Raw genomic sequence first — 254,881 nt, 5'->3', positions numbered from 1 at the left:
TCAGCAAGACCTGGCAGAACAGCACGCCTGTTCTGTGGGGTCTGGCCCCAGAAAATATCCTGGATTTCCTTTTCCCTCTCTTCTTACTACATATCTACACCCTTCAACATCGCCATGGGGGCAGCTGGCGGAGCCCCACTACCTCGCCCCAGCAACCCAGCAAGGACTCAGTGACACAGTTTGGACTCCCTTTTCCATCTCCTCCCTCTCCCCTCCGCTGCCCCTTCCCAATTTCTGAGTGATCCTCCGCAGTCATGAGCAGCAGGTTTAACTAATCTTTCTGTCAGTGAGGTACTTTATGGAAATTGAAAACTAATTAACGTTCATCTCAGCAGCTAATCGGCATAAAAAAACCCACTGCCTTGGCCTCCCTGGGTTCTTAAAATAATGACGACACGTGAGCAAGAGCAGGGAAGATCTCGATCAAGCCCACCAGGATGGGATGCTCCAGGGATGTCCCCCAAAATCCTGTACCAGAAATGGGTCACCTTCTGCTGGTGCTGGACCTGGGTCCCGACCTGCTGAATCCATCCTACCCATCTTATGGATCATCTTCCCTGAGGCTACCTCGTCCCAAGAGGTGGGGAAAGGGCAATTTTTGGGGCATTTTTGGAATGAGGAGGGAGGGCAGGGCAGGACCAGTGTGGGGCTGGAGAGGTGGTGGAGATGTGCGGTCAAGGATGCTCTGGCCCGTAGTGACTTGTTTGGCTTTAATTGCTCCCTGGCTGCTGGCGGCACTGCGGCCGCGATGTCACGTTATAGTCATGCGTGAAGAGCTAATGGTCAAGGGTTGACACCACCAACAAACATCCTCGGGGAAGCTGTCAGCAGTGGGAAGGGGGGGGATCAAAGGGCAGGGAGAGGGGCTGTCCCGCTGCCGAGGGTTGGGGCCGCTGCTGGAGATGCAGGTGGCCGATGTTGGGGTGGTGGCAGTGCCCATGGGGCTTTGTGGCCAGAAAATCGTCCTGCCACAGCAGGGACGATGTAGGCAGTGCCTGAGCTGAGAGTGCTGGCCCGCTCAGGACCCCTGGGAAAAGATTCCCTTTGGATTTGAAGCCTCATGCTGGCACGAGTTGGGAGGGCTCCTGCTGATGGTGTTGTTGGACTGGTGTTAGCTGTTCTCTGCTGTCCCCCATGCCAAGGGCAGGTTGCCCAGGTGTGATAAACCAGGACATGAAGGTGGGTCTTGATGCACAGCTCCTGTGCCAGCCACGGGGACACCAACCTGTCCCTTTGGGCATCCTTACCCATCTGGGACGCTGCTGTGTCCGGGCTGGTTGGCGCCCCTACCAAGAGTTGAAGGAAAGACCTAGCTGAGCCCCCATCGCACCGATGAAGCAGCGACGCGGCACAGAGTGGTGGGGTTGCCTTTTTGGACGCTGCCAACGGGACAGGCCCCCAGCACATATCTGCTGGCTGTGCCGCACTGTGCAAGGTTGCCCTTTCCCAATGCTCTCTTTCCTGAGGGCCGCAGCAGAACACAGGCTGCTACTCCGCTTTGCAGTAGTGCCAGATGAGTGCTGGTCTGCATTTGGCTCCACGCTCCCATTTCCAGCTGCTTCCCACTGCGCTGCTGCTGGGTGCAGCATCTCTCCCCGAGCACCGCTCTGGTGGGATGGGGCAGCCCCTCCCTGCCCTCCATCAGCAAGAGTGGCTTGGAGAAAGCCAGGCGAGACGGGAACGCTGCCGGGGCACGGGTCAGGCTGCCGGAGACGCAGCCCTGGCCACAGCCATCCCGCCGAGGAGCGTGGCCAGGGAGGAAGAGTTATTGCTGCAGTCACAGACCAGCTATTACCTCCCGACAAAAGGCAGCGTCTGCAGAGCCGGGAGAGAGCCCGAGGACAGGGACAGCCACGGTGACCTTCAGAGGACGTGCAGCAGACAGGCCGAAGCCTGATCGCCCCCGGACAGGTATGCCCACAGGCACCCCTCCACCTGCCTGGCGCAGCGGGAGCCCCCCGGGATGCTCCCCACGAGCCTTCAGCCGCGATCAGCTTCAAAAGCTCCTCGCCAGCCCCCGGCCCCCACTTCGTTTCTGTTATTTTTTTTCCCCTTCCAGCGCATGCCAGGCTTCCAGGTTTCTGAAGGGCAGCAGAGGGCGATGCTGTCCTCCGTGCCGAGCTGCTGATATTGGAGTCTGATGTCGGAAGTTTGGATTACATCCCTGCAAAGCATCGTTTCCCAGCCCCTGCCTGGCAGCCGGAGCTTAGCGAGGCATCTGCTCAGAGTTCCTGGGGATGGAGGCCGAAGGGGACAGCCCCAGCGACCTGGGTGAGCGAGCTGGGGCTTTCACCCTGCAGCCGTGGGTCGGGATCTGTATCCCTGTATGGGATGTATTCCTGGAGCCTGACATGCCGGCGCGGTCGGAGCGCAGCTCTGGGACACCCGGACCTGGGGGTGATGTCCTCGTGCTGCCTCTGGCCCTGGGAGCGGAGGTACTCGAGGGCACCCTCGTGCCACGGTGAGAAACCACCTGTAGACAAGTAGAAGTGCCCGCCAGGCTGGGTTCTGGTCTCTGCCTTAAAACTGGCCCAAATTCAAACTGGGGAAGTGTTGGGGGGGGTGTGTGTGCAAGAGCAGGTGAAACACTGTCATCGCCACGGAGAGCTGGAAGGGAGTAAGTGGCCGCAGGTAAACAGAGTGGGGGGGAGCGAGTTGTCATCAGCACATGTCAAAAGTCAAAAACAAGGTGAAATTCAGAGTTAATTAAATTTGTAATGTGAGAGAAATGCTGGTTAAAGACACAGCAGTGGCTGACTGGATATCCATTTATTTAAATGCAGTTTTTTCCGTGGGAGCGGAATACATGCACGTCATTAGCGCCAAATATCTCTAATAAGGCTGCCTCCACTAACGAGCCAAAACGAGCTTCATTAACTTTACTTCGCAGTGAGACAGGGAGGTTCCTTGAAAACCCTTTTCCTCCGATCGGGAGTGAAATGGGTCTTGAGACACGAGTACAAGCGCGGGTGGGTGGGAAGGGATAACACAGCTGGAGCACCTCTGAGTGCCCCCAGCGACCCGCAAAGTCCTTGGCCACCACCTGCAATCAGAGAGATGGAGGAACCAGTCCGAGCTTTAAGTGGCTGAGGATTTGAGGGTTGTGTTTGTCCCTCTGTGTTTCCTCCAGCGCATGAGCCTTCCCAAGCCCATTGCACCCCCCACCAAATTCCCCGTCTGGTGGCTGCAGCGGGGCTCATCCTCTGCTCCAGGTACTGCCAGCAGCATTGCAGAGCACCGCTGCTATCGTGACATGCACCGCGCAGGGGGAGCATCCGAGGGGTGACACCACCCGCAGCAAAGGCAGGGGATGACCCACGGTACATCATTGGCACCCCAGCACTGACGGCACTGGCCACGCTCCGCCACGGTGGCTGGTGTCCCTGCAGTTCCCTCCTATTTTTCCAAGCACAAAATGCGTTACTTGGGCTCCCCAGGATGATGAATCCCGGAGAGGTTTATATGTCCTGGGAGCTCACACAGCACCATGTCACCTCTACCTATATACGTACACATGTGTGTATGTAAAGACATTATAGAGATGATTATCTTTATGCCTTCTGTTTCGCGCAGAGGTCACAGCTGTGCAGCCGCCAGCCCTTCAGCACAGCAGATTTTTCCACCAGCCCAACCATGCTGGAAGCAGAGGCGATTTATCGGATCCCCCCTCCCCAGCTCCCCACCCGGCACCGGGCAGCTGTCCCCGCTTCCCTCGCAAACCTCTTAGTCCCAGGTTAATTAATCCTCGGCAAATAACCTGCGCGGCCGCAGCTGGGATGGCAGCTTCACCTTCGCTCCCGCTGCCGTGCTGGGCTCCGGCCCCGTGGCATTCCTGCCTTTCACGGGGCTACCGGGGTGTGAGTGCCTGGCAACCCAGGGCAGGGGTGCCGAAATGCAGCCCCTGGAGGAGGGGAGGGGGTCTTCCTAGGAGACGGGTCTTGATAGGAGAGAGGAGGTTTCAACAGGAGAGGAGTCTTAATAAGAGGGTCTCAATGGGAAAGGAGGGATCTGGATAGAAGGGGGGTCTGGATGGGGGGGGTCTGGATGAGGGGGGGTCTCTCCAGCATGACCCTTTTTATTTAGCTGGGAAAAGCATTACATGCAATGGCTGCATGTGGCCCAAAGGACGATTTTTTTTTTTTTTTTTTTTGAGGCAGTTTGCTGGGATTTACCCACTTAACGCCCCAATCAGGCTCTGGAACCGCTGCAAACCATGGACACAGATTTCAGGAGCTGAAATTTCCTGGATTTTGCAGCATCTTCCCACCACCCAGGGGCTTGCATTAGCTGTGCATGGGCAGGGACCCTCTACAGGGTGTCCCTTACAGCAGCCGGGTGGCTGATGGGCAGAGGAGCCACACCCGGGCAAGCCTCAACAGCTGCTTCTGCGCCGTAATAAAGGTTAAATATTTTAATAAGCATTAGCCACATGTTGAAGGTAAAACGAGCTGCTCACTTTCACTCTCTTTTTTTTTTTTGTATGCAAATGAACTGGAAGCTTATTAACAAGATGCGAGGCTGGAGCCTAATTAGCAGCAGGATGCAGGAGCGGCTCTGGAGCTGAGTCAGCGATGGGCAGAATCGCTGGCACAGCCCTGGGCGAACACTGCAGCCGTCCTCGCCATCACTCCCCACCGCTTCTGAATCGCCCCAAAAACCAGGAGAATTGGGCAAAATCTGGAAAGGGCAGGGGAAGACCACCTTCACTTGGGAAGCTTGCTCTGGACATAGCCCGCGTGGGTCACCCCGAAGCCGCCGTCCTTAGGTTCCTCTCTGTGCTGGTTGTGTTTGATTTTGCAGGTGGAGGTAGGGCAGCGTTTCCAAGCATATATGGATATTTTGGGGCACAAGGAGCAGAAATGAGGAATTGTGGTCCTGGCTCAGGCGTGCCTGGTGCTTTGGGTAAGGACTGGGCAAAAACAAAAGGGAAAAACAAAGGGGAAAAAAAAACCTGAAAAAGCAGGGAAACTTTTTTAAAAAAAAAAAAATCATAATAATCTTTTTTTTTCTCCCATCATTTCGTCTATCACCTTTTCCCTGCTCTGGAGTAAAGCCAAAGCCTCCTCCAGCTGCTGGCAGCAGGGCAGGTAGGGGCTACCCGTCCGGCCAAGGCGGTGGCCATGGTGGGCCAGGGACTCGCCTCCGAACCAGAAGCTGCCAATAAACCCCTCTTGTAATTTGCACCTTCGGAAGGCGACGGCAGCCCTGCGGCCCCATCTCTCATTTGCATTTTTCATTAGCCGGGCTCTGCCGGTGCCGCACACTGCCCGGCCCTGGGGCCAGCCATGGCCACGCGCAAACCAGGTTGATTTGTGGGGGTGAACGAAGCGTTTTTGTGGCCCACGGGATGGGAGATATGGCGAGGAGGTGATGGCAGTCCTCTTTTTTTTTCTTTTTGATATATATATGTCTTTTTCTTGGTCATGGTCCAGCCCTGCTGCTGGGTTGTCAGCACCCACAGCCATGCAGAGGCTGTGCCCATCCATCTGCCACCTCCCCTGGGCTCCTTTCTCGCCATCCTCCTCCTCTCCCGGCACCGAGCACCCACGTGCCATCATCCCCGGGTACCCCCTTCCCATACAGCCCCTGGCAGCGCTGCCGCATCAGCCCCTGAAACGACCATTGCAGGAGAACCCCGCAATGCCCTACAAACCTATTAAAACTCTATCTAATTAGCAATAATTAAAAGGTGGAGCACATGGTCCCAATAGCTCATGCCTGCAGGCAGGGTAATTTTTGTTTTATTTTATTTTATTTTATTTTATTTTATTTTATTTTATTTTATTTTATTTTATTTTATTTTATTGTTTCTCTCTTTTCCTTTCCTTTTCTTTTCTCTTTTTTCCTCCTTTTTTCTTTTCTTTCTCTTTTCTTTTTTTTTTTATTTTCTTTTATTATTTTATTAATTTATTTTATTTTATTTTATTTTATTTTATTTTATTTATTTTATTTTATTTTATTTTATTTTATTTTATTTTATTATTTTTTCTTATTTCTCTTTTTTCCTTTTCTCTTTTCCTTTTCTCTTTTCCCTTTTCCTGTCTTTTCCTCTCTTTTCCTCTCTTTTTCCTTTTTTTTCCTCCTTTCTTTTCTCTTTTCTCTTTTCTTTAATCTTTTCATTTTCTTTTCTCGTTTATTTTTTGTTTTCTTTTCTTTTCTTTTTTCTTTTCTTTTCTTTTCTTTTCTTTTCTTTTCTTTTCTTTTCTTTTTTCTTTTCTTTTCTTTTCTTTTCTTTTTTTTTCTTTTCTTTTTTTTTTTCTTTTCTTTTCTTTTCTTTTCTTTTCTTTTCTTTTCTTTTCTTTTCTTTTCTTTTCTTTTCTTTTCTTTTCTTTTCTTTTCTTTTCTTTTCTTTTCTTTTCTCTCTTTCTTTTCTTTTCTTTTCTTTTTTCTTTTCTTTTCTTTTCTTTTCTTTTCTTTTCTTTTCTTTTCTTTTCTTTTCTTTTCTTTTCTTTTCTTTTCTTTTCTTTTCTTTTCTTTTCTTTTTTCTTTTCCTTTCCTTTCCTTTCCTTTCCTTTCCTTTCCTTTCCTTTCCTTTCCTTTCCTTTCCTTTCCTTTCCTTTCCTTTCCTTTCCTTTCCTTTCCTTTCCTTTCCTTTCCTTTCCTTTTTTCTTTTCTTTTCTTTTCTTTCCCTTTTCTTTTCTTTCCCTTTTCTTTTCTTTCCCTTTTCTTTTTTTTCCTTTCTCCTTTCCTTTCCTTTCCTTTCCTTTCCTTTCCTTTCCTTTCCTTTCCTTTCCTTTCCTTTCCTTTCCTTTCCTTTCCTTTCCTTTCCTTTCCTTTCCTTTCCTTTCCTTTCCTTTCCCTTTCCCTTTCCCTTTCCTTCTTTTCTTCTTTCTTTTCTTATTTTATTATTTCATTTAATTTAATTTTACATTTTATTTTATATTCTCTAGGCTTCTACACCCACCACACCCCAAGAAAGAACAGCATCACCCCTCCACACCATCCCCCCAATGCTGGCAGAGGAGAGACCTGGAGCCAGCCACCACCTCCCTGCCCAGCCAGCGGGGTGGGGGGTGCTGCCCGCATCCAAGGCACAGTAAAATATTTTACTACAAAGCAGAATTACTCCGAAGACTGATGGGCTGACTTGCGAGACCCACTCACGTTTATGGTGGTCGTAAGTTATCGACTCCCGGCGAACTGGAGGAAAACATAACCCTCGCCTTTTATAGGCGAAACTTCCCGCCGTATATTAACCTCTCCAGCAAACGGACGGGGGCTTTACTGCCAGCTATAACTTTAACGCCTCCCAACCCCTCGGATAGTTTGGAAGGGTTATTGATAACCGGGGTGTGCTTCGGCAGCCCTCGCGTGCCGCCAGTTTGCCCCAGTGATGGCAGTGGTGGTTCTTGGCTGGAGCTCCTGGCACGGGGATGGGGGGGAGCTGGGAGGGGACCCCAGCCTGGCTGGACAGGGGCCGGGGAGATGCCGGCAGCTGCCCGTGGGGAGAAAAAGCTGGAAGAGGTGTTGCCACATCAGGACACACTGCAGGGAGATGGACCTGGCACATGCCAGGGCATTGGCATGGCGCTGAGCCGTGGGTTTTGGCTCGCCGAGAGCTTTTTGCAGCTTCTGCTGTGGAAATTTTTGGGGCCCTGTCCATGGCATCTCTTCCCGCACCCCCCCCCCCCCCCACACTTTTCAGCCTAAAATATTATAATGGGAAATGGGCAAAGTGCAGGAGCTCGCCCTCAGGGTTTGCTCTTGCCCAGGGCTCGACTTTGTTGCCCAAATGGAGGAAAAATAGTGGGGGGAAATAAATAAATAAATGGCAGGAGGAGAAGGAAAAGGTGTGGCTGCAGAGAAGGGGAAGGACAGCAAGGAAAACACCAATTATCCAGTTTGATTCCTGCGGGTTTGGTTTGTCTTTTCTTTTCAGCACAAGCAGCCAGCGAGGGCAGATGGATGGAGAGAGGGATGGAGGGAAGGAAGGTGCTGCACCCAGCGTGGCTCCTACACCCCCACCCCCGCTATGGGAGGCTACATGTGCCCCTTTCCCATCTTAAAATCATCTTTTTTTTTTTTTCAGAAAGGAGGGAAAGGCTTGAGCTGGCAGTGGCACGACAGGCTCAAACCCACCCTGGCACCCAATGGATGAATGGCAGGACCCCCCAGCCTGGCCAGCATCACATCACGTCATCTCCTCCCACCATCACATCATCCCCTCCGGCATCGCGTCACCACTTCCTCCAGCATCACCACCTGCCTTTTTTTTGGGGGGCGATTTTTCTCACTGAGGCCCCGGTGAGACTTAGCATTTCTCCATCCGGAGCCGGGATGAGCGTTTATTAGAACGGAACAGCTGGGAGCAAGATGATATTTAAACTGGTATGAGCAGAGCACCATTGGAGGCAGATAATTCCCGGGGCGGCGGCGGCCGGGGGGGGCTCGTCGGGTCTCCTGCTGGAGAGCGATACAGTTAATTTGCAGCTGGAGCTGGAGGCTGGCCGGCGCTGATACCGCCGTGTTATTTAGAAGAGAAAGGTCAGGCTGGAGATTGAATAATCATTGACAAGGAATCCATGGGGGAGCACAGGCGGCAGCTCCAGCATCCTTGTGCCGCCTCCCCAGGGGGTTCTTTCCCTCTGCTTTGGTCCCTGTGGGGTGTCGGAGGGGTTTGTGGAGGGGATCCTTGCTTGCCTTTCTCCAGCTTGAGAGCTGGGAATCACAGCCACCCTCTCCAGCCACCTCTTTTTCATCCGATACTTCCATCTCCAGGGATGTGGCAGAGCTGTCCCAGTTCCACCCCCCCGCCCCTCCCAGATTCTTTTTTAAATTGCAAATTATTTTTAAATTTAGAATTTTTTTTTGCACCTTTTTTTTTTTTTTTTTAAAACTGAAACCCCCAGGAAAACACAAGAAACCACCAATCCTTCCCCTGCTTCCCAGCCTTGCCCCATCCCTGGGTGCGCCACAGAAAAATCCGCATTCCAGCTTTTTTGGAAAGAAGCGCACTGAAAAAATCCAAAAAAGCAGTGAACAAGCAATGAAAATGAAAGATTGAAAATGTTTTTTTTTTTGCATGGACAAATCCATGTGTCAAGAAGCACCTGCCACCCCCTGCCCAGGGAAACTGAGGTATGGGGGAGAGGTGCCGGGACCGCCACAGACACTGACACCAGGCATCACTCCTCAATCGCATCCCTCCGGCTCCCAAGCTCACCCCCCTGCAACCAGGACCGAGCACCAGACTATTGCCTTTGCTCACCCCCCACCCCAAACCCTTCCTGTCCCCCTGCATCCCCCACGGGGGAAAAAACCCTCAGGGCATCTCGCTTTCCTCTTTTTCCTCCCAAAAAATACACCAGGTTTGGTTTCAGGGTTTTGATTTTTTTTTTTGTTATTTTTTTTTTTTGCAACAAAAGAAACTATTTATTTGGAATATGCATTACCAGTACAAATCAGGAAACTGTAAAACCTACACCTTGTTAGTATCGTCATAGAACATAAAAGTCTCAATTGGGATCAGAAAGACAGAGGCCTTTTTTTTTTTTTTCTTTACAGAAGCAGAAAAGCTTAAAGTTTCAAAACCAGGTCGGAACAGAGAGTCTTTTTTTTTTTTCCCTAGGGTTTTTCTTTTTTTTTTTTTAATATTTGGAATCCATTAGGAAGAGAAAAAAAAAAGATGGGGGGGAAAAATAGAAAAGAAAAAGCAACTGGATCATCTTTACAAGGGATAGAAAGGGCTTTGCAAGAATAAAAAAAAGCAAACCGACAAAACCAACCCCCCAGGCAATGTCTGATTTACATTGTCTTAATAATAATAATAATAATAATAATATCAAAGGTGTATGAAAACAAAAGGACTCCAGGAAACCTCGGGATTAAAAATAACACCCCAAACCTAAACCACCCAGTGATGTGAAAAGCTCAGTGGTTTGGAGGGAGCGGGGAAACCGCTTTAACAGAAACCTAAAGCGATGCCAACCAGCGTCTTCCTCAGCGCTTCTCCTTGAAACCCACCCTGCGGCCACCGAGATTTCGGGATATATTTGGGGGCATTTTGGTGGGGTCCCGCCACATCCCATCCCTTGTCCCTCCCGGCGCCCCTGCACAGCCAGGGCTCGGCGCCAGGTTGCAGGACCCGCCCCCCCATCCTCAACAAGGTCCACAGTCGAAATGCGGTTGGTACCTTCCTTGCTCCCCACCTCTCGGTTTTGGGATGATGGGTGCCTCCAAGTCAAAGGGTTCTTGCAGTGAACCATTGGGATAAGAATGCTGCCGGGATTTGGGGCAGAGCATAAGGGTGTCGGCGCCCACCGCCTACATGTTTTGGGGAGGATTCATGCCTTTTTGTCACCTCTATGCAGCTCAGCACCCAACTCCCCATCACCCCTCAGCATCTCCTCCCCAAAAACCCCTGGGGATTACGTCCCTCTTTGGAGACGTCATCCCCTGGCTCAGCCCCCCAGTAGCTGCCCAAGGATCTTCTGGGCTTGGATGTCCAAATGAGTGGGGACCCCCCCCCGCCAGGAGAAGAGAAACGCTCCCCCCAAAACCCACCATCGCTTTTCACATCGCTTGGGTCAGAGCTTTAAAGCGCGGGGGAAGCGGCAAGGCCAGGTCCAAATCAACTCAGCATCATCATCAAAGCCCCCCTCCCCTCCCAAATAATGCCAAAAAAAATTAAAATAAAAGGCAATTTCTGGGTCTCAACGTTAAGAAACATAAAGTGTTAGACTGTACCTATTAATGCTTACTATTCCAACCATTTTTTTTCTTTTTAAAGTTTTACAAAATGAATTACCGTCACTTTTTTAAACATTGTGTAAGAAGAAATGAGTGTGCACAACTCTACACTTTTCTAGCATTCTTGAACTAATTCACAAATGCGAGAAAATGGGGGGGAAAAAAAACAACAAACCCAAACCATGGGAAAAAACAAACAAACCGAAAAAAAAAAAGAAAAGGAAGATGAATGTAGGTAGTTTGATGTTATAAACTATACAGGAATGAAGCGCTTGTTGCCACAGAAAGAACAGGGACAGGACCTTCCCCCTGTTCAATTTTGCGTGCGAAGAGGGTCATTTTTTATTCTTTTATTATAAACACTATTAAATTCCGACTGCGTTTTTGGTTTTTTTTTTTTCTCCTTTATCTGAATATACAAGAACATTCATTATCAAATGTTCGTTATCATCAATACTACAAAGAACGAGACACAAATCGCAAGAAACAATGGAAAATGTTAATAAAGCTGAAAGAATCGTCGAGTTTTTTTTGTGTTTTTTTTTTGTTTTTATTTTTTTTGAGTTTCTGCAGGTTTTTTTGTTTGTTTTTTGTTTTTTTGTTTCGTTTTGTTTTTTTGGTATCGAAGTCAGGTTTTTCTGGGCAGAAAAAGAAATAATTAAAAAAAAAGAAGAAGAAAAAAAACCCACAACACTTAAGGTTGGCGGGGGCAGGGGGGGGGAGGGGAGGAGAAATAAAACCCCCACTCCAAAAAAACAAAAAAAAAAGCAAAGAAAAAGGCAAGCGAGCAGCTACGCCAACGCGAACCGGAGGGACCAACCAGGGAACCCAGGAGGTGAATGGCAAAGTACCATGGAGGAGCGAGGGCCGTGCCTGGGCAGGGGGTGCCCGGGCAGGGGGTGCAGGCAGGAGGGGCAGCGGTTGCAGGGCAGGGGGAGGCTGCGCCCATGCCGGTGAGCAGGGGCTTTTGGCTCATTCCCAGTTGGTTTCCAAGAGGTACCGTGGCATTCCCATGGGCACAGCACTGCCGCCGTGCCGGAGAACAGACCTGACCCAGTCCCATGGCCCTGAAATGCTTTGCTTTGCCAGCACGCTTTCACGTAAAAGAAGCTGGAAATGGTTAAAAGGCAGCACTGGGGGAGGCCACGGGAGGAAGAGGAGGAGAGTGGAAGGCTGGGGAAGATGGGCAGCACCTCCTAACCGTCCTGTCCTGGCAGGGAAGAACCAACCTTCTCGGGGCTCCTAACACCCCCAGCCTGAGGCAGCCCTGGACCTCAGGTGTCACCAGGCTCTGCAACGTGGTCCCCGGCCCCGGGCGCAGATGTGGAAGGAGCAGACAGGGTCTCACTGCTGGAGATCCCAGACCTAAGCAAGGAGCAGCTTGTGCTGTTTCTTGTCCACCTTTCACACCCTACTCTGATCCCACCAGCTCTGAAACAGAAAATCCACCGAATCAGGACTTTTGGTATCTGGGGGAAGGTGACAAATTTCAAAGCAGGTGTTTTGGAGCCTTCTGGGCTTGTTCCCCAGGGAAGGGCAGGCTTCACCTCCACTTCAGGCGAGTCACGCTGCTGGCCCCACATTGCAAGGTGACAGTATGTCGGAGCCAGAGGCACGTCCTTTTTCCAGCAAAAGGGTGGAAATTTTTCTGGCAGAGCTTTGATTTCAAACGGTTCCTGCTTTATGCTGCTCTGCGCTGCCAGTTCCCATCTCGAGACAGCTGGGACCCGCACGGGCAGGGTGGGCATGGATGTGCGAGAGCACGAGACGTGGCCAAGAGGCGTTGGGGTCCATCACAAGGTGCCAGATGTGCTGCACCACCAGTCCCCATGACACCCAGGGTCTTGCCGCGGGCCGGCTCAGCCTCCTCACGCCCACCGGAAGAACCGGCGGCCAAAAGCACCGCCCGGCACGGAGCTCAGCCTGCTGGGGCAAACTGGTGCCGCTGCACCCCGCTCTTCCAACAAAAGCCGTGTCCTCCCAGCATGGGAGTGTCTGAGCAGGACGAAGCCTTGCTTAGCAACCATCACCGCTTGTCCAAAAAGTGGACCAGAAACCCCACGAGTGCTCCCATCACTTGGGATGCCACTCCCAGGATAAAACCAGCAGCGTCAGCCGAAAGCCACCCCTGAGCAGGGCACCCACCCATCCTGCAGAGCCTTCGGCCTCAGGCAAACCTGTCGCATTAACCGTTATCAAAAGCCCCCGGCGTGCTCAGCCTGCATCCCCGCATCCAGCCCCAGGATCCCGCTGCCTGTCCCTCGCTGCCCGCGGGGCAGGGTGGGTATTGGGGACGCAGTGGGTGCCACCAACCTTGGTGAGTCCTGCCTGCACTGAGGAATCCACCTCCTCCTCTTCTGAAAACACGAGCCAATGCCCCGCGACGCTCTCCTCGCCAGAAAAACCCCGCTGTCGCCGGCCTCCCTCGGTGCTGGGAGAGAACCGCCAAGGTCCCATCCATCGCCTATGCCCGGTCCGTAGGACGTCGCAGAGGTGCTCAGTGCCTTCGTTATCAGCGATGGCCGTTCTGCGTCCACCTCTGCCTCGACTCCTTCCCTCCTCTCCTCCCCTTCGACAGCAGGTGGGGAGGACGGTGGGGTTTCACGGCTCATCCAGCTTTGGGACGTGCAGTGGAGCAGGGCAGGGACCGGCAAGAGTCATCGGTTTCCTGGGGCTGGGAATGGGCTGGTACCTTTTGGAAGCAGCGAAGGAGAGCGCCCCGGCTCCTTCTCCTCCATGCACGGCGGGGGACTGTGTCCACCCGTCCCATCACTGGCAGCGCCCGGGGGATGGCTCGCCGGGGCAGGGCTGGCACGGGGAGGCGATGCGCTGGCTGTGGCCAGGGCCGGTGGCGACGAGGCGGCAGCGGGGCTGCGGTGGTGTTTCCCTACGGAGAGGTAGCGTGAGAGACGGGGAGGGGGCGAGGGGGGGCTGCCTGGTGGTGAAGGACAGACAGGCTACTGAGGTACGTTTGCGGCTCCGCAGAAAGACGCCCGGCGCGAGGCCACGCACGGCTTCTGGATTGTTCTGTGCGGCGGCAGCTGATTTTTTTTTTTTGCTTTTCCTCCTTAAAAATCCTTCTACCTGTCGACGCGTCCTTCGGTGGGCTGGGGCGAGGGGAAGGGAGCGGTGGTGTTGTGGTGGTGGCAGGGAGGGGGAGAGCGGCTTCTACCCAGAAAAGAAAGGGAAGAGAGTATAAAGAAGTGTCCAGATTGGCTGAAAAAAAGCATCCCGACGAAGAGAAGAGAAGAGAAGGAGTCTTCGCGTGTGTGTGCTGATTGGGTTCACCTCCAGTCTGACTGCTGCGGTGTTAGGAGAGGCCCCCTCCCCTCCCGCCCCCGCCGGGGCCGGCTCAGCCAGGGATGCAATTTGCTGGGAGATCAGTTGGAGGTATCAGAGTGAACGCTGCCAGGGCCTTCTGTGGGGGAGGTCACCGACGATGGGGTAGTAGCGTCTTGCCAACCTCCATTAGCCTGCAGGAAGGGAGACGTGGAGGCGTCAGTTGCGTAAGGGCAGCCTCGGCCCTACCCAAGCCCCCCATCCACCTTGGGTCCCCCGCTCCTCCCTCAGCAGTGGCCAACGGAGGAGCCAAAGATGTTGTCCCCTCTGGCTCCCTCATCCCACCACAGACCGCGGGGCTCCGTCAGTGGGACGGGGCCAGAAAGAACTCTTGTTAAGAACAGGCGTTTTGGTAAATCGCAAGTGCTTGTGGAAATTCTGTCTCTTAAAAACCATCTATTTCTGCAGAAACTCTGAGCTCCAGTTGTTTGGGGGTATTTTTACCCCCAAGTAGGACCCTTCCCCATACGGAAGGAAGAAAACAGTGAACATCTTACTCCAGAAACCCGGGCTGTTATCTGGACCCAGGTGCTATGAGCACCCAGACCAAGCAATAGGTCCCACGGGACTGTGGAGCCATGCTGTGTACCCCAGCAGAGCTCCATGTCCCCCCTCACTGCCTTCCTGCTGCATGGTTCCTGTGCAGGGGGAAGCCACCAGCACCCAGCCTTGTCCTGGGGAAGACACATTGCCCAAACATCTCTCCTGCCACCGTGAAGGCTGCGTTTGGGCATTTGGGCCACCTCTCTGCTCCCAGCACAAGACCCGGACCCGTCCCCCCTCCTTGCTTTGCTGTAAAACCACAAAACAAATTTCTGCCACCACGGGGTTGGTCCTCCGCACTCCCCATCACCTCTCCTCGAGGGACCTCACGCCACAACGTCATGGAGGTACCACCACCGTACCCCATCCAAGGGTTTGTACAGCAAAGCAGGGCAGGCAACTCATTTCTCCTAAAAAAGAGACGTGTAGCCAAATTCTCCAGCCTCTGCCAAGCAGAGCTACCTGAGGGCCCGGCTGCTGCAGGCAGGAGCCGGCAGCGCAGAGAAGCTGCTCCTCTACGGCTGCCATCCCCTTCAGAGAGGAGCAGCTGTCACACCCAACCTCCTCTGCTCACTCTGACATTGATTCAGTGCTCAGCTAATTAATCCTTCCCAACTCCTGCCCGCGTTGGAGCGTCAGACATGCCCGGGCTGCTTCACCCTCGCTGGCTGCCCATCCTGCTGCCTCCAGCGCAGGGCATCCATCGCTGGCACCTGCAGCCCCCGCTTCCCGTGACCTCGCAGACCCCAAAAGTGGGGTACAGGAAGGAAAAGCCTCATTGCCCCGTGGTGCCGAGTGGTCGTCCAGGACTCGCCAGCAGGTTGTCCACACTGCTGACCAGCTCCTGCCTGCCCCAGAGGCAGTGGAGATGGGAACAAAGAGCTGGCCATGGGTGGGAAGGATGAAACCACCTGGCAGTGGGACACGCACAAAGCAGAGAAGACAGAGGCACGCACACGCGCAACGGACAGTAACGAACCTTAACCATCCCGTGTGTCCCCCCCAGCCCTGCGGAGACTTCACCGTGCCCACCAGCCCTACCAGCTTCCACCCACCACCGGGCCCCGACCCACTGTCCCTGAGCTCCCCAAGATGCAACATCCACCCTTCCACGTCTTGGACCGCTGCAAGAGGCAGCAATTACCGTAGATTATCAGCCCGACAATGACAGGCCGCGTAAAGAGAGACACAGAGCCAACTCCACCGCCCCGAGACTGGCATATTCAAGTACACTTAGGACATTAATAGCAATTTACGTGCCATCAGTGAGAGAGAACCACAATAGCTGTGCTGGCAGCCTCTTATTACCAAGCCTGTTATTTGTTGGAGTTACAAGCTATAATCACAACAGAAACTTTCAAAACCCTTATCTTCCGTGACGCACCAAATCTATTTCGGAGCCATAATTGCTATGTCACCGGAGAGTTTGCTGCTTAATGCACTCAGATGCCATTTAGTGTTTGCAGGGTCATTACAGCGAGCGGGAGGGGGGTTGAGGGGAGGGGGGCCGTGCGGAGCAGGGCTCCGTCCCTATTGTGCTCAACTATTTTTAGCGAGGCTTGTGCGTGCCGGCTGCGGTTGGAAGAAGCGAGAGGGAGGGAGACTTGCAGGCAGAGAATGTGGGACCTTGATGTCCCCAAAATGCTGGGAAGCCTCACGGTACTGGAGATCGGGAATGCGCCTTTGTGCGTTGCAGGAGTTTGTGCTGCCGATGACCACCTCGGTGGCATCCAGGGAAAAAACAAGAGGATGTTGGGAAGAGGCCAACCTGGATAGGGGAACCCTTCACAGACTCCACACCCTCCTGTACCCCCAGCCTGGGAAGGCCCCAGGTTATGGGTCAAGTGATGGAAAGGAGGCCTCAAGGTTGGCCATGACTTTATCATCTTGATGCCTTCTTCTGGTATGGACAAGCCTTCCATGAGGAGGCTGGATCCTTCCACAGGCAGAGGGCATGCAGGCACCATCCCTTCTTTCCTGGAGTTCACCCTGTTGCGCACAGACCAAGCCACGTGCAGCACGCATCCGATCCCACCCAGCTGGCCCTGGGAAGCAAGGACATGGCTTGGGATCTGACTGCAGTAAATCCCTTGGGATCTCCCTCAAAGACAAAGGAGTCTTCTGAGGAGGCTGCTGCTCCTCGCAGACCATCTGAGGAGCACAGCACACAGCTGTGACTTCTTCAGGAAAGGCAGAAGCCAAAGACAGAGCAGTGGTCTCCAGGACATCTCTTCGTATGTCACCTTCCGGTGTCAGAGCACAGGCAAGACCTTGGTGGCTGTCCAAGTGGTGGAGCCCCAGTGACGGATTGCTGAAGCACAGTGATGGATTGCTGAAGCAACTGGTTTCGGTGCCCGTTTCCACAGGTTTCACAGCATTTTTGTCACCTCCAGCAAGTCTGGTTGGCTCTCTGCCTGGGCCTCCTACGTGGGGCTGGGAGATGACTTTCTGCCAATTTTTGAAGGAGCCTTCTGCGTTGCACAGAGGCTGTCTCAACCTCACATTTTCTGTGACCAAATCCCTGTCCCACCGTCCATGAGGCAGTGTCAGGTCAGCCTCCAAACACATGAAACACATGGGGACAAATCTGACAGATGGGGAGCAGCCTCAAACAGGTTTTAGACCTCTGAATCCTCTATCAGGGTTTCCTTATGATACACACTGAAGCTCTTATTACACATCAGAGAATCCAGCCTTGTCTGGCCATCGCTTTCCAAGGATCACGGTGGCAGCCTCGGGACACACCTGATGGATGAGGCTCAGGCACCGAAGCCCTGCCAGACCAGCTTCCATATCCCAGCTCGTGACCACGATGGTGAACTGTAGCTTGCTGAGGAGTAGGGCAATGACTTTCTTTTCAAATTCTTAGAGAAAAGGATCTCGGCACAAGCCAGGAGGTCTCATCTCCCACAGGTACCAGCGCCTGGTGGTCCTTGCTGGCAGGCATGGGTACAAAACTCAACAGCACAACCTACCACTGACCACGGCCGTCACGGCGACACACGCTGCTCTGCGAATCGGCACAGCCCTGTGCAGTGGCGCCTTTAAATCAAAAACCTCGCGCTCCGATGAACTTGAAAAACAGCCCCTCGTTTTAGACTTCCAAAGGATCTCTAAACTAAATTAAATACAGTCCAAAAAGAAACATCTGAAAGAGTTTTTCCTTAAGATGACTATGGCTTATTCATTAATTAGCAGGCAAGGGACCTAAAATGCTTTGTGGATTTAGGGTCCTTGGGCAGCAACAGGAAGGGCGATGGGTTGGGACCTTCCAAAGGATTATGGCAATAAAGATCTAACTTCTACTGGAACTCACCAGAACCTGGACATTTAAATGCTCTGAAACCCCCAACCTCAGGGAACCCCGGCTGGGTACACACATGGACCTCCCAAACAAGCACTGCCCAAAAGGACCGGACACCTTAATGGTGCAACCCTCCCCCAAGCTCAAAGCTTGCAGAAAGGGCTGGATCAGGCCCCAAATATCCCCTCCTTTCAGATGGGGGGGGTCCCACCTTCCTCTTGGTGCTACCAGGACAGGGTATCCTCAAGACAGCTCCTGCCTCTACCACCCCACCACCAAGAGCATCCCCATCCCTCGGCGGTCCGGTGCTGCCCAGCGCCGGCTCCACCTGCGGAGGAGAAGGCGGCTGCTCTCACGCTGCCTCAGCCACCGCTGCGGGTCATGGCGTCGGCTGTGCCATCGCCCATTATCCCGCTAACGATGCAGAACTGACTCCAGCCCTTTTCGCCCCGCGGAGCGGGCTGTCAGCTGCTGAGCAGCAGAGCCACAGAGGGAATCGGGCTTTGGGTAGATCCCTGTCCTCAGCTGTCAGGACTTACACGCCTTTAAAAATTCATCCTCCATCAAGGAAGGCAAACCCCCAGCGTCATCTCCCCCTGCCAAGGTCTGCAGCAGCAGAGCTGGGCAACCTGCCGCTGACTTCCCAGCCCTGACGGGCTCCGGGGATGACTTAACCTCAGCCCCGTGCAGACATCTTTGTGACAAGGCTCTTGACTAGGTTTCGCCTCAGCTCCTTCCAGCAGCTCACGGGGATGCTCGGGTGATGCGGGGACGGCCGCTTTCCGTGTCACCAGCAGCTCTCCCCTGCATCCCGCTGCCCTTCCTCGGCCTTAAAGGGTTCAGGGGCGAGGCAGGGAAGCCCTGCCTGCTAGGAGACAGCCACCCTGCCTGCACTGGGAAGCTCTCCAGGACCTTGCCCAGGACTAAGGCTTCCCAGAGAGCAGTCACGCTTGAGGGGTGGACAAACTGAGGTCCATCAAGGGACCTGGCTGGACGGGAAGACGTTCAGTGACGATAAAGCTACAGGGAGGAGCGTGTTGGCTGAGATAGGGGGAATCAAAATATTTGGGGACAGAGAGATAACCAGAAGATGCTTCCTAAACCATCTGCTCAGCTCTGGACTCCCTGCCTTGCTCCTCACACTTTACAGGGAAACAAGGAGTCACCCCAAACCCGAGTGGTCCCTCTGCCCACTCGCCACCCTGCTGCTCTCTGAACAACATCCAATTTGGGCTCCTGCCCTCCCTGAAAACCAGCCTGAGCAGCCATCGGATGCCACCACCCCAGGTGCCCATTTGGGAAGCATGGGGGGACTGCTGAGCCCCTACTGCTCTCAGCTCACCAATTCCCAGTGCCGCTGGTGGCAACGCTGGTTCTCCCATTACCATGGCCAGCAGCACCGGCCCAGCTCTCCTTGTCCTATTTGGCTTTTGAGTTTCCACTACCTCTTTCTTCTCCTCTCCCCATCGCTCCCTCCCTACCTCGTAATCTCTGGCATCAACCCTTCCCTCCCCAAATTTTGGCTTACTCCAGCCCACCGTTATTTTCCAAGCCAACTGCGACTGTCATCAGCTCAGCCTCTTTCCTTGGGGGTATTTTAATTTATACAAAAGTATCATCTCTTATCATGATCAGCCTGCGATTCATTTACTCTCTAAGTATTAAAAAGCCAGAAAGGGAATAAATTCAGCGCACGGAGAAATTAATGCGGAACGATAGGCTCTTTCATGTGGCATTTCCAAGTGCCGTTTTTGCAACGGGCTTATGTAATGAGACATAATTATCTGCACATGTTCAATTACATTATTTCACAAATCCTCCCTGCCTCTGCCTCCTGACGTCAAGCCGCCCGCTAAGCCCCAGCGCCCGCAGGAGAGGGGAGTGCAGTCCCCCGTCCCACCGCGCCCCTCTCCCTGCATCCCCCTCGCTGCGCCCACTGAAGATGGTCACACACAAGGTGACAAAGAGCACAAGCCTTGGCCAGAAGGGTTATGGGTCTGGACGGTGCAGCGTGCCAGCGTGCTCAGCCATGGGACCATCGTCCCACTTGGAGGATCACCGCCTTCCTGCTCAGCCTGACACCACCCCACCTCAACATTCAGCCTCTGTGGCAGCCAGCCACGTCCAGGGCCAGCCGCCCCCTCCTCCGTGCCACCTCGGACACCACCACCACCACCACCACCCACTCGGCGCTCACAGCCTCCTTTTCCAGGCTGCCCTCTTCTCCCAGCTTGCTGTCACCGCTGCTGAGATGGCGGACGATTGATCTGAGAAATGAAGTTGGATTGCTGTCCCGAATCTACACTGGGTTCTCCTTGTGTGTGTCTGATCGATTTCCCCCTGTGCGACACAGCTTGTCGCTACGAATTTTCATGCTAGTCAGAACCCGCCAGCGCACCCAAGAACAAGGAGAAGATGCTCCGGAGACCGCCCTCCCCCTCACGTCCTCCCCCAGTCTGGTTGGGCGAGGTTTTCTTGGGTTGACGTCGGTTGGCTTTGTTTGTTTTTTATTCTCCTTTTATCTGCAACCGCTATCGCCGCCAACCCCATTGCCGCCGCGATTTCGGACGCCGGCCAGGGATGGGTTATTTTTAGATGGTCGCTCCCGGGATGGTGCCACGGGCCTCCGCGTGGAGCCACCTCTGGAGCGGGGCGTTTGCAGTGACATTCCCCACCGCGGCTACGCGAGGTGTCACCTGTTTAGCAGCTCCTCTCGGCCGAGTGCGTGTGGCCGCAGGTGCCAGGCGAACGCTGATCGGCTCTGACAGTCCTAGACGCCAGCTGCCTGCACGCAGCCTGCCCCGTCGCCACTTTTTTTGTGGGCGAAGCTCTGCCGTTGGCGTGACCGATACAGAAGCAATAAACTAGGTGACCGTAAAAGCAAAGACAAGTCCTACTAAGTGGCATTCTGAGCCCTATGGCTTTGAAATAATTGGTAGTGAGAGAACAAAAAATAAAATAAAAAAGCAACAAAAAACAAGAACCCGAGCCTATATTTTTTTTCTTACACTGATGCCCTGCGGACTATACATCTGACTTGCTGCGAGTCCGTCACTGTATCCTCCTGTCTGGCTGATAACATGGCGAAGGGTATCCACCTAAACAGACCAACGACAACAAAGACACAAATTAGAGTGAAGGAAAGGTCAGTGGGCAAAGCCGCTTGGGTTCATCTTTGCAAGATAAAACCAAACGGTAACAGCAATAATAATAACAAAGGTAGGTACTTAAAGAAGGGGAAAAGAGAACCGCAGCCGGTCTCACGGTGAGAGCTGAGCCAGAGGACTGCTCCTGCCTCCCTCGCCGCCCCCGACCTGCCCCGGCAGCCCCGTCACGCTCTCCTCGGTCCCAAGTCTTTCAACAGAAATTGTGGAGAGGGAGAATAGCGTGGCAAGCGTGGGGTGGGACCTCCTGGAGCACTCCGCTGCCATCAGCTCCACCATCGCGCTCAAGGACCCACATTCCTACTCCTACCTCCTTCCACCCTTCGGCCCCAAGCACTGGGAAGCTCACAGCAGTGGAAGGAAATCCTTGGAGTTGGCCAAGCGCCTTCATTTCAGGAGGGCCCAGACAGGGGACATACCTACCATGGCAAAGGCACTGGCAGCTCTCCTCCAGATGCCCCGTTCCTCTCCCTCCGCTTCCCCAGCCCAGCCCCAGCAGCGGCACGCGTGGCAAACACATCTCGTTGCCCATGGATGGCATGCTCGCTCTGCCTCCAGCACTGGAAGGGGAGCGACCTCGGCTTTACAGAGCTCTCCTTGCCCGATGCAGAAGTGTCAGAGTGGCTGTCGTCTCCCAACACAGTACGGAGCCTTAGATGCCAGAGAGGGGACTCATGGCACATCCAGACATTGGATGGGAGGTGGGAGATCTGAGTGACTTCCTGGCTATTTTTTTTCTTTTTGCCCAAAGCATGGGTTGATGTTTCAGTAATGCTGCTCAAAGCTCCCTTGCTCCGTCTTGCTGGTGTGAACATGGGCAGTGTGAGTGCCTGTGCTTCAGGGAGGTGGGGAGATGACGAGGGGTAGCTTTTAATTAAAAAAAAAAAATAGTCTAGCTGTGTATTTGAGCATTTCTCGCCTTTCAGCAGACACCTGGTTTGGCATCAAAAGAGTAAGTGGAAGCCTTGTAACATGAGACACCAGTCCAAACATCTGGCCCCTTCCCTTGGAATAAAGCAAGCAGAACCTGAACCTCAGCTGCTTTTGAGTCCGTGCCTGTTCTCCTGAACCTCCTCTCCTCCTAGTACGACTATCAAGCCAGAGCCAAATGCATTCACAAAGTGTGGGCAAGTCTCCTCAAGACCATGGTTGTTGGTTTGGTTGGGTGTTTGCTTTTGGTTTCTTTTGGATCAGGTTTTTTTGGTGGTTGTTGCTGTTGCTTTTTTTGGTTGGTTGGTTAGATTTTCAGTTTTGTTTGCCTTTTTTAAACGTCGGTTGGTTCATTTGTGCTGGTTGAGATTTGCTCTTTTCGGACGGGAGGGAGAAGTGCCAATACAATCAGAGGCTCCTCCAACACTAATGCATTCACTGGCAGTACATCGGATGGGTCCCTACCTGTGACTGCACGTTGGCTCCAACCTGGGCCCCTTGGTAAGAATCCCCATTGAGAGACTGCACGCTCATGAACAAATCTCCAGAGTTTGACATGTTAAAAGAACTGGAAGAACCTGGAAAGGAAAGAGTGAGGCACCTGAATCACAGAAAGGAAAAAGATCCACCCCATGACTCTCAGCCAAGAGGAAGGAACAACATGCAAAGCAACCACAAAAACAAAACACACAGTCAGGTTAGTAGTATGAAGAACAGAGCAAGCAAAAAAAAAAAAAATAAAAAAAGGATGCACTTTTGAGGTTATTCAAAGCCACATGTTGTTACAGCTCAATGCCAAGAACATTCTTCGACAGCTCCTCAGCTGGAGGAAGGATTCTTCATGCTCTGGACCGAGACAAACAAAACCCAGCCTGGAGGACTCAGACAGCCCTTCACCTTCATTTCGGGGCATCAAAATCCTTCAGGCAGCTTTGAAAATCTCAGTTGTTGGAGGTGTCCACCCATTAGACTGCACCGGAGAATAGAATTACCCAAACGAGCCTCGCTGGCGAGAGCGGAAGCCTTTTCAGCAAGGGTGAACCAGGCCCACGCTACTGCTGTTTCCGAGAAGCTCAGACCAGCATGGGTAAGCCCACATCCCACTGCTTTCTGCAGGGCGAGCACATCCAGACACCATCCAGTTCCATGGCCGGAGCCGCCGCTGAGCCACGGGGAGCTCTGCGAGGGAGCGGTGCGTGGGGTTTGCCTTCAGGACATAGGGAACCCATCACTGCTGGGAACCGCAGCGCACCAGGAGCGAAGGCTGGCAAAAACGTGAAGGCACCTGGGCTAGGCTCCCAGTACCCATCACGTTGGGCGGTGCCTTTCATCGTGATGGGCCATGAGAGAACGCAAGGGTGTCACGGCTCTCCTAGGCCAGCTGCCCCAGGAGAATGAGCTCTGTAAGCAAATTCCCCACCACATGCACCAGTCGTCACCGTTATGCTAAAAAAATGATAACGGTGAAGACAACTGGGTGGGATCAGGAGGTAAAAAAACACAAATGAAAAGAAAAAAAAATTCCATCTTTGCAGAAACAAGGTTTTCTGCTTCTAGCTTTCAGGTATCTGAGCACCTCCTCAACTACTGAATGGGAGAAACAAGTCCATCATGTAACTGGAAGGCGGGGGAAGACGGAAGTGGGTTAAAAATAAATAAAAAGGTTTTATGGGATTATTTCAGAACTTATCGTGCAGATCAGCGCGTTAAGTGTGAGACAGCTCAACGTGCAAGGGTTGGTTATATACATGACGTTAGCCTTGGAAAGGAGAGACTTCAGGGGCCCAGGTCAGCTACGCTTTCAGCTCCAACTCCAAATACACTCTTGTCATCTCCACTGCCACTTCCAACTTGGAAGACTGGCAACCACAGTCCTGGTGGAATTGCCCAACTATGGCTCATGCGTACACTCTGAGAAACGCCTGGTAATCCCTCTCCCTTTGCCGGAGAGGGAAGAAATACTCTGGACAGACCCCAGCTCTGCCCTGGAGGTGGACCAGGAACGCTCTTTTGAAGGAAGCCGCCTCCAAGAAAGGTCAGGGAGCAGGTGGGAGGTCTATGCTGAAGACTCCACGCTCACTAAACTCTCTGCTACTCTCTTTGCAACCAGCTCTTTTGTCAGATGCTAGCAATTCTCAGAATTGAAGGAAAGCAGAAACGTCGCTGCTAGATACAACGCCCAAGACAGTCAAGAGACTCATCTTGAGCACAGTGAGTCTTGGATCGGGACCCTCCCACTGGTGCCTAAAAAGAGCAGAGCCAGGAATAGCTCATTGTCTGAGCTTACTGTCAACCCTGCCCAACCTCTTCCAGGGAGCAATCCCACAGCGCTGCATCAAATAACCGGGACTAGTCAGAAGGCAGCTGTAACCATCACCTCCTCGGCTCAGCTGGCAAAGGGCTCCTGTCACTTCCCGACCTCTCAGGTTACTTGCTATTTTGAAGGCGAAAAACCTAGGGAAACGAGGTGGCAGACTGTGGACAGCCTACCCTGACGCTGCTCAACTGTCAGTGTAAAGATGGGCACTTTGCACGTACACAACGATGCTTCCAACTGGGTTTTCTGAGTGATGGCTTTGACCATCGGCATGAAAGCACAGGGCAGTGACGCGGCTTCATGCTCCTGCGGTGGCTGAGAACCAAACGGTTCTGCAGCTACCGCTCCCAATAAGCGGAGGATATCCCGCTGGTCTTTTAAGGTGAGTAGAAACCTTTTGAGATCACACAAATAATCACAGGCAGAGCCGGGAAGAGGACTCGGGAAACCCTGAGCACCTGGCGGGGCACCGCTATCGCAGAGCAACAATTCATCCCACCTTCCCCTACCAACAGAAAATTATAGAAATAATAACAAATAAAAATGCCATAAACTTAACCGGTATTTTATTGAAACTTAACACACCTGGCCGTAAAATTGAGACTGGGAGGGAGGAAATAAAACCAAACAAACAGCCACAAACTCTAGATCTGAAGAGCACCGGTGTCTTGGAAATCATGAGGAGCACTGGAGATGTCACTGACAAGACAGACACTGCTATTGGCGCGGGGTGTTTTCACAATATATGTGCATATCTAAACGGTGAATACGTCGCGCTGCTGATGTGGATGCAAAGATAAATATGCGCATACCAATGGCCCCGCACGTATGGATGCATTTGTATCAGAGGCGTAATTGCAGAGAGCCCTTTGTGCTGCTTCGGCATCCTGCTGTCTCCGTACTAGCCACGTACGGAAATTACGATGCCCCAAAGCCTGAGAGACGCGGCTAAGAAGGGCTGATGCATTGGGGTGAGAGAGGGGACGGGAACGTGAAGCGTCCTGGAAATTAAGGCTCTGGTATCGTCCATGGAGACAAGATCCGGGAATACAAGTCAAATCCTTCCATGAGAGAAGGCTTCATCATAAACCTAATTTGTCCCTCCGAAAGGCTCCATTGTAAACACATCGAAGGTTTTCAGTGGTCATAATTTGATCTGGGGCTCCTGAAGAACTATGGGGTAACGACCATCTTTTGAGCTTGTGAATCCAAGAGGAAAGGGCTCTTATCTTGGCATGGAAGTCCCTTGATGCTATCGTGTGCAGACCAAAAAAAACACCAGAAAAAACAACACTTTTCATGACTTGTAGCAGTGTGGAACAGTGGCTCATCTTCGGCACCCAGACATCTGATCAAACCTAAGACCTATCATCAACACTCTTTCTTGGTGTTGAGTTTCTATCAGGGCACCATCAGCTTCAGAAAGAGTGGTGGAAATGTTTAAGTAAGCTCTGGCACTCAGATCTTGCTGCTGGGTGAAAGCCTACGTCAAAACAACGCCCGCACAGAGATCTCTTCCAGCCCTAACATTTCTCATGAGCAAAACCCACTTCAAGTTTGCCTCCAATTAAAAAACCTTCACAAGCTTGACTGCTGGTATTTCTTGCATGATTTTTCCAGCCCTTCAGAGAGCTTCTCCTCCTGCTTCTGTAATGTTTTGACAGTTTCCACTTCCACCGCAAATTTTCTGGAACCTCTAACAAGTCCTTTTCTCTGAAGTATCCCACAATTCAAACGGCATCAAGAATAAACGAACATGGTAATGGTTTTCATTGGGGCTGAAATCAAGCCATCCTCATCTGCTGCCTCTTACCACCTACCACCAAAGAGATAGACCCATCACACTGAACCGCTGAAGTCAACTCTGGTCATGCATACAAGACTCCTAGTCGAAGTCAACGGCAATGACATATGTGCATTGAGAGCACAGAATTTAACCCCCTCCTAAGTTTTCCTTGTGTTTCTACCACGGCCACAGATGAGGGAAGAACTTGATGGACCACGTAGCTCCTCAGCTGGACAAAGCCACTGAGTTTGACAGCAGGTCTAAAAGCCTGGGCTGACCCAGCAGGACATTTGTTCTTTTTCACTTGCCAACCAACGCTCAAGACACTGAGACCATGGTCAGAACAGCCTCTCTGCTGAAGCAGGATCCTCTCCAGTGCTGCGCTCTGGACAAGTAATTACCACAAATGGAGGAAGGCAAAAAAGAGAAGTCACAGCAATCACGCCAGTGCCTGATGAAGTACATTTCTAGACAGTACGATCCCCTCCATCAGCAGCTTTGAAAGAAGATTTTGTACAAAACAAAAGGGTGAGCAAGAAAAAACAGCTCAGGATAATTTTGGCTGCTCTGCATGGAAGATTTCACTGGATGTCATCACCTGTGCGTGGCCCTTGAGGACTCCGGTTGGCAAAAGGGTCTGCCCACATAAAATAGCTTTCACTTGCCATGTGGTTTTAGTGCTGAGATTGTCCAGGCAATCAAACTGAGGATGGGGAGTTGTTAGCCCAAATGAGCCACACATCTCAGCTTATTTGAACATCTGGCTGATAAAGCCCAACTGTGTGTATTCCGGATGAAAAGGTGTTTGACATTCAGGCCTGGGTGACTGAGGATGGGGGACCCTGCTTTGAACGTGCCAGATGGCTAGACAGATGCAATCCTTGCCCTTGTCAATGTGTGGCCAATCTCTTTGACTGACTGTAGCCATTCACTGATCGCCGGTAACATAGGCATCAATGCAGAGAACAGATGGGCCTGCATAGCCACAGCAGAAATGAATTTAGCTCCTGTCCCAGGTCCCATCGCATACAGTTCCACCTCCTCTTCCAACATCATGGCCCTCCAGGGACTACATTGCTGGTCACTCCTTTCTCATGATCTGTCCTTCGCCTACTCTCTTTCTTTCCACATGCCCTACAATGTATTTAAACCAGAAGGTCCTAAGAATTCCCTGCAAATTTAGCCTTTGTTCAGGCTTCTTCCTCTCCAAAGTCTCAGCCAATGATCTGAAAACAGAAAAAAGTCCATGGTATAAAAGGAGAGGCATCATCCATCTTAGTACTTCACCTCTTCGTCCATTTCCATGTTCGTCCCAGGGCCATTCAGCACATCTGGATGGCTCAAGGCCCTTGACATCATCCTCCAAATCTTTCACAGACAGGTTATTTCAGAACTAGCGTGTGCAGGTGTGGTCCTTGCTGCTAGCACCTCCAGGACAACCCGAAGCAGGGGAGGTCACACAACTTCAGATGTCCTCAGGCCGTGCCTCTACTCCACAATGTGGCAATGCAGAGATGCTTCACTGAGCTGTTACATCCACGTGGCTCACCTGGGGAGATCTCAACCTGAGATGCCACTGTTGGAGATAAAATCCTGAGGCCCTTCTAGTTGTCTTCTCAGGAGAGGACAGCATGGACATTCAAACCCACTATCTCTGCAAGCTGACCCAGAGACTACCGCGGTGCTGACAGCGGCACTCCCTGCTGCTCTGCCACTGCTGCAGCGTACCGGGAGGGTGATGGGATCTGGGTCAGATTAGAAACACTTCGCTTCTACCAGAAGGATCTCCACGGCCCGTGAGCTTCCCTCACACTGATGTGCTGCTTTAGCATCGCCGCCGCGTTAGGCACGTGAAAAGAGGTCAATGTTTCTGGAGTGTAGACGAGTGAGCCAGAAAGAGGACCCAGGAGCTCAAGTCTTACACGTTAATAACACGACTGTTCGTCCTTCCTTGAAAGCGTAGTGTTACCCAGGGATTATCTCAGCTCTTTATTGCAGGATACTGGCCAATTTATCTTTGAAACAGCCGTGTTACTGCCTGTGGGGAAGGCGAAGAAGCAGCCTCACACCGCAGCACTATTTAACTGGGCAGGCACTGGGGAATTGCCTATTCCACTCCATGCAGGCCAGATCCAAACCTGTTTAAACAATTTGAAGCTCTTCCCTTGCTATTCCAGACCTTTGGATCTGACTCCAGTTGAAGAAAGAGGAAAAGAAAGAAAGCTGTGTCACTTTGGTCCAAGCTGATGTGGACTGCAGGACAGCATCACAGGCAGTAGGCATCTGCCTCAACATGTGCCATTCTGCTCTTTACCCTCCAGCCTTTGTTACAGGGGGGTGTCAATGTCAAGAGACCCCACCTGACCCGATATTTGGAGCAAGCTGTTTGGAAAGGATGACATTTTTAAAACTGCAGCTAAATCTTCAGCTGTTCAAACAATGGAAGGAAAAGAGAAAAAAAAAACATGAAACAAACCAAAAAGGAAAGAATCAAACGAAAACCCTGCAAACCATCTGTCCCTGCAAAACTCTGCTGCATCCACCTGAGTCCTCTGAGCCCCTCGGCCGAGCCCAAGCTGGCGGCACAGCTCGCTCACGGGCAGCCCTGGGCGAGCAGGAGGTGAGAGAGATGCCTCCCAGGAGAATTTCTGACCTGCAACCAAATGCTGCGACTTCTCTGCTCTAGGTAGCTCTGGGGCAGTCCCCTAGCAAGTGGTATATTCCCTGGAAATCAAGAGATTGGGTGTAGGGACTCGTCTCCACTGGCCAACTGAATAAGTCTTCTACCACTTGCTCTGTTCAAGCCGTCCACCTGAGGCCCTGCGAGGGAACAGAGCCATCAACCACCACTTGCCACATTAGCTCCTGGGTAACAGACTGCCTTTGTCCTCCTGCTGTGGGCTGGTTTGGGAGATCAGCAAGAGGCCCACACTGCTGGTTTCTCCTCTTGTTTGACCCCTGGCTCTGCTTTCCCCACCTTCCACCCAAATCCTCCAGATCTGGGGGTGCTTCTGGGGTGAGATTCCTCTCATGCCTGTCATGGGCAGGGATGCACTCGCTACAGAAGCACATCCTGATAGCAACCAGCATGGGGTACCACCGGTGGTCTATTTAACATCCACCTTCTGCTGCCCACCATCCCCTTTGCTCCCATATCGTTTCCTTCCTCTTAGTAGGAAGGAATAAATGATATATCTGATTATATCTGATATAACTGATAATATCTGACCACAGCAAGCATCATGCCCTGGTGAAAGGGTACCATGACCAGACACCGAGCTCAAAGGCACAAGAGTGACACATTCCCACTCTACCTCCCATCCCTAAAAAGAAAAGCAGCACACAGCTATTTGTATGGATGACGAAGTACATGGCACCCACGGAGATCACTTTTTTCCCTTCTTTTTAATCAAATCCTAATTTTCCATCACTCCTGGGAGGGGAGCACAACCAGCCAATGGCAGCCCAGGATGATTTCTGGGGAGGCCATCCTCATGGCAGGCACCACGCATGAGCTAAGCATCGTTCTCGAGCGGAGGAGTTGAAATCTGGGCAAAGCGCTCTGTGCCTTTGACCCTCAAAACAAACAAATGGAAATCACAGCAAATGGGCAGGAAAGGGAGAGAGGGAAGGGAACGACCCATGGATTTCCCTGGATCGCGCTGACACAAGGGGAAAAATCAAATTCACACTGAGCACACTCTTGCAGGTGATCCAGACACTGTCATGTAAGCAACCACAGGTAACCACGACAGAAGGAAAATCAAAGGATAAAAATCTACCCAAAACAACCCCCAAAATGGCATGAGTTAGGACATCCCAGAAACGTTGGGGTTTATCCATTAGGGCCACTCAGGCTTTCAGCCCCACGGAAACAGAATCATTATGCAAAGACTTTTTTTTTCTTTTTCTTTTTTTTTTTCTTCTCCCCCCAAAGTGCAAGCAATCCCAGTAATCTTTTTTCGGATCATTTTTCTTGTTTTGCATCTACCACCCATGCATATAACCCCCAACGCGGCACCGTCAGTTGCAAGGTCTGATCAGATTGCTTTTCCAACAGAAAACAGAACAGGGAAGGGGGAAGAGAAAAAAAAGAGAAAAGAAAAGAGAAAAGAAGAAAAAACCAATCAAACAAAAAAGGCACAGAAAATAAAGTACCCCCCCCAAACAACCCCAAAACCCAAACCCATCTCTTTTTTGCTTTTTTTGAAGACCACAAAAGTGAGCCAACCAAAACCAGAAAATAAAAACTTGAAATAATCAAGAGGAGAAAAAGAGAGAGAGATTAGAGGAAAGGGGGAAAACAAACAAAAAAACGAACACTAACGACCCAAAATAAATAAAAAAAAAAACTAACCAGCTGAATTGGGAGTTGAGGGTGAGTTAGCCTGGCTTCCATGGGCTGACACATTGGTAGCCGTGACAGCCGTTTTGGCAGCATAAATATTGGCTTCCTCTTGAAATTTACCTATGTTCTTCTTGTACCGGATTCTCTTATTTCCAAACCAGTTTGATACCTAGAGCGAGTTTAAGAGAAGACAAAGACGTTAATGTTTCGGCTCCGGAGAGCGCGGCTGGGTGAGGAAGGTGGATTAGTTCAGGTTAAGCAGTGCATATCCTTTTTTATCCCTTCCCGTTTCCCAGCCATGGAAGTCAGACCTTCTAACCACGCACGCCACACCAAGCCCAAGAAAGGTGGTGGGACCCTCCTGGGAGGGCCAGGTTTGTGTGGATGTGTCTGGTTCCTCTACGGGTGGGATGTCCACTAAGGGGATGCTCCATATGAACCACTAGACCCACCCCAGGAACATATCAGATGGGTCTAAAAAACCTGAGAAATGAAATGACCCTGAAATGGCACAATCTGAAAATGAGTATGTGTCATTTTGGAATTTCTTATTTGCCTCTTCCTCCGTGTCCCTTTGACATGGACAGATGTCCTGAATTCCAGACACCCCTTCTCCTCCCTTTGTAGAAGCCAGTGTGGCTTCCAGGGGAAACATCCAACGAAGTCAAGGCCAGGTTGGATGAGGCTTTCAGCAACCTGGTGTAGTGGAGGGTGTCTCTGCCCATGGCAGGGGGGTTGGAACTAGATGATCTCTGAGGTCCCTTCCAACACAAACTGTTCTATGAATTTACTTGGACCTGGCTGACACTCAAAATTGCCTTGATATCACTGAAGTTCTGGGTTTGATCCATCTGAGTGAAATCAGTGCGAAAGGCCAGAAGCAGATGCTCTTCATGCAGCTGAACTCGGCTTTGTATGGTTTTCCATGAGCTGCTAAATAAACCGGGAACTTCATGGGAAGGCTGGAGAGGCAGCATGGGGCTTGTTGTAAGACCTGACTTTGGTCCCAGGGCACAAGAGTGTCCTTTGGAAAGGGGAAGGAGATGTTTCCACTGTGTTTGTCCAGAGACCAGTAGAGCTCCATTGTGTCTAAGTGCCTAGAAATGTGCTGAATAAGGGCAGAGGATTTATTTAAAAAAAAAAAAAAGAGAAGGAGGCTGAACTTCCTTCCAAGTTATGGGGGTAGCTGAAAATGATAGGCCAGATCTGAAGGTGGATTGAAGCTGTGCAGCTCGTGCTCAGTCTGCAGCTCGTGCTCAGTCTGCAGCTCGACTGCTCATGCCAGTCCTGGTGAAAGCTATTTCCCTGTGCCTGCAGCAACACAATGCCTGGACCTCAGAAAGTCCCAAGGAGAGGTCCGAGCAGGTGATCCTCACACACTATCAGGGTGATGTCCTGGGATCAGTGGTATGAATGCCTGCAGGAAACCATGAAGTCTGTGAAATCAGGCTGTGGCCAGAACTGCTTCCCAGGGAAAACATCATGGTACCTCCTGAACCACCAAGAACTCAGCATTCCCAAAATCCTGCTTGGTACCCTGCTGATTGCAACATTCTTCACTTGTGGGCACTATGTCGCAGGAAACAATTTCAGAGAAGGCATGCGAAATATTCAGCCTAGAGTCTGGGAAGCAGCTCTCAGCTTCTTCTTTGACAACACTGAATGCAAAGAATTGGGGAAATGTCTTCCCACGTGCAGGTCTCTAAGCAGAAGACAACTTCCAGCCACTACTGACCTTGTTTGAGAAAGCTCCTACTGACATAGCTTGAGAAAGCTCATCAGGATGAAGAGGATGGGCTAATGCCAGAGGATGCTGTAACTCTCCCACAGGAGCTCCAACTCTCCTAGGATTGCTCGGAGTTGCAATCTTGAGCTAGCAGATCAATCTCTTTGGTGGGACTCCAAGGACATTTTCCCTTTGCTTACTGGTGAGGAAGTACACCAGTGCTCCCCTTTCCAAATGGACTGCCCGAGCACCAAGACACAGAGGCAATACTGGATGTTCATCCTGGGAAGCTCATGATTTTTCCCTCATCTTAGGTAAATTGACCCATACATGCTTTTATTCCTATGACGCTTTCTATCTGCAGTCCTCCCAGCGCATTCAGCAGCTTCTACACAGAAGCAGCTTCATCCACCAGTTCACCCGCTACTGAACTATCTGAACATATCCAATCCTGAGCTGCTGCAGAGCAGGAAAAAGAAAATATAACCTGCAGAGACTCCTGGGAAGCAAAAGGTAGCAACCCAAATCAGCACCCAACCCAGACCTGGGAGTGAATATTTCGATGGCACCAGGAGCAGGTACTGTTTGTGAGGAGCTCCATTCCACTCCTTGGTCCAGCTTTCTCATTAATGAGAACGTGTTCCTTTGTGATCTTCCCATCTGGCCATCTCTCCACAACAGCTATTCTGGCTTCAAACGTTGGAGTTGGTGGGTGAACTCCTCTGGGCATCACAGGGAAGGAAGTCAGAATAAATGGCCACCATAATCCACCTTCATCTTAAACCTTGTGAAGCAAAGAATCTGCCTACCTTAGTCAGCCTTTGAGTTCAGGTGAACTCTGCTGATGACTTGCACAGATTAATGCTGTCCCACGCTCCCACTTAACCTCAGCAAAAAGAGAGACTTGGATCTGGGTTTGTTTCTGTCTTCTTTGGATGAAGAAGGAAGGGAGGTCCTGGAGACAGGCGCAATGCAGCCTTGATACAGCACGGCCAAAAAATATCCTAAGTGCAGCATTTCTCCTGGGCATTTTCTCTTTGCAAGAGAGAAGTTGTAAGTGTGAACAGATGAATTAAAAGTGAGAAGGGAAGCACCAGGACAGCTGTAGTTCTACTTAAGCCAATATGTGCTGTCTCTCATAGGTAACTCTGTGCAGAATCAACGGTTGGGTCTTCCGACCCAGAGGATGCCATCGAAGTCACTCAGCAGGCATTCAACATGGTGACGACACCTACCCTTGGATGCTGTTGCTCCTGCTGAAGGCAGACATGCTCTCACAAGGACACCAGATGCTACTACTGTCTTCAGTTTACTCGAGCGACGAACAGGCATGTGCCTGGGGCTGGGAAGCGGCCCAAGACGGGGAACGTGATGGGAGCCTAGAGGGAGTGCTAAGCTCACACGAGGATGAGACTAGCATAGGCCACACAGATTGGCTTTCAGTCACACAGCTTGCTCCAAAAAGAGAGGAAATAAAGAAGGGCAGGCCTGAACAATGTACGGTTGAACACTTTGAGGACTGACTGCACTCCTCAAAAATCCCAGCAGCTTCCAGGTCAAAGCTACAGACTCCAGGAACTATGTGTCTGCCTTGAGTGTATGGAAATAATTCAATTTGGCTTTATTGACCACCTTTCTTTGAGGGATAAGCAAGTCAGGGAGATGTCATGTTCTGCAGAACAAGAGTAATGACAGAGAGAAATGACCCTGAGAAAGCCCACCCTCCTTGAGCACAAACTATAACCATTAGCCTGTCTGACCCAAACCCTCCCCACCAGAGCCTTGTCCATTCTACCTTATCGAGCAAAATCTGCACAACTCTTCCTAATGCCTTCAAATCCCTTGGCTTGCAGAATGGACTTGCAGCTCAAACAAGCTCTTCTTGCAAGCCAGCTCAGCACTAATTCCTTGAGGAGAAGACTTTGCCTCTGTGGGTCACATCACATCACTTCTGTGCTGTTAACGCCCTGGCCGCACACAGAGCCATCGCTCCATGAAGTCGTCTTCCCTTCTAAATCTTCTCCCAAACTCTCCGTTTCCACCCACGGCTTCAATCTCCAAGTCTGCTCTCCCATCCACTCACACTAACTTGCGCTAAACTCATTTAGTAATTAAATGCTCAACGCTGCGACACGACTGACTTGACTGAGGGCTGGAGAGCCCCCCACCACGCTAAGGTCTCCCGTTAGCAGCAGTCGTCTTCGCTGCGTTTCTGGGCTCTCTCACCTGTGAGACTGTGATGCCGCATTTCTTGGCTAGCTCTTCTTTGGCTTCCTCACTGGGGTAAGGGTTGCTGAGATGGGAATAGAAATACTCATTCAGGATTTCCGTAGCCTGCTTGTTGAAGTTTCGTCTCTTCCGCCTTAGCATGAAGAAAGAAGGAAAAACAGAAGGAAAAAGAAAGGGAATCAGTGCCAGGGGTCCAGAAATAGGAATACAATTTTAGATACTCTGCCTTTCCTCACTTCCCTCCCTCCTTCCCCTGCTCCGGGGAGCATGAGGTGCAACAGACTCATGGCCAGGAAGCTTCTCATCTGCACCTTGCTGGTGACTCCTCTCTCAGCACCTTCCAAAACAAGTTAAGTCCTCTCAAATTATCATGGCACCGTCCAGCTCACAGAAGAGTCCTAAAACTGGCACCCAGCTCCTCCACCTGGAAAGGTGACTCCTGACACCTGCTGCCCTGGCCAAAGACATCACGGCTACTCTTTGCAAAGCTCTGTGCTGAGAAAGCGGCGATGGAGATATCCTTGGGGAAGTTTGTTCCATTTACAGCTGGGCACTCGTGGTCTGTGACCTCTTCCCTCGTATCCCCAGTGCAGCCGCCTCTCCTCCCCATCCCAAGTCACAGCCTGTGCGTAACCAGTGTGGGGAGTGAAATACGTGTACAGGACCCAGAAAATCTGGGACAACGGAAACAGAAGGAAAAGGATAGGAACCTAGAGAGGTCAGGACAGGTGGGAGGATTAGCTTTCATCCTCAACTGAAGTGCACATTTTCACCACAAAGGTTTTCTGGAAAATGCCCCAGAATTTCCTTCTGCCAGAGCAAAGCCAGCAACGCACAGCTCTTAAGGGACAGCTGGGAGCCTCCCTGAGACAGGCTAGATGTCTTGAATTGCTGTCCTCTCCCCTGCTGAGCCACAGACAACTAAAGGGTAAGGAAGGTACACAGCCTCAGCGCCTCAAGACAAGGAGATACTGCCTGTCAGATGGACCTGGATTCACTCCAGAACCTCAAAACACCTCTCCCAGGTCTGAATAATACTGCACAGTGGGTGAGGAGAGAGGTCTGGGGGAGGTGAACTCACCGCGCGTCCAGAAATCGGGAGCGCAAGATCATGACGGCTTCACACGTGCTTTGCTTCAACTGCATCTGGATGGAGCTGAACTTGCGGTGGATGATGCTCACCATCCGCTCTATCTCCTTCGGCGAGATAGGCCGGGTCCGGCTCTGCTCACGCAGCAGGTTCATCACGTGGGTGGTGAATTCGTTGCATGCCTGGGATGGCAAGAAAAGCAAAAGAAACCCCAGGATCGGAAGGTCATTCGATGGTGTCTGGGATATACAGAGGCAGCACTGCTAAGGAAGGAGACCCAAGTGGAGGCCCCAATGGCTGGAGCTTTTTAGGGCAGAGCCAGAGCAAGGGGGTGCTTGCTCTCGGGGGAGAGATAAATTTCGCTCGTCTGCCAAGCAGTGGGCACAAGAGACTCCCAACAAACAACGTTGAGAACAGCAGGAGCCAATTTCATTGCTCTCAGGAATCACGGATGGAGCTGGGCCAGGTGAAGCCCCAGGACTCATGTAAAGCATGAAGAAGTCCCAGACGCTGTTTTTCTGGATGAGACTGGAGGAGCTATAGATGTACCTGAGGAGGACCATGAACCTTTTGACCCGTTGTCCCTCCTCCCGCTGCCCTGGCTGGAGCCCCTTGTGCTCCACAGCAGCAGCTCCCAGACAGACACAGCCCTGCTCTGTGCTCTTGGCACGTCAGGCAAGAAGTAAATACCGACAACAATTAAAGCCTGAGCGAGGCAGGAGCCCTGACACGTCAGGGCAGCCAGGTAATAATCCCAATTAGTTTGCTGCTGGCATAGCACTGTCTGGCTGCTCCTGCTGTCCTCACGCCGTGCTGCGAGGATGGGGCAGTGAGAGAAGTCGAGGGGACAAGGGAGGGATTTTGAGGCTGGTTGCAGGCCACTTCATTGCCCTCTCCCCCATCCCCGCTAGCACCTCATGGGCATGACAGGATCCTCCGATTCCCAGAACCAAGCCCCAAAAACCAGGTTGAGAGCAGCACTTGGAGACTGATGGCTCAAGAAGTCTTTGGTGCTCCCAGGACATGGACAACTGCTCCGGGGACAGTGTCTCCAGTTGCCACCCCATGATGGGGAAAATGGGGCTAGAAGGGGAATGAAAAACTGATTTTATAAACTGGTGACACAGGCTTGACTTACTATCTGCCTGTCTCTTACTATCTCTCTTACTGCCCCTCTACTCCACTCTTGTGAGACCCCACTTGCAGTACTGTGTTCAGCTCTGGGGTCCCCATCATCAGGTTGTGGGAAGGAAAGATGTGGTGGCCCACCTCTCCCCATGGGGCTGGGGTAAAGGCTCCTCTCACCCAAGTGTCCCTTTGGGGAACAAAAATGATGCAGAAATAAAACCAGAAAAGCAAACAAACAAAACCCCCATCCAAGGGGAGGAAGGAGCAGAAGGTCTTTCCCTGAAGTCTGTTCCTGGCTGTGCCCTTGGAGAAGAGTCCTTGCTGCCTCTGCCCTTCATGGGTCTCTCCTTGGATTTGGGTGGCAGAGGACATGGGGTCTCTCTCTGTCTCTTCAGCCTGGGGGCTGAAAGACGAGCCCTGATATGCTCTCCACTCCCACCCACGTGAGAGGGCTGAGGCCCCCTCATCCCGCACCACCTCATGTCTGTGCCTCAAGGGAGGGACAGCAATGGCTGAGGACAGCCATCGAAGGTCATCCTTCCAACCTGCCCCTTGTTCACTCACTGCGCCCTGCCACCCCCTCCTCCTCCGTCAAAATGCCTTTCATGGCGTGACCACGCTCTGCGTCTCCAACACCAGAGCCCTGTCTGGCCACCCTGTCTCCAGCTCCAACCCAAGGGCATCCATCTAAGGTAGCTTCACACCACCCCCAGCTGTAGGTCTGAAGATGCTGTCCAGCAGCCTCAGCTTGGTCAACGTGGCACCTGAAGGGGTGATATGTCCCTCCAGCCCCACCACACAACCAGTTAGTTGGGTAAAATGGGGAACTGGGCTGGCTCGCCCATATAGACCCCAGCACTGGCGGCTGCTCACCGCCCCGTCACATCGGCAGAGACGGCGTTAAACCAGAGACCTGAAACCCCGCTTGGCCCCAGGCCACGGAGCCCGTCCCGCACCCAGAAAGGAGGGATGGTTTCATGTTCCTACTCCATAAACCACAACCTCGGGATAGAAACCACTCAGCAGCAGGGCGAAGGGAGGTCTGCGAAACATCTGGAAGCTTTTGAAAGAAACCGGTTTTGAGCGTCGGCCTGCAAAGCTTTTCACGCAATTGTCAGTGTTACCAATAGCTGCATTCGTGACCCAAATAGTTTTTCTTTTTCTTGTGTTTTAATCATTTTCCTCAAGAAAAAAGCCGCCACTTTTTTTTTTTTTCTGGAAAAAACATTTTTTAAGCAGAAAAAATATTCAAGGAAGATTTTGATTCAAGCCTTGCTTGGAAAACTGCTTGTACCAAGGCCAGTACCTGCAAGAGCGCTGCCCCATCACAGGGCCAAGTTTTGGCAAGATATCAGGGGAGGAGTGAAAAGCCAAAATGAAAGGGGCAACCCATGCTGAGCCTATTCTTGTGGCACATCCCAGCGCACAAACCCAACCCTCCCAACCCTAAAACCACACGTTTTTCACTCCAGTACCAAGCAAGAGTTTGCATTTGCCCACACACTCCTAACAATAGATGTCAGTAGCGATCCAGGCTGCACACATCCACGCCGTGGGGCTGGCACCAGACAGATGGATGGACAGACATATGGCAGCTCTGCCAGCTGCTCCGGCTCCTATTCCCACCATTCCACAACCACCACCCCTGGGCAGCCCTGCTTTCCGCCGCGAAGGAGCCTGTTACCTGCTCGTACTTCTCCAGCTCCGTGTGGTAGATCTGCCGGATCTGGGAGAGTTTGGCTCTGTAGTCGGAATGCTCCACCGAATTGTCGGAGCCGGCTCCTCCTGATGCAGCGGCGGCGGCAGCAGCAGCGGCTGAGCCGCCTCCTTTTTCGGGGCCCGCTACCCCCTCGGCCAGGAGCATGTTGTCTAACCGCATCAGCTGGGGGTCCGTGGGCTCCTCTTCCTGCGCTCCCCGGATGCTCAGCACTGCAGGAGACACAAAGGGCAGAGGAAAACCTGAGTTGTGCCTGCAGCTTCACTCAGAGAAGGGGATGCTCATCCCAAAGGGGATGCTCATCCCAAAAGGGGATGCTCATCCCAAAAGGGGATGCTCATCTCAAACAGGGATGCTCATCCAAAAAGGAGATGCTCATCCAAAAGAGAATGCTCATCCCAGGTTGGACCAGTGGGGCTCAGTCCCCATCAAGGAGGCTTTTCTTCCTTTCCCAAGGGTATCCCACCAGGCATTCTGCATCCTCGTGCTCCCAGTGCTCGTCATCAAGCACAGCTCCTCGGCTCTCCAGCCCAGTAACGGGGTCATTCCAGCTCCCCGCTCGCCTCCCTGCCTCTTCCCTTCCTTCCCGCAGGGAAGAAGTAGGGCAGAACCAGCAGAACACAGAGGTAACCCAGAAAGCCACGCTTCACGTTCAGATACACAGCGAAACTGCCAGCAACATCAACCCAAAAAATCGGTAAATGTACCCGTTCTCACTGCCAAGGATCATATCCCCACCCAAGTGTGGGATGCGAAGTCGGGAGTCTCTAGCCCAGACCTCAGCTCGCCCAGGGGTCCTCTCATGTCATCTAACATGTTTACGGTCTGATCCTGCACCATTTGCAGCCATCAACCCCACACAGCAGAGGAAGACCCACAGAGCCCAGGGCTGACCGTGCCTCAGTTTCCCCATCTTTAAATACAGATGGAGAGGGCTTCCAAGACCATGTTTTTAGCCATGCAGTGGAAAAACAAGCAAAAAAAGTACGAAATAAATTTTATTCTTTGGAAAACATACTTTTTTTTTTTTTAGGATCTAGTTGTGGGTTAAAAATCAAAAAAGCAAACAAAAAAGGCATTTCCTAAGGGAATCAAATTGCATTTCCCCATCTCGTCTGGCGCAGGAGCTCAAAGCACTTTGTAAACACACACACGCACCCAAACACATATTCGTGCACATCCAGAGCTGCTAATTTTGCATGGATTTTAATAAAGCCGAGCCTGCTTACACCTGAGATGAATTTGACCCCCTGAATGTGCAGCACAAACAAACCCAAGTGATTTTCCTTGTCTTTTTTTTTTTTTTTTTAGAAAAAGTCTAAAACCAGTCGGCAGTACGAGGTAAAACCAGAGCAGTTAAAAAACCCAGACAAACATCAAGTATGGTCTTCCTCACTCTGAAACAAGTTGAAGATATAGCTATTATCAGTACAAAATGGAAGAAAAAGACCCTGTTGAGAGGTCTGGCTAACACTAAAAAGAGCTTTTTTTCAACTCTACTGAAATCATTATTTTCCAGACTCTAGCATTTATTGGCATTTTTGTGATTAAAGCATCCACTGTCAATCGAGGTGGGAAGGTCAGGGGGAAAGAAAAGATGATAGAAAAAAGCTCATCAACAGTAAATTAGCCAATAAGATGAGCTAATAATAAATAATTCCATGCTAGGGAGGAATTTGCACGGAGGGATGGGGGCACGGTGCCAAATTTGGAGCCGGGTGCCAGTCGCCGAGCCTCGAGGAGGCAGGTCCGGCATCCCTCTCCACCGCAAGAGGCTTCCCACGGCACCGCCGGCACCCAGCCACACACTTCACCGATGAATAAATCCGAGCGGAGAGGTCAGACTTCATCAGGAAAATGGTTTGGGGTCTGCGGGCCATAAACTGCAACAAGAGGTAAAGGCAGCCAAAATCCTTAAAAAGAGGAGGGGAAAGCGGGGAGGTGACAGGCTACGGGCAAGAGACAAATTTACTATAAAAAAAAAGAGAATAAATTCCTATTCTTACAGACTAAAAAAAAAATCACTGAATTAAAGCACATCAAAGGCCCAAATACAAATGAAAAGCAACATAGGTTTAAAGAAATAAATAAATGGAAAAAACCCCAAACAAACAAATCAAAAGCAGAGTTGCCAAAACAGGTGCACCTGGATTTCAAAAGGGAAATATTTTTAGATTAAAAATCTCCGGAATCATTGACCTGACAGGTAGGCACGAGTGATTAATTAGTTTATGTTTAGTAGAGCTGCTTCCCGATGAAAAGTGCCATATAACCCCTGAGCTTTATTGCTGTGCAACACGTGCGGACCAGCACCCGCTGGGTGTGGGCATCCCGAGCATCCGATGGGCACATGTCCCTGCAGCAGAGACCCGAACCCAGCTGGGGACCACGCGGAGACAGCCTGGGCTCGGCTGCCCGCTTGGAATAAGGCTAGGGAGTAAATAAATGGAAAGGCCAACGTGTCTAAGCAGAACCGATGCTGCCTATTTATCCCTGGAAGGCTGCGCTCAGTCGAGGAGAAGACAAAATGATTATTTAAAAGCTCCTTTTTTATCTTCCCGGTGCTTGTCCCCAGCTCCAAGGCACCTGATGCCAGGATGCCTGGGGTGCCGGGCTCCCCGGCAGCTCCGACCCTCCAAAATGCTCCCCATGATGGATGCGGTCCCTGCTGCGCCGGCCAGGGGGGGCTCGGGGTGAGCTGGTACCGGCAGCACCCGACCTGCAGCGCCCAGGCGGACGATGGTGAAAGGTCCCCATTCTCCCCAGGGTGCTGGCTCTGCCACCAAATTAAAATAAAATAAATTAAGCAGAATGATCCTCAGCAGTCCGGCAGCAAGTCGGAACCGAGGGGCTGCGGGCATGCTCCTGCCCGTGCCCTGGTATCCTCAGGACCCGCCGTTTGCTGCTCCTGATTAAAGGTGGGGGGAATAGGAAGAATAAAGATAGCGACTGGCAGGCGGGGGGAGGAAAATTCCTGCAAGACTTTCTGTCCTTGGTCACTTTCCTGCTGGCTCGATGGTCCCCGGCGCTGTGGCAAATGCCACTAGAGGGTGCTCGGCCCTCGCCAAGGTCCCCCTGCCTCAAAATGCATTTTAAATATAAATATATATGGAGATATATATATATATATATGGATGTGTTTTAAAAGCAAAGCCAAGCCACACGCCTTGTCCCCACTGCGAAATGCTCCCTGGGTGACGGCGGAGGGGGATGGAGAAGCATGGTCACCCCATGGCTCGCGGCCGTGGCAGGGTCACCATCCGTCACCGACACCAGCAGTGGGAGCAGCTGGGGACCGCTGAGCCACCAGCCTGCGGTCCGGTCACGGGCACCACCAGGGTCACAGAGACCCGTTCCAGCAGCTGGGAAATGGCTCCCAGCTCACATGCTCACTCTGTTTGCCTCCGGAGTGAGGCATCCCAGCCACAGTCCGCAGAGGACACTGTCCGAGTCCTGGGCTGGCTCGGTGGCAGGACTGGTCTTGGAGAACCAGGCAAGGAAACAAAGCCGAAAATATCTCTCTGGCTCCTCACCTGCCCCATGATTCAGGCATGTGGGATGGAAACTGCATAGAGTCGCCAAAGCTTTCAGATGCTCCAAGGTGTTTCCCATTGACCTGGGCCTCTCCTGGGAGCACCTGCAGAGTAGCCAGCCCCACACTCATGAGACCCGGAGCCAGCACCCCACACGTGTCTGTGTCCCCACACCAAGGTACTTGTGGCCGGTGTCCCTGTGCATGGGGGCAGCCATGCAGCCAGGGTGAGGGGCATGGGGCAGGAAAAACAGCCCTTGCCAGACACAAGTGCTGGCATGTGCCTTCGACTGCACCTGGGGATGGTCTGGGGCTGTGAAGACATCTAAGAAATCCATAAAGATGGGGACCAGGCTCCTCCTGGTCCTCCATGCCACCATCCTCTCCCTTAATCCCTTCATTTTCCTGGAAGCGTTTTTCCAAAGGGATCTGAGGAGCCAGCACAGCGTGAAAGCCGAGCACACAGCCACCTCTCTTCTCCAAGGCCCCCCCAGAATGCTTCAGCTCTTTGCTCTCCATCCCTTCCAAACCCTCCAGATCAAGAGATGTGCAGGCAACACAAGTAGAACATCATTACGAAGGAAATCAAACATGATGGGAGTGATGGCAGCAGCTTAGCAGGAGACTGTGGCTCAGCAGTGACAGCACAAAAGGATGCTTAGACCTCCAAGCTCTACCTGTCTTCTAGAAAGGACAATTTATCCTATTGTGGTCAGTGTCCTTAAGCTGAGGAGATGCAGACTCCCAGCTGGGCTGTATCCACTCACAAGGGGATGTAGGCTGTGGAAGTACAGCACTCCCCACCGTTTCTCATCCTCGGGTCTCCCCTTGGGTGTCCCCACCGCATGTGTGCGTGCTCATCCCAGTTAGGTGCCGGCCAGGACTTCTCGTGTGGAAGCCGAAGAACAAGCAGAAGACACTGGACAAGCTAGGACAAGGTGGAGCAGTGAGAATAGCCTCTCTAGGGATGCGGTTGGGATATTTTGGAAGAAGACACAGTGAACGACACAAAGTCAATCCAGGTTGTGATGATGAAAGAAGAGGTTCCTAGAGCTGGCGTGGCCACTTGCGAAGGCTTTGCTGCATGGGATCAGCATTCCTTGACTCTCCACCAATTTCGGTGGTCAATGCAGAAATCTGCATCCCCTCCAACTGCACAAGCCGGCAGCTCCTCCATAGCTCCGTTTGCTGACACCACCAGCCAAGGGCTGGTCCCAGTGGCTGGGCATTCAAACAAACCCACACGAAAAAGCAAGCTGCTGTGTGGTTTTGATGAGTACCGGAGGAGCGCTGCCCGCCCGAGCTGGGCTGCTTCTGGACGGGTTTTCTCGTGGGTGTTTCTGCCCCTTCCCAACTTGCTGAATTGCCTTTCCGGGGGGACATTTTAAAGGAGAAGGAGATTTCAAGTAAATGATTGCAACTTATCGAAAATAATGTGCTACTTAGCATCGGAGACAAGCATCCTGGCAGGCAGAAATGGGAAGCAGCGCCGGAGCAGATGGGAGTAATTAGGTTGTGATTTTCAGAAGGGTTTTCTTTCCTGCCTCCACTGTGCCCAAGATGTACTGGGGGGGGAACAACCCACCCGACTCAGAGTTTCAAGAGAGGCAGATGATTCCTCTGCTGGGCTGTGAGCTGGTCTTCGGTGTGACTTTCCCGTGGGGAAAGCAGAGATGCCTGGTGTAGCAATACCTCCTTCCCCACCAAGGCACTCAGCCACCGCCAACACACGGACATCTCACCTGCGCATCAGACGAACAAGGTCTTTCCTGCCCAAATCCTTTCGTGGACCAGTGGGTGCCCTGCCATAGGGACAATGAAGGCACGGCAGCTCCTCCTTAGGAACCCCAAAAGTCCTGCACAGACCCACGTGGCGCACAGCTGGGCTTTGAAACCCTCTTCCAATCTTCTGCGATTTAACCACCATTCGTCATTTTCACTTGGGCTCGTGGAGCCCCGGCGTCAGGAGTCACACGAGCTCACCGCTTTTCTTTAAACATATGTTTTTACACCTCCAGGTCTAAACCAACAGCCAGCAAGCAGAAGGACAGCCGCGATGCCACCAAATGCCCCTGCTAACAGAACCGGTAACTAATCATCTTATTTTAAGCCGACCTCAATATTCCCTGGAGCCTGAGTCTACATTTGTGAACGCTGAAGATGAGCAGCACTGAACCTGGTACAAAAATATTCCCATCTGCCTCATATTTGAGGACAGTTACGCATTAAGAGGCGTGCGGTTGGCTGGCTGCATCCTTGTACCCATGCGCAAAGTCACCACTGAGTCAGGAGAGTCAGGGTTTGCTTCCTTGGCTGATCCATGATGGCATAGGCTTGAGCTGCTCTTCCCAAACTTTCTTTGGGCAGAAAAGCCCCCAGACCTCATGTACCTACCTAAAATCATGTTGGGTTTTTTACCTATGCAAGTGTATTTGCAGCCTACTTTCTTCTGCAAGAGCAAACTGCAGACACAAAAGGAAGATCTAGCATCTTGGATCTTCTCTTTAAACACAAAGTCACCTTCAAGACCCTACGCTCAGAAGGAGTAAATAATTATCCTCATGGAGCTTTGTGGAGGATACTAAAGCACCTCCGGCTGGGTCTTCACACTGCCAGTTCAAGAGCCCACGTGAGAGACAGCAACGTAAACGTCTTCTTGGCAAAGCACATGGTGTCCACCTTAAATGTGTATGAACGATCTCAGCCACCAAGGTGAGACACTCCACCGTTAAGTAATCACAGGGAGTTTTAAACATGGGTTGGATATTTTCACCATGTTTACATAAAGCCACTGAGAAAATCAACATCAAAACACAAATACCTATTTCCAACATAAACGGAAGCTGGACTTTCCAAATACACTGACACACGCCCTTCCAGGAAGCGGGAATTAAAAGAAGTTGAATTATTTTTCTCTTGCAATTGACATCAAAGTTCCCTTCCTTGCTCCAACCTTTCCAAAACTTACAAATGGATGAACAGATTTTTTGCTCAGATTTTCCAAAACAAGCTGCCGTGAGATGAGGCATGGAAAATTTCAGCTGGCAAAATGGCTTTTTGTGCGTCGACTTACTTATTTATTTCTCAGAAAAAGAAGGAACATTGTGAAACCAATGGGCTCTTTCTGTCACCAATTTTCACAGTCTAAAGCCATAAACCAAACTAAAAATCCTAGGAAATAAATAAAGAGAGAGGTGTGTACTCATAAGCAATGCAAATCCATCTCGGACGCTTGCAAACCCACCTCCTCTCCCAACATGGGAGTGTCCATTGGGACTTTTTGGAAACAAAGCAATTAAATAATATTGTGAGAGATGCTTTGAGAGGTGGAGGAGCGTTCCTTCAGCCCATAAAGCACACAAAATTGTGGGAAGATACATACAACCACAGAGACGCGAGCAAGTCACATCAGTTCAGAGCAATGGTCCATTTAGCCCCAGAGGCCAACTCCTGCTGTGGCCAACAGGCCCTACTGGAGACCCAACCAAGGCCATGACCAACAGCAGGAGCATCAGACTCTGAGGGCAGCAGCACTTCCCCCAGTACCCTCCTATCCACCATCCATTTTGGAAACTTGCATCGCAACCCAAATTCACATCAAAGATGCTTCCTCAATCAAAACTGAAATCTTGTCCTCCCATTTCATGTTGTCGTTTTTCCCCTCCCTCTTTGTTTAAATCAAAATTTGGGTCAATTTAGAAACAACCAACCTACTTTAAAAAACCAGTAACTTCCCATCTTTCTGGGCTGGCAGAGTCCAAATTATTTGCTGAATCCAACCCAAATTTTAAAAAAAAGTCTAAATTACCGTCAAACTGTAATTTTGGGGTGTGGGAAACGGGAGAGGGGTATTTATCACAGGCCAAAAAGTTTTTCAGCTCCCAGCAGCAGCTTTCCATCACTTCAGGAGGATGCAGCTTGCAAGTGCCATGGAAGCTGCAGAAGAGAGACACATATTTCATAGCGCTGGCAAAGAGTCTGCACCAGTTTTCTCCTAACCCCATCCCAAACGCCAAATGGGTTGCCATAGCAAGCGATGATCTGGCAGTGAAATGATCAAAAGGTCTGGGAAATTATCACTAACACATCATGGTGGGAAAAGAAATCTCCCCCTTCCTAAGCTGGGAAATGATCTAAAATAGCCCTTTCCACAAAAATAAGGCACAATGTTGCGGTGATTACTGAAAACCAGATTCCCTGAGAAATGTGACTCCCTGGGAAGCTGAATGAACACAGACGAGTTCGTTTTTCCAGTCCTTCCCTGCAGCCTGCTCCTGCTAACCAGTTTAGCTCATGGCTAGAAACCGAGCCAGGTACGGAAACTTCTGACCCCGTCCCCGCATGCCCAATTATTGCTACGCTGTGGTCGAACGAGGCATTGCGGATCAAATTTAAGTATTTTCTATTTTTCTCTTTACGGTCCTGATGCCACAAGCCGTGTCTACTCCTGGATGCTTCACTGCAGGCTGGTGGTCAACTGCCATCAGCCTCAGCAGCAAAACTCCCCGCTGTGATTTTCAAAATCTGAAATTTGGGGGCGGGTAGTGCTCGGAAGCCGGAGCCAATTGAACCTCTTGCACCACGAGCAGATGGCCGAACTGAGGTGGGTTAGTGGCAGAAAGCAGGCTGGAAGCGCTTGCAAACATTCAGAACAAGCCAACCAAGGCCAACCGCCCCACCGGTGGACACACCACCTCCTCCCCTCCCAGTTACAGCAGGTTCAAGCCCAACTTTGCCACATCGCACGGAGCAGCAAACCTTCACAACTCCACCTAATTAAGCAAATCAACTTCACTGCGCCCTACTAACACTCTGCAAACAACCCATCACCCCAGAGCCAAACTCTGGGGTCAACCTTGTCTCATTGGCACTCTTCCCTTGGAAGACAAATAAAGATAAATTTTGGCAGGTCCCCTCCCCATCCTGCTGAGCACCCCACGCGTCCCCAGGCCAGGCTCACGGTCTGGCCACGAAGCAGGCTGCCATCGGGGAGCGATGCTGAAGCGGGCTGGAGCGATCCCACGCTCGGCTTATCTCACGAAGCAGTTTTCCCCTTCCTAAGCAGGGCAGGATTAGCAGGCTCCAGTTACAGCTGTGAAGCGTAATCAATCCCTTATCTGCATAGGCAAACCCAGCACGTCTCAAATTCTCCCGCTGCACCGACCATATCGTAAGGGAGAGATTGTCTGTGCCCACCCATTCTCCTCCATCCCACTCTTCTCCATTCCACCCTCCTCCATGTCACCAAGGCCCATGGGCCAGGGACCAGGACCGACCTCCAGCTGCTTGGAGCAGCAGCAGCAGTAGGAGGAGATAAAGGAAAAGCAGGGCAAGACTCAGCTCTGCTCTGCTGCTGGCTCCGATTCGAGCAGGAGATGTGACCCAGCTAATTGACCACGGGCTGGCCTGGCTCAGGGGAGCAGCATCTGCCACGAAGAAAAGCCGGTGGCTGGGATGGTAAATTGGCATTATGGGCAGCGGAGGGGAGGAGGAGAACACAAACACACGCACACATGCCACTTCCCGCACCTCTTGGAGCGTGTTTGGGATTTTTTCCAACCCTAGATTGCGATACGGGGTGAAGGAAACAAATTTTGCAATTGTGATGAGAAGAACAGGAGGTTAAACGCAGGGCTCTGCCTCGGTCCCTGCGACGGCAGCACTGGTCATGCCGGGACCTCGCCTTCTCTGCTGGAGTTTAATGGACCAGAGTCCCCTCTGCAGCACTGAGAGAGCAAACAGTCACCGAGGGACAGAGCAAGCCATCGTCCCCACCCCAGGAGATGGCTCGACCTGGCGTTGATCACGTCTGGAGACACATCGGGATGTGGGGCTCCCATAAGCCCTGCAGAAACAAATCGGCAGACAAAAGCCAGGCCTGCTCCCAGGACAGGTCCAGCCATAAACCCCCCTCCCCAAACGCCAGTTGGGCTGAGATCTGCCTCCTGCTCCAGAGAGGTGCTTTGCATATGAATTCTCCTTGCTGAAAAGAAATAGGTCCTTTGAATGAGCTGAATCTGCTAATGAGAAGAGGGGCCTCCAGAGCCCCTCTTGAGGACAAGGGTCCCATTTCCACCGCCCCAGGCCAAGCCCTGAAACCGGAGAACAAACAAAGAGAGGTTTTCCCCAGAAGGAAGCTGCCTTTCCAGCCTGCTCCTCTTTCCCAAAGGTCATCTCCCCTGGACACGCAGTGCTTGCGAACGCCGGCTCCATGCACAAAGCGGCCGGGGCAGGAAAGTCATAGGTGAAAAGATCAGCGAGAGCCCAAGCTGAAAAGCTGCGTTTCAGATTCCTTTTCTCGGGCCATCCTTCAAAAAAGATGAGCCATGAGACTTCGTCCAAGGAAAGCTGTCTTGGAGCTCCTCAGATGGCAATGTTCCACTCAAGTCTCAGGTACTAAATAATTTGGACATACCCACTGCCCATCACGCCGCTCTGTCGTCAAGCTGATGGCCTTGCCACGGGCTAGATTCAGGATTTTGTGCAGTATACATTTTCCAAAGCTCCAGGTCTCAGGGCCAAGCCAGCACAGGAAATACACCGTTTTTTTTTCCTCCCTTTCTCTCTCCCAAAGCAGGCAGCGCAGAACCGGGACAGACGTCTACCAAAAGCTGGGGACTTTTGGTAAGTAAGTAAGACTTTTGGGGACGTAACAGCCTCCCACTGCAGAGTGCCCCGGGGCCATGTCCTCTCCCTCCGCTGCCAAGGGACCTCTCTGCCTCCTGCCTACTGGCACAGTCTCTGCTCACAACCACGTTCCCATTTCAAGCAGTGACCTCCTGATGCAACCCAAGAGCTGAGCATGGCCCCTGTCACTCTCCTGCTTACTTGAAGGCAGCCTCATCCCTCAGTGCTTGGAGAAGGTGGCTGCAGGAACAGTATACCCTTCTTTTGGTGCAAGTAGACAAAAGGGAAGCAGAAGAGATGGGAGAAGCAACTATAATGCAAGGACTCTCCACCTAGGGTGAAACCTCAGGGCTGAGTTTTGCAGTAGGAAAGCCACTGCCCTGGCAAAGGGGAGACTGCAGCCACTGCTGAGTATGAGTGGATCAGAAGTGCCTACCATCGGTGATCATCTTCTCTGAGGTCAGCCATAGCCCAGGGTCTGTGCCTTGTGGAGGCTGGACACTGCTCTCCCCTGAGAGACAGGGTCTCCCATTCCAGATACAGTAGAAACCATCTCTGCACATGTCCCCTTCTCCCCCAGCCATGGTACAAGGCAGTTCAAAACCCTCTCCATGAAAAATTTCAAAGTTAGTTACATGGCTATGAGGATGTGTCAAGTCCAAGGCACAAGAAGCAATCATAACCAAAGGTATCGGAAATCCCACTCCAACTCCTGTAATGTAGTTACCATTTAGATGCAACACATCAGCCATTGGACAATTTCAGGCAGCTGCTTTCGGTGGTCACCTGTACTGGGACAGTATCAAAGAATCATAGAATCACAGAATGGTTTGGGTTGAAAGGGACCTTCAAGATCATCTAGTTCCAACCCCCCTGTCATGGGGCAGGGACACCTTCCACTAGACCAGGTTGCTCAAAGTCTCATCCAACCTGGCCTTGAACACTTCCAGGGACGGGGCAGCGACAACTTCTCTGGGCAACTTCACAGTGTTATAGATGTCACCCAGAGGACAGCACCACAGAGAGGTCAAGTTTGCCCAAGTCTAAACAGTCCACCAAGCTCCCATGGCTAAGACGCGCTATCTTGAACCCAACTTTGCTGGGATTCCATGACCTCAGGCAAATACACGAGAGCACGTTTTTCGCACGATGCCCAGTCCCTCGCACCACCGTGCTGACCGGCCGAGCCCTGCGTCAAACCCCGTCATCCTCGAGCGTGTCAGACAAAGCCCGACTCTTTGAAAGGCAACAGCCGGTCGGCAGCGTTTTAAGGCCAGAAAACAGCTCCGAACGTTCAGTTCCTTCTTTAAATAGAGGCCCCTTCTGTAAACGATCTGTTTGGACAGGAGGGAGAGTGCTGTAAGAGTCCAAGCGCTTGTGAAATAGGATCGGCTGCCTTCGCTCCCGCTCCATTCAAAACATGTGGGGGGAAGAAAGAAATCCAAAACTGGCAAGGCAAGAGGGGAGGAGAGAGCCCCTACACCTCCGCACTGCTGGAAGGGTGCGAGACACTAGAGAAAAAAGGGAAAAATAATTGAAAAGGATCAATTAGCGGCGTTTCTGTTTCGAGGTGCCTGCGTGTGTTTAATTATATTCCATGCAAGAGGCTGTTGACGCAGATTTCCGTGCTGCGGGGCGGTGGTGTAACGGGATCCAGCTCTGCCTCCTACCTCAGACAACCCCGCTTGGGGTTTTACCACCAAACCCCCCGTCCATGCGGTTCGGCAGCACCCTTCAGCAGAGGGGGGGGAGGCTGACACCCAGCCCCACGGCACACCAGCCAGACAGACGGACGCACAGCTTCCCCCTGCTCCTTCCAGAGAGGCCCCTGCCATAAACACAGAGAAGATTAAAAAGGGAGTGAAAAAAAAAAAAAATCTTTGCCCAACTCCGGCTGCGTCCCAGATCAAAGATCATCTCCAGCGAGGCCATCTGGTCCTTGTAAATGTAAAACCAAATTGAAAGCCCTGCCCTCACCTCCTCCAACTCCCTCGGCAATATTGCTTTTACCGGCTGGGGACGGGGAAGGAGCTCGCAAAAGGCATCTGTATGTAATATAGAGCCCCCGTGCAGCTGGGCTGTAGGTTTGTGAACCCCCCTTTTTGTTAATCATGAAGCAGAGGTAGACGTTTTCTTTGGATCTCTGGGCGCCCTGCTATTTCCAGGGCCTTTGGGAAGAGCCCCTGGCAGCAGCTCTGGGAAGGAGGCGGGCTGCGCTGCATCCCTATCGCTTCTCTCTGGCTGAGGACCGGGTTGTCATCTCTGTCCTGGTTTAGAAAGGGACACACTGGGAGGGGAAGGTGTCCCCACCGTCCCAGCAGCGTCCCCACCATCACTGCTGCCACACAGCAGCCTCCTTCCCCAGCCCAAGTAGGTTCCTCCTACCACCGCTCCCCGCCTGGGATGCGAAAGGAGACGCAGAGGCCGGCAAATAAACAAGAGAGAAAGAGGAGGACTGAACTGAGCGCTTCCAAAAAGGGGATACAATGCACCCGAGCCAAAAATGACTTGTGAAAACCTCCGTCATCGCCAACCCAAATACTCCGGGCTCCACTTGAAGGGCAAGCGGGACCCGCTATCAAGAGGAGAAAGCTACACGGGAGACGTCGCAGGCAAAGAGGAGGCAGCTTGAGGAATTCCTCCCCATCAAGCTTTATTGTGTTATTCCAACTAAGCAGAGACAAAAAGACAAATCTCAGCTCCCTACTTTCATTTATAATTGAACCCAGTCCAGAAGGATGGAGCAAGTACCATCTGTAATGCAGAGTGCATTAGCAGCCGGCAGAATGAAATATTCAAATTACTGTAGGCTACCTCGCATTTTAATGACAGGGTTACAAAAACCTGACTTGTAAGTGGAGATTGGACTGGAAGAACAGAAAGTTTGTTTTTCCAGTGCATGAATTAACCTAACAAAATGTTACTTTCAGGAAAAAAAAAAAAAAGGCATTTGCATGGGTAATTCTGCAACACATCCCGACAGGCTCACGAGAAGAAAAAAAATATTATTCCATTTAGCTATCCTAACTGATATATTGTCTGGGGAGATGAAAAAACTCGGGGAAAAAAGGGCAAGGCTTTTTCCTTTTGGCTGGAGATACTAAATAAATACACGTAGGTGAGCGTGAACCTCACTGCCACGCACAGGTCCCATAAGCAGGGATGCGGGGCAGCACGCGGGTGCATCCACGGCGTGCGCCGGTGCAACGCCTGCACAAGCCGTAGCCTTTCGAGGCCGGGCACAATTTGAATATGCAAATCACCCCTTGATTTTCCTGCTTGTGCCTGCGCTGGGTTCCATTCGTTTTGATATCGTTAATCAGGGCTGCCGAAAAGCCTGACACAGTAAGTGGCTGTAGCCCCTAGCAGTAGTCAAGATGGAGTGACAGGCTCCATTTAAGATGTCACAGCATATAATAAAGTGTAAAACTATACTTAAAATAAACGAGATAGAAACAATAAACTTCACTCTGGGTTTGAACTTTCCAGGAGAGCAGCAGAGAGGTGCGAGCGGGCACAGGGCTGGGGTGGCTGGAGAGGACAGTCCCCCACCAGCCTGTCACCCAGGTGAGAGCGAGGAGGGGCACCTCCCGCATCCTCCGAAGGAGCTGAGCTTCTCAGCAACCCTACGATAACAACCAGACTGCACGTGAGACATCTCTGGAGCTTCTGGAGGTGGATGTTGAGGAGGAGAAGGAAGACAAGGAGCCGTAACTGGGATCTGTTGAGGGCTGAGAGGATGACCAGGCCACAACGGGCATCGCAATTCAGGTGAAGAACCCATGGAAGGGGCTGAGCTTTGCTTCCAGCAGCTCAGCAGAGAAGAAGGGATTTAGCCACTGCAGGTGTCACCTCTCAGGTACCTGGGAGGTTGGGACAGCCTGGTCCAAACTACCGTTCCCTCCTGGACACTCAGGGAGCATCACCAGCTCCCGGCCATGCTCCCGGGGTGTCCCTTCCCCTCCATCCCCAGACAGTAGTGCCAGGATGAGATGGAGAGGCAGCGATGTCCTCAGCATCTCCAGCCTGGGCTTGGCCACATGCCCCAGGACCAGGAGTCACAGCAGATGCTGGAGCCTGGCAGGATGAGGATCAGGATCAGGCCCACGCAGGGGCGAACCCCCCATACTAACGAGTCCAAAAGCCCCATTTTGCTCCCCAAATCACTTCTCTGCACCCCAAAACCTCCTGCACTCTGGCAGCTCTCCGTGCTGAGACAAACCAGTCGCTCTCCCTCCCGCTAAGCAGTTAAATTAGAGAGTATTCAATTAATAACAGCTGAATATTCTGTCACATTTAGGAAGATGTATGGTAAGACAAGCGAGTTGTGATGTCTGTGACAGAAATGATAAAAGTTCTCCTGACACAGCCTGGCAGATACTTGGCTGGAGGAACCGCTTGCTCTCATGGACTCCAACGTCAGCACAGACACCAGGCCCGGTGCCGCCTTCAAAGGAGAGACACTCCAAATTGCACGGCAGAACCACTGCCAAAATCGTTCGCAGGCTGCTCCCTCCCGCCCTCCTTCTGGGATCCATCTGAGATGCAGGGACGAGACCCTGGAGAAGTCCAAGAGAGGTCCAAGACAGCGTCTGCCAGCCACCACGTGGCAAGCATCACTCAGCAGAAGCACAAACCCTCCCAAGTCATCTAAAGGCCATCCCACAATGCTCTTCCCCGCCAGGCTGCCTCAGTTTACCCATCTGCAAAAGGGACAGCTATCATATCCCCAGCAACCTGCCCCGGGGCAGCACCCGGGCAGCGCTCGCACAGCACCATGGCCATGGGCAAGGACCCACCGTCCCGTAAGATGTTCTCCATCTAATTTACGGATGCGGGGTGGCCAGGGGACACATGGGAGCGGTGCTCTCGAGGCCGCCTCCTCTTCTTCTGGGGCGTTGTTTTTCACTGGTGTTGTTTGCGAACACAGTTTTGTTGCTAAGAAACTACCTTCATATTGCTGGGAGAGCGAAGACAAAGCAACCGTCAAAATAACACCGTATTTTGACAGTAGCCAGATCGTAACCATAAATGATCCATTTTCCCCGCTCCCCTGTACGCTCATTAACGTGGTCTGAATACCATATAGAACCCGCACCCTCTGCGTACACATGCACGGCACGTGCAGGCGCCAGGGATCCGTGCCCCATGCGCAGGGGGCGCCATCGCATCCCTTCATCCCCCAAACTGCAGCCGAAGGAATCGGACCCAGGAAAAAGAGGGGGGTCCCTGGGGAGGTCCCGCGGCTCCCTTCCAGGCAGGAAGATGCCTTTAAGCAAGAGATATGTAAGAAATAAAAGGAAGGAGAAGGAAAGACCTCTGCCCACACCCATGGCAGTGAGATCTGCACGTTGGCCCTGGTTTGGGGAGAAACGTAATTATCTGTTGGCTTAGGGTTTGTTGGGTGGGTTGGGGTTGTTTGTTGTGGGTTTTTTTTAAATCTTAGGGGAGAAAAAGAGGCGGAAAAATAGAACCCATTCGCTGCTTGGTTTCCAAAGCGCTCTGTGCCTCTTGCTGCCTTTGGGATGGGGAGATCCTGCCACACAGGGAAGATCAGAGCACCCCCCAACCATCACCTTGACACAGATATGTTTCCAAGCTGAGTCCCCAGAAACTCCCAAGTCAAGGATCCTGAAAATCAGTATGCCAACGCACCCCTCTCCTAGAGCAGGAGGACATCTCTACCTTTTCCACCAGAGCATGTCTAGCCCCTCTTTGCTGGTCCCAATGCAACTGGGAGGACCTGGACGGATCCTAGAAAAGACGTGAAAAGCAACACATCTTCCACCCAGAGAAAGGCACGACAGGGGCAAAAGCACCTCCAGGGCAGCAACCACCGTGGGAAGAAGCTTCTTGTGCTGATCCAGGACCATCCCAGATGATGCATGAAGCTTGTTGGGCGCAGCAGTGCAGTGAGGTCGGCAGTGCCCTACTTGCACCAAAAAACTAGAGGAAAGCAAATGGTCAGTTTGCAAATGACCCATGTGCCCGCCACGCAGGAGGACAAGACAGGGAGACAAGAGACACCCACGCTGTGCCCACTAACAACTGGGAAGAAAAACTGCTTCACCGGAAAGCCTTGGTGTCATGGGAAGTGCCCTGAGCAGAGGCAGCGTGCTGCAGTCAGGTGCCAGCGGGACACGTGGAGCAGCGGGTAGCCACGGCGCAGGCAGGGACACAGACCTTGGCACCCTGTACCCACCCTGCTGCAAAAGCCCCCTGCGGCCACGGACCTGCTGCTGCTGATTTAGGGGCAGAGGGAAAAGCAGGTAAAAGGCAAGGCTGAAACTGCAACCTGCCGTGCCACGGCACCCCAAGGGGCAAGAAAGGATGCCCAGAGTCACAGCCCGATCGCGGTGGCTCTCACCACCCCGGCAGGACAGCAAACCCAGACCTGCCGTCCTTGACCATGACCTACCCGTGGCAATCCCTGTCTCCAGAGCTGACCAAGAGGATGGAGTGGTCGCCAGTGAGGGATTGCTCCGATCTCCTTCACACCCCTCAGTGTGCCTGCAGGCAGGGATCAACGGGGGCCTGGGCAAGCAGTGCTCTGCCTCGGATGCTTTTTAGGGCAAATAAGGAAAAAAAATGAAGCCATCAGGAAGCAATCCCGCAATATCTGAGTTGTTTCAACTCTTCCCCTGGGCCAGCTGGAGCGCGGCTCTGGTTGATCCCTTGCTCAAGCACAAGACTGGTGCACGTAGCCGAAACGCCAGCCCAGCACCGAAGGGCCCGTCTCCCATAGAGCAGCAGTTTGCCACGTGTCCCTTCCCTGCCAAAACCCCGCGCTCCAGCCCACAGTAGGAGAAAAAGGGAAGGGCGAAAAGAGCTCTGTCGAAACCCACCAAACCCCAAACAACATTTCTCCGCAGCAGAACAAAGCCCTCGGAAATCTCTTCTCTGCTTGGGTCCCCCGACCCACATGAAAGCGGCATTTTTCTGGGCTAATTACACGGGCTGCTCTGAGCCTCCTGGCAGAATACGAGCTCCAAAGGCAGACATCAAAGGGCTCCCGACTTTAAAATAAATAGAGAGCAAAGGCGGTGCGGTCCGCGGGAGACCTCTCCCCACCGCCTCCGCTGGCCGCCTGGGTTGAACGTTGGGGCTGACTCGGTTCACAAGCCCCTCCCTGGGCAAGGAAAGGCAGGGGAAGAGGGCGGGCAGCTAGATTTTATTTGGATGGCACGTTCCCAGAAGGCACAGGGCAAGGAGGGAGGGTTTGGTCCTGGCAGGACCAGCCATGGTGGCAGTAAAGCCTTCTGAGGCCTCCATCCAAGGGAAGGACCAACTATGGAGCTTGTCTGCTAGCTGGCATGGGCAAGTGTGGGGCGCTGGATGGAGCGGCCAAGGTCAGGCTGTGGGGGAGGGTGGGACAGCAGACACTGACACACACCAGGCAGTGGTGGCCACCGTCACAGGTGGTCTAAGCACTGGCACCAGGTGCGGTGTGCCTCAGTTTCCCCCTAGCTGAACGCACTCATTGCACCTGGAGCTCCTGAGATGGGATTTTCCCAACAGGTCCTCCACTCTAAAGAACAACCTTCTAGAGGAAGCCTTGGCTCTGCTCAGGCCAAGTCATGGCCTGCACCCACAGCTCCTGATGGACAAGAAACCCAAGCTCTGCTGCTTCCCATTCATTTGGGAGAGAAAGAAGATGCCTCTACTGTTCCCTCCAGGAAAGAGGCACCAGCCCCAAACCACTGGCACCCCACAGCCATCTGTCCCCCCTCCTGACCCAGAAAGCAGCAGACTCCCCTGGTTTCCAGCAGGACACCTTGACGTGCTGGGCACAATTTGCATCGGAGATGACCGGGGAAGATGAAGCCATCCTGTCAGCTCCTCCGGCACCCACCTTTCGCCCTCCCTTTTGGACTTCCCAGGGCCTTGCAGCACCACCAGTACATGCTCCACAAAGCAACCAGCCCTCACTCCCTCTCGCTGACGAGCACGCAGAGATGCCTCCAAAACAGCAAGGCGTGACCAGAAATCCTATGGGTCTTCAACCTCTGGTCCTTCCGTGGGCAGCAGTTACCCAGGAGTGCTGCCAAGGACAGGGGCAAGGAAACCCACATGGCGTGCTCCGATGTTGAGGAAGACCAGTGCACGCAAATCCATCACGCGAGGGATGCCAACCGTGCTCCTCAACCCCGCCGGGTCCAGCTCCTGGTCTCCCCGCTTCTCTCCTGGCCTTGGCTCCAGGGCTGTGGGGCAAGGAGGAGGGCAGGACTGTACCCCGCTTCCTCCTGGGGAGAAGGAGAAAGATGAAAGGAAGGATGAGGCTGGGATGGCCGAGCGTGGGATGTGAGGGGAAGGTGTCAATTAAAGCAATGAGGCCCTCCGCATCCCCGCGCCTGACAGCCAGGCTGAGCGGAGCTGACAGCCGGAGCACCGGCTGGCTTCCCCGGCTGGCTCGCTGGAGCGTGCTCCCCTCCCCGCTCCAAACCGGCAAGGCCGGGGCACGCGGACACCGGCAGCAGCATGGTGTCCCTTCCCCTGCCCCCAGAGATACTCCTAATAATGTGAATTATCACGATTTGGGGCTCAAGTAGGCCACGGCCAGCCGGGAGGCGGAGGGCAGCGGAATGGTTGGGTGGGAAGGCAGAAAGAGGTGCCGGGTTGTGCTGAAATAAGTAATGAGTGCTGCAAGGTCTCAGCCCCTATGCAGGATGGCAGCAGCCGGGTGCGGGAACACCGGGAAGATGGCAATTCAGCAGCCACTGGCTGGCAAGTCGCCCCCCTGAAGCACCCAGCCTGCATCTCTGCTCCCCCCTTGCCTCCCCCCAGGAACTGCATCCCGGGAGCCCCTGCTTCACCCCCTGCCCGCCCTCCCCGCAGGCTCAATCCGATTACCGCTGATACACATCTCCTCCTGGGCTCCAAAACACGCTCTTCCCAGCTGAAGGATTCGCAGGGACACGGAAAACTTGTCCTGATTGCGGCGTTAATGGTCGTGTGGCCCATGTCATCACCGAAATGGCCTTAGGGGGAGAGTTGATGGGTCTCTGAAGTCATCAGGACTACCCCACCTCATCTTGCTCCCCTTATTAAAACCATTCATCCTGGGAGCTAAATGAATATGTTTCATCTTCAAATGCTGAGACACAACAGCAAGCAGGCAGAGATCTAATAGAACAATACCCATCTAATCATGCCGATTTTTCTCTCCTCATCCTGCCTTCATATTACACACACGGCCACGAGACCAAGCTGAGGCCGCAGGCAACGGGTGAGGACGGGGCACCGCACGCTCCCGGCACCCCCCCCATGCCAGGGTCTTCCTCCCTCTGCTGCGGTGGAAAAAGCCCCAGGACTTTTAAAACTAATAAGCCCGACAGTTACCGAGCCTAACCAGTCTAAGGGAAGCACGGCAGACCCTCCACCACCAGCAGACCCCTGCTTCCCACGGGAATACCGCACGCCATACTGTCCATGAATCATTTCGGCGCTCCCTCCCGCACCCACCGCAGGTTTTCCCAGCTCCTGGTTCCCTTAGATACGCAGTTGATTTTTTTTTTAAACCCTTGTTTGCTAAAGCACCTTTTTGCACGTATGACAATTTTATGTCTCTCCCCTATAAAGCAGCTCGAGTAAGGTCCCCAGCTGGGGACGGGGTGGCAGAGGACACGGCGGGTGGGAGCATCGGGAAAGGTCGGAGATGGGAAAGGTGGTTAATCCGCTGCATCTTTGAAGGGCCTGCCGGAGACGTTGCCAGCCTCCCCTTCCTACCCAGGGTTTGCACAGCAAATCCCCGCTCTATCTAATTATTAACGATAATAACGGCGGCTGGCTCGCTGGATGCCATCTGGAGCCCCGCCACGCGTGCCCGCCGGCCCTGGGAGGGCTGGGAAGGGGGTGACCCCGCAGGGCGAGGGCCAGGGGCCAGCCGGGTGGTGGGTACCGGCTTGGGATGGCCCCGAGGACCCGACAGGCCCACCCAGGCTGCCATGCTTGTGTTCGCTGCCGTGGCAGGCTTCATAAGGCTCCGCTCTTTGACTGGCGTTGAGTTTATGTGAAAGTAATTAACAGTAATTAATCCTTAATTACAGTAATTAGCCAAGTCGCAGTAAATTAAACCACATCTGGAGCAGATGAGGGCTTCCGAACGGGAGGCTAGTGCAGGCGACAATCGGAGAGATGCTGAATTCATCTGACAGCATCTGATTAAGGCGACCTGTTGCAAGCAGCTCATTTGCATCGTGTTTTTGTTTGCGTTTGGCAGTAACCCTTTCAGCCGGGCTGCCACCCCCCATCTCCGCTCCCCCTGCCTTCCTCCACCTCCTCCTCATCCCCTCCAAGAGCTGTGTGGATCCGCGAGGAGGTGGGAGCAGCTCCAACCCAAGAGCCAAGGGTCTCCCGACGTCCCCCTCTACCCTGCTCAGGCTACTCCAGGGCGGTGAGGATGAGCCAACATGGGGTTAGGGAGCTCCGGGGCTCCCTCGGACTCTCTGGAGAGCCGGGGTGCTCAGGGGAGTGGTCTATAAAGCACCCATCCCACGGGCAGGCACCGGCCAGGGGATGACGGAGCAAGATGGAGCAGGAGCAGAGCGATGGAGGCAGCCAGCTTCGCTCCTCGGCTTCCCCACGTCACAACAGCTACACTAATAATAATGATAATAATAAAAGATCTGGACTCCAAAGGGGAGCGCGTTAGCAAAAAGGGGCAGGTTATTATTAATACCACTCAGCATTTACCCAGCGCCTGGGAGACCTTCGCTGATGTTTAGCCACACTCACGGGGAGGGGGAAAGCCTTCCCTTCCCTTTCTTCCTACAAGGGAGAAACCACAAGATGGAGAGGTGAAAGAGTGCGAGACGCTCAGCTATGACTTGTCGTGTTTGAATGCTGAAATAAAGAGCTCAGGGAGGAAATCACGCTGTCCTGACTCGGTTTTGTGGCCTCATCCCACGCAGCCAGGATGTGTGGTCTGCTTTGAGCTGTTAGAAAAATACTGAGGACAATTCATAAAAATATCTTGTGCTCTTCTGGTCCTCAAACTGCGCCACTCACCAGCACCCCAAACCCTGGGACAAGGTTTTCCATCAAGGCACGGAGATGCCAATGGGATTTCAAGAGCAGAACTGTAATCACGATGGTCCAAAAGCAATTGCCCGATTTCAGCAGGTATCGCTAACGCTTCGGGGCCTAATTGCACGCAATTAATGACCATGAAGGTCCTGCGTACCTTGTTTTTTCATCATACACTACAGCATGGCTGGCTGGTGTACCAAGGCTCCCGAAGCCAAGGCATAAAGTGTTAAAAAACCCTTCAATACCGAAATATTGTCTCTCCTCTGGAACTAAAACCGTCCAGGATTGCCAAAGCCAACAGCTGCAACAGGCCCTGGAAATGATCAGAAGAATCTCATTTTATGAGATGTGGAAAAGAGCTACGTTTGCCCCGACTGCAAAATAATTTTGAATTTCCTGTGCACACAAGATCCCACAGAAAAAATCTGTTTTGCCCACCTCTGCTTTGACTCTGCATCAGGCAGGATTCCCCTGGACCACTGAAACAGCCACCGACCAGCCGACATCCAACACCCATCAATCCCAGAAACGCTCTTTGCCGTCTGTGTGTTGGTTGGACAAAGAAGAATTCACAGCTCCTCTCTCCTCCCAAGGAGAAACGTGGTGTCCCTCAGCCCCCAGGGCCACCAGCTGCCATATGGAGCAGGAAAAATTAGGTAGACTGAATATATATTCCACCAAATCTCACCTTCATGAACTAGGCAGGTCTCTGAATGTGGATGGTACCTTGAGATAGCTGCACCTGGTGGAAGAACGTGTGCCCACCCGAGGGAAAAGGATTTTGCAGTCAACTTTGACGAGTACGGAGGGTTCCTGATTCACACCCCCACAATGAACTCGCACTGTCCTTCCAGTGCAATTTCGCTTTCAATCAATAGTTTTCTAAATAGATGTTCCATCAGCTTTGTATTCAAGATCCTTCACAGCTATGGCATTTACAGCAAATCACATTATCTTGCTGCAGCCAGATTTTTGGCTAAAAAAATAATTAAATTCACATGAATAAAAGATTCTCTCGCAAACGTCTTCAAGAAATACACCCCTCAAATCCACAGTGCCAGTGTTTTGCCTTGTACAAAAATAACATAAATCAGGAAGCTGTAACCAAATAGGCAAAGCCTACTCCAGCCAGGAGCACAAAGAGCACAGGACATCACTCTGCTACAGAAGCACCAATGACTTCAGATGGTTTAACAGTGGAGGAAGGAGAGCCCGGTTGGGCCTGCTTCTCCTCCACAGCTATCGGCCAACAGCTGTCTGTACAGGCATAGATGCTAAAGATGTGGCCTTCAAAGCTGCAAAATATTCAACATCTCAACTTGGGTGAATAACCAAGTTTTCAGTTCATAGGCAACTCAACGCTCTTGGGAAGACAGTCATTTCAGACCCAAGCAGATGTCTCATTTCAGCTTGTGCATGCCTTTGTATCCAAATTTCCTCCAATCTCACTTGGCTACGAAGCCTCATCTCTGCACACACACAGAAGCCCCTTCCCCATGCATTGAGAGGCTCCAGGGAAATGGCTCTCAAGACAACTGCCAGCTGTCCCACCCTGGATCAGGATGTGATGAGACTCCTCTCCCCAGGAGACAGCACAGGTGAAGTGGTGCAACCTTCACGGCTCACCTGCCCGTTGCTCCTCTCAATGCTGGCAAAGACCTGCAGGAATACGAGGACTGGGTCAGTGTCTCCTACAAGATGGATTAACAATGTTGCTGTTGGGTCCAACTAGACCCAAAGCTAAAAGCTCCATAAACCTCCAGTGTTGCTCAGCCAAGTTGTCCTACCTGCTTGCAACTGGTACATCTCAAACTTTCAAGTCTACGTCCTTCATGGCGGCTTTGACCTGTGTAGGTAAGGGACATGAGTCCCTTTGGTTTCTACTTACGTGGTTGAGAACACGTCTCTGCTCTTTGCACTACAAATTACTGGAAAACCACCAAAGGAAACATCCCTTCCATGTCGGTGGAGTGACTATTAACTCCACCAAGCTGACCCGGATGTCCCACCAAATTGGTGGATGAAGTTGCTAAGCCACTATCCATCACATTTGAGAAGTTGTGGCAGTCTGGTGAAATTCCCACCTACTGGAAAAGGGGAAACACAAGCCCCATTTTTAAAAAGGGAAAAAAGGAAGACCTGGGGAACTATAAGCCAGTTAGTCACACCTCTGTACCCAGCAAGATCATGGAGCAGATCCTCCTGGAAACTATGCCAAGGCACATGGAAAATAAGGAGGTGATTGGTGACAGCCAACATGGTTTCACTAAGGGTAAATCGTGCCTGACAAATTTGGCGGCCTTCTATGATGGGCTTACAGCATCATAAATGCTGTTGTGGATAAGGGCAGAACAACTTATGTCATCTACCTGGACTTCTGCGGAGCATTTGACACTGTCCCACACAATATTCTTGTCTCTAAATTGGAGACACATGGATTTGACGGATGGACCACTGAGCGGATAAGAAATTGGCTGGATGGTTGCACTCAAAGAGTTGTGGTCAACAGCTCGATGTCCAAGTGGAGACCAGTGACGAGTGGTGTTCCTAAGGGGTCAGTATTGGGGCCAGTGCTGTTTAACATCTTTGTTGGTAACATGGACACCCTCAGCAAGTTTTCTGATGACACCAAGTTGTGTGGCGTTGTGGACATGCTGGAGGGAAGGGATACCATTCAGAGGGACCTTGACAAGCTGGAGAGCTGGGCCTGTGAGAACCTCATGAAGTGCAACAAGGCCAAGTGCAAGGTCCTGCACATGGGTTGCGGCAATCCCAAGCACAGGTACAGGCTGGGTGGATAATGGATTGAGAGCAGCCCTGAGGAGAAGGACTTAGGGGTGTTGGTCGATGAGAAGCTCAACAAGAGCCGGCAATGTGTGGTGGCAGTCCAGAAAGCCAGACGTATCCTGGGCTGCATCCAAAGCAGCATGGCCAGCAGGTCGAGGGAGGGGATTCTGCCCCTCTGCTCTGCTCTTGTGAGACCCCACCTGCAGCACAGCGCTCAGCTCTAGGGTCTTCAACGTAAGGACATGGAGCTGTTGGAGCCAGTCCAGAGGAGGGCCACGAAGATGATCTGAGGGCTGAAGCACCTCTCCTCTGAAGACAGGCTGAGAGAGTTGGGGCTGTTCAGCCTGGAGAAGAGAAGGCTCCGGGGAGACCTTCTAGCAGCCTTCCAGTACCTAAAGGTGCTACAAGAAAGCTGGAGAGGGACTTTTGACAAGGGTGTGTAGTGACAGGACAAGGGGCAATGGCTTTAAACTGAAAGAGAGGAGATTTCAGTTAGATCTAAGGAAGAAATTCTTCACTCTGAGAATGGTGTGAGGCACTGGAACAGGTTGCCCAGAGGGGTTGTGAATGACCCATCCCTGGAAGCATTCAAGGTCAGATTGGATGGGGCTTTCAGCAACCTGGTCGAGTGACAGGTGTCCCTGCCCATGGCAGGGGGGTTGGAACAAGATGATATTTAAGGTTCCTCCCAACCCAAACCATTCTACAATTCTATAACCCTCTCACCCTTTTAAAGCTCAAAGAGCCCCTCAGGACTCTTCGTTGCAGAAGTCCTTCAATAAGCAACCCAGTGGTTGCTTCATTTCCAGTAGCTTCGCAACAGGTCGAATGAGAAAACAAATAAACCCACAGAAAAACTAATGATGCTGTGACGGGGGGAGGCACATCTCACTTCTCTCCAGGGGAAGGGACACATGGCCGTACCCAGCAACACGGCCACGCGGGCTTCCCCAGCCATCAAATATCACCACTTTTGGACCAAACTCTAGTGAGGAAGTTTTAACCGGAAAACAGTACATGTGCGTGGGGAAGTTCCCAAATAAAACCAACTCAAACTAAGCCTCTACGCCCTACAGGCCAGGAAGGCAAAACATCCAAGGACCTGGGGCCGGGGAGGCGAGAGGCAGCAGATCCACCCAGCCCTGCCAGGGAGCCGGCATGGATGCGCCCGTCATCGCAGACGGACGCACGTTTTACGGACATGTGTGCGCTCCTTTCAGGCCGAAGACTCGGGTCCCTCCTCATCTGCACAGTTCGAATTAATTACACACTTTAATTTCATGAATTATTAATTTGATTCTGACTCGGCAGCTTACGATTATCCAGCGCTACAGACTATGCAATTCCAGCTTCATTAAAACATCACCAGCTGCCTGAGAGACAGACATTAAATAGCAGAGAGTAATAATAAAATTAAGCTCCCTGCGCATAGCAACAGAGTCTTCCCCAGCCGCACGCGGCGAGGGCCCGACTGGTAAATAGGTCCCTTCCAGGAGCTTTTTTATTCCCTTCCCGAGGCTGGTCCCACCCCACTCCCTCGCCGGGAGGATGCCGCTCCCAGGATGCACGGCAGCGGAGGACCAGGGATCTGCAAGAGCATCCCTGGGATGAGGGGCACAGCATCCCCCTCCCAACACCCTCCTCGGTGCCCGCAGCAAGGACGGGGAAGGCTCCGGGGCTAATGTCGCCTCCAAATAAATAAAGCCAGAGCGCTGCCTCCCAGTGTCTCCCTGGCAAAACAATTTATAGAGGGAAAATGTCGGAATTTAGACATTCCATTTAGCTGCTTCAGAAATCTAAGGACCCCAAACCTTGTGGGATTTGAGGAATCGATGGAATTAATTAAGGGAGATGTCCAGCGGTCTCCGCTAAGTAATCAGCAGGTACAGTAGACCTGAAATTCTATAAAGAAAAATGGGAAGGGATGACATTGAAGGAGGCAGTGGGGATTAAAAAATGAGCATCCGAGTGGTAAAGGCGCACACCCATTGATCGCTGCATTACGGATTAAGGCTTCAACGAGCAGCCAGAAGATTCTGTAGCAGAAAATGGTTACAGAGGATGAGCATGAGCAGAGCGGATATATATAACCTCTGACAGCCGGGAACAACCGAGACGGAGGACAGCTCTGCGGCGAACCCCAGAGCAAGAAAGTTTTGGGGAGGGAGAGGAAATGGGATCGGGGAGGGGAGCTTGGAAGGAGCCATTTTGTGTAAGGGAGACCTGCCCAGGAGGAGGGAATGGTGTCCCCTGTCCAGCCTGGGGAGGAATGTGGAGGGGGGCACCAGAGCCGGTGCCACACAGGGGGACATAGGGATGGCAGGGAGGTTGTGGGGCACTTGCGCGGTGGCTGGGAGGCCGCTCCACTGGCAAGCAGTTAATGCCTGGCTATAAGGCACAGCCCGAGCAGACACGAACGCACAGATTAGACCTGCCTGTGCCACTGCACTGCCTGTCACAGGGCTCTCCAGACCATGGACCATGCTTCAACCCCTCTGCCCTGCCACAAGCTCTTAGGAAGACCACTGCCTTCAATCCTATGCCCCTTAGCAGTGCCATGCTTTGGTTTCCCAATCATCCCATGTCCCGTGGGACGACTTCATCCGAAGGGCACCATCACTGCTTGGACCACGTCTGTGTGGCAGCAGCTTCCCAAGGTCGCTCTGCCCACAGCATAGCCCTGGGATAGGCAGGTATCTGTTCTCAAAAGCCAGGCTGGACCCTCCTCATGGAGGCAGCTGCAGACAGCAGCAGGCAACGCTGCCTTCAGAGGCAGGTCACTCACTGGTGAGCGCCATCCACCCTCGGGAAGTAAAAGAGTAGCATGATCGTGTCTTCAGACACTCTGAGGAGTGGGTTAAAGCAAGACCATCCGTGAGGTGCCACACTGAAGCCTCCAGCATGCAGCCACTTGCCCACGCAGCACTAGTACCGCATTTGTGCCACTCCTGGGGACCAACCACAGGCAGACGTGCTTCTCCAGAGGTCCCATGCATCACCCAGACCATGGTATCCGACAACGTTTCATGGCAGCTGGTTCAGACAAGACTTCAGCAATGTGGTGAACTTGATTTTCTGTGCTTAAAACTGATCCTCACTGGGAACGTTCCAGCTGCATCCAATGCCTTCTGCAACCAGAGGAAGAAACCCTTGGAAGCAGCATCCCACCCAGTCATCCCGCCTTCCCGGCTGCCAAGGAGAGAGAGGGAGAAGGCAGCAAACCCAAACAAGGATCACTGGAACATTTCAAAGCGAAATCTCAAAAAAAATAAAACCAAACCCCCGGAGCTGCATGCAGCAGCAGCTCCATGTCTGCAGAGGTCACGGGGCCAGGGCCAACCTCTCACCACCCTCCCACCCGCTCCTCATACATATGCATCATTGCAAGCCAGCACGAGCTAAATGTCAGCGGCGCCAGCGCGCGCGCAGCCGGAGGGGATCCTCCTCGCTTCACAGGACAAAGGCAGGTGCTTTGGAGGGAGGCGCAGACCGTCCAGGCAAAGCGAGAAGAAAGGCTCACTCCACACATGGATGTGGCCATGTGAGCTGCGCCACCTTCCCAGTCCTGCAGGAAGCACGGAGCCAGCTGTGCTTGGAGGGGCAGCCTCCATGGGGCATCTAGGTCCCATCTCCTGTATGGCTATGGGAGACAGAGCAGGACACCAAGTGGACCTTGTACCCTTCATCACTCAGGAAGACAGCGTCATCTCCAATGCCGCTGAGGGACACAGAAACCTTGGTCTTTGTGCCAGGCAGCAAGAAGGACCAGGAGACAGGATGAATGGTTGCTTGTTCAAGCTGAAGTGAGATGCTCCTGCATGTAGAATGCTGAACACCATGTCCCCATACCCAGCATCACGAGACACCAGCATAAAGAGGCCATGACCTCAAGAGAAAGACGGTCTAGCAGACGCAGCAGCATCAACACAGCTCATCCTTTCTCCCCAGAAAGGCTTCCTCTGTGTCCAGGCTGGACTTTGAAGGCTTTCTCTGCCCCCATGTCCTGGCACATATATCCTTGGATCAAGCCCTCCCAGCTCGAGTCTCAGGTTCCCTCAAGCCAACCCCAGCCTGCCCCGAGGCAGGAGCTGCTAATCCCACAGCCCGGGGCCAACGGTACCACCTTCAAATCACACTCGGGAGGCCTTACGGGTGCCCAGCGACACGCCAGGCAGCGTGTGTTTTACAGCCCACGTGTCGAAGAGCCCTGAGCAAAGGCTGTAGCAGATGCAGAGCGTTCGGCAGATTCATTCCCCTGGCTGCGCTGCGGCAGAGGCAGGGAGCAGCCCCGGCCCTCTGCCCCCCGCCTCCCCGGCCCCCGGCAGGCATTTGGCATCCAGCGCCACGAGCTCCCGGGGCCGGCGCGCTCGTCGCCACAAACATCCTCCCTCAGAGCAGGACGCCTTCTCCCATGGGGCAAACATTAGTGGGACAACTGGAAACGTTCAACTTGATTATAATGCTTTAAGAAAAGGTCACGGTGAAATTTCAGCGCTTTACCTTGAGCTCTGTTTGCTCTCCGCAGGATGAGATGGGAAGAGTCAGCTTGCCCTGGCTCGTGGCATCCGCGTAGCTCCGATTGCATTTCACGGGCCGGCAGCAGGCTGTCGAGCTGCAGCAAACCACCCCCCAGCCCTGGGGACTGAGATAAGTCACCGTGGACACGCTTGTCCAAGAGCTGGACCACCCGATCAACAGACCACCACCTGAGAGCAGGACCACATTTCACTCCAAAAGTTGTCCAACCTTTAGCAGATTTTGCACTGTGCTTGCACTTCTGCTGTCGAAACAGGCCAAAGGCACCCAAAAAGTGTGGAAATGCAGCCAGCAATTCCTAGATAGCATCCCCCTCAGAGTTGAGAAGGTTTTCTAGTACGCTATTTGGCTTCATCTTTTTGGGTCCCAGAGGGAGCTATGGTCAAAACCGCAATAAGGCAGCAGCACTGTGAGACTCAAGCACCATCCAGACCCCAGGTGACCCTCAGCCACCACACCAGCCCCACCAGCACCTTCCCCTGCTCCTACAGCAGGAGGGTGAAGCAAGGGCAGTCACTACTGAAGGGCTGACATGGTTTCTGCCAGCGCTACAAGCAGGACCAAGTCTCAACCTTCGCTGAGCAGTATCCTGGCTTCCCCAGTCCCTGTCCTTGCACTCCGGCTTTGTTTTGGGACTCATTAACAAGCCACTTTGCCCTCCAAGGTGAGGTGCACAAGGACAATCCACCAAAAGGCCCACAACTGGTGCAGAAGGCAGCTGCCGCTCCCCAAAACAGAGGAGTACAGGAGAGGCGCAGCCTAGAAGCCCTCCTCATCTGCACATGGGAGCGGGAGCAGCTCTGACCGGCAGCAAAGGGTTTGCTATCAATTGGGCGAGAGGAAAACCAAGGTCAGTTTTGTTTGTGGCCAACTGAAGGATGCTCTGCCCCCAGCAATGTTCCTGCTGCAATAATTAAATCTGTCGTCCTACAATTTGCTGCTGGGGGAGTTCTCAAGAGGTCTCCAAGCAGAGCCAGGAGACAAGCGCTAGTGGAGATGGAGCTCTCTGCACCCGCTGGGGTCCAGGCTGCCAGGTCCAGGCCTAGGAGGGTGAAGGGTGGAGAAAAAGCCACCGGGAGCTGCCTTCAGCTGGGACAACTCCCCAAGGAAGTGCAGGCAGCAGAAGGCTTTTCGTGGAGATTTTAAACAAGCCAGTTCCAGCACACAGGACCAAAAGCCCGAGATGCTGAATGCTCTTGCAGCACCTGGGTGGCTGGAAAGCCCTGGAGGCAGCTGCACGACCAAGCCTGCAAAGCCTTTCCCAAAGAGGAAACGGCTTGAGATGCTACTGCGGCGCAAACCATTATTTCCTGACGCCTGCTGACGCACTCGGAGCACAGGACCAGCGTGACGCTGCTCCATGAGCTAGGATGTAGCTGGTAGACCCCTCGGCAGCGTCCTTCCACTGAAAGCCAACCTTGGCGAAGGCAACGCCTGCTTCAAAGCCACAGCGGACAGGATCAACGCTCTGGCTTGTCGGCAGGGCCACGGCAGACCCAGGAGGCAGGCAGACCCTCGTCCCTGCAGCGCTCGCTCTTGCTTTCCCGGAGCACGCAGACGCACCTGCCCGCGGAGCCGGGATGCTGTATTCCCACCACTCCAGCAGTGCCGCTCGCAACAACTCCCAGCTGCTGCCAAAAGGTATTTTTAGCTGCATTATTTATTTGAACACCTGCCTGAGACTTCAAGGCAGAGTACGGAGCCTGAGCAGCGGAGGGAGGGAGGGCGGAGTGGCACCGAGAGATCTGGACCATTTCCACTGGAAGATTCGAGAGCAGAGACGCGGACACAATGGCGCAAGGCTTGGGCTATGGTGAGGAAGAGGATGGCGTGGCCGGGATCGCGCACCTGCACCACAGACAGCATGAGGGAATAGCCAAGTACCAGCGCAGACACGATGGTACTACTACTACTAGCAGTACTACTACTAAGATGCTCTAGCCATCCCCGTTGAGATGCTGCCTTCAGGGAAGCTGGGCTCGTTAGGTACCCAACCACACAGGGTTTCAAGATGCTCTGGCCCAACACAGAGTCTGCATCAGCAACGCCCAGGTCTCGTGGCCATACATCACCTTTTCCATGTAATCCTATTTTGGGGAGAAAGCTCAGCAGAACGGCTCTCTTTCAAAACGCCTTTCCTCTGCACAAAACCAATTCCATGCCAAAACCAGTCCGTTGCTCTGTTTTGGACAGTCAGCCCCAGACAAAAGAGGATCAAGCGAGCAGAAAGGGAGGGAAGGAGGGATGCTGCGAGAGAGGATGGACACACTTCACTCTTCTTTCCAAAGATGGGAGATGGCTTGCATGTACCCCAGGGGACTGGGACCAGGGACCAGGGACCAGGCAGTGGGCACACGGAAAGTGATATGACACCGCTGCATTATTTTTGCACGCTTTTCTTGCCACCCCACTTACCAATGTGAACAAAACCTACCACCTCCCTCCCCTTCTGCTGAAATAATTCCCGCTTCTCTCTGAAATCACCCAGGAAAAGGAGAAAGAAAAGAAAAGAAAAAAAAAAAAAAAGAAAAAAAGAAAAGAGCATCTAAAAATAAAGGCCAGGCCAGAGTATGTGCCTCTTGGTTGGACTCCTGTGCTCACAGATCTGCTTATTTTGGCCTATCTCTCCCCAGCGATAAGGCAGCTAACAGCCCGTTATCAGCCAGTCGGTGAAAATGTGCTCCAGCCTGATTAGGGCTCAGTCTTTGCCAAGGTTATAAACAGCCGTTATCGTTCTCCCAAACAGAATAATCCGGACAGTATCAGCTCAGAAACATATGGGCCACACAGCGAAGATAGCCGCTGACGGACACTTCATTTTAATTGTAACGAGTGGTTAGCAGCAGCCTCCAGACAACAGACACAACTGCCCAGTTGGCAGTGGGTTCCCATCTCCTCCCGCATCCCTCCTCCCTCCTGCTCGCTGCCGCTTTTCTCCTCTCTCCGCTGCCCTCCTCCCCTCCGCTTTGCAGACCCCCGGCTGAGCATCCCTGCAAAGCGGGGGGAGCCCTGCCCGATCCCTGCGAGATCCTGAATGAGCGGGCATTCAGCCCCCTCCTCACCTCCGCAAGTGGAAAACCGGCACTGGGTAGGGGTGGCACGAGTGCGACCATGTTGCACCTGATGTGCTCACAGCCAGGCTGGCGTGAGCGAGAGGGTGCACGAGGCTGCAGGGATGGTGGGCAGGCACCCGCGCCCACCTCTCTGTGGGGACAGAGGCAGAGTGATGGGACCCACCAGAGAGCACGGCACTCACGCGCCTGGGCCCCCACTCCGTGCAGCATCCCGGCGTTTCCTTGCCGCCTGCCCGTGTGCCAGCTCGGCAGCAGGCAGGGTGCGGGAGGAGGGGCAGCAAACCCTCATTTCACATTCTCTTGGTGTCCCTTCTGTGTCATACTTCTTTTTTTTTTTCCCCCTTCTCCCCCTCCCTCTTCCCAAAAGAGGTGGTTTAGCTCAGAGAGTCTTAAACACATTTGCATTCCCCAGACAAGCTTAGGCATAAATTCATCTCAGTGCAGGGGTCTTTTTTTTTTCTTTTTTTCCCCTCCCCATCCTCCTTCTTTTCCTTCCTTCTCCTGTTCTCTCTAAACCCAAAACAAATTCAGTGAGAACCCTTGCGATTCCAGCACCGTTGCACTGCGCAACGCGGGATTACAAGGGACCCAAGGGTCTTCCTTTCCTTCTGACTCACGGCGTGTGGTGTTGCTGCCTGGTTTTGTTGTTAACAATACGCAGGGATAAGGCTCTCAGCCCCGTTAGCCACGCTAACCTTCTTCCCACTTTCTTCTCCAGCCAGCCCCAGCTCCCAGAAATGGCACCTGAGATCCATTCCTACTGCAGGGAAAAAACAGGAGAAAAAGGGGAAACCCCCCCAAAAAACAACAGCAAAACGTTAATATGGGGAGACAAGCTAAAAACCTTAGGAAGACCCAGGACTGAGCTTCAAGTCACGGACGCTTTCCCAGATCATCTGTATTCCTATCTCAGTGCCAGCGGAGCTGTGATCAGAATATCCAAGGTCTCATAAAAGATTCAGGGCTTATTGACTTCCTTGCCTTTGCTGCTGGTTTGTGGTGCTCCTGCCCGCTCCCACTCGGCCTCCGAAGCACCCGCCGCCCCTTCCAAGTTGCCATCGCAGATGCCAAAGTTGAAGACATCTACTACTGCAGCTGTGCAGGACCGGCAGAACAGAGCCGGGGAGGAGAAGGCTCTCCTCCTGAGCTGGGGGATGTATTCCCAGCCCCAGCGAGAGGCACTTCAGGAGACCCTTTGCCACAGTGGACATCCCCACCCCAGAACAAACCCCTCTTAGGTGTCCCTACGACAGCTCCGGCAGCACCAGCTGCTGCTGCGGGCAGGTGATGGTCCACATGCAGTGGGCAGAAGAGCGGATTCAGGAATTATTTCAATTCAAGTCACATACTTAGCTGAAATTATCCCCAAGCTGGAAAAGAAAGCTTACAGCAGGGACCCCTCAAGAGCAGGTCTCCCCTCGGATCATCCACAGGATGAGCTCTCCAAGGGCCGCCTCTGGCAGCATTGCAGCCCGGTTTTGCTGCATAAGCAGCCCAGAGTAAATGTGCCGACCAGAGAATCCAGTCCCTGCAAATTTATGATCGGTGTTACTCGCCCACAGACCCGAGGAGAAGGCAGGGGATGGGGGCAGGCACCCAGCCCTTTGGAACACACCGTCCCACCATTGCTCACCCGCTCAGTGGTTTCAGGCATAAAATATCAGGTGAATGGTGAATGTGGTATAAATTGTGTAGTTTACATACCCGAGGTCTTCATACACGAGCTACACAGAGATGACTGTAAACACCACATACAACCAGGCATGATATAACCATCAAATCCTCCCAGGCACCTTATTAGTTGTATTTCTGCATCACCTAAAAGCCTGACATGTGCACCAAGACTCCATACTAGAAGGCGCTGTACGATATAGGAAATAAATCCATATAAAAATAAAATACTGCGCAGAAACACACAGATTTATGTATCCATGTATGCTCAAACGCACACATGCGCTTGTTTGTTTACTTATCGGATGTGCATACACCCTCATACAGCACGGCCATATACACCTCCCCAGGCATTCCCAGACACATACATACATATGTATCTGCAGAGATACAGACTATTTATACATACACAAACTATACAAACGCTCTACGCACCCTGCTCGGTGACAGCTCAGATTTTCAGTAATATCATAATATTATTTTTTAGATCAGTTAAGGTATAAAATGTGCGCTCTCTCAGTCTTTAATATTAATAAGTCTTGTAACTAGCAGTTTCTCGTAGCTCCGAATTCTTGAGCACAACTAGAAAGGGCACTTATCCTGAAAAATCTAATAAATTTACAGTTTTATATACTTCCTTCAATTGTAAAAGTCTTGTTCAATAAACTTTAAAATGCCACTATAGAGCAATAACACAGACAGTATAAACCCAGCCCTGGGAAAGCTGTGCAACCAGAAATTGTTCCCCTTTCTGCTACAGCAATAAAGTTTTATATGTTTGAACTGACTGTAAAAAGGTTTGAATGTTGGCAACTGGGGAATAATCTGTCTTCTTTATAGTTATTATCATATTTCCCACAAGACCCTTTGGTCTGTGTCAATCCTTCTCGTATATGACACCTTTGTACTGTCAGCGAAAGCAAGAATACTTAACTTTTTGCGTGTGCGCACGGCTGTGACTGGAGGTCCTTCGCTCTGCTTTTCTTCAGATTACAGCACCCGGGAATAAATTACCTGTGACGTGCCGCGATGGAAGCCTTTTACCAAATCACGCTGATTTGAAGCGCAAAGCTCCGAAAAACAAAAAAGGGAGGGATTTGTGGACCGGTTCTCAAGGCAGCAGGCACCAGGGGTAAGAGCGGCTGCCACCGAACAGGGATGGCTGCTGTGCCCACGGCTCCCCAGGACACTGTGGCTGCGGCCCAGGGCAGGTAGCGTCTCTCATGGGTGGCATCTCCCCGTTGCTCTTTCCTAAGAAAGAGATTTTGGGTTGAGATCGGCTCCTGCCTCCTCCACCACTGTCTGGAGGTGAGGGCAGGCCCAGCACCAGCATCCCCAGGGTCAGTGGTTGGATCCGGAGCACCCAAACACCTCCCAGACAGGAATATTTTGGGGATTCTTGCTGAATCCCAAAGAGGTCTGACCCAGACCCCAAAGAAGCAGCAGGCAAATACAGGGAAAATCCTCAAACTCATCTCTTTCACGACCGGATCATCCTTGAACTGGCTGCAATTTTTAACTAGTTGGGAGCTCACAAACCAAGATGAGGATGAATTTTGCCACAAGACCTACCGCAAGCCTGGACCTCGGCACCATCCATGCAGGGCTGATCTCCAGAGCAGTTGCTGTGAGGTGCAAAGACACAGGGGAATCCAGCCTTCAGCAACCCACCACCACACAGTCCTCGACCATGGGCCATCTTTCAGGTGGCAAAGACAAGGCTCAATCAGAGATTGAGATGTCAGAAGAAGTGATGTTAAAGCACGTTTGGAAAATGAAAAATGAGGAGTCACCAGGACCAGATAATACCTGCCTAAGAGTTCTGCAGGGACTCAGAAATAAAATGATTGCATATTTTCATTAGCAGCTCAATCTCTCATTACACTAGAGGACACAAAGTGTCATACCTTATTTTTAAAAAATGGAGTGAGATGAGCCACAGATTCACCGACTTGTGAGTCTCACTTCAGTACCGGCTAGGATGATAAATAGATAGGATAAAGCCTCGAGATGGACACGATACCACCGAGATTAACTAGCAGTGCCCGTAAGGAAGGAGAAAACGTACCTCACTATCTATTACAATTGCTGCGCACCCAGCAACAGAAGGCACAAAGCACAGTTGGCGTGTGGAGTCCCCCAAAGTTTCACCAGTTGACAAATCTAACTCTTCTCCCAGCAAAAGCAAGGACTGAAGGTTTGTTAAGAGGTGGAAGAGAGTAGAAATAAACAGCTTTTTCAACAAGGCCATGGGTGTAGAAGGTTTGCTCACTGCTGCTTAATAAGCTTATTGCCAGAAGAGCGTGAGCAGCAGTTGGTTTGAGGAGAACATGAGCAAGGACTCGCAAAGGCTGAGATACTCCTCCAAGGATGTGTGAACGAAGCTCCATGAGCTGGAGATAAGACGGTGGGTAAAAGTCAGCGAGGGTAAAATGCACAAGGAAGTAATTTCATTACTCACACACACTGACTACGACGAACTTTGCGCGGTCAGGCCCAACACCCAGCGAAGCGTGAAGGGAAGGGGCAGTGAGAGCTGCCAGGGCTGCGTGATGCCCTGTATCCAGGCTGCCCCTCGCCCTGAGGCTTCTCACCCCCTGTAAGCCCATCATCCTTGTAAGAAAGATGGAGAGAGACCTTTTACCAGGGTCCGTAGAGCTAGGATAAGGCGTAATGGTTTTAAACTAAAAGAGGGTAGATTCAGATCAGATATAAGGATGAAATGTTTTATGATGAGGGTGGTGAGACACTTGAGGTTGCCTGGCGAAGTTGTGGATACCCCATCATTGGAAGTGTTCAAGGTCAGGTTCAATGGGCCTCTTGGCAGCCTGATCTCATGAAAAGTGTCCTTGCCCATGTCAGGGGGGTGGACTAAATGATCTTTGAAGGTCCCTTCTCAAACCCAAACCCCTCTCTGATTCTGTAGTCCTGCAGCCAGGAGATAACACCGTCCATAGAGTCTCCTTATGAGGGGGCTACGAAGAGACTTTGTAAGGAGAGGGATGGGAACAAGCACCAAATGCTCATTAGCCTTCAAAATACAATCTGATAGTTAAGTGGATAACTGGAAAAGCCATAGATGTGAACTAGAAGAAGAGGTCAGAGATGCACGCAGCCTGCCCTCCCCAGGTGTAACCACAAAGCTGGAGGGGCACCAACCGCCACGGCTTCTCCCTACCCAACCTGTCCCTTCCAACACCAGAAATAAAGTTTGAAACGCAAACTGAGCACCACAACCATGGGGCTTCAGTTCTGGACCCAGCTCAGCACCTCACACAACCAGCTGCAAACAAAGGCAAAGTCCTTGGCTTCCCAGTACCTCTGCCACTGACGAAAGAGAAAGGCCAGACCAAGGACCACCTCTTCTCCTGCCGTGCTCCAGGTCTGTGCTCCTCACCTCACCAGCTGAGCCCCCAGCACCTCCGCGCCCACCCTCAGCAAGACCCCAAACCTGCAGCCATCGGGCTGCTGCTTGCCGACAGCCGCATCCCTTCGCACCTCCCGAGCAGCACAAGCCCCTTTGCCAACCAGCGACAAATAAACCTCTTGGTGCTCACCATGAAGATGCTCCATCCCGGACTTGTGGCAAGCCCAGCAAGCGCTGCTGTGCAGGACAAGGGGGTCTGCAGGGACCCCAGCAGCTTCATGGGGACAACTCACCTCTTCCCACCGCACCTCAGCTTCCCAGCCCCAAACCGGCCAGATCTCTGGGCCGCGCACGAGCGGGGCACGCACCCTCCTCCCACCCATCCTGCCCGTGGAGCAGCAAGGGTTAAGTCCAGGCGGCAAGGCACATCTCTGTTGCAAGAGTCCATTACCTCCCGCCACATTACCTCATTCATTTCTTATATGCGGATGGTTTATTCTCCCATGAGCACCCTCGCTGGCAGACATGGCTAGTGTAAAGTCCCCTCCCTCCCCTGTATTTCTCTATCCATCACATTTAACACTCTGACAGTAACAGTCTATAATGTTTCTATTCTACAAAACCGCTCTGTCAACTCCAGGCTTCCAGAGCAGCAACTGAGGAAAATAAATAACATCAACGCCAGGCCCGACAGTATCACAGCTTGCTTTCTGCTGGGGGTTTATTTTCTTTTTTTTTTTTTTTTCTTTTTTTTTTTTTTTTTTTTTTTTGAGGAAGGGAAAGGAAGGGGAAAAAAATGGAGAGCAAGAGAGAAATGGGGGGAAAAAAACGTGCAGGCATGGAACATGTGGAGAGAGACGGGTGGGAGTTTCCTTCCCCCCCAAATGAAGGACTGGGGGACCCCGGGAGATGAGCACAGTCCTTGCGATGCAGAGGAAGGGGCAGCCACCAGCGACGCGGTGGCTTAGGGGAGGGGGAGGCAGGGGACTGTACCCCGGCTCCCCTTCAACGCCCGTTCTGCCTCCGCCAGCCAAGGGTGAGTGCAGGCAGCAGGCAGCTGCCCACACCCAAGGGCAGCAACGGGCCGGGCAGTAAGGGGGAGACGGGCTGCAGCTCTTGAAGATGGAGGATCCCACCTGCTCTCACCCACCATAACCCCCGCAGATCCCACATCAGTGGTAGGTGAAACCCCATCTGCTCCACACCAGCCCCTGGTCAGAAATCACTAATCCACTTAAATAATCCACTCCAGCGAGCGGTTTAGTGGCCTCACAGTGGTTTCCATCCCCTTTCACTCCTGGGAAATCCCTTGGAGCTGAAATCAGGCATGGACAGGCATGGATGGGGCCAAGCTCCAGGTCTGCCTGCTCCTTTCTGCAGCTGGCAGGCGACCCCAGCACCAGGAAGTACGAAGGGGAACCGCATCATAATAATAATAATAATAATAATAATAATAATAATAATAATAATAATAATAATAATAATAATAATAATAATAATAAACCACTTCAAGAAACTGTCCGGCACTTCAGAAAGTGAAACTCTAGTAGAAAAACTCCACTTTTCTCGATATTTTTGCTTTTCCTTAATAGGATTACAATGGTGTTTAAGTCGCTGTCTGGAAGCTCACCTGCCTTTGGAATGAGCCACTCCGGCTTGACAGAGACCTGCTCAGGTGGTGTTCTTCATTGGGGAGAAAAAAAAATAAATATAATAAATACATGCACAAGAACTTTTCCAATCAATCGGGGAGAGATGCAGTCCCTGACAGCCCTGCAGAGGTGGGAGCTGTGCTCGGCCGGCAGCTTACAGAAACCGGAGGAGATGCAGCCACCTGAGGCAGAAAGATGAGGAGGAAACACATGCAGGGGCCAGAGAAGATGCTGAGAGGTTTGGAGGACTCAGAAAACACGGGGAACAGGTAACCATCCTCACAGTCCCCTAGTTATTCGCTTCCCCAGTCCCTTTGTGTCAAGCAGCTCTGAAATCCAGCTGACATCCTCCAGCTTGACAGCAAACGGGGCCACTGCCAGCCCCGGATGGGGACGTGCATGGGGCTACGTCACCCCACGTCTCGCATGGATACTTGAAATGACTCTTCCAAATGAAAGAAAAAAAAAAATGAAGAAAAAAATAAATGAAAAGAAACAGGGGAAAAAAAAAAAAAGATCGAGCAGAAAACAGTTCCCTCCTTTGTTTACATACCTGCCAAGGGCTGACGCTGGCTGCTGTCAGTCATTTGTATGAGCTGACGGTTTTCTAGCCGAAAGCAACACAAGTGATAGCAAGGCAAGCAATAAAGGGACGGATCCTGCTCTGAGACCCCCACGTCACCCTCTCAGCTCACCCTGCAAACACTGCTCTGGGAGGAAATCACACTGAACAAACCAGAATGGTTTTGGAAAATAAACTGCGTGCTCCGACTCCTTGCAAGGGAGAGCATCACCGCTGCGGGAGGGACCCCGGAGGAACACCAACACCCAGCTCTGCTCAGCATCTGAAATTTGGAGAACTCTGCTAGAGATGGACATCCCTCTTTGGGATTCCCGCGGAGAGGGGTGCCCATGTGGCACCCATGATGGTTCAGGTTTGTTAGCCAGACCCTGCCTGCCCTCTGCTCCACATGCTGGGCTTCCCTGCAAAGCCCCGGAGCTGCTCAGAAAACCCCAAGCCAGCAAGGATGCTACTGTGATTTAAGCTACCGGCTGGAATAGGCTAAAGGATTAGGACTCCAGAAGTAACTATGCTCGTCACAGACTCCCAGTCCTCCACCCTTTATTCCATTGCGAAAAGAAACTTCCCGCTGGCAGAAGCAAGGATGAAGCTTCCCGCAGATGTCTGACAGCCTAACGTGCACGCACACCCCCCTGCACCGGCACGCTCGCGAGGGGAACGTGCGGGAGAAGTACAAAGAATTAAGGAGCAACGAAAGGTGCAAACCCAACTCCGAGCTTTGATGTGAAGAAACGCACAAATGCGTTTTTTGCCAAGCTGTATTATTTTCCATTCATAAATATCCCCTTCAATAGCTATATACTTACCCAGATGAAATCTGTATTTAGCTAAGCCCTGTCACCGGGAAGTGTGTTATTTGCTCTTTGATCGCTGTCGTTATTCGATTTATAAAAAAAAACCCCTCACTTTGCCCAACGTGAGAGGAGAAACTGGGCGCTGGGACCGATCACAGCACGACTGGAGAGCAGCCCTCGGAGAGAAACATTTGCAAACAGTTCACAGGCTGAGAGTTTTTTCTGGAACCCAATCGTGTTTATATAATTAATCTGTTTCCTATTTACTTTTGCATCAGGATTTGCTGACAAACAGTTCACAAAGCTGTAAAGTAAAAAGGGTGGATTTGGGAGCTGCAGGGGAGGCTCACAACTTGTTTTATTTACATCCCCAAACTCTGGGGAGACGCAAATGCCCTGTGGAATAGCCAAGGAAAGGTAAAGAGAGTTGTGATGGAAAGCCATGGGGGAGGCCCGGCGTGCAAGCGATGCATCCCTGTGAGCATCCCTGCATCGCTGTGAGCTTCCCTGCGAGCATCCCTGCATCGCTGTGAGCATCGCTGAGAGCATCCCTGCGAGCATCCCTGCATCACTGTGAGCTTCCCTGCAAGCATCCCTGCATCGCTGTGAGCATCGCTGAGAGCATCCCTGCGAGCATCCCTGCATCACTGTGAGCTTCCCTGCAAGCATCCCTGCGAGCATCCCTGCATCACTGTGAGCATCCCTGCAAGCATCCCTGCATCCCTGTGAGCATCCCTCCTGCAGCCTTGCCTGCAAGAGGCCACAGGGCCAGCTCAGCTGCAGGCACCCATGGGCCGTGGCCTCATCCTGCACACCCTCCTCTTGCCATGCTCCAGCCTAAAGCCCACCTCTGGAGACGATAACGGCTAATGAAACCCTCGGCCCGCCGATAACGGGAGATCAGGCAAAGCAGCGGTGGTGGCAGCAGCAGCCAGGCTGCCGAGCAGGCTGGGATGCATGTAATCAGAAGGGTTATCTAATGCTAGTTTCATTCTAATTGAGTCACTACCATATGTCACCCTGCAATAACAACGCAAGCAGCATGCAACTGAATACATATTTAATTCACATAATGGGTACAACAGTAGAAGTAATCAAGGCAGTTTGCCATAAGCCATAAAGAAGTGTAGCGTGTTCCTATCGAGGAGCAGCCTGCGCTCGGGGAGAAGGGGATGGCAGGGGCATTGCACCGCCACAAAAGCTGCAAAGGAGAGGAGGACCCGCCCCCCCCCCCAAACGTTGCCCTGGTACGGACTGAAGGGCGAGGCGGCCATTCGACGTGAACGGAAATCGATGGTGGAATATTGTCGACGGATCGTTAGCCTTTTCAATATAATTAACAGTAATGGATTTATTGGCGGAAACTTAATGATTCGAATGTTAAATACCGGCCTGGAATCGCGGTGCGCAGTCCAGCCGAGGGGTGGTCACTTTGTTTCCAGCTTCTAAAAGGACTGAAAAATTGGAAAAATCAAGCCGAGCCAGGAAAAGGTGCAACCCCAGAGGCAGGGCAAGGCGGCGGCGGCCGTCCCTGCTCCCGGCTCACCCTCCTCCTCCAGCGGCACCTGACGGCCCCGCTCGCTGCCTTCATTTCCTCCCGCAACGAGAAGATTAATACGATTGAGGACCACTCATCAATATCTTTGGACAGATCAACCGGAGTTTTCATTAAAGCCATATTAATGCTTTTGGATACACAGCTGTGGATGGGTTAGGCTTCAAAAATAAAGCCCAGAGAGGAAAGAAAAGGACGAGAGGAGCAGTGTCCGCTCCCAGCTGGGAATTAACGGAGAGCTGGCCGGCTCCCTCGTTAGTGGCCTCTCCCACCAACATGTTTTGATGTATATTTCATGAGGATAAACAAACATTCATTTCACTTTGGGAAGGTGCTTGCTGTAATATATTGGCAGCCTTACCAGCAATGAGGGGACATTAATTTCAATTCTGGTGTTTAAACACCTTGTTGAGTCCCAATCATTCATCCCTGACTCAGCACAGCCTGGGCGTGGGGAAAAGATGGACAAGCAGAGCCCCAGCCTCACCCTCCTCCAGAGCCTGCTGGAGTTTATTTGCTATTTAACTGACTTGAGAAGGACCAGACGTTAGGAAAGGGGTGGCTCTACCTGGCTCTTTGCCTTCGGGTGCAGCCTTCAGCCATCCCATGTGTCATCGGAGCAAGGCTCCCCGTATACATCGGGAAATACCGTCCCTGGAGAACAGGCTCCAATGAGTATTGCAGCTACAACGAATCAGAGGACCTTCCAGAGATGGAAGGAAGACATCCCTGCTGGAAGGCTCCCGTGTCTTCCAGGACTCCTCAGTCCTCCACCTCTGTCTCCCTGTTAAATAACAGCAGTGTTTTTCCCATGGGGGTGTGCAGAGCAGTCTCTTAAAGACAGAGGATTCTCAGTCTAGTACCAAAAGCCAGACCTTGCTTAGAAAACGGCCTTCCCAGTCCACATGGCTTGCCTGGCAGGGAGAGGAGGCAAGGAGGAGGAGACCAGATGTGCCGGTGAGGACCTCTTTCCAAACCAAACGTTGTTTTGGGGTAACACCTGCAGCCACCTCCCTGTTTGGACAGATTTGCTCATCAATAGTTTGCACTCCGCAACAGGGTTTCGGAGACACCCAGGCTACAGATGAGAAAATGTCCACATGGAAACGCAGGTACGGATGGAGTTGGCTGCATCTTCTCTCCATCGCTGGCCCTTGGCTCCTCGTACGCAGCGCTCAACAAACATGGCTGGCAGAAACTGCCAGTGGGGCGGGGGCACAGAGAGTGGGGACGTCTGGGAGCGGCGAAATGGGAAGCAAATATGGCCTGGAAAAGGACACAAGGTCTTGCTGCACAGCGGAGGAGAGCAGGACATGCTGAAGAAAGAGCGGATGGAAAGATGACACTTCTTTGATTACTCTCACGTATCTGTAAGAGGCGACGTTGCTTGTGGCAAGGCTTTATACAAAAAATCCATGGGTTAAGATGCATGGAAACAGCAAAATAGGAAAACGATGCCTTTATGAAATAGTGACGTGTTGTTTATGCAAATGCCAAGGGTTTTCCTTATCCCACCCCTCCCTACCACACTCATCACCACCCAAAATGATGAGGAGAGCTCCAGCATAGATCCCCCCTGCTTCCAAAAAAAAGAGAGTGGTCCCATCAAAAGAATATTCACCTGAAGAGCCAAGGTGGGTGAGGGCAGGGAGGGAGGCACCGCACACCCGGACAGCCAGACCTGCCTCCTTGTCTGTCCTCCCGCTTTGATTCTCCTGCTTCTTTTTCTGATCACCGAATATGCGCGATACCCTACACAGAGGGTAGACTTAAAAGAAGTTACAGTATCTGACACCACATCAACAGCTCTCTGGGAACGTCACAGAGACACTGCGGTTGCTTTATATTATAAAGGACACAAAGAGACACAGACACGCACACGTGTTCCTATCCAGCTCCACAGAAACGCAGGCAGTGCCACAAAAATATTTCTCCTTTCACTTTGTTTTGTGTGATCTGCTTTATGGGATGTTGTAGAGGCAGCAGCACTGTCACCCTTCTCATTTATGCTTCTCCTCGTTTTTAAGAGCAAAAAGCTGCTTTAAGAACAAAACGCATTAATGCCTAGAAAGGAGCTGCTGTGATCGGGGCCACAAGGCAGTCAAGCACTGAGGGGCAGAAAACATCTTGTCCCCAAACACCTCCTAGGGTATGATCCCAACGAAAGGATTTTCAGCAACATCAGGTGCTCCTGGAGGCAGGACTGTCCCCTTGGTACAGAAAGGCTAATCCAGTCCCATCAGAAGTCCTTTCCTAGCCCTTCATCAGAGGCTGATGAGAGTCTATGTCCCTCCCAAAAACTCAACCCATGTCTCTGTCTTGACTTCTCCAAAGAGAGATGTCTCCAGTAGCTTTGTAAAAGACACGACTGACCTGATGGCAGCCCCTGTGGAGACACAGTCAGACTTTGTGCTGTTGGTTGGCAATACACGTTTCTTTGCGGTAGGACTAAAAACTGCCAAATGTCCAATTTCCGCTCCTTGCAAGGAACACACACCACCAGGCATGGTCTCTACCCCAGAGAGCTCCTCATCTAACCAAACCGGCCAGAGAAGAACAATGCAGGGAAGGACTGGGTCAGACTGTCCCACTACTGCTCACCCATTGACATCGAGCAAAGCAACCTCAACTCCTGAAGCTTCCTCATCCTGCCAGGGTCACTGGAAAAGAAAGATCCATGGTCTGAAGTCGTATGGAAAATCCCAGAGCCTTCCCTCCTCCTGCACGTCCCCCTCCATGTTCAATAATCCTGTTAAACTGAACCCTGGCTGGATTAATCTCTTTCCCCAGACAAATGGGCGATTATTCAGGCGTCACATTGGGATTTTTAGGGTTTGTGTGCGTTTCTACTGATCTTCTCTTGGCTTCTTTTGTAAATGGCTTTTACCGCTCCCTCGACAGCACGCACGATTCAATTCAGTCTCTCTATTAACATTTCAGATACAAATACCTGCTCCCCAGGGCTACCCGCAACAAACATCGGCAGAGCTTTGGGGAATCCTTCCCTACTTCACCACCAGTTTGGTGGCCAGAAAAACTTACAGCTACTTGTATTTGTCCTTAAAGTCCTCTCCTCTCTAAAGCTTGCTGAGACAAGCTCTGCAAATACATGACAGGCATAGCCTAAGGCCAGAGCATCCAGAAATCAACCTCCTAACCAAGCCTGGCAAATCTATCAAGTGCCTCGGGCAGCCTTGGATAAAGAAGATCCTACTGAAGTCAATGGAATTTGGCACCCAAATACCTGGGTGTAAACACGTAACCAGACTGGTAAACACTTGGGCTGGAACACTGGGTGGACCCACTAGGAAAATAAAGAAGGAAAGCTGAAGTGACCCTGAAGACTCTGCTCAAGGTTCTTGCCTGCACAAAAGGAGACAACCACCTGCGACACTAGGGAACTGGCCCTGGGTCCCACATGGCCACACTTCCAGCAAGGCTGGTCTCTGTCTTTTCAATAATCAAAGAAAGAATTTGGGATCAGGACTCACGGTCCCTACCTTGCATGAAGAAATGTAACCATGGGGCTGCTTTACTCCCTGGAGTACCTCTACAATGCAGCTTTCTATCTACCAGCCCAACAGCTCAGATCCTCATCATTCCACATCTGCCTTCCTATATGTGCGATTATGAGTGTGCATATACATATATATGCATACCCATACACACAAATGCACATTTTTGTAAACAGCATGGAATCAGGCAGCATTGAAACACCTTTTCGCTCTTTGAAAACATCCGCTTTTAAGGTTGTTCACTCCCAACGCCATCACCTAAAAGACAAGCAGCGCTTTTGCACCGCCCAGATGTCTTCCCTGTGTGTTCTCAGCTACATTTCTATACTTCAGTGACTACAATAAGTTGAAACTAATTTATACTCCGGCTAGCCCTGCCAAGGCAAGCTGGCTAGGAGAAGCCAGCTGGACCATGGAGCTACAGGACTGTTTACCAAGCTCCAGCTTGCTCTGCCCATCCAAGCCCAGCAAAGACGCGGGTATGCAAAGGATCATGCTGTCTCTGGGATGCCAGCATGACCCTTCAGCTGCTAGCAAAGACAGAGGGAAGAAACTATAAGATATCTCAGCTCTGCAGCTGGAAGGAAGAGCTCACTGGTACTTGCTGTGCTGCCAGCTTCCGCTTCAGTGGGATATTCATCATCTCAGTCATTTTTTCCTCCAAAGCTCCGAGAGTCTTGGGAGAGATGAAACTCGCAGCATTTGGTATCAGAGAAGAAAGTAAGACATGAAGTAATGCTGATCCTCAGGAAAGACCAAGCCTCAACAGTGAGGTTCTCCCCATCACTTAAGACATCCTCAGAAAACATAAATCGGTATTTCCAGCTTCTCCGTGGGGTCCGGTTGGTGGCACTCAGGACACACCACATGCTTCTTGACAACTGCAAGGGACAGGCAATGCTCTGCCAATTCCTGCCGGCATCACGTCAGCCCAGACCAGGGACTGGGGAGAGTAGCAAAGGACTGGTGAGCTCAGTGCTGAGCCGGAGGGGCAGCGATCTGCAGGAGAGACCCAGAGCACCGGAAGAAAGGGATGCTCTGCTACTCTGAAGAAATCCTTCCCTTCTCTTTGCAGAAAAGGACAACCCAGGGCACCAAACAGACCAAAAAGCCACGCACACCCAGCCTCTCTTCCTTAATCAGGATGGAGATAACCCAGGCAAAATTCCCATTAACCAGCTAATGCATATAGCAGTGTTGCCTAGTCAGGGCTCCTCATGGCTAAATAACAGTCTTTATCCCCCAATTTCCCTTCATCATTTGTCATCATCTTTCAAATCAACTCAGTATTTCCTGAATCCTCAAGTACTAACAGGCTCGGGAAGAAAAAAAACCCTCAAGGAGGAAAGTGCTTGCAACTCACTAGAGAACTGGTTACTGTTTCTCCCGCTTTCCCTTGTCCTCTCAAACTTCCCCTTTTCCACCCTGGGCCTCCAAACGCTTCCTGGACAGCCACAGATCCACTCAGACATACTGGCCTGGGGGAGGAAAGGCAGCAAGCAAGAAGGCAGATGGATCACAGCACTGGGAAGACAGCAGCACAGAGCATCGGGATGATCTCCAGTAAACGTGTTTCCTGGTCCCCCCATCCCTCCCCAAACCACATCAGCACCCCCAGGATAAACGCAGCCCCGTACTGAGCCATGCCAGGACCTTTCCTGAAAGGCAAAGGCAGGAAAGCGGCTAGGGACCTTGATGCTGGAGCAGGACAGGTGGCACACGTGTTCCCCTCTCCTAGCAGCCCCCTTCAAGCTGACGTGACCAGGCAGGGACACGAGCTTCTGCAGCAAAAATGGGTCTATCAGGGTGCAGAGGAGAGGGAGAGGGGCTGCACTGAGGGCTGGGCACACGTACATGGAAATAGAGACAGGAAAACAGAACGCAACAGTGTTTCACGCTCAGGGGGTCCTTCCCCTCCGCATGCATCCGTGTGCACGGCAGCAGCGGGGACAGCGTGGGTGGCTGGGGCACAGCCACGGGGCTGAAGGTAACCCCACCTGTATCTCCATGCTACATGGCATCTCCGTCAGAGATGGAGACCTCCAGCTCTGGCAGAAGGCAACCTGGCCAGGATGTAGCCATGCTGCTCGCCTCCCGAGTGTGGCTCATCCTGCCATCTCCAAAGCAAAACAGAAAGAAATGGATACTTTTTTTTACCCCCCTTCAATGCTTTCCCCCCTCACAAGGTTCCCCTCCCTCCTTTCGCTTTCTAACGCACCACCACATCCCCAGATAAATTGTGTAAGGGCACTTCAGGGGCAACCCGAAAGCAAAGCAGAACGGCTGCAGAGTAGGGAAACAACAGAAAAAAAATCAAAATAAAATAAAAAAAAAAAAGAAGAGGGGGGTTTTAAAGAGAGCCAGGACTCAGGAAAAAGCAACGGCAGCACAAGGAAAGGGGAAGGGGGGCGGAATTCCTCTGGAAATCATTAATACTCCAGGAACCTTCAGGACTAAACCTGAATACAGACACTTAAGCTCTCAGCTCTGCCATTAACGCTAGGGCCTAAATTATTGATCTTTTGCCTTTATCAGCATAACAGTCACGTCCCGGTATCAAGATCTAACTACACTGCGGTCCCTGTGCTGCAGCCACTGAAATAATTAGGAGAAATTCTCATTAAAGGAGAGTGAAAGGTTCAGAGATGGAGACAGAGAAAAGGGTCTGGGAGGGTGTTTAATGTCTTCCACGAGGTCGAGAGAGCGCTCTGATCAAATCCCCATGCGGGGCCGGGGGATGACAGCTTATCAAAGGGAGAAGTCCAAAGCCCGGGCTGGGCTGAGCCGTACACCAGTACCCACCCGCAGCCACCGCCACGCGCCGGCGAGAGGGGGGATAAAGGAAGGTAGGGGGAAGACGCCTGAAAAATACATAAAAAGGGGGGAAAAAAAAAATTAATACTGGAAGGGTCACTGCAGGCTTGTTCGTAGTCTTGAAAAATTCAGCCTGGGGAAAAGAGAAGGGGTGCGGGGAGGGGAGGTGGGTAGGAGAGGGAGCCGGAGGAGGAAGGAGTCCAGCCTGCTCCCCATGGCGCACGGCCACAGCTCTCGCTATCGATTTCACTGCGGACTGCGCCGCTCGGGACGCCGAAAGGAAACCGTAAAGCGAAAAGGGAGAGCGGCGAAACCGAAGCGAAACCGCGCGTGTGGCCAAGAGGACGGAGGGAAGAAGCCAGGAGGAAGAAGCCCAATCTGGCAGTGGCACTGGTCCCAGCCCAAAACGTCACGGAAAACATTAAAAAATGAAAAAAATAAAATCATAAAAAAAGGAAAAAATGCACACACCCCCCCCCCCCCACCAGCCCAAAAACCCAGGAAACATTTCACAAATTCCAAGGAAAAAAAAAAAAAAATCCTGGTCTGGTGGGCAGCAGAAAGAAGTCGGGGGAGATTTCGGCGTGATTGGGGAGGGGGTGATGGAAAGATAAGGCGAGTGATGGACTGGGAGGGAGAAGGACAGGGATGAATGTAAAATGCCTGTCCCCTCCCCCCACACACCCAAAGTTTGCCTATATTTAATGTCAACGCGCTGTAATTTAAAAGAAAAATTCCATTTCACTCGGCTAATCAGAATGGTTAGAGAGACCATTACCACAAACACTAGGAACATCTGAAATTGATTATTTTTTACTTCGCGCAGTTAATGAAATCCTCCAGCGACCGCAGTGGAGGGGTCTGCGCCCGGCGCCGGGGAGGGAGATGCCGAGCCGTCGCCAACCTTTCTGCCCAGGGCTGCGAGGGAGAGGCACGGGGCTGCCGGAGCCGGGCTGGGCTCCCTGCCCACCATTTTGTGAAGGCTGGAGATATTTAGCATTGGCGGCACATCCCGTAAGGAGCACCACATCATTAAATGTCTTGGGCTGGTGCAGCGGGGAAGAGAAATGCAGGATGTCACTGCCTGATAGGGAGAAGACTCGGAGGTTATTTATTAGCGGACACTTACCACAAACTGCATTTTCTCCATTTGCATTTGATATGCTGCAGCCGGCTTAGCGCTGGGAAAAGGCAGGTGGGATGGAGGGACCAGCACCCTTGCCCTTCCCCTGCTCTCCCCTCCTGCCTCCCACCCATCTCAACTCCTCAAGAGCCGCCCACTGCTCCTTGCAAGTCCCACCGGAGCCACTTGTCTATCTGCTTGGCATGACCCAGTCACGTCAACTTTTCCAAAGAAGCCGTAAGGCTCCTCGTTGATGCTCTCCATCACCATGGTTCAAGCAGCCAAGCCCTGGGGCCCAGCCATCAAGCACAGGGGTCCTGCAGAGGTCCCTAGAGCTCTACAGTGGCCCTTCGACCACTGATGACGGATGCATCCCTTCTGCAAGACCATCCGGAGCAACACACCAAAGAGCTTGCAGGACACCTGGACATTCAGCCCATCACAGCCAGGTACCAAATCTTTCCCGGGAGCACTGGGAGAGCATACTGACACATCCCTGTCTCGGACGCAGGCATGGGCAAGGGGCCGCTCTCTCCTCCATCCCATGGCCGCAGCCTCTCCCCCACCTCCGAAAAGTGGCCGAGTGTAATTACGCAGAAAGCTCCTCTGGAGCTATATCAATAAGACAGACGTCTGTTGTATCATTCTCTCTCAGTAAGGCATTTCTTCTCCCCAATTGCTCATATAGAATCATAGCCTAATAGCATGCTATTAACATAATTGCCAACACAACTAGTGTTCCGTGTCTCACAGCCATTTGCTTATTTTGCCATAAAGAATATCAAAAATCAGCCCAAAAACCCGCAGCCGGGCTGTGTGGCCAAGGGTACCGGCCGCTTTGGCTCTGCTGACGGTTTCAGGACCTGGCCAGGAGAGGAGCGGCACCGGCGACCAGCCCCAGCTGTGGACCGCGGCTCCGGCAGCGCGCTCCGACCGGGCTCCCGAGCAGACGTGTGCGAAGATCTAAACGGATTCTGCCAGGCGAAATGAAATTCCCATTATTTTTAATTAATCCTTAATTAAAATATATTACTCCGCAGATTCCGCAAATCTCTCTTAATATGCAAATGTGGCCCATTCAAGGATATTTACATATCATTAATTAAAACGGCACATTCTTTCAGTCTAACAAGCTGGGAGCCGTGGCTGTTGCCACACTGGCAAGAAAGCCCAGCCCAGCACTGCCAAATTCATCCGCGAGAAAGATGTTAAGTGTCACGGCAGGGGTGGGAGAGCGCAGGACGGGGCTGGGGAAAGGGAGATGGCTCTCAAGGCTCTCACCTATCACCAAATGGAGAGATGACTTTGGGAGATCCAATCCATGGCAGAAGAGCAACCCGCAGCCTGGCTGGAGCTGTGGATGGGGACGCATGGAGGCACGGCAGCATCCAGGGAGGAAGGAGGCATTTCAGTAGAGCCAAGGGCACTGTCCAGGCTCTGATCACAGGGTCAGTGCTCACCTGCACATGATGTTTGAGGTCAGCTGGTTCTCCATGGCCTTTGTTGCCAGGGACGCTGTGCTGTTCCACCAAGATCTGTCACCAGGGAGTACTCCTGCTCTCCCTGTCTGCCTCAACCTCAGAGAACGGAGATCTCCCTGTTTCAAAACCACGAGAGACATCACCTGCAAGAGTCGAGTTCCCAACACCTAATTCACTCTGGGCTGCTTCACACCAAGCAAGGCAAACCACCCCACCAGAAGGGTCGGACCCTACAAGACAAGCCAGTGCTACAGCTTTTCAACAGGGTGAAAGCACCGAGGTGACAACGAGCCGGTTTGAGGGAAGAAAGCTTTCTGTCCCTCAGTAATTTCCTCCTCCACAGCTCTCCAGGACGAGTCTGCACATCCTTCCCCAAGTCGTAAGGGACAAGCTCTTTGGGCAGCATCACAAACATGGACACCAGTGCCCAGCAAGCTCTGCACCCGCAACTCCCACTCAACAACAGTTAATAAGCCTCTGTCCTTCTCCACCGTTTTTCATCAGAGACTTCAAAGTACTTGAATGAACTTGTTTCCACCGCACTCCAGAGCAGGAGCAAATGCGTACCAACCTCTCTGCTCAGATGGGGAAACCAAGGCACAGTGTAGGGAGACCTGTCCCCTGCCACACAAGAAGCTTCACAGACAAAGCAAACCAAAAGCCACCCAGCTGGGTGGGGGAACTTGTGCTGAGAATCGCTGGGTCCATCGCTGCCCGCTGCTGGGGTTTGAGAAGAGACATTGAAGAAGGGGCACTTCACTCTTGACTTGTCCTCTTCTACTCCTCCCCTAGCAGCTGCCACCAGGCTTTGGCAACGAGGGCAGCCTGTCTGGGTGCACCTTCAGCCTGGCCTAGCATAGCCGTCCCAAAAACCCCAGAGATACTCACATGACATAGGTACTTGCCCCGCAACACATTCATGTTTTCACGATAAATGAGGGTGTTCAGGTCACACAAGCATTCAATCTCCTAGGTCTTCAGGGGAGGAGGAGACGGACACACTATTCCCAACCAACTGAGAGGACACGATACAAAGCACTCAAGATGACTTGGCTGCATTTCAGTGCCTCCCATGGTTGGGAAAAGTGGCAATATCTCCACATTGAGTTAATATGTTGAGTTCATTTTATCATAGTATCATGGAATGGTTTGGGTTGGGAGGGATCTTCAAGATCATCTAATTCCAATTCCCCTGCCATGGGCAGGGACACTTTCCAACTAGATCAGGTTGCCCACAGCCTCATCCAACCTGGCCTTGAACACTTCCAGGGATGAGGCATCCACAACTTCTCTGGGCAACCTGTTCCAGTGCTTTACCACCCTCGGAGGGAAGAATTTCTTCCTTAGATCTAATCTAAGTCTCCTCTCTTTCAGTTTACATCCACACTTACCTCTTTTTGCTGCCTAGGAAGTTGTTCGCTCTTCCAGTGTGCTGAGCCTTTAACCAGAGGGGTGTATCAGAGGGCATACCTGAGTGCGTTTCTCTTGCGTTTTTTCAGGACAATGCAGGGGAAACAACTTTTCTTTACCGCAGGCTACCCCTTCAGCAAGCTTTCACATCACTTAACTCCTCTTCAGACCTTCAGTGCCATACTGGTCCAGCGAGCTCACTGAGGCCACGCAAAACACGGCAGTTGGCAAGTCATGCACTGGTCCATCCTGCTGCTGGAGAGGCTTGCCATGCCTCTGCAACATCTTCACACTGAGTCCTTCTCAAAGAGCAAGTAGGGTTAGGCAAAGGGGGCCTTTGGGCTGGGCTTGAAACATCCCTTCAACCCCAGTGCCAATCTGCCTAGAAAGCAGCCAACACACCAAGAGCCACAGAAAAAACCCACCAGGTTTCCCTTCCTCACCCGGAGGCAGGTGGTTTTGGAGGCCCTTCCACCAACCCCCAGCACCGCACAACAGCCTCGAGAGCTGCCTAGGCCAGTGGACTTCACTCGCTTTCCAGAAAAGCCTCAAAGCTCCCCAAAATCCCTATGGCCTGGAGCATTGGAACACTGTGTGGACAACGCACCATGAGGAGCCAAACGGTTGACAAATTATGCCAATTAATACTCCCCTGGCATCTCCTGCAATGGAGAGGTGTTTGAACCTTGGTGGTCTCGGCCCAGGGCCAGCCGAGGTGATTAAATCACGCCTCCCTTCACTCTCCCTTTGCGGTTCCAATCGCACATGAAATTGCTCCTCACCTCCCAGAGCACCCAGCTGTGCCCTGGCCACCTGCATAGGGTTAAAAGCCACCACCACAAGCCACAGCCCCAGGGTACTGGTCTGACCCAACAGCCATGATCACATCTGTTGGAACAGCCTCACGTCCTGCGCTCGAGGAGGAAGGGGACTGTCACGTCTGGCTTCTCCTTCCTCTGCGTCTTCTTCCTTTCACCCAAAATTTGCTGGTGTGGGTGGTGCAGCTGGAGGCAGCAGAACGGCTGGGGTCCCTGCTCCGCTCCCCAGACAGAGGGGCCAAGACCCAGGTTCCCCATGCAGGCAATGACGCTGCTCCATCCCATGCAGAGGGACGGGCATCTGTCCCCCCATTCTCACCGTGCATCCCCTCCAGCAAATGAGGCAAAGCAAAAATGAACATTATGACTTCCTCCTCCCAGCAAGGGCTGCAGGACAGGAGCTTCCCAGAGGGACCTCAGGGCCACTGTGTCACCTAGACTGGTGCTCTCCAAGCCAGGTCCTCCCTGTGGCAATCACCAGGGGTCCTGAGATGCCAAACCTGGGGTGTAAAAGGGTCCCGGCTTCCCAATGTCATAGAAAGACTCGTACTTGTCACCCTTTACTTCTGCTCTGCTCCTTTGTCTTCAGCCTGGGCACCTCTCGGGGGCTTGGCACAGTCTCTGGTCACCCCAATTTGGATGGACAGCAGACAGTCACAGGTGGAGGGGGCTGTGCCTCCCTCCCCACTGCCAACACACGCTCCGCCGTGGCACTAATCCCACATTAATATGCTCACCACAGCTGAAGCAGCCGAAGTAATGAAAAAGTCCATCCACAAGGAGATAATTATATTACAAAACTATTTTAAATCAATGAGAGCCAAGATGGATGGGGCAGGGGGAGTGCTGGGGACAGGCTGCCATCACTCTGTGCATCCCACCATGGTCCAGCCACCTCTGAGGGCTGGACTCCCTGGCTCCAGAGGGCAGGGGACCCCCCAAGCCTCCTGCGCCAGGAGCTGGGTGAACCAGGGGTGAGAAATACTAAAGAAAAATGAAACATGGCCCAGAAGAGCACGGCCACAGAGCCGACAGGGATCATCAGCGTGGCTTTTGGTGCTCCAGCTCCCAGGACAGGTGGCAGTTTGCTCCAAATTCACCAGCTCCCAGAGCTGGGGCATAGCAGCTTTCACTTAAAACCACTGGCAAAACTCATCCCAGTTTGAGGGCACAACCTAGGTGGGCTAGGAGCTGAGAAACAGTCACCTGGTTTTTAAAATAGCACCTTCACAGGCACCGCTGCCTCCCACGTGGCCACACAGCATGGACAAGACTGAGCAGGGGCAGATGATGCCAAGATGTGCTCTGCAGAGAGGACAAACAAAGAGGACATCCCTCCTCCCACCCCAACAGAAGAGGACTCAGGGCCACAGACAAAGTCACCACTTCTAATGTGACAACACGTCCAGCCTCAAAGATAAACCCTAGCTGCAAAGGAAACGGCTTAAAAGGAAAAACAGCTGGAAAAAGGGCAAACCATAGAACCAAAGGAACCCCTACAACACATGTTCTCCCTCTCCCCTCCTCCTTTTGCGCCTTGTTCTCTCTCTGCTTTCCCCGGCCGGGTTTAATTTGACACCTTGAGCTTTGGTAACGAGGTGGGGAGAGAAGAGCCACAGCGGAATTCATTAGGCTGAGCACTGCAGGGCCCGCTCTCGGCGCGCTAATGACATCGGAGGATAGGGAAACGAGACAGCCGCCACGCCGGATGAAATAAACATGAGCACTGTCAGCCCTGACAGCAAAAGGGACAAAATAAGGCAGGTAGAGACCTTTCCCCAGCAGCGCAATGCAAAGCGACAGCTTCCAAAGCCCCCTGCCCACCGGTCCCCCCTGCCCTCTGCTTGGGAAAGGGGAGGGTGGCCGAGAAGGGGACGGAAAGGAAAAGTGATGATCAAATCTCCCTTTCCACGATCAAACCACCCTTCTGCAGGCACTCACGCTCCTTCAGTCCCCTTCCACGGTGGGACAACCCCTATTCAAACCACCTCCTTCCAGCCAGCCAGTGCAATCCCAAACTCTGTACAGATGCCGCAGAGAGGGTGTTTCAGGGATGCCGTCTTTGCCTGGGGTACATCTCTCTTCCTCACCTCCCCCAAACAGCACAGGGAAGGGGAAGTGGGGTGAGACAAGTATTGCACGAACCCCACCAGTCCCCATGCTCATCACACCAGGGAACAAGCTGGAGAAGATGGAGCTCCAGTGTGCCACAGGGTTGACAGGCAGCACAGTGGCACGTGTGCAGGCACCGAGCTCCTGGTGTGCCATGGGCTCTGGCACAACTTCTGCCAACACTCACCGTCTGGAATTTCATATTCTGGAAATAGCCAGGAGCCAGCAACACCTTACTTTGCCCGCTTGCAAACCTTCATCCCAAATCCATGAGTACCCAGGTACGTCAGTCCTACCGCTACAGAAATGTTTGAAGGGCAATATGCAAGTTGCAAAGGGCAGGCTCTAGGAGAAAACTATCTGTCTCCATCAGCTCACCAGTTTTGATGCTGGACTGCAGGAACATCAGGCCTGGATGGTCCCAGTCTGCTTCCCTCGCAGGATCTGGGCCTGCAGGACCATTGGGAGATGCTGATGTCTTCCACTGTGTCTAAAATGCAAGAGGATGGCTGCAGAACTGCTGCCCACCAGCAAGGAGTCGGTGCCTGGCTGCCCAGCTCAGACCCTGGCACAGCCCCCAGAACAGCACAGCTTCTTCTCCATCTCCAAACACCACTGCCAGCTCCACCATCTCCTCGCCCAGCTCCTGGTCCCCTCTCCTGAAGGTAGTCTTCCGGAGGATGAGGCTCTTCGTTATTGTAGGGCTGCTCCAAGCTGCACAGGTGACAGGAGGATCGGAGAAGCAGGCATTGCTTCCAGTGGATCACGAAGAGCCATGTGGGATTTGAGAAACCAAATCTCAGGAACAACAGGGCCACTGAACTGACCTGCCCAGCACTGATTCTGCCTGATGTCAGGCTGAGCTCAGGGCCCAGCACAGCTCCTCTTCATGCCTCACTCTGCCCATCGCTTCTCCAGTTCATCAGGCAGTGCAACAGCCAGGTCAGACGTCTCTCCCACACCTCTGGTGCTTTGCAAGGTGAAATACTTCTCAACCCAGGAACAACTGGCATGAGAAGCAGACTTTTCCTTTTCTCCAAAACACTGACCTGCCCCATCCCTTCACTCAGGGAAAAGCCTTCTTCCCACATACACCAACACGCAGCACAAGAGCTCATCTGCTTGATGCCAGGCAGATCACTCGGGTTGACAGATGCTCTCTTCCCATCAAGAATCTGAATTTTCTGCTTAGGTTTGGGGGCAAGTTTTTCTGGCTGGGCAAAGTTTCCAGAAGGCTCTTTTACGGCATCTTCACTCCAGTGCTTTTAGTGCTCCCAGTTGTTGGCTGTGCTCCCAGGACACAGCAGCATGCAGGAGGGAAGGGCACATGAGGGAAAGAAGGCAAACTTCTGGAGCGCAAGAGCCCCAAGCACTACTCCTGTATTGGCCCCTGGCCTGTACCCGATCTGAACAAGTCACACGTACACACCCGCCTCAGTTTCCCCACCTATTAAAATAGCTGAATGCTCATCCAGCCCTTTTCTCCTCCTATTCTGAGCAAAGAATGGCACTCATGAACAGATGCACTCCTAGATTTGCTGCATCTTCCCCACCCTGGTTTTCACCCCAGCAAAAAACCCCACACGTTGATGGGAATTATGGGACCCATCATATGGTTTAAATGACCCAGGGCTGTTTCCCAAAGTCCACTCAAAGGCCAGGAACACTTCCAGGCTCAGCCCTTCACCCTCTGCTCCATCCTGCGCTTTTATTCCCTCCCCTCCCCACTCCCCCAAGCATCCCTTGAAAGCGAATGGCAATTGAGTTTGTAAGTCCCTATTCATCAAGGAAATTAATTCCTTATGCATAATTCATTTCTTTTGTCAACTTCCCCCCCCCAAATGCTCCCGAACACATCAGCAGTGGAAGCAGCAATGGGAGAATGAGAACACAAGAGGCTGAGAGGGGAAAGAAACAGCCTCACTATAAGCTGACCAGCCTATGTCCTGAACCAGCCCATAACTCCAACCCCCAGCTCACAAGGTGTCCCCCGAAACATTGGAGGAGAAAGGAGGCCATCACAAAGTCTGAGCTACCTATAAGCAGTGAGTTTGCTGGTGGGACAGAGAAGACCTATGGGCTAAAAGTTTGCTCTATGTCTATGTTGTTGCCTATGGCTGGAGGTAGTCGAGCTGAGGATGGTCTCACTGTAGCTGAGCAACATCTCAAGCGACAACTGAGAGACCTAAGAGTCAGCCAGGGCTGGCATGGAGCAGGGGCACCAGGGTGCCCAGAAGACCAAAGACTGAATGAGCTCTGAAGGCATGAAATCACAGTGCTCTGGTCCCTGAATCAAAGGGGGTGGCAGCCTCCGATCGGGCTTTCTGTCCTCCTCACAGCAGGTTATGCCAGCCTTGTGCTATGCTGGATGGACGTGTCCTTCAACAGCTCAGCTACTCTCCAGGTCCAGAGTGAGCTATCCAGCCTTCACCATACGTCTTGTCTGTAACGAGACATCTGCCCATCTGGGTTATTCATGGAGGAGAGCTCTGGAGCTGTGTCAGAGACCTACTGACTGCAGAAGCTTTGTAGATAGGCTTGTTGCAAGCTCAAGTCTGGAAGAAGGTCTGGAGGTAATACTCACACCTTGTCAGCTCGTGAAAGGACAACCCAGGAAGATAAACCCAGTTTCAAGAGAAAACGTAGGCTGGAGACGAGCCACGCCTGCACTCGGAGAGGAATGTGAACCCCCAATTTCTCCCAGTGCAGGATGGCTCTCATGACACAACAGGAACAGAGGACTCTCTGCCAGCTCCACCGTGCTCCTTCTCAAGGTAAGGAGATCCTGACTTGCCCCAGCATCCGCACAGCTCAGCTCGGACATGGGTACACCATCCCTGAAACTCAGACTGGAAGCACTAGGGCCACGTGCAACACCATAGCCCCAGGAGAACACTGCTGGACGCAGCGGGATCGGGTACAACAGCAGCTTGGGTTACACGGCTCGGCTTACTGCTGACCTATCGACATTTACACTGGCACGCAGCCCGTAAACGGCCTTCAGATACCTGACCAAAAATGACTGCGGCACTTGGCCCGTGCTGCTAATCCCCAAACTTGAGGAGAAGTTCACAGGCAGCGCTCACACCCACGTACTGTCACTTCCCACCCGGCAAGCTGGGAAACTCCATATAAATAAAGCTTAATTGCTGCTACTCCGACACGGCACACGCCAGCAAAACGCGCAGCGGCCAAACAAACAGCAAAGCCCTGGGATTTCCCGACTCCTCCGCAGACCAGACCCTCCAGCCAATGTTCAACCAAAGTCAAGAGGATCATCGCCTTACCTGCAAACCTGTTTTCTTTCACGACCGAATTTCTCCCTCTGCTAGGGAGGGATGGGCGTTTGTAATGTGAAGTTGAATTCATTTACTGCTTCTGCGCTGGTGACTCTCAGTGGCACCAAAGAAAAGGGGAAAATTAAGCAACGTGCTGAGATGCCGCTACCATCTCTGACTCTCCACAGAGGGGACGCAGCCCTGGCTACATCCCGCCCTAGCCCACGGAGCAAGAGGCAGCGGTTCGCACTGTTCCCTGAACTAAATTTGGACAGTAAGTAACACCACCTCGTCACGGGGCTACACAGAGCGTTTGCAACGCCCCATTGAACTGCACTGTACTCCTCATCCACAGGCTTCATCAGCATATTTCAGCGGCGCCTTGATGGATGAAGATAGATGGGAGAACATCATCCTTGGTGAAATCACTGTTTTATCAAGGTTAAACCATCCTCACGCTGCACCACCTCCCTTTGTTGCTTCGTTTCCAATCACAAAATTAGCAGCAGACATAACGCACGTTTGCACGGACCCCGGTCCTCCTTCTCCAGCTCAGCTCTCCCTTCTGCGGGGTGGGGATGGAGGGGAAGCATGTGGAGACCTCTCCCATCTCCATGCCTAAGCCCCTCCAGCTCTGTGGGCTCTGGGGACCCAACTTAACAAAAAAATCCACATGGATTTCATGAAGTTGTCTCTGTGGCATGGAGGGTTGGTAAAAGCACAGCTACATCGTCCATCAGGGCTCTCCAGCAGCTCCTGCTAAAACCAAAGAATCACCAGCTCTTCTCCTTTCACCTGGACACACCACATCCACTGGCAGGTTTCTGTGGGCTGAGAGCTGAAGTCATGGCAAGCAGAGGACAAGAAAGGAGCGCAGGAGGTAGGCAGGCTTTTGGTGAGGCCAGATGGCCTCATGGTGAAGGGATGAAGGTACCAAGGGGAACGGGATGCAGAAGGGCAGCAGCACAACAAATGACCTTTCTCCATTGTGAGTCTGGCTGGATGTGGGCAGGAAAGCCTGGGCAATTCAAGGAAAAGGGCACTGGAGTCCAGGAGGGAGGGAAAGGGCTTTATCTCTGGGTCAGAAGTTCAACCCCAGCCCAGGTCAGGAGCGACAGAAAGCTGATGCCTTCTGACACCTCTCTAGCAGCCAGCTGGGCAGGCTGATGGATGTGTCCCTGCGGCTCCTAGGCCCAGCACTCCCCACTTCCCTACCTGGCAGGCCAGGCATGTCTCCTTGCACCTCCTCCAGAGAGCTGTCCCCTCCAGACTCAGGGGCCAGGTCCCCCCTGAAAACCTCAAGCACACTTAGGAGCTCTACCAAACCCCTTCCATGGAGACCTTCTGCCACGGAAGGCTTGTCCCCCTGTCCTGTTTTACCAAAAAGGAGAAACACATGGCCTTGAGCACCATCTCTGGTGGACTACCTTCAATCACCCCATTTTTCCAAGATCAGACATCGTACGCTTGCAGTGGAGAAAACCTTGTGCAGGGTCAACGAGGCCTCAACACAGCTTAAGTAAAATCATCAGACCGGGAGCCTTTGTGACCTGGAGCACCCATTCCGTTGGAAACCCTCGATCACAGGCTCCCAAGTCATTTTGACCCAGATTTCGGAGATCTTTTGGGGCTGAGTCACCCCCTGTCGGGAGGTGAGGCCCCAGCAGAGGAGAGAGCACCTGCTATCCCCACGGCCTGGAGCCAGGAACTCGCTGGAGGAACATGATCCCAGTGGCTTGGGAATATATAAGGACAGGCGACCAAGGTGGGCAGCAAGCAGCTTTCAAACAGCCTGCAGAACCCTTCTCTGTAGCCCCAGGCTCCTAAATACCTTTTAAAAAGCTCCGTACCCCCTTTATAGCACTGTTTCTCTCTGCAGAGTGCTATTAAGTTACAAGAATATCTCTGGGCCCGGGGCCAGCTGCCGTGTTGTGTGGTCCCCATTAAACACAGATGGGTCGGACTGCCTCCTGCGGGGAGACCTGCTCCAGCCGTGGCTTTGCATCCCCCTTGTCAAAAAGTCAGCCTTGGCGACCAGGCTTTCTATCTAGCCCGTCACTCATTGCCTACATGTTGCACAGGCCCCCTTGGCATCTTCCAGCCAAGGCTCAACGGCACTTTGCATCAAAAAAAAGGGGGTAAGATGGCTTGTGAGATCATTTGCTTTACGGCTGGGGAAACTGAGGCACAGGCAACCCTAAGGCTCACAAAATGCAGCAGTGCTGCAGACAACCGGCTCGACTGCTGCACAGCCACTCCCCTTCCCTCTCCCCCCTGTCCTGGTTCCTCCTGCATCTCCTCTGGACCAGCTCCAGAAAAGGCCGACCCAGCGGGTCAGGTCCATGGGGGCTGCCAGCACCACCCCCTCTTCCTCCAGCGGGATCTCTTCTTTGCTCTTTCACCAGGAGGGAAAAGCATCCCTGAAATGCAGCTTAGCAGCCAACTGACCCTGGCAGGCAGTGACCCAGGAGAAGGTCACTTATCGAGTCCTGCTGCGCTATCTGCTGCCTCCAAAGTCACCCCAACTGCTGGGGGGGAGCTGAAGCTCTTCAGGGGCCGTGGGTACGTACACACCCCCCCACACACACAAACTTTCCAGGAGAGGTGGCTGGTTTCACACCCCTGCTCCTTCAGGGCTGCTTCCCCATGCCAACAGCACCCAGCCACGAGGAGCTGGAGCAGGAGCAGGGCAAGCCTTGCCCTGACTCCCTCCATCCCCTGCCCGCTCCTGCCAGCCCCTTCCTGGTGCAGGCAGCTCTCGAGTTTGCAGATACCATCATGGCAAGGCCGGTGGAGAAGGAGCTCGGGACGAAATGCTCGCAGGGAAGTTTCCTCCAAGCTCTGCATGCAGCGGTTGGCTCGCGCTCCAAAGCACCGCAGTTTACAGCGCTTATAAAAACATTTATATAGAAACTGCCTGTTCCTATGCATATAAGGCCAATGCCTTCAGCCTTGGGCAGGCCCCAACACCACATTCAAGTGCAGGGAATAACCCAGCTTCCCAGTGAGCTGAGCAGAAACCAGTCAGCATCTCAGAAAACCTCTCCAAGAGCTATATATGGATTTTGGAGCTCGGTCCCAGCTCAAACTAGGAGTAGAGGCCAGGAGGGCTGTGCTGACCAGCACTTGAGACATGGCTACAGAGACACGTTACCAGAAAACTAAAGAAAGAGTTTACAGCAGTAAAAAGAAAAGCAAAAGGTGAAGGTCTCCTTCACTTCACCCCATCCCCAGTGCAGGGAGATAAATGAGAGCATGGATTAAACAGACACGGCTTACACTAGATCCTCAAACAAAACAAAAGCAAGACTCTCTGCAGTGTAAATATGTCATCAAAAAGTACAGCCCTCAGTAACAGCACTGCAGCAGCCGATGTCCACAACAGCCCAGATCCAGCTTAATGTGAGACATCCAGATTGGAAAACGTTCAGCAACTGATTCTTTCAGTTTTGCGAGGATTCCAGTCCATGCCTGGTAGACGGGACCAGTTCCCTTTCATAGAACAGTTTGGGTTGGAAGGGACCTTCAATATCATCCAGTTCCAACCCCCCTGCCATGGGCAGGGACACCTTCCACTACACCAGGTTGCTCAAAGCCTCATCCAACCTGGCCTTGAACACTTCCAGGGATGGGGCATCCACAACTTCATCCATTTCACACCGGTTGCCTCCAAATCTCCTTGTGTATCCCACTGGGGCAAGTACAAACATCTTCTCTCAGTTGCTACTTAATAATATGCTACTATCTAGGAGATGCCTTCTTCCTCAGTTTCCCCAGGACCCAAACAAAGCGCTCAGTCCCGTCGTCATCCCAGCCTAGCACACATCCATCCCCATGGCAAACCTGCCTCCTCCTCCCAGTAATGACCAGCTCGTTCCAGACCCATGCAGCTTTCATTAAGAGCCCATGGATCATACTCACCCCAAACTTCCCCACCAGCCTTGACCCGGGCTGTCTGCTGGCACAGAGGTGGCAGCACCTCAACCACGGGGCTCTTGGGCATCTGTCAAAAGCAAGGACGCCCTGCAGAGCTTTGCTGTCTCACGGGCACACCCGCTTCCAAGACTCAGAGACATTTGCATTTGGGTTCCTGGAGACGATTAAGAGAAATAAATCTGGTTGCTTTAGTCCCAGCACTGGAGGAGGAATGATTTTCCCTGGTGCTAATGGAGGTTCTTTTCCTTACATATATATCAGCTGCGATGATGTCCAGGCAGAACATTAAATTAGCCGCTCTCTATTAATTACAGCACTTCTATAGCTCTTCCCATCTTCCAAGTACGTTACAAACGGTGTTAATTCCTGCACGTTACCTCCTTTCCAAAAACCTCCCTGAAAAGCTGGCAAAGTCCCGCAGCGGCCTGGGAGCGAGCAGTCCCCACCCAGCCTCGTGGTCCCCACACACATCCAGGCTCCCACCGTGCCTTTGCTCATGACCATTGTTTGGAGCCGGAGCGGGAGCCTGGCTAATTTACGAGTCCTCAAAAGGGCCAGGAGTCTGTGGCAAGGTCTGTCCCTGGCCAGTCTCCCAGGGGTTAGGACTTACTGCTGTCCTCCCATCCCCGAGGGCTGCCGGCACTCCAACTTCAGCATCTCTGCCTCGCCTTTCTCCCGGCGGAAAATTTCTCCCATCATTAAAATTAACGAGGTGGGTTTGCACAGACCAGCTCGCTACAGAGCCCCTCCTGTTCCTGGAGTTTGGGGTTGTTTTCAGATTAAGTTGCAGTCCTGTAAGTGCAAAGTTATACCAAGCGTCATTTACTTTACTGCCGAGCACCGAGGAGCAGGGAGGGAAGCAAGGCGCTCCCCTCCCGACACGCCGTAAAGCACCCGGCGCGCAGCCGCTGCCTGCAGTTCTCCTCTGCTCCGGTCCGGCAGTGCTCCCCGTGCCAAGAGCTACAGCCTGGAAAATGGCACTTGTGCTAAAGTGCCCGCATTAATCAAATCTTCATTCACACCAGCAGAGAGAGAGAGAGAGAGAGGGAAAGGCAGAGAGATCCCACCAGCTCCCCGAGCCCAGCCCTCAGTCCGCCCGGGCTAGGAAGAAGCGCATTCTGGTACTTTGCTGGCCAGTAGCCGCTGCGCGATGCGATGGATGCCATGACGGCAGAAAGGGGCAGTGAAAACCTCCGTGTCACAGCTTTCACAGACCTAAGCGTTCCCAGGCAGGAAGGAGAAATGACAACTTTCCAAACTAGATTTAGCAACACAGGCAAAAAGGACCTAGGGCAGAAGAGGATCATGGGTTTCCTAACAAAATCACCAAGCTGTGCTTCAACCCAAGAGACTGATTGCAACTTTCTAACTGGATCCCATCCCTGGGACCACCGATCCATCATCCGCAGCGTTCTACGGAGACAAGCTTAGCAATAGTAATGAGGACATCATGTGTTGGACCCCCAGGGGCAAGGAACCCATAAGAGTGATCGCTAGGCTTAGGGCTATCCCCAACACCATCCAAATGTAGGGCAGCCTCAGCTTCTTAGCCATGATCAGCAGGAGCAGAATGGACACTAACTACACGAGCACCAACCTCCTACTTGGAGGCCTAACCCCAGCCTGGGCCCTCAGATCCCAAAATCAGCAGGTTGGACTCACTCTTTCTCCAGCACTGGAACCACAGCATCCTTGACAGATACTCTTCTAACCTGTTCTTGGACACTCACCACAAAGGTGAGTCAACCACTCACTCCCCGACTTGCACAGGCAATCTGAAAAAGAGGTTGCTTAAACATTCTCTTTGTTATTAGAAAGGTTCACATCTCACCTGGCTTTCACTCTTAAATGTACTCCTTCAGACTGCAAAGCAAGAGTAGGTTTGCTGTCCTCTTTGGACTAAAGAGAGCAAAGACCACCTTGATTTTAATCTGCCTAACTCCTGTACACTCCCATCTAGGAGACTGTAAGACAGTCTTGTCCGAGCTTACGCAACTGTCTGTGGCACTGGAAAAAGTCAAATATAGATCATGCAAACTCTGAGCGAGCACTCTCCCAGTAAATCGGGAATAAAAAGCATTGAACACAAAGTGCAAAAAACGGGAAGGTGGAAGAGGGATTCCCCTCCCTCCCATTTTAATAAGCCAAGGTTGCAAGGACAGGAAGAGTTCTTCAAACTACACTGAGCTGGGTGCAGCAGCATCATGACCTTCACTGGTTTTCCGCTCATCGGAGAGGAAATGAACACAACATGCTCCAGTTTCTTCCACTCCTCTGCCTTTTTCTGTTCCCCACAGACCCTGCAGACAACCAGACAAGACAGACCTAATGCTCAAAAACAAAGTCAGCTGGAGCGCAGCCCCGCCAAGACCTTAAGTCAGACCTTAGATCAGACCTATCCCTTCCCTCCTGTAAAGGTACAGCAGGAACCAGTACCCTGGTCATGAGAAACAAACTGTGAATGTTCGCAAAGCCCTGCCACTCTACGTGCAGACACTCATGGCTTCAGCATCCCTGCACAAGAAACAGGAAGACGCCCTACAGGTATGTCGGGACCTCATCCTCGCAACACCAACGGATGGTTTCATCCATTCTCCCCTCCGCTCTGTTATGGGGTCTGGGGCACAGGGCAGCACCCCAAGGCAGGGGAGAAAGCCTCCTCCAGGCTTCGTTTATGAAGCAGCCTGGTGTCCAACCCACAGCAACAGCAGCAGGCAGTGCTCGACAGCGCGTCCCTTCCGAAGCCATCACTTCCTAGCTCCGTAGCAAGGCAGCCAAGACGGCCACAGACTTCCCCAAGCAAAGCGTGCCAGAACACCTTCACTCAGCACTCGGAGGCGAGAGGAGAGAGAGGAGGAGAGTCTATCGGAAGCTGCTTTCCAACCAGCCTTAATAGGTTAATGTAGAAATCTTCCCAAAGAGTCTGGCTATAGGAGACACTGGTCTTCACTGAATCAAGATCTGTTATGTTGTAATATAATAGATGTAAATTAAAACAGAAAATCTATCATGCCTCTAATATAGCCTGATAGCTGAGAGTGTGGATCCGTACAAGCAGAAGCACAGAGAGGAAGGGTGATATATGGCGAAGCTGGATGGAGGGTGAAAAGCGTGGCGAGACGAGCCGGAGAATGGCGCAGCCCGCTCTACGCTCCTCAGACCCAAGGGCAAGAGAGGAATAAATGTTGATTAGTGTTGATTTTGTCCGACGAACGCTTGTCGAGTGACAGTTGGACTAAGCTGCTCTGAAAGAGAAGCATTAATCTTGGTCTGGTTTAAGTAGAGTATATTAATTTGTGTCATTTTTACTAAGTCGTACTGAGAAAGGCTTCTTACTGCTTTGCATCTGACTGCTTTGGTGGTTTAGCCTACTTTTATTTTTTTTTCTTTCCCCCCTCCCTTTTTCCCCTCCTTCCCCCTTTTAAACAGATACGGCGGCAGCAGCAACATATTCAAATAGCTCAGCAGGAGAGCAGGGGACCAAACGCTTCACTCCTGGATTAAGAAAATAAACTCCCAGGGTGTTGGCATAGCAACAGCATTTCAGATGAACTGCTATATATTCCATGATTAATAAATTAACATTTTTTTCATATGGTTGTTCCTCCTTTTCTTTCCCTCCTTCCGACGGCAGGAAGAAGAGCGGGAGGGAGGGCGAGCAGTACACAGGGGAGGCCGGCGCTGATATCCCCACGAACTGGGGACAGGGCTTTACCCAAGCCAGGTGGCATGGTCTCCTTCCCTCTCCGTGTGCCCAGCCGCAGCACGGAGCTTTCTGCACCCTACAGAGGCACGGGAATACGATGGGGACATGATGCCCCACATGTTGAGGCCAAGGAGAAACAGGCCTCGGGTGGATAGGGATGGAGATGCAGCACAGCCGGCGCAGGGGTAGGGTACAGGCTGGAGGTGCTGCTGGTGCTGGGACAAGGCTGGTTTCAACTTCCCTTTCGGGGTAAATATCCCTGGCAGGCCAAGAAGTGTGGAGGAACGAAGAGTTCCTACAGCAACACGGGCAGGAGCTGCCGGACCTGGCTGGGTTACGCTCCATTCCTGCTCTCGGTGGGACCAAGGGTTTCACAAGCAGGTCTATGCCCCTTGCTGGCAGATCCGCCCTTTCGCAGCCACGTTCTCCTCTCTGCTGCCTGCCTTCTTTTTTCCTTTTACTTACTTTTATGGAAAAGGGACTAGAGGGAGAAGCTAGAGGAAAAAAACATGAATTAAGAGCAAAAGACTGTGAAGTTCCCCAGAGCAAACTGCATGCACAGAGTTAATTTTCCATGGCTGGAGCAGGTAACAAGAGCTCCTGCACGTTTCGCCAAGCCTTTTCTGAACATAACCGAGTGATCCCATTCTCGAACAAGAAACCAGAGCCTCCCCGAGGAGCACTGGTGAGTGACTGACCCAAATTCAAACACTTTCTTCCTCCTGCCAGCGCTGGCAAAGTGACCGGTACTGAACCATATCCGCCTTCAGGCCCTCACTGCGCTGCACGGCAAAGAGCCTGAACACAGGAGGGAGAAAACCAACAATTCAGGATTCATTACAGCCCCCCCCCCCCAAAATAAAAAGATCTGGGGACATGCTGAGCCAGGAGAGCTTTGCTGTGAGGGCAGGCTCCCACCGGGGTAAAGGCTGGTGAAGCGAGCTGTGCCCTGTTTTCATACGCTCATACCAGACAGTCTGTGTGCTGTGGGATCACCATGCTGAGAAGGTTCAGGCTTGGTCTATGTGCTACTCCAACTGAATTCGAGAGGTTTTGGGTTTGTTGGGGATTTTTTAAATCTTATTGTAAGACCTCCTGCACCTACAAACGTGCCTTGCCCATCCCCCTTGCCCATGCTGCTCATGGTCTCTTTGGCACTGCAGCAATCCTCCCTCAGCTCCACCACCCAAAGCTGCTCTGCTTCAGGCATCAACCAAAGTTGAAACACTTCCTCTGCTTACCAAAATCTGAATTTGTCTAAGTTTCGTTAAAGCATGCAATCATTTTGACAAGGTTTGAGGTGCATCCATGACAAGCTGCACGCTGTAGGCACACTCTGCACAGCTCTCTTTGAGAATTAAGATCCTGAAGAAGAATTGACATTTTTTTAAAAGCATTTCAGCTGTTCAAGACCCCAAATCTGCTTTTCAAATCTGGCTAGGAACGAGGCTTCTCAGCTTCTCCCAGGAGCAAGACCTGGGCAATCCAGGAACATTACCAAAGGGGCTTAAACACAAGCCAAACCCAGCAGTTCTGCGCTCGCTGCCCTGCACGCAGCTGCAGGCACACAGCAGAAAGACAAGTCCCAGCTGGTATGAATAGGTAAAGCTCCTCCATCACCAGTAGAAATACCCTGGTTTAAGCCCACTGCTGATCTCTCCCAGTATCTTCCGAGGTCTCAACAAACCCCCAATCTCCTTCACAGCATCACCCCTCCGACCACGCAAAGCCCCAGCATAAGCTGTGCCACCGTGCCAGGTCTCACTATGTTCTCTATACCATCGTAATGTACAGCAGGGTCTCCACTCATGCCTTGAGGGCACCCTCTCACCCACAAGACCTTCCTCTGCTGCTAGCAATCCTAAAAGAATGGAAACCTTTAAAATTGGAGCCACCGGGGAGAGGGAAGCAGAGCATGGCCCCGCAGCACTTTCCTTCGCTCATTATTGCCGCTGCTGGGGACGGCGGGCAAGCGGCACCGCACCGTGTCCTCCCCTTAATGTTATCTTACACTCTGGAGCACAAAGGACTGCTTAGAAAACCCTCACTGGTGTAATGCTGTTTCTCAATGACTTTTCTTATGGATCCTGGAGGATAAGCTGTATCAAAGTGTTGCCACAGCTGCATACAGAGAGCTGGGGGTAACCTAAGCCTTTTATTTAAGCAACTGCCAGCCTCTAGCTTAGCACCGGCAGTTTTCGAGGGAAAGACAGAAGCGAGCAAGCATCTGTGGTGACATGGGATGCTTAGCAGCAAACTTCAGAAGTGTCTTTGGATATTGGCACATTCTTCGTCTAGTCCTGTTGGAAAACACATCCCAACTTGCAACACGTTTATTAAACACACCAACAATCGGTCTACAAGCAAGGACCGAGTCCCAGATCCAAAATATGCAGAGCCTGGGATTTATCTACACACCTGAAGGTGGGAGCATTCCTCATCCCTCCTAAACACCACTCATGAGAGTCCATGTGGAGTCACTGCAGCATCAACGCCACCCAGTCCTTCACTAATGCCTCCCATCTAACCCAAGAGACTTTATAATAAATCAATCCATCAAAACTCTGAGCCCCAGTGTCAGCCCCTTCGCTCACGAGGAGAGGGCGAGATCCCGGCAAGTAAAGCGCACGCACGTCACAGCTCATCTTCCCAGGGCTGAACTGAGGGAGCCAGGGTCAGCACAGGAAGAGGTGCAGCCTCTGCTTTCCGAGGTATATGGCCCAGGCGAGAGAAAATGAGGCACTGCTTGTCCATAAAGGAGCAGTGCAATGACTTAGGTGTTTTTCCAGCAGCCTAAAATGGCACAGAAAATGTCCCATCGGCCCCACCTTGTTATCTGAATGCTGCCGTGCGCAGAGGCTGCCCCCCTCCAGCGAAGAGCCTTGCTCACTTCAGGCACTATGTCACACTGGTCTAAAGGATTAGTCCTTAAATCAGTCTGCTGGACCAGATGGTTCTCAGCATCCTCATCAGTGATAGCATCAAGTATGAGATCCTCTCTTAGAAATTTAAGTGGTCGACCAGACAAAAACGAGATGGCGAAACTGAAAGAAACATAAAAAAGAAACCAAACCAACAGAACAGGCTCCTGGAATTTGTCCATGATTATCTGTACCAGGTTACTCTGCTTCCCCCAACTTCCCCAGTTTAAAATGAACCCTGGAAAGAACTGGGAGCTCAAAATAGACGAGGGTGTATGTAACAGCACCCACTACACAGTGTGCTGCAAAACCCCTCCAGCCTCTTACATCTTTTGTTCCCTGCAGCATAATCCCCAGCAATGCTATTTAGACCCTGTTTCTGGCCTACTTTGCAATTCATTCCTGTCCACCCTGAATTTCACCACCCAGTTCCTAGTCCAAGGACAGCTTTGTGTTACCTATTCCAGGGTTTCTTCCCATCCAACACCCACAACCCTCATCCATTCATCCAGGGAGAAGCACAGTGGCAATACTCGCTCCCTGAACTTGGCAAGAAGCTTCTTTTTTTGAAAAAAAAAAATCTTTAACCACTCCAAAAATCAAAAAGAAAGTCTGAATTCAAACTCAGATCAAGAATCCCAAATAGAGGACCAATCAGAAAATTAACTCCATGCTGCTTAAAAGTCCTGATCCAGAAGTTTAGCCCTGGACCACGTCCACCCACCCACGTAACCGGCTTAGGGGTGCCTCTAATTTGCTGGGCTCACCATCAAGCTACCTGCACCATGCTTGCGCAGCTCCGTTCACATGCGCTAAGGGACCTGCTCTCCATAATTTGCAGCCAAGACCACAAGAGAGGAGCCTGTTAAAGGTCTTCTGCTGCTATTACTCTTACTTTTACGTAAGACCCCATGAAACTCTGGTGCTGTGCAAAAAAAGGGTACAAATCAGTAAAGCGCCATTCATCTAACAAGCTTCTATTCGGCATCCCGGAGTCGCTCATTTATTTTCTTAAGTTTCTCCTGATCCAGGTGTTTCCTACCATGTGCTAGCACCCACTACCCCCTCAGAGAGCGGCTGCCGGTGGGTCGCCTGGCTTGCCATGGAAATGAATGAGGCTCCACCATGAAAGGAGAATTTCTCTCCGTAACTCCCCAGCTCCGATCCCATCCATCTGGAGTTCCCGAAATAACCTTTATTTCACCAGTATCGTTGCATTAATAAGATGTCTGGAGACACATGCCATACCCAGTTAGGAAAAGGAACTAAGATCTCTCCTGCTCTATCAAGTGTGGCCTCTGCAGCCCAGAAAGCCCACTGCTACCCTTTTTTGCCAAACCACACTGCAAATAACACATCTAATTTGCTCTCCGCTGTGCTCCTTAGGTCTTTTGCAACATTACTGATTTCCAAGGGCTTTCCTCCCACTGAATCTTTCCGGTTTGGATCGTGACGGTAGTATTTTGCAATTCCTTCCTCGCACATTCATGAAGCGTTGCCGTTTGCCACTAAAAAGCCACTTGCTGGGCTCTACCCCAAAGGCAGCTGTGTTTCAATGGTCGGGAAGCTAATAATATACATTACCATACCAGTAGGCAGGGAGAGACGTGCACTGATGTTTATATCTTCCCCATACATCCAACGCACAACGCGGACAGGTCAGTTTTTTTCGGAGCAGAATTGGGAGACGGAGGGAAGCACGTGAGACAACGGCGCAACGGGAGCGAGCGGCCGATTGCGGGCCGTCTGTAATAGAAGATCAATCGCTTCCATTTTGCAATGTGTTAAGTGTGACGGGATTGAATTAAAGCCGAGACCATAAGAGCAGCTATAAGTTATGCCTTTTTCCTTCCCTCCTTTTTTTTCCCCCTTTTAAGAAACAAACCCATAAAATGGTACTTTTTTTTCTTTCCTCTTCCCTGCCCCCTCCCTTTCCTCTCTAAGATTTTCAATTAGGTGAGTGGAAGGACGAATGGTGCAAATACATTTTGCTCAAGTTCTAAGTGCTTTTGAAACCCCCTGTCAAAGCGTTTAGTAACGCAAGATTTAAGATGCCCAATTAATTTTTCCCCAACAAGGAGCCAAAAGTAGATGCAGGAGGAGGTTAAAAGCTAAGTGTTTAATTAATATTAAATTTATATGATTCTTTATCACTGAAAGCATTGTAAAATTGAAAAAGCAGTTAATTTTATGGTCACTGTGTATTCCTCTGCTTTGATCTTTGATCCGTGGAATGAAATCGCGGAGTGTAAAGATTCTCCTGTTTTATTATACCTGTCTCATGGCAGAGATGCTGGGCGAGGTGAGTCTCATCTGAGCCCCAGCACAAACGAGGCAGGGTGGTACCCGGGCGCGAAGCCCACAGGCTGCCCGAGGTTTGGGGGTACCCAGCTCACATCCACCTCTCCAAGGGGAACTCCGTGCCATTTGGCCGAGGAACGGCACGAAACTCTTCTGTACGCCACCGCTGCCTCGCCACCGATTCCTGGCCTCCCCCGTGCCTATCTGCCAGCGAGACAAAGAGCTATTATGCAGAACGGATTGCACTAGAAAGAAAAAAAGGGGGGGAATAATTTCTGCAGGGTTTTTTATGTGGTTTTTTTTGTATTTTTAAATCCCACCGGGAGCCTCATTATAATTTAGTTATTAGCAGAGGGAAAAAAACCAAATAAGTAAAAGAAATTTAACATCTTACAAAAAAAAATATTTAAAGGGAGGAGAAAAATCAACAGGATGAAAGTTCTCCAAGCTTCAATGCAGCTGCAAATTCCCGATTCAAACGTTTTAGGCAGCCCCACTGGCAGCAAGCTGCCTCGGGGTCAGCTCCTCGTCACAGATCCATCACCGCTCCTGGCCTGAACAGTCAGGGTCCCCTCGACCACAGACACCCACACAGCCCAGACGGACACCAAGGACAGGAGCACATCTCCACACTGAGAAGGACCATCTGATCCCACTCCTCTCACCCAGCCCTCCACTTAGAAACCCTTTGAAAGGCGATGTACATCTTACCCTATCCCTTCAATTCAGTGCCTTCTTCCCAGAGAGAAGTATTGCGCATATATTCATATAATAAGAAAATGAGAATTTAAATGGGAATTTAATCTTATTAAAGCCTGGATTTTAGGGCAGGTACCTAAGTCATACATACAAAGTGGCAGAAAGTAATGAAATGGTGCAGCTCTCAGGATACAGCTGGGAAAACTGGGAAGTCATTAAGGACGGACAAAAATTAGGCTTGATATCAAGAAATAAGATCTAATAATTGGCACTGCTTAATAAGCAACGGGAATTAATACCGTTAACCCTTTGCCCCCACTCTTCAACTTATTTTCAGTCGCTGTCAGAGTAGGACAGTCACCTTATCCCCACACAGGAGGTTCCAGCACAGCAGTGACACAAGTTGCCCCAGGTCATGCTGCAGTGATGGAGCAGAGCCTGGAAAAGAAACTAGGTTTCTCCTCTACCATGGGATGCCAGAAGGTGGCTTCTCTTCTACTAAGCAGAAAAGATACCAGATACACAAAGAAGCAGTCTATAACCTCAGGGAGTCTGACATGGGACGGACAACCACCACCCAGCTGTTGTTAGCAGGTCACCTCTACTCCCATCTATGACACGGGAAGCTTAAAGCACAGATTTGTTTGTCACATCCCCAGTGGACGGGCCACGGAGTCCAATCATCAGAGATGCTGGCCACCAAAACACACCCTCCAGTTGGCACTTTGAGCCCATATCCAGTCTGGCTTTTTAAGACTCAAACCACCCTTGGCCTAGCCAAGACAAAGAGGTCAGATTTCCAAACACTCAGCCCTGGACCTGAACCAGGCAACTAGCTTTCAAGCTTTGTACAAAGCATGTCAACCAAAAAGAAACCTGAGAAGCATCTGCAATTATCCATAGGGAGGTATCTACAGCCAGACTGCTCTCTCCACTGTTCAGGGAAGAGAAGTAGGTACCAAGGATCCCACTTCCTGCTAATGTTCACATCTAAGGTGGTGTTTTCAGGATCTGCTTGACAGAAGTCCTGTATGACTTCTGCTCCTCTCCCATGGACTGGAAGTCATGCATGCTCAAGCACGTGTATCTATCTTGGGAAGAGCTGCCACTAAGTGAGATGTTCAGGGGACACATACAGCACATGAGAGACCTGGTGCTGCTCTGATGACTCCTCTGCCTCCTCCCAAGCGGTGGAGGACAGCAGGTCCACCGCAGCTCCGGCCGTACACAGCACCGCCTCTCCCGGCGTGGACACACCGACTGTATTTTATACGTATGCGTGCAGATATCGACAGATGGAGAGAGAAAATTACTGCGCCCATAAATTGAAGCTTTGGTCACGTCAGTTCAAGAAGCAGAATAGAAAATTTAGAGCCAAAAAACCAGCTTGTGTCAGTCAGGCTGATGAGCACAGGCGCCAAAAACCACACCCATTCGCACGGGGAGGCGAGACGCAAGCGTGCGCGCAGAGACCCCGCTCCTCTTCATCTCTTCCCAGCAACTGTTTGTCTGAGGCCACATGCAACTGGATTTGTCAAGCCCCCTTTTAACAACTTCTTGTCACAGTCCATTACCAAATTGCATATAGTTATATATTCCACTAATTAGGCTTCTAAAATATCATTAACATGTCTCTTGATCATTAGCATAACGTATGAGGCGTCCTCGTTAGGCACGACTCGAGTTTGTTAACGCGGTAATGAAAGGCACGGGGCTGGTGCTGCAGGAGCCATGCAGAGATAGGAGGCTGGGAACATCAAAAGCATCAGTGCCAGGCTTCAAAAAAAAATAACAAGAAGATCAGCAAGAGGCAGGGGCAGAAGCCAATCGCTGGGAAACCGGGGTGATGCAGAAGGTGGAACAAGCATCTCCCGGCAGGCAGATACTTCACACGCACCGTGAGCCTTCGCCAAACGAAAAGAGCATTCCCAGGAGCCGGGTAGAGCGCAGGTCAGGGATGAGTCAGGATCGCAGATCTGAACACATCGTCATCAGGGTCTGGATAAAATGGCAGTGATGGCCAGGGTCCATGCCAGACTTCAGCCTCGAGCCCCACAGCACAGATCTGTGGCCCCAGTTGAACGCTTCCAGTCTGGCCGACCTTGGGACACCCCTCACACCTACTTGGGCCAGCTCTGCTGCACACAAAGACACCCTGCACCCAAAACCCAGTGCAAGACACATGCACGTTCCTCCCTCTTCTGAAAACGACGTTAAGCGCTCCCTCTCCCCAGCCCCAAGACAAAACCGGTCGGATGCAATGCCAGGCACCACCCTCACCCAGCCAGCTCAGACTATGCAACATTGAGCAACCACCCCAGTTAAACCAAAGATGAGAAACCACCACCCACCGGGCATTACACAGCAGGAGATCAAGGGTGTTGGAGATGGCAGTCTGGGATGGTGCAATGACACGGGACCTCGGTCAGGAACGAGACAGGCCTGAAAGGTCTCCAGTACCCAAACGTGAGCCCCAGACAGCAGCATTTGCATATGTGCTTCAACACATCCAGGGCTGAGGGGTGAAGGATGTGAATTAATACCCAAAGGTTTGACCAGGACAGATGCTTGCCCAAGCCAGCTCATGTATCAGTGGTTACCACCATGGCTATAAATAAGCAGGGACTACTTTTTTTTTTTTTCTTTTCCCCCTTTGAGCAAATAACTCAATAAGTCACCGCATGAAAGATATTGTAAATAGCTCCAGCAGAGTGCAAGTCAGGGCTGCTTCCAATTAGCTTTCACTTACACTGCCTGCGCCAAGTTTGCAGAGTTTGTTCCCAACATGCCGCTCGCTGTCTGGGGAGAGGTGGGGAGCGAACCCCACTGCAATCCGGGCCACCGCTCCTCCATGCTAGAAAAGATCTTTTCATTAAGGCTGCGAGGACGTCAAAGCAAATGAAAACAATCCACATATGCATTTATCTTTGTCCAGATGTTAATGCAAAGGTGGGGGGGAAGGAAACAACCAAAAGCTTTCTTCCAGCTGTTGAGAGCGTACACCACCACCACCGCAGCAACAGCTTGGAAATACGAAGCAGCACACAACTTTTTATTAGAACAAAGACATAAAACAAGCTCGGCAAAGGCAACCCAGGGTGGTTTTTTTTGTTTGTTTGTTTTTGGTGGTTTGTTTTTTTTTTTTTTTTTTTTTTTTTTTTTTTTTTTTACACACATATCTGAAGAGACACCCCCCCCACACCCCTAAGAAACGGGTAGGACACATCTCATGGGTGACACTGCTGCCAAAACAACAGGGGGAAGATGGATGATTTTGCGACTCTTCATCAAAAAATTCTTCTTCCATGAGATAAACGCAGCGTTAAGACTCTTCCCGAGTTTTTACTCATTCATACACACAACCTTTGTGTCCCGCACATGCGCGTGCCTTCGTGGAGCAGCTGGTCCTGATACCAGAGGAGCATTGCAGCCAGGAAACTATCACCAGGAAGATAAAATACAGGGCAGGAGTGGTTGGTATCGGTTGGTAGCCTACAGGAACAGGGATCCTGGGGAAGGGGCTTAATTCCCCACCATCCCTACCCGGGAAAGGCTCTAGGAAAGTCACAGGGTGCCTTTGCCTCACATTTTGCCATCAGGATGGTGATACAGGTGCTTAACCTGAGCCAGAAGATGGAGGGGAACCAGGAAATCAAGACCTGCTCATCACATCATCATTTTAGCAAAATCTCCTGTCTTAAGTCACTACACAACTAGGTACCACCTTCACCTGGGCATTTTGCAAGGAGGTCGGCAACATCCCAGAGCAGGACCACGAGGTCTCCCTAAGCAAGCAGATGTATTCGTTCACACTCGAGCAGCCTCCCTCCCCTGCCACCCCAACCATAATGCTGTGTTGAAATATGGACACTGGAAAGCATCCACTGTTTTGAGGAGAGGGGTTAGGGCAGTCAGTGCAGCTCCCACCGCTTTTGTTTGCTTCCTGCCTTTCAAGCCAAAAACAACATTCGCAAAAAAGAAAAGCCGCTAACACTTGATAAAGCCTTTCGATTTGAAAGGGGTCAGGAAAAAGTTCCAGGAAATAGAAGAGAAACAACCTTCTTTTAAACCCTTTAATGTGGTGAGAATCAGCTCTCACAGGCTACAGGTTTATATTTTTTTCCCCTGTGTTTTTTCAACCATCTTTACATCTCCCTCCATGCTCCATCTTCTTCCTGCTCCCTCCCGCGCTCCCAAATGGCACCAGCACTCTATTAAAATGGCCAGAGAGGAACCTCTCCCCTCCCCATGCAGGAGGGCGCTGGGTTGACCTCTCCACATCTGGACATGGCTGCAACCTCCGGCTTTCCACTGCAAACCTCGGCAGCGCAGCAACCTTTCCGGAAACGTGGTCCTCTGACCTCCTTTCTCCTCCCTCTGCTGAACTCCACCACCATCCACCCTGGCCGGGCTGGGGACACGGCACTATCTCACAACGGGTGCAGCTCCTCCAGACTGGGCCTCAACAGCTTTCACCGGCCCAAAACCGGGGTGCATTCACTTGGGAGACTGAAGGGAAAGGTCAGAGAGAAAAGGAAGAGAATCCAGGTTGCAAAACAGTCAGATTTAACTAACTAAAGCAAACAGCCCCAACAGCAATAAACCTGTTCCAATCCTAGAGCCATTTCACTTTTGATCACCTGAAGACTGTTCGCCATCACGGGTTGCCTTTATCCAGTGCATCTATCATGCAACCAGCCAGGAGAGGTCACAGACCCATCACCATCTCTATTGGTGCAGCAGAAAAGCCTTATTGGGTCTTCTTCCTTCTCATGCTGCACAAGCCCACCAGATCTCACCAGGTTGTTGAGTAGAACACTGCATCCTACAGCCATATCAATGTGCCTCAGCCTTCCCTGGCCAGTCTGGCACAAGTTAGCCCATGCTTTGGCTTTTCCAAGTCATGCACGGGCCAAACCAGAGAGTCGCTAGTATCAGGTCATTTCCCCTCCCATGCAGGTCCAGCACTCCCTCCTCTATGTGTCCCACCTTTCTCACAACTGACACAGCCACATTTATCCATGGGAGCCACCTCCCCCAAAGCACCAACAATATTGACGCATTGTTGGAAGACCACAGCAATGCTCCTGTAGCACAGGAGACCTCATCCCAACAAGGCCCACAACCAATCACCCCATCTGCATTTTACAAACATCTTCCCACCCAGCCTACAGCTGCCCAAGGCGACCCGGAGCTCCCCACGCCTTGGACTATCTTGGCTGGAAAGAGCACGACAGCAAGCAGAGCATGGCTAAGGTCCATGACGCAGGGCAGTCACAACACCAAAGAGCAAAAGGGCTCACACCAGTGGCATCGCTTGCTCCCAGCCAGATCTTTTCTTCAAAGGACACAAACAGCTTTTCCCATGCACATCACCAACGCCAAACCCTACTTCGGCAGCTACCCCAGCACCAAGCATCCAGATTTTCTGCCTTCCTTGCTGGGTGAGCACGGAGGTTCCACCCTCAGCCCCTGGCCACGCTGGGGGGGGATTCACGCCAATAAAGCCTCATGCGTGTGGCGAGACGTGAGCCTCCCTGCTGCCTGCAATCAGCTTTGTCTGTTTATTTTTATTTGAGCAAAACTTTAGCTGGGCTGGGGGGGGAGGCCAGGAGAGGGACAAACCCCTGGAAAGCCGGGCTGCACGTTGGTCTCCAAAGGGACTGAAATCAGGGATGGGAGGAGGGGCCAGCTCTCCCTTCCAAAGAACTTTCAATAGGAAACAGATGTCTAGGGCCCAAGCACCAAAAGCAGGGTCTGCAGCGGGCTTCCCTGGCTCCACGCTCCCGACAGAATCCGTTTTAATTAAAATATTTCAGTTCAAGCACAAGGCGAGGGGTAGGGGGAGCGGGGAAGGGTCCAGGGGGTGATGTGCTTGTTACCTCTGGGCAGGCAGTGGGGTTTGTGACAGGGCTGGAAGGGGTGCCAGGGTGCATAGGATTGGGTTGGAGACCCCATCCTGTACCCCCCAGCCCAGGCTCAACATAAATTCTGTTGACCTCGAGTGAAAAATTGCCTCATTTTGGTACCGAAAAAATAACATTACATCATGTAGGCTGTGTCAGATTCTATCGATGCCCCCTTCCCGCCCGCCCCCAAAAGCGAGGGGGATGTAACCCAACACTATGAAAACACCAGCCTGGAGAAGAAAAGGGGCCTTTGTCGTGGACCGTCAGCTCCCCAGCTCCTGCCTGAGGTGAAGAAAGATCTCTGAAAATGTTAGGCTGGGAGGTGCAGACTCCAGACGGGCCCCCCCTACCAGCCTCTCTCCTTCCCCATTCCCATCGTTGAAACTTCTGCCTCTCCCTTACTTAAAAACTTCTACCACAACTGGGATCCAGAACTCCCTTCACCCACAGATCCCTTGGTAAAGGTCAGCCCCGTGGATAAAAAAAAAAAAAAAAAAAAAAAGAGCGTCAGGAAGCCTGAAAGCCCAGTCGTAGGATCACTAAAGCCTGACTTTAAACCTGGATGAATTGACAGTGTCCTCCAGGTGAGGATCCATCCTGGCTCTCTTCCCACGGGCACACAACTCCCTCGCAGGAGGTGATGTGGAGCAGAGGACGGACACCCACACCCAGCTCCAGGAAGGAGAAAGAGAGGAAGGCCAGGACCCAAACAGCAAGGAGGGGAGCCAGTGGGGGCCTTGTCAAGCTGCAGCCACCTGAGTGAGCCCGTGCACCTCGCTGGAGCCGAGGCAGAAAACATCTGTCCATCCCATGGGGACAGGCATGGGACAACAAGGATCCAACAACCAGCATCAGCAATGCACCGCGCCAGGGCTCCCAAAGCTATGAGTACAGCAGAGCCCAGTGCGGGCTGCGGGGGTCTCCTGGCATTGCTTGGGGGAGCACTGCGCCAGGCGGACCGGAGGCAGGCTGTGCCGCTCGCCCCATAGCCCGGGAACAGGCCCCGACCTGCTTTAGTTACTGGGAGACAGGAAGTGCCTGAGTCTGAGGCCCCACATGCTCCAAGGGAACACATGCAAATGGGAATGAAGGGGGTGCAAAGGGAGCAAGCCACCCCCGGACCATGCACAGAAGGGCGTCTCTTTGCTGGGATCATGCTTCCTTCCACCACGAGATGGGGAAACAGGGACACACATCCCGGCAAAGCCTGCCCGGCTCACACCGTGCTCGCCGGCAGCACCCCAGCTCGCCCAGCAATCCCACAGCAAAGGGAAAAGTGGCTGCCGCTGCCCGCAGGCAGCACAGCGCCAGGCCATGTGCGGGTCGAGGAGAGCAGGAGGAGAACACCCGGCTTGCCCCAGGCCCTCGGCTCTCAAATGTATTTTCTCATTAACGTGTAATACGGTTTTATTGTCTCAAACAATGTCTGCTTTCGATCAGTTCCTTCATCCCAGACACTGCTGTGCGGAGAGACCGAGGAGGCCAGATGGTTCGTGTTGCAGCAGTCTTCCTGCTCTCCCCGCCCGCTCCCTAATTCCTTACAAATTCCTGGAATGCCTGCGCCCCCGAAAACCAGCCCAGGGCAGGGCAGAGGCAGGCATGGGTCTCTGGAGCAGGGGCTGGGGGCCCTCCCCGGCCTCCCCTCCTCACCGTAGGCAGCTCAAGCGGGGCAGATCGCCGGCGGCGAACGGCAGCTCCCGGCTGTCGTCTCCTCTGCAGGGTCACCAGCAAGCAGTTTGCACCCGAAACCGGAGATGCACAGGCCCCCTCCTCCTTCGTCCATGGCAAGGGGGTCTCCTCTGCTAAGGGAGGGATAAGCAGACCCCCAAACCTCCCATCCCAGCCCCAAAGGCACGGCCAGCACCAGGGAGGACGTCTGCCCGTAATCCCTACCACGTGCCCAAGGCCACCAGGCCCCCGCCGCACCGCTCACAGCTCCAGCTTTCACCCACGCCTCCCGGCGTTAATCCCCGTGCCAGCAGCTGGACGCGGAGGTTTGCTGAGCTCTTCCCAAAATCCAGGGGCCGATCCAAGCCTCAGTCGAATCAAAGGGAAGGCTCCCGCTGACTTCAAGCAGCCTGCCTCCCGCTCCGTGCCGGCTATCCAGACAAGCAGCTTGGTTGGCGGCTCCAGCCCACCCTGAAACACATCCTGGAGGTCCAGCAAGGCTGATGCTCCTCCTGCCATCTTCCCAGCACCCTTGCAAGCACCCTCCTTGGAGGAGGAGGAGGAGGGAGCCCACCAGCCCCAGGAAAGAGCCCTGCTGAGCACAACTCAGCAGCAAGGGGGAAAAATAAGGGATGCCAAAAACAATCGTTCAGCCTGGAAGAAAGCCAGGAGACTAGTGTTCACACCCTCAAACTCGGGAAAAGCGTCACAAGAGCACAGATAATCCCATCTGGAAAAAACCTGAGTCTGGTGGAAAAGATGTCACCTTCTCCAAGGTGCTCACACACCACATGGCACAGCCAGGCCATGGGTCATCCCAAACCACATCTCATAGTCTCTCTGATCCTGCAGACATTGTCCTATCTCCCAAGAGCTCCATATGAGCTGTATTTTCCCGCTGTTGCCACTCAACGGCAGCTGCTGCCCAGGAAAAGTCTCCATCAAGGAAGAGCTGGAGGGGTCGCCCAGGCTCCAGCACCCCAGAGCTTGGCTGCCAAAACACTGCACGGGCTCCTCGGAAACCTGCCGACCAGACGGGTATCTGCTCCCAATTCAACTGAATTTTCATGAGGATGACGCAAGACAGCCCCACTGCCAAGCTGCCATAGCTCTTCCAGAGAGGAGGGTGCCAGAGCCAGAGAGGCACCTCCAAAATCTCTCACGCACACAGTGAGGAGGACGCCTTCTTTTTTCTCCCTCACTTTTTTTTTGAGCTACTCAGCTCGTTTTAGCAAGCCCTATGCCAAACCTGCCTCCACCCGGAGAAACGCCAGGGCACACAGTTAAAGTCCTGCCAAGTTCTGAGCAATGGGGTAAAAAAAAAAAGAATAAGGGGGTGGGAGGTTTATAACAGGAAGATTTATACCTGTAGGATCATGCCATCTCCTCCAACACCCTTCCTGCACCTTGTCCATGAGTAGCACTTGTAGTGGAAGAAGCTGTTGTTGCTATGTCATGATAGCGGATGCTCTAGAGGCAAAGCAGCAGAAGCTGAAGGGGTCTGAGGTGTTTGGTTTCTACCCAAGAAGCCCACATGCATAAGAAAAGCTGCTACAGGCCAGAACTGATGGGCCTGAGGAGTCCTGAGACCCCAAGCCCAAAATAGCCAGGAAGGGGGATAACTTAGGGGATGTGCCCTTGATATGGTGGAATGAGAGGGCTGGAAATAAGTGATGATGAGGGGCATGCAATTATTTTGGCGATTTTTCATTCCAAAGAGGAGAAAAATATCACCTGCCACCTTTTGGCATTCCCAGCGCTCAACTTTGGCTCCATCCAGCAAGAAAAAACACAGCAGGAAAGAGGGAGCGAGCTGAAACCTGATCCCCTGAAAGGCTGGACTCGGTGTCTGGCTTTTCTTACCGGCTCGGCCGACCTGTACGTGCCAGCCTGGGAAGGCGTAATGGTTCCACCGACAGAACTTCATTAACTTTTTATACACTCGGCCGCTAATTTATAATCATTAGTGGACAAACAGCCAACAATTACACAAAGCAGCACGTTAAGAAGAGAGGGAGAGAGCGGGAAGGAGCTGCAATGGAAACATGCTCGTGGTCAGGAGAGAGCGGGGACGGTGCGTCCCCTGTCCTGGGGCTGGCATGTGACAGCGGCGATCTCTCCCAAGATTTACGGGCACGCTGTTTCGTCAGCTGTAATTAAGGCATCAGGCAGCAGAAAGGCAAAAGGCACAGGTGAGCACGGGGAGAGGAGAAATCTCATAAGCTCTCTCATTTTCAACACAAAAAATAAAGAGACAGGAAAAGGAGAAGCATGCATATTCCATGTTTCCAACTCCTGGGGCAGACAAGACCCCTGTTTGCAGAAGAAGGGGAAACGGCATACACAAACAGCACAAAATTCATCCTGATTTAATGAAATGTTCAGGCAGGTCAGGTAACCCCAGTGCCTTTCCACGCACCAGCTCTCCTTCTGCTGGAGGCAGCTCTGTGCGGGAGGCAGGAGACGGTGTTGCAACACACAGCCCTGGCACCCTGGTTGAGCAACACCTGCAAATACCCAAAAATCCTGAGGATGCATTGACTTTGACAATGGAGATGTGAAAGCGGGGAAAGGTTTCAAACACCTCTGAGATCAGTGGTCTCTGTCCCCCAAAGGGAAACCCACAACTAACTCTACCAGTACTCCTCTCCTGCCCAATATCCCACCCAGTCTGTGCCAGTAAAGGCGTGAGACTCGTGTCCCCCAGCCAGAGCCTGGCTGCACAAGGCGAGGCCGCAGCAGAGGACAGCAGGCAGGCTCCCTTCTCTGCAACAACCCGAGCTGCTGCAATCGATCGAAGAGCCACGAGATCTGCGGATGCAGACATCCCCGCTGCACAGGCAGGCCAGCAAGGAAGCAGAGTGACCTGACCAGCATCACTCCACGACACGGCGTGCCCAGAAACAAAACCTACACCTCTTTTGCCTCCCACGCAAGGGCTGAGCCTGCTCTCCTGCCCCACACCAGGCGGGCCAGCCAGTCCTTTTCCAAGACATAAGCTTCCTGCCGAACACGTCTAATGAACACCACAGGCACCTCGAAAAGCATCTGCTCGGGCATCTCCAAGCAGCCAGTGCAGCTCAGCCAAGCACCCACTGCCTCCCATCACGAGAGAGGAAAACTCCTTTCCAAAACTCCATGCAGCAGAAGGGAAGAGAAGCACCCGGCTTTGCAAAGCTGAGCAGCACCCCTTGAGAAAGGCAAACCAAGCGGGTGGCTGGTCACGACCCACCCAGCTCCCCTCCAAAGCAGGATGGGGAGGATGCAGCGAGCAACACAGCCCGCACACAGGACCTGCCATGCCTTGCAAGCCGCAGCTTGCCAAGCACGCCGAGGGCAGGTAGGCAGAGCCCCGCACTCCGAGCGCGCAATCCCGGGCATGCTCGCAGCTGGAAAAAGTCGTCACAGCCTTCCAGCTCCACCCGCTCCCCCTCCTGCTCCCCATGGCAGAAGCGTGCGGAAAGGCTCACGAGCCACTTTTGCTCACAGCAGGGCCTTTCCCCTTCCCACCTTTGCGCTTGCAAAAAGAAAAGCGCAGGTCTGACACATGCTGACTCCTATCACATCAAGAGACCAAACTGTTGAGGTCACAAGGATGAAGCTTCCCAGATTACTGGGGACTAAACCCAAATTTCTCATGTGACAAGCTCCGTTCCCTCTACAGCAGCTTAAAAACCATCCAGCATCCACGTAGGAAAAAAAATTAAAAATTAAAAATCTCACCACCTAGAAAAGCAGCTCTCAGGGCAATTCAGGGAATCAAGCAGTAAAGCTAATTTAGATGCAAATTCAGACCACTTATCCTGCCTGAGATAGCTCCCAACTCCACCCACCTGGATACAGCTGCAAGACCATGGTGCCCACCTACACTGGGGCAAGTTTTTTTTTTTTAAGAAAGCTTCTACTTGATCTGCTAAAAATACAGAGCATGTTGTTGAGATTGTTTTCCTGTGGCTGTTCAATATCCACCGTGCCATGAAACCCTCAGTCTGCACATCTAAGAAAAAAACTACACATGATAAGCAATCACGCAGTCCATATGGGTTAACAACCACAGATGGAACGGTGGGATACACAGAGATGAGAAGCAGAGGTTGCTCCTGCAAACTGCACTTTGGCATTCCTGTCTTTGAGTAACTTTCAAACAGAATTGCCCAAATACCTGTTCTTTCAGGACTTTTTTAAAAAAACACAGCATCACTTGAGAGCTGGATTTGTCGTTAATGTATTTGTAATATAAAACTGAAGTCAAATTTCAGAGAAATACTTTTTAATAAAAAAGGCAAAGGCTTAATTTCAAAAATGTAAATATGAGACGCTTCTATCTTTTATGCTTCCCAAAAGCAAAGCAAGAGTCTTCTTTACTGAAACATGTTAGGAAATTAAGCAGCACAAATTTGTACAACATTTCTGTCAACCCAAATACACATTATTATTTCTTTTCCTCCTCAAGACCTTTTTTAATTTGGAGGGAGGAGGGAAGATCTCATCTCACCTAAAGACACTAAGAAGATGCCAATGCCTCTCAAGCCCACAAACAACTGGTCTGTACCTCGTCTTGCAGGGATGCAACGTGACATCCACAACAGGCAAGAAGGGAGCATCTCCCACCAGACCCAGGTCAGCATCCCATCCAGGGACTCCACAGCAGTGGTATAGGCAGGACGCAGGCAGCAAGCCTTGCCCAGGAATTAAGTACTGCCCTTACAAGCCCTCTGCACACACTCCCACACCACCCAGGTCACAGAAAAATCGATGGAGGGCAGGAAGACCTCATCGAGGTGGCATCAAGCTGGTAGGAAATGCCAGCACCTGGGAACCTTTGCCACAGCAGGAATTAAAAGCAGCCGAGCTCCAAAGGAGAGGAGGAAAGAGTTACTACAGCCACCTACTAAGTCCCTGTAGGCTCACAAGCAACAGACTCCTATGTTTTCTGGGAGGAATACAGAGATATCTGGGCTCATCCAGCCCTAGGGATGCCTGCACAGGGTGGGAGGTGAGCACAGGGACCACCAGTGCTTCAGGACCCTCACCACTCCAAGCAAGGAGGGGACAGGCTTTTAAAGTAAGGAGAGCATGGTGAGCTGGGCAAAAGGAACCCTGCAGCATCCTTTGAATCACTAAAGCATCAGCAGCATTCCGTTGTGCCTGGGGGGGGATCTCCTGGAGGGGCCTTCGCACAGAGCCAGGGCTGCTCCCCTTCTCAACATGTTCAGGAACGCTCCTGTCTGGTTTTCGGCGCTCCATTATCCAAAGACTCCGGCAAACGAGGCAAGACCAGCAGCGGCACGACTTGACTCAACGCCTTCCCGCGAAGGGGCCAGCCCCATCCACCTCTGGCTTCCAAGAGAGCCACGGGAAGGGGAAAGGAGGGGGGCTGGCAGAGAGGACCCCCCTGCCATGGCCAGCCCCACACACACCTCGGCCAAAGCCTTCCCGGGGTGGGGGGGGGGGGGAGCTACACAGCCAGCACCCCTGTGTGCAACCTCCCTCCCCACCACCCCTTTCCCCCTTCCCTCCCCTTAAACTCGCTCTTGGCCCCCGTCCTCCTGAACAATCTCGCCGCGGGCTGCTTTTGTAAGCTTCCAGCCCCAAAAGAAAAATGATGGGTTTGAACTCTTAACCCCGCCCCAGAAAAAGGCTGGAATTAAAAGGGGTTTATGACTAAGTATGCAGATGGGAATACTGTAATAACAACAGGCGAAATGTTTGCCCAGCAGTTCTGGGCTGGTTTCGGAGAGAGGGAGGGAGAGCGGGGACAGGGCGGCTTCTGGCCGGAGGATGACGGCACGGAGAAAGAATTTGGCGGCTGGGAGGGAAGGGAGGTTGCTGATAAATGCTGGGGCAGAAAGCGGGGAGGGGGGCCAGGACCCAAACGCCGCATCGCTGGCACTTCAGGGAGGCTGGCTGCGGCGCTGCGGGTTTCTGGCTGGCTGACAAAGGCATCGCCGCCGAGGAGGCAAGCAGGGGTAGGGGGAGATGGCAGCAGAGCTCAGCTCCGGGGCCAGCTCGGCACGGATCATGCGTCTCGCAGGACACCGTCGTGCTCAGTGAGATTGGGATATACGACAGGGAGCACATCAAGGCAGATGGTAAAGTTCCCCCGCACCCCAAATCCATTCTGATAGCAGGGACCCATGCACAGGACTCCTGCCAAGGGGGAAGCTCACAAATGCAAAGAAGTGGCTAATTTTTACCAGCCCTGAGACTCCACCTCCACTGAAAATGTGGTAAAATGCCAGTGCCTAAATCACCTGGAAAGGCATTTTCAGGACATCACCTTCCCCTTTTAGCAACAGGCTGCAGCGAGCCCTCGCAAGTCAGAGGCTCAGGCGAGGGGAGACCCAAATCTCAGCCATCATCCCAGAGGTGTGTGCCTCGCCACTCACTTAATCCTTCTGCAAAAAGGCAAAACACTGCTTCTCCACCACCTAGTCCTGCACAAGGCTGCTCCCACTCCACAGGCACCCAGGACTCCCCTCTGCAGGGGACCAGCCAGGTGAGGCACCTCAACAGCTCCCCATCACACAACAAAGAGCAATCCCGACATTGCACAGCAGAGCCAAGAAACACCCCCTTGCCACCACACCAAGCAAGGCTGTCCATGGGCACCCAATCCATAGCAGACGTTTGCTCCGTAACTCTGGAGATGCGTGTCCCTGATTATAGCAATCCAGAACCTTCCTGTTCTCCTAAGCTCGCCACGAGGTACCTGCAAACTTAATACAAGATGCAAACTGCTTGCACAACATCACACATGGCTTGGCAGCCACAGGCCAAAAAGCCACCAAAACACCCAAATCTTAAGTCACAGGGAGAGAAATTTACATGCGGCACATGAAAACAAGCCACAAAAACACAGACCTCCCCAAGTCCCCAGAGGAGCCACAATATTGAACCATTTCTGAGCGATGCTCCTGCCGCGCTCGCTGGGTGCAGCCCGGCCTGATGCAACAGCAGCCCTCTGCCAAACCAAGCACCTCGCAGGGGTACAAGGCTCGGACGGGAACACGCCCCAGACGCTTCCATGCATGGGTGAGGAGCTAAAGTTGCGTGAAAAAAAAAAAAATATCACAGCATGACTGGCAAGCCAGGAACTCCAGAATTCCCAGCTTGCAGCGCGGAGGATTTCCAAGCGTGTCTCACACCTGCCTTTGCTCAACAGGGACCTCAGAGTTTGCAGCATCAGCGCATGGAGCTTTGACTCGACTCTGGTCCCCTCCTGCTGACCCACTGCATTTACCAGAGGTAGGGAGTGCTGGAAGGAACCTGTGGATACTAAAAGTTCTTTCTCACTACCACAATCCTCCTCCATGACCGACCTGTTGCATTTATGAACAGAAACACAGCAGCCCTACAGCAACCAGGCAGGAGGACCCCCCCCAAACCACCTCCTACAGCACCCAGTACTGCTGCTACCAGCAACACAGCACAGGGGACAGGAAGAAAAGCCAAGCCACCAAGCTTGCTCCTCTTAACAAGCCAGGAGATCTTCATTTTGCCTCTCAAGCAGAGCAAACGTCTCTGTAAAGACATTTAGAGACCATCTGCGGGGTCAGGAAAGATGGTCGCTAGCAAAAGGAGCGTGCATGGCACAGGGTGACAGGGAGAGCCGGGCTCCGGTCCCTTCCAGCACCACACGCTGCAGCAGCCTGCGGCGGGCACCAGCCGCACAAATGCACAGCTCCCTTCACGGCCGCTGCTCCGCGATGGCACGGCGGGGAGAGCCGACACGCCAGGAAGCACTCGGATCAGGTAATGGAGGGTGTAGGAGACTCGTGAGATGATTCCTGTGAGTCAGACGAGCTGGCCAGGGCCCAGATCAGCAAGCTCTGCAAAATCAGCAAACAAAAGAGGGCAAAACCTGGACCTCCCCAGCCCCTTCCTGCTGGCTCTGAGATGACCCCTGCAAGCAGCCTCGATGAGAGCAGACAGAGCCATGTGGGATGTTGCAGCCAGGGAGGGGGACAGAGACTCAGCCTGCCATGCCTTGGGTGAGCTCCCTGCTCATTCCTGGGACTCGCTAAGCAATTTGGTTTCTCCTCTGCCAAAACAGGGGACAACATTGCTCTTGCTTCATTTAAGCCGTGAGCAGCCTCTCTCCACATGCAAACTGAACCCAGGAGATTCTCTTCTCGCCCACAACTTCCAGGGCACTTCCCAGGATTTAAGGGTCAAAAGTAAAAACACTCCTTTGCAAGTCCTTTTCTGACAGCAGCATTTCCCCTCCGTGCCCGATTGTACACCCATGGCTTGACAGCCAGGCACGGAACTGGTCTACACATGGGATGTTCACATCTCCCTGCCAACAGCATGGCACTATGGGAGGCTGCAGCCACTTGTCTGCACCAGGAGGATCCCCTTAGGAGACCAAGGTGAAGGTCTCTGCTTTCCAGAGACAGACGTCAGGCATTTGGTCACAAGGAGATCCAGGACTGAAGCAGAGCCCTGGCCCAGCACATCTCTGCAGGATCACAGCACCTTTTGAGGAGCAGCCCGAGAGAAGGGTCACCATATGTTTCATGGAGACTCCTCTCCCTGGAGGCTTGAGATCCTTACCCTCCAGACTCTGCCAAACTCAGTGCTATGGCCAATCCGTCTTCCATAAAAGCCCCCACAAAGTCTCTGCTGAGGTGCTGCCATCCTTTCCTTGCCTGGGACTTCTAGACATCCCAGTTGTCATTATTTTTCATTTAAAAAATTAAAGAAGGTGAATGGTGGGAAGGACATCTGGAAGAGGGATAAATACCCATCAGGAGTCATCCCAATTCTGACAGCTGAATGAGTTAGACAAGTGCTAACAAACAAACAGGCTGAATTGTTCCTTTCCCTTCCTCACAGGCTGAACCAAGCCTCCTGAGCACCCTGAACGCCAGCTCAGGAAGCAGTCACTTCCCAGCTTTTGGGAGTAGCGAGACCACCAACCCTGGTAGCTGCCCAGCAAACCAGCCTGCACACACTGTCTGATGGCACAGGGAGGCCTCCAACATCAAAACCCACTCCCCTGCACCCTCCATGGGGTACCACCCACCACCCAGAGAGGACCCCTGAAGTCAGGTGACATGGAAGACCAAGCCAAAAGCAGTCCAAGACATCTTTCTTGGTGAGATGGAAGCAAGCGACATGCAGCCTTTAGAAACGGATGGGGACCAGGACCGTGCACCCTCTCTTCCCTCCGGCAAAACCTCCTATTCCAGGAGAGAGGCGATGCAGGCAGACCATCAGCCTCCATCCCTCTGATCCATAATGGCCCGGAGCGCCTTCCTTCCCCTGCTCCCGACGGGAGGCACACCCAGTGCTAAACACTGAGGCTAACTCCATCCGGTCCTTTTTCCCTACTTATATTGTCACTAAAAATTTATCTGATTTCTGCCAAAAAAAAAATAAATGCTGCACCTCCCCTCTGCCCTTCAAAGTAAAAGCAGCTCTAGCCCTTTACCCAGGGAGAGGGAGAAGAGTTTAAACATGAGTCCCCCATCTCCAAGGGGGGACCTCCAAGGACTTTCACACAGTCCTGTCCCGTCAGCCTGTCTGTGGCATTTGATTCCTGTCTGTCACTAAGTGATGAGGACAAAGGGTGAGGAGTCAGGAAAAGGTCTGAGCTACTTTGTTCATCGTCTGGATACGAACTTTGGATGAACTCCGTGGGGAAAGAGAAAAGCCGCATGGAGCAGGACGCACCGGGCATAGCGCTCTCTCTCCTCTGAAAAAAAAAAGAAAAAGGAAGAAAAAAAAGGAGGCTTGAACAAGGGGAACGGGTGGGAGGGAAAGGGAGAGGAGAGCATTCCCCATCCCCATGGCGGCAGGCAGTCCTGAGAGCTCCCTGCTCCGAGGAGACAGAAGGATATTCAAACCGCCTTCCCAGGAGGCATGTTCAATAAAGCAGGATGCCAACGCAGCCTTTTCTCAAACAAATCTGTTAGCGGCGGGCCAGGGGCCAGCTGCAAGGGCTCGCTTTTTAAAGCGACCAAATGGGAATTTCCTAATAAAATAAAATTTTTTAAAAAAGCTCCACCAAGGCACAGTTAAAGGGAAACTTGCTGGCAGCAACGAGAAGTATCTTACGCGTAGATAGACACATGGGAAGATGAAGTACAGTGCAGGATGGGGAGCTTTGGGGTGCATCCAAGGTGCTGAAGTACCCATGTGCTCCCCTGGCCCCCTCAGGCACCCAGATGCACAAGCTGGGGGAGACAAATGCCCACAGCATGGTTACGTACCCAGGGTGAAGGTTTACAAGGAACGAGGGAGCTGGCTCACCCTACGCTGCAACAGAGGTGATTTCCCTCGTGCGGATATCAGGGACCTGGAAAAGCCACCCCAGGGCATGCTCTGCTCCTTTGCAACTGGAAAGCCTTATGCAAATGTTAATTAAATCAGCCTCTCATAGGGAGCAAAGCCACCACAAACTTTCTCCCGAATCCAAGCAGTTAAGATGCCCACACCCGGATCAGACACAGCCTCCATCGAGAATTATCAGCAAAGCCCACTCGAAAGACGTGCCGAGCCACACAAGAGAACGATTGCAATTGCTGATCCTGCAGCATTCACGAGAGACCTGCTGAGCACTGGAGGTGAAGGGTGCCCCACACAAGCCACCCCACCACGTTGCATCAGCATCGCACCCTGAACACAGGAGGTGACCCACAGCCCCACAGGACAGGTGGGAACACAGCTCTGGCTCTGTCACCTTGAAAGTCTCTGCCTGAGGCATGAGCAGTTGGAAATCCAAGGGTCATACTGGAGGCTGTTCACCACCAGCCTTACCAGCATATCCCGGTAGAGTGGGTGAACTTACTCTCTAAGAAGGGGAAACCTACTTAAGACAGAGATTCAGTGGGTTACAAAACCCAAGACAGCCCCTGAAAGCAATCCACTAGAACATGCCAGAGGTTACTAGCCACCAACAAATAGAAAAACAACTCCATATGACAAAGCTCTGCCTGGGACACAACCACAACAGCCCTTCGTGGCAGAGCAGCCCAGCCACAGAAGGCACTGGCGAGACCTCTCCAACCGGGCACATAGCAGCAGGCAGGGCACATGTTCCCCTTCAAGGTGAGAGAAACTTCATTCCGTGCATGATGCCCAGCGCTGGAGACTGAGAGCGGCAGAGATGGTCATGGGAATCACTAACCCCAGCTCCACTCTGGCCTGTCTGCTGGAGAAAATTACTCAACTCAAGGACTCTTGGAAGTGGAAGGGATCAAAGGCTTGGCTTCATTGATCCACAGCTACGTACAGCCCCAGACTTCCCAAGATCCGCCTGCTGCACACCAAGAGAACGACCAGGGTAAAAAGAAGGAGGAAGGGGAAAGGAAGTACATTTCTGCAGGGAAACAACCCATCCGTGGAAGCCAGGAAGGCAGGTCCACCCTTGCAGGCACCAACACATACTGGAAGAGCATGTGTTAGGAGGTAACCTGAGCATCTCGAAGACCTTCAACAGAGAAACTTTGATCTCCTCCAAGCACAGCCAGCCCCAGGGGACTGCCTCTGAATTACACAGCACAGTGTGCCAGGACAAATGGACCGTGCAGAGAAAACCTCAGCCCGTTTGGAGGAGTTTGCTCCATTGCTCGTTCCAGAAAGTCAAAAAAGCTCTTCTGGCAGTGAGAGGGACCTGTCCGCAGCAGCCCAGCCAAGGCAGCCTGGCTCGAAGCAACAAGCTCCTGACAGGGAGAACCAGACAGAAGGAGAAGGGGAAAAAAATGGACAAGATGTTGGCTGGATTGGCCAGTAATTCTATTTGCAGAAGGTGAGAGCTTGGGGAGGAGATGCTGGTGCTGCTGGATCCAGGGCTATTTTGAGAACAGCAAATAAGAGGAACAGAGGGAAAAGGAGGGGGCTGGGGGAAGAGAAGGTAAAAAAAACCAAATCTGCCTTATTATTGCCTGAAACCCAAGGAGACTGATTAAAGCAAAGAGCCTCCCTGCCCCTTCCAAAGGGTTGTCTCATCTGCTTCCTAAATCTGATTCCCATTTGTCTCTATACAGTTCTCATTTGTTCTTCATTTAGGTCTCCCCTCCACACTCCCTATCAAGCCTAGGACAGCCCTCCAGAGAGACCTGGGCTGGGCTTCCCCTGGCAGCCTGTGAGGGCAATCGCTAACCAGGGTCAGATCCAGCACCAGCACCTGTGTAGAAGGAGATGTGGCAAGAGGAAGGCAGCAGGCTGCTGACTACATGCAATGGCCAAAAGGCCGAGGAGATCCTTGGACAGAGCTGCCTGAGGGAGAGGAGCATCACCACCCAAAGGTGTTGATGGGAGCCCAGCCGCCTCTGGGGCAGCAGACCTGGCATCCCCAAAGGGCGAATCAGAAGCAATAAAAAAGTGAAAGGGACTGGAGACCCACCACACATCCCAGCAACTCGCAGGGCCTGCACAAGCCTAACCAAATGCAGCAGAAAAAGGGAAATAAAAATCTGTCTTTCCACCCATGTGGACTTTGCCATCTGCCTCAAGAGCATGGAAAGACCGGAGACTTCCCCTACCACCATCCCTTGCTGTGTCTTATCTCCTTCCATATTGATTGTGGGTTTTTCACAGTAAACAATCCCCATTTGTCCTTGGGATAGTCTTCCTAAATCTCCAGCCATGCCATCATGCTGCTGCACACGTCGTTCTACCCTCACGTTCTACCCTCGACCCACACGTCGTTCTACCCTCAAGAGCCTAGGGGTCAGGACACCACAGCTTTCTAGACGTGGATGCAGATGAGCCAGGAGAAATTCCACTCCAGTCTTCACATTTCCCGGGCATGCGCTGCAAACCTACCCAAATGGAAACTTAGCACCCTTTGCCGCAGGGGAAAAAAAAAAAAAAAAAAAATAAAATAAAACGAGCATCCTCTGCCCAGACCTGGCTGCCCAACTGATCCATCCAATGCAAGAAGAAAGCGAGCAAGCAGAGTCTGAGCTCTCCACAGCCACCATCCACCCAACAGAGCACGGTCCAGATGGTTGTACAGGTACCATCATGCTACATAACATCGTTTTCCTTCTCCTGTTTGCTGCCTAGGTAGAGGACACAGTACTCATCTGCTGCCCTGTCTGCTCCCTCCGGCCCATAAGGAAATCTGAGACCCCTGACCTTCTCCACTGCATCTCCCCAGCCCCTCCGCAGCTTAAGCAGCCCAGGTGCGCAAATGTTACCCAATGCCCTCGCCAGGCAGAAAGTAAATTCCACCGAACAGGGGAAATGCCAGCTGCGGTCAGACCCCGGGATGTGCAAATAGCAGCCAGGGACCTTCGGGAGAGGAAGAGCCCGGGCCCAGGCGCTCCTACAGATAATCCTTCTCAGGACGCCCCCTCCAGAAGCTCCTGTAGCAGAGGAAGGATGCTAATTTGACTATTTGAGGGAGCGTAAAAATAAATTAATAAATTAAACATTTGCTATTGAGCTAAATGACCTTTTCAGCCGCTTGGGGACAGAATTGCATCGGGGCTTTGGAGAGCGCTACAGCGGGTGCTGCTTGCTCCCTGCTCGATGATGCTTTGTGCCTCCGGATGCATTTAAGGGGTCCATGCCCCCCGTAGCCACATCTGCCCACCCAGCAACAGAGCCGAGAAAGAGCCTCTTTGGAAAAATCTGCGTAAGTAGGGAGGAAGAAGAGGTCTGCTAAGGGCTTGCTAAGCAAAGCGCTTCAGACAGCTTCATTTCACATCGCCAAAAGCATAAATCAGGGAATGGCTCCTTGGGTTTTTCCTCTGTTACTGAAGTATATCGTAACGTCCCTTCTCAACACCGATACCGATTGACACTTCACATCTGCTGACCAGATCTGACAGCCAGGATTTTCTGGGGGAATAATACATTCGTCGAAAACACCATTCCTACCACCTGCTCCCCCCAGACACACAACTGCACTGGGAGTGGGGCCGCAGCAGGCTCCTGGCTCTCACCAGGCATGTGCACAGCACAACACGGCAGCCAGAAGCTTCACCAATTCGTATCAGAAAGAAACAGGTGACCCCCTTGCAAAGCAAGGGTCACAAACTCTTCAAAACACCACCTCCACCAAGGGTGGTGGAGCACGTCCTGCTGCCTGCAAATTTTCCTACACAGGACCAAGCGTCCTTCTGGAAAGCAGAAGCTTCACACAAAACATACCAGGGAGGTTGAGTCCTGTGCTATGAAGTCAGGATTGACGGCTGCGACTCCTTCCAACTCATTTCTTTTACCCTGTGAACTCTGCCTTTTGTCTAGACATTTGCAATAGTCACATTATTGCAATATCTGCAATCACGCTATTGCAATAATAATTTTGCATATAAACATTCCCCTCCCAAAGAAAAAAAAAGATTAAGTTCAAACGCTTGCAATCTTTTAAAATTAGAGACTTGGAGTCAAAAGTCAAATTCAAAGCCTAAAGTCAGAGACTGATCCATCCAGAGGCTCCAGGTATTGTATCATTCTTAATGTTTCACCAGAGAATCACTGCACAGGGTAAAAAAAAGGATGTGTGCAAACAAGCAAACATACACCCATCAGCAGCTCAGGCTTTGAAACATTACTGTAAAAACCAGAAATGCACATTTTAGAGAGTTAGGGGCAGATTTGCTTTCATTTTGGCTCCAGTCTTGTAAATATCCAATGTCAAAGGAAACAGTCACACTGAATTAAGAGAGAAAATTCCCCGTGCTGCAGAGACGTGTCCAGGATCGGGACCACTGGAGTTGGGAAAGGAGCAGCGACCAGCAATGAACACTTTGCAACTGGAAGGGTATTTTTGCCGTTTAACCTGCCACCGCTAATTTGGCTAATCGACATCACTCTGGAATTTGAAAATGTTATCCAACCAGGAGAGAAACTTGATTTTCCTCTTCTGATAACAAGGAGAGGCAGACCAGCCAGGCTGGGCCAAACGTGACGTTACAAAACGCTGCCTGTGAAACCGAAAATGGGACGTGGAAGTGATGAACTGAGTTTCTGGGCTTGCACTCGGGCGAAAGACAAAAATCCAACCACCAGCATTTAGACAGGCTGATCCCCCTGCAAAGGCAGCTCTGCTCGTTCTTCACCGAGGCTGAAATAAAACGGCAAAGTTACCATTTTAGATCAGTGTGGCTCCTTGCAGCACTGGCTGTTCTGAGAGTTTTCAATTTATCTGTATATTTACCGAAAAAAAAAGGGGGTGGGTGGGGTGGGAAACAGCCCGTCAGCTTAGGCCAAGAAAAAGAGCTATTTTGGGTAAGGCTTCTCCTATAAATAAAAGGCTGGGTAGGGAGAGGACGGTGACAACGTGCTGCTCACTCAAGGTGTCAGAGGGGATTTCTGTTATCCATGCTGGCGAGCTCCCCAAAACGCCGAGAAGCAGCGACAGCACACCGCTCCTCAGCGGGCACGGCAGCCATCCCCTCCATCGGGCTGCCCGTTCTCCTGCCGCCTCGCCTTCACCACCAGGAAAAGGAGCCGGAAAAGGCGTCTTTCTCTTCCAGCTTTAAAAAAAAATATGAAATAAAAAATACAGGGGCAGAGCTCACAAACCCAAAGCCAAGATATTTAATTCCTCAGTGCTTTTTTTTTTTTAATTGACACAGTTGCAAACCAATAATTCCAGTCGAACCAATCTCCCCAGCACCAGAAGAAAGCATCGCTCGAGTCCCTGCCCACCATCACCACTGGCCTGACAACATCACGCTTTAATGTATTCAGCCCACAGCCCCCTAAGGCCACGGCTTTCTGTAATTTATCCCTATACTGCCCGCCACCGTGTATTATTTAAGTCGCCAGGGGACACGACGCCTCCAAGACAGTTTTCAGCAGAAGCCACCGACCACCCAGCCCGCAAAACCATCGGTTTTGGTTTCAAACGGGGCTCCCAGCAGATGCTCCCCAAAGGCGACATGGCAAGAAGAGGCATCTCCCTGGAAAACCCCTGATCCTGATGCCTCTGGAGCATGCCAGGGAGGTGATGGTCTGCAAAAGCACCACGTGGCACCTAAAAACATCCAGGGAGCCCAAAATGCAGAGGTGCTCGCACAGCCTGGGCTCTGGTGGAGGGTACCCCATGGCACCCGGTACCCACCAGCAGCACTGGGGTGCCATGGGTGACCCCAGGCTGGCAGTCCTGGGGCCAGGCACTGTCCTGGGAACAGCTTCACCTGCCGCAGGGAACACTTGCCAGCCTGACCAGATCGGGATCATCTCTGGGTGGATGTTTAGGGACAGCAAAGGATGCAGATTGAGGTTGGTTTATTAGATTATGGACAGCCCCATGCAAACAGGGCCATATTGATCCGGTCTGCAAACACCTGGCTGGGAATACAAGCAGCCCCTGAGTATACAGAAGCTGCTGGAGATTATTAACCAGATCCTTTGCTGTAAATCACATTATCTCCTTCCAAACCCCAATCCAGCACCGAGTCCCCCCTATGCTAGGCACTGAACAGCACACATCCTTGCAGCACAAGGGAGTATCACTTCTCCCTGCACAGCACCCAAAAGCCCAAAAGTTCAGCCCAAAAGTGTGGAGCCCAGCAAGGGCATCCTGCTCTGGGGTCCATGGAGCCAGGGCTACACAGCCCACCTCTCCCACAGCAATCATAGAATGGTTTGGGTTGGAAGGGACCTCAAAGATCATCTAGTTCCAACCCCCCTGCCATGGGCAGGGAAACCCTCCACTACACCAGGTTGCCCAAAGCCTCATCCAACCTGGCCTTGAACACTTCCAGGGATGAGGCAGCCACAACTTCTATAGGCAACCTGTGCCAGTGCCTCAGCATCCTCAGAGTGAAAAATTTCTTCCTTATATGTGATCTAAATCTAACCTCTTTCAGTTTAAAGCCATTGCCCCTTGTCTTATCACTATATACCCTTGTAACATCTCCAAAAAAAGCAAAGTATGTGTCACCAGGACGACGAAACTGTAAAGGAAAACTGCCCCAGGAATGGACGGGAGGGGAAAAAAAAACATATCAGAAAAGGTGGAAAAAAATAAAATATCACGTCTCTGGACACAAACTCATCCCCTGATCCCACCTGGTATTTGTACCAGCTGCCAACCGTGGCACAAACCACTCCTCCAGTGCATAGAGCACAGAGCAAATAGCACAGGCTCTCCTGTCTCCCAAAGCACCCCAACTCTAAGTGCAGGAAGGAAAAAATATCAGTGAAATGTCTAACAGCACATTTCCAAGAGACCAGGAAACCTTTTGCAGAGCTTCATAAGCAGAGAAGGCAGCAGCTCCCGGATTGAGGGAGGAACTTGGGAAATGAGGTGCTGAACCAAAGGCAGAGGAGGAATCCCATATTCCTCCCTTCTCCTCACCAAAATCCCCAGCTCTGATTCAGCAGAAGCACCAGCAGCAGCATAGCCCAGCGCATCCCACTGCAAACGAAACCATTTACGTTTAAACCACCACCCTGCTCCCCTAAAGAACTGCTGCATGCGGTAATTTCCTTGTGACGGGGAGGGATGCGGGGGGAAGAGCCACGATGAAATTGTCTCAGAGTTTCTCTGCGTTTTGTTTACAGCTGCTGCCCTCGAACACGGGGCCGGCACGCAGCGCGCGAGCCTGCTAACGGGAGTCAATCTGGCATTTGAGATCATTTAGAAAAGCTCGGCTCGCAGACAGTCAGCGCTCTGAGGGGGGAAATCCCTTTGCAGGTCTCAAATAAGAGGACTTGAATCATTTTTCCCCTGGAGAAATTTAGGTCTGAAAGATCTTCTGAGTTTCTCGTTTGGAGCTACGAGGCCCAATAACGAGATCTCTTTCCCTGAACTCACCCACAACACTTCGACTGCTGCCAAAACCTTTCGGAGGCGAGGGGAGACGGAGCGGAGAGAGACCCGTGGCAGTGGGGAAGACACCTGACGTGTTCACGTAAGAGGAGCTCTGGTTAGCTGTTATTTATACATGCATCTGGTTAATACAGATTTTTTTCTGGTCTGCATTAATTGAGCACGAAGACCCCTTCTCCTCTGCGCCTTGCCCAGTGCTCTCAGCAGGCAGCATCCGAAGAGCGGGATGCCAGCGTGGCACCTTCCCGGCACCCTCCTTCCCCTGGACACACACACCCAATGGCCACCGCTACCCAAAAGCTGCTGCTACTGGGGAGGCTGGTTGCAAGGAAAGGCTTGGTAACACGGGATCCGGGGCAAGAGGACAAGCTCAGCCATCCCCCAGGAGCAAACCGAGAGGGCAGGGAGCAATGGGACGATCCTCCAAAAGTGTCCTGCTGGTCCACCGCAACACAGCCAAGTTTTCTCGACATCGAGCACCCACAAAAACACAAGCCTTGAAACAAAAATCAAGCAGGTTTGCTCCTGTACTCCCCAAATTGTGGGGAGGCCCTCAACAACGGTGACACTGTGGCGGAGCCAGGCTTGGCTTCTGTGCTTTGCCGGCAGGGCTGAGGGGGAGGAGGTGGAGGAAGAGGCTGCTGGCAGTCCCATGCTTCCCACCTCCTCCCCAGGAGGATTGCAGGACGCCAATTTTGATTAAACTAATTAAACCTGCTCCGTTCCAAGAGCTCCAACCACATGCTACCAGGGGAGAGGAAGAAAATACGAAATTGAAAAGGAAAAAGAAATCTCCCTGCAAGCATGCTCCTCCAAAGCTATCCATCCCCGGTAGATCCCTGACACAGAACACCGCACTGGAAGAGGAAAGCCCAGAGAAACGACTCGCTTCAGTGTCACAGGTCCAACCCTGAAGACTCTGTGCTCCGGACAAGGCTGCTGGTCTTGCCAGCCACTAGGACACGTCCCCTTTCCCATCAGCATGAACTGGTTTCCATCCTCTCCCACCCAGCCCTCTCGCAGTAATACAGCCCTCCACCAAGCCAAGGTCTCCCAGACACCATCTTCCCTTCCAGACCATCCCCTTTCCTCCTTTCCCTTGAAAACTTCAGGTTTCTGGAAGTAATTTAATCGCAAGCTGCAAAGAGGCTTCCTTGGGCAGCGCTGGCCAGCTAGAGGCCCTGCTCACCCAAAACGTTCCGCTTCCCCCCAGCGCAGCCACACCAGGGACCCGGCAGATTTGGCCCCTGCAGACCCCACAGACCCTGCCCCTGTAGGGACCCTGCCTGGCTGGGAGAAAGAATCATCACTTCTGCCTTCAAAGCCTTCCAACTGGCAGAAAACAAATAGACAGATAAATAAATCCCAAAGCAAAGGCTTCCTCCCCTTCGAATGGCAGGAGGGAGAGCCCGGGCAAGGGCTGGACCTGCCGAGAGCAGAGCAGGGACCCCGTGCAGGCCGACCACTTTCGTTATGAGCTTTTGCAGAAGCAGAAAGCAGCCTTGGGTGCAAGAATTGCATTGAAATTCAAATCCCCTGCGCCTTGGGAAAGCTCGGTCGAAATGCAGGGCAAGAGGGAGCGCAGAGTTTGAAACCCGAGAAAAGGGCTGGGGGGCAAGGGAAGGAAAGGAAGCCACCCCATCCTGGCTCACAAAAATACTTCATCCAAGGGTCCTTGGGCTTGCTGGCATACCCTGCTTACAGCTCTGCCCTGCACCCCAAAAAAAACCAGTGCTGCACCCACCATGGCTGCCCTCCTTCTCCCCGTGCTGCTCTTGATGGGGCTTTAGCTGAGGGGGGGCAGGGGAACAGAAAGAAGGGAGGGAGGAAGAAAGAAAGAAACCCCGTATCGTAATTGCTATATTAAAGAGAAACAGCAGGCAAGAATAATAAGAGAGGTGTCAGAAGTGAAATACAGTAACAGACATTAAAAAAAAGACTACAGTTCTGCGATGGGGGTGTTAATTGAACACAGAGCTGGAGAGAACAAAGGGGTGTTAAGGAAAAAAAGAAGGGGAAAAAAAAATCCTACCTCCTCCAAAGATCTGATTTAAGTTTGGTGAAGATAATGCACAGGGAAAGGTAGCTAAGAGGCACCTTATATAGCTATTATGTTCTAAAATTAAAAAAAAAATAAAACAACAAACCCATTATTCAACAACAATTGCACAGCTAATCAGTGCTGTCTATAAATATTCCACTTAGTAAATTCCCCCGTTGATGGTATGTATATTTTTCTTTTAAACCTGAATTCTTTCAAACACAGAAGGGCGAGGAAGGCAAGAAAATAAAAATCGGGAGATTTCAAATACAAAGTCAGGGTCTTTTTAAGAAGTAGAATTTGCCCGATGCCCTCACCTCCCCCAAAAGAGCGGAGAAAGTGAAACGATGGGAAAAGCTCTTAAGGAGGAGGAATCAGATTAAATGGTCATATATCCTGCGCTCAGCCTCTCCCTGCCGGTCCGTGCCGAACGAGATGGGAGTTGGGAAAGGCTCACAGCTGAAATAGATGCTCCTGCATTTTGACAGCAGATATTTTCCAGTTTGCCATCCAAGGACCTCATGTCTGCGTACGCCTTGCCTGATTCTTCTGCTTAGCTATTCTGCTCATGCAGAGAACAGCTTAAAAAAAAAAAAAAAACACAACATATCAAGAGAGAGGAAAAAAAAACAAGGGGGGGAAGCCATAAAGACTATAAGCCATAAAGTCCCTACCCCCACCTTCAAACTTTTTATAAATCAGCAATGTAATTTCCGATTCCAATCCCTATTGACGGAGGAATCAATTGTATTTAGGACAACAATGCCTCCCATTTCCATAATTATTATTCCAAAAAGCCAGCCAGCCATTTGAAGGCAGTCCTGCCCCTTCCCTCGCAACAAAGCGACCAACAGCAAGTGAAAACACACCAAATGAACGCTGACAACTTATACGTATATTTAAGCGGCAATTTTTTTCCCCCTACGTGCTCCTGCTCGGATCAAACGTCTCAACTTTTGTTACTGTTAAGCAGACACCACCCCAAAAGCGGCAATTTCCAGGTTGCAGACAAAAGACAACCCAGCGAGCTTTCTTTATTGTTATTATTATTATTATTTTTAAAAGTGTTTATAAATACTTTAAAATAACTGAAGAGCCCAAGTGCAAAAGGGAACTCTTCGGCCAATACAGACGACCTCTTTTTCCAAGAACTTTATGGACACTTTGGGTTTGCTCAAGACAACGTTAACGCTATGAAATATTAGCCATAATGTTGCGAGAGACGGTGGTAAAGTCTCCGTAAGGCTCTGGAGTCACTTAAATCAGGCAGCGGGGTAACCGAACGCACATTTTCTGCACATCATAACGCCGGGGGGAAGATGTACGCACGCACTTTCAAACACCCACCAGTGACCACAAACAATCACTAGGATTTCAAGCGCGACACATGCAAAAATCTGGGAAGCGGAAAAAAAAAAAAAAACACAACACAAACCCAAAACGGAAAGTGGGAAGAGAGAAGTTGGCTCAACTTTCACACTGCTGCCCACAAGGAAGAAGTAAGCAAACAGAAGCAGGCAGCACCCTCGGCCCCAGAAAAAAAAAAAACAACACAAGGCTAACTTCCTCCTAGCTTTGGGCCCACAAAGCAATAATTAAAAATAAATAAATAAACGAACCAAAACCATCTGGCCATTTGCTTCCTCACAAAGTGTGACTTTTGGGGATGCGGACGGGGGAGAGGGAAGGAGGTCTTTGAATTTGCAAAGTAAAATAATTCACCGTAAACCTCTCCGAGGGTAGATAAACACACTCCCAAAGCCATCTCAATTCAGCCTCTTTGGAGACCTCCGTACAGCGGCCCCGCAGCCAAGCAAACCAGGCACAACAGCAACCAATAAAACACAAACATAAGACAGCCCCAGTCCACACCTGAATATCCTTTATTTCCAGCAGCAAGCTTTGCCCTATACCACCTCTCAATTTTCCTTAGCAGACAGGAATTATCCCCCCCAGTCACTATGGGTACATACCACTCCCCACCCCTCGCCAGGACCCCGTGGCATCCACGAGGATGCAGGAGATCGCTTGGATCTCCCACCAGGTTTGGTCCTAGCAGATTCCACATCCCCTAACTCTGTGACTGCACTGACGGCAAAGCCGAGCTGGGATTAATCGGTTACCCTGCCAAAAAGTACCCCCACACGGACAACATCAGCAGCATCAAATAAAGGCAGAGAAAACACAGTAAAACATTTTCTTTGGCTCACAGAAAAAAGATGGAGAAAAAGAGAGGAAGGAAAGGAACTCGGTGGCTCCTTTTCTTGGGGTGGCACACAGGGAAAGACTATAAAACCACCTCTAAAATTTATCTCTAAGCAGACTCCCTCTCGTTACATCATACGAACTCTGTGGAGGTTCCCGTACCGAACCCACCGCTTGATGTTACGGGAAACTGCAGAAGGAAGGACCTCTCCGTAGGGTCAGACCCGGCCACGCAGCCGCAAGGACTTCAGAGAGCCGAATGCCATCGGTAGGTGCTTTGTCTGGGCTACACGCTGCACAAACAACGCTTAACAAAGGGCCCCCTTAGTCATTTTATATATATTGTAAGAGTCAAGCAATTGTATTTTCAATCAGCTGCTCACACTAGGAGGTTTTATATATTATTTAAGAAAGAAAAAAAAAAAAAAGGATCCAGATTCAGGTTTCCAAAAGCTGTTCCCCTTTTATGTGTAACTATCAATGTATATCAACCGAGTGTGCAATCATATTTATTGTCACTTTCATTCATGTCATGCCCTTGCTTATATGGTTTAGATATGAATTATTGACTGTTACAGTCCTTGTTGTAAAAGGGGAGGGGGGGGAAGAAGTCAAGTACTTTGCAGCGTGCTAAAACAAGGCAGCTGGATCAGCATGGAAAAGCCCGCCGGTCGCCGCTCGCCAGCTCAGAAAGCCGACAGCAGAGATGAAACCCCCCTCCCACACCGAATTTCCATCGTTCCCCCCATTTTTTAATTAGAAAGGAGAGGAAAAAAAAAAAAAGAGATTCCAACAAATAAATAAATAAGTGGTGCATGTTGCTAAATGTCCTTCCCTGAGCATCTGTTGTTTAAGATCACCCTTGATTGATGACTGCTATTTTTTAATTGTTGCTTTTAAAATTTAAATGCCCCCCTGGGATGTGTTATAAGTGTGTTAGTACATGGTAGGAGGTCTGGAAAGTGGGAAACGGCAGAACCAACGCTCTCATGCCATTAGCTTCTTTAGAAGCCCGAGAACACCCCATGCCATAAAACAACAGTACCCTAAAGTAACTAACAATCTAATATATTGCTTTCACTAAAGGCAACTGACAACTCGCTCTTACTTGAGCTAGCCTGGGTGATTGGCAGACAAGAGCATTTTAACCCTTTCTTTAGAAAAAAAGTAAGAAACCTTTACGTTTACCTGAACAGTAATAGCAGTAAAACTGCACAATTTCCTTGTGTTGGGTTTTTTCCCGCCCGACTTTCTACTCAGATTTATTATTTTTTTTAAACAGTGCCATGTCTTAAAGAAGAAACTAGAGCAAAAGAGAAATTGCAAGGGTTTTGATTTCTTCCTTCTCCCCAGAAAAAGCAATAAATAAAAAGAGGCTATACAATAGAAATTAAACCACGATATTTTCCCTTCCAGACACAAACCACATCATGCAAGTCCACTGCCAGAAGCATTAAATACCAGCGAGTTATTTCTCCCCCACTTAAATACTGCTCACGGGGAGGAGGGGCCACAAACTTGGTGGAATAAAACCCTTGAAGAGCAAAAAGAAAAAAAATACAGAACCAACAGCATTGATTTCCTACCTGTTTTTTCTTTGATTTCGCACAAGACGTTAAAAAGGGCTGGCTTCATCCTGTGGCAGTTTAAAGCGTGTTTCCTGGAGAGAAAAGAAAAAAGAGAGGAGGGTGAGGATGTCACCACAAGGAACAACTTTCCAAATTCGCGCCGGCTGGCATGTGCGTGCTGGAGGTGGGGGGGGAACACGTTTGAGCCCCCTTGGCCCCATCACCATCCCAGCCAAGATTTGAGCTGCAAACAGCCACCTACCCATCGCAGAGGACGAGTTACGCCAGTTTAGGAACAGCTTGAAAATCGCCTTTACCGCCGAGCGGCTCCCAGCGCCGGGACGAGCCAGGCGATGCACCGAGCCGAAGCCAGCAGCTTTTGGGAGCCAAGTTCAGTTCAACTATTCAACACTGGGAGAGCACTGGGTTCTCTCCGTCCCTCACCTCTGATATTAAACCCAGCCCTGTGCTTTATTAGGATCATCCTGCAAGGCAGAGGAGAAATAAAGCCCTCCTTGCCCCAGCGCTGGAAACATCCTCTGCTTAGAGCCATCAATTCGGAGAATTTCAGCACCCAACTTGGAGCACAGAGACATACACACACGTATGGAGAGAGAAACCCACCTCTCTGCCTCCGTGCTACTTACACCCAGCTTATTTGCAGGTGTTAAAATTTAATTCTTTACAACTGGGACAGTAAACAGATTTCAAAACAGCCAGCTGCTTCTGGGAAGGGGAGGACGTGCTGTTCAACGCCTTTCTTCGGCTGCTGTTATTTCGGAGCTGACCCTTCTCCTGCGGGTTTCGAGAAGAGAGTTTGGTGGTGGGGGGCAGGGGGGTGGGTGGTTTTAATTAGCTGGTTTTAGAACCCACCATGTGCCTGCTGAGGCGAAGAAACAGTATGTTTTTATTTTTTTCTCTTTAGCCGAGGGTTTCGTTGTACAAAGGGCTGTTGCTATCAGGCGCTGGTTACGGGATTTCTGTTTACCAACCGAAATTACATGCAAAAGACAATGTGAACATCTGGCAAACATTCACACTACTTACCCCACCACCCACAACATGTTAAAAAGATTTATATATCTGATGAAGTCTCTCAAAGGTATATACTCTCACAGAACCACAGCATCCCCTTATCAGTACACCCAGATGGGTGCAGACATTTGGGTATACACAAATCACGTACACATGCTGTAGGGGCCCTCTTACAAATAATTCTGGCACTCCGCATCTTCCCAAAACTTAATTTAAAAAAAAAAAAGGCAGCAAAACAACCGTGCAATAGTAGGATGGATGGAGGAAATGCAAAGCCAAACATCACTGATAAATACAGTATGTTTGGCTGCTAAGCATTAAAAATAATAAAAAAATGTACTGTGAGGAAGCAGCTGAAATAGTCCAGCAAGGCAAACCCATAAAGCCTTCTCAGAGCTCTGTTCTGCTTTGGTTTTATTGATTTGATTAACTACAGTAAATTATCCAGGCAGGAACACACACAATTCCTGCAACTTTCCAAAGGAAGATTCCCCTCACCACCCCGGGTCTGGCCGGGGAGAAAGTGCATGATTTCCTCCTCCTCCTCCCAGCTACTCTGCCTCTGTAAGAACATAAGAAAATTAATAAGATCAGCCCAGTAACAAGCCTTTTCGGTAAGCAGAAGCTTTATACAAGCTGGGGAGGCAGGGATGCTGTAAACCGAGGTTTGGGGGTACTTTTATCCTCCTGGAAGTTCTTACTCAGCGAGTTTCGGGGCTGTGCCGAGCGTTTTTCCAGGAACAATGTATTCTAGCAATCTGCTCCAGCTCGGGGCACAAATGCCAGGGGGAAGGACACCACACCTAGCAGCTCTGCAGCCCAGAAGAAATTTCAAGTGTACCCCAAGTAATTCAGGGCAACTTTTTGTGTTTTTTTTTCTTTTTAATCCCTTCAACTGTGCCTTCAATTTGGGGATTATATTTTTCCCTCCCTTAACTTCTGCTAGCGCCTTTGAAGGTCTGTATTAGGTTTGCACTTCTTGAAGCCAGGGGCAATTCGGTCACCGGCTTTTTACAACCTTTTTTTTTTTTTTCCCTTTTTAAATACCTCTGCAATTAAGAAGTAAAAAAAAAAAAAAGGAAAGCTTTATGTGCATCCTCCAAGCGCAAAAACATGGCCTTTAAAATAACACCGCTACAGGGCCCTAGAAAAGAACATTATTATCGCCCCTAAAAAAAAAAGGAGCAGCACTTTGTGCCTCTTTCGGAGGGGCCCAAAGCAAGAGCCCCCCGCATGCCCCAGCCTGCTCCAACAGCCATCTGCCTCCGGAATTAACCCCCACCCCAAAAAGGCTGGGAAAAGCCAGGCGGCCTGCCCGGCCGAGCCCGAGTTTGGGACCCTCGATGGGGATGGGGTCGGGGGCAGGCGCGATGGGGGAGCTGGGGGGCGCGGGCGACGGGCGCTGCGACCCCCGGAAACCACCACGAAGTTGGGAGGGGGGAGAAAAAAAAAAAGAAAGGCAAAAAAAAATAACCCGTCCCCCCTTTTTTTACACCACCACCACTCCCCCCCCCCCCTTCCTCCCCAGATTTCTCGGCAGCAGGAAGCCCCCGTCCCCGCCGCTGCGATCCGCGGCCGGGCGCGCTCCCCCCGCCGGACAACAAAGGCCGGGCCGGGGCACGGGGGAAACTTCCCCGGCACCTGCCCCCCCACTCCCACCCCCCAAAAAACTCCCCGCCGGCCGGAGACGGGCCGCCGCCGCTCTCACCTGGCCTGCGCTTCGTCCAAACTCTGGTCCGTGATGGTCATGATCTGCTGTAAGATGTCTCCGATGTCCTGCTTCCTGCCTGCCTCCCCCTCCGCCCCGCCTGGTCCATCCTGCATGTGCTGGGACAGGCCCGGGTGCCCCGGCATCCCCACCCCGCTGTGCGTGTGCATCAGCCGCGGCTGGTCATCCATCGCCGGCCCCCGGCCCCCGCTCCGCCGCCGCCGCCTCCTCCTGCCCTGGCTGCCGGGAGCGGCGCGGCTGGGCTGGCCGCCTGGCTCCTCGCTTTCTTTTCTTGCTCGCTTTCTTCTTCTTCTTTCCTCCCCCCCCTCCTCCTCCTCCTCCTCCCCAGCCTCTTCCTCTTCGCTTTTTATTTATCCTTCACGCTGGCGCCCGGCTCCGCGGCGGGGAGGAAGAGGAGGAGGAGGAGGGAAAAAAATGCAAAAAAAAAAAAAAAAAAGAGAGAGAGAAAAGAAAGGGGAAAAAAAAAATCCCTTTGGCTGCTGGAGGAGGAGGGAGGGAGGAGGGAGGGAGGGAAGGAGGAGGGAGGAGGGAGGGAGAGGGGGGGGGGTTCCGGGGAAGGGAGGGGAAACGGCGGCGACTCCAAAAGCAGGGCAGCTCAGCCCCGCGACCGGGGAGGCAGCGGGCGGCCCGGCGGGGCAGGGGCTGCGCCCGGGGAAGCGGCGGCGGCAGCAGCAGCGGCCGCGGCAGGGCGGAGCGGGGCGGCCGCCCGCGATGGCAGCGCCGGAGCCGGAGCGCGGCGGAGCCCCCGCGCTCCGGGGGGAGGGCTCCAAACTTTCCCCCACCCTCGGGCCGGGCTCGGGGCTGGCTGGCGGCCCGCACCGCTCCGCAGCCGGCAGCGGGGGCCCCCCCTCCGCCGGGCCTGCGCGCACCGCTCCCGGCCCTCGCCGCCTGCTTTTGTTCGGCTCCGGACTCCTCAAACTGGCACGGAGGAGCCCGGGGGGCGGGGGGAGGAAGGGGCAGCGGCGCCTCCCCGCCCCCCCGGCTCCATTGGCGGCGGCGGCGGGAAGGGCGGCCCCCGCGGGCCGCCCCGCCTCCTCCGCGGCCGCCCGTCAATCTCCGGGTTCAGAGGTGGGCCGGGGGCCGCGCCCCGCCCGCGCCTTAAAGCGGCCTCGGCCGCCGGCGGCGGGGACGGGGCAGCGCGGCGCGACGGCCTGCGCCGGTTCGGCCTGGCGGGCCCCCGGCGCGTCTCCGCTCGGCTCCAGCTCAGGCCCCGGCCCGCCTTCCACCTCCCCTGCGAGAGCCTTCCCTCTCACCTCAGCCACCGCCGCCGCCTCATGCTGCCGTTCCGCTCCTTCCTCTTCCCTGACCTCTTCCCTGGGATCTGAGGCTGTCCGGTGGCCAAAAAGGCCTCTGTAGGCATCAGCTGGTGAGCAGGGATGGCTCTGGGGCAGGGCTTGCCTGCAAGTTTGGTTCTTAAAAAAGAATAAATAAAATAGTTATGGCGATATAAGAATTTCTTGCGTGGGAGATGGTTTCTTTGGATCGTCCCTTTCCCACATCCGAGGGTTGCCAGCTCCGGGCCCTGGTAATGCAGGGGAAGGTGGTCCCTGACCTCAGCTCTGGGGAAAGAGCCATCAGGCTGATTGCGAAGAGGAAAAAAAAAAAAATAAAGCAATTGTTTTGCTTCCACTCTTCATTTTTCATGAAACGCTTTCCAGTGTTTTAAGCAAAACATGGCTTTTCATTTTGAAATTTCCTTTCGAACCATTAAAATGTTTTAAAGTGGTTGAAGGCGGAGTGAGATGTTTTGATTTTTGTCGCTAAGAAATGTTTCACTCAACGCGTTCTTTGTGTTTCTCCATTTGCCAAAATTTTTCAAAGGTTTCTGCTTTCTCGCCTGAGACGTTATCTATCTATTTTTCACTTTTTTGAAAAGGAAAAAAAAAAGGAGAAAAATATCCTTTATCTCCACGGCTCCACAGGATGTGAAACTTTATCCAAGAAACAAGGAGTCGAGGGACTCCTCTCCAAAGGTCCAAACTTTCAGACACTTAGTCATCCCTTCGCTCGCTTGCTCACACACCGAGTCTAGACATACTCTGTCTCAAATTCTGGCAGGGACTCTCCCATCCCCAGAGGTCAGTCCGGAGTCTTTGGGGTTTGATTTTGAGTGGCTCCGAGGAGAGGCAGCACCACAGAGCTGAACACACAGTAGAAGAGGGAGCAGTGGCTGCCAGAGGGGGACAGACAGAGACGCTGGGGACCACAGGACATGGTGGCCTGCTGACCTCGTGGGCTCTTGTGTTGCACATCCTTCCTCTGCTTCCCAAGCCATGACACGATGCCTTGGCACATCAGGTAGACATGAGGGAGAAGGAGCCAGAAGACCCCTGGGGGAGCTGGCATGGGCAGAGTACAAGGCACGTGTTGGGGCAACACGAGTTGTCTGTGGGGTCGGTGAACCCCAGGCAGCCCCCCAGCATCTCACAGGGAGAGGGGCAGAGCGATCCGAGCTGCTCCGAGGAGGCATCCCAGCACGGGGCCTTGGAGGAGCCATTGGGTCAACGCAGAAATGCCCAGGACTCTGCTTCTGCCATCTGCTGGAGTCTGTAAAATCCTTCCTGTCAGAGATAACTAATCCTGGGGCCTTTACAACACCTCTCCTCAAAAGCACATTTCATTCCTCCATCTACTCCTGCCTTCCAAGTGCATGAGATTGCAATAGGTATTACGGAAAATATTCCCCATGGGAGCCGACACTGGACTCCCTTAAAACCCAAACACCATCACCCCTCCTTCCCCAAGACACGAGCGAGCGCTATGCTCTATTATCTCTACACTCACTAAATCTTTCTGAAATAAAGAATAAACATTTCCACCGCACATCATGTAAGTGTACGTGCCAAGCTGCATCGCTTCCTCTCCTCTGTGGTTGTTATAAAGTGGTTTTGTTTCAATGGGGAAGCAGATGGACAGATTCCAAGTCTGGCGTCCCCACTCCCTCCGAGTACGCCTAACGCTATCTTTGGTTTATCGCAGATTCCTGAAGAAAACGTTTACGGGAGCCTCTTGTTTAAAATCTTGGCTCCGTCGCAGCATAATTCCCATTATTTATTAAATGAAAATCAAGCTGTTCTTAATGCGCCATTACTGTGGCAAAGCGGAGCCTGTGAAAACCAAGGCCAAACACACTCTACTTCTCTGAGCGTGAGGGAAGCATCTGCCCATCACCGTTGCTCAACGCTCACGCCACAACAGGATGAAAAGCGATCTCCTGGCCTGGGACTACTTAAACATTTTCTTTTCGATCAGGAGAGCCACGGACCCTCTTGCTTTGCTGTCCAAAATCTGACGTCCCAGAGTCAGTGTACAGATTGTCCATAACACCGTTGGATGGGCTTTACCTGAGACCCCTCTGTGGCAATGCCCTTCTCCGTTCACCACGACCGAGTTCATTTTCCTCCCTCTCCTGCGATTTTCTTCTAACATATTCCATGGAAAAACCAAAGCCCTTCCTATTTCCCAGCCAACCGCAGTCCCCGTAACACAACGAGCTCCATACAGATGGTCTCTCTTGGGTTGAAGTGTGGCGGAGTTTACATTCCTAACTGGTTTTCAGGGGAGATTCTTAAATTTTCCCAGAAATGTTGCGTAGCTGCTTTGAACTGATTGTTTATTTTGTCAATTTAGTCATTAACCTGCTTCCTTACTCCTTTGGCTTCTGATAAGACAGAAAATGTCAAAGGGAAGGGAAATAGGCTCAGAATGATTTCCCCTGGCGAAGGATCCCAGTCCCCAGAAGCAAAGGGAGTTTTCTCATCAATTTTCGCAGAGACATGGCTTCACTCATGGTGCCAGGTTAAATCAGCGTTCGAGTTTTTGCAGGCTTTGTGTGTTAGACTTCAGCAAAATACCTGTGTCTGCTGGAGTGATCTCAACCTGTAGATCTCAAAGCCCTTTCAAAACGAGCCAAATATCGCTGATCCCAGGTAAGGTGGGAGGTGAGAAGAGCCAGAAATGGATTCCCACTCACCCCATTCCCAGCCTCATGTTCCATCTCCTGCGTCACAGCGACTTTACCGTGGTCAGAGTCTATTCTATTAAGAAATGCTTGTCTTAATCATTGCATTGCTTATTAGTATTTGCTATTCATTAAATTATTACAAACCACCTGAACGCAGGTAAAATACTCCAACTGCAGGAGAGGGGATCAACTTCTGTTCATGCAAAAATTTTTTGCGTCCAAACTTGGTGTTTGTTGCTTATTCAAATGCAAGTAACAAAATTCCTACCATCAGAAGTTTACCAAAAAGGGAAACGGCTTTTCCCAATAGCTGACATAAACATGTAAGTGCTACCAAACATATTTACATGTTTGAAATAGATGGTATAATTACAATGAGTTATAGTCAATATTCAGTCTTTCCCCGGTTTAAATGCTACCTTCTGATACAGCACAACACATCCTTTAATTGTAATCACGTGCTCTTTCTTAGAGACTGCTGCAATTTTTTTCCCACAAAAACGTCTGTAATTGAAAAGAAAATGGCATTGTTTAAAATAAATTCTCAGCCCTCCTGGAAATAAAAAGGTGACTTCCCTGCAAGAATGTCCTATTTCTGGGACTTCTACATCGCAGCAAGCCATCTGCAAAATCACTTTGGACATTTTTCCAGACTCCAAACTTGAATTTCAGCAAGGAAATGCAGTTTTTGAAGACTGAAAAAAAATCAACAAGGATTTTGAAAACAAGTCAGGTAAAAGCTATCAGAGGAAATATCAACAAAAGCGGTCATAGAGTCCTCCAATAAAAGCAGATCCATTCCAGACCCAACAAAAAAGATCTTTTTCTCTCTTTCAGCCAATACTGATGTTCCTCAAAGGATACAAAATAGCTGTTAAATTCACTTTTATTTAGTGTGTCTCACATTCTGCACAGCGCTTTTAAAAAGAGAAAGCCACATTAGAGAGACAAACACATGACTCTATGCCACAGCTTCACCATGAGATCTCACAAGTCAGGCTTCCAAGAGAGACCTGTTCTTCACCACCAGCAGTACAGGCTCCCTTTTGTAGTAAGCTCATTTTCAGATGATTTACCAAGAAAGTATATCCCTAACCTTCTTTTACAGATATGGAAATGGAGGGATGAGAAGTGCCTTACCTCTGTGAACCACTAGCAAGAGCCGAGGTTATCACCCAAATGTGATCATGTAATATCCACCTCGATCACAGTGTCTGTGAAAGAAATCCCTGCTGCCTCATGTGAACTATGAGTATCTAGAATGACTTTCTTGGTGTATCAGATGCAGACTCATGGTTTTGGGATGTTTTCCACCTCATCATCTACCTTTGAGTGGTCTTTACAGAGTTCATTAGCACGTAGAAGTTGGTTTTCCTCTCTTGAGCTTTCCACAAATTTCCAAGGCCGAGAAAAGCTGCAGAGGAAGAGGCTCAGCTACAGGTTTCTGATCTCACCTTCATAAAAGAGGAGTTTAAGGCAATCCCCAAAGACAACTCTCACCGGCCCTGAATCAAAGGATAGAGCAAATCCCCTCTGCAGCAGTGAAGTTGATGGGAAGTGTCCCTCCCTATGCAAAGGTCTGCCAAGAAGACCCTTGCTGCTCTCTGAGCTAGAGCCCTACTGTCCCATGTACCTCTCAAGCTGGCCATCACCACAATGCAGTGAGCAAAGAGGTCACAGTGAGAGACTGAGGTCTCTATGGCAGTAAGCAAGCCAACTGCTCCAATTTGCTGACTCGCTTTTTGATCATTTCCTCCTCTTGGCTTGTTCACAGATTCCTCCAGTCTCTCTCATGGGGGTTTTGACCCAGTGTTCTTGCTGGCTTTCCTATTATCAGCTGTCCCACCCTTTCTACATGACTGCCAAAGTTGGACCTTAGCCTTTCATTTCATTTTCATTTGGCTTCTTCCCCAACTTCCCATATTTGAGCACTTTGCTTATTATCAGTCTGGTCCCTCCTGTACTTTGCTCAGCTCCATTCTACTAATTGGTTCGAGTGTGGGCCCAGCGTTCCCTAAAACAGAGTCACTTCCCCTCGCACGCAATCACTGCCGCGCATTCAACGCCCTCCCAGACTCCCAGCGCAGAAGCGACACTTCATCTGCAAAAGGTGCTGGTGCCCTTGACTGAATGGGTTGGAGACAGTGATCGATATCATCACTGATATATGATTGTGTCCCATATTGGTTCTTCACAGCCCAGGAAGCACGTCCCCTGGCAGGCCCTGAAGGTTGTAGGACAGATAGGCTTCACAACCAGATATCCATTTTCACTACTGCTCTTATCAACAGCTTTCCCAGCAATATCCCTATATTGCACACCACCACGGGAAGCACCAAGTTTCAAAGAGCTGGCAACCTAAAACTAGCATGTTCACTTTAATTCCTATGAATTGAAATTAATCAGATTCTCGTACAGTCAGCTGACTAAAGATGCTTGCACCACCCTTGTCGATGACCTTGTCTTTCCAGAGCACAAGTCACCACCGCTTCCTTGTGGGTCCCAGGTCATAAAGAGGTGTCAAAACCACTTCCCTCTCACTTGTGAGTGAGGAGGCAGTGCTGAAGAGAGTATAACCACAAATCACAGCAGCAGCTCTCCTGCCCCCGGACCCAAACCAAGTTCACCAAGGACTTTACTTTCCCTGGTTGACTGGGCAGAAAACCTGCAAAGCTTAATTTCTTACCACGCTTTCCCAAGAGGAAAAAATCTCACCTAGAATTGCTGTCAAGTCACATATCGTATCTCACCCCAAAAAGATTTAGGCAGGTTAAGCCTGGAAGAAAGAGAAACTATCAAAGGCTGCTTGTTTGATAAGGACACATCTATAATCCAGCAACACCTGGTTACTGTGGGACATGTGGAGCTGCAAGCTGGGCTGGGGGAGCAGGTTGCCCTCCCTAGGCACTGTTCTCCAGTGGGGAAGCCAGAAAGGACAGGTTGTCACCAGCTCTGAATGAGAGCAAAGCCTGAAGAGCAAAAACCATTCACATCTTGCAAGGACCTCAAAGCCACCTAGCACTCACCGTCAATGGGTGGCCCACCAACCCCATCAGCTCAGCACCCGCTAAGGAGGGAAAGCCACAGCCCTGAGAATGGAAAGTCAAGTTCACTGGGATTGTGGCTTTGGAAGGAGGTCCTGTTGAGCCAAAGAAGGTGGAGGTCTTGGGCACCGCTCTGGAACGAGCCCGTAGCCACCCACACCAGTCTATTTAGCAGCAGCTTCAACCTTCCTAGCCTCTGTTTAATGAGTGCAAAAGTCAAGGTGGCCAAGGGATGGGGCTTTTTGGGAGAGGGCCAGAAGATATTTGCCAGAGGCTCGGAAAAAGGATGAGGGCACCGTGGTCATGGCAGTGAGGAAGACAAAAGGACATGTGAAGCTCAAAAAGCTACCGACGACTCTAACATGCTGCTTTTCCCCCAGTCTCATACTGGGGAAGGTCCCCAAAGAATGTAAATTAATAAACCTCATTTGAAGCAATACCAATTTACTCACAGTAAATACCTGGCTTTCAAATTTTAGAGGCCCCAAAGTGGCTGTTGCATGGGAACCTGAATTTCGAGGCCCAAGCTGGGAGGACCCCGCTCCGCTCACATTGCCCTGGCCTCGAATAAAAGAGCTGAATCTCCTCCTGTGTTTTAGGTTGCTCAGCCCCTTCCTCCAGCTAATTGTTCTTTCCCCAGTTGAATAGTCTATTTCTGGAGCAATATAAGAATTAGGGCAGAGAAAAAGACACTGGCAGAGCTGCAGGAGGAGCAGGGAGGAGAAGAGTTGTCCCAGGTCCTCGCTGTCCCCGTGGAACAGGCGGTGTTGGGCTCCCAGTGCCCTGGGAGATACAGACCACCTTGGGCAGAGGGCAAAGGGAGGAGAGGCAAAGCAAGCCACAGCCTTTTGGTTTTGCAGGGAAGTGGACACAGGTGTTTTATACTTATCAACCCCCCAACTGAAGTGCACGAGCTGTGACCAGCCCAGGGGTGGCCAGCAGATGCAAAGGCAGCAAAGGGACATATGCTCACCCAGAAGTGGTCTGTACCTTCTCCTCTGAGGAGGGCTGCCCCCGGCATGCAGGGCAGTGTTTCGCACATTAAATGACCCCTAAGCCAGACCTCATATTACCTCTCCTGCGAAGCCCTCAGCTCTACCCACGGGTCTACTTGTCCCCAGTTAACCCCGTCTCCCAGCCCTGCTCCATCTCCCTTACCAGCCTGCCCAACGCTGGAAGCTGGGAACGGAAACCATCCCACCAAGACATGCCTTTGACATCCAGTCCTTTCTCTTTCAACTTCTTCCTCCCATTCAGCTGAGACAGAGCCAAGATGAGAAGGGTCAGACTGTCCACATGAACCCCAAGACTCAGTGCAAACCAGGGAGAGCATTTCCCAAGGCTTGGGCTGGAGAGCGGGGAAATGACAGGCACGTCTCCCAAACCTCAGCAGCTTGCCAGTCTTGTGAGCTGAAACCAGGGCTCAGTCAGGGGCTGCTCAGAGCTAACAGCAGTGGTTATTTGCGTTCGAGCTAAAGGGCTGGCTGGGAAGCTTCAGGCAGTCACTGTTGCAGATAACAAGAAAAGAGAGTCCTTGCATGTGCACTCTGGACACATCTGGCCAGCTGCTGCTCCTGGTCGCTGCCGTGTGGTTGAAGTTAAAGCCATGAACCTGCAGGAAAAGGAAAGGCAGAGCTCTATGAGAAATAGCAGCATCCATTCCTTTCATAACAGCACCTCCGACTCTGCTGGTAGAAGAAAGATGGAAGCTTAGCCTGGTCTGGAACACAGGGCAGACCATTGCAGGCAGCACCCTGCTTTACTCCTTGACCAGAGAAGTGTTATTTACCAAAGCACGTTCAGCCTGTTTTCATAGCCTGTATAACGGAGCATTCTCCAAGCCAGTGCTTGGCAGATGTGGACTAGAGGCCACAGTGCTGCTGTCAGCCCTGGAGTAACATCCCAGAAGAAAACAGCTCCTGAAAGACTCCACCATCACAGCCAGCTCTGGAAGAAGACAGCCTCTGCCAGATCTTCACCACAGGCAGGACAAGGACCTTTAATGCATAACGCACTGTTCGTCTGTGAACGGATGGACACAAGTAACGGCAGGAGACACCTTCACCAGGATCAAAGTTTGGTTTTCAGCCATGAAGACGTACCTGCATTTTGATCTCAGGTTATCAAAGTGAGTCACTGCAATGTTGGAGCAAGCCAGAGCAACCTGCCCTGTGTAGACATGGTTAGGCTGACTCCATTCAGTCACAGGGCTTTCTCCACACCAGAAACCCAAGCAACACCAGTGACATGAGACTGGCATTGCATTAGATTTACTCTGTGGAGCTGGGATCAGACTCTAACCCCAGCTTTTACACGGCTGTTTTATCATCTCCCCTCACAACCACTTAGCTCCAACCCCAAGCACTGGAATAACCAAATACCATCAATTAAATTGGCTCAGAGGAAACAAAGTGTGTGTTTCCTGAGTCGGAGCCCTGTTCTCATGCTTCGTGATGAAAGGGGTCCTTTCGTCTGCAAAAATCACTTGCATTAAAAGGCAAATATTATTATTTCCTGCTTTTTTTCTTTGGAAGCCAGTGCAGATGAGAGAGAATTCATAATATGGAATCAGAGATGCCCCTTAAGAAATCAATGTACCTAGTCCTCAGCCTATGTAGGATTGGGTGGATACTTCATAAGGGTAGAAGATTGGTCTTGATTTGGTGCTGGAATTGCAGCAAGAAAAATCTGTGGTGGGACACAGAATCTCTTCATGATGGACTAAAGGAAAAAAAAATCAAATTTCTGAATCTTCTCGTTAGGCAAGCAGCTCTGGAGTGAGCTTCTTCACCCATCATCATCATCATCTCGCTTTAACACCCTTTCCCTGGCAAAAGGGGAGTGAGCTACGGTGTTCGTTGCACACACATGCACACGCAAATCCCACACGTGCTCTTTCTATCCCATTTGAGGCATGGCTTCCCAGGCTGTATCATGTGCAACGTGAAATCACCTGAAGAGTGTCACTTTAAAAGCCACGGAAGTGCAGAGAGCAGCACCAGCAGCAGTCAATAGCAATTTCCACCGGCGGGTCGATACCATCTGATGGCTGTGTAGCTGTAAAGATTGTTTCACACACATATCAGGAGGTGGGCAGGGGCAGGAAAAGTGGAATTGGTTTTAATGATTGCAGGATTCAAAGTACTCCTGGCTCCCTTCTCCCTCTTCTTCTTTCACAAGAAAAAGGTGCACAAAGAGTCAGAAATCAAATTTCCAGCCCTGTCAGTTCCTATCACACCAGCTCCCCAGCTTGGACTCCTTCCCAGTTTGCCAGGGAAGCTTCTCCTAATCCACTGAGAAGTGCATTACCGGGAGATGGAGTTGCAGCCTGTGTCCAAACTTCCCTGTGGTTTCAGGTCATTAGCTTTGCTGGTTTCGGAGCTACAGCAGAAGCGCAGCGCTCAGGTTTGAACCCAAAAGGTTTCCAGATGAGGGTAATTTGCACTATTTTACCTCCCCAGACAAGATCAGCATCTCATTTTGCCAGATGCTGGATGGCCAGGGAATAGCAGACAAGCACAAACGGCTGAACACAAAAAAGAAAGAGAGGGTGTCCATTTTGCAGAGCTACGGTGTTCGCTGCACACACATGCACAGGCAAATCCCACACGTGCTCTCTCCATCCCATGTCATACACATGTATGAATGCCTATAGCCTAAAAAAATACTAGCACGTTGTGTTTCTCTTGCCTCACAACGTGCTCTGCAGCCAGCGACTCCAGGGGCAACACGTGAACAAACGTGTCACCTTTGAGTCCATCGCTGTGGGATGAAGCAGGCCAGTCCCGCGGCCTGGGGTTCTCAGGGTTGGTCCCTCCGTCCCAGCTCAGCTCTTCGGCTCCTGTAAACCTGCTGAAACATCAGTCACTGCTTTTGTTTCCCTTGCACTGTCTGTCTGCCTCCTGCCTGAGGCATGGACTCTTTCTTACGGGGCTTCACTAGCTGGAACTCTCGTTTCCGCTAGGAAAACCTCTCAATTGCTTCTGCAGTAACTGAAAGCCAAGGCTGTGTCTGCTTTTCAGAGAATAAAGAACATTAGTTTGATTCTTCATCTTTAGATGTCAATGAATTAACGAACTAAATCACAAACTTCTCCCCCACCATCACATAAATAAGCAAGATAATTTTCCAAGGAGCTGAGCCCCCACCGGTGTCTCTCCTGACCCTTGGCAACTGGGTACCAGGGCGGGAGCAGAACTGGGCATCTTCAACTGGGGCAAAGCAGCCTCTCCACGATTCATCGCATTGTGCCAGATGGACACAACCTACCCTCCGTGCTCCTCAGATCATTTCATAAAACACAAGTCACCACTGTCTTACATGCCCATCGTAGGATATTTTGTTGACACCCTCACTGAGGCCTCGTACGATAACTGGGAAGCAAACACAACAACCATAGATGTATGGTACCAACAGGTCTGTCTTTCACCTTGTAGGATGCCACAGGAACCCGTGCGTGTGTAACACATGTACACGCACATCCTTCCCTCGTTTTCTCCCAGCCCCTGAGACATCGACCCTTGTTTGCTGCAGATTTTAATTTTATTTTTTTAATATATACACAAGCATTTCAGGGCCTGACCACCAGCTTGATTCTTTTATGGAAGAGAAACACGTATGCACAATATTCACAGTGGTTAGAAGCATGTTCCCAAACTCCCAGACTCCAGAGTCCTTTTAGAAGCAGAAATAGTGGGTAACAGTACCCAAACCTTGGTAGCCTGGAAACGGTGAATGAGGTAGAGCTTCACTGCAAGGCTGGAGAAACTTAAGAGGGGCAGGCTGCATTTAGTAGGGCTTGCTGAAGCTTGAAATCGACTGAAAACCAGCTGGGGTTCAGCCACCAAAGCTGCTCTTGCTCCAGATCCAACTTCACAAATAGGTCTTTTCCTGGGAAGAAATATAAAGAGAGGAACGAAGAAAGGGGAAAACACATAATTTCAATATTTTTAAACAAGGCATCTTGCTGGTTTGGCTTTAGACACCTACTTGGTTTATACTTGCCCCTTTCAGAGGACCTGCCAGCCTTCCCCGAGTGTGCTGCCACTGCCGTCCCTAACCCCTGTGGCCGTGCAGGGGTGGCCACCGCAGCGCTCCGTCTGCTGCCAGGAGACATGGGGAGGGTGACAAATATGGTGGAAGACAAACAAAGCCCGAGCCGTAGGATTACCGAAGCACGTTTGCTCAGCAGAGGGATGTCGACACAACACAGCGGACCTCAGACCCTCGAAGGAAACCGGAAAATAGTCTCCATCTCTCTCCACGTGCGTGACACTGGTGGTGAGGCCACTTGTGCCCTTCAGCCTGGCCAGCAATGCAGAAGAACCTGCAGATGATGAAGAGCTGAAATTCAGAGCTGTCGAGGCTGGACGGGCCACCCGCATCAGCTAAACCTGCCCTGGTACTGTGCAGGTGGAAATGCTGTGGGAATTTCAGGTCGATGTCTACCCTGCCTGCAGGAACAACACAAGCTGCAAGGAGAGACCGCCTGAACACCATGTTGTCTCCTTGGCGAGTCCGTGGCTTTGCTAATTAGTCACCAAGGCAGCACCCACCACCCCTTCTTATCACAATAAACCAAAACATCACAAAACTCCTGCTGCATTAAAAAAAAAAAAAAATTAAATCCCAAATTATTTTTATTTTTGTTTGTCTTTTGGGTGACGTTTTCAGGTTTCTGCAAAAATAAAGTGGAAGGTCCTTGTGATGGTGCAAGTCCAGAGGCTGGGACTTTAAATAAAATCCCCCACACTGGGAAATGCTCAAGGCAGTGGTGAGCACAGCTTCTGCTGTGCCTGTGCTCAACTCTGCAGAAGACTGAAAGGGCTCTGCTCAGCAGTCAAAGGAAATCTTCGTCGTGACTTGATCCCAGATACCCACAGAGTGAAAATAGCTGAGATTGGCATGTTTGTTAGGCTCACAGGTAAAAGGCACAGTAAGCAGCAAAACCCAAAATAAATAGTGAGAGTTGACAACACTGAGTGAGGGAACCTTGAATGGGAAATAAAAGACAATTTCGAACAGTGAGGGTAGTTAATCACCAGGTCCGGTTACCAAGGGAAATGGCAAATTCATCATCAGTCAGAGGTCGTGCATGGGGACTGGATGTCTTCCAAAAAGCCACACTGGTTCAGGATCAAGTTTTTGGGTTCAAGAGCAGCTCTCAGAGGAGAATTAAACCCTCCATCACAGCCTCTGTGGGTGACACTGGCCGAGCTGGCAGTCGAGCAGGCGAAGGTTGCAGCCCAGCCTGTCCCCCCAGCCTGGCTCCCCCCAGTCACACCGACACTGGCTCGCGGGGCCCGGCCAACCACCGAAATCCTGTGCTGATCGTGGCCCTTCTCCAGACACCCCGCCTGAGCCAGGCTCCGAGTTGTAGCCTCCGTCACGCTGAAGCCCAGCGTGGTGCTCCTGGCTGCCACGGCAAGCTGTGCCACCGTGGCAAGCTGTGCCGCCGTGCTCCCTGCACCGCTGCGGCCAGGGAAGCAGAATAACCATCGCTTTTTCCCTTTACTCCTTTTAGTCTCTGCATCTGCTCCTTCTTTCCTTTAGCTGCCACGCAAAACCAAGCCCAAAATACATGCTCTGCCTTCTGTTTACCCTTTCAGGCAGTTTCCCTGATGCCCAAGACGCTGATTTGAACTGACCTCTCTCTCGACGCCACCTTAGCACCAACTCACCTCCCCATCCCCCTCTTTGGAAGCAGAAACAAAAAATCCAAGGGCAAGGCGAAGCAAAGCGGCCTTGGCATCCCTGACATGCTCCAGCATCTCGATCTCCCAACCGTCACGTGGGAGAAAAGCAAAACGGATCCGAGTCTGACTTCCAGCTTTGATTGTGGACGCGGAGAGCAGAACGCCAGCTAGTAGGTCACGGTGCCGCAGTCCCTGCATGGAGGTGACTCCCCAGATCCCAAAGGGCAGAGCTGTGCTCTCTACCCTCCTTCTGCTCTGGTCAATACGGCCAATTTGAAGAGGTTTCAGAAGAAAGCAGGTGCCTGCAGCTCATGCTGCTTCCCTGACCCTTGTAAATCCGGTCTCTTGAGTGAATGGCTTGTTTGGAGAGAGCCCTCCGTTTGTTTGTCTGGGCTCTAGTGATAATAGCTCTAATTTATCTCTGAGCTGGGCAGGCATGTCTAATGTGTTTGAGTATTTAGAAGCATTACGGAGGTTTCATTTGGTCAATTGTTTCTTGAAATCTTTTCCCACACACAGAACAGCCATGCAGAGGTGGAACCGCTCCACTGCAGGCAAACCCGGGAGCCGCGGCCTGCGCTGCCAGCCTGGGAAGGGCACGCATGCCGGGGCCAATGGATTCTCCGAAGAGGAGGCACAGTGATCCCAAAGCCCTTAGTGCCTCATCTCAGGAATTAAAGACCAAGCAGAAAACCTTTGAAAGGGACAATATCAAGACAGTGTGGAACATGCCACCACGCCTCCTCCTGCTTAGACCTTCCAACCCTGTTTACTTTATCATCTACCTCCTCCACATAGACACGCTCCATCTCAGCTCAGACTTGATTAGGCAGGGTTAGCTTGGCATCTGCACTGGGAAATACTGCGCAGTTGGCCAACACATCATGCCTAGCCTTAGATTAACCCTTCCCACACGCCGAGGTCCATTCCAGATATAACCAGCCACCAGTCGAAGACCCTTTAAGTGGGTCCCAGCAGAAGGGGTTAACCTGAGTCAGCGCTGGGGAACAATGGGACTAGGTCACAGGTAGAACACTCGATCCAACCACAGAGTTACTTATAGTCCAAGCCTACGTGGCTTAACACGGTACCGCACATCACCTGCGCTGGGCTCACAGGCCCGCGCGTGCTTTGGCCCGTGACAAATGCAAGGTCACGTGCTTCGGCTTAAATCACTTTCCCGGAGGTTTCAGCAATTCTCTTCGTGCCGTTTCAGCTAATTTTAGCTGCGAGCTGAGAGGCTGTTACTGAGGTTCAGCTGACTGGTGGCAATTTATCAGGTCACTCTGTTGGGGTAGGGAGCCTGATCCGACTCAGCTCTGCCCTCTCCGCTCTCCCTTTTCTGAACACGGGGAGCATCGAGATGCTCCGAACGTGGGAGCATCGAGAGCCAGACCTGTTGTCCAGCACCTGTAGCCCCAGAGCAATTTAACAGAGCGTTAGCACAAGCAAGTCCGCGTTGCTCCCCGTGCCAGTCCTCTATGCTATCCCATGCACCAAGATGCAACCGGTGCCAGGTTGGAGCACGTCGGACATCGGCACCACCGCACAGGCAGGAGGAAATGATGCTGCAGCTCCCCGGCTGCGATCGCAGGGCTAATTTACAGAGGGTGAATATAATTACTTACCCTGGCACACGGCCAGGACACCAAGGTTAACACCCTCGCTCTCCGAAGAGTGCCAGGGGAACATCAGAGGGATGCTGCCAAGTCATTTTCTACGCCTCGACTTCAGGTGTTGCAAACAGCAAGCTTGAGCAAGGGCCAGTTGGGAGGAAAAGGGTCGTCATGGAATTTTTTAAAAAGGAAAATAAAAGAAGGGGTTTGCTTTCTGCTTGGCTGTTTGGGTTTATTAACTTAAAGTTGACTGTGCTGCACCAGGGACCCAAGCACAACAGCCCTGCAGAAAAGCGAGGGCTTGCAGATGCCATCTTCAACTGCTTTGGAAAGTTTTGAGCCTCTCTTGGCTTTGCTAGAGAAATCTTGCAAGGCCTTGAAAAAAAAACATCACTTCGTCTCTGTCCCTGAGCTCCCCGTCCCTCTGACGGCCTTGGCAGTGTCTGAGCCGTCATCTCCCGGCGCAGACACCACGTCTGTGCCGCTCTGGCCGGAGTGAGTGCTCGGCTTGACAGATTCCTACGGCCCTGGCGAAAGTTTCTCATGGTACTTATATTTTTTTTTACATGGGTTTAAAACAGATTGAAATAGCCCTTGTTGAAAATAAAAGGCACCAAATTTAGCCTTCCTTCCCTCTTCCCCCCCGCCGCCTCCCGTTTCCTGGAGTGTTTGCAACAGGCGGTTGGTTGGGAGGGTTTTCCCCAGGGGGTTTGTCTGTTATTTATAAAGCTCTGATGAAAAATGCAAAAGAAAGGGAAAGAAAAAAATATAAATCAACTTCCAGGTGACCTCTCTCCTCCTGCAGCAGCTCTGCTCCCTGCAGCGACGAGGCATCGCCGCAGCCACGGCTTCAGGGACCACATCCAGCATCCTTTGGGGTCAATGCCAACCTGCCCTCTGCCTTCCCTGGAGTTTCTCTCCAACCCCCTCTGGCCCCAGGGATGTAGCAACGAGGGATACGGTTCCCTTCATTTAGAGCTCACTAGCTCAGCGAAAAATGTTGCAAAACCCGCACCTCTTAGCAGCACTGTGTTACTGGCAGGTGTTCCTGGAGCTTACTCGTCTGGAGGACTCCCCAAAAACTGTTAGCACAGGACCTTGGAGGAGCTGAGCTGCTGTCCCCTCATGCTTTTTTAGGACAAAGCAGAGAAAAAAAGCATCACAAATGCATCCTGATTACCTCACTGCCGGGAAGAGAACAAGCACCCAGAGCTGGCGCGGGCATCTCGTGTCTGCTGATGAACCAAAAAAACGAGGAAGATGTTTTATCCCTGGCCTTCGCCTCAGCCCATACACCCACGCAGAAGAGGGCAGGGCAGAACGCCAATCCCCGTCCCTTCCGTGGGTCCTTCTTCCCAGAAGAGAATAAGGACCAGCACAGCAAGAAGAGCACCTTCTGCTCAGCCCAACGCGGGGCGCGGGACGATGCCCGAAGCGGGAGCGTTACCCTGTGCTCCCCGTTCCCGCGGCTGGTGGGGACAACGCTGCCGAGATGCACACACATGTTATTTCTCTATACGTACACGTGTGTACGTACTATGGCACGCGTACGGCGCGTATTGAGATAAATAATATTTTGAGAACAAACATTTCATTTTAAAAGTCGCTGCGTGACAACAAGTTAATTATCTATCAAATCATCTCTCAAACCCAAACATTTTGAAAGCTAGGAAATAACTAATTAAGATCATCATAAATCTTACTCTGTCTCACAAGCCCATTTTCCTAAGAAATAGGAAGAAATACATATTTCATCACAATGCAACATCTGTAAGTCTGACCTATAAGATATTAATGACTAGTTCACGCGGCTTCTCTACCTAAACACTTTCTTGCAAAGGTTACCATGAGGTAGCACAGGATGATTATTTGGTAACGCTCTCCTGGCAACCCGACTTCCAATACAGCTGCAGACAGAGACAGTTAGGAGGAAAAACCTTGGGATCCTCTTGCCTAACACAAGCATGTGACTTCTTCAGATCCATTTTGCTTTGATTCAGGATGAATCTTACAGCAGAACATAATTAACTGCTCCCAGTTAAAGCTTCACACCCTTGTGCTCCTCCAGACAACTGCTCCCAACAGGCCAACTGGGGCTGCTCCTCACACCCACGCCTCTACCCACTCCTGAGGCTTTCCTCTGATGCCTTTTTAACCACAGCTTTGGCAAACAGCTGGCCACTTCTAGAAGATAACTTCAGATTGATCCTGGATAGATAAATAAAATCCACTGGAGAAGATCATAGAATCATGGAACAGATTCAAGATCATCCAGTTCCAACCCTTCTGCCATGGGCAGGGACACCTTCCACTACATCAGATTGCTCAAAGCCTTATCCAACCTGGCCTTGGACGCTTCCAGGGATGGGACAGCCACAGCTTCTCTGGGCAACCTGTTCCAGTGCTTCACCATGCTCAGAATGATGAATTTCTTCCTTATATCTAATCTAAATCTCCCCTCTTTCAGTTTAAAGCCATTGCCCCTTGTCCTTGCAAAAAAAGCCTCTCTCCAGCTTTCTTGTAGCCCCTTTAGGTACTGGAAGGCTGCTAGAAGGTCTCACCAGAGCGTTCTCTTCTCCAGGCTGAACAACCTCACAAAGCTAGGTCAGAACTGCAACACCATTGACATGCTCAACACTACTGAAGAGCTTAAGGACTTGAATATGGAGGAAATTTCAAGTATTTTTTTCTTTTAGTTGGGGTGTGAAATTCAGATTGAAGAATCATTCAAGAAAGGCTTTGAGCCTGGAACCATGTTCAACAGGAAAAGGGTATTCACACTTGGCATAAGGACTATAAAGGGAAAAAGATGAGGTGGAGGAGAGATCAGCAAAGGAAGACACATCTGAAAATTGAGAAATACAGGAACAAAATGAAACTTGGCAGAACTCAGGCAGAGTTAGACCTTGAAGGGGAGGCAAAAAACACCGCAAAAAGGGTTTTCATCCTAAAAGGAGAGCAAGTGACAAAGTATGGCTGCTGCACACTCACGGTGAAGGTCTGTGTTAGGGTAGTTTGGACATGGCCCCAAGAATAAATCAATATTCAGTGCCTGGCGAGGGCAAAGGCAAGGAAAGCACATGTAGAAATGGCAACGATCCTCACCTGTGTGATGGTCCAGCACAGAGGGAGGCTGATACTCTTCATCGACCGATGCTCGGAGAGCCAGCATCCAGGAGTCACCCTGTGCGACTGCAGGGTAGGAGAAGTAGCACCTCCACTCAGCTCTGGAAAGGCAATAGGCTGATCTCAAGAGCCTGCGAGGTCTCAGAAGAAGTTTTGAAGCTGGAATTGTTCAAGACTCAGAGCTCATTACATGGAAAATGAGCCAAAATGCAACATGGCTCTTGCAAATTTGGGTCTTTGAGGGCAAATCCCCAAACCACCTTCCTAGGTGAAACCCAGGATGTTCAGCTGGAGAAGACTTCACTGAATGGTGTCCCGTGGGACATATCCCATTGGGGCAGGAGGTTGGGAGTTAGTTCAAGGATGGGACAATGGACCGAGAAGCAGAAAGGGGCAGAGCAGGGTTAAGCTGAAGGACTGCAGAAGTGCTCTGCAAGACAACGTGTTTCCTTTGGGCACAAAGTGCCACCTCCAGCCCAGCGGCTGCCAGACCCCAATCCACCTCCACATCCATAAACCAGGGTCACGGCAGGAGCGGAAACCCCTGACCTTGGGGCAGAGTGGTTTTTGGCGCAGTCCAGGGTGGGAATTCAAACAGCTCCAAACATAGTGCTACATCCAGGGAGGCTCTTACGGGGATGAAGCAGGTCCTGATTTTGTGAAGGACATTTGCAAGAGATTTTAAGCTGAAGGGAAAAAAAAAAAAAAGGCCCTTTTTATACGGGAATTAAAATGTCTAGACAGAGCCTTCCTGGTGTAATGGGACCCATACGCACTGATGGCAGTACACTTGATAAAACTTCCCATGGAGACAGGGACTAAGAAGTACTTCAGCAGAAATTCCAGCAAGAGCCATTTTAGACCTCTTTAATCTCAAGAATCACTTATGCCATGTAATGAAGTCTGCACTATGGCTGCTCGTTACATGGACCCTAAACACTAGAAAGCAAGAGGATTTGCTTTGGCGTTAGGACAGGAATCCACTGCACGGACAAGGCTGGCCCTCAGCGTGAGGTCATATCTCCCTCTAGCTGCTGGTCCTGGGGACTCCACAGCCTTTGGCCACTCAACACCCGCACAAGCTCCCCTCCAACCTCTCCTACATGTCAACGCTTCCAGTGCTGCAAGTCTTGGGGTCGCTTCTTGCTGCCTGCGGTGCTCCTCCAAGGAGTGCAAAGCAGCTCAACTTTTGGAAAGGACCTATTCCAAAAAGGAGGTAGAGAGGCCAAGAGTAAAAGCCACAAGGTCAATGGCTTCTTCAAAATCAGCCAGCTGGATTAGTCAACATGGCGTGCAGAGAGCCTGGGACCCTCTGCAGAGGAGACATCCTACAGCCAAGATATTCATGCCTTATCCCCTGCTCTTAGCCCAGCTCAAATCCATGAATCACACTGCCAAGACAAGTTTCTCTCTCTGGCATATAGCAGGATCCAAGCAGTGCTCAGCAACAGACAGGCGTTTCCAGAGGCATGTTCCCCAGACTAGTGGCTCCAGGTCTCCAACCTGCCATTACCATGTTGCTACATCACTTGCATCATCAGGGCTAGCACCAGAGCTTGCTTTAAAATACCATCATCACCAAAGTGTCCCAGCAAGAGCAATCCCAGAGGAGGCGCTCATCCCTGGGTCCTTGCAGGTAGGTTGCGTGAAGATCACTGGGTCTTCCTAGGAGGCAATGAGTAGGAAGGAGAGTCAGAGGGAGAAGGGAACTGGTTCCTCCACAGTGTCCATCTACAGTTCCTAGGGGAATGGCTGGAGGAGAAGGTCCCTTCCACAACCAGCCAGAAGGGAGACCAAGAGCTTCAGTCACTCTGTAATGCCTCACAGGGTGGCAAAGGAAGCTGCTTTGCTGGGAGGATGGATGCAAAGCCTTTTTATTTTTTGAAGAACTGGATGGAAGACTTGATTTAGGGAGCTGGAGTCTGGAGGTGACTGAAAGATGTCTTTTGTCATATGGGTCAGAGTTGGCCTAGCTGGTCCCACTGGCATTTCCAAGTCAGCTTCTTCTTTCTATGTTCAGATCAGAAGGGGAAAACCTGTGTGAATCCCAGCCTGAAAGTCCCTTCAGACAGCCACTCCTTAGCAACGTCGGGGACATGAGTGCCTGGGAAGGAGAGACTTCTCCTCCTGCCACAAAGCCAGTGGTAACGACTTCCCCTGTCTGGTGCCAGCTGGGAATCTAAATGATCCTCAAAACGAACAACAAAATCCAAGCAACAAACAAACAAACAAAAACCCCAAAAAGCCCAACTTCCCTTAACTGTGACTTATTTTCTTCAGGTGCATCTGCACATGGAAATTCTCTAGACGTGCGAACAGGCTTTGAGGAGCAAGAGACAAAGAGAAGCACGGAAAAGTCAACATTTCACAGACTAGAAAAGGTCCAGCTAAAACACTCACAACTCACAAACCTCTCAAAAAAAATGCTTCTTGGGCACAGCAGGAACCTTATCAGCTCTGCACAGCACAAACACAGTTTCCAGCTCCAATCACTTTTCTAAGCCAAACCCACGTGAGAACTAAAAGAGGACTTTCTCATGCAGCTGAGCACGACCCTGGGGCTCCTCCTCATCCCTCCGGCCAGGTGGGTTATGTGAGCAGGAGTTGGCCTTCGTGCTATTCCAGCACTGAAGGTAGCAAAGCGGCACCATGGTGCAAATGTGACTTCAAACCTCCTTCCAGCCTAGGGCTGGGGAAGGTCTCAGACCTCTGTTAAATTCACCTTGCTTCTCCCAGGATCTGGAAGCAAAGAGGGTCCATACGGCAAGGCAACGGCCACAGTTCTGCTCTTCCTCCTGAGCAAAAGCTGCCTCTGCAGAGCCCCTCTGCAAGGTCTGTAGAGACCTAAGAGAGCCTTCTCACATCACCTGAAGGTCCCTTTATGTTGCCGGTGTGACACAGAGGGGCTCCAACCTCAGAGCACATCCGTGACAGATCCCGGCAGGACCGGTGTGTCTGAATAGCCACGTGTACACACGCACACACACACGCACAGTGTCCACCTTGCAAAGTTTCTCCTGGATTTTTGTTACCATGTCATCTATTAATTACCTAATTACATCTTCTAATTATGGGATTCCTCCAGTATTTATACTCATTACATAAATGGCGGCAATTACACTAATTAGGTTAATGATACAGGATAACAGTCTACAAATTGCTTTAAAGGGACACTCTCAAGGCGCAGAGGCCAAGGATGCTCCCCAGCAGGTCAGCTGGTGGGTGGCATGTGGACATGCTCCCTCGCCCCTCATAGCTGCTGCTGCTGCTGCTGCCACCACCTCCTCGCGTGGCCTCGACATACAGAGCAGCTGCAAAGGGAGCTGCCAGGGAGAGGAGGAAGCAATGCTCTGTTGCTTTGCTGCTACATTGCTTCCACGGAAAACCATGCTCCACTGTTTAAGTGTGACCCTCTCTAAGCTGGAAAGCTGGAGGAAGGGTTGCAAATACTTCTTCTCAGGATGTATGCAGACCTGGGAGGAGGAAGGCAGAGTACCCGCATCCTCCCAGCACCGCTTCTGATGCACCCCAAGTCCTTGAGAGCCACTCAGCTGGATGTGACCCAGTATTTTGCCTATAGGCATTGCCAAAACAGCAAGTCTGTGGAGAGGAAATTCAGCTCCTCTGCGCCAGGGAGATGCCCGGAGCTCCGGTGGCACTCTGCAAAGCCAACCATGTCCTCAGGGTGAAAGGGGGGGCCACAGGAGGCTGGAAGGAATTTATTTTGCCGAGCGCTCTACTTACCCAGATTTGCTGAAGACCGAGTGGTGCACGACAAGGTGCCTGTCCCTGTATCTCACCCAAAAGGATCCTAAAGCAGCGCCAAGCTCCATTACTCTCTGGAGCGGCCTTGAGCACAGGGAGAAAACTTTCTCGCTTGGATTCGAGTGCAGGCACTTCTCCTGTGGAACACGGGAGCCCTTTGCAGCACTTTGGAGCGTGATGAATGGCCCTTTGTCCTGCAGCCACTACAGAAAGAGAATGTAATTACCCAAACTGGAATTCGGCCAGGACGCAATTTTACGCCGAATGAATTTTTCTCCCCCCCTCCTTAAAGTGTTTGCAAATCCCCCTTTAAAGATAAAATCCCAGAATAAAACCCAGCGCTTGCTTCAAAATTGGCCCAATTCCATTATAAGTCAACTGAACAACTCCATTTTGCACCTTTAAGGCCGTGGAGCTCTCTACGTTGCGCAAGAGATTTCATTATTGGCAAGGTTGAGGAATGCTGATTTCGGCTACTGAACTGCTGTCTTCGCCCTAAACTATATCCCTGCATCAGCTGCCCAAAGACATGTGTAACCAGGTCCGTTTTCTGAAAGATATACAGCTGCGTCCGGCTTTATAGCCTGTTCCAGCAGGACATGGCTGGCACTTCCAGTGGAGCGGGCTGACCGGTCTCCACTCTAACAGGCAAGGTCTATGGCTCCAGCGGGAGTCTTCCAGGAGCATATATCGATTGCAAATAATGTCTCAATATCCTATAGTAGGTCATAAATCAAAAAGGGGTTGAGATATCTTTTCTCCAAGGGACTTTTTTTTTTTTTTAAAGGAGTCTATTTCTTGTTTGGCAGTTTTGTTTTTAGAGTTACTGCATCGACCTTTTCCCCCAAGCGCCAGGTTTGAATCGTGGCTGGTGATACCCACTTGACTTTCCCCAGGAACATGCAGCAGCTCTGTGACAAGGCCAGACCTCGAGCGTCCTGTGGGAGAATAGTCACAGCTCCCACCCAGGCCAAATCCCTCGCCCCAGGTGGTGACCCTCACCTTCTGTGTGCCTTGAGGAGCAATTCAAGTCCCACAGCAGCCACGTCTCCTCTATGGCTAGGGGAAGAGTCTCACACCTAGCAGCTTTAGAGACACTCACCATGGAGATGGGCATCTCATAGAGGGTGCAGAAAGCAGAGATCCTCCTCACTGGGTATGGAACAGCACCATCTTCAACTTTTCTGCAGCTTATTTGACTGATACCAACCCAGAAAATCATAGAATGGTTTGCATTGGAAGGGACCTTTTGTCTTGCAAAGTACCAGTTGCTCAAATTGCTGCCTTATTCTGGGGAAGAGAAAAGAAAGAAAATCCCTATTTTGGGCCATTTTTAGGGGTATTGAGCAAAGGGAACTCAATACTTGGCTGATGGACAGAAAAAACCCAATAGTTTGCTCCCTAGAAGCTCCTCTAAAACGATCCAAGCTGAGCTCCTCTGTTGCATGGTGCTATATGACACCTGGGGACATCTCCAGTCTGTTGCCCAGCATCTCTTGTGTGCCACCCTGCACAAGAGGGCGGACAGGCCACCCTGATGGCCACAGGCAGAAGGACACAGTCCTCCTGCTCCCCCTCCAGCACTGCCTTGGTAGGACCAGGGCAATATTGATTTCTTCAAGTCCAAGAAGTATTTGAGCTTGACTAGCAATAAAATCAAGCCCAGAGAAAGGTGCGATGGGATCTCTTGGGATTGAAATGAGAGCTACGATCTTTAAAGAGGCCAAGAGGGAATAAAAGGGAAGGAAGGGTGGGAGGGGAATAGCATTTACCTGCACAAAAGCAAGAATGTTGACAATAACCTGGCTCAGCTGTGGTTTGTACAGGAGACTTTGGAGAAGGGGGTGGGAGGTAAGGTGGGAAATTACCAGGAGCTTAAGAAATATATATGTAAAAATTAAAAAAATAAAATAAAACTGTATCAGCATCGACTAATAATTTCCGGGCTCTGCGCAGATGTCATTAATGACCCTTTTTATTCATGCAGGAGTTCCCAAAGAAGAGCATAATGTTCCATTAGTAATAATTGAGAAAGTCTCCTGTCGGGATTATGTCAAAACCTAGAGATGCTGCTGCTGCCAAAACATTTTGGTGACAAACGTGTGAAGCGTTTGACAGAAGGTGCCACAGCAGGTTGAAGCGACTTCAGGAGGGGGATCCTAGGAGGAGAGAAGAGGTGGGAGACGGCAGCAGGGTGAGAGCTGAGCACCAATTTACTCAGGGAATGCAGCTCAAGGAGTGAGCCCCCCTACTGCAACAGCTTTGGAGTCATGGTGGCACCTCAGAGATGCTGCTGGGGACTGCTCAGGATTTCGGCTGACCTATCTCCTCCCCCACTCCCAAGATTTTGCAACGCAAAATACACCCTGCATATACACCCTGCAATACGTACCCTGCCATGGCTCAGCGCCAGGGACAACCGTGTCCTCAGTCACCGGGGAAGGGCGGGGGTGTTGTGACACCCGGAACGTTTCTTGCTGCTTATTGTGGCCCGTGGGCCAGCGAGGGCTGGGGACCACCACAGTCACAGCACAAAGGGTGAACTTGGGACAAAGCCACTGCAAGTGATTAGCCCAGTGTTTCCCGTTTGAAGAGGATGGAGAAAATTTCGGGTGGCTGTTTCCTCTCTTACTTTTCAACTTCCAGCAAGGCTGGGCAACATCTTTTGAAGAGCGAAACACCAGTGAAATTTAGACAAACGGGAAAATAAATTCCTTTTACCGAATCTTTCCCATTTACAATCAGGATATCTCTGGGTTTGGGTTTTTTTGTTTGTTTGTTTTTGGTTTTTTTACACAGCAGACGCAGAGCCTGGCTTGACCACAGTCGGTGTCTAAGCACCAGCATTATTCTGCTGCTGCTGTGTGGATGCCACTGGAAAACACAAGAAGAGCAAGAGGTTTTCCAGGCTCAAACCTTTTCTGATAAAGGGTTAGTTAATGCCTTGCAAGAACCAAAATAGCATGTTCCCTCCTCCGTCCTCGTCCCTCCTTGCCAAGCCCCTCCTTGGACTGGATCCCCCAGTGTTACCTGCCCCACACACTGCTCTTCCAAACCAGAAATCAATGACTGCAGCCCATGGTGCCCGGAGCCGTGCTGTGAACTGGCACTGCCAAAAACTGCCTGGACCCGGGCGTTATGATACGCAGAGATATGCATGGCACTGCTGGGGCTGGCACAGCTCGGCTTCAGCTCTGGGGTCCCCAGCACAAGAAGGACATGGAGCTGTTGGAGCAGGTCCAGAGGAAGACCATGAAGATGATCCGAGGGCTGGAGCACCTCTGCTATGAGGACAGACTGAGAGAGTTGGGGTTGTTCAGCCTGGAGAGAGAAGGCTCTGGGGACACCTTCTAGCAGCCTTCCAGTACCTAAAGAGGTTATGAGAAAGCTGGAGAGGGGCTTTTGACAAAGGTGTGTAGTGATAGGACAAGGGGTGATGGCTTTAAACTGAAAGAGGGGAGATTTAGATTAGATATAAAGACATTTTTTACATTGAGGGTGGTGAGGCACTGGAACAGGTTGCTCAGAGAAGTTGTGGATGCCCCATCCCTGGAGGTGTCCAAGGCCAGGTTGGATGAGGCTTTGAGCAACCTGGTGTAGTGGAAGGTGTCCCTGCCCATGGCAGGGGGATTGGAATTAGATGATCTTGAAGGTCCCTTCCAACCCAAAGCATTCTATGATTCCATTACATCTCCAGGCTCGACAGACACGAGTTATGGGGCTTGGGGAGTGGGCCAAGCTCTGGAGAAGAGTGCCAGTGAGATACAGGAGGGTGTCTCCAGGCATCAGTGGGAATGGGGGGATAAGCTGAGGAGATGGGCAGTGCAGGGAGAGCTGGCTCCCCATCCCCAGCAAGGGAGGCTTCATCCCCCTTGAGCACCGCTTCTCCTGCAACACAGCCTGGCACGGGGCAGCATCCACGGCTCAAGCACCACGAGCCACGCGTTCCCAGTTCCCAACTCCCTGCACAAAACCAAGCAGGTCACCTTGCCAAGTCAACACCCACTGCCAGAGGGGTGAAAAAAGGGATTTAAATGCAAACGCTGCCCTGGCTGCAGTGATGCAGCTGGGGAAGCCCAAGCCAGAGCACCTCAAAGTCAACGTTACGCAGAGCTGTGGACAGAAAAAAAAGTCTTTGTACCACGGTATTATTTGCCCTTTTAGAGTGGGGAGGTATTTGGAGCCAAAACGTTGGTTCAGACAGCGTGTAAAGCCATGAAATTTGGATTTGGATCCAGAGCCAGAGTCTAAAAGCCATCCCAGTTTGCAGGGTTGGTTCAGGCTCATTTCTCATCCCCAGACCGCAGCAGAAGGGCCTCTCTTCCCCGGGGCAGGAGCAGAGCAGCTGGTACTCTTCAGCCCAGTTAACAGACGAGGTCTGGCCACCGCAGCCGAGGGCTGCTCCAGATTTGTTTTCTAGTGGTTTGTTCATTGAGAGGCTGCCAACGTGTTAGCAGAGAGAAATGCACACTGGTCTGATCCTCCCCACCCCAGCCCTGCCTTGCACCAGAGCAGATCTGCCGCGAGCTGGAGCGAAGACCCTGCCGAAGGAGAGCACGTTCTCGGCTCTGCTGTATCCACCTCCTATGGGGATGGAGCCGGGGTACATCCCAAACGGCTCCGATTAAGGCAACCCCCTGAGAGACAAGCCCGTACGCTGCTTTGCCTGCCCACCCCGCAGAGTCCTGCCCGCGGGTCTGGTGTAGCTGAATTAGCGGTGTCGTCTCCCCCACCGCGGTGGCCTTACGGAGTCGGGAGGCAGAGGCGCCGTTGGAACAAGCGTGAAGGCTGATTGCCGTAATTGAGCCCACCAGGGGAATTTCGGTCTGTACGCACAGTACATCCCAGCCTGCAGGAACGGGGGTGGAGAATACCCGAGCTGTTCCTTTTGAGGACTAATGATGATGGGTTTTCGCTAGGACTCAAGCTGGCACGGATGAGAGCTCCTGCAGAGCGCAGAGTCAGCCAAATTAAGTGCTGGTCCTCCCTTGGAGAAAACCAGTCTAGAAGAGTTAGTCACAGGATGCTGCCAGCCTGGGTGCAGGCTATGCAGAGACGGAGGTGCAGGCGGGGAGCCCTGAGTCCTCCCGGGATTCCTGCTGAGAATGCAGCTAACACTGGTCTTTCAGCCCATGCTATTTAGGTGGCAAGAGCCCGAGCAGCGATGGCAAGGTGATTCACAGAATCGTAGAATGGTTTGGGTTGGAAGGGACCTTCAAGATGATCTAGTTCCAACCCCTCTGCCATGGGCAGGGACGCCTTCCCCTAGATCAGGTTCCTGATCCAGGACATGTGGGCAAGACGATGCTCAGGCATCTCTCCTCTTGTCACTTGGAGCCACAGGACAGGTCTTGCGTGGAATTAACAGTGGAAGAGGGGAAATACATACCTCTGCACGTACAAGCACGTGTACGGACATCCATAGGTACAGAACCTGCACCACAGTCAACGTCCTTTTTACCATTTGGCCGCTTTTTGGGGTTCTGCTGGGCTTATAAAATTTACTTCCCTGTGTACGTGTATAAGCGTACTCCATATGGTCAGATACCTGCTAATCACTTACTAACCATCTCTAACTGGCTAAGTGTAAAAGGATTTAAGTCCTGCCTAAACGTGACACACAGGTCTCATCTCAGGGGTCTGAAAGGTGAACGTGGCAGCTGCATCGCTTTCGCGCCCAGCTTGGGAAATGATTACTAAAAGATTTAACGTGACTGTAAATAAGTTTGTACCAAACTGATTCTTCGCAGCCGAACCCAGAGAGAAGAAACACAAGGAACACATTGCTGGTACTTGTGGTTAATTGCTGCCTTTTCTTTTGGGGCTACTTGGGTTGAAATATTAAATGCAGAAGAAACCATCTATTTTTCCTCCATAGCCTGTCAGTAGAGGAAGTGAAATATGTTTTTTCCCCCCCCTTTTTTATAAACAAGGAGTATAAACTGTTTTATAGTAACTAGATAAAATTACACAGTATTTTACTCAGTGGGGAAAAATATGGATCTCTGCGTGGCGGTATTTCTCCTATCTTTCTCACTGACTGTACGTTAACATGACGACTCTGCATAACTCAGCTTTGCGTAGTTGTCATAGACACCTTTGAGCTCAGACACCATTCGGTCTGTCCCACCATTGCCACCTCCAGAGCCATGTGCTGGGGATAGCCCTGCTGTCCCCAGAGTGGGTGACATGCATTTTAAAGAGCTCTGGATTTTGGTGTCCTTCTCCTAGCACCCCAATAACTTGGGGAAAATTTGGGCTGGCAGTCACAGATTTAAGCCACTACTTCACATCCAGCCCACTGTGGCCCACAATCAGCCCAGACAGAGCTCTGGTCCAGTAAGTGCAGATTCAGCCCACGCTATCACATTGTCACTTAGAGGAAACATCTCTTGGAGAAGGAGAAAAACAACAGATCAGGAAAATGCACCAACTTTTCAGTACCAACAAACCTATAAACCGATACCTGCTTTGCTCTAAAGGACCAAACCTCCTGCCACCTACACCAGCTGTTTTTCTTCAGCTTGCTGAGCCTCAGCTCCGCACCGTGAAGCACCCTGACAGACCTCCTGCCCTCTGCAAAGTCCAAATCTTCCACAAAAGCAGGGAGTTTTGAAGGCGAGATTTCACAGCCACAACGTTTCTCCCTTTCACCCTGAGCTTACTTCTAAGGACGTGCCAATATTTCAGAATCGAAATATCTCTGTAGCATTTAATACCCATTCTGACGGCGACTCTGAAATTTCGGCTTTTCATTGCAATGCTAAGCAGAGGCATTTTCCAGACCTTTATACGGGATTAAAATTCAACATTTTCCATCACCACCTAGCAAACAGCTGCCCTTACAGAGTTCACGTTAGCACCTGGGGTAGAAAATTCAGCGTATTCTGTATGAATCCATTAGATTTTGACTGAACAGTCGAAACTGGTGTGTCCATAGGACAACACACAGCTGGGAGCTGACCGAACCTCCATCTCCCTTATCAGCAGAAATTCAGGAGCATTTTCCCAAACAAATAAGCTGGTTGGAAGCTTTTGGCTGCTGAAACACAAGATGAAAATTTTGATTCGAAGCTGAACACGTCTGTCCCTTTGCACTGTGTTTGCACAGCCCCTTGCACCCCATGCCGATACCATCTCTAGTGCTGCTGGAGCATCCTACTGCTTCGGATCAAAATGAAAGACTTCTGTGATTATTTTTTTCATCCCTATTTTTTCAGAGGAGGGAGGAAAAAAAAAATAAAAGAGAGAAAAGAGAGGATTTAATCTAAAAGTTTCACAGTCTGGAAGTCTCAGCTGCTCCTGCAGTGTTAATGCCCGCTGTGCGAGGTCGACCCAACGGGATTCTGGCGTAGGACGTGGCTGTGGCACGGAGCCGGAGCTGCTACTGCAGCATCGCCCGTAGAGGGAGCTTCCTCAGGGACCAGCCATGGTCGACATCTTTTCATCAAAAGTGTTGAGCTTTTAAAAAAATACATTTTTTTTTTCGCCCAGACAATATAAAGTATTGATTTTGAAGTTCTTGTGTGGTTTGGTTTGTTGGTTGTTTTTTTTTTTTCCCCTTTGCCCCTCTCAGAGAAACAAGCAGGTCAGGATTAAACCTATTGGAAACGGATGTTTTGCGAGAGGGGGAAAAAGGGATGGGGAGAGAAACACTTTGCCAAGCACTGGGCGTTCGTTTTTGGGTTTTAGTGGAGTTGAATCAAGCAAATTGCAAATGGTCACTTTTCTATTTAATGTTGTTATAACAAGAAGGGAAAAAAAAAAAAACCCCAAACTCGTATTTTAGTGAAAATAAGATTCTGCAGTCTGCCGGTGCTCAAGTGTTAAACAGCTTTTCAGACCTACTGGATACCACTCTGGCTTTGAAATGTGAAGCCCGACGGCTGTTTTTCTACACGTTTTTAGTTTAATTTCCTTGCCAACAGGCTCCTAGGCTCCAGTTATTTCTCCGTGAGATCCCCCAACCCTTTGGGCGCGGCCGCAGGATTCCCACAGCTCCGGAGCTGGTGGAGGAACCGTCCTTTCAGATCACTTCGTGGACAGCCCAATTAGCGTCCCAGTAAATTATTACCTCGGGGAAAACTCCGGTCTCAGGACTCAGCAGCCAGCTGGGAAGGCAGCCGGCGCACGCCCCGCTTCCCCGAGCGGCACGGGGAGAGCCGAGAAGATGGAGGGCATCTTCTCCGTGAGGTGATGGTGTTCAGGTGGCCGGGCAGCACAATTAGATGGAGAGAATTGTAGATTATCTCCGGTTTATCGTTCCCTGATAGGAGAGAGGGGGAGAAGCACAACAAAAAGGCGACTGAGTTATTTGTTCTGGTGTTCAAACTTCTGGACAAGGCAAGAGATGAGACACAGCTCCACCCCACAGCTGCATCTGATCTATTGGGCTTTGAAATTAAATATTATCCCTGCAACAGGTGTAATCGTGTCCTGCCAAAAACAGCTTCTCCAGGCTCTGCTGTAACGTGGGGTTTTGGGCTCCAGCTCAGGCTGGACTCTCCCTCCACCCAGCACGTTAAGAGCTAAAAGTCCCAGAAGCAGCTGAGAACCCTCTGGTTGGGAGGCACCACAACCAAGGGATGGTCCTTACACCAGGTCCTTTCCTACCAGGGGCAAGAGCCCTTGTCTGCTTGGGCAAGAGGACCAAAAAACACCAGGGGAACAGGCCAGGACTGTGCAGAAGATCTGTGTCCCAGCAAGGACACAGCCCAGATGCTGGCATGGTCCACCATGAAGCTGTTCCCACACCTCACTAACCTGTTGCTTCTTCTTCTGAAGATCCCTGTCTCTGTTCTCTCCCTCCAAAATGCTTTTGCGACTCATGTACATGAGGCACAGGTAAATAAAAACACATCAGGGCCACAATGCAAACAAAAACTGTGACTCTGTTGCATCCACTGTGAAGGCGGGGAGGTAAACTAGCCATTTACCGGTTGAACCTGAAAAAAACCTCCATCTGCATTGAACTGACTTAACACAGCTATCCTCACGCACTTCAGTGTGCTTCAGATCCGGAAGGGCCAGGTGGATTTTCTCTCCTAATTTCAGCATCCCAAAGTTTTGCCTCCAAAGGTTTGCCAGTCTCGATACTGCAACAAACAGCTATTTTCCTGACATTATTTTTCCATCTATTATTGGCTGAGACAGTACCAGCACACAGACACCAGCACCTGGTCAGGGATGTTTTGTCGCCGTGAAATCTCTACAAGCTTCAGAGGGTGGTGTAGCATTTATGAAGTGCAGTTTTATAGTAGCTTGGCAACTTGGGACACAGCTCCTGGGCTCTCCATGTTTCTCCATGCCGGCTGTCAATGTTTCAGCAATAGGATATTCACTCACCAGCTCTGGATTTACACTAGAGTATCTCCATCAATTTTGATGGACCTACTCTTTACAAGGTCGTAATAGGAAAGGGTACAACTCCATCCCTTAACCATGTACCACATTTTCTTGCATAAACATCAGATCTCCCGCTGTCTCGAGCTTTTGCAGCCTTAAGGTCCAATCTGTGCCACATCTATATGACCTCGTGGTGAGTTTTCACAACTCAAGAGTACAAAACATTAAGAACATTTCCTTGCATGAGCTGCAAATGCTTCACTTTTTTCCCTCCAGTCCTTCCCAAAGGAGGAGAGAGGCGGTGAGATACCTGAGCCGCCTTCCTTGCCCTGTTTGCTAACTGACTGCCTCCGTTATTCGTTTTCTCTCCATACCACATCCTCTTTCTCTCTCAGCCAGCCTCCACCTAGGAAGCCTTTATTTATTTTAGTCTATTGTCTCATTCCACTCACCTAGATCAAAGCAGCATCTCTTCCCCTGCACTTGCCAGACCAAACCACCCCCTAAGCTTATTTCTAAAAGCCCCAAACAACACTTGCTCCAGTCACTCCTCTTTTCCCAGACCCTACCTCCGACCTTTTTGAGTTATTCTGCATGCCAACCCTGTTTTCCAGCACAGTGGCCCTCTCAGCTGGGCTGGCGTCATCTGGAAACAGCCGTAGCCCCATTCCACCATCACGGGTCATTAACAAACACACGGAGCATCCCCAGATGCCCATCGTCCTGTGCACACTTACTCAACAAATCCTTTCAGTGCGACAGGAAACCTCTGGCAGGTGTTCCCCGAGTTTGAATCTCTGGCCGTTTCTGCAACCTCTAGCATTTCATCTAGGTGAGTATCCCCTGCTTATGAGACCACCCTGTCAACTACACCTGGTGAACTCAGGATACTCAGCTCCTGCTGTTCACCTTCCCTCCCCGAGATCTCCTACTCAGTAACACAAGGAGATCCCATCGGGCGGACAGAATTTCCTTTGTAGCCACCTGTGTTACCTGTTATTACACTCTGGTTTCTGCACAATTATCCCATTCCTCCTTTTCTCCTCCTTTAAAGATAGGTGTATTTTTCCCTTTTCCGGTACTTAACTAGGATCATAGCTGACCTTCTTAGGGGAAAACAAATGTGATGCTGCTTCTTTGGCATCATCTGTCAAGTGCTTTCCCTGTCCCCAAGTACCAAACCAACACCTCTGTGGTCCTCCTGCAACTGCTGATGTACTGCTAGAGCGATGTCTCGTTACACTTGATGTCCCCTGCTAATTGCATCTCACCATGTGCCTTGGCTTATCTGATCCTGTCTCTGCATGTGCGTGCTGCGCTTCTGTACTTGATCTTTATGGCCTGACCTACTTTCCATTCCCCCCAGGTTTCTCCTTCAGCTCTTTCCCTATGTCTCCTTTCTCCTGCGACACCGTAGTCTGAACCGTGCCCAGAAGAAGTTGTGACCGGCTCTCATTAACGACTTTTTCCCCCCTTGAGATGAGCTTCCCAGGAGGCTTTATCTCTGCATGATCAGCCAGTGCTGGAGTCCTCAGGTCTGTATGTAGGTCCAGCACTTGCCTTCCTCCCTCTTGCTCCTCAGCACCAGTTCAGTCATTTCCCAGCAGCTCTGACAGGTCACCTTGCACATCCCTAGCCGGTTTCTCCTGCAGGAGTTACCATCAGAAACAGGCTTTTCTCCCACCCTTGGTGATGGAGATGGTCACCCACGCACCCCCAAGCCTTGCTAGGTCTTCTGCATCTTCTTTTCCCAGGAATGGATATCCCACATGAACTAAACGATGCTGCCAGCTGCTCAACTAAAGCCTCTTTTACGTGGTGTGCTGGAGACCCGCTCCTGTAGTACTTGTCCTGGTCTTTTGCCTTTTAACCACCAGCTGGAGGCCTCCAGTGAGTCTAATCCCCCCCCCATTTTCTGAACCTTGACATGTGAGATATACCTTCTTCCTGATGCCCTTGCCTGCCTTCCCTGCTCCAGCCATATCCCTTTAATATCACCATTCTGGAATACGACTTCTGCTAATTGAACCTTGTTGCTTTGTTGCATGCCAAAGCCCCCAGCACCCCTGCTCCCCTCCCATTCATCTTGCATTCAGCTATCAGCCACAACAGCCCTTTCTGTTCTTTCTTGGCCCTCCTTTGATCTTGCTTTGAATAGAAAAGGTCAAGTTACATGACCACGATTTCTTTCTTCCCTCCTCAAAGCCCGTGACTCCGGTGGCGACGGCCAGCACGGCTGAGCGCTAGCGGACGGTGATTCCAGCAGCGGGTCAGGGCTTGCGCACTCCAACGGAGGAGCGCCCATCCCTGGCTATCTCCATCCCTAACAGGGCCCTGACACTCGGTGCTTTCCCTCCACCTCAGCAGCCTGATTCAAAGCCCATTGAAGGCAAGAGAAAGGTTCCCGTTGGCTTCAGCAGGCTTCGGATCAGGGTCGTGAACGGCAGAGGCCGGTATATTTTTACGCTGAGGAGTAAAGTCGAGTTAGGAAATGGTCCTCAGCAGCCAGGTGCCTGCCAGGTCCTCCGATAACGTGGCCCCAGGCTCTGTATCCTGGTGCAGAAAGCAACGGATCTTGGAGTTTTATTCTGCTCTGGGTTTGCTCTGCAAGAAAAATCCTTGCTAACCGCACAGGTGCTCACCAGGGCGAGGCCAAGAGGCAGGGAAAGAAGAAGGGAGAATTACCCGGGTTTAAATCCACTCAGCTGCTCCTACCAAAAAGATTTTCACCTTCAGAGACAGGATCCTGATGGCACTCGGAGCCGAATCCCCAGCCTGAAGTGTATGAGGTTTAATTACTGCAGCTTTGTTAAATCAGCTCAGTTAAGTCCCTGTGTAATTGCTTTCTTCTGGGCTCATCAGTGGGCTATTTGAGGACAGCTCGGGCTCATTCTCAGACGACTGGAAGCTTCTCCTGGGCTGTTTACATCACCTCATTTAAATCAGCTTAAACCCACACCTTTGCAGAAAGCACCTTCCAAGAGGCGAGACCTCAGCCTTTCTCCAGTTTCTGCTGAGAGAAAACCAAAACGCTTATTTTTTTGCTTTAAGTAAATGAAGCCCAATTGTGCCCGTTGCTGTCGGTGTGCCCTAGATAGCACGTGGTACCATCAGCCTCAAGGGTGATAATTAAGGCAACCCAAAAAAGAGAAATGCCACCCAACCATGGGGTCAGGGCACAAGGCTGCGGCCAGGACTCCCGCCTGCAGAAAGCCACGCATCGCAGAGCCAACAGCAACCACATCCCAAATCCCATCGCACTTCCCACCGCTCGCTCTCGGCTGGGGAGAATCCCAGGACACGCGGCGCCCTGGCCATCCTCCGCTCCATCCCTGCATCTGCGCCGGTTGCTACGGTTACGGGCAAATCGGTGCATTTTGCAGGATGGGAGGGGGTGGCGGACAGGACCAGGGTGATGGGGGCTGCGAATGGAGGAGGGAGGACACTCGCCCGGTCCTCGGCAGCCCCGCGCCGGCTGCGGGCTCCTTGCAAATTTGCATGGAGCTGACAAGATGACAAGGTGCAAATACGCCAGGCTGCTCGGGAGTAATTTTTACGGCAGCTCTGCCTTGTGCACGTTTTTATTGCAAAGAGGGTAATCGGGCCTCTTCATTATTGAAAACATATTTACTACCCCTTGGCCGCTCTCTCCCATTTTTGCCAGCCCCTTCCTTCCCCCCTTAACTACCCTGTCCTCCACGAGATATGATCTCATAAATTTACAGTGTACTTGCTGTCTGCAAAGTGGATGTTCAGTTTCATTTTTATTGGACTTTATGATACAGGCGGATTGCATTTTATTTGTTGCACCGCTACCAGAAGGGCTGAAACCATCAGTAAGTGCTGGATGCAAGAGGGATTTGGCATGAGAAAGGGTCGCGGGATGGGGCTCCGCAGACCCCGGCAGGGAACACGCTGGCTGCGAGCAGGATGGTTGGAGAAAAAGGTAGTGCTTTAGAGGAAGGCTGCCTTCCTCCTCCTCTGCTGGAGGAGACGCTGTTCCATCCGCCCCACGGTCCTCCCGAGAGGCACAGGGATCGATGCTGGAGCCACGCTTCCCTCCCCAGCAGCCGGTGTGATTGACAAGGGATGCGCAGCAGGAGCATGGCAGCAGTTTCTCATCACTCACCGCTCTGTGGTCAGTACCGTTCCCAAAAATGCCTTTCCAAGGCTTGCTCTCAGGCTAGACAGGCACGTCCAAACCCACCCGTCCAACACACTCCAGCACTGCCCTTAGCATGACACTAACATACCTTAACAAAATTGCCAGAAACCACGGGGAACGGTACCGACGTGCATGACAGCAAGGAGGTCAGCGTCTACGAAAACATCTACCGCAGCCAGCGCATTGCTCCAGATTTACCCTGCTGCAACAGCGAGCAGAGCGTGACCTCATCCCCTTAACCCAAGCCCCCCCAGACCACTCGTCCTCGCTTGCCCAGCACTCCAACAAAAACCCCCCGTGACGCCGAGGCGGTGCTGCCTGCCACCCTGCCAGACAGGCAGGGGCAGAGGGAAGCCCATCCCTCTGCTCCCAGACATCGGCTCTGGACTGACCATGGAGCCAGCGACCTGCAGTCAATGGCTGGTTCGTTATTAAATAGCTATCATTAATGGCATTCGTTAGCGTGCAGCGAGCCGCGTGCCCCCTCGGCATCGGGCGGGTGAGGTGGCACCACGTCTCACCACGGAGCCGCTTTTTTCTCCTTTTTTTGTAGCCCTTTTGGCAACTGCCCAGCAGTCCAGGGGCGTCAGGAGCCCAAAGCGCTTCGTATCCGCCTTGTCTCAGTGTGACACGGTGGAAATAATCAACTTGTGTCCTTTCAATCCAAAAAAGGGAAAAATTTTTTTTTTTTTGTATTTTCCAAGGTAACGGGGAGAGGCCAAGCAAAGCACCACAAAGCAACATAAATGATTTAGCACCCAACGATTTTGCCAGGGAAACGCTAAAGATGGAGTCTAATCCTTTCATCTAACCCTGGTCCTTCTAAAAGCTTTAAGCTAGGAGTTGACTCAGCATGTCAGTGCCAAAAAGATCCATTGACCTCGAGTTCAGTGCTGAGAAATTGAGAAATGTTCTTTTTAATGTCTATTCAATAAATACAGCATCACCCTCTCCATGGGCTGAGCAATCCACTTCAAATCCATTACGGCACGTTCTCACAGACTGACAAGTTGTCCTGAGACAATAGTGGCTGCCAGATGAGGTTAACCCTTGCCAAGGGGGTGTAAATCTTTGTAGCCACAAGCCTTTTGCTCTAAGAAGTCCTTGAGAAGCAGGGAGGGGGATATCTGAATTGATGACAAGCGGCTGCTGCGTGGGCTCCTTGCTGGACCAAGGTGAGCTGCGTCGGTAAAAAATATGCCCAGTCAACACAGACGGGCTTCTGACCATCTTGATGGGAAGGGTGGGAGTGCAGCCACCCTTCACTCCCCCATGGGCTGGTGACACTCCCAGGCACTCGTGCTCCTGGGTCCTGCCAGCCAACGGTTGAATCAGCAGTAGGATGGATGCTGCTTAACTGAGGTTTTGTTGGGAAGCACCACGCTCTGGCACTACCATCCCTTGGACAGATCTACCAGTGGCCAAAAGTGACCCCTGGAGCTCATGGTACCTGAGGATTCCCCGATTTGGAGCTGGAGCCAGTTTGGAGACCTTTGGCACTGGCATGGTGAGTACACAAGGTCCCTTCCAACCCAAACCATTCTATGAGACAAGCTCCGTGCTCAAGCCGAGCAGCCCTGATTGCGCCGGGATCGCCTCCTGGGCTGAGTGGCCACGCTCTGAGCAGCACCAAGCTGGCTCGATTAAATACGTGGTCAAGGAAGACAACTCACAAAGCAACTGAGCCCACTGAAGTCCAACCACTCCTCCCCCAAAAAATGCATCTTAAGAGAGTGGCTTTGCCAGGGACAGCCCGGGGCTAGCAGCGGCACCAACCCCCTGCACAGGATGTTGTGCCTGCAGGCTAGGCTTTCTGTCTGAGAGCATGTCCATGCAAGGAGTTACAGCAGTATGACCCCACCTTACCAGCCACCACACATCCATAACTCTATCCTAGGCTATCAAACACAAGGACGTCCTTTTGACCAGGTCCTGGTTTCCAACTGCCCCAGCTGGTGAGTGACCCGTGGCCGTCTACAGATATTTCAACATTGGTTGCCCTGGTCATTTCTGATTCATCCATGGTTGGTGGGATCTGACCCAGCCAGAGGGCTGTCAGCCTGTCCCGAAGTCAGTCCCAGATCACTGGGCTAAGCAGGCTTAAAGGAGTGCTAATCTCCCTCCGTGGAGGGTACAAGGCACCTACTTGGTCGGTTTAGTCCATCAAAGCTCAAACACAAGGAGGGAGGAGTCCCTGCACAGCCCCGGGGAGACCCTGCAGCCAGCTGGACCTTCTTTCTGATGGCAAGTCCTGGACTGCTGCAGCTTCCAGCAGTAAGTCATTAATGAAAATTATCACCTTAGTAAAGGTAATACTACAATAATTCCAAAAGGTAAAGCTCCGGGTGCACAGTCAATCTGCAGGAAATTGGAGCAGAGGCAGCAGGGGAGCCCTGTGTCTTTGGGTTTTATATTTGGTTACAGGTATTTTATGGTGCCCCCTTCCTTCTCCTCCTCCCTGGATTCGAGCTGCTGAGCTTTGGCTCAGCGACGCACAACCACGCTGGAAGCTGGGGCAGTTTTGGGGGGACAACGGGGTGCTGCAGCAGCCGCCCAGCCAGGGTGGAGAAGGTCGTGTGAGCTGTTTTTTGACTCAAGGAGCCCATCCTGCGTCATGTTTATCTGGGTCACATTTACAAATTCTCTTTTCGGTTTTGGAGGCTGGAAGTTTCTATTTTTTTCCCTCTCTCCCCTCGTTTGTACACGCCGGCTGAAGGCAGCTTTGCTCGGATCTGCAGGTACAGAGGGCTTGTACCAGTAATTACTGTTTGCTGGTTAACCAGATCATGAACGCTAGCAAAGGTCTGTCTTCAATCAGACTGCAAAATCTTCAAGATGGTGTTCCTTACTCACAGAGTCTTTAAAGATACAGAATTCTGCTAGAAATCAGCAAAAAGCTTTCGCTTATAGAAATCAAGCTTATCTATAAACTCGTATAACTGCCGAGAAAAAGCTGGGAAGGCCAAACGCCTGCACCCAAAGGTCAGAGTTTGCAAAGGCACAAAACAACCTCTGGATTTTTCTCCAACGTCCCTGAATTGAATTAAATTTAAAATCTCATGGTTTCTTGGGAAAGAGAAGGCACGCTAGAGGCTTTTGCACAGGTGGGGCTGGTAATATTGGGAGCGTCTTCCTAGCACACCAGTCCTCTCCGAGGGACTTTTGGGCAGTTGGATGCTTAGATTACACTAGTAAATGTTTCTATACTGGTAAATACAACGTGCTCAGTGCTCTTCTCCAGCGCTGCTTAATGTACTTCCACAGACATAGCCTTAAATACCTCCAAAGAGCCAAAGTCCCTTGTGTAGGAGGGTAGAGCACACAATGCTCGGATACTGCCGCAGCACTATCGCTCCTGTCAGCGTCACCACCAAGACCTGCTCCAGAAAGTAGGTCCATATCCCACCCTGGGACATATACGCTGGTTGGATGCTCTGGCCCCGACTTTTTTTGGTCCTCTAGGCACTCCGTGGGGAGCCCTACCCAAAAAAAGTACAGCTGCTGTGTAGGGCAGATGCAGCTGCTTTGAGATAGGCAGGGGGGTTCCCAAATGTCTCTGAAAGGTGCTTAAAGGTCCTCAGGGCAAGGACCACCATCGTTAGAGATACTGCTGGCTGAAAGACCAACACTGAGCAACGATATTTCAGTCTTTTCCCTTTCTCGCTGCTGCCGCACCAGCCAAATAGGCCATATGGGAGAGATGCTAACACAAGAATTTCGCTCCTAATGTTTTAAATTCCCCATGTGCATAACAACACACCGTACATATAACCAACAATGAAAGTCCTCTAGACTTCAGGAGAGCCGCAGTCCTGCCTTCAAACCCCATTGCTTCAAACCTGCACTGCTCGTAAGAAGCCACGTGCAAGGCCAGCACCGATCGAGGTCCAGGTCCTCTGCTTAGGGCTCAAATGCCCCACATGCCCCCGTGCAGGGTGCTCGGGTGTGCAGCGCACATACCGACCCATAACATCTGTGTAAGCTGGAAGACTTGCTTTGACCACACTCACAACCTTACACCAGGATGGAGGACGCGCTAATTAAGATGCTACACCCATAGCTGTGTAGGAGTAGCCTCACCAGAGAAGGAGATCTCCTGGAGAGACTCCTTGCAGGGTGGGAGGCCTTCAGCTGACTCTTGGCTGAATTTCACTAGGAGAGGCAGAACTGAAAAATCAGGTATTCGGGCAATGATTTCCAAGCACAAAGTCCGTACACAGCTCTGTCGTCGGAGGACAGGTCAGCCAAGGCGAAAGAAAATGGGCAGGCGGATTGTGAACATGACCACCAGAATAAAACCGTGCAGGAGGAGACATGAGGAGGGTAGGGGGACACTGCTCTGCTGCTGGACCCGACACAGCCGATTCACCGAAGACAAGTTGCAAAACGAGGTTGCCACCCTGTCCTCAACACTCCCCGCTTGGGTCACCAGCAGCAGCCACAATTTTGGTGGCCCATTGGGCCACCCTCCGCTGAAGAGAGATGCCCTGCCCTCCCTTTCATATGGGGACAGGAGATAATTCCAAGATGATGGAAGAGCTGGTGACAGACCATCTCCGTTACGTTACGGCAACGTAGAAAAGGACCAGGACGGCACTGCCACCCTGACTCATGCACGCCAGAGCAGCCACCTGGCCACGGGGCTCCTTTTTTGTGACCCAGACTTTAGGAGTCTCCTCCAAGACATCTGCTGACACCGCTAATTACAGGCCGGGCTGCCGGTGAGGCTTGGTGCACTGCAAGAATTTCCTGATTGCTTTTTTGGGGAGGGACAGGAGCTTTCCTTCTCCCTTTGTCTCCCTGGTGAAGGATGTGCTCTCGGGCTGAAGTCCTGACAATCCAAGCTGCTGAAATGAATCCTCTTCAGTCTATTTACTTGATATTTACCAAAGTCTGCGATCAACAAGAAAACACATCTCAGCAGCTCACTTGGCAAGAGAACGAATTGAGGCAGCACTGCAGCTGTCATATTTATTTCAGTGGCAAAGCAGGTCAGGAAAATTGATAAAATTAATCATACAAACTAGCAAACACCGGGAGTGAAGGAGAGAGAGAACGAAGAGGAGAGAATGAGAGTGAAGGAGTGTTTGCAGCACCAAGCTGCACCTGCTTTTATTCCTTTTAATGGATTTTTTTTTTTTTTATGCAATGTCATAGATAAAATTGGTGTGAGGTACATTATTTTATAAGTAGGTTTGGGGAGGTGTGCTGAGATTGCTACGAGCAGATGCCTATTACACTGGGGCTGAGCCCGAGCCACGGGGTTTGCAAAGAAATAGGAATTCAAGGACAGAAGTGATTTTTCAGACAGGTCTACAGGGGTAGACCAGACGGGAAGGTCCTTGAAAGCAATATCTAGAGGTGCTCTGACCAGGCTGGGGTTTGGGCCAGGGCTCTAGGTGGCTCCTCAAGGTGCTCCCGAGGTTGTTTTCAGGGCCAGGTCCCTATTGCTTCTGCCAGCTGGGTGCAGATGTGCCCAGGGCTTGTGGCAGCTGCATCCACCAAAGTGCAGAAACACCTCTCCGGACATAGCTTTACTTGCCCCTGCAGGACAGCAGCTCTGGGGATATCTCACCAAATGCATCCCTCAGGTTTCTGGATCTTGGTCCCAGGAAGCACAGACGAGGCACAGCTCCAAGGAGCCCCCATGCACCCCGAACAGAGAGGTCTCAGTTTCTGTGGCCACCCGTACTGGTCTTACGCACCTGCCTAATGAGGATGAACACCAAATTTGCTCTCAGGGACTTTATGGCTCCACCTGGAGAAGGGATCTTGCAGAAGTGAATATCTTTGTGCTGTGGGCTCCTCTTTGAGCAGAGACCTGCCTGATTTCAAGCTCGTGGTAGGCAAGCCCAAAAGAGCCAACCGACTCTGGGAAAACCTTCAGGGAAGGTTTCAGGCATTAAGGTTCAAGCATCAAACTCCACCTACTTTTTTTTTTTTTCCTTTAAGAGTTTTTAGACCAAGATTTAAATTGTAAAAATTGCCATTTCAGAATGAGAAGTGGAACAGTGCATTTCAAAGATGTTACCAAATGGCATTTTGGCATTTCTACTCCTTAGTTTTCTGTCATAAAAATAGCGTTCACAAAACTCAAGCCAAATTCAAAAATAACACAGGTCCCTCTGAAACGTTTTATTCTCTTCTCTCCTCTCTCTCCTCATTGTCCCTCTCACAGCCTAAAGATTCACTGAAAAATGTCTCTGCTCTAATTTTGAGTCCTTTTGCTCTGGCTTCCCACTCTCCTCCTCCACACCTCTCCAGGCCCTCGCTGCACGTCCCTCTTCCTAACGTGAATTACTGTTCTCATTGCTCCAAGCACATTAAAAGTGAAGCTAATTAACCAGCAGAACAATTTGCCTAACGACGTGGTAGATTCTCCATCACTTGCAGCCTTCAAGTCAAGCCTGAATATCTCTTCGACAGAGCTTTAGCATGGTGGGAGGATTTAGGGATGAGGGTCTCAGACCCACACAGGGCTGCAGGACTCGTGAGGTCACCCTAGAGACTTTGGGACCCTAAAACAGGGGGTCCCACCTGCCCCTGGGGAGGTGGGCACCCATCACCTCCAACATGCTTATCCACAGCCTTTGTCCTCACTGGGCATGGGGCTGCTGATGGTGGTGGCAGTGGTCTTTGCCAAGCCGTAGCTGAGAAGGGATGGTGGAAGGGGCCCCAAGGAGGTGAACCCAGGGGGATGGTGACAAACCAGCAAGAGGCCACCAGAAACACCGAGGCTGCCGTGGAAATCACAAGAGTTAACGAGCATTTTAGGAAAGAAATCCCTCTATAAGATCTTGCTGACAAGCGCTATTAAATATTCATTCTATAGACTGTGGAGACATCATTAGACACATACGTTCAGGCTCTCCATACTCCCGGCTCTGGCATTTGTTTTACGTTGCGCTGATGAGCCGAGGGAACCTCGGGGGGGCTGGCGCCAGCCCCCGTTAGCAGAGCTCCACGGGGCCAAGCATGGCTTGTAAGGGAAAAACCCAGCCGGGAAGCCTCAATGCCACCCGTACGAGAGAAGCAAGAGTAGGTGGGTTTGGGAGATGCTGATGTCTAAGGTGCGTTATCTTCCCTGGGGAAGAGCAGCAGCAGAGGGAGGTTGGAGGGACAGCCAACCCTCAGGAGCCACAGTCCCACCGCCGACATCCCTCCAGACATCCCACATGGACATGAGGGTGCAGGAAGGGGGACTGCCTCGCCTCCACCCCCTGTCCCATGCACACACCTCGGTGCAAGAAGCACTCCCTACCCCCCCAAACCCCAAGCGAGCTCTCTCCTGCCGGTCAACCCCACCATGAACCAAGGAGGGGTCCTACGGACACCCAGGTGCCACAGCCCTGCCATCGGCCACCTCGGCAGCCTCGCCAGACCGATGACACCTGCCACAGGTCTCCTTCCCAGCTCGGAGCCGCCTCTCCCGCACCACGGGAAAACCCACGGCCGAAGCCGGCTCTGCCCACGAGAGACAGGGCTTGCACACATGCATATAAATATATATATATGTATGTATTTTTGCATACATTTGTGGTGACGGTACCATTATTTTTTTTTTAAACAATCCGTCCATAAATGTCACCGAAAATCCCGGTCTCCTTTTATTAAAGCTGAAAAATGCGTATAAATGTAAATAACAAATGACTGATACAGGGAGAGGAACCAGAGCGTCTGCTGGCGTCACCCTCCCTCCCTCTCTCCCTCCCTCGCGCTCTTTCCTCCTCGTGTAATTTGCATTAATAAAGAGGCTGTTCCTTGTCGGAATGTGTTTCATCCGGTTTAAAATCCCAGGGCGATCCACCAGGAACAGCTCTGGGAGAATCCGACTGTCAGAGCCGACAAGACAAATGAATCCCGGTGTCAGGAGCGTGTGGTTCAACGATGACAGATTGAGAAGAACTGTCCCCCTCTCGACAGGCGGGCTTCATTTTCAAATTAATAAATCTGAATAAAATATTTTCCCTTTCATTACGAGCCGAGCCTGGATGACAGTTCCCGTGACAGGAGGGAGTCGCAGTGTTGATGAGGAGACTTTGCATGAATTCCACCTGGGCTTCTTCAGCTTTATTTTTACCTGCAATTTCATCCCTGTTTACTTCTCTCTCCTTTCCTCCTCCCCTTGCCCTCTCTCTTGCGCTCCCCCTCCCTCCTCTCCCTTCATCCACCCTCCACCCCTCTCCCCTTCCTCCTCCGCTCCTCCCTTCCCCACCTTCCCCCAGTGATTTGGGAGCTGAGCCCTGGACATCGCTCCCCTGACACACACACCAGCTGCCTTGCACCTCCAACATCCTGGGGCTGTGGGGTCACATCCAGCAGCGCGGTCAGCCCCGGCTAAAACACACATCTCCTGCCCCGGCTCGCCTTCAGCCCCACCGCCCCGCTCCCGCGGTGGGAAGCATTCATGGACGTGGGTTCATTATAACCTTTTCCCGTCCTGCTGCCTCGGGTATGTTTTAAGGCTCCCAAGCATCTTTCTCGGAGACAGCAGCATGCCGGCCGCAGCTGCACGACGGCACTACCCAAACCGCTCCTGAGCTTCGCCCCGCCGCGGGAGCACGTTTCCCCTCCGACGCCCGCGGCCGTCCCCAGGGACACACGCTCCGCGGCAGCACTGTGGGGTCCCTCTGATCCGCACCTTGACAGCTAGCCCCCCACCACTTCACCCTGTTTGCCCAAACCCGTCCTTGCTCCAGAACGAGCCTTTGGACACCGAGGGCAGGCGAACGGCGACGCTGCAGCTGAGCACTCATGACACTCAAGTCTCTGTTCTGCTGACGGATCCCACTGTGACCCATAAAGATGGCTGGAGAGCCCATAAACGTTGTTACTGCCACATAGCCTCCAAGGCAGAGACGTGGCCCACTTCCCAAGGACACCACAGAGATTATTCAACGACACTCCCCACGCAACCTCAGCACAGCAAGAGCTAGCCTGGAATGAGGGCTGGAGAGTTTCTTTCCACCCCCGACGGGTGTCCTCCAGCCCTCCTGCACAAGGGTTGGTCTTTAGTTTGGACAGTTTGGATCACCTCAACCAAAATGTGGCTCCTGTGGAAGATCACACAAACCCAACCCAAAATTTGGACTGAGCTAGTGGTGGCACGCAGAGAGCAGAAATAGGAGAGACTGCGGTGGGAAACGGAGCGTCTGAGCTGGCTTGGGAATTGCAGCAACTCCAGGGCGCGTTATGGAAAAAGCCGGCAGAAATGGAGGCGCCGGCTGATTCTTCGCGAGCCCAATATCCCCCTCCAAAGAAATTAGAAACATTCCAACAGCTATAGCTGTGCCTGACAGTAAATTTGATTAACTTGCCCGTGGAGTTAATGATATAGAGGGCCGTGTGGATTTTGTTGTAAAGAACACAGAAAAGACAGATGAGAAAATGAGAAAACAAGAAAGTAAATTTAAGCAGCTGGAAGCTTTAACAACTGGCATGATAAATCCAATAAAGAACTGCTCGATAAAACCCAACCACTGGAAAGCCAAACATGGGTTGGGGAGGGAGTGGATGTGGATGTGCTTCGGATTCACAACCGAAGCGGGAGTGTGATCCACTCACGATGAGAAAACCCTCCCAAGTCACCAGCCGGGCTGCCTGCTCACAGCCCTCCTCGGCTACCACAGCACGTGGCAGTGATGCTCCTGCTACGGCTGTCCTACATAGGCAAGGCAAAGCCAGGGACCTGTTGCCCAGGCTCCCTCCCCATCCCTTTTCCACTTTTGTTCCAGTTTCCTTTGCAGTTCTCTCAGGACTGGGATGAATCTGCCGAGGCTGACAAGAGCCTAGGGGGATTCACACCTCCCAAGCCAAACCACGCTAACTCTGGAAGGCAGCACGGCGTCACAGACATGCTTGCCAACCAAACGCAGACCAGGTATTGCCAAGAAGCCTGAAGTAAAACCCAACATTTGGACATCCATATTCTTAAATTCCATCTACTTTAAAATTTAATTCTGCCGAGCCCTGCTGGAAGCCACAGCCAAGAGAAGAACCTCTAAGAAAATGACTCCTCCAAGATGAGGACACATCTCTGCTTAGCCCAGTAGCAAGAGCTGTGGAGCAGTGTCCCATAGCACCCTTTTATCCAATACAGTGGCAGGCTTGGAGTATCACTATGTCACAGAAGACCTAGCAAGATCCTTGCTGTCTGCACGCAGAAGCTATTTTGGCATCTCCACACTGAGCTCATTGGTGTTCCCCATCCAGTTGGGTGTGCCATGTAATTCCAGAGGTGAGCCACCACTGCCAGCCTGGTCCAGCCACACTGCTGCACTCATGCAGAGGGAAGGCATAGACGTCCTCTGCATGGATCCAAGAGTCGGGAGCGCAGGGAAATGAGGACCAGGGCCACCCAAGCAGTACCAGATGCAGCTGGCAACAACCCAGCCGTTGCGTTAGCTCTGGCACAGCTTCCCCAGGGCTCTGCACTGTGGGAGAGGGTGTTAGCTGGGTGCAGACTGGCTGCACAGAGCTGGCCTTGAGCCCAAAACAATAACCCTGCTGGGACTGGCCTGGCATTCAGCCTGTGTCCACATAGGACCACCCAAGTACCTTGGCCTGGCATTTCCCACCATCCATATCCTCTGCATCTTCATTTTTCCAGCTTTCCATGACCCTGGGCAGCACAGATCCTCTCTGTTCCCAACTAGGATGTTCACGTTGGCTTGTTGACCCAGATCTGAATTTGGTACTTGGACTTTGCAGACCAATATCTATGTTGCTGCACCACCGACATCCAACTTTGATGGGTCATGGTCAACCAGAAGAGATTTGCTACAAGCACTCAATGGAGAACAACAGCTCCAAATGCTCTCCGTGTGTTCCCTAACAGGGCAAAGATAATGAAGCTCACCTCCCCAGAGTCTTAGTTTGCTGTCATAACCCTAATTCCCAAGAACATGTCCCAGGTCTCGCTTCCAATTTGGAATTGGACCCCCAACAGGGGAAAGGCGTTGTCATGAACTGGAGACCTGCTGTAGCCACAGGCTTTCAGAGCTCTCTCAAGCAACCTTGGGTGACCAAGGAGAGCAAAGCAGCCCTTCGGAGCCATCTCCCCCATCTCCTGCCACTCTCCCGTAGCTCAGCCGCCTGCAAGACCAAGTGGCTGGAAATGTGCAGAGTGCTCTGAATTGAGCTGTAAAGAATGAAGGTGAAGTTTTAAGCCGCGAGATTCATGGCTGGGATTTTTATACACACATAAAATATGAATCTCAGTTGTATACAAAGCTGAGCCCATCGTGCCAAAAGGATCCCAGTCAAGCAGGCCTGTAAAATGAAATCCTCTCGGACTAATTTAAGGAGACCCGAGCAATATAAATTCTGGCCTGCTCAAATGCAGGAAATAAAAAAAAAAAATCTGACTTGAATATAGGCTTCTCTCTCAATGCGCTCGGCAGCCCCAGCGTGAGAACAACGGGAACGGAAAAACAGAGTGAGAAATTAGCTCTGGGGTTGCAAGCACTGTTCCAGCTCCCCATTTATACCAGTCTTGTGGGCCTAATGAAACCCTCTTCAACAAAAATTTAATGCAGAAATAAACTTTCCAATAAATAAGGGACGCTCATACTTGCTGACTCCTGATGACTTTCCTGATCTGCACAGTCCCTTCCACTGAGCTGTTATGCACGGAGCAAACACTCATAAAGATGCTCCTTATAAAAGAAAATATTAACTTCCCTGCCGGCTAGCGAATCTTGACTCACACACCTTTGTCTCCTCGGGGCTCCTCCGATTTTAGTGGAGTAAGAGTCTCCTTCGACAAGCACCTCTCTAGAGGCTGGAGAAGGACTTGCTTGCCTTCCCCCTGCTGATGAGTGTGGCTGGAGGAAGGTCATGGGGCCGGAGAAGCTTGCTCTGAGCCATGGTCACCACAGTTCAGGTGCATTGGACAGTTTACGACCAGCCCTGCAGAGCCCGTAGGTTGGCCAGGCAGGACAAGGAATGAATGAAATGAAGCGTCCACGTCCCCTTTTTCTTCTCTCAGGCAGGACACGGGGGCAAGAGGAGCTGAAGTGACCTTGCCCAAGGTCAGAGAAGAAGCCTGAGGTCTGGAAAATGCACCCATGCATTTACAATGCTGTGCCCCAGTTGATGATGGCCCCCTCAGCACCTCTGGAGTTCATGGGTCCCATGGTCTCCTCACTCCAGGACTGTCATCACCTCTCCTGCTAGAAAAACCCTTACCTCCCTCCCATGCCCAGGGTCCTCTCCGTGCCAATCCCACCTCCTCATGCTATGGAGGCCTGAAGCAACTGGGAACATGAGGGAGCCTTTCTGCAACTGATCAAGGGCACAAGACATCCAGCAGACAAGACATCCAGCAAAACTATACAACAACGCAGGGGACATCCTCCGGTGGCAGGCTGATGTGGTGGCAAGTTTTTCTGGGGCTATTTTTCCAAGCTTTCTCCATTGAAAAAAAAAAAAAAAAAACCAAAACACATCACTAAAAAAATATCCCCACCAAACCCCAGTACCAGCCAGGGAAAAAACCTCCCTAATGAAGGCATCAGCTTCAGCTCCAAAGCTGAAGGCAACTTCCAGCCCAGACCATCTTTGCTCCTGGGGGCCTTGGAGAAAGATCTCCTCTTGGGCAGCCAAGTAGCAATTGGGTCACAGCGCAGGATTATCTGCTAGTAACAAGCCGCAAATGTGCTCTGGGACCAGTGATTCATTAATGCACTTCATGGTGACATATGAACCAGAACCCGAGGGAGCCTTTATTTCTGCCCTCTCTATCCATTCAGTTGAAAGACAGGGAAAAAGGTTCCAGCACCGCACTGATTTCTAACACTGATCAAATTAGTGCTACCCTACAACCGAGGCGACTAATCAAGGACATCAGGGAGAAGGTGTGGTTTGAAGCACAGCAAAACCTTGGGTCTCTGAGTAATGGTGCAAGACAAATCCTTGCTGTTCATAGGGACTAGGAGGAGAGAAGACCGAAGAGGCAGGGAGGAAGGCTTTGCGAGAAGACAGTGCTGCAGGGAACCTGTTGTGGACCCCCATGGCCATGGCTACAGGGTGCCAGCATCTCCCTCCATCCCTGCGCAGGTCTCTTCCGTCCTGCCCCAAAACTCTCCTTGTGGACCCCAAGGTGGGGACTGGGAGCATGGACGCTGTCCTGGAGAAGTGCCATTCCCCCAGAGACACACTGCCCACCCGCACCCACGTACCACCGCTCTGCTGATTTATTCTAAAAATTGAGATAAAGAAGCAAAAACTATCCTGGCAGCAGGAAAACTAATTTACCCGCTGCCTGCATTCAGCCATGCAGGTTGAGTGCATGGAAGGCACACGGACCGCGCCAAGAGGTTTTTCTTTTAATGCCAAGATTTTCCAAGGTGGCACACATGCACCCTTTCAGACCAAACCTTGGGGGATTTTCAGGAAAAGGCCCTTCCCTGAGGCCAGGAACTCTGAAACGCACCAGGAACGTGCATCCGAGGCTCAGCAAGTAACTCAAAAGCCAGTGCCTCTGCAGCATGGCCGGAGGGCAGCCGTGGCTCCCGGCTCTGTTGGGAAAACCCAGAGCTACTCCAGCCCTACGCCAGCGTGAAAAGCAGTGTGGTTTACCCCAGGCACTGCCCGTCACGCAGACGGAAGGAGCAGCACCAACATCCAGGGAAAACAGGCCCGATGCTATGTAAGTACAGTTTTTCCCGATTTAACGTTCCTGGAGGAGCTTTAAATGTTTTATTTCCTGACTTTTATGCAATTTGATTCTTAACCATAATGCTTCATTGACTTTTTTATCCTATTTTTTCTCCTCTCCACACTGCCTGTATCTCCAGGTTATTGGAGCGCTGCACCGGGGGGGATTCACAGTGCCGCCTCACCAAGAATCTATGGGGGCCGCCGACCTGGACCATGGTTCAGAGCTGTCCCAGAGGTTTTGGCAGCAGCAGGGCTCTCCCACGGTTCCTGGCTCCTGTGTATCACACTGCTCTTTCCCATGTGGAATCTCCAGTGGGTAAAAGCTGCCAGCATCTTCCCACCCCCTCCTGGTCCAGCATACGCTGCTCTCCCATTACATGGTGTCACCCCAAGTTAGGCTGCAGCAGGAGACGGGATGGCCACCACATGGACACGATCCTGAGTCCCAACTGAGCCTCACAGGTGACCACAAGCCCGAGGAGGAGGAGGATGGCAGCAGGTCTGCAGGGCTGAAGCTCGCTGCTCCTCCACCCCGACTGACCACGACGGGACGCACGCCCTATCGATACAGTGAAAAGGTTAATGGGATCGCCTCCTCCCAACTCTATCACAGTAAATGTGGGATTTATAGCGACACTAAAATACTGACCTCTATCTGTTTTATGCTGATCATTAACTAAGATTATCTCACACCAGAGATTTGCTATACCAAAGAGCACTGACATCACTAACTGCTATTAAGTGTATTATACTTAAACTCCATAAAGGGGAGCAAAAAAACCGCTGTCAGCAGCATAGGAAAAAGGCACATTACCAGGCACGCTCGGATTATAAAAAAAAAAAAAAGGAGCAGCTGCCTGCAGCTTTCTGCATGTGCCTGGCATTTTGCAATGGTGATATTGAGGAAAAAACCTTGAAAATGTTTTCAGACTCAGAAATCCTCCACGCAGAGACACCCAGACAAACTCCTTGTAGCTAACAGACGACGGTGGGGATGGTCTGTGTCGCGTGGGGTCTCCAGAACCTCACAGCAATCGGTGCTGTACATATGGGGCACACGGGACGGTGCCCGCTCTGAGGTGCCCACCCAGGGACACAGCACCTCATGTCCCCAGACGGCTCGGGCTGTCTCCTCCACTGCCCATCACCCACACTGGCTCCACTCGCTGCCCTCCTCAGCTCTCCCAGCCGTGTGGCTGTTTCTGGGCAGTGGCATATTTGTTGACTTGCTCTTTTGGTGACATCTTCTTTTAATAAGGAAATCTGTCTCTTAGCAGCTCCTTGCCTAAGGCTGTGCTTAGTTAAAGTGTAAAATGTCAAACTTTAGCAAGGATGACAATAACCCTGCTGGGCGAAGAAGAGCCAACCACTATATTATTAGCTACTCAAGGGAGAGGGGAGGAATATTGACCCGTTCCATGGAGGAAAAACACTAAAAATCCCCCCGTCTACCCACTCGCCCCCTCCCACATGGGGACCAGCCTCAAATCCGCTTCCACATGATCTTTCCAGCAGCCACAGCTCATGAGTAAACCTAAACAGCGAGCAGCACACCCTTCCTATTTGATCAAACACATGTACATACACAACCATAATAGGTCAAAGCATCCTGGCTGTGCCCTTTCATCTCCCAAAATTCCCCAAAGGCAGACCAGGGTGCAGGCATGACGCTGAGAAGCTGTTCACAGAGCGGAGGAACGCTTCACTGGAGTTATGGGTCTTTGGGCAACACTTCTGTGCCACTGAAGGACTCCTCCGTACTGCATTTACCTTCATGCACGCACACCGTAAAATATTGAGGTGCAACCTTTTCATCCAGAGCCCACGTGATGGGCACGAACATAATTTTCTTACTAGTTCTTCCTTGAGCTGCAGCAGAGCAGAGCCATAAATTCACATCCCCAAACTTAGGAATGGAGAAGATTTCTATTTTTAAGATCAGAGACTGGACAACGTTCACCATGAGACCCTACTCTTCCTCCAGTGGGCTGTACTGAGACCGTGACACACAAGTTACAACAGGCTTTGAGAAAGAGTCCACTTCTGGATCAAAACCTGGATCCCAGCTACACAAGAGCAGATCTGCTACTGGCTTTGTGCAGGACTGTGACTTTCAGATGTACAGAGGTACTAGAAGGAAACAGGCCATGTTTTCACTACTCCAGGATGTCCCGGCAGGCAGCAGCTCTCACACCCCTTCCTGCGAGCACAGGACCTCTTGTGATGTCCTCCCCATGGGATGCCACCAGAACTAAGTCAGGTCAGAAACACCACCCTGACTGGTCACACCATCATCCTTGCTCCTTCAAGTCTCCAATCTCTGGTCCACAACAGGGCCACCACCGAGGTGTCCATCCACCCCTCGGATCCACAGAAAGGTCCCATCAGTGCCAGGGCTGGCAGGGAGCCCCAGCACAGCCCTGCCTTCCCCTTTTTACTTGTATTCTTTTGCAAAACATTATTTTAGGGGAAGAAAAAACCATGCAGTACACCACAGCATCACCACCTACCCAGGCAAATGCGGCACCACAAGGTTGTATTTCTGGCTTAGGTTGAAGACCGACAACAAGGCAGCGGGAGCCGGAGGCTCATATCCCAGCTATTGCCAGAAATTCACGTCTACCCTGCTCCAACCCGCAGCAGAGCCACAGGGCCCTCTGGAGCCGATGGCGCTGGCTGGATGAGACAAGGCGTTTCCAACAAGCCTCATTCTTTGGGGACATCTCATCAGTCTCCAGGAGAGGAAGCAATCTATTCCCTCCTCCTCTCCGTCTCAGGACTGAGGCGGCCCAGGGGACTGCCTACATGGTTCTTTGGCAGAGCCACTGCTTGCAGCTCTCGCCTCCGCTTCCTAAAAGTGACCCTCGCAACCCATCTTCCCGCTACGTTGCTTAGTGGTTCTGATGAGTAAAGAAATATAAATATATATATGTGTGTGTGTGAGTGCACATGCGAGTGTGTTGTGTTTTCCCAGCTAACACATGTCAGGATCTGTTTAAGCCTCGCTTTATGCTCAAATGTCACCCTGCCAGAATTCATTACGTCCCATTTATTAATTAATTAAAATATATTTATACAGAACAGGCTTTATGAGACAGAGATAAAAATAACGTTTTGAGAGCTGTCCCCTGGACGGAGCCGGTGCTCTCTGATGGCAGCAGCAAGGACAGTAGCCACAGCCTTCCCTGTCAAGTGCTCACTCGCAGGGAATTGATGATATGGAAATTCGGTAATTAAGGCTGGGGAAAAAAAAAATAATATAAAAAAAAAATCAGAGGCAGGCTGCGGAGCTGGTGCTGGCCATGCGGCAGCCCCATCCCCTCCTTGCTGTGTGGTCACAGCATGGCCATGCTCTGTATGGGGGAAGAGCCAGTCTTTCCCAGCTAGGCACAGTCCGACTGCCACCTCCCCAGGAGGTGCCACAATCTCCTTGGGACTCGGATCTGATGGCACTAAAACGGCCCGTGCTGGGAAGAGAGGGAAGGAGAGGGAGGAAAAAGGAGGGCAAGGCTGGGGAGGTGATGGCTGGAGGGGACCAGCCCCAACCAAGGCCCTTGCCCGGGGCTGGGCACAGGGGGCTGGCGAGCAGCAGCCGGGTGAGCTTGCCCTCCCCGCTGTGGCAGCAGCCACTCTGCCGCACGCACGCCGGCTCCGTTATCCTTTTGACAGAGCAACGGTGACATTTCTACTTAAAACTCTCCCTGACCTTTCCCTGTGAGCCTCTCGTGCTTCACTTGTTCTGGCGTCTCCCGCCCGCCGCCCCCCCAGAACACCTTGCTCTCACCCTGGGGAGGCACGGACTCCATCCACCTGGTTTTTTTTGGGGGTCTGCCTTCACCTGTCGGTTGCCAGTAGCGTGGGAAGGACGAGCCAACCTCGCGTGGCGCCTTCCTCCCTGCAGTGCAGACACCGGCACCGAGCAGAGCAGCAGAGCTCCCCACTGACTGAGAGGTGATGGTCCTCCATCAGCAGGTGCAGACCCCACCTATGGCTGAGATAACTCATCCCACATCTCCCAGGACGAGGCAGGAGCTGCAATCCAGACCTCCCAAACCCTCTGTGAACACAACCACCTTCCTTTCCATCCTCACCCTACGCAGCTACTGCACTGCTATTTCTTGGAAGGACCAGGTCTTCTCCTCTGGACATCAGCCAAAGCAGCTCTGCTGACCTTGGAGGAACTCAGCCAGCTTACCCTGGCTGAGGACATAACCATCTATTATTTAGATAAGGAAATACACCTGCAGGCATGAATGGAAGTAAATCCACCCTACTTTTTTTACGTAGGCAAATATATCTCATCAAATCCTTACTGGATACTGGCTGGAGATGGTAGCAGCGAGGAGAGTCATGAACCTGCAGCTCTATTGTCCTCCCTTGGAGAAACAGGGAGACAGAGCGGGGAAAAGCAACGACAGCATAAGAAACTCACCCCCAGCAGCAACGCAGGCTCCTGACTGCGCGGACACCAGCCGAGGACTGTGCCTCTGGCCCTGGCTCCCATCCCTCTGCCCCACTCCATGGGCTCAGCAGCTCTGCTGGGGCATTTTGGCCAGCAGTGCAGCCCTGAGACCAGCTGTGCCACAATCGACCTGCAAGCCTCCCTCTTGCCTCTGAGCATCCTCCATCACTGGATGAAGCATCACACCCTGGGCAAGCACACACTGTCCCCTTTGCGCCGCCCCAATCCAACACCGCCCTTGCTTGTACCTGGCACAACCTGCCAAATCTCCACCAAAAGGCCTTTTTCCGCTGTGCAGGGACGGCTGCGAACCATTCGTCATCCCTCGGGCTGGCAAGGAAACCACACGCACGAGGGAAGAGCTTCCTCGACTCAAACGATTCTCATTTTTTGAAGGGCAAATTTCCTTAGTCTGCCCACTCAGTCTTGACAAGGACAGCAGGAGACCCACCACATGAATACTAATGGCACCGGCAGCGGGGACACGTGGGGACAGGAGCGCCGGGGCTGGGCACTGCCGGCGGAGCAGCGGGGAGACGAAGAATGAGAGGCATCCAAGATGTCGTGGTGGGGAATGGCGAGACACCAGGACCCACAGAACACCACACATGGGCTGCCCAGACCCAGAAGTCAAGGGACCAACGCAGACCTCCACCCGCAACCGGGAGGTCATCGAGATGCATTTGGTGTGCTGGATCAGGCCACCACGGGGGCACCGCCGGAGCGGAGGGTGCAAAAGGGTTATGGTCCCTCCGACACCATCTTCGGCCTTGACCCCTTCTACCCCTGCCAAGTCACTGCCATGTCCCTCATGCTGAATTCTTATTCAACTTCAAACTGACAAACTGTTTTTAATCTTTTCCTTCCATCCAGCTTGGAGATTGGGAAGCAAAAATCAATACGGGCTGGCAGGTGATCAAGTTGCTTGACAGTGGCGCTGGGGAGAGAAACAGAGAACGAGAGCGAGGGAGGGGATGGCGGGGGGGAGCGAGGACAGGCGGGAGGACGGAGGGTGACCAAGCACCCTGTATGACAGGCCCTCGCTGGGAGGGTCCTGCTTGCTCTCATCACCGGGCATCGGGAGAGCAGCACTTGTTTCCCAAGTTTAATTTTAGCAGGGGGTTGTTTGGGCTGGGAAAGGAGCAATCAAGACAAAAAGCAAAATTCAGGAAAAAATCAGCCACTGTCGTTCCTGTAGCCTCTGCTCCTGCCAGGTCCAGCCCTGTCCCCATCACCCTCCTCCATCCCATCCCCAGGAGACACCCCAGAGTAAGAAGCTGCTCAAAGGATGCAGCACCCAACGAAAGAGGGGAAGCACCCCCAGAAGCACCCAGCAGCCCCCCCAATGAGGTGGGTGGCAGCCCCAGCACTGGGTCAAAAACAAAAACCCATGGAGTCAACCAGAAGGAGTGAAGGTTGTCCAGCCCCAGGGGATGAGCAGGACCGAGCTGGCCTCTTCCATCGCATGCCTCCACCTCGACTGCCTCCCAGCATGTCCGTGAGCCATGGGCTCGCTCCCAGAGCCCCTCGAGAGCAGAGCTGACATTTGAAAACGATCAGTTTAGGAACTTCCTCCCCCCCTCCCTCCGCTGCTTTCCTTCGCATCCCCCTCCCTATTGTTACTGTTCCTCTGAGCTTTCATCGTCTAACTCGGTAAATCTCCGGGAAATACGGCTGTGTTTCTGTTGTCACTTCTGATCAGAGGGACGCCAGCAGGGTGGGGGAAGCAGGGGGGAAGAAAAGGAGGGGCGGGGGGGGGGGGGGAATAAAAAAAAAATTGCCTGGGGCCCCACACAGAGCCGGCATGCAAATGAGTGCCAGCTCTGTAAAAATAGCCCCAGCAGTCACATTTTATTACAACCGAATTATTGGACCTGGGTTACTGGGAACTGGCACTGGGGAAGGCGAGAGTGGGGAGGGAAGAGGCGGGGGGGGAATGGTCAGGCATCGCTTTTTCTAAATATTTGATCTTTGAGAGTGCCAAGGGGTATGTCCCCACTTCGATACATCCGTGTGCCCGAAACTGCCAAGGTGCTGGATGCACTGCAGCCTCCCTCGTCTCCAGCACACTCTCCTCCCACCCTGTTCAGCACCAGCAGAACACAACCAGGGGCTGTCAGCCCTGCTGGATTTTCCACCCTCCCTTCCAGACTGGTGCCAGTTTGCAGCAAGGACAGTCACTGCTGGGGTCAGCACCATCCCTGGAGGTGCCCGCTGCTGTGGGCTGGGAAACAATGGGGGTGCAAGGCACCGACTCTGCCCCCCCAATTTCTGCAGCACCTCTCAAGCCGCTGCCAGTGTTCATGGGAGAGGCTGAGGGCATTGCATGAGACAGAGGGGATTAGAGGTGGTGGCCATGTGAGTTTGGAGGTGACCCATGTCTGGTGACAAAGGACTGGCCAGGGGACATTACAGACCCCAGCACAGGGAGGTGCTGGAGCAGACGACGCTCTCACCCATGTCCCAATGGCAGCAGCAGTGGGAGACCCCTGTTACTGCCCTCCCCGGGGGCCTGGCCACCTCCTGCGAGCCCGCCCTTGCCCTGCAAGCACCTGCTTAGTCAGCATTTCCCGAGCAGGGACACAGCACACAGGGACTCACTTTGTCACCGTCACAACTGCCCTCCCCAGCACCAAACAGCAGCAGTGAGATGGGACGAGCCAGGACCAGTTTTCCCTCCAACAGAGCTCGCAAGAGCCCTGAGCAGGGAAAAAAGATGCTGGGGACAAGCTACAGACTTTGGAAAGAGTCTCCAGCACTTGCATGCACTCGAGTCCCAGATGCCTCCGAGTGCTCCAGAGAAAACTGGGTCAAGATTTTCCCAAGCCAGGAGCTCAGCACTCACTGCCCTGTTGCAGCAAGGAGCATCCCGACATGGACAGCAAGACTCTGCTCTCGGAGGAGTCAGATGCAATGGAGCAGCCAGAGATGCTCCAAGGATGTCTGGTGCTTCCAGGAGATCCCACCACCTACCCAGCAACTGCCACCAACATGCCTGCCTCTGAAAAAGCAGCTGAGTCACTATTCAAGCATCGCCTGGATGATTTGCTCTGTCCCAAGCTCCTTATGGGACCCAGCCAAATCCTGTGTTGCTGCCCACCACCCTGGGCAGAAGGGTTTACCATAGCATAAACACGTGCTGAGGTGTCTACTGTGGCAAGCCACAGCGAGAGATCCTCAGGAGTCTAGTTTAGGTGTGTTCAGTTATGAGTCTCCCCAAAAAAGGTGTCTTCCGCTGCCCCGCTCAGCCCCTAAATCACCCCCTGCCCAGCTCTGCAGTCCAGCACACCCTAGAACCCCTTTTGCCACATTATTTTAAATTTTACACATTAGGAACCTCAGCACCTGTGCTCAGGTCTCATCTCTGCCCTCTCACCCCGGGTAGTGCCACCAGCCCCATCCCTTCAGGATCGGGATCGCAGCAGTCACGTGTGACGGCACAGGGCAGGGCTGTAGGGTACAGAAAAAGGATCTGCCACTCCGTAAACACTTCTGTGGTTCTTTTGTCCTGTCTCATTTTCCTCCCCTCCCAGCCTCTGGTTTGGTAGATATCTCTGAAGATATCTTGGTTTTCACAAAATACCCTGATTTTCACAAGACAGAAATTGCCACCAGAAGATCCCTTTCTGGGATGCCAAGATCTTCATTCCTGAGTGCATGAGGTGGGGGAGGGGGGGTGGGAACCCCTCAATTTTAGAAGAGTTCCCTTCCTGCAAAGCTCAGAGACCTCGAGAGGAATTAAAGAGAGGAGAGCAGAGCTCCACCCTAGGCCTTGTTGTTGAAAAGCTGGTTTTGGAGCTAATTTGGGAAAGGCCTGACTCACTCTTCTGAAATGCCCAGGACTCACCTTCCTGCTGATGCTGCAGGAGCAGGAGCGACGCCAGCCAGCCCCCGTTATCACCTCCGTGGGACCCGCGTGCCATTAAAGGCATCTGAGTTGCAAAGCACGGAGGGAACAACATATGGACAGGAGCGAGGGACTGCTTTTCCAGCCTCGCTTTTTCAGACCATAACTGCATTTGCCAGAGGATCCCAGAGCCGCAGTGCAGTTCTTATTCAGTGCTATTAAACTTCATTAACTGATATATCGTTTCATGTTGACTCAACGACTCTTAAACCCTCTTCCGAGGGACTTCCTCGAACACGCCGTAAATTGCCAGTAACTGCCTTCCACCGGGAGCAAATCGCTCCAGCCCTGGCACGGTCCCGCTCCCCCCACCCCGGCATGGAGTGGCACCACGGGATACGATGCTCTGGCACTCCGGAGCCCAAGAGCTCCTGTATTTATCCTCCTGCAAACCAGAGGAGGAAACCAGAGCGGCAAGGACTGCAAAAAGCCACTCTCCTGACTTGGTTCCAAACACAGAGGAAGCCTCCCCAGCAAGTTCTAGATCCTCAGCAGAGGAAAAACTCAAAAAAAAAAAATTCCTCTCTTGATGATCAAAGCGCTGCTTTGCTACAGAATTGACAGCTCTGCTTCCAGCTGAATGCTTTCAAGGTTCGCATTGTCTTATGTAAACTACAATCCAAAACGATCTCAAATAAAAAAAAAAAAGCGCCCTCAAAATTCAAGCTTTTGGACCTAAACCCAAATGGGTTGTTTTGGCAGCATATGATTCTGATTTTTAGTGTTTTTTCCACCACCACCCCACCCCAAATTCAAACACTAGCAAGACCGACCTCCTTTCAGAGAGCTCTTTGGCTTTGATACTGTATCATACACAGATGGAATATATTTCTGCATATTCCAAGACACTCTGGGATAGCTCCGCTCATGTAATTATTCAGATAAGCTAACCTGAAAGCGAGAGCGTGCGCTGCTCGCTTGCCAAATTTGAGCGACTTTGCTTCAAAGTGTCAGTAGGTGCTTCCCCCACCGCAGGTGACAGCTGCCAGGCTGCAGTCCCCAAGATGTCCCCAGTGGGTGTGGGAGCCCCGGAAGGGATGGGCAGCTCATAATCCAGAGCTTGGACCCCACCAGCCTCAGCCCTTTCAATCTGGGGAGAAACCGCACGCGCATGGAGGGATGCTGGGGCTGAGATGTGGCATCGATGCAAGGGCTGGATGCCTCCATGGAGAAGCTTGCATTGAACGTGGCGGCAAATCAGAGCTATGGGTTCGACACGAGCAGGTGAGGGGATAATCTCTGCTATGGAATCTCCTTCCACAACTGCAAATCTGGCCATCAACACAGCCCAGACGGCAGCGACCGTCCATGGGGCACCTCTGCTGCGAATCAGAGCGCTCCCTCCCCACCCCGTCCCGTAAAGCCAAGTGCGCTTCAGGAGCAATTCCTAAATGACTCCGAGGTCGCCAGGGGATGGCTTTACTTTTAACAGGAAGGCAGGACCGGAGCAGTGGCAGGCGGGATAATAGCAGAGCTGTGTGAGTGGCAGGTGGGCCACCGCGCCGTCCATTTACCGCTCGCCTCAGCCAAGCGCCGGGTGCAATTATCTCAGGCCACCGTATCATCATAAAGTGCCTTTCTGCTGAAATTATAACGTGTCGCCTTTAATTACGCTAATTGTTAATAGGGATTCTAATTTTGGGTTCATTTTTCACTGTTAAAAAAAAAAATAATAATAAGAGGCAAGGCAGCCTGGGCTTTTCTGCCTTCCCTGGGACTTCTCCCGCCAGCACTAATTGAAACGTCCCCCCGATCCGCACCGCTCCGCGCTGACAGTGGTTTTGCCCCTTGTCATAAAATCAATGGTCTTCCCCTGCCCACCCCACGCCGGCTCCTCTCCAGCTGCCGGGGCTCCTTTTCCCACTCGCCGGCTCCCTCGGATCATCAGGGTTAAATGATCTTTTCATACCGCCCGGCCGGACTGTCAGGAGGCATTGAGTGACTTTTGAAAATGAACCATGTTAAGTGGACTTGATGGGGGTTACAACCGCCATTATTGCTATCACCACCGTGATAAAATGGAGCCGTAATGACGGGGGAAGGTACTTATCACTGTCTTTTGTAGATCACTTAAGATGGTTTGGGTCTGAAGCTTCTCACCGGAGATAAATGGAACCTACCGAAGACAAATGGCACTGGGACGGAGCCTCCCACCACGCGGAGGTACAGGAGACGGGAGCGACCGAGCTGCAGCGGCCACGTAAAACTATTAAACACCCAAACCACACGTTGCCTTTTCACACAGGAGCCATCAGAGGAGGTGCCTGAAGCCACCTGGGCAACATGGTTTGCCCAGGTGGTTCCTGGCAGCTGGGAACTGGGAAAAGAACTGGGAAAAGAACTGGGAAAAGAACTGGGAAAAGAACTGGGAAAAGAACTGGGAAAAGAACTGGGAAAAGAACTGGGAAAAGAACTGGGAAAAGAACTGGGAAAAGAACTGGGAAAAGAACTGGGAAAAGAACTGGGAAAAGAACTGGGAAAAGAACTGGGAAAAGAACTGGGAAAAGAACTGGGAAAAGAACTGGGAAAAGAACTGGGAAAAGAACTGGGAAAAGAACTGGGAAAAGAAGCTCTTTGCTTTGCAGCCCACCTGCAGGAATCAATAACAATGCTACTCAAGAGCTGGTCTGGGAAACCGAAAGGTCCCCCCAGCTCTCTGCTTCCCCAGTCCCTGACAAGCTGTGGTGGGACACCAAGGAGCCCCTTCCCTTCTATCCACCAGGTTCCTCACCATGCAACAGGAGAAAACCCTTCATGTGTTTGTGACTGTTGGTCCTACTGCACATCAGACGAAGCCAAACCTGAGCTGCCCCAAAGCTCTCACACAAGCTGCAGCCACTGCCTGCCTCACACAGGCAGAGGAACAAGGTCCTGCCTGCGCTGGGAGCAGGGGAAATGCCGGCAGGAGCCCACGCAGGAGCCAAGCACACCAAGGGATACCAGAGAGCCCCAGGGGGTCTCAAAGCACCAGCAAAAGCCGTGCAAAGCAGCCCCCGCCAGCCCAGCGCAGCAAGGCGGGTTCATGCCCCTTGCTCACCACCAGGAAAACCCAAACGATACCAAACACCCTTCCGTATTTGGGCAGGGAGTCCAAAACAGCATAAAACAGGCCAGGAAAACAGCAGGTGCTTGGAAAATAGCAGGTGAAAAATGGGCAGTACCACCACATGCTGGAGCAAGAAGTACCTGGACAGCATGCCCAAAAGACCACCCTCCCCACAAGCCGAGCAGCACCCCCTGGTCCCCACAACACCCCACTCACAGTTGGAGGTCCACAAACAGGAGAATCATCCCCATGGGCCCAATGGCTCCGCTGCTCTCAGGTCTTCAATGCTGCATGGAGGAGGGTCCCAGGACACAGAGGGTCCCAGGACACAGAGCACCCTCAGGACACCCCTCAGCACCCTGAGTAAGAAGGGGAAGCACCAAAAAAAAAAAAAAAGAGAGAGAGAGAGAGAGAAAGAGCCACTGAGAACTTATATCACTTCCTTCCTCCCAACCACACCAAGCTGAACTGTGTTATATCACTTCATTATCTCTTAATTGAGACCCAGGTCTTTCCCTCTCTGGCCACCTGGCAGCCCAGGTTGCTTTCTCCCTGCCCTGAAAGCATGGGATAAGACACCACCAAGGCCAGGCCACCCCAAAAGCATCACCTCCAGTGAGAGCCCTGGCTGCCATTGCAAGGGGAAGGAGAGGGTGGTGGGAGAGGCAGGGGTGTGGGGCAACACGGCCACCCTGCTCCCTATTGCCATCAGTATTTTGTGGACGCGGAGGTTTCCTCTCCAAAGAGGTGAGACATAAAAAGGAACCCCCCTACAGAGGAGCTGAGGTCCCAGGAGGAGCCTTCAGGCAGGGAGAGGAGAGAGAAAGGCTGAGGCAGGATGAATAAAAGGAAGACTCTGTCTGGGAAAGTTGGGAAGGGGAAAGAGCTGAAGCAAAAGACGTTTTCTGGGAGTTGCAAGAACGCCGTCAACTTGAGTCTCGTCACACCGGACGTGTCAGCTCCGGTTGGGCGCGAGGCTAAGACGTTGGTCCCAGAGTGCCCGGTTTCTCCAGCCCCTCACCGACCCCCCCTCCCTTGTCATGGTGGTGGTAGCACCGTCGGCAATATTGACAGCCAGAAGGATTACTCATTTCCCACGGCCCCACAAGGTAAATTAAAAAAAGGAAAAGTCAAAGCTATCTCTGGCTGCTCGCACTTGGGGAGTCCCAACTCAATACATCTTGGTTACTCAGAAAAGATGCTTATTAATAAGCTGGAAAGGCAAAGTTAGTTCTGCAGCCTGGGGGGTTGCTGGTTAGAGGATTGCTTGCTTTGCAAAGACTTTAAGGGGTTGGGCACCTGGGTAAAAACAGGGGTTCTGGCTCTGGCTGCTTCTGCCAACTCTTGCCCGTGTGGGTATTTTGTCTTGCCACAAGCAAAGCTGCAGAGATAAGCCAGTATTTGCTTTGTCCAGCTCCATGACACCAATTGCATGAACGCCACCTTCCAAGCTTGTGCAAATATGGCAAAAATTTAGCTTTGGCTGCAAAGCAGGCACGAGAAAAGCTGCAGTCAGAAACTATGGAAAGTCCGTGAAATTGCACCCACCGCAGAAGTCTGTTTGCAGGCTGACTTCAAGGCAGCAAAGCCCACGCAAGTCATACTGGTGGCCATGTGCCTTTTCTTCAAGCAAGGACTTCCTGCTGTTTTCTAACCTCAAGGCAAAAGAGAAAACATCCATCCTTTCACCAGCTTTATTTCCATTCCAGATGAAGAGCTGATCCTCCTCTTTCTTCTTTTTTTTTTTTGTGCCTCAGTGTCACAAGATGTTCTCCAAAGCGCTGCCTTCCACCGGCGCTGGTGGGAAGCAGCTCATCCAGGGGCAGCCAGATGCCACCTCGCCAGGGCTCTGTAGGAAAAACCCGGCTGGAAACCGTGGACACAAATACGGGATCATTCACTGCGAGGGCTGCAGAGTGGGAGCTCTGCGGCATGGACCAAATACGTGGTTTGGCAAACAAAAAAAGCCGTGAAGACAGAAGGGGCCTTTTGCCTTATTTGAGCGCAATTCGCCATTGCCCTGTGCTGGTTGTTATGTTATCTTGGTGTGATGAACCTGGTGAAAATTTTTGCTACAAGGATCATTTTTTGCATTAAAACGGGGTTTCCCAAGTATTGATGCGGCTTCCCTGTTCCATCAAACCTGGACCAGGAAGGGTCCCCAAGCCCCCAGTCCCAGCCATCCAAACACAGGCCATTTAGCTGTGCAAATACTCTGCTTTCCCCTTTCTTTCACTCTCCACAACAACACAGAGGAGGAAGAAAGCCCTCAGAAAGCCAAACTGAGTTTTGAGGTTTGCTTCCCACCAGTGAACTGGTTGGAGGTGGGTAGAAGAGGGTGAAGAAAACTACAGGGTTGTGCACAAGAAAGGAGGAGCCACTGCAGCCACCACTAGCTGCAGACAGGCCCCTGCAGAGTTGGCTGGGACCTGCACAGCCCCTTTGCAGACCAGGTTGGGCAGGTATCACCAGGCAGAAGTCGAACCGTAACCATGCAGCCCAATGCACAGACCCTTCTGTGCCTCCAGAGACCCTTTTTTTGGTAGAAACGGTTGTCTCAAAAGGTTTAAACCTCACACTAGTGAGCAGCAGCCCCTAAAGACCTGGAAGAGCTGATGGCTGTCATCCCGTGGGGGCTAGACCACCACGTTATGGTCTCACTGGACCTCTGCTGGGTGGTCTTTCACTAACCATAACCTTTGTGCGGTACAGAGTATCTGGCAGCAACAGCATCTCCACCTCCTGGGGACCACCAGGACCCAACTTCTGCAAAGATCTCCTCTGCAAGGAACTTTCACAGGAACATGCCCCTAGCCCACCAGACAGCTTCTTCCCAGCGTTTCCCTTATTTTCCCTCCACTGCCCAAAACTCTGCTGCAGAGTGAAACGCATCCAAACCGCTGAGGCTGTCATTTTCGTGACACCGCTGCCTGGCTCGTTTCTCTGCTGTCCTCTCGATTTTGTGAAGGTTAAAGGCATCCTTCCTCGGCGACTGTCAGGCTGTTATCTGGGCTGGAACCGGCTACCCGAGCTCCACGAGGAATATTTTATGCAGATTCTCCACTGCACCTCTAACGGCTCATCAGTAACCAACCTGCGGCTGGTGTCCAGAGGCTTTATTTCCTCCAAGCCCACCTTTTGTGTCCTCACCTCCTCCCTCCGCCCCAGCCTCACCCCTTTTACAGGTGTAAAAAAGTAGATTTCCGCATGTGTAAAATGTAAGGGCTTTTCCTTGGGCTGAGGCAAGGCAGGGAGCAAAGGTTGCTCCGTGCTGCTTTCAAGGGTTTTGTTTTGGGAGGGATTGGGGAAAGCTGGAATGGAGATAGGCTTTTTTTTTTTTTTCCCTCTGGAAGACAGGAAGATCGGGAGACCCCAGTACTCTGCATCAGCTTTTACTCCCAACCTTCTCCTTCTGGAAAACCACGCCAGCACACAGAAATCCCTGGCTCCTTCTTGCCTTCCCCTTGAGAGCTCCCAGGCAGGCACAGACAAGAGCAGACGGGCAGCACTGGGCACTCAAGCCGGTGTCCTGCCTCCTTCTCCCAGCAAAGGGGTGCACAAAGAAGGGGAGGAGAGTCCAGGTTGCTCAGGTAGCTGCAAATATGAGGCTGATTTTCACACCCGTGCCCCTGGCAAGCTGAACGACAACCTACTGCCATTCCGGCTGGCTGCATGCTTTCTGGGTATAGGATCACCCAGGGTGGGAGCTCGTCCCCAGCACGGCAGCCTGAGCACCAGCCCGGCCAGCCGAGCCCAGGCTGGAGGAGGTGGAGGGCACCCACCCACCAGCATCCCCACGAGCCCAGCCGGCCTCTCCGAGGACCCGGGCAGAGCACATCACTGAGGCAGCTTTCCACTAAACGCCGATTATAAATGTCATGATTTCAGAGGGGGAAAGAAAACAGCTGGATTCGTCAGACAGCAGCACTGGCAGCTAAAAAAATGCCATCTTTTAATGTGTGAGCCGAGCACAGAGAGCACGAGAACAAACAGGAGACCCCGTGGTAGCATTTTTACAAGTCCCCCAGCTGGCTGTTAGAGCCCTTTAACTAGAACATGACTGAGCGTCCCCGTTTCGGGATCTCAGCAGCACGCCCGGCTCCTCTGGGGATCACCGAGCTTCAACGACAGATGGATCCAGGCAAGGAAGCTCACGTCTGGATGGAAAGTCAGGAGGACTTGCTTTTGGACCCATCCCCAGGTCAAGTTTTGAAGTGCACTGGCATGAGAGGCTGTGCTCCTTTGGCCGTGCTTCCCCGAGACCGTAAATCCAATTTTACGGCACCCGGTCCAAGCTTGACAACAATGCAAAGCGCTGAACAGATACAAACTCTTTCTGCTGCTTCACAAGATCTCCAAAGGGGCCAGGAAGACTTTCTGCTGAATCAGGTATTGTTTTGTGCTCCCGCTGCTGGCGGGGAGCCAGATGCACACCATATTGTACGAGCCGGGTAATTTGGCAAAAATGCGATCATGTGCTCACCCCTGATTCAGACCCAATTCCTCCCATGGGGTGACCGAGTAATGTGCAGATCTGGTATTAATTAAGGGGAAACCACAGCCCTAGGCACCGATCTGTCATCCTTTTCTGGATGCAGCTTGTGCCTCCTAACGGCTTCCCCACCCTGGGCTGCCCCTGCCCCAGGTCTGGGGAACCCCCAACTCTCCCAAATCGCACTGCAGACCCATCTAACCCAGCACCTTGTCTCCAAGAGATCCTGGGCATGCCTGCACCCCGTGGTGCAGGGTAGGAGGGATTTGCTCTTCTGGCCGGTAGCAGCAGCGGTGCCAAGCAGCACGCTCTCGCCCAGGTCCCCATCCATGGCACGGCATCTCCAGCCAAGCCAGAGCTTGCACTGCCTTGCTGATGGATCCAACAGCAGAGCCCAGATAGTGCCAAATGCTTTGGGAAAAAAAAATAAAAAAAACTCCTGGGCTCCAGCGGAAAAGGCAGCGCTGGTACCCAGCGTGCCAGAGATTAAGCAATTTACTGAGTCAATTGTCTTTTTTCCAAGGACAAACATGTGTGATAGAAGATCTCCAGATCTGCTGGCACTCTGCAAGCTCTGGGCCATCAGCCCTTTCAACTGTCTCAATTCATCTGTCAATAAACCACCATGCCCATTAAGGCTGGAGAAATGGAAAGGGATGTTCTCGGTCCACCCAGCAAGGATGAAACGCCACGTTGCACAAACGATGGTTACTCAAGATTTCCCAGTGGGAGTGCCAAAATTCCGCGACTCGCGCTGCTCTCCTAAGTGAAGCAGGAGGGACAATAAACAGCAGGGACAGTACTAGAAAGCCCCTGTAAGAGTCAGTGTGGCCAGGATAGGATCTCACTGTTTCATGAAGTATCTGGGTGGGAGAACCACATGGTGCCGAAACAAAGAGCGAATTCATAGAATCATAGAATGGTTTGGGTTGGAAGGGACCTTCAAAATCATCTAGTTCCAACTACAGGGACACCTTCCACTACATCAGGTTGCTCAAAGCCTCATCCAACCTGGCCTTGAACACCTCCAGAGATGGGGCAGCCACAACTTCTCCAACGTACGGGGAAGACACAAGGTGTTCGCTTAGTGGAGGTCAACCAGTGATGTTCAGCTTTGTCCCCAGAATTTCACAGCACGTCTAGGCTTATCTCAGCCTCGGACACCACTTGGGCAGCCAAGCTCAGCTTGCTGGGTTTGCCCAGGGTGCATCCTGATGCTGGTGGCCCTGAGAACGTCACCACCACCTTCTCTGACCTTGTGGATTTGATAAGAGCCAGTGGGTGAAATCAAGAAGAAAAGAAACTTTGTGAGGTTGAAACTCCTACCTGGCTGACGGCGTGTCAGGGCTTGGTGGAAAGGCTGCAGGGGAACGTGGGAGGGTGAGAGGGCTCTTGTCTACACTCAGGACAGTCCCCGGCCAGCATGTCCACCCAGGCTGCCCCCTTCCCCTGTGGCATGAGGTGCCACGGGGTGATGCTGAAGATAAACCTTGGGGAAATTCAAAAACAGAATGGGTGAAGAACATCTAGGGTTGCCATATATGAAGAAATACTTTTGGAAGGACACATACCCTCTCTGGACTTATGTTATCCCCTAACGGCAGCCCAGGATGGATTTAGTAGGAGAGGTAGAGGGATAAATTATCCAACAACAAACTAGGACAGTTTGTTTTCATGTTGTTTTGTTGTTGGTTTTTTTTAACAGCTTCCTCCAGGGCATATTCCTGGAGACACAGCAGTAGGAATAACTCAGACCCAAGCCTCACCATCAATGCCATCGTTTCCTGTAGCCGCCTTCGCAGACCCCTATGCGGCGTCCCGGCCGGTGCCCGTAATTAAAGCAAAGCGCAAATTGGAAGTCAGAGCTCACTCAGGCCCTGGGAACGGGGCTTGCTTCCACCACGGCTCGAAGCAAATCCTCATGGTACTTTGTTACGGCAAGAGGAACTCGGGAGGAGTTTACTTTTGTCTGTAACCTAAATCCCAGGCTCTGCCCAGTGCCTAGGAGGAAAAAAAAACAGGAGTGGATTTATTATTTTTTTTTGAGCGTGTAGCAAAGTGGCTAATTTAAAACAATTACGCAACAGCTAATTAAAATCATCTCTGCGTCCTAGAAAGGCGACTGGCCAGGTACTCAGCGTGAAGCGTTTGGCTTTACGGAGCAGCATCTTGTTAAAGCCCTTCATCCCGCGGCGGCGGCGGCTGGACCCATCCGGCGGGTACCCGCCGAGAGCGGCTGATGGCCTTCCTGGCGTCAGCCGAGTGAGTCTTCCCTCTGCTCCCGCCCGGCTCCGCGCCGCGACGTACCTGAGGCGCCGGCTGTGCTTTATGAAGTCTAAAATTTTCAACTGGTTGTGTCTTTCCATGCAAACTCATTAGACACTATTTACACCCGCTGCAGCTGTGCAGAGAGAGGTTTTGAACTCTGGCATTCTACAGTAGGCTTTGTTTCTCATTTACATTTGCATATTAAAGTGTTTGCCTGAAATAGGCTATTGAAATTAATTCAGGATTAATTGGTGTCTTTATCTCATTAGGACAATCTAATTTAAGGATGATGAAATTGTTTAGCCTCCCGTTTGCATAATTAGATTGCTTTGAATTGCTGTCATTATTGTGCTCTTTAGCATCATCTGTAGGCCTCAAACAGACAAGAGTTTCAACCTCATAAAGACCAATCATGTGTTACAGCAGAGAGCTGTTAACCCCTTTTAACCCAAACTCCCTCCAACGTGTCGCCGCACAATGGAGCGGACGCTCGGCGACACGGCGGGGACGCGGAGGTCTCCGCACCCCGTGTAACGGGGCGTCCCATCCTTCCTTGTACGTGCTCGGGGTGGCAAGGTGCAACCCCAGGAGCTGCTGGTGGGCAGCCCCCTTTTGCCTGGCCTTCCTATGGGAAGGGCAGCAGCTCTTCCGGATGGTGGTGAAACCCTTCACCGTCAGATGGGGCCGTGGGCTGCTCATCCCGGGAGGCTGAGCAGAGCCACAGCCACTCGCTTTCCCTCTCACGTCACTGGAAAGGGCTGCTGGGAACATTCCCAAGGACTACCTGATCCCATCCCTCCTGCATGGCCTTGGGAAAATCCTTTGGGATGGTGGCCAAGACGTCTAGGGACAGCAGGCTTCCTCTCTGTTGGAGCCAGTGCTGCAAGGGATGCTCATGACCACGGGCACCATGGTGTTTTGTCCCCTCTCCATCTTCTTCTCCAGTTTGTGGTGCTTCTGAACCTCCAACTGAGGAACATCCTCTGAAGATGTCCCAGCCTACATGTAGCCCTCAGGTCTGATACCAACACACTCCTTCTGCTTCAAATAGTTCTCTCCCCTCTGTGCTTACCTGGATGCTAAAAAGAGAGAGGAAACCCACCTATCCCTGTGCAATGGAAGTGTGCACATAAGGAATTAGCACCAGTGCCCACATGGGCTGGGGAAGAGCAAAGGAAAGGAGAAATAGCTCTAAGGCCAGACGTCCACACTGGATCATCTTTAAGCCTAGACTCACCCTGAGATGCAGGTGCTGACCTGATACTGTGAAGGAGCGGACAGAGCCAAGCCAGCCCCATGCAGGGCTCAGTCTTGCACTCAGGGCAGCAGGGACCACCAGCAGTGGAAGAAGGAGACCACGTTGAGAAAGCACTCACAGAACAGTTGTACCCAGGGACTGTAATCAGAGTGTGGATCCCCCAATGCTTAGCATGTGCCCCAAAACATCACCCAGTGAGCATACACCAAGAGATGCAAGGACGTGGTTGCAACAGTAGAGGACATTGGCCAAAAGCTGCAGCCCTCCTGAGGACCCTTGCAGCCCATGAGGGACACGCTCCCTGCAAGCAGCCCTTCACCTGCTTTGCAGTGCAACCTTCCCCAGCCTCAGCTCCCCGCCCACCCAAGGGACCTGGGCACCTCAGAGCCATGGGGACACGCAGGCTGGAGCCATCGGGAAACAGGCATCCCAAGTCAACGCTGGCTCCTGGCAGAGGGTACCAGTTCAGCATCCTGAGCTAAGACCTTGCTTTGCCATAGGTCTCTCCATTAAAAACCAGCCTGTTCAGCCACACAAACAATCCCAAACACGCATCTCAGAAGTATTTTTACATGATAAAGCATCACATAGCATCGTAACCGGCTTCATCGCTAGCAAGGAGGACCATGGCCTTGTGCGTTCTCCCCTGTTCCAGCCCAAACTATCTTTCCAGATGGCCGCCAGAAGCCGATAGCCACCAAAGCACCTGAATCCGGCCCTGGAGATGCTCCCCGGGCACCGAGAGCAGGAAGGGGGTCGAGATGGCAGCTCCGTGGTTGCTCCCGGGGATGCTCTCCGTCTGTCCTGGCCCAGCTTGAGGCGAGAGACCTGCTTCTCATTAGCGGGCGGCTGGCTCCGGAGGTGGGGGCTGCGCCAGGCAGGCTGCTTCGCCAGTCGCTTCACGTATCCTAACATCTGGTTGTGTCTCATCACAGTGCAAATTTATGACCCTGGAAACAACATGTTGATGATGCACTGGGAAGAGGAGCCGGAGCTGTAATCCCGTGTCCAGAGCGGGGACGAGGGGAATCGCCACTCAAAGACTTTGCTGGGAGGGAAGAGGTGAGGAAGTGCCGGCCTGTGCTTCCCTGCGTGATGTGGGGGCGGCCACGGTGGGGATGGAGCTGCTGATGATGCAGCATAGCAACGTTTTTCACTCTAAATCTGTCTCCTCCGGGAAAAAACGCGAATTCAGCAACAGTCAACTTTGCAGAACTTGGTCTCGATGAATTGCCACCTTCCAGACCAGCCAACAAACAGGAAACCTTCGAGAAAAAATAAATGGTTTCATCTGAATGCTTTGAAAAGGAACGTTTCCATTTGCAGACTGGGCAGTTACGCTTCCCATTTTATGGTTAAAATTATACAGACATTTAAAATGACTTGAAATGGAAATGACAGATTGCATTTCAGGTCCTCTAAGGAGAGTTTTGTTTGCCTAGGATGAGTAAATGTTTCATTATTTTTTCCAGAGATCAAATGTATCAGTTGAACCAGAACAGAGCGGAACTTGAGAATTCTTGTTTGCAGGTTTACACCAAAGATGTTTTAAGTTTTCAGTTTAGCCCAAACAAGTGTTTTTAGTTATGTTGCTTTCTTGGAGCTGCAGTGGAAAAGAAAGAAATCCAGCTCTTGCCATTGTGGTTAGGCAACCAAAGAAGAAAAAAAAACATTAGAGTCAGTGCAAGGTCTTAGTGTGGAAGAAGTACGTAAAGCTTGCCTGAAACTTTCCATTCTGCAGACTGTTTTTTAGACTCTTAGTTCTGCTATCAGGCCCTTCAATGTATCGGAGAGGATAATCTCTGCATGATGTCACATTCACATATATCAGCATTCATGGACCTATCACAAGGCAGAATGGGGAACTGAAGAAGTGAAGACATGGTCACCAAAAGCTAGAATGTTATTCAAGAGAGTTGGGTGAAGTTTCTTCCTCTGGCTGTCCACCAGCTCCCCAGCACAAGGGCCAGCCAGGTAATGATAAGAAGGACAGAAGCAGCTGAGAGTCACTGAACTGTGGGAAAAGGAGATTGAAACTGGTGCAAAAAAAGGCCACTGCTCCTCAAAGAAGATGAAGCACACCTAGAGCAAGCCTGGAGGAGAGAGGTAAGGATGTCTGGAGATCTGGGAAACACAGCGAATGCAGGATGGGAAACATGATACAACAAACATACCTTCAGACACACCGAAGGCTTTTCTTCGTGTCACCAGTGGTGGATGCATAAGAAGTCATAGCTCAAACAGCCACTGGAAAAGCTGAGACAAGCTGTCAGGAAAAGCTGCTGGTGGTAGGCAGCCTGGGCAGGCAGCCTGGAGCACCCATGAACATGGCAGATAAGCCAGCAGCAGCAGCGATACACCTACCATGGCCTTCCAGCGTTGCCCAACGGTGAACCCATGTGGCTTTATGGTGAGCACACAGGTCCTGGTTAGAGAAATGTGAGCAGAGCAGCCCAGCTCTGGATGCTTTTGCAGCCCATGGTGTGGACAGCTGTGGAAAGCACTAGCACAGCTCACCAGCAGCCAGACCTACCTTCAGCCAAGTACTTTGAAAATAAGGACTTTGAAAACCCTAGAAAACGGCTCTTCCCCTGCTCCCTCTAGAGCCAGCGGTCTCTGGAGAACAGTTTTTCTTCTCCTGCTTTGGTATCGATGCTGCTGCAGAGCATCTCCAGGGTCTGCAAGGACAGGAGCAAACAAGAGATCTGAAAACCAAGTGAAACTCTGGGAATCAGGGTGGATTTGCAGTGGCTCAGAACATGTTATATTGCTATCTCTACAAAATCACGTAGCCTCCCCTGGAAGGCCCTGCTATTTCTTTCTGCTCAGAAGTACTAGTGAGACCAGGTGGTTATGTTGTCTTCTGCTTTGGTAGAGAACATTAAGAGAAATATCTGCTGAAGGGAACAGAGATGAACTTTCCCCAGAGAACAAAAATATTTAAACCACCTGGAGACACGAGGGCAACCTTCAGCCCACCGTGCTGGCCACAGGCAGAGTAGCTACAACCCTTAGCTCTGGCTGCTTGGACAGCGAGGGCTGTCTGGTAGCAAGGATGACTCCTGTATCAAAAAGACAAGTGTGACTCTGTCAACTGCTGGAGCACTGCCATCACACCAAGCATCCAGGAGCCTTTGACCAAACGCTTTCAAGAGTTTTAAATACTCTTCAGTGGAGATGCAAAATTCTGTCAGAAAACCTCAGCTGGTTAAAAAGAATCCCACACAAACCCCAGCCATGGAGGAGGAGGACCTCCCCGCGTCCTGGCTCCAGGCACACTGCTGGATGAGGAGCACAACGCCATGTATTTGGATGGACCACGCTGTCCCTTGGCTCAGGGCGGGTCAGCCTGCCTTGGGGAGTTAGCAGGGGCCAGATTCAGATTTACAGCTACCCAACCTCTGCCAAGCCTCTGTGGTTCAGCTCTTCTTCCGAGGAAGACTTTGTTAGCAGAGTTCAACAACAGATCTTTGTGTTCACTTGTAAGATGCTTTTTAGAAAAAACAAAAAGAAAGAAAGAAAAAAAAGAGAAAATCCAGCATTACAGTGTTGGAGATTAAGTAAAACATTTTCTTCAGTTTCAGATTCTGAAAGAAAAATGGAAAAAAAAAAAAATCTATTTCAAAAGGAAAAGTCTTTTCAAATTAGAAAAATCGGACAGTCCCCTTGAGCAACGTCAAAACAAAATCTGAGGGATTTTTCTAAATTCACGCATACATGCACATACATATACTTACACATGTGCACATTTACCAACACGTACATGATTGCACGCTGCTTTTCCCCCACGGGAACAAACACAGCTGATCGGGGAGACCTCCCAGCCCGCGTCGGGGGAAATCTGCTCCCAAATTCCACTTGGGTGTCATCAGTGCAAGAGACGGGCTCTGGAAATGGCAGTCCTGGCTGCAGCAGAGTGATTGGCACCATCAGCCAGCGCAGAGGGCAACCAAATCCCAGCCTGGGACCCCCAGATTCTCTCCTGCTGGAATAAGGAGATGCCTGGCCAGGAGCTGCATCCACCCTCCTGGCTCAGGCACATGCCCATGGACCACAAAGCCATCAGTCATTTCCCGACCACACCAGTACCCGGGCACGTGCTCCCAGGAGTGTCTCCAGCCCTTCGCAGCTCCCGGGGCTCGGGGATGAGCACACCGAGCCGCGGCTCCGGCGTTTGGTCAACGACTCCTGACCCATGTAGGTCATCGGTCTCATAACCACCCAGCCTGGGTTTCCGAGTGCCAATCAGGCTTCTCCTTTGATCAGCGTTATAATGATACAGCGCTCCAGCATGGATTATTAAGTTTTAACAGTTGACACATCATTTCTGATACCGTAATCTGGCAGCACTTTACAATAAGTGACAGGTCCTCACTAATTCCTTTTGTATTCACTGTAGCAACGTTAATCATGAGTGATGAACTTTGCGTATTCATATGGATGTAATAGGCAGTTCCCAAGGACTGAGACTGTAATTTAGCTTTAACCTAATGGGCACTGATTGTAACAATAAGTAATTATGTCAGCTAAATGCAGTGTTGATGGCAATTGATGACAGCAGAGAAAGCCACGACACCATTTTGGAACTAAGCTTGGAATAGTCATTTGTAAAGCCATAACGGCCAAGGCGAGGAACAATGTGTCCTCTCCTGTGTATCCTATCATCCAGCTACCTTCAGCCTGGAGAGGACAGTCCCAGCTGTGACAAACACCCTGTCAGCTCCCTGTTTTATTGTCTGGCAGCTAATTTCAGGGCAGCCAAAAATCCAGCCCTCTAGATGGATGGGGCCAGCGGAACTCTGAAGCTCGGGGAAAAGGAGAGAGGCATCTCATCTCAAATGTGCTGTTGAGATCAATTCCCTGGATCACCTTCAGGTCCTCTGGGCAAGTCACATCAGATGACACCTAGCCAACATCTGATAGTGCCACCTTTCCACAGAGCAACGCTTGCTGCTCCCTATGGCTGCAGACCCTGGCTCTGTACCCAGCCGGTGAAGCGGGGACAGGCTACAGGGGACTGGAGACCACTGCTGAGCTCAGAGACATCCGAATTCAGCAGACGTACAGTTAGGAAAACGCAGGCCTGAGAAGCACGCTTGATAACCTAAAACACGGCACCTAAAACCCAAAACACTGGCACAGGTTGCCCAGAGGAGTTGTGGATGCCCCTTCCTTGGAAGTGCTCAAGGTCAGGTTGGATGAGGCTTTCAGCAACCTGACCTAGAGGAAGGTGTCCCTGTCCATGGCAGGGGGATTGGAACTAGATGGTCTTGAAGGTCCCTTCCAACCCAAACCATTCTGTGATTCTATAAGTACGACTATAGAAAGATGTTCGTCTATTACCCACAAGGGCTGGTGTGACCTCTTTGTTTTGGTTAGAGAGGAAAATGAGGATGGGATATTTTTAAGCCAGAATATTTGGATTTGAATGGCTTTCTTTCGAAAGGGGGAGCATGGCAAAGTCATAATAATAATCTTGTTAATGATGGTAATAAGCCTGTAAGTGCTGGTGTCATCTTGAAAAGTGATTTGTGCTGCCAATAAGAATCCTGTTTCGCTGTGATCATTAATGTGGTCCAGAAATGCTTGGAAAACACAAACACGAAGTAGCTATAATGAGGTAGAAAGGATGTCTTCAAGGAAAGAGTTTTGGGAGGCACCCGCAAGATGACATTCCTGCCCCTACCAGACTGAAAGGAAGAAGCCACCTCCCTTGATGTCAGCAGGACCTTTGGGAAGCCAGCAGCAAGCACCTTTTTAAAAATACACAGGGTAATGACTCAGATGCTCTATTTATTTGCTATTGTACATAATTTTGGTTGTGGGTAGATGAGTGAATTTAAGAGAGGTTGGATAATTGCCTCCTGGTGCTCTGTTAAGCTCATGGCAGTCTTCTAACTGTAGTCCTTAGCATGGCTACAGTCAACAAGTGAGCTGTGGGCAGGCAGCTGCCTGCAGACCTCGCCTACCCTGTGCGTGGCAGCAGCCAGGGCAAGAGAAGGGCAATGCTGGACTTGAGGCTACTGTGTGATGCTTTTGGCACCAGGGCTATGGAAATCAAGAGTAAGATGAGGCCCTGTTAGCTTTCCCATGGGATGTAACTATATTTAGTATCTCACGTTCGGTTTAGAGGTCCTGCCCATGATTTCTAGTAAATGGGGGGACCTAGCTGGAGCTCGAGCTACGCAGAGAGCAACTTTCTTTAGTAAAACCCTCCTGTTCAGGGTGGCCTAGCTATCACCACAACAGCTGTGATAGAAGTAGGGGTCTCAGCCACTCTCCTTTACATCCAGCTGTCTGCTCCCTTGGTCCCTGTTCCTCTTCCCTGGGGTGACCATCCACACCCAGTGCCAGTGCCCAGCTCAGGCGAAAGGCTCCTGGGGAAGGCCAAAACCACAAATGATACAGTCAGGTCTCGTGATTATGCTTTAAAAGCTTAAAATCCACCTAGTAGAAAAGAGCAGGGCAATGCTGTGCTCGCAGAGGCACGCACGAGGCAGAGAGCTGAGCCCCAGCAGCCCGGCAGCACTTCCACTTGCTCAGGGAGCAGGAGCTGAGCTATGACGGCAGGAGCCAAGTTTTTCAGCAGAGCAGATGCGTCAGCAGGGCTTAGGAAGCCTCCCAGGATCCTGAGAGCTCCAAGATTTGCACTTTTAAATGGGCTGTTTGTCGCGTTTTGGTCCCAGAGTTTGCCTTGCAGAAGGGGGACGTTGGTGAGAACTGCACGCCAGATGCCAGGAGGTCTCATGGGATGGCAAGTCCCACGGGTCGGGAAACCATCAGGGAAGGAGTCATGGCCAGGCAGCAGCAGCAGCACCACGGGGCAGGAAGGAAAAACCAGGTAAGACCTCACGGTGATCCTAAACCACTGACATCCATCGCTCACCCCGGGACTAACCGAGCGTCAGTCCGCAGCACTTGCCATGGAGAACAGCAGCAGCGCAGGGAGAAGCATGGGCAGATAACGCAAGAAACACGCTCGATGTTTTCTCACCATAACTGGGTTCAAAGCCAAAAAATAGCTGCTTGAGTCCCTGATTGCGAGAGATTGGGTAAAATGCCTCAGATGAAGCTGTGATTGCTGAAAACGCAGTAGGGATGTGGAGCTACAGGCGAAAACACCTCCCAGTAATTGCAGATGTGCTGCTGGGGGGATGCGTTGCTCTCGATGCCGTGCAACCAGCTGATCCGGAGCACGCAGCAGCAGCCCTGCCGAACGCACAGCAGGCATCACGTCCTGCCTCCCAGGAGGTGGGAAGATGAGGAGGAGGTGCTGTGCTAGCAGCAGCTCAGCGCGCCAACGACAGAGAAGGCAATGTTCCGCACCGAAAAGGTCTTTCATCTCTATTGCAATCGCTACTGAAGTACACTGCCCACGCACAGCCTCTGAGCTGAGGAGGCGAGAGGAGCTGGGGAAAGTACACGAAGGACCCTTGAAGATGCTGAAGTTGGAGAAAACCAGAGGAGCAAGAGCTACAGTGGTGGAACGACGAGGAGAGGTGGGCTCCAGTGGTGACGTGAGGACTGGCACCCCAGGAGTTGCAGCGTCGCTCCTGTTGCCATCACCTGCATCAAACATATGCTCTCTGCAGCGACTCCTTTCCCACTCCAGACGCACCGGGCTGGGATGCCAGTGCTCCTTCCCCAGTTAAAGCAAGACTCCGTAGGAATCACAGAGCTGCTGGCAGCAGCTCACACGTGCTGCTCCCAGGGGGATCCAGGGGACCCCTCGGCACAAGCGGAGCAGCAGCATTGCGCCCATCCTGCTGCTGGGGCTCTGGTTGGAAGCAGCATTTGCAGCCCCCTCGGCAAGGTGTCTGCCATGCCTGCAGCGGGCAGGTTTACAAGTGTACTTAAGGATCTCTAAAAGCCCGTGCCAGACCTATTTGAGAAGATCCCTGCAGCCTGATGCCTCTGAAAACACCCATGGGGCCATCCTGCGGCTCCTGTTGCCCACCTGTGGCTGGCGCAAGCTGGCAGAGCTGCTGACTGACCCCCTTATCCCGGCTGCAAACCAGCGTCTGTGACGGCAGAGCGTGCCCACTGCCAGCAGACACCAACACCTGGCAGGTCCGTCTCCATCAGGCTGATGTCAGAGCAAACCACGTCGCATCCGACACGATGCCCGGTGCTATGGCAGGAGTCGGGGAGCGCGGGGTGATGGGCAGCCTGCGGCAAGCGGTGCCAAAAGCACGAGCGGTTCCCCCTTCCCCGTGTGAGGAAGGGGGTGAGACAGCAGCAATTTGCCCAGGGGACGCATCCTGGGTGATGCTGAGTGCTGGGCAGGATTCATGCCCCCAGTCACGTTCCAGATGAGAGGCTGCCACGCAGGGAGCGAATGGCATGGCTGGTCTCGGGGAGGTGGGCAGTAAATCCCGACCGGCAGCCAGCGATAATGACGCTGGCTTGTCACAAACTGCACTGTTGCCGCTGCGGCAGATGTGACAGCCCCAAAATAACCAGGTACCCACTATGCCCCCTGCTTCCTCTCGCACAAAACTGACAAGAGGGACAGGTAATAAAAGTCCAGGCCAAATCCTTGACAGAGATCCGCTGGCTTGAGCCGGCTCAGGATGCTCAGCCCTCCCTGCCAGCTTCACTCCCGATAAACAGCCACCCCAGCGGGGAGGGCGGCTGGCCGGAGCATGCTGCATACCCCCGAACGCTGGCAAAAGAGCCCACACCGCCTCCCCGCTTTCCTCCAGCTCGCCCATGGGCTCCCTCTCCTGTGCACTGAAAGGGGAAACTGAGGCACGACTCAGCATGCCTCCCAGCTCAGCCCATCTCTGCAGCCGTGGTCTCAGCCGGGCACAAGGAGCAGTCCTGGGAACACTGGCACAGCCCAATGCACTGGCAGGGCACAGAAAGTCGCACTTAGACGTGTCCAACGGCATCTCCCAGCCACCCGGAGGTCTTCCTCCCAGGCAGCTTTCAACCAGCTAAAGCCAAATGTTTATCTCACCACGAGTCTTCCTCAGTGCCTCTCTGCTGGCCGCAAACCCTCTGTTATTCCATAGCTATACCATAGAAAGCAGAGACATGGTGGCAACAACAAAATAAGACAGCAGGAAGAGCATCGAGTTGCCGGTGGCTTGGCATCCAATCGCAGCAGCGGGCACAATTTTGGGCTAGCTCTAGGCTCCCTCATCCCTCTTCCGTTCCATGTCTCCTTCCTGGGAAAGCTCGGAGGATTTCTGTTCTCCCACAGGTCTGTAGCAAACAGTGGTTTGGTACCAGGAGGAGTGAGCTGGATTTCCGTCCCGGCATCGTGTTGTTTCCCATTTTGTCACAAGCCCTGAACTTCTGCTGTTCTTTAAACCTCAGGAGAGGTACCTTCCGGCCCAGGAAAGGCTGCCTACTGAAAATTCCACCTCCAAAAGACACATGAAGGGAAATAGAGGGTCAGGAGCATCAGGGGGCTCAGAAATTCCCCCTACCAGGCAAGAGCCACATCCCTGTGGGTCACAGTCCTGTGGGTCACAGCAGGTATGAGGCGTAGCTGCTGCCCAAACCCCTGCTGTGCTGAGGATAAACAAAGGAGTTTAATCCCCAGGGCTGGAATTCACACAAAAAGCTGGAAGTCAGAGCGAGCTCAAAGGCAAAGCTTGTCACTCTCAAGTAAAACCTCCTTCTCCCCACTTTCACTTCCCTGTGGGACATCTCCCAGGTGACAAACCCCTGGGCCAGCACAGACCCTGCTGAGATGACACCAGGTTTCCAGCAAGGGGGATGCTCTTCTAGTGCAGGGCAAGCAGCTGAAGTGCCGTCAGGAGAGACAAAGGCGCCTGGCAAACTTTGAGAAATGCCTCTCATTATTTACAGAATGACACAGGAAAACTTCAGACTGAAACAAGAAAGGCAATTAGTTTCCTGTATGGAAACAAAGAGACATCTGTGCCAAGTATGCTAACATATACACAAGGGGCAGGTATACAGTACATGAGGAATTTCTTCCAGCTGCAAATCCACCCCCAAATTCTCAAGTCAATCTTGAGTACTACGACGCTCAGCAATCCTCTTAAAAGTGTCCAGATGCTTTAATAACTTAATTCTAATCTTCTCAGACACCACTTTCCATTTAACTGCTGAAGCACCAGAATAAGACAGAGGGGTCAGGACTGAAGAGCCACAGTGGGGAATAACAGGCCTGTTTAGGAAGTCATAGAATCACAGAATGGTTTGGGTTGAAAGGGACCTCAAAGATCATCTAGTTCCAACCCCCCTGCCATGGGCAGGGACACCTTCCCCTAGACCAGGTTGTTCAAAGCCTCATCCAACCTGGCCTTGAACACTTTCCAGGGATGGGGCAGCCACAACTCCTCTGGGCAACCTGTTCCAGTGCCTCACTACCCTCATTGTAAAAAATTTCTTCCTTAGATCTAATACAAATCTCCCCTCTTTCAGTTTAAATCCATTGCCCCTTGTCCTGTCACTACAGGCCCTTGTCACAAGTCCCTCTCCAGCTTTCCTGTAGCTCCTTTAGATACCAGAAGACTGCTATAAGATCTCCCTGGAGCCTTCTCTTCTCCAGGCTGAACAACCCCAACTCTCAACCTGTCTTCATAGGAGAGATGCCCCAGCCCTTAGATTATCTTTGTGGCCTCCTCTAGATCCACTCCAGCAGCTCCATGTCCTTCTTGTGTTGGGGACTCCAGAGCTGAACGCAATAAAGTTCAAGAAGCCCAGTCCAGATACGCCGGTCCCAAAGTCATCATGGGTTTTGCAGGATGCTCCATACATCGCCTGGACTCAAGGATCATGAGCAGGTTTACGTGCTCCAAAGTGTGCCCTCCCACCTTGCACCACTGGCTCTCAGCACCAGCAGAGCTGGACTCAAGGTTGGACCTCACAAATAGGAAGAGTCGAACTTCACCAGTGGATTGGGCTGTTGGGCACATAGCTCAGGCTGGGCCAGGTGCATCCAGACCCTACCAATGACAGATTGGGTTTGTGCTAAAAATGCTAAAGAAGCTTGAGGTCTCATCCTCCTCAGCTTGATTAAGGTAATCTCTTCCCAAAGGGCTGAAGGTTTTCGTGGGTGGGATTTGCACCGGGAGGCTGGGGCAGCACTGGAATAGCCGTCAGGAGTGGCTGCTCATTCTGCATCCTCAGAGATTTGCAATGTTCAGCTGGACCAAGCCATGGCCAATCTGATGTAGTGCTTGGGACAGTCCCACTTCCAAGGAGAGTTTGTACCGGAGACCTTCAGGGCTCCTTTCCAAACAACATTCCAGTGGGTCTAAGCCTGGCTTTACAAGTGGCTTAGCCCCGTGCTGCGCTGGGCAGGCCTGACGCAGCCCTGCTGCACATCACCTCCCACCCCAGGCACCCCCAGCCCTGACTTCCGACAAATTCCTCCAGACTTCCCATCTCAGCCAGCTACCTTTTAGACGACGTTCTCTCGAGACTGTTTTAAACAAGCGAGGAAATTTTGGTGACACTTTAATACGTAAAGTGCTTCTTATTTTCCGTATGCCAAAGAGCAGTGCTTTCTAACACATTTTCTGAGTTAACATCAGGTGTTAAACAGACGCACGCATTGTTTTAGCAGGAGCCTACGTTTCATAATAGGCTTTCTATCTAACAGCTTAATATAGCCTCTTCCATTAAGCATTTATTGCTAATGCATTGTAAAGTGTAACATGCTATATACGCTATTAAGGAATGAAGCTGCCACGTACTCACCCCTTAATAATGAAACACTTATGAACGGGAACCTGAGGTTAAAGAGTTGTGAATTAAGTTTAATCTGGAAGAGATCGTCTCGCACTCTGCCAGGGCATTGCGGCGCGCTCTCAGCGGGAGGGCTGGGACCTGAGTCCCCTGGGAAAGTGCTCCTTGACTTTGCTCTGGGGAAGACCTCGGTGAAAACGCTCCTCAAGCAAGAGTTTGGCTAAATACCAGCAGGCTGCTGGAGATCAAGGAGAACTAGTTTGAGCTCTTCCTCAGAGGGACTCCCAGATAGTCATATGCCCTGGTTACGGACTTTCTAATAATTCAATGTAAAACCCAATCATTAGAAACCCTTTTAGATGAGATACATCTCCACCTGAGCATTATCATAATTTTTTTCCTTACTATCCAATAAAAAAAAAATTAACCTTTTTAAAAAAAATGGACAAACCCCCTTTCCCTTGGCAAGAAGCAGGTTTTTTTTCACACAACGTTTGCCTAGAGAAGCGAGTCCTGAGCACAAGGAGCAATGACTGGGTACTACAGGGTCCAGCCACAAACACAAGTGGCATCAAGACCTTTCCTTTGGAAAGAGAAATCATCTCGATCTCTTCCCTCCTGCTGGTCTCACCCCCCCAGGGATCTATTTATACACACACTGCTGCACAGCAAGTTTTGCCTTTCTGCCTTTTCCCTGTTTATGAGCTGCTGAAAAAGCAGCCCCGCATCTCCAAAACCATTGCCCTGCAAACTCTACAGCAGGACCTTGGATCGGCATAAGGCAGGAGAGAGACTTTGGGTTGGTGCAAGAAATGCACCTTTTTCACACCCACCTGCCCCTTTAGCATTCAGCGGTAATAGGACACCCGACTCCCATGTGTGTCCCTGAGGATTTATATTTATTGGGGTGGGACTGACCTTAGGCTGGGTTGGGAGATGGTGTATTCAGAGAGCTTGTTCTGCAAGGGTCAACTAGGGATAACTCCCCTTTCATGGGGAAAGGATGAGGAAGACTCTGGTCTTCAGCGGCACTTGCTCTAACCTGCGAAGCTCATGCCTGCTGGATTTTTTGCCCCACATCTTGAAATTAAAAACCACTGGCTTTTTCCAATGACAAAGCTACACGACAAACCCAAGGTCTCAGTGACATCTCTGGGGCAAGACAAATGGCAAGTCATCTTGGATGGTGTGGGTTTTGGTACTCAATTCAAGATGCTTTTAAACAAAAGTGCTCTGGGTTCCTGGAACACCCCTAAAAACCCCCTCAGGTTCTTGAAAAGGTTTCTATGGGGTGAGGAAAGCCAGTCCCGTGCCTGTTTGCTCTCCCTCCATGTCACTGGCAGTTGTCTTGGTGGGAGTTCAACACAAAAACGCCCGCGTGTTACTTAGGGAGAGCTTCAGAACACGGTGACTGTTGGTTGTGTCAGGCTTCCCCCTGGGCAGCCAGCCCTCGTGCACCCATGATCTGCCACCTTAGTACAATCTGCATCTTGGGAGGGAAGAGCAATGAGGGGCAGTCATGTGGCTTCCATATAGCCATAGAGTCATAGAATCATTCACACAGATCACATATGATTCTATGACCCAACTAGAAACTGCACCAACCACTTGAGGTACATGTTTTGGCCCTGAAGGCTGTGCTGCTGTGTCTTTGGTGCTGCTGTTGTGGCTACATGGAAGCCACATGGCTGCCCCTCATTGCTCTTCCCTCCCAAGATGCAGATCATCCTAAGGTGGCAGATCTCACGTGCACGAGGGCTGGCTGCCCAGGGGGAAGCCTGACACAACAGTTGGTGCAGTTTCTAGTTGGGTCCTCTGATACTGCTGGGACATTCAAGGGCTCACACACAGGCATGGCCACAGCTCATGAGGGAGATGCCAACTGGGGTCCTCCACCACTCTGGGAGTTGCTCGCACTCACCCTCACCAAGACTCCCCTGGGATCAGCAGCGTCAGGGGTACTTCAGTTACACATGTGTTCAGCTGCTGGGATTAAACAGAGCACCTAAATTTATGCAGAGACAGAACACACTTAGAAGAGATGAAGATGAACTCTCATCAGCTGCGAAATCTCTTAATGATCTGCAAGCATTTAAAAGAAGAGACCTCTACAGCCGACTGCTCCTTGCCCTGGAAGTCAGATCAAAAATGTAGAGGTTCCCCTTAACCCCTCTCTTTAGGTGATGTATTTTCTAAACTTCTTCCAAGTTTTTTCAAACGAAGAGGAAAAAAGTTCATCTCAGGCTGCCACACCAGTGCCCTCAACACTCATGGCAAGGACCTCAGAGAAGCTCACTCCTCTTGGCCCACCGGACTCCGCATGGGCACAGAGGACCCCATAAAATCTCCTCCGGACGTAGCTCTCCAAACCCAGATAGGCGCCAGGTCTTGGTGAGTACACCATGGTGTCGCCTTCCTTCCCCCATGACAATCGCCTTTCTTTTCGGTGCCCGTGGTTCCCTTTGTGTTTACGATAACAGAGGGATGCTTTATTGCATTTCACCCGGCCCGCTGCCATGGCAACCAGCAGTTGCTGCGCGCTGTAAAAATAACCCTCCTTCTTTGATAGATTTCACTTGAGTGAAAATAACCCTTAAAAATAGGTTGAAATTTCCATACTAACTCTTCCAGGAGGTTCCAGAAAGGTGAGGATGAATTGCAGGATCTGCTGATGGGACGCATGGTGCCACTGCAGCACCCTCCAGCCTTGGCACCAAGCTCTCGCAGAGGAGCCCGTGACGATGCTTTTTGGAAGCCACCGCTGGCCGGTTCCCTTGGGTGATGGTGATGCTGATGACATGGGGAAAAGGCCATGCCCACCACCATTGATGTGGCCTGTGGTGGTGCAGTTGCTGCATGGTCACAATGATGGATGGTGGATGTAGTGGATCTCCAGGGCTCTTTGGTACTTATTGCAAAGAGAAGAGGTGGTGTCCACTCAGTGCCTGCTATGACGGCCTGGTTGGGATGAAGCTCAGCTTTATCTTCTCAGCTCCTATGCACCATGACCTCAAAAAAGTCTGTTGCCTTCTCCAAGGCTCAAGGACCCTTTGCTAGAAGCTGGTGCTCTACGTCAACACATAACTGTTTTACAGTTGGCCATCACCAGGAAGCTTCAGCATGGGTTTTGGATGGATCAGAGCATGTGAACAGACAGTGTTGGATCCCTCCCTAAAACAAAGGTCCTCCCATGCCTGGGAGAGCTGTAATGGCCATCTCTTCACAGGTCTCAGACTCTCAGAGGCAGCAGTAAAGTGAGATTCATGGGAACTACACATGCTAGGCAAGGTTCAAACCTCCCTTCTTTGTTTCAGATCATCCGTACCGGTCCCAGCCAGAAGAAAGGTATTGAGGGCATTGCTCTGCAACAATAAGGGTGCTGCTCTCACGCCTGCTCTTGACTCATCTTCAGCCAGGAAAGTCTTTTTTCCTTTTTTGGCTCGTTTCTTTCCTTTTTGTTCTCCCAACCACTCAACTCTTCTTCCTCCAAATAAAAGCCAATTCACATTTTAGAGGTGGCCCCCAATTCCTCCCATGAGTTTAGGTGAGTCGAACCATAAGAAGTGGAGTAATGAGATTATGATTAAAAGCACACCTTGATAGTGGGGCATCCATCAAGCTGTCATAGAAATCGTATCTCGGAGGCTGCTCTCATCAATCTGACCTTTCAATTATTACCCAGAGTTCATGACTCTAAGTGTATATAATTCCTACCTCAAATCCGAGAATACACGCCTTTGTTTTTTTGGCTTGCCTTGTGCATGGCTGTGCGAGGTCTCCTTCACCAGCGCATCAGCGATGCTTCGCAATGCAAATTAACTTAAAATAGCTCTTCTCTCACCCAAAAGATTGGGAACAAGATCAAGACGCCACCGGGGCACCAGAAGACAGCTGTTTGAAATCTTCGTCAATGTCTTTTTGGCTTTTTCTCAGCTTTTTTAAAGCCAGTGACCGCTAAAGCAAACTCCAGTAATGCTCACAGCCCACATCCTTCTTTGGCTCGTGTCCCTGCAGAAAGGCAAGGCCACGCCAGTCAAGTCACAACACACCCCCAACAACAGGGAAGGTCCCTCCAATCCAACCAGGACGAGCTTACCCAGGCATCAGCAAAGATGAAATTTTTCTGCTCGAATATCACTGAAAAAGTTCCTTTTTGTGAGCTACACCCCAGCCAACACAGTATTTCAGGAGTGGGATAGAGCCTAATTCAGCTTTTCATTGGCATCACTAGGAGGATTCCTCCACATTTCTCTAGGACCAGAGGACCACTTGCTTCCAACCAGCTCCATGCATCCCACCCCACCATCTGTCCAGTTTGGGGGCTCTCAGGCTGAGATGAGACACAATTTGCTTGGCACTAACACCTTGCTGGATCCAGGTGAGTTTCCATAGGGCACAGAGTTACCAAGCAATGAAATCTTGCCTAAATCTTATCTATATCCTAACGCATGTAGGACATCAGACTGTGTCCACAGGGAATACCTAGTGCTTGGAAACGGGGCATCCTCTTGCTCTCTGCCAGCTCTGCTAACAGAAGAACAAGAAAGAGCTGGCTCTTCCTAGCATGGCAAGTTAGGAAGCTGTTCCTAGACTGAATAAATGAAATGAAGCCATTTGCTTTACATTTTTCCTCCAAAGGAACTATGTTATTTTTTTATAAGAGTAAACTTCCCTGCTATCTAGTGACTTTTCACAAACAAACAAACAAACCACAACAGATACATTGCAGAGAAAAGAAATCCCTGGCTGGTAGAGGAAAGACAGAGGAAACAGAAATGCCTTGATTTGGGTTCTTTGACAAACCCAGCCCTGAAGACGTTTTGCTGGTATTTGTGTTATTGTAGGGTCTGCTCAGATCACAGCTTGCTCGTATGAATAAGTACTGAACGGAAGATGTTCTTCAAAAATCTCTGCACTGCTCAGATGACTGAAATTGTGGGAATTTCCATAACAGGAGCCTCTAAAACAACCCGAGACTTTTAGTGTGACCCTCAGTTCTGCAGCAAAGGCGTTCAGGTGAAGTCAGGTGAGACCAGAAGAGATTCTGTGAGCCAAAGACAGTCTCAAAAGAAGAAGCAGCTTTCATAAGTGAACCCCAAGGCCGACAGAACATGAGGACATTTATCTGCCAACACCTGCTAATCCACGCGGCCCTTTGCAGTGAAGCTGAAGGTGGATTGACTACCTGCTCCCACGCCACAGAACAAACCTCCCTTATTGCAGCCCTGCCCGGCTGCCATCACTGCAGGCTCATTTCTGAGCCACTGTCATTGTTGGCAAACAAGATGCCCTCTCCAGGGAGAAAGTGCTGAGCAATATTTCGAGCACAATTCTGCTTAAAAAGCCTTACTTAATGGAAGATTAAAGGTCGCACAACCCCAGTGCCCAACTCGGTGGTGGGTGAGGACAGTCATCTTCAACTTCAAGATAAATGCAGGACAAGAATGTATTGGCCATGCAGCCATCAATCTCTTTTTTCATGCAATCTATTTCACCAGTCCCATGTTCTGCACTGCAGAGCTCCGAGAGCACTATCCCACCAATTCCAGTTTAAATGCATGCAATCCATAGCATAGATTTCCCAAAAGTCATCCAAGAAATTTCATCTAGCTGAGGGACCAGATGCCTCTGCATCATGCTGCTTGGTGCGAGCCTTGAGATGCTGAGCCCAGCACTCATGGTCCACTTCCTTGTGTGCCTTGCAAACCTCAGCCCCTTGGGGACTGGTTCCGTCTTGCTCCTGGAAGTCCAGTGCAGGTTCTGCTCTGTCCAAGGAACAGGCCATATAGATACACACCACCACTGTCCTTTCTCTCCTATCTGGTAATCACATAAAACAAGAAGTCTGGAGGCCACTAAACCTTCATTGCGGCCACAGGTTGCTCCTTCACAGCCTGACTTTCCCATATCTCTCATGCCAGAAGATGTCCTGGATGACAGCACCAGCTGGAGCACCTCTGCTCCAGAGATGGAACCTCCAAACACTCCGCTTCCATTTTCCTGTTCTCTCTCTGCTGTTTCCCAGACCAAACTTTCACTCTCAGGCATCAAGTCTCTGCCGTCTTAGAGAAAGCTATTTCATTTACATCTTCATAACATCCCAAAAGGAAGAGGCTAATTACAGTTATCACCTCTGGCTGTGATATGAAACAAGCTGATGGGTTCACGCACGCATCTGAGCAGGCAGCGTCCACCTCATCCAACACAAAACTCGTGGCTGGCAAAAGGCAGCTCCTTTGGCAGTGGCCAGGTGGGGAGGAGAGGACACAAGCTGTGCGGTTATCGAGAGGAAAGTTCTCTCTTTCGCAGGAGCAAAGGGGCAGGCGCGCTTACGTTTGACCTCTGTGCAACCAAAATGATGCTTAATGCCTCCCTTAAGGTGGCAACCGCAGTTGAGCTATGCTGTGCAGGAAGGCTCTAATCCTGTGCTAATTTATTTTATCAAATTAAAAAGACGAGCATCCATGGAACACCAGAGACCTCCCGTTCTCAGGCTCCCAGCTGAAAGCTGCATGATCCCTTTGTAAAGAAGGTTGGGGGGTTGTTTTTCTTCTTTTTTTTTGCCAAGACTACAAAATTAATAAAACAGGATTAAGGGAGATATGGTTTTAACTGATTCCTTAATCCCAGAGAATAATTAATGAGAGCAATGCACCACTTGGCTCGATTCTCCCCACATTTGAATAATAAATAGCATCCACAAAAAAAAAGGAAGGAGGAAAGGAAAAGGGAGCAAGAAGAAGGATGAGCTGTAAATTCTTAATACAAAGAGCTTTTGCCATATGTATAAGTGCATCACTTTCTGGTCTTGGATCCAGAAAATACAGAATGGAAAAAAAGCAGAGGCCAGTTCTGGCCACACACAGACGTGTCAAACTAAACCAAGATCTACAGGAATCCCCACATGTTTAAGAAACAAAACACCACTAAAAGTCTAGACAAATTGCCTGTGTTAGGCCCTTACACCAACGTCAGCCAAGACTGACTTAGGTACTGTGACACCAAAGCAAGGGGCTATCCTCAGCAAGGACCACTCATCCTGAATACGCCAATCTGCTTAAATACATAACTTGAACTCCTGCAACACTCCTCCTTGTGTTCCCAACCACACCATGTGCCAAAAGACAGTCTGGTCTACCACAGAAGAAGCTCTGTAAAGATGGTGCAGATGGGATTCAGGCCACTGAACTTGAGCCATCTAATAGTTGTTTAAGTATATGCTTCTCTATAGTGTCTTCTTTCTCTGGAGTATCTGGAGTCCTCTAAGTTAGTTACCTATTTTACGGTAGGAAGAGCCATCTTTTACAAGTGCCCCACAGAAGGGCAAGAAGACCTTTCAGACTGAATACCTCTTCTAAGTTCAGTTGAGTCCGTGCTGCCTTGTGTTGGAGATGGAACACGCCTTCCTAGGGCTTACTCCAACAGTTCTCAGTGATCATCATGCCTCTCAAGTATCTCCCAGCTCCTCACCACTCCCCATCTACAGAACAAGCAGAAGTCCCTGACCTGAGGACTTCTTCATCCCAGCATGCAGAAGAAGGGTTACCACCTGAGAGAAACAAAATTCTCAAAGGACGGTCTCGTCATCGTTTCTTAAGCTTCACAACTCAAAGGGCAACCAAAGATACTATTCGATGATCCAGAGTAATTTTTTAATACACAGATACCAACGGTGGACCTATGTCAGGCTTTCATACGACATCACTTTGACCTAGCCAAGACCAAGGCAGCCCACGTTTGGGAATAGAACACCCTGGATCCTAGAAGAGCATCATAGCTTTGGAGGCCCACCCCAGCTGACCAGGCAGGAGGTCAAAGCCTTAAGGAGGAACATCTGAATAAACATGGCCTCATCCCTGACTGCAGGCCTTGTTAAGGCAGGACTTTGCTTTGAACTCCTTCCTGATGAAATGATTAATGAATGCCATGCAGACCTCTTCTCTTCCTTCCTCTGCTTTCCCCTGACACAGAGCAATACCAAACGAGCTGATCATGACAAACACAGCTCTAATTCTTTATTAATATTAATCAGAGGCAACCTTTCCATTGACACCAGAACCTGAGCGTGTGTTGGCGGGGGGGGGATAACACTGCAGCAGTGACATTTCTTGGGTAGGTGATTTTTTTCAAATTTTTTTTAATTTTTTTATCTTGTACCTTCCCTTCCCCCTCTTTAATATGGGCTAGTGGTACCTTGTACAAACAGAGGAAGGAAGAAGCTGATTAAATAGCAGAGTTGGAGCGTAATGAAAGAAAAAGCTCACTGCAAACATGTGCTGATTGTTTTAAACGGGAGGCACTGGGAGGTGGATTTCAGGTGATACCGCGGTGGCTCCTCTCATAATCCCGGCTCAGGCAGCATTACAGCTTTCAAGCTCAGAGTGAATTTCATCCGGTCCCCACTGGTGGGGAAAGCAGCTTAGGCAGGATGGCAAACCTCAGCCCCATCTCAGGCCAACGCCCGAGCAGGGCTGGGAGGACCGCAAAGCCACGCAGCTCCCCTTAGCTAAACGTGGTGTGCCACCACACCAAAGCAGAGATGTTACGAGTAGCCGTACAGACACATCTGTCTCACCTCCAGATACTCATCAGCACATGTACTCACTGCTTACATTTGGCCTGGCTTGGGAGATGAGCATCTTGCACAGTTCCTCAGGTCACCTGCAAGGTTTGCACCTTTACGGAGCAGCTGGAGGTGGGTTCACACGAGCACCCACCTCTTGGGATGTGCGCTTGGTGAACGGGCATAAAGGTTTACAGGGTGAGGAGAGCTGTTTGTGGGAGAAGCCATCCAACCAACCAAAAAGGAACAGAGACAACCAGGTCCCCTTTGTTATCCTGAGGAGCAGGGGCATGTTCCTCCAGCTGGGAGGATGATCACCGAGCACAGGCAAGAGCCCTGGGCAGGCAGGACCTACAGGCTTCCTTCAGTGTCTGCTTGTTGATTTTCTAGGTTTCCCCATCCTAATTACTGCAGGACTGCGGGTGAAGTGCACGGAGAGAAGCCCCTGGTTCTCAGCTGAGTGCAACTTCTCTCTCTCTCTCTGTCTCTTAAAACAAATAGATTTTCATTGAAATCAACATATCTTTCTGAATTGAATAGGTTTTCATGGGGACAATAAATTTCTTCAAAACAATGCATTTTTATTACAACATATTTTTGTTCAAACCAATACTTTTTGACAACCAGATATTAATGACCAGGCCAAAGCCATAAATTTGCCTCAAACTATGTGTTTTCTCATGGAAGGAAATAATTTTTCTCATACAAATACATTTTTATTTGAATCAATCCTCTTTTTCCACCCCCCAAAATCAGATGTATTTCTGGGTGGGAAGCGGGAAAGCTGTGTACCCAGGAAAGCCCCTTCACTTCAAGAAGGATCGAGTACCCATGAGGGCTGTCTCACTCCCACCCTTCCAAAGCCCAGAAGTGGCACAGGTCACTCGAAGCTTCAACATAAACTGGTTTTCCCCATTGCCAGCATACCTAAACCATCACCTGACTTCTGGTAGGTCCTACAGAAACGTAGCTAATGGCAAAGCAAAGGGGAGCGAGATGTTTGCTATCTGTTTGAAATCATGTTTGCCAGTTAAATAATCCTCTCTTGCACTTCCCTCTGCACTACGGCTTCTCCCAGCACTTGCCGAATGCAACGTGGGACTAACCCACCCTTCATATACCCTGGGCAGACTTCTGTGGTCAGTGGTGCTACAGGACCCCTGGGTCTCCCCACCACCCCTTAACAAGGTCTAAATGTCTTCCCCAAGCAGCTGGGCAGGGAAGAGAGAGGTCTCAGCCTCTCTGCTGGATAAACCCCACAGGCCAACCAGCCCCAGGAGCTGGGCTGGCTGTTTCTGGTAAAGCTGGTTCAGGTACGTGTGTTATGAGCAGAAATCACAGCCATGCTCAGAGGGCCTTTTCCTTAGCACATCACCACCATCACCTTTGAAGAAGCATTGGGTTGCTCTTGGTTTTGGGAAATGGTTTCATCTGAGGTAGCTGCTGCAAGCCATGGAGGACACGCGCAGGGGACAGATACATCCGTTTAGTCCTGCAATTCTCCTTGTAACCCGCCTCTCAGACCTCCCTGAGGTCTACACAATGTGCCTGAGCGCCCCAGGGACAGTCCTTGCACACCAGGATGCTGGCCCTGCACGGCTCCAGCCCTGCCCTTCGGTGGGCTGAGCTCAGCACTCGCCCAAAACACAAGACATCAAATAAATTTCAGCCAGAGAAATGTAGCTCCAGCAGCACGGGCCAGAGAGGGGCAGGAGGAACGGGGACAAGGGGCTGGCGGCAGGGTTGGGTTTGCTGGAATTGCAAAGGCTTTGGCTGCTACTTTTGCTGCTGACTCAAAGCCAAACCAGGAGCAAACAAACCCCTTATCCTCTCCAGACCTTCATTTCTCCAGCTGACCATCCCTACCAGACACAGCCCCCCACTTCAGTGGCTGCTCACACTCGCACATCTCTGAGCCCTAATCAAGAAAAATCATTTTTTGGTAGCAAGTAGCTGCGTTCAACTTCTTCAAGCCACATTTCAAGCTTGGGCCTGAGTCAGAGCCCAGGGATCCCAGGGCACTTCCAACATCAGGGGCTAACAAGGGTTCATTTCCCGTGGCCCCCGTTGGCCACTCTTTGTTGAGCTTCTCCAGCCCATGTAAACATGCTAATTGCTTGGGCTCAGCACAGGGCTGGATGCCGCGCTGTTTGTTTTCCATTGAATAGGATTAGGGATTCTGACACCAATGATTAATCGCCGTGCTGCAGACGGCTGACGAGCCCAGGGAAGGCGTCCTCTCTGAGCGGAGAGCGCGCACAATCTCTGCCAAGCAGCTGCCGCTGACTTCTATCTAACCCTCTGCATCTTGCCCTTTATCTTCCCTCCTCTCCCAAAATGTCTCACATTCAGCTAGCCAACCTCAGGCTTCCTGGAGGGTAGGGGCAGAGAGGGCCTGGGCACCCCCAGAGGCGATGAGCAGCCCTGTGCTTGGCCACCACGATGCCCCATCACCTGTGCCACTTTCCTACATCAGCTCACGCCCTGTGTCCCATGCTGCCAAGACCTTCCCGACATGCTGCAACGCCTCGGCCAGCCTTTCTTAGCCTTCATCTTGATGTCTGGGGAGATTCACACAATTTTTCCAGCTCCCATCACCTTGGTGTCGGGGCACGGTAACACCTCTATTGGCACGCAGCAGCCACATCCCTTCACCAAGCTCCACGAGGCCACCAAGTGCCCCAGCAGCATTTGAGCCCGTGGATTGATGTGTGCGTGGAGGACTTGAGCCCCCAGAAGGGGACAGCCAAGGCAGCCCCCTTCAGAGTGCAGAACATCAGCTCCCCAACCCTCTGTGCTCGCAGGCACATAGGGTCATGCCAGGGGAACCCACACTCTGCAGATGAGCCCAACGCTCCCGCTTCCCAGCTGTAAGAGCTGGATGTAAAGTGTTCCTGCAGCACCAAGCTGCCCTAGGCATGCCAGCAGCTTGTCCCTGCAAACACAAGGAGCGCATCGGCAAGGCCACCCAGTCTGAGGGGGACCATGTTCAGGCCTTTGCCACCTCCACCCTCCGCTAGTGGCTTCAGCATCACCTCCGTGCTCCTGTTTTCCCCAGCAGCAGGCAAAGGATGGAGAGGAAGAGGAAGAAGGTTGGAGAAAGCAGCCTTGCAGGAGGCAAAGCGTGCCCTCAAAAAGTTGCAACCTTTGAGATTACCTCTTCTCCTGACCTTGCGGAAGGAGCGCTGGAGGCAAATCCACCCATCTCTGCCGGTGCCTTGTGCGACATACTGTCACTCAGACAAGCGACGTTCTTAATGGGTTTGTGGGAAAGGCCTGGCCTGCCTTTCCATCTGTACCTTCTGCCGGCTCCCCTCTCCAGCACTGCCTCCCCATACGACATTCCCTTGAATTATTTAGACTGGTAAATCTTCCTGCATCTCACATCTTTAGTCCATCTGTTAGCCGGGGCTTTGCCTTTATAGGAACTGTCCTTTATGCATGCCGGCATCTGTCAACAGTACACTTGCCTCTTTTATTCATGATCTTCCGTGGGAGATGGTACAAGCTGCAGAAATGCCTCATTTCTGGTATGCATTTCATTTTAATGGAAGATTACATGACTGGGGCCCATTTTATTACTTCTTGCCCTGCACATTCATCCATCACGAGCCCCATTTGCTGAGCCTGCACTGGGACGGCAGCCATCAGCCTGCTCATGTCGGATTCCTCCCGTGCCGCTTTCTCCCCCCCTTCGGGATGGGGAGGAAAAGCATCGCATTTGAGGAGGGGAAGCTTAGCAAAGGGGAAGCAATCCGCTGCCGGGGCTCAGAGTTAAGCCAGAGCGGTGCCTAAGCCAAGCAGGTTCTGGGAAACGGGCCCGGGAATCCAACCGATCTCACCCCGGCACGTGTCCCCTGCACCCGTCGTTCACCTTCACGCGGTCCCTTTCCCACGCACGCCATCGACAGGACTCTTTGGAAAGACCCCACACCCCTAAATAAACACACACACACGCTCCTTAAGTTCCCCTCCTTGCAGCGATTCCCGATTCCCTACGCAACCTGCTCCTACCTTGCGCACACACACACGCAGCACCGGGAGCAGCATAAATAAGATCAATGTGAACCAGCAGTGGTAATTAAACCGCCGGTGGTATTTGCAGTCTCTCTCGCTCTTGTAAGGAAGGTTGCATGCAATTAGTGAAAACATTTTGGACTGGGAACGGTGCCAGTTTGCTCTGTCCTTTCTTTCAACTCCCACAGAAACTCGAGGACCCCTGATTATCCTCCAGACTGCAAAAATTAAACCCCAGTAAAAAGGTTCCGCTTCTACGCCGCGTTTCCCTGGATTCTGGGCTCACTGTGCCAGGAGGCAGCGTGTTGGGTCAGAGGGGCCAGAGATGGAGGTGACCTCTTCAGAGATGTGAGGATCTTTCCCAGCCCGCGGTCCTCAGACATCATGAGACACAGGTTGCCATTTTATCCCAGAAAACAGTGTCTGTCCTCAAAAATCCCAGCCACGAGACCTTTCCTCAAGGACAACTGCTTCACCATTTTGTTCACATGAGAAGGTTGCACCATTTCCACCAAAGACAGGCTCTGAAAGCAAGTTAGGTCAACCCTGGTGTCTGGTCGGAATTAAACAACACTTCTAGATTAATTTGGTTAGGAAACCAGTCTAAGATGAAGTTAATGTGACCCAGTCTTCAGCTGAGACTCCAAGTCAGTCCTTGGTGGGCTTCAAAGAATGAAAAACCCCAACCATAATCATCACTGTTGGCTGGGATGCCAGTTCTGCCTGGGGAAGGAAAGTGAGCAGCGTTTGGATGACAAGGAGTCCTATGCAAAAGTCAGTAATTTTGTGCAACTTACGATATTAGTACATATGAAAAAATATGAAAAAAATTGCCATAAATAACGTGCCAACTACCACAGTGGAAATTCAGAGGGAGAGAACCCAGACGCGCCTGGGGAAGAAATACTTAAGGCAACTGTCTCCAAAGCAAACGGGATGAGCTGGAAGAGGCCGAGCAGATCCTGCAGATGGGAGACAAGCCCTCACCAGCAGCTGCTCCTACACACACGCACGGTGCTTCGGGGTCGGTGGAGAAACCTGCGAGCGAGAGCTACTCACCCAACAGCCAGGAGGAAGAAATACCGCGTGCGTCCCATATGGCGAGAGAAACCAGCAAGAGTCTGGGCAAGCAGCTACAGCAGAGACTAAGGGAAGCAGAGAAAACACACTCAGATACATTTCATGAGGTTGCCCAGCTAAATGATCCCCATAATTTTAATTTAATATTCAAAATAACCTTAACTCTGTCCCTATTTCCCATCCCTCTAGTAGATACTCTCCATATCGTAACTAGTCCACCCTGATGGCATAACTCAGCAATTTCCTTTCAGGAATCAATGAGAACAAATGAAAATTTAATACATTCTCCAGACAACCCACCTCCCTTCTCTCCCCCATGGTAAATAAATAATGTGCTAGTCAAATGATGGATGGAGTGCTCGGAGATCAGTGGCCGAGTGCTGTTAGGGGCTGGGGAGGTCAGTGGAGTGGAGATGTGGTCTAGCACAGGATGAGGTGGTGGCCGTGGGTGATTCGAGCACATAAAAAGAAGCCAGGTGCAGGGAGGCTGCTGGCTGACGCAGGATGGGGTATGGAGCAGACTGGGCTGTCTCGTTAGGGATTGCTGCACAGCAGGATTATTTGGTTTCTCCAACGCAGATGCAGCTAGATCCAAAGCCCAGTGTTGTTGATACTGTCGACGGAACCCCTTTTGCCTTCAGCAGGTTTCGGATCAGGAGGTTTTGCTGGATGAGGCAGGTAGATGTGAAATTTTGGCCTGTCTGACAGGAAGTAGATGGAGAAGGCACAGAACTGTCTGGACAGGAGAAGGGACAGTAAAGCGCAGATGCATCACAGGTTTGTTGGAGCAATCAGGGAAAAATATGTGAAAAAGTGAGCCTAGAGCTAAAGCATTAGAAAGGAGAGACTTGACCACAATGTCAGCTGGACAGCAGAGAGCAGAAGTTTCTCGCTTGCTCCCCAGCCTGGGTGATCTTGCACAACCTGTATTCTGGGACACATGCTTGTTAAGGAACTATATTTCACCTCAGACGAAATGGGGAGGTTTGCCTTTTTCCTTTTGCCTGTGAGACAGGTCCCTGAGGCTCCTCTAGGACATGGCCAGGTGGGGTCAAAGCAGGGCTCCTGAAGATGGAGCTGGGATGCACTAGTAGGACCTGCCGGAGAAACAACTGTCAACCTGCAGCCCACAAAGCATACGGTGGACAGGACAGACGGTGGTGGCCAGGAACATTAACCTGGGCCAGATCTCCACATCTTCACTTAGACAAGCAATTGCATTCATTAACTTGTGTTAATCCATACCTTCAAACCCATGTGTGGGGCTCAGGTCTAGGAGCATGAGAGCGCGCTGCTGACCCCATTTCTCACTGCAAGATGCTGAACTAACACAACATCTATGCCTCCCAGATGCTGGGTCCCGGCTGGTACGTGTGGTGCCGATCACATCCCCCTCTCCCACACCACGCAGCTCCAGCTTTCGATCCTGTTGAACTTCAGGATGCACAAACATTGGTGTCTGCTCCGCCTCGTCCCGCAGCTCTGCTTATCTGCTGCGCTGTGTACCTCCTTATCTCTGGGGAGAGCCTCTGTGTAAATATTGCTGTAAATTCCTTGGCTTCCCTTCCAACTAGCGCTGCTCTTTAATGCCTTCCTTGTAAGACCTGCTTGCCCTACCCCAAGCCATTAGCTGTAACAGGACGTTAATAAGGAGGGGGTTTGGTATCTCTCAGGGAGGTTGACCTCTTTCACTAGAAGCAAGGCACCCATTACGGAGCAATGATAAATCACAAGCCTTCCACTCCTTCCCCAGAAGGCACTTCTTTGCATGCATAAACACACACAAGAGGCACACACACTCCCTGCATTAACTCTGGCAACACCCAAAAGCTCTGCTGAGACAACATATTTGGGACCTGGGACCATAGGGTCTCTCCAGCTGGTCCCCACCAGCTCTCCCCCACCTCCGTGCATCCTCACAGCACGTTGCATCCTCCAGCCTCTGGGTCCTGGTGTGGTCTCACATCCCTTGCATGGGTCTTAGCTACATCCACGTGTGTCTCCCAGACCAACGAGCCAGCGCGTCAACGCGTGAAACCACGGTGCTGCCAGAGACACCATGGATGTTCTGGCAGAACCAGGTGGACACCCAACGGGCCAGGGCAGGACAAAGAGATCATCCTTGTGCTTCCTCTGGCATGGCTCAGCAGCTCTGTTCCCACCACCTCCACGAGCCAACGCTGGCCGCTCCGAGCCCAGCAGCGCATAGACCCTACCCAAAGCTTTCCCAAGCAGGCAGCGTTTCTCCAGACTTTCTGTTTTCCAGTATATCGAGGAGCTATTGTGTTTAACGTCGAATGCAAACGTTGCCAATTGAGCTGAACCAGTGGAGAAGAGGCACCAGGCCCTGTGAGCCAAGCACATCCCCAGAGGGAACAGGGCACACCAGCAAGGACTTCTAGAAGTTACCGCAGCCCGGCTGCCATTGCCCCGGTCTCCAAGCACTCCATCTGAACCACTCCCAGACTCACAGCTAGAGACCAGCAAAGAGACTAAGGGATACCGAGTCTCCAGAAATTTTCCTGACATCCTTGAACACCTGTTTCTCCACCATGACCATCAGTTCTTAAAAACCTTCTTCAATTTCACTATTATTTTTTGCTGACATAAAATCAAATCCACACTTGGAGACCTCGCTGGCTTGAGCCTTCAGATTCAGACTTCAGTAGCTGACAACCATGTTGTTTTCAGTGCTGCTACTTAAGCAAGGAAAAAAAAAAAAAGGCGCCAAAAGCAAAAAATTTGGACGAAAATCAACATATTCTGAGAAAAATTCTGCTCTGGTAGAAAAGAAAAAAAACCACACCACCTGTTTGACAGAGAATTGCTTTTGACAGCAAACTATTGACCAGGTCTAACAAGCGGGCTCGGAGCTTTTAGAGAAGTAGCAGGGGTTTCCTCATCCATCCCACAGCCCGCTCGCGGTGCGGAAGTGCCGAGTCCAGTCGGCCACTGTCTGCATGAACAGCCAGTTTGCTTTCAGCCCTTTGCAGCGGAGCCGGAGAGCATCCGAGCACCACGTGCATCCTCGCCCGGGGGGTCGTGCTCCCATGCAGCGGTTCGAGCAGGGGAATGGAGCATCTTCCCAGCATGCCCTCCTCCCCACTCGGAAACAGCCGCCTCCTCTCACAGCTCATCCTTTAATTACGTTAAGGGAAGGTTTCTGCTGAGTCCAGCACAAAGCTGGATGAACAGAGGTGTGGGGAGAAGCCGGGGCTCCTCCTGGTCCTGACCCTGCTCGCCCTATCCTGATGCTCTGCCTCAGTTTCCCTGGCTTGACAACAGTGCTCTCCAGCCTCCTGGGGAGCAGCCACACACCGTTGCCATCATCTGCTTGGAGTAAAAGGCTAATCTACCCTCACAGCAATTTTTTTTTGCTTAATATGAAGAAACAAATGAAAAAAAAAGTCCTAAACCATCACCAGCCAATTAGAAGCAACAAGTCTGACTGGAGCGGATTTTGGTGATTGAAAGGGATGGATCCAAACTGCTGGAGGTGGATGGAGAAACCCCCTCCATTTATGCCCCGCTGCCATGGGTCTGAGCACGGCTGTTTCCCCCGCTGTTGCTCTACGTCAGACTCCGGCTGCTGCATTTAAAAGTTCGCTGCGTTTCCGTACTCGTGTACTCGCCTCCTTCCTGCCAGCTCAAGGGCTCTCGCTCCCCGGGGCTGTCATTAATCGGTTGTGATCAGAGGTCGGCTCTAACCCTTTCACAGCAGCCTCTTGACTTCACTCTCACCCCAGGGGATGCACTTGGGGACCGAGCAAGCAGCACGTTGAAATATGGCTTTTTTTTTTTCCTCCCTTACTGTAAAACCCTCACTGTCATCAGAGCAAGGACCATTCACACTCGTGACACAAAGCCAGGAAATCGGGGCTCTCTCACTCCAGACTCCAGAGCTGGTAGGTGACCTTGGGCAAAGGGCTCTGTTTCTCTGTGCCTTGGTTTTCTGTGATACTTTAAAAAAAAAAAAAAAAAGAGAGAAGAGAAGGATTGTATTGCTATTACGGATACTGGCTCCAAAGATGAGACTTTAAGGGCAAAATCTGGCTGTGACACTACTTGGAAGCCACATCACCAGCCTTTGGTGGTGAAGATAGTTCCCAAGCTGAGGGATGGGAAAGCGCAGACTTGACCGTGAGAGCTAGGCTGGGCAAGACTCACCAGCCCTGCACCGAGCACCCCGGTCGCTGAACTGCGCTGCAAACGGGAGGGTGACAACGGGGAATTCACTGTGGGATCGAGCTCCATCAAACTCATTTTAAAAGGAATGCAGAAATGGCAGCATCACAGGAACAGTCTTTGCACAGTTCACGCAGCTCCATAAGGGCAAAGGCAACTCCAACCATATATGACTGTGGAGAAGCAGCCTAGTATGGAGGCTTTGAGCAACCTGGTCCAGTGGAAGGTGTCTCTGCCCGTGGCAGGGGTTGGAACTAGATGATCTTGAAGGTCCCTTCCAACCCAAATCATTCTATGATTCTATGGAGGGGTTGGCAGCTGCCCCACCATGAAACCTGTTTGCTCCCAGCTGGAGCAATTTTGCAGAGGGAGATCTCTCTCCTGAGGAGCAACACAAGACCCAGGCTTCAGCTAGGCACTAATGCAATATAAATAACCACAGAGCCATCGGAAGTGCAAATCCGCTTCACTCGTCTACGTGATAACACCCTTATAAAGGAATAGCTCATTTGGCAGATTATTCCCAGCCACGATGAGGGGAATGATAAGGACATTGGCTCTTCTAACCACTGTTGGTAAATTGATGGGAGGTGGATTCCACACAAGCCCATAAAATTAAGACCTAAAGATCAATCTTTCTTCATCTGTTTTCCTGCAATTGCCTGGCAGGCAAAAATATGCATAAGTGAGGATGAGGTGTATCCAATCTTCTGCTAGCGGGAGACGGGTTTCCATTCAAGGCCAAGGCTTTGAGATGCCCGTAAAGGCAAGCCTCCAGCCTAGTGTGAAAGAGATCCTTTTACATCTCGTTACACAGAGGAGTAAATCATCCCATGGTAACTCACCAATTCTTCTCGATTTCTCTGCGGAACTGGATGAGGATGGCTGAGAGGACCATGTGGGGAAGGATGGAGAGGAGAAGCCAGCACCGTCACCATGTTGGCTAGACCATGCTCTCTGCCTCTCTCATAGTGTCTGGGGGCTTTCTCAGCCATGGCTTCTCAAAGCGAGATGCTGCCAGGTCACAGTATGAGGGCACAGCAAGAGCATCCTCCACCCAAGCACTGAAGTGATGGAAAGTTTATGTATCTGGTTGTCACATGGATGCAGGGTGGCTGTCCCCTACCTACGTGTTCAGTTGCCCAGTCAGATCCCTACTGAGTAAAAACTGGAAGGTTTTATCCCAATCCCATGGAAAAATAGACACTTACTGGGAGCTTTATCCCTTCTGGACGCTTAAAATCACACCACTAAGGAGGAGGCAGCACTGTCCCCACTGCAGGGAGAGTGACACAGTGGGTACCACTGGGAAATTATGTCCTGACATACACTGAAGTTTCATATCCGTTTTATCTGGACACCTCTGAGTGCTGCCGCAGGCAGCAGAGGAGCTCAGAAGCAGGTTTGGCAGTGGGTGGGAATGCTGCTGGAGCTACGCACAAGCGTGAGGGCTTCAAATGTGAACTTGTGCCAGGGACAAGTTCACGTTGGCTTTGGAAAAATACCAGGCATGGATCCTGCTAGTCAGGGATCCTCTCCAAGAGTTGGGGAAGGCCTCAGCGCACACAATCAAGCAGGAAACTTTCTAAAGGTGTTTTTAAGTTAATGCTGTAAATAAATTAATTCCCAGGTCACTGGTGGCTGGGAAGTTTGGAGAGAGGGGCAGGGATCAAAGGACATAGATAACACGACATGGGACAGAGCCAGGATGGCTCAGGATCCTGGCGGTCCCCTCTTCTGCTTCTCCGTATAGAAGCAGGCAGAAGGAGGGGCAAGGGCCAGGCAGAAGAGCCCTGAGAGGGAGATGAGAAAAAGGCCAGAGGGGGCAAAAGTGGACAAGGAATAAGCAAAGAGTGCTAGGATCAGCTGAGAAAGGGAGGGTCATCGCAAACCCTACCTGGAAAGCCAGATCAGCCTACATCAAGTCTTCCCACTCGCAGCTGTTCCACAGAGATGTACCCCCAGCCACTGGAGCCAGAGGCTACAGGTTGTAGAAAGCATCCCATAGAGTTGACACGTTTCTTGGCTGCAGCTCTTCTCTACAATCCCTGCTTTGCTGGTAGGGAAAAGCACAAAAAAGCAAAGGCTGTGGCATATTCTTTCCTAGTAGCATGCAAGTGCTTGTCCATCTGAATGCATCTGGAAGCTGGTGGAGTTCAGCACTAGCTGTACTTCCCCAAAAGAAGAGGACAAAACACAACATGGTTTTGTGAGAAACAAAGCCAAAAAGCATTTATAACTGAGTCCTTCTGGGAACCATTTGAGCTGGGATCTCCAGGAAGTCCTTGTGTGGGTTAACTCCCATTGAGACAAGAGCATCAGTGAGCAAGGGCCACTGGGACACAAACAGACAGAGCTGAAAGGATCTCACTCCTCAGTAGCCAGAACTTGGAATTTTTAACAAAAAGTTGCTGTTCTGGCCATGTCAACTCCACTTACTTTCCTGATGTGGAGACAAGGCCCAAGCAGGTTCCCTCATGGACCACTTTGTGGTCCAGCCGCCAAATCATAAAATCACAGAATGGTTTGGGTTGGAAGGGACCTCAAAGATCATCTAGTTCCAACCCCCCTGCCATGGGCAGGGAAACCCTCCACTACACCAGGTTGCCCAAAGCCTCATCCAACCTGGCCTTGAACGCTGCCAGGGATGAAGCATCCACAACTTCTCTGGGCAACCTGTTCCAGTGCCTCACCACTCTGTGTTTGAACCTGGAAGGGGGCTCCAGGCTCAAAGCAGCATGTTTGGGCCCACGACTCCCGCTTGCACTAGTACCAGTTGCTTGGCCCTTGGGAAGTTAGACCTGCTCTGTGTCAGAGCTCAGCTTTCCAGAGCCAGGTTTGAACACTTGGGTCTCTGGAGCCTCGCCTGAGCTGTCACCAAAGTGAGGGGGAAGGAGAAATGTACTGTCAGGAAACGTAATCTCTGAAAAGTGCAGAAATTCAACTGTGGGAGGATTTACAGGAGTTCAAAACTAAGGGATGCCAGGAAAGACAGCTAAATAAACACATAGATCATGCGTCTTGAAAGCCAATGTCAAGATCATAAAAAATCAACTCGATTATAGGAGCAGACAGGTGGCGATTGGTGCAACCCCTACGCATCGTGTCCTGGAGCCTTTGGCTGGCCCTGTCCACTGCAAAGAGCACCCAGCAGATGTTTTCCTGATTATAAATGCTGTATAATTTATAATCCACAGCCTTGCACTTAAAACGATCCCAGAGCTGTGAGGACGCTGATGCGGGGGAAGGCCAAATCCTTCCCATCCATTAATGCAACCAGTCCTCGTCACTTCCCAGTGACACAGAGAACAGACTACTCCCGTGATGTGTTAGGGGCTGAGTGCTCTCAGCAACGAGTACTGAACCTTAGAAGATTGGTTGGATGCCATCAGATACCTGCTTTTGAATCCTGCTCCAGCATCACCAGGAACACCCACCATGCAGCGGTAGCAGAGGTGTGGTGCTCCCAGGAACAAAAATCCCTCTCGATGCTCTGCCAGGCTCTGCTAAGGGCAGTCATAGAGTCTCTTCATCCTTTTCTCCCCCTTCAGAAGTTGACTGAGTCTTGCCAAGGCATCCATGAGATGTTATCAAGCGTTTCAGCTCATGTCACTCAGAGTTTGGAGAGCAGCACCTAGAAATGGAAAACCCAGCACTTTATCCCCCTTTACAAAAATCATATATAGAGGCCCACAAGGGAAAACAATGAGTTATAAAAGCGTTCTGAAAATCTTTTCTCATCTTGGCACAAAATACTGCTCTGGGCTTTGCTAGCAAAGGAAATTCAGCACCTCAAATGCCTGTTTTCAGAGACAATAAACAGGCTTGCTCCTGGCCAGCTGAAATGGCTCCAGCACCAGCGACCCCAACAGCCTGATGTTCCTCGGCAGTTTGCAATGCCTCCCCTTCGCCAACGGCCGATACCACGTGCTCTGGGCTTGGCACTCAGAGTCCTTCCCCTGCCGTCACTTCGGAGGCACCTCACAGGGACCAAAGGGCACGCTCCCTGCTAAGACATGTGGGATCATGGCATGAAGGGGGAGGTTTCCACCCAAGAGCCAGAAGACCCAATGGGGTCTTGAATGGAGCTGCCTCAGATGTTTTCAGGCTTGTGTGCGAGCAAGACGCTGTCTTTGGGTGACGCCACTTGGCTCCCAAGCTACAAAGCTTTACCGGAGCTGAGCTGGTATGTCCACCATGGGCTAGAAGGACTCCCCAGCTTGACTCATTGATAACCCAGCACTCCTTTCCCACGCATCCACATTCCCATGGGTAGATGCAGATGGCACATCCTGGCTCGCACCACTGACCTTCTCAAAGGATTTCCTACTGAAGTTGGTAAAGATACCGAAACCACGCTCCGGGGGTGGAAAGGCCAGGCTGCCCACCGCGGGGCTCAGTCCCGGGCCCCCCACCCCAGCCGCCCCCGGCCCGGGCAGCCCGGCTGCAGGCAGCCCAAGCCAGCAGTCTCTGACCCCCCTCTAGTGGCTATAAAACATAGCAAAGTTCACGAACCTGCTACCAAAGCCGCCTTCTGGGAGCACAAGGCAGAGTGTGAGCGTGGGGGACACAAGGTCCTTGGTCAGTTGTCCCCACACAAGGTCCTTGGTCAGTTGTCCCCACACAAGGCAAAGGTAGGGCTCCAGACCAGGAGAGCGATGCTCAGTCCAGCTCCAGCTCCCAGCCCCAACCCACCCTCCAACCCCGCTGCAGGGAAGATGATGAGCAATGGAGAAAAGGTGATGCCAGGGCCACTTTCCAGTCTACCTCCTCTATTTATTAAGAAATAAATAAATGAAAGCACAGATCCTCCTCCAAGTCCCCATAGGACATTGTGGGGAGCCACCGAAAGAAACCTCCCTACACAACATAGAGCCCTACGTGGCTCCGAGCCTGCTGTGCAGCACGGGACATGGTTGGGGGGAGCAGCCGTACCCGAGGGCTGCCTGCATGGCAAGGCTCGGGGCAACCATGCCTTGCTCCACCCCAGGGGCACAGCAGTCTCCAAAGATGGTGTTGCAGCCATCTTCGACTGAGCCAGGGCAAAGGAACCAGGAAGCTGTAAGGCCCAGAGGACACCCCACTCCCTGGTCCTGAAAGAATGTGAGCTGGAGACATAACCCTCCTGTGGGGAACCAGCAGCCCTAGAGCAACATGGCAGAGAGGCAACAGCATCTCCTGATAGCTTCTTCCTCCATCCTCAAGGATGCAACTAAGGGACCAAAGCCAGATTCAGAAGAGGCTTTAGGTAACAATAGGCAGGCGCAGCAGCAGGATTGACAAGAGCATCTCTGCAGGGCTGGGGTCCCAAATCTCAAAGGCTTTTCTGCTGCAGCACGCACACATCCACATATGTCCTCCCAGAGAGGCCCATCCGCTATGCACCCCTCCAGCATTCCCAGAGTTCGTGTTCAGACTGTACCACGAACATTGAACTAGACGCAAACTGATTGTTATAATAAGGGCTGTAAAACCTAGAGATGCTTCTCAGCTTGGCTCCCGAGGAAGGTGGCTTATACAATTACACTGTAGGCTTCTGCGTTCCCATCGCTTTGGAACCTGTCAGCTAATTTTAACCCAATTTAGCAGAGAGACAGAAGAATCAGATGGTTTTAGTTTCACTGGGCTGTCAGCTAAAGGACAGACAGCTTCTTAGTGTCCTCCCTCAAGCAAAAGCTGCAGCATGAGCTCAACCTCTTAGTAGACACCAGAGACTCTCCATGACTTTAACAAGCAACCCAGTGCAGGAAAAGGGGTTTATGAGAGCTCTCATCCCTCAACCAACCTTAAGACAAACTTGTGGAAAGCTGCCTTTCTTGCTTAGCCACTTGCCTCACTTCTAAATACTAAAACCCACCACATTTCATTTTTCTCCGAGAAGTTTAATTCTTTTTGTCCCAAGTTCCCTGTAAACTAAAAAAGTTCAGTTTCCTTTGGCCAGAGACTACAATCAAACACCACTAAAAGAAAACCTTGAGAATGCTTTTCACTAGGAATTAAGCTGCTGGCATTTTTTTTCCCCTTTTTTTTTTTTTAACTCCCCCACTAGAGAAGGGCAAGAAAATGAATTGCGCATTTTTTTAGACAAAAGTGGAATAAATCTGATGAAATAAAAGACAATCCACTCACATTTGGATGGAAGAAACGTTGTACCAGCTACAGACAGCTGGCACCTGCCAAGCATCTGACCTTGAAAGATCAGGCCAGGTTTAGTATGCGCAGTACGGACAGGATTTTAATATAAGCTTTACCTATATATAGGAACAGATCCATTTTCATTCTTTAAAACAAAATGCAGAAGAAAAGCCTTGGTGGAGCCAGGATGTTTGGTAGCCAACATACCCTGGCAGCACTGGAACGCTGACAATGCAGGAGGGACCGAAGGAGGGAGCCTGGGAAACCGCTCCGGGGGTACGTGGTGTGAGACCATGGTTAGTGGTCAGCTCTCAAAACACACTCTGCTTGCGTTTGGCTGTGGCTGTCAAGATGAAATTAATCTTGCCTGGGCAGTCAAAGTTTGGATCTGCCTTTGCTAGCCTCTAATGAAAAATGCATAGTGGCAAGCATTGGAAAATCCCTGACACTGAGCACCAGAGGGTACATTTAAATAATTCTATGAATATAGATCAATAAAACTAATGTACTTATAGCCACTGTGTGAAGTATTCAAACTAGAATAAAAGTCATCTTGTATTACAAAGCCTTGTATTAACTCTTAGCACCTATTGTTTTACATATTCAATTAATCTTAGTCAGCAGATAGCAACTCATACATGATATTAAAAGCACAAGGCATGAGAATCTGTAGTAGAGAGTCCAGATATCTTCATAATTAAGAGTGAGCTTGGAGGAAGACATCAACTATAAGAGCCCACTGCCTGCCTGCAGACTTGGGGGGTAAGACACCAGGTGGGCTACAAACATGACAGGATAGCTATGGCCATGCCAGGACCTCCAAATCCCTGTGCGTGGTCTCCAGGAGAGCACACATCTCTGAGGGCTTTTGCAGAGAGGGATCTCAATGCATCAAAAACAGGAATTGCAGGAAGAAGCACCTTCACAACAGAGGTGGAGTTGAAACAAAGACCTAGAGCAAGCACCCCTGTCCACTAGAAGACCCAACTATTTGCCTGTGATTCACTTTCAGTACCAGCCAGACGAGTGGAGGAGGTGCGAGATACTCCGTAAGGCTGGACCAAAAGCCTTTCCAAGTCTTTGTCAAGCTGGTTTGCCAAAATCTCTCTATTGCCAGTTCCTCTCTCACTTAGCTGTGGGGGAAAGCTATTCATTGAACAGTTTTTTGGAGAGCTCCCCAGGGAATTTGGAACAGAAATCTGTTGGACCTAATAAAACATTGCATTAGAGGACTAGACCATCAAACCAATTAGTCTAAAAGCTATCAGCCCAGACTTGCCAGCCCCTGCGTTTTCAAAACCAGCTCCTACCTTGGGCCGCTTCATGTGGACCTGAGACCCCTTCACACCACATGACTGTTGGTATTGGAGCGCCCCACACTGCTGTGAAGCCAGCCCAGACTCAAAGCCAGGCAACCGAATTCCACAACATCTTTGGAAGGTGGGCCAAGGTAACTGAGGGAAGAAGAGAGCTCCTGTAGAGCTAAGCAGGGTTGGAGGTCTCAACTCCAGCCACGCTACAGGTCCCCTTCTCAACAGGTCTGCTCCAGTAAAACATCTGGCCCCAACTTTTTTACTGCTGTGGCTTTTTAGAGCATCATCTCTGGATGCACTGTCCAGCTCTTCAGAGGAGAACGCAGACATCAAGCAACCAGGTACGTCATCGCTGCTCCCTCATCGCTGCCACGCAATTACTTAAATGGTGTTTGGGTCTCTTTCTTCAGCAAAGGCCATAACCTTTATTGACGCTGTGGCTGCTGTGATATCCATTAAGCTGACAGTGGCCCTCAACACACCACTCGCCGTGATGAAGCCAGCATTGTAGGGCTGATCTGCAACCAGTCACTGGGCAAGAGAGCACCTTGCGCCGGCGCAGCAATCTGCGGTCACTGGTGTGGCACCGCCGGCCCTAACCGTCCTCCACGGCTGCTCACGGTGCTCCACTTCTGACTTACTCAGTGCTCTACAAACCAGCCCTGGGTTCTTCAGCAGAAAAACAGCACGTTGTGGATCCGGAGCAAAACATATTCAATACCTGCAGAGAAGCCCTATATATCTATCTCAAAAGACCAAAAAAAAAGTCTTTTTTTTTTTAAATAAATAAAAAAAAACACACCCAAAAGGCAGCATCCAGTGTGATCTAAGGAACAGAGAGCACCATTGATAGCGATCTGTGTTAGCCTATTAATAACTCAGCGCTAGGCTCGCATCTGGACTCGTTTCACTTGTATATTAATCATGTGCGTTTTATATAATAAGCCCTGTGTGTTGCCACAAGGTAGGACACCCCTATTCCCACATGGCAGGTTTAACGACTTTGCAAGGCTAACAAAGCTCCGCTTTCTGCGAGGAGGCTGGAGTTGGGTCCCTACCAAAGTGAGGTTCTCAGGAGGTAATAAAACACCAAGGAGATGCTATCTAGTGGATTTGGAGCATTTCACTCCCTTGAAAGTCGACAGCTGATTTAAAGTTTCCAGCTAGGTCATACAAAAGTCAACAGCGGCTGCATCCAGCCAGGTTCAGAGTTTGAATATTTATGGTGTCAATCTGAAATCCAGCTCACCACAAATAATCTAAACCCATTAACTCCCCTCCTTGTCCAGAGGAGAAAGCTCTCTGGACATTAATGCCCATATTGCTAGGGTTACCGTGGGATCGTGGGCAGAAGGTTGTTTTTTTTCTTTTTCTTCCTTTTTTTTTTTTTAAATAAAGGTTATTACACATTGATGGCAATGTGTCAGGCAGTTCCCGCCAGATCAACCTGCCTTCCAGGAAAGCCAGTGTGGGCACCACGTGAGCAGAACTGGTTGGAAGCACTGAGATGCTCTAGCATTCAGGTCAAATCCAGTCCACCCAGGGAATAGCTTGATAAATTGCAGTCATCACTACACTGCAGTGCAGAAGTGCAAGGTAATCATCATGGCACACCGGCCAGTGGAGCTGCCCACGGCACGAGGCACGTGCGTCTCCAAGTGCACGCCACCAAGGAAGTGCCCTCACCCAGGAGATGAAGCAACCTCACTCCTTTGACCCGAAATTTGTCTGACCCATGGAATGTGGTCCTCTCCAGGACTCCACAGATGATGGACATAGGTCTGTGTGCCCCATGTGCAGCACAGTTAGAGGGGCAGAGGCTGCTTTGAGCACACAACCAACACATTGCATCCCATCACAGGTACAGCAACTTCCCAAGGGAAGCCTGGAGATGATGCAGGGTGGCAGAAGATACCAAAGGAAAAAAAAACAACAAAACAACAACAGTTAAAACATCCAAAATAAAGGCCCTTCCCCTAGATTACCTGAGCCTGAGCAGGGTTGGCATCCCAGCAGAAAGACTCTTCCTGAACAGAGCTGCATGGGGAGCAGAATGCTCCTTCCCTACCCACCCACCAGCTAGATCAAGCTGAGACATTACATTATTGCGACATGCCAGCCCTCTGGGGAGGCTGTGCCTGAAGCATGGTACAGATCCTTCTGCAGACATCCCACAGCATGCAAAGTACTCCAGTGGGTTAGAACAAGGGTTTCATGAACAGGAATCTGCAGTAATACCCCAGCGGGAGCTATCCCAGGAGATCTTGGCACTCTGCCTCTGGTCTCTCTGCAAAAGCTCCTGAAGAAATCAATCTCAGGGCTTTCAGTTGTGCTTTTGCCTCTCCATTGGCAACTTGGATGGCCCATCCATGATGTCAGCTGTTAATCCAGTCTTTATGGCTTCTCTATACTATAAATAGTTGGAAGAAGGTCTTTCTTAAGAGAGAAGAGGTACTGCTGGTTAGCTGATGTGCTCAGGAGACCTTCGTGCAGCGGGTAGGTACATGCAGCCCAGGAACTGGAAACAAAACACCTGGAGCAACATGCAGGGCATGCACAAGCAGCAGCATCCCAGATTTTGACACGGCCGCTGCAGGGACAGCCCCACACAGATGTGTGTTGGAACAGATCTGCAACACATGTGCTGGTGCTTGCCAGAGCCATGAGCAGCTCGAGGCATTTGCCAAGTCCTGGGACTTGCTACGGCAAGGTTGTGGGTACCGCAAGCCAAAGGAAGCAGCAGGATGCTGGCAAGAAGGGCAGAGCAACTCGAGACAAGAGCAGAACCAGAGTAAACTGAACGGGTTATTCTGGCAAATACCTTCCTATCCAGAAATATCCCCCTAAAGACAAGACTGAGTCTTCCTCTGCTGCTGGAGAAGAGTTAGTGCCCCTCAGTGAGTTTTAGGAGGATTAGTACAAGTGTTAGAGTTAAAAATAGTTCCGTAACTGTCTTCACGGACATACAGGAACATGCCTAAATATAACATTAATTTCCATATGTCATCTAAATGGCTGCTTAATAAAAGCAGGGACTGAAGCAACGTGAAATGTAGTTTTCCCATCGACTCTCGGGGACTACAGCGAGCCCCACATTGCGTAAACAAAGCAGCTCCTTGTGAAGTCAGCAAAGTCGCTGCGGGCTGGCAACATTTTGCTTTTCCTCCTAAATTCTGGTGTCTGGAGCAAGGCTGCTATCCCTTTTACTGCCCCAGCTCCCAAGCAGCTTTGGGAACGGGCTTTACTGATACAATGTTGGATGTTATGAATTATAACAGTTCTTTGGGGCTTTTTTAGGTACCCAAGACACAACAATGAACTTCAGGGTTTGGGCAGGTAAGATTTTGAAGAGAAAGGCAGGCAGCGGTTGTGCAGCAGGAAATCGTTCTACCTACTGCACGATTGTGAAGTTAGTTGAAAATTGATTAATCTGAGAGAAAAAGGAAGTTCGTTCCCTCTGTCGTAATAGCAACTCGCAATGTTGATATGTGTCTCTATTTTGACAGATTTGTGGGGCAAAGTTAAGCTTGAGTGGGTGGCAGAAGTCATTCGGGGTGATAATGAACAAACAATAATTACAAGGCAAAAGGGGGAATTGGCTGGATACATTAATTATGTATTTCCAGACTTTCTAAACATTAAAGGATTTTACTAAATCAGCATGCTATTTTTGGAAAGGAAAATATTATTGTGTGGCTGGAGTGCCATCAGAGGAGTGCATGGAAATATTGGTATGTGGATTGTAATTACACTTTATTCTTTTTGGGCTCAGCAACATTTAGGAGAGGAATTTCCCCCATTCTCTTCCCCCAGCAAGCAACACCATGCAGGGAGCTACCAGGCTTCACCAGGGTTACCTGTTCACCACGTCAGGCTGGAAGCAAAGCAGAGCAGCAACAGGTCACCCCGACCTCAAGCTTCAGACCCTCAGGTGGGCTGTTTTTCCTGGAGGCTTGCAGAATGGTCAGGCAATCCTTCAGCAGCTGAAGAGTTCAGATTTGGGAGAAGGTGTTGCCAAAAATACAGTTCCCAGCCTTATTAAAACAGGTCATCTGCTTATGCCTTTTTACCAAACTGTTGAGAGTAAGAGAAAAACTTTTTTTCTTAAAAATAAAAAAAACCCTTCAACTTAAAAATAAGTGTTTCCATCTTTTAATTCTTAATTTCTACTTAAAGCAAATCCTTAGCTTCAAAAGAAAATGCTTCTTCTAGAGTGAAACTAAAATGTTTCAACTTGCCAAAAACTTCTTCCCCAAAAGAGACTGTTTCAGGTCAAGCCAAAACATTTTTTGGACCTGCCAGCAAATTTAGCGACACAATTCTTTGTGCTGCTGTAATTAGTATGAATGGGCTTCCTTAGCACCATTGTTTCAGGAGCAGCTGTGCTACTTTGATGAATACCCATATTTTTGCATGTCACATGCATTTGCTATGGCCTGTTTAGAAAGTTTCAAATCATACAGTCAGGGAGCAGAACAGAAATAATATCAGGAGGCTTGAGCGATTAATCACAAACCACAAACAAAGAGAAAAGACAGGGATCTTGTCGTGGGACACGGGACAAGGACTTGGAAGACCCAGCTTCAGTTCTTGGCTTGGCCAAAGATTGAGCTGGGCAAGTGAAAAATTACTCTTTTGCTGGTAGGCAAAAGTATCCAGAGATGAAACAACATACCAGTTTGTCGGTTTAAATTCTAAGGTTTTCACCAAAGGACTGTGGTACCTACTCATTTACTGGGGAAGCAGGTAAAAAAATGTTCTACCGCCATATACACATACTATGTATATAACCAGGGACAAATGCAGATTTGGTAATATTGAAACACTTCTCAAATCACTCCTGACTCCTTCACACTGAAGGCTCTTCACTCTGAAATGTTTTAATTCTGCAAAATCAAAGTGTCTAGCTGTAGTAATTCTGAGCCTAGCACTTCAGTTTCCTTTGTCTTGAAATGCTTTTTACTTCAAATGCAATTAAAATTGTGTTTCAAAAGAAGCATTTCAGTGACAGTACTTATTACTAAATAGCAACGAAAATATCAGTGCTATTGTTCTATCAAAAAATCTGTTATTATCCAAAATGAAATTCTGTGTTTCCTTTTGGCTTTCAACTCAATTGTAAACCCTCATATGGTTGTTTTTCTTCTGAACTTGGACAAATTTTTAAGATTCAGACTGGCCAAGGAGTCAAGTTCAACAAGATGAGGTTTGGCTTTACCAGAGGGGCTGCCGTAGATAAGAGAGCAATAAATAATGTAGAGCCAAAACCTAAAACCAGCAAGGTTGGTTTGGGAGGTAGGAAAGAGTCTCAGGATACTGGGGACAAAAGAAGCTGCAACATTATCCAACACATCTTTCTCCAGAAACCCGAGATCTGCAGGTAACTCATGTAAGTTAGGAAAGACCAACAAAACTGACCAGCCCAAAATATTTAAGAAGGGCTTAAGAGAAAATAACATCAGACATCTGCTACATTGTCATACCTCTCTTTAGCAGGCAAAAGCACTTAGCAGGAGACACAGAGTAATCAGCGTAGTATTTTGCTTTCTACAAAACCAGAGGCCAACAC

At 51.3% G+C, this 254,881-nt stretch overlaps 1 protein-coding gene across 6 annotated transcripts; it reads right to left on the bottom strand.

Annotated features, from left to right (window-relative positions):
• Positions 1 to 13,630: 13,630 nt before the first annotated feature.
• PBX1 (PBX homeobox 1) lies at positions 13,631 to 143,701 on the bottom strand. Of its 6 annotated transcripts, XM_086617205.1 has the most exons (10): positions 143,511 to 143,701; positions 140,786 to 140,859; positions 38,278 to 38,522; positions 35,457 to 35,647; positions 34,373 to 34,508; positions 30,497 to 30,589; positions 30,430 to 30,460; positions 22,435 to 22,547; positions 20,884 to 20,973; positions 13,631 to 14,162 (listed from the first exon to the last, which is right to left on the bottom strand). In XM_086617205.1, the coding sequence occupies exons 1-10, from the start codon at positions 143,699 to 143,701 to the stop codon at positions 14,070 to 14,072; spliced, it is 1,257 nt and encodes a 418-aa protein (XP_086473331.1). In that variant the 3' UTR covers positions 13,631 to 14,069. The 6 variants fall into 6 exon arrangements, with proteins under 6 accessions (XP_086473331.1, XP_086473329.1, XP_086473330.1 ...); XM_086617203.1 differs by having other exon boundaries at positions 30,430 to 30,589; XM_086617204.1 differs by having other exon boundaries at positions 22,459 to 22,547; positions 30,430 to 30,589.
• Positions 143,702 to 254,881: the final 111,180 nt, after the last annotated feature.

Source organism: Tauraco erythrolophus, chromosome 10 (assembly GCF_009769465.1).
Source record: "Tauraco erythrolophus isolate bTauEry1 chromosome 10, bTauEry1.pri, whole genome shotgun sequence".
Lineage (NCBI taxonomy): Eukaryota > Metazoa > Chordata > Aves > Musophagiformes > Musophagidae > Tauraco > Tauraco erythrolophus.
Note: the sequence above shows the minus strand (reverse complement) of the source record. Positions and strands in the feature narration are given on the sequence as shown.

What these genes read in the sequence shown, in the direction of transcription:
- PBX1 (XM_086617203.1), bottom strand. Translation starts at nt 143,701, where the DNA reads ATGGATGACCAGCCGCGGCTGATGCACACGCACAGCGGGGTGGGGATG. An exon ending in TTGGACGAAGCGCAGGCCAG is followed by an intron (nt 140,860 to 143,510) that starts GTGAGAGCGGCG and finishes TTTTCTCTCCAG; the next exon opens with GAAACACGCTTTAAACTGCC. An exon ending in AGCTGGAGAAGTACGAGCAG is followed by an intron (nt 35,648 to 38,277) that starts GTAACAGGCTCC and finishes TTGCCATCCCAG; the next exon opens with GCATGCAACGAATTCACCAC.